The 288,358-nt window shown below is 37.4% G+C and overlaps 10 protein-coding genes and 1 non-coding gene across 21 annotated transcripts in view; 10 read left to right on the top strand and 1 right to left on the bottom strand.

Annotated features, from left to right (window-relative positions):
* The first annotated feature begins 16,727 nt into the window (after positions 1 to 16,727).
* LOC580712 (TGF-beta receptor type-2) lies at positions 16,728 to 33,255 on the top strand. The gene is made up of 6 exons (XM_030972891.1): positions 16,728 to 17,144; positions 17,534 to 17,717; positions 18,723 to 19,561; positions 25,730 to 25,871; positions 29,779 to 29,909; positions 30,727 to 33,255. The coding sequence occupies exons 1-6, from the start codon at positions 16,845 to 16,847 to the stop codon at positions 30,904 to 30,906; spliced, it is 1,776 nt and encodes a 591-aa protein (XP_030828751.1). The 5' UTR covers positions 16,728 to 16,844; the 3' UTR covers positions 30,907 to 33,255.
* A 1,028-nt stretch (positions 33,256 to 34,283) lies between these two features.
* Positions 34,284 to 66,196, bottom strand: LOC580782 (striatin-interacting protein 1 homolog). Of its 4 annotated transcripts, XM_030972887.1 has the most exons (22): positions 66,018 to 66,194; positions 62,895 to 62,964; positions 62,508 to 62,582; positions 61,875 to 62,006; positions 60,945 to 61,065; positions 60,200 to 60,268; positions 59,459 to 59,565; positions 55,756 to 55,883; positions 54,326 to 54,508; positions 49,948 to 50,032; positions 49,710 to 49,806; positions 49,292 to 49,357; positions 45,220 to 45,283; positions 42,162 to 42,233; positions 40,959 to 41,033; positions 40,220 to 40,317; positions 39,705 to 39,831; positions 39,473 to 39,573; positions 38,806 to 38,872; positions 38,307 to 38,411; positions 37,728 to 37,932; positions 34,284 to 37,220 (listed from the first exon to the last, which is right to left on the bottom strand). In XM_030972887.1, exons 1-22 carry the CDS (start codon positions 66,111 to 66,113, stop codon positions 36,949 to 36,951), a joined length of 2,415 nt encoding a protein of 804 aa, XP_030828747.1. In that variant the 5' UTR covers positions 66,114 to 66,194; the 3' UTR covers positions 34,284 to 36,948. The 4 variants fall into 4 exon arrangements, with proteins under 4 accessions (XP_030828747.1, XP_030828750.1, XP_030828748.1 ...); XM_030972890.1 differs by lacking the exon at positions 60,200 to 60,268 and having other exon boundaries at positions 66,018 to 66,196; XM_030972888.1 differs by lacking the exon at positions 49,710 to 49,806 and having other exon boundaries at positions 49,851 to 50,032.
* Positions 66,197 to 70,901: 4,705 nt separating this feature from the next.
* On the top strand, positions 70,902 to 96,561 carry LOC593589 (cadherin-like and PC-esterase domain-containing protein 1). 2 transcript variants are annotated; one of them, XM_011668377.2, is made up of 21 exons: positions 70,902 to 71,097; positions 74,392 to 74,973; positions 76,960 to 77,143; positions 82,209 to 82,339; positions 83,052 to 83,084; positions 85,683 to 85,767; positions 86,516 to 86,690; positions 87,414 to 87,591; positions 88,167 to 88,351; positions 88,735 to 88,807; positions 89,102 to 89,266; positions 90,094 to 90,195; positions 90,857 to 91,181; positions 91,614 to 91,797; positions 92,215 to 92,395; positions 92,703 to 92,826; positions 93,513 to 93,649; positions 94,096 to 94,418; positions 94,814 to 94,901; positions 95,188 to 95,334; positions 95,936 to 96,561. In XM_011668377.2, the coding sequence occupies exons 2-21, from the start codon at positions 74,557 to 74,559 to the stop codon at positions 96,098 to 96,100; spliced, it is 3,402 nt and encodes a 1,133-aa protein (XP_011666679.1). In that variant the 5' UTR covers positions 70,902 to 71,097; positions 74,392 to 74,556; the 3' UTR covers positions 96,101 to 96,561. The 2 variants fall into 2 exon arrangements, with proteins under 2 accessions (XP_011666679.1, XP_030828397.1); XM_030972537.1 differs by lacking the exon at positions 83,052 to 83,084.
* Positions 96,562 to 106,048: 9,487 nt separating this feature from the next.
* Positions 106,049 to 124,400, top strand: LOC591980 (protein Wnt-16). Its single transcript, XM_791523.4, has 5 exons — positions 106,049 to 106,790; positions 111,864 to 112,026; positions 112,404 to 112,560; positions 118,590 to 118,939; positions 122,967 to 124,400. The coding sequence occupies exons 1-5, from the start codon at positions 106,639 to 106,641 to the stop codon at positions 123,435 to 123,437; spliced, it is 1,293 nt and encodes a 430-aa protein (XP_796616.2). The 5' UTR covers positions 106,049 to 106,638; the 3' UTR covers positions 123,438 to 124,400.
* A 6,900-nt stretch (positions 124,401 to 131,300) lies between these two features.
* On the top strand, positions 131,301 to 131,373 carry TRNAR-ACG. The gene has a single exon. It is a non-coding gene; the product is annotated as a tRNA-Arg (tRNA).
* Positions 131,374 to 136,364: 4,991 nt separating this feature from the next.
* Positions 136,365 to 151,921, top strand: LOC593010 (TBC1 domain family member 22B). The gene is made up of 11 exons (XM_792508.4): positions 136,365 to 136,688; positions 139,989 to 140,320; positions 141,005 to 141,223; positions 141,702 to 141,772; positions 142,358 to 142,486; positions 143,867 to 143,932; positions 144,591 to 144,705; positions 145,553 to 145,750; positions 147,187 to 147,314; positions 148,076 to 148,171; positions 148,776 to 151,921. The coding sequence occupies exons 1-11, from the start codon at positions 136,546 to 136,548 to the stop codon at positions 148,914 to 148,916; spliced, it is 1,638 nt and encodes a 545-aa protein (XP_797601.2). The 5' UTR covers positions 136,365 to 136,545; the 3' UTR covers positions 148,917 to 151,921.
* A 606-nt stretch (positions 151,922 to 152,527) lies between these two features.
* LOC589579 (E3 ubiquitin-protein ligase ARIH2) lies at positions 152,528 to 176,321 on the top strand. Its single transcript, XM_011664418.2, has 14 exons — positions 152,528 to 152,639; positions 161,669 to 162,008; positions 163,748 to 163,815; positions 164,382 to 164,466; positions 165,270 to 165,420; positions 166,376 to 166,497; positions 167,366 to 167,475; positions 167,849 to 167,966; positions 168,625 to 168,675; positions 168,954 to 168,999; positions 171,045 to 171,172; positions 171,770 to 171,913; positions 172,668 to 172,820; positions 173,442 to 176,321. The coding sequence occupies exons 2-14, from the start codon at positions 161,787 to 161,789 to the stop codon at positions 173,511 to 173,513; spliced, it is 1,470 nt and encodes a 489-aa protein (XP_011662720.1). The 5' UTR covers positions 152,528 to 152,639; positions 161,669 to 161,786; the 3' UTR covers positions 173,514 to 176,321.
* Positions 176,322 to 181,302: 4,981 nt separating this feature from the next.
* Positions 181,303 to 195,690, top strand: LOC100891544 (translation initiation factor IF-2). The gene is made up of 5 exons (XM_003728471.3): positions 181,303 to 182,223; positions 191,266 to 191,367; positions 192,297 to 192,400; positions 193,343 to 194,102; positions 194,640 to 195,690. Exons 1-5 carry the CDS (start codon positions 182,090 to 182,092, stop codon positions 194,713 to 194,715), a joined length of 1,176 nt encoding a protein of 391 aa, XP_003728519.1. The 5' UTR covers positions 181,303 to 182,089; the 3' UTR covers positions 194,716 to 195,690.
* A 10,544-nt stretch (positions 195,691 to 206,234) lies between these two features.
* Positions 206,235 to 228,780, top strand: LOC100891622 (general transcription factor 3C polypeptide 2). 5 transcript variants are annotated; one of them, XM_003728472.3, is made up of 18 exons: positions 206,237 to 206,361; positions 210,606 to 210,820; positions 212,298 to 212,422; positions 213,522 to 213,600; positions 214,053 to 214,194; positions 215,164 to 215,197; positions 216,574 to 216,660; positions 217,738 to 217,901; positions 218,360 to 218,567; positions 218,766 to 219,004; positions 221,309 to 221,446; positions 221,968 to 222,111; positions 222,895 to 223,066; positions 223,563 to 223,632; positions 224,162 to 224,275; positions 224,399 to 224,470; positions 225,553 to 225,666; positions 227,135 to 227,244. In XM_003728472.3, exons 1-17 carry the CDS (start codon positions 206,283 to 206,285, stop codon positions 225,646 to 225,648), a joined length of 2,178 nt encoding a protein of 725 aa, XP_003728520.1. In that variant the 5' UTR covers positions 206,237 to 206,282; the 3' UTR covers positions 225,649 to 225,666; positions 227,135 to 227,244. The 5 variants fall into 5 exon arrangements, 4 of the variants coding, with proteins under 4 accessions (XP_030827831.1, XP_030827830.1, XP_003728520.1 ...); XM_011664420.2 differs by having other exon boundaries at positions 206,259 to 206,361; positions 210,609 to 210,820; XM_030971970.1 differs by lacking the exon at positions 225,553 to 225,666 and having other exon boundaries at positions 206,236 to 206,361; positions 227,135 to 228,780.
* A 15,233-nt stretch (positions 228,781 to 244,013) lies between these two features.
* Positions 244,014 to 259,959, top strand: LOC763087 (telomeric repeat-binding factor 2-interacting protein 1). Its single transcript, XM_001198957.4, has 14 exons — positions 244,014 to 244,199; positions 247,667 to 247,722; positions 248,456 to 248,560; positions 250,213 to 250,284; positions 251,178 to 251,286; positions 251,851 to 251,971; positions 252,426 to 252,593; positions 252,987 to 253,872; positions 254,271 to 254,365; positions 254,859 to 254,937; positions 255,587 to 255,714; positions 256,164 to 256,306; positions 257,440 to 257,554; positions 258,233 to 259,959. Exons 1-14 carry the CDS (start codon positions 244,053 to 244,055, stop codon positions 258,349 to 258,351), a joined length of 2,343 nt encoding a protein of 780 aa, XP_001198957.2. The 5' UTR covers positions 244,014 to 244,052; the 3' UTR covers positions 258,352 to 259,959.
* A 10,031-nt stretch (positions 259,960 to 269,990) lies between these two features.
* LOC100891770 (rab proteins geranylgeranyltransferase component A 2) overlaps positions 269,991 to 288,358 on the top strand; it is a 33,847-nt gene continuing 15,479 nt past the window's right edge. For 2 of the 3 annotated variants that reach the window (XM_031000516.1, XM_031000518.1), the window contains exons 1-9: positions 269,991 to 270,140; positions 280,358 to 280,424; positions 280,980 to 281,052; positions 283,063 to 283,187; positions 283,530 to 284,034; positions 284,670 to 284,786; positions 285,584 to 285,704; positions 287,301 to 287,416; positions 288,073 to 288,179. In XM_031000516.1, the coding sequence (XP_030856376.1) occupies positions 270,089 to 270,140; positions 280,358 to 280,424; positions 280,980 to 281,052; positions 283,063 to 283,187; positions 283,530 to 284,034; positions 284,670 to 284,786; positions 285,584 to 285,704; positions 287,301 to 287,416; positions 288,073 to 288,179 (1,283 nt within the window). In that variant the 5' untranslated portion in view covers positions 269,991 to 270,088. The remainder of the gene's footprint in view (positions 270,141 to 280,357; positions 280,425 to 280,979; positions 281,053 to 283,062; positions 283,188 to 283,529; positions 284,035 to 284,669; positions 284,787 to 285,583; positions 285,705 to 287,300; positions 287,417 to 288,072; positions 288,180 to 288,358) is intronic. The other variant, XM_031000517.1, reaches the window with a different exon arrangement.

The raw sequence follows: 288,358 nt of genomic DNA on the forward strand, positions 1-288,358 counted from the left end.
TAAGACTTCTATCACAGTACAGAATACTAGTGTATTCAGTATAGAGAATAAATTCGAACAATTTAGAGGGTTTGTATGAAAGGTATAGGTACAAATAATGAGCAATGGAGAACTCCACGTGTTATTTTCTGTAAATTTGACTTTTTCAGTAGTTAAATTTGAATATTTATAACGATTATCCATATCACTAAAGAACAATTTATAGGCAGCACCATGGATCGAATTGTTTATTAATTTTGAAAGCAGTATGTCCTCGTTCATTTACGCCAAACAATTCAAACATTTGATATTAACCGACTAATTTGGAAAGTTCTTTTTATATATATCTCTCTCTCTCTCTCTCAGATCAAATTAATATCTGAAGCATAATTATGCTGGTTGATATAATTCTGATATTAGAAACGTTCGGACGTCCCTTCAGTATTTTACCCCAGACAATCTGCTTTTTAAAATATAAATATATGTCTATGCTCTCGTTCAATTTATAGGTGTACACAATCTAGCTAAATCTGTTTTGAAAGCTGTGTATAATAGTCACCTGATTGTGCAATTTCTTTGGTCATATTGGAGCTTTCACTACAAACCGTGGGTTTTAAAGTAAATAACAGCTTCGGAAATGTGGACGGAAGGACAGGCTTACACCTGTATTGCGTGTCACCTTGATCTTTGTCATATGAAAGGAAATCGTGAAAAATTCGCGCGTTTTTTTTTCTCTCTCTCCATCTATCTCTAATTGTCTCTCTATCTCTATCTGTCGATCTTTCTATCCACCCCTTTCCATTTTTAGGGAAACCGAACGCTGAAATTCCATGACTCCAGCTAATATTTGTTTTAAAAAGAAGGGCTGTCGTGCCGATTCACCGGTATACAAATAAAAGAAGACATGTTATTATGTGGTCTTTACGCATCATCATGATCATTATCCTTTGTATTTTGTCACTTTGTCTAAATAAAGACAGTGACACGCTAACTAAACGATGATGGAGTTGCCTTTGGGTTAGTTTTAATTTGTTATGAATTTCAGATGTATCTTCCTTACATTCATATCACATCTATAATGCCTCGTAAGTTATGATGGATGTACTAATGAACTAGTATTTCTCGTTTTTCTTCGGAGAAACTTATTAGATTAATGAATAAATGAATGGATGTCTTTACCAGGGGGGGGGGGGGTGACACAAACAAAAACAGGGCTTGTGATAAAAAGAGATTTTGGATAGCGAGAAAGAAAGAAAGAGAGAGAGAAAGAGAGAGAGAGAGACGGAGAGAGAGAGAGAGAGAGTATGACAAGAATAATTGTATATTGATTTGAGAACTTGAGTCTCATATACATCCGTGGTAGGATTACTATCATTTGGAAATAAGATCCAGGAAAGATGAACCGCGATAAGACAACAGAAAACCACAGGAGTTATATCACTTCATCTTGTTCATGTTGTCCAGTGTTTATCTTCGGAAACATCCAACTCCTCACCAGACTATCTTTCTGGACGTTGCGGGGGAAGGGGTGGGTCCCAATGTCAATGGCAGACTCATCAGTTGCCATGACAACCTTAAATCCAGCCTGTGGATTCGATCAGGGCTGCCAGCACTGATTAAGGTATACACGTACCTGGGCGTTTTCGACCAAACAACGCGAGATCTGGCCCGCAAATTTGAGCGCGTCTTTCGGAAACGGTGATAGTTAATGTACTTTTCACTGATGGATTCTGCAGAAAATGTTGTTTTTCTGGTACAAATATCATCTCGATATATCTATAATTTTGTTGGTGTCCATTTTTAGAAAGGTTTCTAGGTCAGCTGTAGCGATCAATCATCGATGTGTTTTGGTGTCCGGTTTGGCTGAAATCGGAAAGGCTCTATCACGCAATATTATTATTAGTTATCTTACGCGCATGCCTGAGATTCACACTCTTTGCCTTGACCTTGAAGCTGTCAATGACCTTCACCCAACCGTGAAATAAGCTCACCTGCGTGATCCCCGTCTCGAGAAGATTGACAGGTATTAGATGTTGATAAGCATCATCTTACTAGAAGTTAATTCCACATTGGCTTTCTTTCCTGACGGGTGGATATAATATGTTGGAAAGATTCCAGCTTCTCAATCATTTTAATTTCCCAACAATCTTGGTCCCTTTTTCAATAGGTCTATTACTCTTGTATTCCATCACCACTTTTGTTTTGATATGCCAACAGCCTTCTATTAAATTAGAAGTAAACTTTAAAGTTTATCGGTTTTATGCCGAAAAGAATCTCGATTTTTGAAAGATAAATAGATGACATACTCAAACCGACGGCTATAATGGAATCAAATCGATTGGGGAGTGACATGGGTGCTTGAATACACAGATATCTGGTCAGTATTTGTATCCATTTAATGAATTTTCATACGTACATCCGAACTTCAGAAAAGTTGCTACCACATTTAGAATGGGAAGACGAGGGGAAGGGGTATCGGTTAAAATTACCTGTTAATTTTGTAAAGATAAAATCAAATATTTTTTCCAAAAAGCAACTACGTTTAGAAAAATATAAGGAATTTAGGAAAAGATGCTGCTACTTGGATTTTTCAAAGAATTTTCCCAAAAGAGTCGAGAATGTTTCCCAACGTCCAAAATAAAAAGGGGCCATACAATGGTTATCAGATTTACAAAGAGCAATTATGGATTTTTCGATGGAAATTTGAAGGGGTGCGTCACATTCCTCAACACAACCTAAAGCGTCGTTTTGCTTTCATTTATTTTCTTATCATTTGTGTATATTGTTTTGAAACCAACTCACAACTCGTGATCAGTCTACACTCATGTCTGTAAAGCTAAGCTAAAAGATTTTCATGGCATACACTTTTTCGACAACGGGGACGGGAGAAAAATAAATCATGATTTATTTTGTGAAATTGAATTTGTCGCGGATCACAGGGATGCTAACTGGTGTATTAGTCGTTGGACATACATACATACATAGTTTACCAGGATGTTCCTCCCTACGCTCTACCGGCTTGTCTCAACGAGGGGACATACGTGCTCATACCGTCAGGGAGATACTACACGAGAATAATATTCCTCATGTTCTTCATGTTGGAGACGTGTCTTCTGCCCGTCAACTCTGTCATAATATTTCACCGCTTTCTTTCTCTACGAGTTTATTTGGTAACGCGATCGTAAAGACTTTCGCAAAAACAACACAAGGGAATTTTAATAGCTTAGTTCATCAACTTGTGTAATGTGCGATCAATTACAATGACATATTGCGTAATCCAAACATGATCTGTAAAGGCTGTAGTACTTCATGTCAATGGGGTATTGATATTGTCCTTCAGAAGATTTCTGTCAAAGTCTGGGAGCTGTCGTATTTATTCTGGTTACATCGAGAAAAACGGATTTCTTAAATCATGAAATTGATAAAAGAGTGGTATCCATGCCATTTATATGTTTGTTTTAAATTTCCTAATTTTTGCAAGAAATGTATTACGTGAATCTTGTGTCAAAGTATACATTTTTTTTTTGCATGTGTGTGTGTGTGAGTGTGGGGGGGGGGGGGGTATTTACAGTTTAAAATAGTCCGAAACATTTAAATCTCGAGCTTGCTGGATGTTGACAAGCCCTGAGATGGATACAGTCACCATCGGGTCTTCGGGAGACGATGCTCCCTTGACCTTCGGCTCCCTGAGATGACAGACTCCTGGTGGAAAGGGGATCAGCGAGGGCGGCTCCTTAGGGAGACACCATTATCCACTTTCGGTAGAAAACCCTTATGACGTCATTACTTCCGCCTTCAGTGATTGGTCACTGATTGATGCGACGAGGCGATCTCTATGAGAAGGCCACTCGCTAGCTAGATCATAGGCTTGTAAAACATTGGTGTTGGTAGTTCCCATTACATATTCTAAACCTGAAATAGATTTACGATATTCATATTACGTGTAATTTGTTTAAAGATTTTACTTTTGAAATAGACAAACAGGGTTTGTTTTCACAAACACCCCACGCCCAACCCCAATACTACCAGTATCAAAGGGAATCATAATAGAACATATAGAAAATTGCGATTATTTGCTTTATAGTCAGTTCAAAGTTCTGAAGAAATATATCCTGCTGAGTGATAGAAATATAGAAAAATTAATATTTTGTTTGGATGTATAATGTGATGATAAACCGTTGGTAAATGCTTAAAACTTCAGTATTTAATATATTGACCAGTTACATCGCTCATACGGGACTCAGGCGCGGATCCAGGATTTTCCAATAGGGGGGGGGGGGGGGGCCGGAAATTTGAAAATTGCGCAGACAGTTTTTCAACTCAACATACCAATACTGACAAGGTCATATTTTTTTTGACATTTTCATCGGGGGGGGGGGGGGGCTGAAGCCTCTTGCCCGAAAAAGTAATTTTCTGGTTTCACAATTCGGCTAGTGAGCGAAGCGAGCGAGCAAAAATTTGAGGATAATATGTATTTTGTGAAAGTGTTATTTATCACCAAAATACACGAGAAAAGAAATAACAAATTCATATTCGGGCAGCTCGCTGTCCCCCCCCCCCCCCATTACGCGCGAAGCGCAGAAGCTTTAATGTTCATGAAATTATTAGAGAAAGAAGAGGATTCGTTGTATCGTTCTCGGTTGTTAATCATTGTCTGAATTCAGTTTCCATACCCATTCCCGCGCAAAGCGGAAGCTTTGACGTTTCATTACATCATTAGAGAAAGAGTACCGTTCTCGACTCTTAATCCTTGTATGAATTGAGTCCCCCCCCCCTTCCTTCTCCCGCGCGAAGCGCGGAAGCTTTGACGTTTCATTAAATTATTAGAGAAAGAAGACGATTCGTTGTACCGTTCTCGATTCTTAATCATTGTCTGAATTCAGTTTCTATACCCCCTCCCGCGCGAAGCGCGGAAGCTTTGACGTTTCATTAAATCATTAAAGAAGTGTACCGTTCTCGACTCTTAATCCTTGTCTGAATTGAGTTCCCCCTCTCCCGCGTGAAGCGCAAAAGCTTAACGTTTCATTAAATTATTAGAGAAAGAAGACGATTCGTTGTACCGTTCTTGATTCTTAATCATTGTCTGAATTCAGTTTCCATACCCCCTCCCGCGCGAAGCGCGGAAGCTTTGACGTTTCATTAAATCATTAAAGAAGAGTACCGTTCTCGACTCTTAATCCTTGTCTGAATTGAGTTCCCCCCTCTCCCGCGTGAAGCGCAAAAGCTTAACGTTTCATAAAATTATTAGAGAAAGAAGAGGATTCGTTGTACCGTTCTCGGTTGTTAATCATTGTCTGAATTCAATTTCATACCCCCTCCCGCGCGAAGCGCGGAAGCTTTGACGTTTCATTAAATTATTAGAGAAAGAAGAGGATTCGTTGTACCGTTCTCGGTTGTTAATCATTGTCTGAATTCAGTTTCCATACCCCCTCCCGCGCGAAGCGCGGAAGCTTTGACGTTTCATTAAATCATTAGAGAAAGAGTACCGTTCTCGACTCTTAATCCTTGTCTGAATTCAGTTTTCCCCCTCCCGCGCAAAGCGCGGAAGCTTTGACCTTTCATAGTTTAATGAAATTATTAGAGAAAGAAGATAATTCGTTGTTCCATTCTCGACCCTCAATCCTTCTCTGAATTCAGATTACCCCCTCCAGCGCAAAGCGCAGAAGCTTAACGTTTCATTAAATTATTAGAGAAAGAAGACGATTCGTTGTACCGTTCTCGATTCTTAATCATTGTCTGAATTGAGTTTCCCCCCCCCCCCTCTCCCGCGCGAAGCGTGGAAGCTTTGACGTTTCATTGAATTATTAGAGAAAGAAGATGATTCGTTGTCTCATTCTCGACTCTAAATCCTTGTCTGAATTCATTTTTCCTCCTCCCGCGCGTAGCGCGTAAGCTTCTGACGCTTCATTAAATTATGAGAGAAAGAAGATGATTCTTTGTCTCATTCTCGATTCTTAATCCTTGTTTGAATTCATTTTCCACCTTCCGCGCGAGGCGCGGAAGCTCTGACCTTTCATAGTTTAATGAAATTATTAGAGAAAGAAGATAATTCGTTGTTCCATTCCCGACTCTTAATCCTTCTCTGAATTCAGTTTTCCCCTCCAGCGCAAAGCGCAGAAGCTTAACGTTTCATTAAATTATTCATTAAATTTATTCATTAAATTAGAAGATGATTTGTTGTCCCGTTTTAGACTTGTCAAAAATGTTTCTTTGTCTGCTCCTTTTTTCGTCCTATGTCCTCTTACTGCCCCTACCGCCCCTAGCTACGCATGCTTTAAAGGGAAAATGAAACAATCATGATTGTGATAGCATACAATTAGGTCAGTAGAAATGAAAAGGGAAAAAAGATCTATGTATACACCAACCATGAAATAATCGCGACCGGGAGCGTCATATATCTTAGTTTTGTGTTATCGGACGAGGGCCGGAGCGGAGCGACCAAGCGAGATTTTGCAATGTAGAATGCTGAAATTATGCATTCTAGAAAATCCTTTATAATATGTACGTTCTTTCCGTTACATGTATATTTCTTTCTAGCTGTATATCTAAATTTCCGGGGGGACGTGTCTCTCTATCGGGCCCAGGATCGCCGCCGCTATCCATTATCACTACCTACATGAGTTCAAATATAAGCACAAGCGAGTTGGTATGAGCTGAATCCAAATGAAGTGCAAAATAAGAATTGTGAAGCGGCCCTACCGTTAATTTAATATTTGACTGTGAAGTATATAGCTTCTATTTGAAAGACATCCAAAACATTGTGCCCTTTTCAATTTTTTTCAAAAAGCAGGGGCTGTTTGTAACGTTTAACTTTGAATCCGTGGCTCGAGATTTTATGCGGCCGGCCCGGCCCCCTCTATTCGATAACGTTTCCCAAGCCTTCTGGAATGACCCCAAATCTCCCGATTACAGTTTTTCCCTTATTCGTCGTTACTGTCACTTAGCGCCATTTCCTTGTCTTTCCCCCTTTCTCACCCGACTTTTCTCTTCCCCTTCCCACCCCCCCCCCCCACCCACTCAGTGTTATCTAGGGTATGCGCATATTATGTTCCCTCTCTTAGTTTGAAAGCACCCCTTTATCTTCGGTGTGTAGAGTCAGTGCGGGCCGGATTTGTGTGTATTACGGGCCGGACTTTGTTGCGTGAAAAGTAACCCTTCATCGGAAATTTGGGAACACAAAATCGGTCCCTCTGACCCCGGAGTGGGAGTGAGGTGGGGGGGGGGGGGGATCTTCTTCTTTTTTTTTTCTTTTTCTCTCTCTCTCTCTCTTTCTTTTCTTTTCTTTCTCTTTCTTTTCTCTTCTCCTTTCTTTCTCTTCTCCTTTTTTTCTCTCTTCTCCTTTCTTTTTTTTTCTCTTTTTTTGGCGCCGCCAATAGGGGGGCCGCGGCCGTTTCGGCCCCCCCCCTGGATCCGCCACTGGGACTAAAAATGCGACCCATAATCATGTTTGTGTTTGGGCAGTACTCCATTGAGTCCATTCCATGACCATTCCATTGAGATACTTCAGAAAACAACCATTCTTCTCAAGTAAGCGCATTCCATGACGACATTTTCTTCTGTTTGTCACGATTTTGGTTAAACTGTAAAACCTTTCCCGCTGTGCCCAATCAGCTGATTCTGACTGATTTATAAATTGCGTTAGCTGACAAGTTTTCAAGGTTGTTCCGAAGTCAACGATTTCGATTGGATGTGGCAGAAAGGAACTGGAAAGAAAGATATAAATAAACAGGAAAGAAACCAGGTGAATCTTGAAAGCCAAGATGTCAATCCCTCGGCCTATTTTTAAAGATCAATGTTTCTGTTGTTACAACCTGTTTTGCGAAAAACACTGACTGAATAACACGCGTCCATGTTTGATTGGCTTGAATTGGGATTTAATTAAACATGGGTTTCATGACCTTATTATCTGTGACGATATTTCGAAGAACAATGGTATCTCATAAAACTCATTGTGACGTCACTATTTACAACCACATGAAGATTTAATCACATATCGAGAAACAAGCAGTAGCACGTAATTATTCCACAATAAATGTTGACGGGTGTTTTGGGGAAAAAAGATGACTCATGTTAATTCAAAGTATATACAAAGTGTTTTCAACATGATTCTTGTAATTGTAAAATAACTATAATCAGGATAATACAGCGCTTCGACTTAAACGTTAAAATTGTATAAACCCCAAGAATATGATGCATATGAAAAGAACTACGACAAAAGTATATTTTTGTAAACTTTCATAAGTTATACTTAAGAAAAAAAAATCGTATCTCATTGGAATACAAAATACAGTTTCATGAATTACTGAATATGATTTTACTTTAGATTAGAAATCGTATCTATATACACGCTGTTATGTATACATAGTTTATTATATCAGATATACAGCGTGTCCACACACAAAACAATTTATCCCGAAACTCTATAACGTTTGTACAAAATTTAGTAAACTTAATAAAGATTAAGATTACTCTAACTCCAAGAGGCAATTCCAAATGCCTATGGAGTAAAAAGAAGTCATATAAGATACACGCTGCTTAGCCTGCTATTTAAACGGATAATAGCCTTTATAAAAATGTAGATAATTTTGGTACTGAAACCAAAGTTTGTAGTCATAACCTAATTATTTTTATTCTTGGCATCTTGCCGTTGTATACTTGAACAATTTGTTATCAGAGATCGACACAGTCAGTCACCAAAACATGTTCTGAATACTGAGAAAATGTGTTTAAATCATAACGAGCTTACTGAATAACGGCAATGAACAAGGGATAATTTAACCACAATGACTTGGTTTTTGTTAGCGCATGCATTAACCCGAGTAGAGTGCTTTCAGTAGCAATGGTGACGAATCAAATATTCAAAAGGAAAACCATTGTTTAAAATGATCTAATAACTGCGTCCAAAACCTAAAACAATATCCAACTTTGTATCGGAGAAATAATACCCTTTCCTCCCCCCTCCAAAACAAAATTCCCTAGCTGAAAGACACTCAATCCATGATTAATATCATTCGATTGAACTCATTCGGTATTTCGTGTTTAGCCCTCTTTCCCAATTTTGTAAGCGCGAACGGCCATGTTTTAGCGCCCATAACACTCCGATATCATTGTTATTAGTATTATGTAAATGTTGTGCTAGAGGTCTATTATTTGACAAAAAAGGTCAGGAAATCGTTACAACCATTTCATGAATTATTTTGGGAAGAAAAAAAATCTCAATTTCGTAACTATTGGTTAATGTTATATGTACACATTTCGAGGAAGAGTGAATAAGAAGGATGAGTTCATTAATCAAACAAATCTGTTTATGACGGGGGAAAGAGGGGATTGACACTTTACATTGTGTTTTTTGTTATTGTTTTGTTGTAAAACAATCTGGATTTAGTAGCGGTTAACCTATATTGTATTTTATCATTTCGAGGAAATGTTAATGACTCATTCAAAAAGAAAATAATCATTCTGAATGATATAAACAAGTCTGAACTATGACATGACAAAAGAAGTCTGACACTAGGAAATATTTTATCCACCATTACATAACATTTTTATGATCAGAGAGTCTGGACTTAGTAAAGGTTAACCGAAATTGTAGTTCAACATTTCACTGAGATGTTAATGACTTATTCAATAAAAGATACAATTGTTTTAAACAATACAATCACTGATCTTACAAGTCTATACTATGACAGGAAAAGGGAGTCTACCACTTGTGGAAGATTGTGACCATTATTATATAACCCTTCTGATAAGAGAGTCTAGATTTAGTAACGGTTAACTGATATTGTAGTTCAACTTCTCGAGGAAGAAGGGCACGACTTCCCGTATACCCGGCCACGGGAAACAAAATAGGATGTACAGAGTTGTTGAATTGGGCACGTAACTCCTATTGTAAACATATCATGTGTTGCATGAGATGATTTGATGTATGATGATTTGAAGTGTCCTGGTATAACCATGGAAACCAATTGTATTTTCAATGTAATTATAACAAGATGTAGATCAGAATTTCACGAAAAAAAGAAAAAAATTAATGATAGTCTACGTGTCCTTTTGAACCGAGTACCTTTAGGTTGACTTTTTGTATTTTGTTTTCTTTCTTTCTTTTAGAATGAATTTCGAAAAGCTTCGCGTTCTTAATCGTCAAATTAAAAATATTTTAAGTGCTGCAATCTTCGTGCATCTTGGTAATCATTGCTGCAGCCCAAACCTCCCCTCCTACAAACTATTGACATTAAACCATCGTCTCAAACTATTTCGCCTTTGGGATCACCCTATTTAGTTTAGATATATCATGTGTCTGCATAGGAAAATGAATATACACTAACTCTCACGATACATCCGGTCATTATAACTCCTCCCAACTCATAACAAAATATCATTATTTCGTTTCTTGATTTTAGTATCCTGTCGTTATAACCGTAACGGCTGAACGATGCGGTGAATTGCTTCCCTTTCGTGGCTAATGGCCCTGTTTATATCGTTGGTTATGGTTTTCATCGCTAACAATAATAATTGACTTTACTTTTAAAGAAGAAATCTGTTTCAGAAGGTCATGTAAACTGATATTGTATTGTATCAACATTCTTTGTTTTTAGGGGGCGGGGGCTAATCTTTCAACATTTTCAACAAAGTGTAACAAAGGATAACAGCAACAAAAAATATCCTGTTTTCCTTTTTTTTCTTTCTTACATTAATGTTACGTCTAGATGTATGTAAGTTCTAGGATGGGAATAGTGCATGTCTGCTTTTCCGTTTTAAAGGCGAATGGTTATCAAGTATGTGTGGGGGATGGGAGGGGGTTACAAATTTCGATATCAAGTATTATTTCAAATTGAAAAAAGTAGATAATAATTCTCCAGCTGGGAATGTATATCACGTATATTGTGACAGTTGTCTCCGTAATCGAATGGTCCTTGGATGGGTAATTTCCCAATTTATGACACAGCAATGACTGTATCCCACTCTGTCTGTAATATTTTATATTTTGTGGGGTACCATCCTGATTTATGATTGTTGTACTGTGCAGGTTTATCAAGTTACTTCAATTCAATAAAATAGAACACCGCTTGATATCAATAGTGATCCAACTAGGATGTGTTTTGAAATTTCATTTTTTTCAAGATGCAGATTTTGCGGAGTTGTAAAAATAAAATGCTATGAAAATCATAGTGGAAAGAATGATCACCCCAGATCGAAAAGGGATCTAGATGTATTTCTTTTGAAGTTTCAATATTAAAAAAAAGTTTACTCAGACTTTAGTAAATTATTATGGATTATCAGCCCATTTCGGAGAGGGGGGGGGGGTGTCTTGTCACTTTTCAATTATCTGACAAGCAAAATGATAAGTAACTAAAAGAAATAAATGTACACAAACTAATTGAATGCAATTACTGAGAGGACTCCCTGCATCACCATCTTACCCTGAATGTTTAATAAATAAACACCCCAGGTCCCCGGCTCTCGGGTCCATGATACTCGTACGCCTATCATCCTGTTACCATGACAATGATTTTGCCTGACAAATCTGGGCCAGCTTTTACGTATTTGATTTTGACCCGATTTTGTGAATATTTTTGACAAGATATGTTTATTTATCCTGAATCAGCATAACTTTTATTACGGTAGCGCATGAAATTATGCCTTTATCTCTTAACCCCTTTACAATAAATAGTGACGTTAGTACAATTAACAGATTACGATTTATTTGTAATTTCGTATAAATGTTATCTGTTGTCGATCAAGACATACAGAGGCAGAATATCTGATAGCAACCTTACACGGAAGGAATGAACATTGTCGATAATCTACATATCTAAATATAAAAATTGCAATCAGATTCGGAGGTTATACTCGAGATAACTGTAAAGGAAATTGCACAGATTATCATCAATCTCATGGGGAGAATGCAAATACTGAATTATATTGGCTATGGAATCATACTGCTTGGAGTAAATTGCAGGGGCAACTTTTTCTGAAACAATCTCCTCCAACACCGTTTCCTTGTAAAAGATTGGTTTAGCCTGCAATGAAAGCACATGGCTAGAGTCACGTCAGCAGTCTTTTTTTTTGCGACAGGCATTTTCATCAATGTCTGTGAACTTACTAAGGGATTAGTTTTTGTTGAATGCATCGTAGAGGGGTATTATGTGATGCCCTCTATTTTGAGGAAATCTATGATTACTGTGCATGGCAACTTTAGTTTTTTGTTTCTCTTGACCGGCTGACGAAAAAAAAGTTAATTCCAATGATTAGGATTCCATTTTGCGACCACTGGTGGCAAATCTTTTGATGATCGCAAAATTATTTTAAATAATATGATTTCTCTCTCCCTCTCTCTCTCTCTCCCCCTTCTTTTATTCAACGATTTTAAAAAAATATTTTTATATATATATATATATATATATATATATATTTTTTTTTTGGGGGGGGGGGGGGTGGGGTAAGGTGTTAGATATTTGGTTGACAAACCTTTTAACTACATTGATCTAAAATCCCCCTCCCTCAATACTTCAAAATTACCTTATTGTAGAAAATACATGACATGGCGCTGATAAGGGCATGCCTTATATCAGCCTGTGGCGTTTGGATGTGATGAGTGCTAAACCCCTATACCTTTTGTTTGACTGGCCCTCATCATTGCCGCCCCGGTTCATAATTAGCCTTATTAATGAGGGTCCAACAAGTGGAAGCACCCAATCATGCGGTTCTAATCCACAGTTTGACAAACATTGTCTTTCATTTACAAACAGGTGGCGGATGAGCAGAGGATCGACACAGAGGGAGTAAAAATCATTTTTGACATTTCAGAGAATGACTCATGATAATTGTGCATCAGATTGATCTAGCTTTTATCCCTTTGGTATCTCTACCCGCATATCCTATCGATTCGCCTTTTTTTTTCTCTCTGCCACCCCCATCTCCCTTCCCCGACTCTGTTCTCTCTGTTCTCTCTCTCTCTCTCCCCCTTTTTTTCTCTCTCTCTCTCTCTCTCTCTCCTTTTCTCTCTCTCTCTCTCTCTCTCTCTCTCTCTCTCTAGTCTCTGTCGCATTTCATAACTATTGCCCGTCTAACAACCCCAATTTTTTTTAAACCTGGGGTTTATCCCGACCGCGATCACAAAATGTATCACATAGGCCTACTTGAAGAAAAAAAATGTCCTGGAACCTGGGAATATTGGATGGTGCACATATCATCATGACTGCACGAATTTTGAGTCTTAAGTTCTATACCAAAAAATTGCAAAAGTGCCAAAATCTGTGATTTGTGTGGATGCCAGAATAAATTTAAGTGAAGTACACAAGCTTTTTGTATCAGTAATTTTAATAAAGGGGGTTCTTTTTTTATATTTGTTTTCTTTTTCAAATCAATTTGTTACAATAAAAAAAAAAAAAAATTTAGCACACTTCAATGTATTCAGATTTAAAAGATTCCCGAATAAAACATCAAAGCATGCATCATAAATGCAATTATGGGGGCCTGAGTTTTCGTAGACCCTCTTGCCATATAATAATGAAATAATCCGGCCGGGTAATACACATTTTAATTGCAGATAAAAACCTGTTCTAACCAGTTTAGCATCAATTTCAGCTGATAAATGTATAGACTAATGGACTAATCGTGAAATCAAAATAATTCGAAACACATTTCTAAAAGCGGTTTTTATTTTGATGAGGGTAAACGGACTTCCGTTAAGCTCTGCATTGGTTAAAATTCGTAATTTCGATTGTTTTCATGCACGTTTGCTTCTATATCCATATGGGTCTGATCTAGAACACGAACTTGAAGTGCAACAAGTTGGCAGCACTTTGTTTGCGTGGCACTGAACTATATGCAGCTTATTCCAGATTTGTGTAAAGTAGTGAAGAAAAGAATATAGGCCAAGTGATGTAGAAATCACGAGATCACTTTTGTTGTTTATTTATCCCTGAACGATTTCTGAATGTTGAATAATCATGTTAACACGGGGGGGGGGGGGGGGGGGTTAGAGCAGAGATTGCTATATACGTAGTCATGAGTCACCCAAAGCAGAGAGAAACCAAAATACGATGAAAACAAAATAACTACTCATTTTCAATCACAACACGTCAGATCTAAATTTTGAATAACTCATATGTCATTATAGTATGTAAGGCGCTGCTGTACTTTAGAGTAGCCATTTTAGAGTGAGCTTATAATATGTTCCTGACACATTTTGCCCGATTCATCCATATCAGCAGTGGATGGGGGTGGGGGTCGGACGTGGCATGTCACCGGCAGAACAAGTAACACATTTTTGCATACTTTTAAACAAAGATTTTTCTTGACAGCCTGAAAAAAAACCTTGCCCGAGGCTTACCCGAAATAGCAACAAGTAATGTATGCAGACAAGATTTCAAGTATTGTAATTCATTCATTAATATAAGGTTAAAGGAATAACTCATCACTAGGTCCCCTGGAAAGAAACAGTTTGAAGATGTTAGTAAACTGGTCTATTATCAAAGATTTCATAACATTTTTCTCATAAAGATTATTGTGTCCAACCTGCAAGAGAATTATGGATACGGCACTGCCTAAACTCCTAAAAGTTCTGATGACACTTATCGTCACCGGAAAAACCTTTTTACCTTCCGTTTTGGCATAATCCATGAAAGGTTGAATATGTGTTCGACAGTAATCTAGGATAATGCCGAGCTTCAACTTCTCCTAACCCTAACATCTTGAACATATAATTCTCAAATGAATAGCTTCCTGGAATATCACAATCCCCTTTTTGTGAGGAACTTTTGTCTCATGAAGTGGAGGACTGAGGGTGTTCTCGCATTATGAAGTGCAAAGCTATCATAATAAGGTGGACATAAGTGTACGAGGCACAAGGGAACCCCCCCCCCCCCCATCGAGAAATTTGAACTTCTATTAACGACACGCACTTACAAAATATTTTGTTTACGTTGTTCCATACTTTTGATCTGCCTGTAGACCAGTGAATTTGCATTTCGATTGGAATGGAGATATTAAGTGAAATCGGGACACGGAGAACTTTTACCACACACGAAAAAGTTGTGGCAGACTTGTGAGGGATGTATTACTCACTTTTTAGTCGGGGGTTGTCTACTGCTGATGGATGACCGGTAGTATATGATGACGTCATTGATCAAGGGGGAACGAAGCTTCCATATAGGGGTGAAAGAATGAGCCCATCCAGGGCTGTAGACTAGGAGTCCCTTGGCATTTGTTTTAAGGCAGTTATATTTGCGAGAGCCAGAGAGAGAGAGAGAGAGAGAGAAAGAGGGAGGGGGAGGGCAAATAAGGGAATGGAGAGGGAGGGGTTATTTAACATATGTATTTCAGAGGGCACTTTTATTACTATATAAGATAAGGTTGTGAGAGCACAATTAATTTCTCTCTAACCAGTGAACGAATGATTTTGCATGTTTATTGTTTTGTGGTTACTTTAAACAATCATCATACACTTATTTTCAATCAATACAATTTTATGGTAAACTGTCTTTACATATCCAACAAACAAGTAGGAGTTAGGGAAACACATTGGGGCTTAACACAAGCACATTGTTTCTCAGTGACTTGAGAAAGATCATGATAATAAAATAGATAAAATAAAATCAAATGATATATCAGAGTCTATTACATGTTGCTATAAAGTTATTAAAAATGCCTTATTTGCAGTTGTTTGGCAATAATTGCGAAACGGGGTGGTATCTTACGGTGTTTAAATCTTACAATGTGTTTTCATCGTTTTAAGGCGTAACTTCATTTAGCAAAACAATTTTTGGAATCCCAAGATATTGATACAATATAGACAAAATTATAATTCGAAAATATACTTCGCAGACGAAAGGGTTGCCGCCGTGGTAAGTTCACCGAGAAAATCAGTATTAAAGATCGACATTGTTGAGGCCGAAAAGAAAGGCAAATCTGTCCCCTTTAAGAAAACATTCTTTGGGTGAATATTCCCTAAACAGAGAAAGAGAAGAAAAACTACAAACTCGACGAGACGAGGCGATATCCAGACATGTTGACTGTTGTTCTAGATGTAACTCCCAAATGGTAATCACATGGTTGGGCTGCAATTGGCTGTCATCACCGCGTTTTTCGTCGCTTTCTCAAGCCCAAACTTTCTCTCTTCTCTCTCTCTCTCTCTCTCTCTCTCTCTCTCTCTTCCCGTGACCTATAGTATATACCTCGTCTTCCGTCCATGATTCGGTCCATTTAACTCTGTCTCTGTATAGAATTGTAAAGTTTCAACAAAATTTAAGAAATGGGAAGCACATTGCTGCTTTGCCATTAATTTAAGCAGTTTCTATTTTCTTTCTTGGAGTTGATATTTTTTAAGTTTCTTTCGAGACGTCGGGTTTTTGGCAATCCTTTCTCGATTAATGCTATCATCCCTGAAAAATTGGATATTACTTCTTTAGCTGTTCTGCTCTCAAACTTGTACTAACAAAAACTGTATTGCTATCACCACGATCGCGTATTTGTAATTACTACAACTTTGCTAACAGATCATTATTTAACAAAACATACAAAAATCGTCATTTTTCAGAACACATATTTTATCATAAATGTATTTTCATTTTAAAGCATATATTTCGGGCTTGAAATTTCATCTCCAGGACTCACGCCAACGATGCAAATTTCGAACAGTGATGATACTGATGAATATATGTACCGATTTGTACGAAAGGAATTTAATAATATTTCATAGAAAAGAAAAGAAAATACCATGCACTTTATATATGGCGTATGATGTCGAAGCCGATGAGAATAGTGGTAAGACATCATCCAATTGACAATTAACAGAGGACTGGTAACACTACACATACTACAGGAGGGTGTTCGGTATATTATATACATAAAGTAACATTATTATGTTCGTTTCGTTTCTTGTTACAGTTCCGTTCGTGGTTACGGTATCCCTTGGGGTTGCTTCGGCCTTCGAGTGTCTCGACTGCAGCGAAGTCCCAGTCGAGTGCGACGCCGAATCCTGCGTTCCGATTAGCTGCACGACGTCGGTGCCGTGTGTCGGGTATTGTCTGATCGCTACATTCCCTGATATGACGTCATCATCTATGACCAATGGCTCCGATCCGTCGAGCCAGAACATCAATGGCATGTTCGCCTGCATCAACGAAACAAACCCTGAGATAGGCGGAAAGAAACATTGTCAGGTATTGAAATATTGTGTGGATAAGTTAGTCCTTGGCTATGTTCAGTTGGTAACATGGATATAGTGGACGTAATTTTCTAAACCACAATTTGGTTTCCTTGTGTCATGCTTGTGTCATGTAAAAAATAAAATCACACTTTGTCTTTAAGAGGTCTTTGCACTTGTATGGTATCTCATATACAGTAGTGTAAAGGAAGAATTGTTCGTATTTTATATAAGACTCTTTACTTTTGAGAAAAAGGTGTATTCTCCGTGTGGCTATTTCTTGCTCCGATATTTCTGTACTTGATACAATACATTCTGCCGTGGGAGCCACCATCAGCATAGGTGATCACGTGTTGATAGCTTTATAACTGTATTTTCTACTCCCCCCCCCCCCATTCATAAAAGGCGCATCCTGATGACTACAGTTACGCTGCGGAGGGATCCTACTCGTGCTCTTGCGCCAGTGACGGATGCAACAAGGTACTCTACACGGCAGAGGCCACTATACCCGAAGAACCTACAGTCCCACCTTCGAGTGAACCTGACGCAACCCCCACCAAAACCAAAGGTCCGCCAATTGAAAACACAGGTTAGTGCAGGGAGCTGGCAGTTCCTTCTTCTGTCAGTCGCACAATGGCTGGTACGGTCTTTGACTGATGCGCCGTGTGAGTCACACATCGGGCACAAAGTGCGTTTAGTAGTGACGTGTAGGCCAATTTAGAGCATGCTCTAACGCAATCAAAATAACGTCTCGTCAAAATAATGATGAGATGACGAGACGCGTCATATCGATTGCGCTATTACACGTACCTTTACTGATCAAGCCTGTGAAGGATAGTAGTGAACACATCATTAATTCAAAGCAATTTTACTATTTATTCTGCATTCAATTTTTGTACAATATCTCTATCACGTGCATGGAGCGTCAATAACGCAGTCCTGCGTCAGGGAGATAAAGCCTAGTGCGTAGCAAACGTAGCGGAGTGTGGTCAATGAAAGCAAACAATCATCAAATGCATCAGTTGGCAACTAATAATTCATGTAATTTGTCTTCTGCAATTGTACATGTATATCCATTACTTTGTTATTGTATTGTGTGTTTGTCTTTGAATATCCAAAGTTGTGCATGCTTTTAATGTCCCGACTGTTTTATGTTTCTAACCCTCGCCCAATGCACATAAAATAACACTAACATTCTTAAAAGGCTTACAAGGAATTAAGATTGTTTTATGAAACCTTTCTTTGACATCGTCTACTGAGAGCCAGAAATGTAAAAGCATTAACTCATATCCTAATATTACAGTTAAATAATTTCTGACTCTCAGTAATATCATCGTTATTTACCTATCTTAACACCTAGGGATCTTGAGGTATTGAGTGATGATATCTCGACACTGCTACAGCGCTCATGAAATAACAAGAGTGAAGTGTGAGAAACCTTGTAAAGTTATTGTATAATAGTTTTAATTAATAAACTTGTACATGTATGTACTTTTATTTGCTCGAGTGATGTAAATCAGTTGTATATTCGAAGATATGCAGGTGTCCAAATGACGTTATCGTATAATAATTTGTTTTTTCTTTCCTCCATTAGATCCAAATAAAACAGAAGAAGGTAGGAAGGGACAGATGTTGGATCGGGAGATTCTGGTCATCGTCGTCTGTTCCGTAGTGCCGGCAGTCCTCCTCACGATTGTGATCGCCGTCGCCGGGTACATCCACTTCACTCGATACCGACAACCCATGAATGACGAACTAAACACCCAGACACAGACGAGCAACACGGAGAGCACGAGCATTGACATGACCACGGATGAGAGCGAGACGAAACGACTCGGGGAGTACAGTCCTCCTGACAGCCCGCTCCATCTCAATGGTAACTACCTTCCTATTACACTGGACGAGCTCATTGGAAAAGGACGCTTCGGCGCCGTGTGGCGGGCACACTGGAAGATTAACAATGGTACCAAAGAGCGTACCGTCGCCGTCAAGGTCTTCTTAGAATACGACTCAGCATCGTGGAACGTCGAGAAAGAGCTCTTCACGGATCACTCAGTCATGATGCGACACGAGCACATTGTCCAGTTCATCTCGGCCGAAGTTCGTCGTGTCAGCGTGACAAGCCCAACTCGTCAATACTGGCTTATCACCAAGTATTACAAGAATGGTTCTCTGCACGACTATCTGCGCCAGCGTTCTGTGAATTGGATCGACCTCTGTAAGCTTTGTGGTTCGGCGGCCAGAGGATTGGCACATCTTCATGCTGAGACGTATGGATCGCATGGGTTACACAAGGTACCTGTTGCGCACAGAGATCTGAAGAGTACCAACATACTGGTGAAGGACGATGGCTCATGCGCCATTGCTGACTTCGGATTGGCCATCCGATTAGATCCTCAATCTTCAACGGATCACCTGGCAAACAGTGGGCAGGTAGGTTCTATTGTTTACATATTGTTCACAAAGTCTCATTACGTATCAATGCACCTTTCGTTTCATTTTATTTTACGTATGTTTTGGATGCAGCAGCCACCAACAGATGACTTTACAACAGCTCCTTGGAGTATCTTTATCCTAGGTTTTCTATAATGTTTACAGTCTTTGGTGTAAAGGGAAATTTCGAAGATGTGGTTAATAAAAAATGTAATAGATGCGATTTTTCAGCCTTCGAAAGTCCATTAATGAAAGAAAGAATCATATCGAGAAGGTGAAGTTGGATTTGAAGACACGGTATACAGGATCATCATTTTGGCCTTTCCTATTATTCACCTGGCTAGCTGCCATACTTGATTGACCGTGAGTTTATCGAAAACAATAGACTGATAGATGGGGGAGAAAACCCTTGTCGCGATCAAGGATGTACGAGTAACTCAAATTGGCATTTCGGTGTCAGTGACGCCCAATATGATACAGACATTTTGAGAAACAAACAAATGAGACAATTAGCTTTCTTTCTTACTCTCTCTCTCCCTCTTGATCTACCTTGTCATTTTTCTTCGTAAGAATATCTTTGAAGTTGGGTAGAGACTATCTAAAATCAGGTCAAGTCCACAGAGGTCAGGCATTCAATGAAAACAGCTTCCAGTAAATATCATGTAACTTAAAGATTGCAGCTTTTATTTTCTCACTGGAGAAGCTATTAATCTTAATATTAAACTTTATCATGTAGAAAATCAATGCGTTGATGTTACAATGTCAATTGAAGGGTGGATAGCGAATAAAGAACTACTATTCATGGCATACTTTCCATTCATACAGGTGGTCATACCCAAAGGGGGAAATAAAGCAGAATTTCAAACAGACAAACATTAGAGTATACTTTCTTGGGCATTTACTCAGATGAACGATTTTTCACGTTTTACAATGTAAGAAGAACCTAAGTGTGTTCAAAAGTTATGTCTATTTTAAAGATAGAGATATAAAGTTTGTCTACTATGACAGTTGCTTCCTTAGGTGTGTTTTTTTTAAAGAAGAGCACACCAAATTAATGTTCCAATATGTCAATTACCAAGCTCATGTTGGAAGCACTCAAACTATTAACACAACGGTGTAATATTTCGTCTTTGAAAACATTTACCCAACCTCCCACTTGTCAAAATTAAAATGAAATTTTATCAAAAGAAAACAGAATGACGGAATACGAGATGATCTCATTCGTCCGTGGTGCGAACCCCTGCTCCGAAGAAAACCAGAAGTATTTCGTACCACCGTCATGTCCTAGGTCAAAGGTCAAAACATAGCTGGTGACGTATATATTTCACGAGAAACATGAAGTTTTGAACTGCCATGCTATGTACAGATGTTGCATCGACATGGGTCAACCTACTTTTCGTGGTATTGCGGGAGAGAACTGGGAATTCTAGAGGAATTCATTAGTCCATGGGTTGTCATTTTAGATTTTATACCTATACACAAAATAAATTTCAAAACATTTTGAATGCTTATGTGTCACCTGATCATACCTCCGTTTCCAGACAATTTCACTTTACACTTTCGATTTCCTTTTTGTAGGAATCCACTGCTTTACTCTCTCTCTCTCTCTCTCTCTTCTCTATCTCACTCTCTCTCTCTCTCTCTCTCTCTCTCTTTCTCTTTCTCTCTCTCTCTCTCTCTCTCTCTCTCTCCTTATCTTGGAGCCCTGGCCAGCTCTGTTTAAAATAAGTTCATATTTCTTCATGTATGTGTTAATGCATACCGATTTTATTATGTATTTAGAACTGAAAATAAATGACCTAAATAATTACTCAATTTACATACAGATTATAAAACAGGAAAATAGTTTACATATTTATAACGTCAATTTTAGAACTGCAACATTTTCGAATGCATTCGCAATTAATAGCTGACCTTTTCGTAAAATAATGTTACAGTCTTATGTTTTAAAAGAGGACATTTCTAAATAGTCGGGTAGAGATATGTATACCAACCAATTTGATGTAGATCCAGGTGCGTTTCTACTCCCCAATCCCCCCTCTCACAAGGCGCAACCGCAAGCCTACTGTATGAGTATTTCAATGTTTTACATTCATGATAGGCCTACTTGGCTGTAGTTCTTCATGATTACCATAATCCTTCAAAATTATACAGGTAATACCAAGCAGTCATACTTATTATTTAACACACTATCAAACTATGTACGAGAATAGCATCAAGTTTCAAAACTTGGCTCAATGTCATCAGAGAAACATGATTCTCCAATTATTGTTTAAATCTGGTTACCAAGTTCATGTTGTCATAAACAGTGATCGCATATCACACAAACTATCAAAATATTATGTCACACATTGCGATCCCCTTCTTCATCTGAAACACAAGGCAGAGAGCAAAAAGGATCGGTAAGAAGTAAAGCTATATACCACCCTGTCAATAGTGTGTCTGCGTATTCATAAATGTTGTACATTTTAATGGATGAACACCATATTTTGTTCTTGTTGGTAAATTTATGAAAAATGAGGTGTTTTCTTTGTTTCTAGTTACATATTTTGTCATGTTGTAACTTCTATCGTAATTTAAAAAATCTTAATGACATTTTCCTTGTCCTTTTGGAACTCTTGTTGGAAATTTCTGCGCACACTTGCTGTCATTTATGTTCCAAACTTCCCTATTTAAATCTTTTAGCTACGACCCTGCAAAGTACTACTTTCTCTCATGACGAGTCTATGTTGTTTATCTTAGAGACTCTGTCTGCACCGCTTGAATTATTTCATATTAACTCGTTTCAATGGTGTTTATGTTTGTCTAAAACTGCACCAATCGAATGATTTTAATGATGTCGGGGATGATTTTAAGGACTGGGTCAAGTACACTATTATTGCTGATAGTAATCTATAACCTTAAATGTAGCCATAATTATACAATTATCCACCTCCGCTGTCTAGAAAAAGACAGGGTTGCCAATGAAAGCAAAGGAAGCTATATCTTATGCTCTTAATTTAAACATTGAAGTATTATGATATGTGAGCCAGGGGCACCGCTCGAGGGAGGGGGGCGGAGCATTATGACCTTATCTTTCATAGCTACCCGTCAGTTTTCTACCGGGATGCATTTCCCCCAAATCCCTGTCTGAAATCCTCAAACAATAATCTATTTTCTCTGTTTTTTTAATTTTCGGCCAATAGTCCGACACCATCCCTTCGCCATCGGATTTTTCTCGAGCCGCCCCCGATAAGAACAGGTCTACATTTAGACAATTTGTGCCCTCTTGACTCGCCGTTTATCTGGTGTGACTAATTGCTTTCCTCTTCAGCTTGCGATGATTAGGGACCCCGGTGACTGAGAAGGATGGGACACTGACAAGAATAATAGACAAATGAGGGAAAATTTGACAAATGTAATAACCCGAATATGTGGAGAGGAAGAGAGAGAGAGAGAGAGAGAGAGAGAGAGAGAAAAAGGCCGGTTAACGGAAGAGAGGATGTATTATAAGCAGCGGGGGGGGGGGGGGGGAAGGTTTTTAGGAAAGGTTTTACAAGTGGTTGCTTAAATACAAACCTGACACAAAACGAGCACAATGATAGGAAACGTTTCGCTTCATTGGTCGAAATAAATCGTGGAACAGATTAAAGTTTGTTTCGACAAAGTTAGTTAAACAAAGCTAAAGGCTAGGGCACTGTTACCTTTCGTAGTTTCTTTGTCGTGATCATGGTATAATATTAATCGTATCAAAATAATTAGAACATCATCTGCAAAAACAGCATAATGACGCAGGGGGGGGGGGGGGGTTCCTTGGTATGTATGGTGGCATTCACTTTGATACAGGCACCCATTAATGAGTTATTATAATAAAACATACCGATTTTATGGTGGATTTTCGCAGTTTTCAAACATTTTTAGCTCAACCCACCCGTTTATAGTTTAGGGTTAGATTTCATTACAATGCTTTGTCAACTGTTGAAGTTGACCGCGGTAATATCTTTTCGAGTAATAAATGTATTATACATGTACAAGGAGTTTTAAGCCCACTCGCTAAAATTAACGTTGACGAATTTACGCAGTGTAATACAACTCTCTCTCTCTCTCTCTCTCTCCCTCCCTCTCTCTCTCCCTGTTTTTCTCTATCATTGCTTTCTCTCTGATACATAACGTGACAGTCCTGGATTAAATCAACTTCAATAAATGGAAAGGAAATAACTTCGGCCCTGGTGATAAAGCATTTTAGCCCATATAAAGCCCTGATGCCTCTCGTTAAATCAGCAAGCGTTAAACTGTTTTTGTTAGAGGATCAAGGTCTAAGGCACTTGTTTTCATTAATGTGTTTGTCTTGTCTGTTATGAAAAAGACTCGTCAATTTAAAATAACATTGACAGGTGCATCACAGTGTCTATGAACATGATGAATTGGGGGTCTTGTAATAGATTGATTACATCCCTCCTTATCTCGAATAGACATGACTTTAAAGTTTAATGTCATCATATTTCATTTGATTTTATTTGGATTACTCTCTGGTTAAAGACTCATGATTATTCAATCAACATGAGCTGCGGTCTCTCACGCCACTTACATACATTTTAACTGCCTTTTAAGTACACCAATCAAACATAATTATGAAGCCAATTAATTGGCATCATTATACACGAGAAAAACAATGCAATGTTTGTATTTTATCATCAAAGAGATTCGACAATTATAATAGTCCACATGGCACGCGCTATTCGCCGACGCAGTACTACCTCAGTAAATGACGCCTCGTGTACAATTATTGCCATGAATTTCGCATGAATGCTTCTAGACTTGCATCATTTCCTAAATGGATCTAAAACCACCTGTTAATCATGGAAAGATTTTATATTTGCTACATTTCAGATGAAGCTATACAAGCTGACGGCTGACAACCATGTTTGTAAATAGGCCTATCTGAGAAGAAGATATGGAAACGGATAAAGTCATTGTTTATATCCTTCATTGTTTCTATATATAGAGATGATTAAGTTTACACAAAATATTAGAATAAACTTTCTTTCAACTTGCTCTCACCCTCTTTTTCAAAACATTCACAATTAAACAAACATATACCAACCCATATAATGTGCTCAAATGTAATTGATCAAAGATGTCTATCCCCTTTGTTTCAAAAGAGATAAGATAAGATTTAATACGTTTAATAATAAAGCAGGTTATAGTTTTCAACAAATTGGACAACACGAGTAATCATGGAAAACTGTTTTGATTAGCCGTATATCTTCAGTGCTTGGTTTCGTCTCTATAATATACATTACAATCCATCTAAATTCACGATAATCTTGCTCTGAAAAGTGCAAAATGATGACCTCAATTATCCATGGTTCTCTTCAAACTGAACAAATTCTAAAAGTCACAATATTCTTTTAAACAACACTGTTTTCACTGATCACCGTTCATGTAACATTTGATAAAAGTGTAATACAGAATATAAGTACACATATAAGTACACAGCCTTGTCATAATGAGACTAGAAGGATGAATAAATAAGTTTTCAGTAAACGAATTGGTTATAATAAGATAATGACCTGTTCCCGTAAAATACGTCTGCCGATGATTTAATTGTCTAGTCGAAATGAATGGAAACATAAACACCATTTAATAGACATTGTTGTTTATTCAGTCAAGCTCTAAAATTATAAACAGATGATAAAAAAGCATATCTTCCGTTGCATTGAATTCGTTATTTTGAAAGGGCTGGATGGGGAGGGGGGGGGGGGGGTCGACAAGAGAAGCAGGAAGTCAACACATTTAATAGCGACGCCCCTGGCTGAAACATAATATGCTTTTATAAAGTATACACCATTTTATTTCCTCCTTCTCTTTCTCTCTTTTTCCTTTCGCTCTCTATTTCACCCTATTTTGCTCTCTCTCTCTCTCTCTCTCTCTCTCTCCTTTTTCCCCTTCCCCTTTCTCTATGTACATTGTCTTCACCCTGTCTTCATCTCTCTCTCTCTCTCTCTCTCTCCTTCGCTTCCCTCTGTCTTTCTTTCCTTTCATCCCTTTCTCTAACCCTCTGTCTCTCATCTTTTTTTCGCTTTTTGTTCTCGTTCCATGTCCCTGTCCCTTTCTTACATTTTCACCGTCTTTAACTATCAATAATTATCGTTCTCTCTCTTGTTGCCTTTCTCTTTATCTCTGCAGGTGGGTACCCCTCGCTACATGTCTCCTGAAGCCTTAGAATGCAAGGTCAATCTGCAGGATATTGAATCTTTCAAGCAGATGGACACCTATGCCCTGGCCCTCATCCTCTGGGAGATCACCTCAAGGTGTACCTTACTCAAAGGTTTGTTAATCTTCGTAACCATCTTCACCTACCTAATGTGCACTCAATCACTTGTTCAATTTTGCAGTAGAATATTTAGTTGGGAAGTCGCTGGGGGAAGAACCTTAGGATACAGGCACCCAGAACCGATTCCCCCTATTAGGGTATTCAGGGTGTCTGTTCTTTTCAAACCAAAACATTCTGACAAGAAAATTACATAAAATATAATAGATTAAGAGATTTCAAAAGTCCTCGCGTTCCCTCCTTTTTCTTCCTCTTTATTTTTATTTTTTTTTGGGGGGGGGGGGGGAGGGGTGGCTCTTTCACAAGAAAGTTCGCTATCAAAGCCCCAGCATGACTCTCAGGTTCTACGATACTCTCAACTCCGGCGACAATTTCTCCGTCGTCAATATCCCGCACTAATCGAATTCCTAACTTCAACCTCCGAACCCAAACAATCCTAAACCTAGACCTTACCTATAACCCAATTTGCTGCCTTCAAAGCTGGACCAACTGTCTCTTGAACAAAATTCGGGTTGCTCTCATCATGGACCTATATCCTCGACGCCTCCTTCCGCGTTTGTTCGAAATCCATAAGTCGACTCTCTTCATGCATGATTTATAATTATGTTTCTCAACTCTTGTATCTTTCATCCATACCTTATGCTCAAAAAATTCCGCGCACATGTTTTTCCCCTCGCAAAAGAGTTACAACCTCACAGCATCGGGGAATACTTGTTTGCAGGAGGGTCTTTCAAAGTGTAGAAGATGAGTCATTGAATTCTACATGGTCATTTATTGGAAAAAGCCAGTAAAACGATTAAGAAAATCTCTCATGGCCGCAGTTGGGAAATTCCCTATTAGAACAATCACAAATAACTTGCTGAATAATATTGATGAGACAGTATATTTAAGTCTCAATTTACTTGGAATCATTAAACTGTCGAGCTTTCATAAATCATAACCGTGATTATCTCTCCCTCAGGTCTCCTGATCTAACAGTTAGTTTGAAAGTTCGTGGAACCCTGGTAATAAAACTCTTGATTTGGAGGTATCTATAGGTACAAGCCTTCTTGAAAACATTACAAAATCAATTCATAAATGTTGATCATGAATATAGTAGATTAAACCTTTCTTGCCCCTGCAACATGTTGATAGTCTAGCTAGACAATATTAAGCAAATTCTTTTTTGGAGTGGAAATGTTACCGAATGCCCAACTGCACCCTTCCCTCCCTTTTCTATAAGTTAACGGGCGATGGGGAATGGAAGCAGGACAAAAATAGCTTCTTCTTAAAATAACAATCTGACAAATTATTTATACACACGTATATACCGGTATATCATTTTTTTTTCTTACGTGCCTTTTTGTTCTGGGGGAGGAGCACAGACCGGTTGCCCCCCCCCCTCCAAGAAAGTTCCGATCTTATTTTGTGTATCGCTTAGGTATATTTCTCAGTCTTTGATGTACATGTACATGTATGTACAGTATATGGATGATACTATAATTGACGTGAGGCTAGCCAGCTCGATCGCGAGCCAGACGTGTGTTTTCTTTTATGCATCCAAAGCCCAGCGCTTGTTTCCGCCAATTTCCGCCCTCTGTCTCAAACTCTTATGAGCTAAGCATTATTCTTGATGAAGACGATGCGCCTCTCAAGACGTTATTATATGAGACGATGAGTAACAATGTAACCTCGGGCTCTCTCTTCCTCATGAAGCTTTGCAGGTTTGTTCTAGGATGTGCAATGATGGGTTAGCCGCAGCGTAGTGTGAACGATAAATATCATGTCCATTGCACACGAGGCGTCATTTCAATCGAGCGTTAATCGAGCATTGAGAATAGAGTAATCCATGCGCCAATATAAGTAATGTAGAGCAGTGTCTGCACTGTTCATTTTTTAGTATGTTCCGTATCAGAGTTGGTACGTTTTAAACACTGTGTGTTTAAATGCGTTTGAAAATGCGTTTTAAATTGCACGGGTTTTTTGTTCATGTTAAAAAAAAAATATTTCTAAGCACAGCCCTGTTTCGGTATGATAGCACATCTTCACTAGCAGCGATAAGTAGTAGGGTGATGGGTGAGTGCTTGATCATATTGTTCAGAATGGCGAGATAATTTGCTTGGGATAAATTTTAATTCCATAGAGTATGGATAACGAGATGATTAGTACTAAAAAATAACGAGATCTCTCTCATTAAAGACAAACTGAGCTTTTCGTTTGCCACTCATCATAGGCGCAGAAATGAGTAAAACACAGATTGATATAGAGGGATTAACATCGGGCATAATGGGGGAAACAGCCCCATTATGTTCTGAACAGTACTGTTTTTAAATAAACGCTAACAGAGAATGATTCCTCATAACCTATTCAAGACAGAGAATCGAAGAACAAAACGCACCCACTGAGCTGTAGTCCTAAGCATGGTGTACATCTCAAAATCAAGAGTCAAGCTGTAGCAACGTGATTAATAAGGCGTTCCCTTGTCCGTTTCCTCCTTATTCTCCTCTCCCTTTCCTCCCTCGCTCCCTTCCCTCCTGTCCTGTTTATAGTTTTCCTTTCCCATCTTGTCTAAAAGTACAAATGCATTGAAGAATAATGATCGCATAACCCGGAAGAAGACTGCTTCTTCACTTCCGGTGCCCGTTGCTAAGCCTGTAAAGGAAGTGACGTAGGAGAAATCAGACCTACTTATCCAAGGCCAGCCCAGCCAAATGAGGTCGGAGTTGAAGATATTTGAGGAAAAACATGGAAATAACAGTATATTCCGAAGGAAACGAGCATTGAAAAAACAATTTTTATATAAAAAATATATATAATGTTGTTAAATTTTACAATGGACTTTAAAGGTACGGAAGCCACCTTTTTGCGCGTATGCAAAATTTGAGCCACCCCACGCACACACACACGCACACACACATATTTCCACCCACTTACTTCTCACACACTAAACAGTCTTTGCTCATAGTAGTGCCTATAATGCCGAATTGTAACAAGTCGTGTGAGAAGAGAAACCAATCAGGTGGCAGCGATGGGATTATAAGATCAAAATCTTCTCGACTAATTGATATCGTTTGCAATGCGCCAATAATTATGAACAATAATGTGTTTTTTTTCACCACTTTTTTTTTTCAGTCTCAAACCTTTATCAGCAGGAGGCTATGTGCTAGTGGTACCTCGGTACCGTGTTTCTAGCCACCATTGTACGACACCAAATATAGCACCGCTATTCTATTTCGACAAGTATATAGTAATTAAACGACCTCTTTCATTTACGATTTCATTGATTAACTGATCGATTAATGAAGCAATCATTAATTTTTAGTTTATTTTTCATATGTTTATATTCACTTATTGTTAATTTCTGCGGTTCATACTTAATGCGAGGTCTAAATGCCCTCTGTTTGCTCCGTAATCAGATTACATGTTTGCCTTATAAGTACGCAAGATTCTCTCTTGACAATAGGCACTGCAACCAGATCTCAAACAGAAGTAATATATGATAAGCTTAAAAAGGCTCATCAATCTAAAAATGCTCTAAAACCTTATGCTTTCATGCTCTTTAATTTGTTTGCCTTTTCTTACCCTGGACATACAAATACGAGCTTCAGTTCAGCCGCAGTCTCGAAGAGAGAATGGCTAGTCTGGACATTTTGGAAATGGAGACACTTAATGATCGTCACGTTTACCAAGGTTTCTCTTGAAAATATGCCCTTCTACCCGGTGTCCATAATGGGCGAGAGGACGGCTAGTGTGGAGAGGATGGAGGCGCTTATGGTCCTAACATTTAAAATGTCTCTATTTAAATATAGGCTCTTCGATCTATTTTCCAAACATTATGCTCTTAATTGACGAAATTACACTCTATAGTAATTTAACTAACCATTTTCATGATCATTGTTTTTTGCATTTTCTCACCCAAATTCAGACATAAACGAATACGAGCTTCCATTCAGCCGCAGTCTGGGCGATAGGAGGGCTAGTCTCGAGATGATGAAGACACTTGTGGTCCTGAGGAGAGAAAGGCCTCCCATTACAGACGAGTGGCTCAGAAATCCAGTATGTATATTTGATAAATGACATCTACTGCTGGTACAAACCATGAATTTTTTAACGATTTAAAATAACAAAAATCTTCATAATGACTCGAATTCTATCCCTAGCACAACTGCATCATCGATCTCATCAGGAATGGGAAACACATGGAAAAAAATAAAAATATAAAAATTAGTAGGCTCAAGTTATACTTGACTTTTCGAAGTCTTTCCAGAATACCATACGGAATTATTCTTTCTTTTATTGTATTAATCAAGGAATGACGAAATGATGATACCTATCAACATCGACAATTATCGTTAATGATAAACAATAATGAATGACAACAACAACAAAATCCTTCTCTAAACGGAGGATTGATAAGGTTAAAACCATAGTCACACCGATTCGATCGAACAGACTGACTGGAACTAGAGATCAGCTTGGCATTCAAACCGATCTCATTCTGGATGCTCTCCGCCCTCAAGGGACATAGTCCGACTAGTATACCAGACCGATTTCTGATAAAAAATCGGGGAAGAATTTTCAGAGCATGTTTGAAAGATAAAAACTCGACAGTTTCTGAAAGATGACAGCAAACCGACCCCTGCCGACACCATCCCGATTGGCACAGAGTCAGTTTATGGCCCGTTTATGGTCGTGGGGTCGGTCTGGCGGTGCATTTGACTGAGGTATCATTCATGGCGGTTCTATGATCCCCGATTGGCCTGCACGACAACGGCGCAAAATATACCACATAAATTATATTCTACATTATTTTGATAAATTCACTCTTTTGGATAATGATCTTTAAATACTGTCTTTGCTTGCTTGCTTTCAGGGTCTCACGATCATCAAGAACACAGTGGTGGACTGCTGGGACGAGGACCCAGAGGCGAGACTGACAGCGTCCTGCGTTGAGGCACGGTTCCAGGAACTTATCCTGTGGCACGAGGGTGAGCCACACGCACAGTCCTTCTACACCAGCAAGGGGAAAAGAGGCAGGACTACTTTGGTCTAACCAGCAAATATGGGGCTGTTTACTTTAACGACCTATATTTATGCACTGCTTTTAATAATCTAGACAGAAACAGTATTATGTCAAAAGGCATGTTACAGCTTTCGCCCGTGTCAGATGAAGATTATTGAAAAAGCCCTTCTAGATCTATATACCAACGCGGAATTGGCAACTCTGACTCTGAGGCAAGACCACTTTAAACGGATTTTAGAAGAAACTGGCCTCATGGACATGGACAATAGCGAATTAGTCATTAGAAAAAAGGTTAGAAAGTAAACCTACTGCTCGATCCGTGCCTGATCCCTTGGGGTGTGCAGGAAGAGGAATCGCACACATCCATTGTAGGCCTATCCAGCGAGGAACGCAGGAAAAGGGCAGGTCAGTCCGTACTGCTACAGAGCAAGGGAAAGACAGTTCATGATCAGAGCGATTATGTCGGTCCCATAGAACTTCTGAAAGTTACGTGAGGATACACGAGACCGACCGGTCACTGGACCGCGGGCCTTATAAGACAACGCTTCTCGAGTTTTGATATGTGGTACAATTCAAATCAGACGTTAATACTCCATCTTCCTACCTGGATCGATCCCGCCCCTTTTTTTGTTCATAATTATTATTGTCTTTTTTCCAGTGAATGAGCTATACAGTAGATGTTCCACAGAGTGTATGCATGTGACCTGTACGATCAGCCTGAACATTCTGAATGGTTGGTTATGTAGTGAATAGCAACAATAATTGTGTGATTTGGGGGCATTTGAATCATAAAAATTATTTATAACTCAATATTGCTGGAATCCTTACAACTAAAAGCACTGGACCAGTATGGGACGACACCATGAATGGTGCGATGTTATGGATTAAGCCGAAACAAACCCGAAACAAACACCTACATTTTAAAACTATGTCTACAGCCATGTTTAAAATGTGAGGCATTCCAAGAGCAGTTCTTTACTTGTGTTATTATTAACATGATTAAGATATTTATATTATTCTTCTACTTAGGAAAACAAGAGAAAGGTAACAAATAATGTTCACATATACTTGAACTCGTCCCCTAGCTTATCACATTCTTAGTGATTCCTTCAGTCGTTTGACAAAATAACATATTTGTAATTCTACATGCAATAACGGCGTCATGTAATTTCCAATTGTGCCCATTAAAATAATGTTAAAAGCAAGATCCAGCATGTCGGAAAAAAGATGACCAAGTCTCTCTCCTTTTGTTTGTAAATACGTGATGTAAAATGATGAAATTTGTATTACAACATATTGAGAATGTATGTATAAATTTGGGGGATGTATATTTTATAAGCCTAAATGCTTGCATATTTTAACTTTTGTAAATGTGTATCATAAATCGCATGCAGTGTTGTCAAATTGGTGAGGAGGTTTGATATGAAGTGAACAGAAATACTCTGATTAAGAATATGGTGCTACGTACGTGTATGATAAGAAACTGTTATATCCTGGGAATTTTTGACCTAGTGAATTATTGGTGAATTATCAATGAATTTAAAAACAAATTATATTCATCATTCGTTATTGATTGATTTGGTTATATTTACATTTCATCTTTCCATTCAAATTCATGAAGTTTTTTATAATTAAGAATGTGATATTTTTCAAAATCAAATGATATGCATAAGTTAGGATCTATTAGATCTGTATCATCTCAATCATAATTGATTAAAGATCTATCATCATCGTCATTAATATTAGCAACAACAAGATATTTACTGCTTAGTATATTTAATATTACCGAGTTTTGGGTAATACTATAAATCATTATGTAACTTTTAAAAACTCAGCAGAGGGTTTTTCACAATGTGCCTTAAATGAACAAGAAAGAAACGACTGCTCGTGTCTCCAAATATATAGTGTGAATTATCTTTGCAAGAAAATGAGTATCTCGTTATTACGAGCATTATTATTACGACGGGACGATATTTGTATATTTTGAAAAGTGGTGCAATATTTGATATAACTATATGTTGAAATAATCTTGATTTTTGTCTACATATCCAGCTATGCAAGAGAAATCTACACTAAACTGAAATAAGATTCTGGCGTGAATCTTCCTGCATCCTAAATTTTGGGTTTAATCCGTTTTTTCTGAATGTCGAAATTATATGAGGAATGTGAGGATAGGTAACAATCCAAATGAAATGATAAGCTTATCATAAAGCAGAATGATAATTAAGTAAACTATTGAAAAAAATAACACGATGCGAAATAAAATGCAAGTGCTTTATGATACATTTGTAATTACATTCTCTCCGTTACACTAATCTTGTTGTCGTATTATGGTCTTGTACATTTTAATGAAATAAAGACAAATTTAAAGATTTGAAATATTGGTGTAAATATTCGTCTCTGTTCGTATAACAAATTGTCCTCTCATTGCCTCTTCCTTCATCTCCTCCCTCTCTCTCCCTCCTTCTCTAACTCTCTCTCTCTCACTCAGAACACACACACCCACCTACATACGTTCTCGTTTTTTGCCCCCTCCACTCTTTCTCTCTTCTCTTCTCTCTGTCTCCACCCCTCTCTCTCTCTCTTCTATTATCTCTTTCTCTCTCTGTATGTCTCCCCCTCTCTCTCTCTCTTCTCTTCCCTTTTCTCTATTCTTTATCTACCCCTTGACTTTTCTGTCGATTCTCCTACCAAATGCAACTTTGATATTTTCGTCAAAATAGGTCTACGGTTATTCAAAGTATTGTTATTCAAAGGTCGGTTGACATCGGAATACAAGTTGATTGCTGTTGATGTGCTGCATAAAAATTACAATTTGTTATTCAAACATCTAAATATATTTCATAGATTTTTGAATAGTTTTTAAAATAATTTTCTCAGACCTTCTAAGCTCCACCCTTAAAAATGTTCCAGATCTTGTGACATCATCTGTCAATCATTAGTTGATGTAGAATTTGTAATGGATCAGAAGACAAACATAAATGGGCACATCACAAGGCAGGATTCTGGCTCGCAGATCATACCGTCCTTGTTTTCACAAAGTGACGGTAGTGAGAATAATCGTAACGCAAAGTGAATGCAATTTTTTTTCACTACCGTCACTTCATGAAAACAGCGACGATACATGGCATGATCTATTTAATTTTAAATAAGGACAAACTATGTACAAATATTACAAACATACATGGATCATTGTGATAAGCTACATACCAGTAGATGCAATTGTGATAGATGTGACGTTGTCATTCCCTTAAGCCATACTTGTATACATACATGAACAGTAGCTAGTCCTTCGAAATAACAACATATTGAAAATATCTTCATGCATCTGTCCCAATCATATAGACTCCTTTCTTGTAAATGATTCTTGACAAAACAAAAGTTGTAAGATAAGATATCACTGAATTTCCTCTTGTAAAGTAAGAATTTTTAGTATCCTATTATATGAATGAAGACAACAGAACCAACGAGAAAAACTGGCAGCTGCCCATATGACCATGCCATACACCATACTGTCACAAAGTTTTGTGCCTGTGTGACACATTTAAAAGGACCCTTGCACACACTGGGATCCATGAAGGTTCAAGATAATAGATAATAATAATATTTAATTTTTATATAGCACTTAATACAAGATGTCTCTAAGCGCTTTACAAATATACTATTACCCCGGTCATTAGATTCAGTGCTTGCCCGCACACACTGTGTGCACAATCTCCAGTCCCTGGGGAGCATTCCAGCCAGGCGTTACTTGACGCTCAAAACTGTTTGACCAACAATGACGGTCGCATCCTACCGAGTACCCATTTAACACCTGGGTGGAGAGTAGCAAGTGCAGGTTAATATCTTGCCAAAGGATGATTTGATAAACGATATGAATGTGCTATGGAATGAACTACATGCAGTAAGTCAAGTCCAATGTATTAGGTGTGCCATATGTTACCAAGTGTTGAGGAGTTATGAACATATACTTGACAATGAATGTGTCACTTTATATTGGTCTGAGTAGAAGGTCTAATAGACCTCTAAACCTAATGCAATGTTCAGATGCACTAACATTTTGGATGTGGTTGGTAACTTACAGGACAAAATAGCTTGGACTTACCACATAATCAATACAAAAGGCTAAATACAGATAGTGAATGTCTTTGTAGGGTGATACACAGATGTATTTAACTATTAAAATATGAAGAAGAACTAGTGTTGTTTGTATCACACTCATGCAAGTCCTGAAAACAAAAAACAATCACTATCTTTTGGTATCTATTCTGTTTGAGATATTTTGCTTCAAACCAAGTAGAAGGAATTACAGCACACTGTTCTTTTGAGTCAAACTTAATTCTGCACCCATAAAACTGCAACAAAGAATAGATTTTCAGATTATCTTTTAAAACTTATTTCACTCATCTTCAAACTTGTACTCATCCCAGCTTCATGTATTCAACCTGCTTCCTAGTAATACATTCAAACAATAAAAGACCCTCTGACATAGAAAGCTGCAACTAGATGGCACACTAAAAATAAATTGCAACAATATAAATAAAATAAAATATAACCGAATAAATCTACAAATTTGAATTTAATACTTGTGACCATGAGGAATATGTTTTACCCATTGGTCAATATAAATATTGTTAATTAATCAGTTAAAAGCAACTTCGTTTCACTAAAAACATTACGTGAAGCTATAATAAATGAATAGATACATGTAGTATGGCAAAGATGTCTGTGGGAAGAAGAACCATTAGAATTTAACAGGATTTTACTAATGACTGATTTATTTTTTTTCTGCTGGTATTGTCCCCACGGGATATTATGAATAATTGGATACAAATAAAAAAATTTAAAAAATTTAAATTGCTTCATAACACTGTAAGATTCTGTAATGCTCGAGAATGCAAATTTCCAGTATTTAAGAATATAAAATCTTTTCAATTTCCATTGAATAATAGTTAAGAACAATCAAAATCAAACGCTTAACCAAACATAAGCACATCATAACCTCCAATTGTAATTTAGATTTAGATTTGTATTTACAAGTACTAGTATTTAAGTCTAGTTTTAACATGGCCTAGAGTTCTTAAATAGATCTAAAAACTAAAAGATATTCAATCTTGTGCTAAGATACTTAACACGTGGAACACTTACCGCTTAGAGACTCGGTGGTAAGCGGTTCATAAGCACTATTTGTTATTTTATTATCATCTTTTTTTAAACGATTTTGCTACGTGTCCAAAAAGGCGAATTGTAATTTAAGCAAAGACATTGTTTAAATCTAAACTTTTTATTCTATGATGAACCCCTGCCTCCCCCCCCCCCCCCCAATATTTAGGGGAGGATAGAGGAGGGGTGCCCTAATGCTGTCATATTGTCACAACGAATCACCATCACCTGATCAGTAGCATTACACAGCTGGGCCCTACATAGACCTGGAGTCCGGTCTCTGCACACAACTCTATATAACAGATCGTGTGTCTAGTCCGGAAAGACCTATATCTGGGTTTGGGTCTCTGCATATTTTGTCTCTGGCCTTTATGTTAGGACCTGTTCTTTGATCTCTAAATACACACCAGGGCCCATATTCATAAAATATTACTAAGCCTGGTTGTCAACTATCTATGTACTATAGCCTATGTAATTAGTTGCCAACTAGACTAAATAAGGTTTTATGAATATGGGCCCCGATGCCTAGTCTCCATACACAGATCATACAGAACTAGTCTCTCCAAACGGACCCAGTTGGTCTGGTCTCTCCATACAAACCTGGCTTATGGTCTATAGACCTGGTCCCTCTATGGAACTGCTCTTTGATATCTTTATGCAGACCTGGTCTCTGAGAAGCAGGTCCCAGTTGCTGTGGTCTCTCCATACAAACCTGGCCTATAGTCTATAGACCTGGTCTATATGCAGACCTGGTCTCTGAGAAGCAGATCCCAGTTGATCTGGTCTATAGACCTGATCCCTCTATGGAACTGCTCTTTGATTTCTATATGCAGACCTGGTCTTTAAGAAGCAGGTACCAGTTGATCTGGTCTATTGACCTGGTCCCTCTATGGAACTGCTCTTTGATATCTATATGCAGACCTGGTCTCTAAGAAGCAGGTCCCAGTTGATCTGTGTTGAGAAGACCTCTCTATCTAACCAAACCTCATAGTACCGTTGGAACTCTTCACTCAACTCCACCTTCTGACTAAGTACACTCTGTAAGTTATTATCAACCGGAGCCAGCTCTGGATGTAAGCATGACGAGTTGTTGTGTTCGTATCGTCTGGAGTTGAATCTGTCCACACATGCTCTTAATGCACATTCCTCTGCTTGGAAGTCCCATGGTCTGGCATCCATGTCTGAAGGTAAGATAGACAACCATCATAACAACATAGCAATTCTCTCAAACACTTCCAATTGCAGAAGTTTTTCTTTGAGCTACAAGTGCATACCACGCCAAAGCTTCTCATAATATGTAAGAATAGGAAACTAATGTGGGAAGTAGAGGGAGAAAAAGACGCTCAAATAAGTGGTTGTGTCGGTCGGAATTCCATTATGTTGGATTGGTACTTCTGCATATCTTTACCACTGATGAATTTGTGACAGGTTCTACATTTTCATTAGTTTTCCTTATTACTCAACATCTGCACACACATGTATGTTTTGCAATGCTACCGTGTTAATTGACTTTAAACTTTCACAAATACTGAAAACGATAATGCAAGGTTTCATATTCCTAGCCTGCATCAATGAATACATAAATAGAAAAAACATCAATGTCATGGGAATTTTCAAGATGAATTTTGTTGTCATGTAGTTAAAAATGCTATTTTTGTAGAGATTTAGAAGAGCATGACCATACTTACCATTGCCATATGCCCAGTCATCATTGAGTCTGTGACGAACCTTCTGATAAATAGCTGACATGGTCTTCATGTTACTCTTCCTCCATTGACGACCAAGGTATTTAGTCTGTACTTTCAGGAGCTTCAACACATAGAGCTGCATCATTGCTTGCTTGACCTTCAGGGCGCGCTTCAAGATTGGGGCTGATTTGAAGACTACTAACATCTACACATTATAACAAGATACCAAACAAAGAAATCATTGATGAGTTGGTAGAAAGACAATAAATAACTCAACTGACTGGCTGGTAATTAGTTCTTTGTTTTGTTAGAGGGAGTGAATGGAGTACACAAAGATAAAGATAACTTGAAAGCAAGCGTTGCATCCAAGAATATAAACATATGCATAAATGTTTGTCACTTTCAGTTAACCTTTCAGTTAACCTTCCAGCCTGTTCCATTATACTGATCACATTTTATTGCTAAAAAAGATCTAAGATGCTAAACACCTATTGGCATGTACAACTGGGTTGATGCCTTCTCATTATGGGTACCACCATCCTACTCAATCCACTCCTGCTCCATCTCATCTTGTCTTACCATGGTTCTTGAATGCTTCCATTTGGTGAGCTTATTGAGTATTCTGAGCAGGTTAATACATGAGAAGAGATTCCTCCAACAGAATGGCTGGCTGTCTCCTGCTTCCTACATTCAAATTAACACAATACATCGTTTCATTGTATGAACAGGTGGTGGTATGGATTTCATTTTATGCAAAATTAAACAAATTTCTGTAAACATTTTGTAAGGACTCAGAATCTGACTTTAAGAATGTGGTAGATTGGTTCAGAACTGACATGAAGGATAAAAATACAATAAATTATAGATCTTCAAAATGTTGAAGTGTTGGCATCTCACAACACCCAGCTATTCTTTATTTTAAAGGTCCTAAAATATCTCCCTAAAAGTCAACCTTCTAGTTAGAACATTCTCTTTATCATTCTGATCATACTACATTGTATCTATCAAGACATAATGGGGCAAGATGACTATTATATATGGTACATGTTCAAGCAATAGCTTGTCATGTAGTACTTACTAGACTCTCTGCTGTTAGCTCTGCTTGATCACCAATGACACATGAAGGGAAGTTTATCACATGAATACTGTATAATGGAAAACACATTGAGACATTGTATCAATACAACCCTTCAAAATCATTAGTATGTCAGTGTTGTCATGGGGAAGTGAAACCTCACCTACTTCACCACTCGCATCTAGACTTATTAAGTACTCAACAGTATACCCCCCACCCCCAGTCCTTACATGAAATCTATGAATGCCCCAACTGCTACAGATCATGATACACTAATTAAAATTCCCTTTTCTAGTATATATTACAAATCTTTTGAACCCCAAATGGAAACATTTGGACCATCTGTTACTACTTATAAATGTGATATTTCAAAGTCACATGCCAGCAAAAAAATAAAAACAAGAGTTTTATAAACTATTTTTAATAATTGCTTTTTTATATTGTCAATGCCACTTTCTCAAACTTTTGTATAAAAACAATATATCACATATTTACAAGAGAATAGATAACAAAACAAGGCTTCAACATAATAAAGTTTGTTGATGGTATGAAGCTATGTATTTTAGCTTCTGAAAAATTGTTCAACACTCTAATTCTAGGGCAGGGTTTACCATCCATGGCATGGAAAGGTTTAATGTATGATGAATATAATTAATATAATGAAACTCACCTGTTCTTAGCTCCCACATAGGAGAGGATGTTTTGATTGAAGAACTTGAGCACAAGGGGGATGCAATTAGCAAACACCAGGTGCTGGCTCATGAATTCAAACTGAAATAAGAACAGAATACAAAATTGTTATTCTGAGTGCTCAAATTCTTTCAAATATAAGAAATAATCCTTTTGAAAAGGGTATACTTCACTACTTAATCATTTATGAACAAGGGCTTGAGACGGATTACCTGATAGACATGATTGAGCTTGTAATGCTTGAGAAGGATGAGTAAGAGAGCTGATATTGCCTTCACAATAATCTCCTTATGTCTGTTGACATCCACTCCTAGCTTCATGCTTTGTAGAACAGTGATTCTGAAACAGAATAGAAAGGGGAGATCGTAAAAGAACATCTACTGGTAGAGCAAAAGGCTTGTTTTTCGGCTACTTTATAAGAGAAACATTTATTCTCTTTGATGGTACATACCAAAAAGACATTGATGTAAAGTTTGAAGTTAATCCCCAAATCTTTTCAAGAATAATGATATAATTGTTATACTTCTACAATATGATATTTCAATCTTACTATACATGTTGAGATGAACAAGAAGGACTGCCAGCCCTGCATAAAGCAGCGCAAAATCTGCTGTAACTGACGAAGAACCTAGTCCATGGTGTGGAAGTAACCTAGAGCTATTTCTGTTAGAAAAACAAATCAGTTGGACATACAAATAACACAAGGAGTCTGATGGAGAGTACTTACGGCATCTCTTCAGGTAGAACATCAGCCAAGATATTAATAGATTCAGTCTTGGCTTTAGAAGTAGGAGCTGCGGCAAGAAGGATCTTTAGAAGCGATATCTATAGCGAGGAGGAACACAACAGATTACATCATGTCATCCGACACCATGAGGATTACCACATAAAAATCAGTGCTATTCTTGGATGTGATGGCTACATCATGGCCATGAGGCGACCCCATGAGGCGACCCCATGAGGCGACCCCATGAGGCGACTCCATGAGGTGACCCCTCTAGGGTCACATAATACATGGTGTTATCTGATGGCCATCATCTCACAGATATTCCCGATTGGTTAGAGAGCCTGTGGTGTTAGTGTGCATTATCCAAAGGCTTAAAGACAGGTACATGGCCATGTCAGATGTTTATTGCACCATATTTTCAATTTTCAATTTAACTTTTTTTTTTTGGGGGGGGGGGGGCATTGCTTCTAGATCGCCACTAATCTTACTAAAGTCCTACTGCTGCAAGAAATATAAGTCTATATATTTTGAGGTAATAAAAGAGGTTCAAGTTTATTTTTGTTTCACATTTCACAAAAAAGAATTGACATAATTGACAAAATTACAACATAATATGAAATATACTAAAAGTATCACATTATATAATCAGTTTTTTGTAAAGACGTCAAAATTAATTGTATTGAATAGTAGGTTATACAGGGTGAAATGTGAGTAACCAATTCAAAAGCTCCTGTCTTACCATGTACTGGGGTAGATTAGGTAGCATGGATTGGTAGAGGGATTCAACAGACGATGATGCAGAATCTCCTTCTCCCTGTAAACATCATCAAAACAACAAATACATGTAGTTACAATTTAACCAAATCCTTTCCACTGTTGTATCACAATTTCATTATTATATGAAATATGGAAAAAATAAGTATCTACATAAGTATAAAAAGAAGTGGCTCTTGATAAAGGTTTAAAGTATTCCATCCAAAATTTCTTTTCTTTCTTTTAATGAAATTCATGAATACTCTTTCAACTACAGACAAGCATTGTAAGATATTTTCTGGAAATAGGTTAAGAAAACTAAGTATTTATGTGTTTTTTGGATTAACTAATATTAATTATATCACATGCAAAGTATCTATTCTGTATATACCTTTATAAATGCATTGTATTATAAAAATATGTTGTTTTGAAATGAAATGTTATTTTTAATTTAATTGTGAATTGTCATGTAATTCAGCTGAGGCTGCGATATGATAATAAAACAAACTAAACTAAACTAAACTAAACCAGCTACTCCTTCAAATACATGTTATAGTAACATCATAACACATGTACATATACAGGTATTGCATACCTGCCAACATTTGAAAATAAGAATTAAGAATTTTTAGCACAGTATGCCTTCGAAAAAAAGAAATCGCACTTGCAGCGGCAGTGTAACTGGCAATACGCGGTAAATCTGTATTAAAAAGCGAATAAAAGTTCGCTGCTCGATCATGTAGCCATTCAATGCACACAATACGTGAACTCCCAAATCGCAGCACATTATAAAACGAGCTTAAATTTGCTTTAGCACAAAATAAATAAATAAAATATTTTAAAAATTATTATAAAAAAAATCAATAATAAAAAAAAAAAAAATCAGAATATTCTGGATTTTCAGGTCCTAGAAATCCCTCAAAACGGAATATTTCGGATTATTCTGAAGGGTTGGCAGGTATGGTATTGCCACAACAAACCCTATACATGTAGAATCTTTTGCAAGTGTCATCATAATCTAAATCAATATACTTCTATATCTTAGGGTATTATTCAAAATTTGATATGATCATGATAGTTTTTATATTGTTAAATATGTTTTAGAACCATAGATATACCTGGTGGCATAGTAAGAATTGAACCTCCATACACATTGATGATGAGCCAATGAAGAGCCATCTGATCTTACCTTGGAAAGGGGGTTCTTGTTGATTTCCTCCTCTCTCTTGACTTGTAATTCAGACAGTGACACATACACATGCTAGAAAGAAAGAAAGATAAGAGACATCAATCTGAGAATAAGATGGTTTAGGATGTTGACACTGACACAGAAGAATGAGCCCCAATATTACCATGTAGATTACCAGTAGGATTTCCATGTAGAGATTTGTGCACAAGCAAGTCACTTACAATCATTCATAGATCCCGGTATTCTTTCAACACGTTGATGATTTGAACACTTTTGGGGAGCTTTATTTGATAGGGTTTCATGTTAAGTATAACAATATAAGATCACTCTTATAGAAACAAAGTTGCAACTAGTCCATCGCTCTTCACGTGATATCGATTGCGAGGATTAAAATGAGCATATTTTACTCCTGGGGGATGTTTCACAAAGATCCTAAGTTGAACTTATCTCTAAGTTGGACTTAACAGTTATGGAAAGCCGTTAGCATCTATGAAAATATTTTGTAAAAGTTATTTTAAAAGGCATAAAAAGTTGATTCAAATCATTCATATTTTCTATTATCAAGTTCTCGATGTGGAATTTATTAAAAGTCTAAAATACTTCAATTTTTGCTTTTGGAAATAATTAATTTTGAGGCTACAAATGGCTCTCCATAATTTTTAAGTCCAACTTAGAGTTAAGTTCAACTTAGGATCTTTGTAAACCCCCCTGGTCATTTGTTGATGTTATAGTGACCATCCTGTCCAATGAGTATATTTCTACATCATACCTATCTATGCAATCCTGCACGCATTAGCGTGTACCCATTGTTTGCATAATTGTCTTAGCCACGCATATTTGACGTGGAAGGCTGTATGGCTCAAGAAACAAGGTGTAATGAAGGCTTTCTAATATAACAGTTACAGATATTGACTGGTAGGAAGTGTAATGACACATTTTTGGACCGCACACAAGTTATATTTTCACTTGTGATCATATTATCCCTCAGCAGTACGCTACATGAAAATATTAACCCTTGGGGAAAATATAACTTCCTTTGGAGTTCAAACAAGGGAAACGCTCTCGGCGGTCTCGCCTGCATAACGCAATTCAGTATGATAAACCAGAACGTCAATGACGTAGCGCTCATCCGCATCTCACAACAACAAATATCGTAAATTTTATGTGGTACACTTTTGAACTGGTCAAAAAATAGAAATTTGATGCCCTGGAAGGGACATAATTTCATTTCATTTGCATAAAGTACCATAAATAATCAATGGAGCCAAATCTCACAATTCTGTGTAGAAGTTTATTGTTCCAAATTTAGCTCTACCAGATATAAGGCAAAATCGGTCAAGAAATGAGGGAAAAGAAGCAATTTTTGTTATTTTTGGAATAGATTTGCATAAATTACCATAATTAATTAACCCTTACTGTACTGGGGGGGGGCCTGGGAGGCCCCCCCCCTCGACATTTTCGGAGATTGCGCCGCAACCGCTTGGAATTTTGAATTGTCGTTTCATGACTTTTTTCCCTCAAGTCTTACGCACATTTTGATACCATTTTCGTCGAAATCGGATATACCTGTAAGGCGTTACATAACAATTAGTATGCGCATGTCATCAAAAAAAAAAATGAAAAATGAAAATCGCATCAAAATTTGCATAAATTATCATTATTAATTACATTAAAATAACTTTTTTGTGTGAGAAAAGAAGTTTCATATGGATAATGAGTTTCAACATTCAAAAAGTGGAGTTTGACACGTTTTCGGTAAAATGCATAAAATTAGCGCATTTTGCATAATTAATTAGGCTAACGACAAAAATTTGCATATTCGGAAAAAACTAATTATACCATCTTGTTCCTTACGTAAATATCTACAAACATGCAAATTTTCGTGTTCATCGGACAATCGACGGCCGAGATCATAGGGGGGGGGGGCCTCCCAGGCCCCCCCCCAGTCAGTGGGTGCTCAAAATAGCCCAGTACAGTAAGGGTTAATGGAGAACAATTTCAAAATTCTGTGTAGAAGTTTAGTGTACCAAAGTTAGCTCTACGATATAAAGCAAACCAAATCAAAATCGGTCGAGAAATGAAGGAGAAGAACTGAAGAAGCCTTTTTTGTGATTTCGAATAAATTTGCATAAATTAGCATAGATAATGAATTTCACGATTCTGTGTAGAAATTTTAAATCTCCCTCCTAGCCCTATCATATGAAACAATCAGAATCAAAATCGGTTGAAAAATAACGAAGAAGAAGCATTTTGAAAATCTTAATGTTGATGCCACAACAAAGTCTAAGTTTGTTGACCTTAAATGGCCTTTGACCTTAACTTAGTGACCTGAAATTCTACTCACATGATTGGGGAGACTTGATAACCCTACAGTCCAAGTTTCATTGACTAAGAACTTATACTTTCAAAATTATATCAAAAATTCAAAAACTTAACCTTAGGTTAAGTTTTCGATGATGATGCTACAACATAGTCCAAGTCTGTTGACCTGAAATGACCTTTGACCTTGAATTTGTGATCTGAAATTCTACTCACATGATTGGGATACTTGATTACCCTATAGTCAAAGTTTCATTGACTAAGAACTTATACTTTAAAAATTATACCAAAAATTCAAAAACTTAACCTTAGGTTAAGTTTTTGATGTTGACGCCGTCGCCGTCGCCGTCGCCGTCGCCGTCGCCGCCGCCGTCACCGGAAAAGCGGCGCCTATGTCTCGCTTTTTGCTACGCAGGCGAGACAAAAACTATCATATAATAATAATAATAATATTGGATATTTATATAGCGCACATATCCACCCTGCAAGGTGCTCAAAGCGCTCCAATATTACTCCGGCTCTGCTAGGCTACCGATTTCGGATCTCACAGCATTCAAGGAATTCCTTCCTACCAGTACCCATTTACTTCACCTGGGTGGAGTGTGGCAAATGTAGATCAATGTCTTGCCAAAGGACACTAGTGCCACGGTGGGATTCAAATTTACACATCCTACCAGTCAACATCCTGTACAATATATCATATTGACAATTTTAATATGAAGACATTCTGCAAACTTACTTTTTTCAGGACCTGAACCCCTTCATGAATGGGATGGGGAAGGCCGGCAAGAGTTGTTGTGTCACTGTCAACAAAATTAAATAGATCTTCACATTAACAAAACCATTTATTTTCCCTTTTTTATTTTACAAAGGTAACTAAATGAAGAAAAAACTAGATGGAATTCGACTGCGCGCAGTCGAAAATGATGCCTCCGTTATAGAGCAATTTTACAAACCAAAACAGAAAAAAAATAATTGAATTCACGTTCAATGGTAATCCATTGACAGGTTCTCAGAATATTGTGATTACAAGCAATTTCTCATATACATATATGACCCTTTGATCTTTGACCTCATGACCATAAAACCTACTCAGTTCATTGGCTCTGCAAGATGTTCTGAGTTAAATAGTAATCCATCTGTCAGTTCTAATGAGAATGCATTCACAAGCTATTTTTGCATACATAATGGGCCCATGACCTTTGACCTTTGACCTTATGAACAAAGAATCTACTCAGTTCCAGGCACGGCGGAGCACCCCAATTTGCATATCATTAGCGGCCCGTTCTATTTGAATAACCAACGGACATCTGCGTGAATCCGAACATGTGTGTGCTAGAATGTCAAATCTTAAAATTCGCGTTGCGCCTTTATTACTGCCAATATCGCTATGAAACTTTCCATGCTAACTAAAATTATTATGAATTTGATGTCATTGAAATAAATACGAAATTCCATGGAATAAAACTCGAGATATTAATGTGTTTTGAGCTTCGCCCCTCGAAAAACACGACGTCTACTTTTTAAGTTTGTGACCCTATCAAGCAATGCACGAAGAAGAGACTTGGTATGAATCCATACATGGGCGAAATTTTCGCTTCTCCGCTGTATTTTTTTTGGTTATAACGTTCTTTTTCATGGGGCTTCATTTTTAAAAGTTGTAGTCAGCGAACTCATTGAACATGACGTCATCGATCTCAGCGATGTACTGCGCATGCGTCTTAGGCCCGGTGCAGGCCAGATCGAAACAGCTGAGCCATTAGCGTGCACGTGTGCAGTCGGCTGGCAAGACATGTATAGCCAACGCACACGCGAGGTTCAGACATGACACACATTTGAATGTATGGGACTGGTCAAACAATTTTGCGACAACGAAGGATTATTTTTGTTCGATGAGATTCGGACATTGGGGTATGTTTTTCTCTGTTGCGACCCTATCAAGCAACTATGAAAAGAGATATTTCACAAGGATTGAGATTATTAAATTTTCTTTCTGTTCATACGAGGCAATTCTTTCTCGCTCTAAAAGAAATGGTGAATTTTACGGTGATTTTGTACCTCGTTTTCAGAGCTGCCAACCTCCAGAACAGAAAATCAGTAATCACAAGGCTCAAAATCAGTAATTTGGGGTATAAATCAGTAATTTCTTATGCGGCGCTATGAATCTAAAAAAACGGCACGCCAACACTGCGCGGACGCATGATTATCTGAAATATTTGGTGATTTTACTCACACAAAGATGTTAAATATTGAATTTCAGGTCATCACAACACAGTTTATCTTGAAAAATGGCTTCTATTCACAGCACTCGCTACGATAAATCATATTTAATTTATTTAAAAAAAAAAAATTATTAAAAAAAAAAAAAAAAAAAAAAATAAAAAAATAAAAAAATAAAAATAAAAAAAATCATTTTTTTTTAAAAATCCGTAATTTGAGACAACATTCCGTAATGGTCGTTAATTTCCGTACCAATTACGGGAAATCCGTACTAGTTGGCAGCTCTGCGTTTTTTTCGTTTTTGTTCGTCAAAACTATCCCTTAAATTTCACATTTTCTGTGCATCAATAACTCTTTTTATACACATGAGTGTCTTGCAAATTTATTCAATACTCGATTTAGTAGCTTTGATTGGTGATATTCATCACAGTAATGAAGAATTTGTCTTCGAAATTTGTTTACTTTTTTTCGCATCGATCGGTACACAATTGTTGATTTTATGCAAATGATGTTTACTGGACGAGAGTCGATCGCACGGTAATTGGGGTGCTCCACTGTGCCTGGTTCATTGGCTCTGCAAGTAACAAACATGACCTAATTTTGGCATGAATCCATCAATCGGTTCTTGAGATAACGCGATCACAAGCTGTTTTTGCATTCATAATGTGCGCTGTGGCCTTTGACCTTTGACCTAAGTGCTCCAAAATCTAATCAGATTGTCTTCCTATGGTGATACACACTATCATTAAGTTTGAAGTTTAAATCTCCAGTGGTTCTTGAGATATCATGATAACAATCTCAATGTATGGAATTTCATAAGTTGACCTCTGTGACCCTTGACCTTTGACATACGTGCTCCAAAATCTAATCAGATCGTCTTCCTATGGTGATACATACTATCCTTAAGTTTGAAGTTTAAATCTCAAATGGTTCTTGAGATATCGCGCTAACAAACTCAATACAAGGAATTTCATAAGTTGACCTCTGTGACCTGTGACCTTTGACCTATGTACTCCAAAATCTAATCAGATCGTCTTCCTATGGTGATAAATACTATTCCCGAGTCTTAAGTTTAAATCTTAAATGGTTCTTGAGATATTGTGATAATGGTCAAACGGGACGGACGTACGGACGGACGGACGGACGGACGGACGGACGGACGGACAACCCGAAAACATGATGCCTCCGGCACCACCTTCGGTGGCGGAGGCATAAAAATACATCATAGTTGTACTGTATTCAATCTATTGGTCAGATAAACTGAGAGCAGAATATAACATTGATAATGATGCGGATGAGGCACTTGTAAAAAGCTGTACTTTTGTGAAGTAGACTCTCTGAAAAGTGAAGTGAATAAAAACAGATATCATTAAAGAGCCAGTCTGATTTTTATGTTAAAAATTAAATACAATCTGTCTTTATATCTGCTCTTGGTTGAGCAATTGTTATTAGTTTGTCAATGTGGCATGTGATATCATTATGGATTCACTAAGGGAGGGGGGAAGGAGAGTGAGAGAGAGAGAGGGGGTAGCATTTGATATCATTATGGATTCACTGAGAAGGGGGGGGGGGGAGAGAGAGTGAGAGAGAGAGAGGGGGGTAGCATTTGATATCATTATGGATTCACTAAGAAGGGGGGGGGAGAGAATGAGAGAAAGAGAGATGGGGGGTAGCATTTGATATTATGGATTCACTAAGGGAGGGGGGAAGGAGAGTGAGAGAGAGAGAGGGGGTAGCATTTGATATCATTATGGATTCACTGAGAAGGGGGGGGGGGGGAGAGAGAGTGAGAGAGAGAGAGGGGGGTAGCATTTGATATCATTATGGATTCACTAAGAAGGGGGGGGGAGAGAATGAGAGAAAGAGAGAGGGGGGGGTAGCATTTGATATTATGGATTCACTGAGAAGGGGGGGGGGAGAGAATGAGAGAAAGAGAGAGGGGGGGTAGCATTTGATATTATGGATTCACTAAGAAGGGGGGGGGGGAGAGAATGAGAGAAAGAGAGAGGGGGGGGGGTAGCATTTGATATTATGGATTCACTAAGGGAGGGGGAGAGAGAGTGAGAGAGGGGGTAGCATTTTATATCATTATGGATTCACTAAGAAGGGGTGGGGAGAGAGAGAGTGAGAGAGAGAGCGAGAGAGAGAGAGAGAGAGAGAGAGAGAGAGAGAGAGAGAGAGGGGGGGGGTAGCATTTGATATTATGGATTCACTAAGGGGGGGGAGGGAGAGTGAGAGAGAGAGGGGGTAGCATTTGATATCATTATGGATTCACTAAGAAGGGGGGGAGAGAGTGAGAGAGAGAGAGAGAGAGGGGGTAGCATTTGATATTATGGATTCACTAAGGGAGGGGGGAGGGAGAGTGAGAGAGAGAGGGGATAGCATTTGATATCATGGATTCACTAAGAAGGGGGGGGGGGGAGAGAGAGTGGCATTTGATATCATTATGGATTCATTAAGGAAGGGGGGAGAGAGAGTGAGAGAGGGGGTAGCATTTGATATCATTATGGATTCACTAAGGGAGGAAGGGGTCAAAGTGAGAGAGAGAGGGGGGGGGGGGTAGCATTTTATATCAGTATGGATTCACTCACCATGATACTTGATAGCCTACAAACTTGTTCCTGGTGTGATCCAAGAAATTATCAAGGTCTCTTTGTCTGTAAAACATAACAAAACAAAACAAAACAAAACAATCAAAACATATACACAGGTATTTTATTACAATCTTGAAAAATCATTAAAAATGAAGTAATGATAATGAAGTAATTTCATGAACTCCACTTTAACTGTCTAGGTATGCTTTTAACTGTTTCATAGTAAAGTTGACCCTTTATATACCAGGCTATTTGGAGTTCCCACTGACTGGATAGCATGAGGACTTGAACTCTTGAAGACTGACCATACAACACATCTACTGCTATCATTCTAAATGTTTAGTCTTCAAGATTAGACAACCCATCCACACACCTCAATTTCATAAAACCCATAACACCCATAAAACCCATTCACCTGACTTTAGGTGTCCATGGTAGAACTCTAGGTTCTCTTGGTGTATCAGGTGGTTTTCCATTCCCATCCTCATCTTCATCACTTCCATTACTCCCATCTTCTTTCCCATTTCTATTCTTAAAGATCATAAAACCCATTCACCTGACTTTAGGTGTCCATGGTAGAACCCTAGGTTCTCTTGGTGTATCAGGTGGTTTTCCATTCCCATCCTCATCTTCATCACTTCCATTACTCCCATCTTCTTTCCCATTTCCATCCTCTTTCTCCTGGTCGGCTGGATCCTCAGGCATAGGTTCATCTATTCCATTCTGTTTCACCAAACCCTGTTTTGCAATCGATTGACAAAGTCAGAGCACCTCAACGATTATCTTTAATATCATAAAGAGACACTCAGTTTCTAACCAAGGCAAAACCACATACTTTGGCATGCATTAAACTTTCATGAATTTTGTGGATGGTTCGGGTTTACAAAAGTTTCTTTTCAGCAAAGTGGCTCTCAAATACAATTCTCAGAAATTTCATGTCACAAGTTTATGGCTTACAGTACTCAGTACAGCCAGCCAATCTTTGCAACATGATCTCTTTATTACAACCCTAATAAGTTAATCTTTACTACAGTATATGAAATAACATGTTTATATTACATTCCAATCTTTTTATGTATAAGTGTTAACATTTATCTTAACCTTAATATTGTTTCATCAACTAAAGAAAAGAAAGAGATATCTGTGAAGCAATCATTGAGTGCAACACACGCATGAATTGAAATGAAATGATGTCTGCAAGATATTGATCAGTCAGTCAGTCTGTCTGTGTGTGTGTTTCTAATCCTAGTCAGGCTGAGTTCAAGTAAAGCTCATTTCAGTATTAAACAGCCCAATAAGACATGTGTGTAAGTGATGTAAAATGATTTTTTAATCTGATTGTTATTGTCACTAATTATGTGCTAGGTTTAGTGTGGAAAATCAGTAGTGATGCCATTAATACCCATTTTATAATGATTAAAATGTATAGGTACCGGTAGGAAGGAATTCCTTGAATACTGTATACACATATATGAATACCCTCCCTCTATATTCTGTATCTGTATAGCTGCAGCTGAAAATGGTTTTAATCCATATACCTAGATCAAATAAGGCTGTAGAAAATGAATGCCCCATGATTTTAAAATAAGTCAAGTTCATGCGCAATACATGCAATTTTAATAAACAGAGTTAAGCTTTTAAGTGCATTCTACATTAACACATGCATGAGTGTTCTCTGTTTCAATCATGTGACCAAGAATTTGTTAATGTTTTTTTTTTTTAATCCAATACCAATGACATAAAACTGCAACCAATCTGGCTTGAGTTCCACTCAATAAAATAACAAAGAAAAGAAAAAGGTAAAGTTGCTTGGTTTTGTTCAGAATTGGATTACTGTAACATAGGCATTGTGTACCATCCACAAATGAATGCATACATTTATATTTTGAAAAATTTGCTTTCTTGCTATTAGACTGTGATAATCCCACCAGACAATGAAAACAAAAAATTGAGGATTATTTCAAACTACATGTAAGCTTACATGAAAAATAAGCCCAATTCGTGTTCCACTGCCCCCCCCCCCCCCCCCCCCCACCCCCCCCACCCCCCCACTGCCACCATGGTTTAGAGATATCTAATATTACATTAAACCCCATCGTTTTACAGGGATGTAAAGCTATTGAATGAGGATAAAAGGGAATAATCTTCTGCTGCATTCATTCAAATCAAATCAATGTCACAATGACCAATTCAAACATGAACATATTACTTTACATTTGATATTAATGCCAAAACAAGGGATTCATTACAAACCCAAAGCATGCAACAAATTTACATTAAAAGAAAAGTGGGGAGGAAGCCAAACAAACAAGTGAATTGGACACAAAGTTATTGCTGACACGAGGATGCAACTTGTCAAATTTGGAAACAATTAAATGAATGTATACAGAAACAATACATAACTGTAGTAACTACTCAACACTCCACGTACACGAGAAGCAAATGATGTCAAGGGTGGGTCACGGGTGATGATGGGCAACCAGCAGCAACAGCAGAATCAGGTCAGGTCAAGGGTGAAAGGTCAGGGCAATTAGTTGATTTCCACAAGAAACAAAGGTGTGTGTGGGTGGTTTTTTCCCCATTTGTTGGAGAAAACAGAGGACACCATTTAGGAAAGTGAGGTGGAAAGGGAAAATGGCATTATCATTCATATCTTGAGAACAAAATGTGTCCTTACTCAATTGCCTCATTGATTAGTAGAACATCAGATCTCTGTTTTCTTTTCTTCTAAATATCTCATAAATAATAAAGCTTTTCAAAATCGCTGAAAACAACTTTATATTATTCAAGCTACATTATTGTGATATAATTTGAATGTTGCTAGTTAAGGTCTTGTTAAGACATTAACTACAGCTTTAAAAAAAAAGAGGAAGATTAAGATTGAACTAGTGTTAAAATCTAAATCAACAAAATTGCATAGTGTAGGATGTGCTTCAATTTGATAAGTGTTAATTGTTCAACCCAAATGACCATGCAAGTCAGTATTACTAAACCTATGGGGTAAGGAAATAGAACAAAAACAACAGGTTAGGCAATAAATAAAATAAACCCATCAAAATAAACCACACATAGTTTTTTTCCCAACAAGAACATGTCAAAGATAGATTTGAAGGCAAGAGAAACAAGGAGTGACTTTGCAGCGACACTCTGCTTTCATCTTTTCTACAGTCTTCCTCTCAACCTTTGCCGTGCAATGAAAATCTACATTTAGTTACTGCATAAACATTGTAAGATGATGAGCATTCATGCAATAAGGGGCCAGGCCCATCTGACTGGTAATAACAATAAATGCAGATCGTTGCCAAAACCCTATCCTGAAGTTCATGTAAAAACGGTATTGGATAGCGAATGATAGCGGCGTTGCTAATCCTATATCACTAATTTACGCTAATAAGCCTTCAGCGCTGATAGGAAACAATGCAACACAAATATCCAATATACTTTTTCCACATACCTTCAGGGGGTAGATTTTTAAGAACAATTCATTTTTATTGTTATATTAATCAGTAAAAATGGACTGGTCATGTTCATGTACCCCTTGAGCACCGAGAATGACCCAGTAAACATATTTGAAGGTTCTATAAAAAGTGGTGACTGCTCTAAAAGTGAAAACAGCTGCCAATAGTGATTCCAAGTCAACTACTGTCTATTCTCTAAAATCAACCAAACATTGCTAAGCTCTTCTAATGTGTTTTAGGATTATATCAAAGGGGAATGAACACTTTGAGAAAGATCAACCTAAGTGGAAACATGAATATCTAAGAAACATGTCAGTCAAAGTTTGAGAAAATTTATCAAAGAACAAGTAAATGTATAGTATCAATATTTGAAAGATACTAATATTGTGAAAACCACCCATTTTCATCCATCTTAATCCTTCCTGAATTGGGCTTTTTGGAGCCACTTTCCTCTGATCTTGGCAGCATATGTTTGTCAACTATTATACAGTCCATGTGACTTACACAAGGGACAAGATAACATAGTCTATTTTTCATGTAAATCAATATCAGAAATTCCCATTTCTATTGGTTCTTACATGAAGAAGTCAGAGTTCTGATATTTTCAAAACCTTACAAGCATTTGTCCAAAAGAAATTATTGAAGTACTTCTTGATTTTTGTGTGTGTTAAGAAAATAATGAACAAATGGAGGAATTCTTCCTATATGACATAACACTTATGTAACCACGTTGCAAATGAAAATTTCTTATATCACTAGTGAAATTTGTATTCTTTATTTGATTTTTTTCAAACTTTCAAAAGCATCTTTCTCAGATTTTAATGACAGGCCGTTTCCAATTTAAGGCCTGAGATTCTACTTTTCTACACATTAATATTAGAATGTATATAAGAGGCAATTTTCACTCCTGTTCTATTTTATGTATTTTATCACACATTTGAAGTGTCTCTATATTCCTTCATATTAAACTTTTCTAAAGATACCTTCATTAAACAAGATAAAAGAGTGTGAGGTAACTCAAAACATGTGACCATAGCAATAATGGGGAAAGAACAACGACAATATAAACACTATAAACAAGGACAGTTTCTAAATTAAATAGGAAAATCCAATTACATAACAATGGGAATAATCAGATGCGACAACAATTTAACAATCAAGAATCAAACTAAACTGAAAGAGAGAGTGTGTGAGAGAGAAAGAGAGAGAGAGAGAGAGAGAGAGAGAGATAGTGAGAGGGAGAGAGAGAAGAGAAAAAGGGGAGGGGGGGGGGACAAGGTTCTAATTTATCAAGAGAAATAAAGCATGCATGTACAGTGTATGTATCACATGAGATCCTTTAGAATATACATGTATCTACTGAAATGTAACTACTGAGTAAATCCCAATCCAATCCAAAAGGTATTTGACAAAGCGCCATTTTTTCGCAGTTACAAAGCACTGCACATATTGCTCCACATGTTAGGGCCATTTAAAAAATTACATATCACTTTTAAAAATGTGATAGAACATTGTAATATCTTTGTTTGTTCTTTTATGTGTGGAAAAACATAGATTTGATGTGTAACAATACCCTTCTAGTTTGTCTAGATGACCTGCGCTGGGGGTCAAAGACTTCAGCTGCTCCCATCGGAGGAGAGGACGCCCTCATCGTCTTAGCAACAGTCATTGTATCTTCTCTAACGGGAGCTAGACCTGCTGCTTTTCTTGCTGTCTGTTTCATCTGTGAGTAGTCCGACAGACTACCCAAGGAAAACTGTAGAAAAGAAATCCTTTATATCAGCAAACATGTCAAAAGAGGATCACAACCCACTTATAAACAAGTCAACGCAAAGCGTAGCATCCCCTCGTCATGTACAAAAACTACAAATGGCCTACCTGTATATTAGCAATTTTTGCATATTTAATGAGCTGTGACCATTGACATGCTCCACAACATTACTCACGTTATTGAATGAAAACCACATTTTTGCATATTTAATGACCTAACCTTTAACCTGCATACTCCAAATTCGAACTTCGGCTGTATTTTGATACCATGTACCTTCGTTTTAAATTTCATTAAAATCTGTCAAACATTATTAAAGTTATCGAACAGAACCAATTTTTTTGTATAGTTAATCGGTTTTTCATATTTAATGAACTATGACATTTGACGAACATACATGTACTCCGAAATCGAAGTAAGGCTGTGTTTTGTGTTACTACAGTATATCCCCTCCAACTTCGTCGGCGAGGGAATAATAAGCAATGTATTGATATCTGATAATGTGAATACAGATTACATATTAGTTTACATTACAACATTTACAATTGTAAGGTGAGCAAAATATCAAGTGGTGTACAAGTGACACATATCCCCTCAATCTCCCCTTCCCCCGACAATCTTTAGCTTGTATAATTAGGTATCTTCTGCAGGGGGAGGGGGGGGGGGGGTGTTACTCCTTTGGTTAACTCTCATGTTGTTTTACAGGTAATTAAAGATAAACTTTAGTACTGGTAATGCGATTGCATTGTGAAAGAAAAGGTGTGGAAAGGATCAGAAACAGTTGATCATGTAGCATGTAAGTATTGGTGTGCACTGCAAGGTTCTGGAGTCATTAAAATCATAATAAATTTGACCGAGTCTTGGTAAAGTAAGAAGCACTCACATAGAAAGCTATATATGGGACAACACTCATGGTGTCGGGGCTAGTACTACCTTGATTTCCTTGTCTTTCTATGCTCATTACTCAGCCAGTATACATTTTCTTTCAAAATTGTTTGGCACATGTCATTTATTTGTAATCTTGAACATTCAGTGTAAGTTTCGTTTGATTCTGTGAGAATTTTTTTATATTTTTTTTACCAATACTGGAGTTTATCTTTAAGTCATTGAATGATGAAATATAACACTATTTACACTACAACTACAAGTTCAGATCATTATTTTGACACTATAATTCTTGTTTTTTAATATTCGTGCAAAGTTGAGCTAACCAGAAAACAGCACTAGAGACTTACCAGAATAGCTTTCCAGAGAAGAAGGAGAATCTTCTTTATTGGGAAATGTGGAGCATGGCCGCTGCAGAACTTAGTCACCATATTGAAGAGGATGATAGAAAGGGAATCATCGTCCTTTACAGCTTGACCTGAACAGTTTCCACAAATTAGAACATTTATTACATTTTATTTGTATATATACACATGTACATGTACATGTAACTTCTCTAGTGTAGTCTTCATAAAATGAAGGGTATATGTCAAATAGGAATGATAAGTGCTTACACACATGGACAGAGAGTAAAAGCATGTGATAAATTAAAACAAACGATTCCCCCTTTCTGCCTTCCTATTAAACAAGGGAAACGCTCTCGGCGGTCTCGCCTGCATAACGCAATTCAATATGATAAACCAGAACGTCAATGATGTAGCGCTTATCCGCATCTCGCAACAACAAATATCGTAGATTTTATGTGGTACACTTTTGAACTGGTCAAAAAATAAAAATTTGATGCCCTGGAAGGGACATAGTTTCATTTCATTTGCATAAAGTACCATAAATAATGAATGGAGAAAAAAAAAATTCTGTGTAGAAGTTTAGTGTTACAAATTTAGCTCTACCAGATAAGGCAAACCAAATCAAAATCGGTCAAGAAATGAGGGAAAAGAAGCAATTTTGGTATTTTTGGAATACATTTGCATAAATTACTATAATTAATTAATGGAGAACAATTTTAAAATTCTGTGTACAAATTTAGTGTACCAAAGTTAGCTCTACGATATAAAGCAAACCAAATCAAAATCGGTCGAGAAATGAAGGAGAAGAAGCCTTTTTTGTGATTTCGAATAAATTTGCATAAATTAGCATAGATAATGAATTTCACGATTCTGTGTAGAAACTTTAAATCCCCCTCCTAGCCCTATCATATGAAACAATCAGAATCAAAATCTGTTGAAAAATAATGAAGAAGAAGCATTTTGAAAATCTTGATGTTGATGCCACAAAAAAGTCTAAGTTTGTTGACCTTAAATGACCTTTGATCTTAACTTAGTGACCTGAAATTCTACTCACATTATTGGGGAGACTTGATAACCCTATAGTCCAAGTTTCATTGACTAAGAAATTATACTTTAAAAATTATATCAAAAATTCAAAAACTTAACCTTAGGTTAAATTTTCGATGATGACGCTACAACATAGTCCAAGTCTGTTAACATGAAATGACCTTTGACCTTGACTTTGTGATCTGAAATTCTACTCACATGATTGGGGATACTTGATTACCCTATAGTCAAAGTTTCATTGACTAAGAACTTATACTTTAAAAATTATATCAAAAATTCAAAAACTTAACCTTAGGTTAAGTTTTTGATGTTAACGCCGCCGCCGCTGCCGCCGCCGTCACCGGAAAAGCGGCATCTTTGTCTCGCTTTTTGCTACGCAGGCGAGACAAAAATGAGTCTCTAATGTAAATTTAAAGCCCAAATTATGGTGGGGTTCTTTTTATTTTTATTGCAACCAAAATAGCATACAAATAAAACATCCAACAACAAGTTAAATAATGAACAATTCAAATCAAGGCTTGATTAACCAGTGAAAACATCTGACGCGTACAGAATTAATTAGTTTTAATTTCAAGTTGCTATCATAGTATTTAAAATCACTTAATACACAAGTGTGTCTATGGCTATGTTTTGTAAAAATAAAATAAGGTAGAGGATTAACCATATTTAAATAAAACAGAGACCGCTTCCTCAGATTATTTCCACATTTGCCCCGTTTTTGAGCAACATGTACATGTATGACGTATTCAATTATCTGAGTCCTTTCACTAAAGCTAAGAACATTTAAACTCCGAAGCTAATCCTTGAAATCCACATAAGTACAGAACTGTAAACAGAGCAATATTAAATGTATGCATGAATCAAATTCAAGATTTCTGTTCACTTCAAACAACAAATTGAATGAGGAAAAGAAGAATTCAAAACAATATTTGTCACAAAGGAATAGTTTTAGGGCATTGACGTAATAAATAAAGTAACGTTTCCTGTTCTTGGGAGCAGAACATACAATGAGGGTTATCTAACTTTTTAATTTGATATAGGAATGCCTTTAAACCTAAAATAATCTGAAAAAAAGAATGAACAAAGTTGTGTTTCAACAGTGCATCTATTCCATGTACTGATATCATTATTCTCTTAGTGCGCTTATTTTACACAGTTACAGTATGAGTCTTTAAGTCCAATATTAACAATTATTGAAATTTATAAGACAAAAATAATGCAAAAACCAATTTTGAAAATATGGTAAATAATCATACTTATCTATCATAAGGAAGAAAACAAACAAGTATTTAAAATTACACAATATAGAGAATCCAAGAAAAAAAGCCTGGATATTGTGAACAAAAAATGAGCTGTATAAGTATGATTCCTTGCTTTTCAGAAAGTAGAAACAAAATGCTTTCAAATGATACACTGATGACATTAATCCACAATTACTTCACAAAGCAACATTGTTTTAAAAATGGCATGTCAAAATCCATTTGTGCCAGATTTGGGTGAAACAGCGCGCATAGTTGAAAACGTTAGAATCTGACGCAAACATGACCCAAACATGACCTGAAGGAAACATAAGCTTAAAAAGTGAATAAGAAGATTGTGTTCATGTGCTTCTTTTCATAATGGCAAGATTAATTGAGGATAAAAAGGAAAATTGAAAAACTGTCAATGATGAGGCTAAAAATGGGCATACATGTATGTTCTACTTAAATGGGTCTGCAATTGTAATACGAACAATGATTTTAGCGTTTATCTGGTTTTCCTATCCATGTATCCTACCGGGCTGTGTCATCTCCAACTGTAGTGTTTTATCTGTTCTTTATCATTCTCATGTAATAATCTCAAGATTATTTTGTTAACAGAATGGCATAAAACAGAAAAAATATCTCTGAGTAAAATGACACTAAGATCAATTTTGGGTAAGGGCATTTTCATTCGTCTGCGATTTTTGTGAGGCAGTGTCTTTTTAAAAATCGGTAGTTTGGCAACCATAGACATTCTTGAAGCAGTGCATAATAGCTTCCCATACAATCAGTTGTGTTGACAAGAGCAGTAAACATCATTGATTACAACATGGAGAAAATCTTATAGTCAAGCCCTCATCACCAGTTCTATAAGATGCTGCCATAGCAACATTTGTGATAAACAACTTTTTGTTAATCAACAAGAAACTAGGATACAGGGAGATCATTTTGGCTTTATTGATTTACATATAGATGAAATTTCCATGGTAACATGATGCATATTACCTTGTTATTTGTTTCTCATGAAATAATCAAAATTCACTCAAAATAACTTTCTTTTTAATGACCTATCCTAATGGATGAAGCCATGTAAGTGTTAAGTGTTAAGTGCTAAGTGGTAAGTGGAAAAGGCAAATGTCAAGTGTTTTCTCGTCTGCATTCTGGGATGCCAGGGAAAATATCATTATGTAAACAGCTTTGATTATATAACCAGAACTGTGTTCACCTATTTTTTGATGGAAAGCAACATTGATCTGGCACTGCTCAGTGGCTGTCGGGCTCACAATCAATTGGGCAAAAAGAATTTCCATTTTTGGTTTAACTTAATAAATTTGGAGTGGACTTTAAAAGATTATTATTATTATTATTATTATAACAGGACAGAACAAAAGAATATACAAAGTCAGGCAGGCACTCACCTATTTCTACTTTGAAATTGTGTAACTGTGTCTTCATTTCATCTGTATCCTCAGGGCGCTCTGTACGAAGCGTTTCAACCATGATGTACAGAACACTCAGTACCACCCTGTCAGCAAAGATTCAAACAAAGCTTTACACCTTATACTGGCTTTCTATATACTGCTCTTACATGTTTGATCTGTCATGCAGTGATGCTTCTACAACATACCAGTAAAGCATTGAGGAACACATTCAAATATATAGATCAATATATTGCCAAAGGATGTTAGTGCCAGACTGAGATTTGACCACCCAACCTCATGACTGATAGTCCTGTGAACTAATCACTATGCCACGATACTCAATTGGTGGCATTAGCTCAACAAAAATATTCTAAAACGGTATTGTAACAACAATGGTGTCTCATTAACATAGTTGTGAATGTATACCTGAAAACAAGGGGACTTTTGTAAATCTGTACAAATTTGTGCAATCCATGAAAAAGTGTGGATCTTTCGTCCCTCACTTTCAAGTGTGCATATCTTTACAGCAAGCCTTGCCAAGGTGTAGAGGAGAGGGGGTGAACGCTTTTTCAGGCAATCTTTATTAAAAATTGGACAAATTATTCAATTAGTATGTGTGATGTGTTTCATAAAAGTAACAAGTGAGAGATAACTTCAAATCATTTACATCCTATCAAAATTCACAAAGTAATGGAAAATAAAATCTGATAATCCGTACTCCTGGGATGCTAATATTACCTGAGATCTGTACTGTCAACTATTGATACAGCAGGCTTACGAAGAGCAGTTGAAGCTGCAACGGAGTTCCTTAGAAAATACAGGAAATGGAAAGAGAATTAACTCATTGGGATTCTAGATGGATAGAAATTACAGTAAATATACCAATCTACCAATCCACATACATTTAGTTGATTTTGCATAGTACGTTACATTATCAAGAAAATGGCAATGCCCATGTCTTGCTGAGAAACTGAACATTATTCTGCTTCCAAGGGTACCTCATGTGGGTAATTCTTACTATGCCCTCACTGCTGTGTATTATTTGTATAATATTTCACACTTGCATAATTACAATGCTAATGCTCACAAATTATTTTTCACCTCTCCCATAAACGCAACCTTCTCTTTAAGTTATTTCTTTGGGCAAGCTTTCCTTAAAGTGAGTACATTTAGCATCAGTGTTAAAAATACTGTCGATGGGAGCTCTTTTAGGATCTGGCATCGTATAACTGTTATTTTCTCACACTGATATTATAATTAGGTATTTTAGTGTTTTTTACCAAAGCTCTTTTCTATTTACCACAGCTACATTGTTTACCGCTCCCATCTATTTGTTTGCTGCTTAGCATGGTTTTGCATGTTAACTTTTTTCAGCTCAACTTGTCATTAACTTACAGGTACATGTAAAATGCTTTTCTTAATACTGCAAGATTTCTTATTTATCACCAGTGAATGAGGCTTAAATTTGTAAAGATCCACTTACTCTGCCTCCATGCACAATAACTCTACAAATGTGGTAAAGATACCACATCTGTAGAGCAGAAAACAGTTGTGACGACACCATTTAGCCTGGTCCTCCTCCGACGAACATTCACTGAATACACCTTTTGACATAAACACAAGTGATTCTTTTATTCAAAGTGTGTACCACATGTATAGTTTATATGGGTGGAACTTCCCACTTGACGGAAATTGGATATTTAAAAAACATACTGATTTTTCTCAGCCACTGTTTTAATCTTTTTTTTTAGACAGGCTCAATACTTGCAAGCAATGAGTAAAATAAAGTATCAGTGTCTTGCTCTCGTAGAACTATCAAACATGTTAATAGAATAATTGTTTGGAACTTTGAAATATGGTTCTTGCCTTTTTTTTAACTTTAATTCTTTATCTTTTTATTTAGTGTAAAATACCAAAGATTTGTAATAACTTTCAAAACATATTTTAGGCTAGATGTAGAATAGCTTGTAGCTATTGTGTATTGAATAGTTATTCATAATTATTCAATATATTCTCATTCATTGTTATGATACTTGTGTGTGTTTGTGATACCAGACACGATTAGCATTTAATGCTATTTTCTGGTTCCATTTATCCTTTCAATGTTAAACATTATTATTTTATTGTTATATTAACATCCCCCTCCTCCTCCCCTCCTCCCTCTCCTCTCCTCACCTCCCCTCGCCTCTCCTCTCCTCTCCTCTCCTCTCCTCTCCTTCTCCCCCTCTCCTCCTCCTCCTCCTCCTCCTCCTCCTCCTCCTCCTCCTCCTCCTCTCCTCCTCTCCTCCTCCCCTCCTCCCCTTCTCCCCTCCTCCCCTCCTCCCCTCCTCCCCTCCTCCCCTCCTCCCCTCCTTCCCCTCCCCCTCCTACTCCTTCTCCTTGTTTTTGTAATTCTGATAGCATAGTATCCTACCTTGGGCAAGGTAAAGAACAGCTCTAGCTGTTTTCATTCTCTGTTCCCTCTTGGCGCATTCTAAGCTATTCTGTAGATGTAAGATGTGCATCACCTGTCGCGTCTCATCAAGCTGACTCCATTTCTCATCAACTATATTCATGTAAAACAATCAATCGAAAAAAACAATAATGACAGTATAGATGAACACTGTCATCAAATGTTTCAATGCAGCTATACAGGTGTGGAGTATAAAAGCAACATAAATATGCATGGCTCAGAGACTATAACATGTTACACTCAAAAAGTTCAATAAAAAACATGTATCTTTATTTTTTTGGATAAATAACAGTATCAATTTGATTTCTGATGTTAAGTAGAACAAAATGTACTGGATTTATAACACAAGGTTTACCTACACCCATTTGCCTCTAGCCTGCCTATAGCATGTATAAAACTGGATTGCACATATCATGCATGTCATTCAGCAGTAAACAAATTTGGATTACAAACCAATAACTTGTAGCATTAATGCATAACAATTTTTAAATACGTTTTTTTCAAATCATTCAAATAGATTTGGCTGACATGATCATAGCTCTAATATAATCATCATTGGAATTATGGGAAAAAAATAATGATTCACTAACTTACCATAGGAATGGAAATCCTCTTCAAAACACTTCTGACCCAAAGAAAATTCTGGTTCTTCAGTGTAACTATATAACTCTGAAAGAGACAAGTTTGTTTCGAACAAAGAGGGTACATAATCCACTTCAATCATAGTATCACGCAAGAATAGACAAGAAAACTGATATGAACTACAATGTAATTTCCATGACATTGGGGATTGAAAATTTAAATAAGTGACTTGCCTTTTTTATGTTTAAAAAATTAAAAAATAAATAATCTAGAAGATATAAAAATGTATTTCATGAAGAAAGGTGTACAATAGATCAGTAAATTAAAAAAATAAAAAATAAATAAATAAATATAATTTATATATATCTAAAGAGGGTTAATGAATAAAAAATAACTTACCTGCGATTTCATGGCTATATTTGTGAGCATCATCATATTCAAAATCCAAGTCCGGTGTATCATTTTGGCCCTGAAATAAATTTATTTAAAGAAGAATGTGACTGTGTCTCCAATATGTGTCTTCCTTCTTTCCTTTCTTCATTTCATTTAGTACTGACATTTTTTTCAGAATGATATTAACATAATTTGATAAATGGAGCCACCATAAAGGCATAGCATAAACAAATATTAACTGTCTTGAGAGGTTCTGGTTAAAACTATGGGCAAGAGGTGAGTAAGTATATTAAAATTTTAAAATTAAAAATAAAAAGATATTATAATAACAAATATTTATTACAAAAAATTAAATCAATAAACAGTGTAAATAAAAAAAATTCTTCAACTACTAAATAGTACTTTTTCAGAGCAACCTTAAATTGGTTGAAATATTTATGTTCATGTGAAGGCTCTCAACCAATCAAAAACCAATACATTTTTGATGCAGGATATTGACTGCTTTGAGAGGTATCGATGTTTCTATAGGTTCAAGGGGATGTTTCATCCTGATATGACCCCTGAGGCGCGCCAATACATGTACATTGCTTTGTGACGATTTACATTCACCTAAAATGGAATTAAAGTGTAATATCATAGTTAGGAGAATTAAGGAATCGATCAGATCAGTTTTCCCCCATTTTGAAAATTAGTAAAGGTCTGTTTTCACTCAAACTTTCAGATTATCTTTAATTGTACATCTAGCATTGAAGTCACTACTTCAGCACCATTTTCTCTCATCTGAACAATGTTACCAAGTCCCTTAAGCTGAGCATGATTTACAGGGTGATTTTGCTTCATGCTTTTGTGACAAGGCCGAGTGTTGTCTTCAGTTGTCATGCCAGAAAGTATACAATTCTTCCAACTTTTTTATCAGGAATTTTACATCCTGATATGGCTACAAAAGCAAATTGCAGAATAGTTTTCTACAGAAATAATTTAAATTGAAGTTGATGCAAAATGGTATTCTTGGAAATTTTTGTATCTTAAGAATTTAGCCTAAATATGCAAAATATTTCAGTTTTAAATCTGAATTAATTTATGTCAGGACCTGGCTGGATCTCCCTGAAGACCGGGGGCAGTATTATGAAAACTTTTATATCTGTTATAATGTTATATCCTCAACTGATCATAACCATTACAAAAATATTGATATTTTTTTTAACTTTTCTGTCACTAGCTAGCTATCTCCTCTATTTAACAATATCCTTACCCAGCGCATGCACAGCGCATAAATCTTATTTAAGGTGCATACTTCTAAATTACTTATTAATATGCACCAGAATATGATATCATGAGTTATCTGGTTTTCTAAAAATCTTTGTGTCTTTTGTTTGAACTTATCTTCCATGGTATCTACAACAAAACTTGCAACTGCTAGAAGGCTTTTGCATAGATCTGGATGAGGCCTAACAAAAATAGATTTTGTATTGCCCTTAAGGTGCCAAAGAAAGGAATCCTTTTCTTGCCAATATCCATTGCAGATACCTCATGGACATGATTTTTGTGCATTGGCAAAGAAACTTCAACCTCTTACCAAATCACACAAAATGAGCAATTCTAAGGATCAAAATCAAAGATTGGAACAACTTCATGCATCACTCATTCTGTATGCACACACCAGCAGCTCACGAATATGTACTGAATGAAAAGATGCCAATTAGCACGCCCTGCGTAGTGAACTAGTGATTGAGTAAATGCATTTGAAAAACCCGCTACTATGGCACTGAAAACAACCTCCAAGACATGGAATATTCAAAATATTATTGCAATGGCAACTCACCTTTTTTTTAAAAAACAGTACAAACAATATGGAATTCATTCATTTGAGTAAGAAATAAAAATAATTCAGAAACAAAGAGTGCAAAATTTGAATTTTGTTTTCTCTCACTGTACTGCAGCAATTTCCAAAAAAGTGTGCCATATACACAGAGATTTACGATATGTCCTATCTGTGAAATTTAAACGTTAGCAGTGTTCTAATATTCAAATTATGCAAGGAAACCTGTTTACTTGCTAGACTTCACTGTCGGACACTATTGAGAGACTGACTGGCTTTTTTTCTTTATTTGGTATTATACATACCGGTACATAAAATGAGCTGTAAAGGGTACATGAGCATTTGTTTACATCAATAACCCACTTCTTGTAATGGCCAAAATTAAACTGATTGAACCTTTGAGCAGCATAAAACGTACGACCATTTGGTACAATTGCAACACAAGTAGCACGCAGGAAAATTGTTTCGTGCTACTGAGCTACAGAGCATGACATGCATAATATGCATATGTAGATTCTACAGCCGTCAGCATGGGTTTGGGCTGGGTGGAGGCACGCCTTCCTACAGCCTACTTAGCTGATCCGAAAAGTTGGGGGAAGGGTATTTCAAACTGTAATCACGTGTGATGATGATCTCTTGGGGCTAGCGAAAAAAAAGCACATAGATATATTCCATAAGACTGGGACTACTTATCACTCGGGTGTCATTTTTCAAAAGTGGCAAATGTCGGAGCTACGATGGAAACCATTTTTAAATCGCTGTTTTGATATTTGATATTTTTAGAATTCCGAGATGACGCCCCTTTGGAAATATGTAGAAAAACCTGCTCTTTCATACGACACCTCATTTATTGAGTATCACTTTCAGGATCACAAGCAATAAAGGTTTGAATCTCGATTTGTTGATAAAAACATTGACCAATTTTGCATGATTGCGCAATGCACGTACGTAGACTGCTAGCATGCAATTTCTATGGGAAGGGTTTTATTTTACTTTTTTAGCACACAAATTGCAAAACGGAGTGCACGTTCAGACACCCTACTGTATCAAGGTTAAATTTAAAGCTGTAAACTGTAGGTTGATATATCATAAATAGTAGAAAATTTTAAATATCATGGCCTTCTTCTCGTGAAATAAGACAATGGTCATCGAGTGCAGTGCCGTGCTGTGTACATACTACTTACACTTTTGCGTGTAAACCTATGCAGCTGCATAGGCATACACGCAATAAACCGCTAGAAAGAAGTAGAAATACAAAGTGAATAACAACGACTTATTTCACGAGAATGCCAAGATCATACACAACTTACGTCTGAATCCCGTCTTTGTCGACGAAGAAGTTCTCGTAGTTTTGGCAAACCACCACCCCTTTTGGCGGCTAGACCGCTTGTCATCGGAACTTCCATAGCTCAGGTCGGCTTTTCCACCATTCCTGCTTCTGAGTCTCAGTTCTGTTTCGTGTTTTGTGTTTGTTAATCGTATGACGATTCAGGGCCTCTTCAGAGCCCAGCCTACCCTGTCTTTACGGCTGAGTCAGTTTTAGGCTATTTTTCTCGTAAGACAATTAAGGGATCGAGATTGGCCATGGCAGGGAAGGGGAGGGGAGGGAACCGGGGAAAAAAAAGAGAGGCAACGGGACTAGACAAAAGAATCAAGGAGAGCATTACCTTTCTCCTAGTTACTTTTCACCCGAGAAAAAACAATAGGAAAATTATGCAATATGCTGTACGTTAGGCCTACATATTAGGCCTATATCAAATTTGCCTGTTGTGTTGTGTTGATCTTTGATCATAATCATCATCATCATAACAATAACAATAACAATAATAGCCTAATAGTCCACTCCAAATTTTAACCGAAACGGCAGCCACTGAGCAGCGCCAGATCGACGTTGCTCTATCCCTTATTGTTGAACGCAATACAAGGTAGCAACAACTCCCATCTTAACGTCTGTTGTTATGACGCGGCCGGGGTTCGAACCCACGACCTCCCGGTTGTGAGGCGGACGCTCTACTGACTGAGCCAACACTCCGGTCATCATCATAATTATCATCAGCCCCATTATTAACATTATCATCATCATTAATTTTATTATTATTTTCATTATTATTGTGGGGGGGGGGTTGGGGTAGTGGTGGAGGAGGGGTGGGGGGGGGGGGTAGTGAGCAATAATTCTTTTTCTTTTCTGCCCCCCCCCCCCAGAAATTTGTAAATTGCATTTTCCTCCCCAATTTTTGAAAATCGTGCCGACCCGATATTTACCTCAGTAACTGTTGTCAAATCGACTTTAGTGATTGCAATCACTAAAGTAATGGTCTGATTTTCAGAACCATGTACCGAATTGTCGTACGTTTTGTGCTGCTTAAAGATTAGATGTGCTGCAGTCTTTAGTCAGTATTTGCTATACATTTTGGGGTGCACTTTTTCCAATTTTCATCATGTCGCATTGTGTCCAAGCCATTTCTTCTGTCTCTCTCTGATCGATTGAGGCAACACCCACTTTTCTTGACAATAATGATGATGACAATAACAATGATAATATTATTATGATTGTTATTAATTAGTTGGTCTCATAGAGCACCTGTCATATCCAAACTCTGAATTGATATTTAAACTGTAAAAAGGGTCTGCTAATGGAAGTCCTTATCTAAAACACTATTTTTAAAAGGGGAGAGTTATCTCATGCATAAGACCTCGATAGACGGGGCCGACACCGCTGTAGATGGGACGCAGGGGGGGGGGGGGGGGTTGGGGGTTAACTCCCCCTCAATGTTTTTTTTTTTCTTGAGGGGAGAGGCGGGTGTGTATTGAGCAAAAAAAAAGAAGAAAACAAAAATGTTCCTGACCCCCCCCCCCCCCCCCACCCACAGAGCGAAATATCGGTTGGCGCAATTTTCACATTTCCGGGGGGATGATTTAGTGCTCTCACTACCTTTTTCAAAAAATGTAATACCCCTTTTAACCAAACACAATACTCCTCCTCTAAAATTGGGCATCTTCAAACTTAATGTGCAACCCACATCGCTATGGAAACGACAAAGAACAACCTTTTAAGCTTATAATCTTTCCAAACTGTTGATGAAGATATTAATGATGATGATGATGATAATAATAATAATAATAATAATAATAATAGTAATACTACTACTACTAATAATAATAATGATAATAATAGCAATATTTATGATAATAATTTTTTTTTTTTTTTTGTATAGCGCATATCGCAAAATAGAAAGAAAGGAAACAAAAAGGGAAGAAAGGAGAAGGAAGAGGGAAAACGAAAAAAGATACAATATATAATTCTACTAGCTACAAAAAAAAATTAAAACATGGTGTAAGATAAGCATAAGTTTTAAAAAGAAAAGGTGTATTTTCAAATGAGTGACAAGTAGGACCCACTCAAAGAACGGGGCGGACCGAAAAGTGTATTATTGTCCACACTACCTTACACTGTTGTTGTTGTTGTTTGGTATTATCGGCATTTCATTCTTTTTTAGAATATTTTACGCTGTCTACATAGAGGGAGCTCTTTCGATTTAAACAAGTTCCTAATTTAATATCTTTGCATAAGCTACTCAACATTATTGCTAAAAAATTAACACGTCTAGGAGCCCTTCTTTTTTTTACAATCTATACAAGTAATCCGATCAATATTCTGCAAAGGCGTTTCCCAAATTTTTCTTGTCATTGTTATGCCGAAGACTCACAGTATTTTCTTACAGTTACAGCCCTTTAAAAAAAATCAAGATGATCTAAATTTAAAATCATGCATAATAACCGTTCTTGGATGTTCCAACATTATTATGCTAATGTTTCTCACAGTTGGAACATCCAGACAAGTAGCAAAACTAGATATTAATCATAATTTTGGAGACTCAGAAGAAAAACCGTCAAGCTCTGTGAGAAATCTGGGTGAATGGCTTGATTCTCGTTTAAACATTACGAAGCCCATATCCAACACAATCCTGGGCCCCGTCTTACAAAGAGTTACGATCGATCCAAATCAATCGTAAGTCCTCCAATCAATCGCAAGTTTGCAGTCTCCTATCTCTTATGTACATAGTTACGATTGATATCAATCGCAAATAACTTACGATTGATATCAACTCTTTGTAAGACGGGGCCCTGCATTCAATAAGTAATCTCCGTCATATTCGCATATACTTAGACCGGACAAACATTAAAAACCTTGCCCATGCATTTACCGGCAGTTAGGCTTGATTATAATTAAAAAAATCCAGATGCAGCATGCTCAGAATGCATGTGCAAGACTTGTGTCTAATTCCTCACATTTTTTCCATACCGGACCTATATTGATTAATGACACTGGTTGCCAATAAGGCATAAAACTGCATTCAAGACACTTTTGCTCATTTACAAAGTATTGAATGGTCAAGCCCTAAATTAGTTGTCCTTATTATCATATTTTATGTCACATCTATTTTCACATACTTACTGATAAGAGAAAGCTGCTTGTAAAGCTACCTCACTCATAACAAAAGTTACCATTGGAGATTGCGCTTTTATGCAGGTTACGCTGATCCAAAGCTTAGGAATTACTTACCACTAAACATTAAAGAAAGCCTCGTTTGGTGCTGCCTTCAAAGTTTTGTTGAAGACGCACTTGTTTTCATGAGCTTTTGAAAAAGAAAAAAAAATCATCAGTGACAGCGTTGAAGGAGGTAATTTGAATTTTATAGGAGGTACCATCACTGCGAGGGAGCGAAGCGACCGAGGGAGGGGGGAGGGTGCGGGAGGGGGTGTCCCCCCTCCCACGGTAGGGACCTTTTGGGATTTTCCACTTGAAATCGTGCAATCTGGTGCATACCTAAGAAGAAAATTTGTAGTTATCTTTCCTACCTTGTATTACACATATATTGTAAGGGCCCGAATTCACAAAGGAGGTTTGTCGACAAACCTTGGTTTTCGCCTTGTGCGTCATTATGACGCGTTTCGACGCGTTTTTACAAACCAGGTTTGTAAAAAACGCGTAAACACGCGTCATATGACGTACGAAAACCAAGGTTTGTCGACAAAGTAACGTCCTTTTTGAATTCGGGCCTATGAGTCTCTCCCTTCGACCTGGTTGCAGTTTGACAGCAAGAAAAATTACAGTGCGTTTAGCAGTTTAATCGTTTCATTGACTCTTGTTGTTCTTGGTCTTCTTGTTCTTGTTGTATTATTTTTCTTCTCCTTTTCTTGTTCTCACTGGCGAACTGGCGGTTGCCCCCCCCCTCCCAATGAAATTCAAATGTGGTTTATTTCTAAGAGGGTTTCTAATTATATGCGTTTGCTAAAAATAAAAAAATCCAACATTATAGTCAGGCACAAAAAAAAAAGTGTTTGTACCCCCAATAAAAGTTTTTGCTTATTACCCCCCTGCTGGGAGTTGTTCTTCTTCATCTTGTTCCTGTTCTTCTTCTCCTCCTTATGATAATGAAGATGATTATTACTATGATCAATTAGTGTTTTTTCTCTTCCTCAAGCGAGGTTTTTATTTCCATAATTAATTTCAATACATATTTACATTAATTATACTCAATAATTAGTGAGTGAAACATTACAAACATATCATAGAATAAAAGTCAAAGTATATTCAAAAGTTCTTCCAGCTTAGTATATTTTCTTTGCTAACACATTCATCTCTTAAAAATGGTCTTGAATTAAAAAAACAAAGTATGTGGATAATAAACAGAACCATAACGTAACATTTATAAATAGCATATACGGATTGCATATTGCGCATAATTTAAAAAATATTCAGGAGAGTGTGGTAAACAATACTTTTAAAAAAGACAAATATTCGGGGCCATGTGCCGCCCCCTTTTTATTTCGAAATAGACAAAAAAACCGGCGGCCAAAATACATTCAATATTAAACACATTCTAACGAGCTTTATTTTCGAATTTTGAAAAAGAGACCCTCATTTAGTATTATAAATAGCGGTACTTATGAGTAGTGACCCCGATGTCGTATCATGAATAGCGGTCCTTCTGAGTAATGACTCTCAATGTGATTATGAATAGCGACCCCGGTACCGACCCTCATGTTATGAATAGCGGTCCTTAAGAATAGCGAGCAGACACCCATTGGGATTCCCCCTATGGTAGCAGTTATAATAACGTGCGGCACGTAATAACACCCCAATGCAAAGCCCCAACGATTGCGGGCGGGCGGGCGGGCGCTCGGATCGACCGAATATCGGGATATATGGGAGGAGCTAGCTGCCAGCTGGAGATCGAGAGACAACATTGAAGTGCCTCATTTTACCCAGGCCCAGGTAGCAGCTGAGCTGAGACTAGTAGCTCTCCTCTCGTGTTATGTTGATCAGATACGGTACCAAAAACAGCCTGAAGAATACATTTTGATCATTTTGACAAATTCTTTACGGTGAGTAATGTACCGGTAAGACAGTTTTTATGCGTGCCATGTCTTTCTTGTTTCGTGTTGTGTTTACCGTATTAAACGGCGAGGGAAGCGCTCGAAGCCCGCCCGGTCCGTAAGCGGGAAGACTGTTATACCCCTTGTGTTGTGAAGGACGCTATTTGCCATGCATGCCCAAGCATTATGTTCATTCCTGGCTACTAATAGGCCTTTTTAACAACTAGTCGGATGGTTTCTCTTTTGTATTAAAACAAAATAGACCTATGCAGGTCTAGAGAAGAAAGTTTTTTGTTATTGAATTCCATATATCCACATATCCCCCATAAAGTTAAACACAAAGATCCTGATCATGGGTTCATGAACATAAGAACAATTAACAATGAATGGAAACATTTAATTTGACTATTTATGGACAGAGGTTGATCTGCAAGTCCATGACAAGTTGAAATTAAATCCAGATTTCAGGATTCCCTTTTGTTTACATTGTAAAGTTGAGGGTTGGCAACCGTGGCATATAATATAAAGGGATGTTTATGATGGTTTATAGACTTTTTCTAATGTACCAACTTACCAAGTGATGACCAGGATACCTACAGGATATCCTACACCATATAGACATGATAGATGATGATGATGATGTGAATAGTTTTATCCATGGTTTTATAAATTGAAACCAGGATGATTGTGATGACATGGACCTACATGGTGATAATAATGATTAATAATAATAATAATAATAATAATGATTATAATAATGATAATGACAATAGTGATAATAATAATAATGAAAATGATAATAATAATAATATTGATAATCATAATAATGAAAATAATGATAGTAATACTAATAATAGCATGATAATATAATAATAATATCACATGTAGTAGTTATAATAATCATAATAATGATAAAATTGAAAAAATTACAATATTGATTATAATAATGACAATCATCAATGTATTTAGTGATCTGTCTGTTTATGAGACAAGTGTCTCTCCAAGTTCCTTGGTTTTAAACAATATTTACTTGTACATTTTGAAGGAGATTATGTGAGGGAGAAGATTTTTGCATAGTTTATTACTAGTCTAAATGCTGCACTCTTGGGCCCTCCAGAGCCTAAAAGTGTGCTGCAGTCTTTAGTCAGTATTTGCTATACATTTGGGGGGGGGGGGGGGGGCACTTTTTCCAATTTTACGGGGGGGGGGGGGGGGGGGGGGAACGGAAGTGTCCCATCCCCCCCCCCCCCACCCGGGATTACCACCCCTGGTCTTGAGCCATCCGTTTCCTGTTGCTCCACATTCTGAGATTAAATTATCTAGAAAGCCTTTACGAGGTCTTCCCCTTATCTTCTTTCCATGTAGACGACCTTCTATGACTCTGATCATCAAGCCATCATCATGTCGCATTATGTGTCCAAGCCATTTCTTCTGTCTCTCTCTGATCGATTGAAGCAGCACCCACTTTTCTTGACCATTATGATGATGATAATAATGATAATAATGATAATATTATTATGATTGTTATTAATTAGTTGGTATTATAGAGCACCTGTCATATCCAAACTCTGAATTGATATTGAAACTATAAAAAAGGTCTGCTAATGGAAGTCCTTATCTAAAACACTATTTTTAAAAGGGAAGAGTTATCTCATTCATAAAGGTATTGTCTTTCTCAGAGTAGGTTGGATGGTTGGGGGGGGGGGGAGAGTCCAGTCTAATACTCTTTTCACACTGGTTTTGCTTAACCCCGTACTTTGCTTAGCCCCGTACTATCCTTAACCCCGGACTATTTTTTTGGCTTTTCACACTCGCTGTTTTTAGTCCCGTACTAGCGCCTATTCCGGAATAAGAAAATTCCCGCTGTTCTCACTGCATTTCGTTAACCCCGGATATCGTGTATGTTATGATTGGACATACCTCGCATCTGGCCAGCTGCGATACGCTCCATTGCGTAGTACCGGACTATTTTTCGTTTCTGTTCTCATTCATTTGCTTAGCACCGCAATTGCGGGGTTAGCAGGAGTTAGCACCACAATTGCGGAGTTAGCCCTGCTATTTTGCAGGGTTAGTTAACCCCGTACTATAGGTGGGGGTAGCCAACTTTAGCCCACTTTGGTAAAAACCAGTCTGAACAGAAAGTGGAATAGGCTTAACCCCGTACTATAGGTGGGGTTAAGACCCCCCCTTAACCCCACCTATAGTACGGGGTTAAGGAAAATATTGCCAGTGTGAAAAGCATATTAGCAGAAAACTGAACAAGGACGTCAGTGAAAGATTTACACAAATGTGATCATATTGGATTAGGAAGTTATGAATTGTTGATATTAACAAGAATTGCTCTTTTGCAGCTATATGATTGCCCAAGTTGCAAATAGCTCTCTTCTCAGTTTGTGTTGAAACTTGAAATTTTCATTTCTATTTTGTAATCCAAAGAAATACTTATATTATACCTGTGCCCTACATAAATCCATGGTCACACTATCCTGAATATGAAATAGATTTATTTCTTCATCAATGCACTAATCAGGATTCAGGAAGAAGACTTTAAACAAATTATTATTCTTAACATTTCTTGTCTTAAATATTCAGAAAGAGGATATTTTAAATACGATTGAATGTAGCTTAGCAAAAGATATTGGTGTGTAAAACCATGGACTTACTAAGAAGTAGGTCCATGGTATTAGAAACCAACTCATTTTAATGAAAGACGGTATAACAAATCCCCAGCTGTCATTCATCTCTGTAGGATCAACCTACATGTAGTCAGGGAGGGCATATAGGCTTTTTTTTTTAGCACAGAGATATCTGAAAAGCTGGGATGAAATATGTTGATTTGCCAGATGTGGTCATTTATAAGCTGATACATCTTGCTATTTAAGGGTCCAAAAGAGGGGGAGTTCTACCTAAATGACACCACAGTGACCACACATCTTGACCAAACACAATTAGTAGAAGATCCATATGACATCATTAAAAGGCATATGTTTTTTTATATTCATTGTTAGATTTTTTAAAAGCTTTTACAATGCTTACTGCTGCCACCCAAGAGTACTTTCTATGAATTCTCTTTTTAGTACATGTTTACCTCCCAATTTTCCTTCCAATGAAATTTCACACTTGTGGTCTGAGAAGGGATTAAACGTTTATAGATTTTTGCATGAATAGGGTCGCACTGTCCAGGTGAATGCCTTATTGTAAACAAACAAATGAGGCATTCAACGACTGCAATCTAAAATTTCAAATAATCAACACTATTTAGGCCTGTTATTATATTTATTGCTCCCTTTCTCTTCTCTACAGATACATGATAAGACCCTGTTACTATCAGCAAGGGATCCTTCTTACATTCACTTACAGTATAGTGAGCATGGAATAAACTTCATAATGCTAATGAACATCGATCATCAATAATAGGAAGTAGGACAAGAGCTGGATCAGGCAACCAGTAACATCTACATTGTAAATATGGCTATACTCACCATGACAGGACAATATGTAATGCATCTCCTTCGACATCGTGTGCGTGATCTTGTCTTCCTCTTCATTGCTATTCTTCTCTTGTGTCTTTACCTCTCATGTCAAAATACAAACATTGGGAGCAGCGAAAGACTACGAGGGAAGGGGGGTAATATTGCTGTGAAAACCGGCTTCAAGATCGATGGAGATGGATATGGGAGCTTCATTGCTGGTAATGGGAGAGAAAATGGAAAAGGAGGTGGACATAGATTTGAAGGATACAGGAATATATTAGAAGGGATGGATTTGGGAGATAGAGATGGTGTCTTGGATACCAAGGAAGAAGAAGAGAAAACATTGGGAGAAGATACAGGAGGAGGAGAAGTGCTAGAAAAGAAAACCCCTTTGCTAATACATCTGCAGAAGGTAAGTTTTGTTTAAAATCTATTTCATCTGGACATGCTCCACATTATTTAAGTTGACCTGTGCAATTCTGTGAATTATCAATCCCCCACTTTTTTGTAAACTATTTGGGAATATTTTTTTGGGAATATTGTCTCTATCTTATTAAACTTAAATGTATTTAGTAACCATGTTGTGAAATTACTGTCTACAATAACGTCATGTACAACCTTAGGTTGAACATAGACTTATGTTTGTTTAACCCATGATGTACATGTACACTGAGATGGCTTCTTTGATCCATTGTGTATTCTTCTTGACTCCATGAGAAGTAGAGTTCAGAATTCTTGCAAGATGTTCTATGACCCTACATGACCTTTGTAATGAGTCATTGCTGATGGACCATGGTGAAAGAAATTGCTCCAGGCTCAATCCAAACCAGTCCCTTGCTCACTAATAATCATATGGCACACATGTTAGGTGTTGTTCTTAAAAGTTCTTGTGTATTGGTTGTGTTGCACCTCATTTGGTCCAGCAGGTCACCATGAAGCAATTATTTGATCAGATTGCAGACTTGTCTTGTCTCAGTCTCGAATGATCCATCTCCTTCCTTCACACATATCACAGCTACTAACTATTTTTGTTCATTAATACCCAGATAATTACAGCAAGCAACAAAATGCTACCCATAATATATTTTGAGACGTATCCCAAGGGAAAAGGCGCTTTGAAGGAATTTATGAAATTTTGTAAACGCAACAGGAGAGTTGACCATGTATACTTTGGGAGTTGCATAGAGTTAATGAACTCATATTTCAAACACTTATAACTTTCTTATCATTGGTCCAACTTATTATAAACTTTCGCCACTCAGTTTCTCTTATTTTCTGCTTTTTATATATACATTGTATATCATGAACTTATTGCAAGGGTTGGATTGGCCTTTACGCTCTTAGCTTTTTAGTTACACCCATCTGATGAATGCCTGTAACTTGATATGAAATTGTCCAAATTGAAGAAAATATTTTAAAGATTTATCTCCTGAATTTACTCAAGATGTTATTGTAGAATACACTTTGCATTTTTGCCAGCTGCTTCTTATTTGCAATGTCCCTGAAGAGCTCAGTCAGTTGATAGGGGTAATAGATAGATTTTGTGTGTGTTCCAGAGTCATTAATCAATAAAAGCTATTTCAAATGGCCTAGAACTTGAATTCTGTAGCAGTTACTACTTTGATTTTGCTGTGAATGACTGTTGCATACATTGTAGATAAGCCGGATGGATTTAAAAAAATGAGCATTTTTTTTGTCCTGGCCCTAGTGTATAATATGGCAGAAGAAAGTGACCATTTGAAAGGTGCAACATGGATTTAATGTACCAGTACTGGGTCAATAGGTGGGAAGATCAGACAGCTGTTAGTGTTAGTTCCCCGGTGGGGTCACTCAATGTGACTTCCGGACCGCATGACCGTTACCAAAATCGCGGAAAAAGGGGTCAATTTCAAGCAATGTCCGCGGACAAAATATTCCTCGAAATAAAGAAAATAGGGGGGCACAGGTGTCCCCGAAATTGATAAATAGGGGTCAGGAAAAGGGAAAAGAGAAAAACGGGAAGGGAAAAGAGAAAACCGGGAAGAAAAATTCTCGGAGCCGAGTCTTGTCCTTGAAATATGGTAAAATAGGGGTAAATTTGCGAAAGTGTCCTTACAATCTTATAAATAGGGGTATTCCAAAGTACGATTTTGTCCTTGTTTTGACGTAAAAAAGGGGGTTAAATTTCACAAAATGTCCTTGAAATTGACCGCAAAAGGGGGTTATATGCATTGGTGGTAACGGTCATACGTGTCACTCTTTGCAGGGGAGTGACCCCACCGGGGTTAGTTCTCTGAACATTTACATGTAGTCAAAGGAAGGGATGAGCATTGGGATACAGGTTCCATGTTGACTGTGTACAAGGCATTACTGTCTTGCTGTGTGTTGGAATTGAAAAGTTATAATTGTTTTCTTTCAGCTTGAAGATGAGAGAGACTTGAGGTTTCAAGATGCAGCCAAGGTTGCTATGGTAAGAGGAGAAGATGATGTTATTAGAAGAGATCTTCCTTTCTACAAACAAGCCTTAGAGAAGAAGGGTTTCAAGGTCATAGTTCAAAGAGATGAAGCAGTCAACAGAGTCCTTGGAGAGGTGCAAACACAAGGTAAGAGACTTCATAACAATTGATGATAGGCCACTTTACACTGCTCAAAACCATTTTGAAAAACCTGTAGGGTGTTTTGATTGCCATTTACACAACTGGAAATACCCATACAAAACTGTTGGTATTTGCTAGTTCTGTTTGTTTGGTGAGTAGATAAACATAAAAATGATAATGATGATGATGATTGATATTAATAATAATAAGAAGGATAATAATGGTTTATTTATTTAAAAATATACATCACAACCTGAGGGTTGAATTTTAAATTATTTGAACATAAGTGTTTACATGATTAAAGAATACACTTAATAAATCATTAGAATATTAGTAAACAATCTTTATGCACTTGTAAATTATTCATTCAATATGAACATGTGAGTCTACCATTAAATGAGTACCAGATGTAACAAGCAATTTTAAACTGCTGCAAAAAACAAAGGATTTGGTTATTTAAAAACTGGATTTTTCAAAATTAACATATTGCGATGAGGAAAATTTGGGATTGGATGGCATTGACATTAATTAAGAAGGCAATTTACAGATACAAAAATGGTTCAGTTAGAATACATAGTATTAGTTAGGTCTAAGTATTGTAGACATATTCAGTATGTAGGTGTACATATCAGCAATTAAACCAATATACAGGTTCTTTCAATATAGTAAACCTTTTTTAATTGGTCCCCCGATTCTGCATGGGGTAGAAAGAGGGGGGGGGGGGGGAGGTGAAAATAATAGATATGTTCTCACGGAACCGTGATAGTTTTTTGCATACCTCAAAGTTTTAAACAACGATTTAATAAGATCAACAAGGGCTCACACAGGAGTGAGACGAAGAGTATTCAAAGTTTATACTACAAGCTGGGCAAGCAGTCACTTTAACTAGAAGCTGTACCGTAACATTGAAGTTAATGACTCCTGCATAGCACATAACTTTGAATGAGGACCATTTGTGCCTGCAGCTCATACATGTAGTTATTGCACTAATCATAAATTAATAACTTTTAATAAACTTCAACTTTCATAACCATGAGTGCATAAACAGAGTTTATAATTACAAGATAATCTCAAAAACCATCACCTAAACTTTTATCCGACCCTGGTTGAAGTATACGGACTGTCGTATGAACCTAACTAATACATGGTTGTATATGAAGTTGTTTTGCATGTTTGTGGTTTGTGTAATGAAGTAAGATCATGCTGTTTTGACCTCACAACTGATAGGGAGAGGGGAGGGGGGGGGGGGGTGGGGGAGAGAAAAAGAATCCAAACTCTCTAAATTAAGGTGGCCTCTGCATGTATATCCTCCAAAACACATTTCTAATTATTAGAATCTTCATAATTATATGGGTTTTACTGAATAAATCAAAACATATGTTTGCTAAACTTTAAATTGTGAAGAAGCTGTAGTGTTAGATTCTTTCTAAAATGAGTCTTTTATTTAATAAATATCAACTAGAAGCATATATATTGAAAAAGAAAATTTTGACCTACATACTTGTATCCAATCCAATCCAATCCAAAAGATATTTGATAAAGCGCCTTTTCCTTGCAGTTACAAAGCGCTGCACACACGCTCCACAATGTATATAGGCCTATTATAATTATATGTATCATAAACATTTGTTTTATGTTTATCAACTGCTTGCTGTTGAATACCGGTAGTGCGGTACATACATATGATATACTTGCAAAGATACCATCAATTTAACTGGGGCAGGGGCATATTAAACTCAATTATCACTGATACATATATTTATAATTACTAATAAACAAAACATGCATGTGAAACCAATGGCAATGTGATAGGTTGATGTTCAAGCTTTATTACATGTCAGTTTGTCATCAGTGAAAAGTTAGACCAGTTAGACTTTATCATTTTTTTTTTGATGAAAGAAATCATACCTTTCAAATTTACTTTTAATCACAGTAATTTACAGGCTGTTCCTTAAACCCTTTTTGATCTGTTTTATATATTTCAATCAAGTCAACTTGTTTAGAATTCGTAGGACTACATTTATTACAAGGGAGTTGACTTTCCTTTCTCCCTGACATTTCTCTGAGACCCATGGGTACTACATGAAGGATGAACAAGAAGTGGAGGGTAACAGCTAGCTTGTGTCTGTGCTGCTAACTCCATTAATTAGATGTAGCAAACACTTCTAGGGCAGCTGTGTGATAGCTTATCATCACATTCCAGTAGAATCTGATAAAAGCATTTCAGACTGTTAATCAATCAAAGCTTCTAATGAATTCATCACTTACCAGCTCATCTAGCTAGCTAGGCCATCGAGCAGACCAATTACCGGAGCTAAATTATCATCAATAATTACCCATCATTTGCATCCAAAAAATAACAATAGTTCTCTAATCATTGTAAAAATGAAGTAAAATAAACCAGAATCTTTCTAGAGTTATTAAAGGGAAAGTCCACCCCAAAAATAAGTTTGTTTCGATAGAGGCAGAATAATAAGAAAATCAGGTGAGTGAAAGTTTGAGCAAATTCTGAATGAAAATAAGAAAGTTATGAATTATTGAAGTTGTGATCAATCAAACACAAATTGGCAACTCTATGACGTATCATGCGAGCTCAACTTCCATTTGCTCAGTACTAAAAAAATCTAAAATTTTCATTTTCCCTCAAGAAAAATTTCAACCATACATGCACCCTAAATATAATAATTGCAAATATGTTTCTATACTCCCCCTGCAAGGAACAAATATATATTCCGTCATCAATAACGAAGAAAACATGATTTTATGGAATATTATGCACAAAGCAAATGAAGGAGAGCTCGTATAATAAGTCACAGAGTTGCCAATTTGTATTTGATTGATCACAACTTCAATAATTCATAACTTTCTTATTTTCATTCAGAATTTGCTCAAACTTTCACTCACCTGATTTTCTTATTATTCTGCCTCTATCGAAACAAACTTATTTTGGGGGTGGACTTTCCCTTTAACAGTGGCTAATTGCGGTAATCTTTCTAGAGTTACAACAGTGGCTAATTGAGTTGAAACAGTTTCCAGAAAGGCAACAATTTTTTCCAAGTAGGGTATTTCATTGTATGTTGTTCAATGGTATGCAAAATTTAGACATTTGTAATTGGAAAGAGTGAAAATGGACCAAAACTCTACAATAATTTCCAGCCCTTTTGCAGTAACAACAAGAACATTTTAATAGTTTAATTGCTCATTCAATCTTTTTTTCATATTCCTATAGGCCTAAACTTTTGCTTTGAAAAGCCATAACAATAATTTCTGAGGAAACCTTGTAAATTTATTTTTTTGATGGTTTAGATCAACAAACTCATTTCAGATTATTAATAATACTATACTACTGAGACTGAGTCAATAAGCCAGAGATTGGGTGAAGCAGGGAGTAACTCTCATATGGTCTATCTGGGTGGAGATCATACTGGAATGACATTATGACGTGTGCATCAATATAACTGGGTCAAATTAAGGCATGAGAAACTTTATTTATAGAGGAAATTTATGATTTTGTATATCCAAATACACAATGCAGTTGACGATTAGCGGGTGGAAGGACAACGCAAAGGCATGAACAAAGTTGCTAATTTGTCTCCTTTAGCCACTATATAGCAGTCTTCATTTATGTAAAAAGTTTTGAAAAGTAATTACTGTTTCATCATTTGTCTGATTTTCCTCAATCCTTCAGGCCTAGCTAGACTACAAGTTTTTTAATGCTTTTATCAAAACCCCAGCTGATAGAAGGAGAGAGGGGGGGGGGGGTCACAGTTGTGTGAGTGCAAACCTCGCTATGATGACCTGTGTGTGGCCTACAAGACCCTAGGGAGAGTGTTGTTTGTTCACCTGAACTTGGACAAATGTTATGACAAGGTTGAACTGGTAAAATCACATATCACCTTGACTTTAGCTGTTTACCCTTTGGGTAATGCCACATTAGCCACAACAGAAGTACATACCAGGGAAGGTATCATAATTTCATAGCTTTAGAAATTGGTAATGGTATTGTCTGAATGGCATAGGTTCATTTTATGTTTCCCTTGATTGATGTAACATTAAAGCAAAGCACTTGCTTACAAATCGTTTTAAATTCTTTCTTTTTTTTGCATTGAAAAGCTCAAATTATGTAACATATGAGGCTCAATTCATATTTTTCAACTTAAAAAGATAAATAAATGAAGACATAAAGAAAGAAAAAATGAAACAAAAGAAAATAAATAGATTGAAACATAACAAAATAGAATAAAATGAAACATATTAACAAAAAAGTAGAATACATGTACATCTAACCGTCCATCACTACTCACTAGGCATCAATTGGCTTCAATAGCCTATGCTTAATATGGAGATTGTAAAAGTTTGTGATAACCCCAAAATATCGCCCCAAAAAAATCAGATTCATGCATGTCAAATAAAGACAAATCAACTTTTAAATACACTGCAGATTAACTTGTCCCATTTGGAAGTTGCTCCTCAGGCTCAGAGTCTCCTGTCACTTTGTTTTGGAGGGTGGAAGGCACAGTACAGTACACTTTTATACAAGAATGCCATGTGTGCGCAACACTGTTCCTGTGAAAGATTTCACTTGATTGGTACATTATTCTTGGTTATCTTCCTGTCCCAAAAATGTTTATTTGAAAGGGGATAACAAAGAAAAACAAATTGTCTTCAAGTGTTACACTAAAAAGAAGAAGAGCATAACACTTGAAGACTATTTGATTTTCTTTGATATCCCCTGTCAAATAAGCATTTTTTGGACAGGAAGATAACCAAGAATAATGTATAGTGTAAAGAAATGGATCTCAATATAATTGGTTGATAACTTGATATTGGATTGAATGGACAATCTTTGTGTTTGATTGATTATCTACATGTATGTGTATTCTCTGTTTTAAAGCTAGAAGGACATTATTTGTTAACACCTATAATTTATGAGAGAGTTACTATAAACACCCTTCTGGTTCTCAACAGATGGTATACCTCTTGTATATTGCATGTAAATAAGAAGAATTTCAATATGACAAACAAACACCACATGATTGAACATTGATTGATGTATTTCTATATCTTGCAGTTGTTAGTTCGCATGATGATAGAGCTGACTGGGAAGGATGGATGATTCTCCTCTGCTTATCTCTTGGTGAAGCTGAGGAGACAGGATGCATGCAGAGATCATCTCAATCAAGATTAGAAAAACATCAAAAGGTATTGGTTCTCAACTTATTGAATGATCAAACATTTTCATCAGATTCCCTCTGCTTTCTGTTAAAAAAAGTTCATGCTAATAATTATTACCACTTAAAAAAAAAAAATTAAGACATTTTTCGATGTATTTGAGAAGAGATGTGTTGTACATGTAGAGTTGAACATACTCTGAAAAATAATCTTGATGCTGACAAGACATCTGATTGATTTAGGGATAGGAAGATAATCAACTCAATCTCACAATGATAAATAAAACAGATTCATTCTGGAATGTTCATATTATTAACAAAAACTGTGGATTCTCACCTAATGAATGTTCTATCGGAACTCGTAAAAATAAGTCAAGTCTATCAATTGTCATGTCTCAATTTAGTTCATACTTTGTTCTCAGATATTTAGGAATACATTTGCCCAGCAGATCATTTGGCATTAGTTTGAAACTTTGTACACATTTTTATCACCCATGAGCATTTTTTTTAAATTTGAAAATAGGTCATGTGGCCTGTATTTTACTGAAATGTAAAGTCAATGCTCAAATTTGTCACCTTTTCAGAGTCAACTGACTCAGGCACCCAGCCAATTAATGGACCATTGTTTTGTTGTTGCAGTGTCATTGTCATCCATGTTGTCTTTATGTTTTCATATTAAATTCATTTGTTGTTGTTATCATTATAATGTTTCCTTCCATTGTATTTTTACTTCGAAATTTTAGCTTTCAGTAATTCTTCAGAAAAGAGAGTTTGTAGTAAGTTTTGATAGAATCACTCATTTTGTTTGTGGTGGTGGAAATACTTTTCTAGTGCATTCACTTTTGTTCTTCCAAAGCATACCTGTTACTATTTTATTTGCTTATGCTTCGTTGCTATTTCATGGAAATCTTCTTCATTTTGTTCACTTCTTTAAACCATTATTACAATTTATTGTTATACTTTGTAATTATTTGGGCATAGAATATATTTAAAAATGAACAATTAAACCATTGATATATTTTGCTTTGCTGATTTTGGTGAAGATTGCGTGCAAATATAAGGCTGGTTACACATTCAGTAATTTTTGTGAGTGACTGTATGGGTTGGCCTAGCAGGTTTTAGCAGCATATCCAACATATCTAAAACTTTGAACGATAAACAAAGAAAGAAAAAAGCAGTTCTTATGTTTTTCAATTGCCTTTTTAGTCCAATTATCTCTGACATGTTAAAAATGAACAAAAGGGTTATCTGAATTTGCAGGTGCAATTTTATATGGGGCAGGGCATTTTGACACAATTTTATGCAAATCGTTGTCTTTTATGACTTCAAGTTATGAGATATCTGGTTTTGAGACATGAGATGACCAGATACTGTGACTCTTGGCAGTTTGCAAGGAGGTGGGGGTAGGGGGAGGGAGATATACATATCATGGATAATGAAGGTGGAGGAGCGAGGCAGGTTTTCTGTTTGGTTTTTTGTTTGTTTTGGTTTTGGTTTTGTTTGGTATTGTTGTGTTTCAGAATATGTATTCTTTCTTGGGACCTCCATACGGTAGATAAGGGGAGTAGGCAAGTTTTATGAATTCCTTGTAAAATCAGCTTTCAAGTACATGTAAGTAACATTATGGTAAATCAGGAGTATGTATACTAGTGCTGTAACATCACGGATATCTCCAATTCCGTTTAACCGCCTGTCAAAACCGGACGGTTTTCGGTTAAACGATTTATTTAAAAAAAAAAAAAAAAAAAAAAAAAAAAAAAAAAAAAATCGTTTTTTTTTTTTTTTTTTTTTTTTTTTGGCCGTGTAAAAAGCAGGAAGGTGATTTAACTGAAGGCGCCGATTTGTGCTTGTGAACTAGTCACAAATAATAGTAACAATGTCGTTTTAGAATAATGTGTAAGATCATTAAAGTAAATTAAAAACAGTAGAGGACCTAGGATAGAACCTTGTGGTACACCATGTGTTAAACTTGGATGAATATATATTGAGATCTATTACAAAGATTACTTTCAAACCAAGATGACAGACAAATTGGAGTGTTGTTCTAGTTTCCAAGTGGTAAGTCATCACACCGATTACTGAGCTGGGAGACATTGCCAGGCATAGTGCCAGGTGGAGGGGCATAAATCAAAAATTATTTAAAAAAAAAAAAAAAAAAAAAAAAAATTAAAAAAAAAAATTATAAAAAAAAAAAAAAAAAAAAAAAAAAAAAAACGGGAAAACGAAACCGTCCAATTGAAAACGGAATCCGCCATGGGCGGTCGGTTACCGGACGGTTAAACGTTTGACTACAGCACTAATGTATACTCACTCATTACCCTGTTTCGCTTGCAAGTACAAGAAGCATATTAAATGCTTTTGCTGTTCTGTCCCCTTATTTTTTTCCTTCTCCTTTTTACCCTTTTTTTTTTTTTGGATGATTAACATTCTCTGGAATGGTATTCCATCCAATGTGTGATGATTTTAGATGAAAGTATTTCTTTATGTGTGTATGCTGTTATGCTCCTATTGCAGTGTTCTAGTTATGCAGCTTGATTTTCTGAACTGCCTATGTTTTTTTTCTCAAAAAACCCTCAACTATTGCTTCTAAAGGGCTGGCTACACTGAATGCAGGAAGTCTCTTTTTCTCTTTGCTTTGTCTACCTCATGTAAATGATGTTGATTCACCCTCCCCAAAGATTTTTTTTTTCTTCAATCGATGGGCTCCATGCAATTGTTTTATTTTTGTTTGGGGGGGGGGGGGGGGGGCTGACCGGGACTTCCGTTTTGGGACATCCTATAGCAATGGCACTTCACATGCTATGGTTCATCAGTGTTTCCTATGTTATTACAAAGTCCCTATTTGATTTTACTCTGAGAGGCACTAAGCTCAAATCGATTTCACCAGCCATTCTCATCGTAGAGCCGTATATGCTCTAGATATTCTCCGTTTTGGATGGCGATGGCCCTTTGTTTGGTACAACATTCTCCTGTCTATAGAAGCATGATCCACCATGTGTTAGATCATGCTGTCTCAGGGTCAGTCTCATTAAATGAACCTATTTGGTTAAGCAATTAAAATAATATCCTTTGAATGTCCAAGTGTATCCATTGTAGCCAGTTCTTTATATTACTTTGCTTGAAACAAACTGTACATCAAAATGCTCTGGAACAGCACTATAATCTAAATAATGATTCAAATTCTCAGCATTGAGATTAACAAATTTGTCTGTCCTTCTTTTGGTCCCATTCATTCACTACTGTGCCGTCTGAAGGTTAGGACTCAAAGACTCAGGCAAAGGCTCTTCTCAAAAGCATCACTGAGTAACTGCATTTTTCAAAAAGAATTCAATATTTTTGCAAGATTTGTTAATACTCTTTTGTTTTGTTTTTAGATCAATAGAATACCTGGAATGAAAGATGTTCTTTGGAGGAAAGATGCTTTCTGTTACACTACAAATGAAGCTCGTAAAATCCCAAGTAAGATTCTTCTTTCCATTGTACATTCCCATTATACACATATCACTGAAGAGGTTCATCTGATTGATCATGTAATCAGTTGGTTTAGTTTCTTGAAATCATGAGAATGGTTTGAAGAATGTTTACATAGATCAGTGATAGGATTGAATGCAGTCCATTTGTAATTGATACATGTATCAATTAATCATGACTTTGTTAACATATTCTTTTAGTGTACAAACATTGATTGTTCTGAGGGGCAATGGTTATCTCCTATTGTGCTGACTGAGATTAGAGATAGGATTCCCTGGTGAGATCAAGGCAGGGATCATAGTACAGTCTCAGTTCATGGAGTGCCGGCTATAGATTTAACCCTTTCCCTGCTATTAGCAGTCAATAGTTGCTATACAGGTATATATGTTCAAACAGTCACAAAGAACATTTCAGTGAAAATTTGCCTTTTGATGTATGCATGTATTATACATATATTATGAGGAATATTTCTCCATTGAAGAGTTTTGATAGTAAATATGGTTTTCGTTTTGCGTAACACTTAATGCACATCTCTATGCATCCTTGCTTCATATAATGCACCTAAAGAACTTTTGCTCAGGCATTATCAAGTGTTGCCTCCAACTATGACCCAACAGCCAATATCCAATTGTATGCCCAGAGTTGTGACCAGTCAGTGTCAAAATAATCACAGTACACATTGTGTTTTACAAATTGTTAAGGGTTGCTTATGAGATTTTGTGCATATATATTGTAGCAGTGAGAAGAAGCCAGCTTGCCCCAGTATGCTGGGTATTACCAGCACAGTTTGAGGAGTTTATGATGACTGCTGATGCTATGGGCAAGGATGTAAGATGGGTCTTCAAGTCACCAGGAGGTGGTATACAGGTCCTACAACCAACCAGAGACAAAGATTATGAACGAATTAAACAGTGAGTAATATGTGAAACAGATCCTTTTCTTCAGAGAATAAACAATGAATAGTCATGAGAGCAGAGGAATGTTGATTGACAGTTTAGAAATGTGCCGGGCTGTGGAGAAGAATGGAAGGAATTAGTTGAAGGGACAAAGAAGAAGTACCTTATGGAGTGAATGAACAGAGGAACTTGAGACAAGCCATCTGGAGATTGAAGAAACACCTCTTTTGGTAGATGGAATAACATGCTCAGGCTCAGGGACATCTTGGAATGATGAATGATAAATGATAAACATGAGGTAGACCAAGAATTGAGATGGTGTCAGATTTGATAGGTGACAGATCATCAGACGTAATGAAGAAGAAGGCTTAAAGATTTTTGTGTTGTTGTTGTAAAATAACCATTTCAGTTCTTTTTTGTTTTCTCATAGTGATATAAACATCTTCACATTTTTAGCATTTGCCTCCATTTCTGGAGGGATGTACATGGTTTTCTAATATTTTCTTCTATCTGTAAACGATAATTCAATAGGTAAATCGAAATATGAAGAAGTCTCTCTTTTGTTCTTTTCTTTTTAAATTCTTAAAGAAGGCTTCAAGATAGAGAAGGATGGAGAAACAATTAAAATTGCTCTGGTGTGTAGACCTGTCCTTGGCGGAACAGAAACAGAAATATAATTAAAATAAATTTGGAATGACATATTAATTTGATATGCCCACTTTGGTTTCATGTTTACAGGTACCGTAGTGAAAGAGCGGTTGTCCAGCAATATTTCCCCAATCCTCTACTCATATTTGGTTCACCAGTCAGCGTCCATGCCTACGTCTTGGTGACATCCATCAATCCATTAAGAGCTTACATTCACTCTCAGGGTTTGGTGTTCTTCAGACATGATTACCAGAAAGGATTTATCAAGGTAAGATTATATATCCACTGTCTTAGTGGTGATCCAACACTTGCTGTGGGTTTTATTTATTCAAATATATATGGATAAGTTTGGTATGGTGATTGATATTGGGGCTAGGTTTATGATTAGGCTTAGGGTTAGGTCTAGGTTGAGTCTAGATTTGATGTTAGGAATAGGTTAGTGTAGGAAATAGGCGGGTGTGTCATAGAACGGAGCATCCTGGTATAATGGCTCACTGACTGGAGTATTGATTGAGACATTGAGAGTTTGAAGCTTTGTTTTGTGTGACTTGAGACAAGATGTTTTCGTTCCCTTTTGACACTTGCTTCGTATTTTGTTTACTCTTAACATAAACATTTCCTATGTTCAAGTTCAAGAAGTTATAATCAAGCGTGTGTATCTTCCAAGATAGTCTGGGCCTAATCTTTCTGTTTGACTTTTTCATCATCAATCGTTGCTGTGTAAGACTTTTCACTTCGGGTATGCCTTGAAATTTACTCAATTTTGTTAGTGTTTGGAAAATCTGCACTGTACATTTAAAAGCTTAATAATAAATGAGATATTGCTTATTCTATGTGATTTAGATCCCTAGCAGAACTTGGTCCCTGGCTCAATTCCGGCAGTATTTAGTCCAGAGCTATGGGTCTCAGGTCACCCATACAGTATTCCAGAACCTTGAAACAGTGATTACAGAAACACTTCTTATAGCTGAGCCATCTCTGGTGGCTGATTTTTCACAATTCTTTCATCCATGGGAACAACCATACAGGTAGGTTGGCTGTTTATACTTATCATAGATACACATTTGTATGAAACAACCATATTGGTTAGTTGAGTGTTCAAGCTTCTCACATTTCACTCATATTAACAACCATGAAGTTAGGCTTGATATAGACCATTTCAAAGTTGGTTCAAATCACAAATGACCTTTGAATCCACATGTAAAATGGATATCTTCCCACTCTCTGCATTTTCCATATTACAGTGCATGTAATTACTCCACAAATAGATTTTGTTTCCTCTAACATTAATAGTAATCATTAGATCATCAAAGTGTAATATTCTATTGTACAAATGACATTGAATATTTATACATAGAATGTATTGTCTGTGACTGCTTTTATTGTCCCATTCCATCTCCATTCTTTATAGATGTTCACACTGTTACCAGCTTCTTGGTTTTGACATCATATTCAATTCCACCTTTCACCCCATTGTTATAGAGGTGAGTATCATAAGATAAGTCAAGCAGTATGCCTATGAGCCCTGTCAGATTCATCAGTAAACATGGAGAAGCTATCAGAATATCTGGGGCATGTGTCCTTTGATATAAGACAAATCATATGAGACTATATTTAACAAGTTTCATTTTAATTTTGTTTCACTACCAATACACTAAATGGGCTTTGTTTAATGATATATCGTAGATTAATTGATATCATTCTTGTTTCATGCTTTTGTCTGTGTAGTGTGTACCATTTCTGTTATTTAACATTGATATATTAACCTTGTGTACCAGGTGACCGGGCAACCTCATCTCCAATCTAGTGATGTCGATCAGCAATGGAGTAATAACATCATCAAGCAAACAACTGTAGAGGAGTCTATATCCTTACTGTTCTCTAACAAGAGAGTCGCGAGAGAGGTAGCAGCTGCACTGAATAAGCTTCATATTGGAATACTGGTAACTATACCTTAGAGGAAGTCTAACTTCACTACTAGCAGAATTTAGAAATGTCTTTAAAATTATTAATCATATAGAGTACCGAAGATGTGACATCATAAAAATCTATTCTAAGAATTTCTCAGCCAATACTCAACATTTTCAATTGGTTTTTCAATATTTGGACATTATTTTTGATGCTCTTTCGGAAAATGAAGAAAAATTGAGAAATTCCAAAAATAGATTTTTGATGACATCACACTTCACCACTCTACGGCACCCGAATATCTTAATGAAACCCACCAAATGAATACACCATCTTGTAATGTTAAATCAACAACTGGCAAATATAAACTACCAGTAATTATTCCCAAGTCCAGAGTATATGTACCAAAAAAAGTTGTTAGAGTGGCTGCTTCGAAAACATGTAACAATATCCCAATTTCCATCAGAGAATGGACCTGTCTAATTACTTTCAAAAGATCCCTCAAAACATACCGTGTACTTCTTCCTTCAGTTATATGATTTTATAACCTATTTCATGAGTTTTATGTTTCTCTTCATATTCTTTGATTTTTTTAAGCACTATGGTAATTTTTGTTTTTAGTGCTCCTAAATAATCAATACTATCATTATTATTATTATAAAAGAAAGTGGATTTTACTAGTATCAAGAGCATTCAACCTAAGGAGTAAGAATAGTTAAGGCGTAAATACACTTGACATTCCTTTAGAATGAAAGAAGGGATAGGATATATTGACTCAAACCTGATAGAAATATCATTTAGTTTCTTGAAGAAATTTATGCTACATTTTCATTTGAATGAGGCTTGTTTGATCCTTTTACAGAGATTTGGATGCAATGATACGGGCATATGTTTGAGTGATGGAGATCTAGAGTTCTTAATGACATCAAGGAGAGAACAGCTTTCTATGGATAGCTTTAGACCGGTCAGTATTTATATTACCGCCTTCTTGTATGAGAGGACATGTTGTATAACTAAATGCATCGTTGATTGATAAAATGGTCTCAATGAATGACAAGGCCAGACCTATCCTGATTGCACATCTGTGTATTTGTGGATAAAGTTGCCTACCTTGAATAGTTTTTGCTCTTAGTTGGCTCCATTTGCTGAATGGATAATCTTCATGCAATAATTACTTATAACATCAAACAATAAATACAATTGAATACAATTTTAGGATGTCTGTTTGAAATAATAATAATGTAATAATAGCTAGTTCTTATATAGTGCTTTTCAGGACCGAAGACCCTCTCAAAGCGCTTTACAGATATATATATTATTACCCCCGGTCATCGGATTTAGGCTAACCCGCACACAATGTATCCACATTTTCCACTCCCTGGGGATCATTCCGGCAAGGCGTCATTTTTACAAGCGCACACTTGCTAATCTAAGCACATTCGCATCCTACCGGGTACCCATTTACCACCTGGGTGGAGAGTGGCAAATGTAGATCAATGTCTTGCCAAAGGACATTAGTGCCGCGGTGGGACTTGAACCGCTGACCTTGTTGTGATCCACGGTCCAGTGACATATCCACTCGTCCACGACACCTTTAATATTTTCTTTTTTTGTCTTTCTTGTAGCTCTATCCATCAGCAGACATTGAGAAGTACAGCCATCTCCTCCAAGAAATAGAACATTTGACATCCTCTCAACCCAGACATGATGATACCATACCACTACCTACTCCTCCTAATACACACTCTACCAAAGAACTCCATCCTATATTGGTCGCTACGGAAACCATGTATCTTGAGGAGGAGAGGGGAGCTTTGAGTGGAATGGATGAAGAGGGAGATGAAGAGGGAGATGACGTAGGGGATAAGGATGATGATGGTATACTCATCAAGAATATCTATGGTCTTGATCCAAGGAGGAGTGATATGAAAGGGCCTAGGTGTAGCGAGGGTGAGGCAAATTAGGTTTCTTTAGTCATGTTTGAGAGTATGAGAGCTTTCAAAGGTGAATACAAATGATCTATGGAACTTTGTTTTGTCTAGTTTATCCATGTGAATATTAGGGTGGAGGAGCGGGAAGAGTGATCAGAATGACCCCCTTTGCAAAGTCTTAGCCGTTTACAAAGGGCATACTTAATATATATATACTAAATATATTTAATGTATCATAAGTCATGCAAATTAAGTGTGATTACATGATTTGATATTTTTCTTTGTTTTTTTACACAATCAAGGTGGATTTTGCCTATATTTTTGCCATAAAATCTTATGTGAGCATCTTAATGATGTCATTGATATGGTCTATTGAATACGTTGTGATATTTCCCATCAAATCCAGTATAATATTTGTATGCCTTCATTTGTATCCTTGATCCCTATTCAGATCCTGACACCATGTATTTACTAGCTGCCCTACAAACCTGGCCGGTTCTTAACATGACCTTTGACCCTCACCAGACGGATTATCATACTGAGGTTGCCCATGATCAGATAGTTATACAGATAGGAGCTTATGCAATGAGCTGTGACTGTGAGGCGAGACTGGAGGACAAGTATGGGGTAGCAAGGTCTGTACAATGGAACAACCTCTTCCACTACCTTGCAGAAGTTAATCTGACATATCAACAAACTCAGTTCCTTTGCACTATAGAGGGAATTCAATTGTGTATGACTTAGATACCTCTAGAGAAATGGTTCTCTCAGAGCAATTGATTGAATTGTTTCTTTCACTTGATCACTTCCAAGAAAAAGAATCACCCAGACTGAAGTCATGATGACTATTCAAGAGAAACATGAGATAATTTTCACTGTATATTAGTGAAATATTGCAAAATCAATCAAAAATAACATAAAAATTGGAGTCTATATCCGGTGTAAATGTTCATCCTTCAATTCTTCTTGACATGATACATTTTGATATATGTATAAAATAGGTTTTCTTGAAAAGCAGTTAAAGATGTTCATTTTGTTTTCACCTCATGTAGGCCTGTCAACTTTACTTTGGGCCTAGGAAACAATCGTATCAACATCTATGTAGTGGACATCACTCACTCAAAGCCATGGGTACTCGATGAATACACAGTTTACATCCGAAGACATCATTACAGAACCAGTTTTACATTCATTGGTTTAGAAGAGAGACAGGCAGTCTGTACACTCGTCCAGGTTTGAATATTTTCTCTTGCTCTATTCAGTTTATGGAATGTTGTGGTTATATTCTTGTTAGAGATCGACCAAATAACTACTCAGAATTCATTACTATCCAATTGGAATGTGCATGTGTTGTTTGTAGATGTGTATCTTTATGCACATATCTTTTTTATGCATGACTGTATGTTTTTATATTAACAATTTTCTCAAATTGATTTATCTGATTGTTTTCAGGACTGTAATTAACCATATCTCAGTCCTATCTCTCTTTGTATTTGTGACTGTATCTTATTCTCTAAGTGATTTATCTGATTGTTTTCAGGACTGTAATTTACCCTATCTCTCCCATCATTCTTGTGGGCTGAGACTTCTTGCTGATGTGAGCTGGTCAGAGGTCATAGCCAAGGCAACCAGTCTACCTTTCTGTACCAGTGGTGATGCACCAGGTAAAATGACCAGCAAACTTAAAGGGAAAGTGCACCCCTATATCAACTTGGTTTTATTTCAAAAAGACAGACGGATTAATGAATATTTTTTTTAAGGAAATCTGATAAATGAGATAAAGAATAAGAAATGATATATTCAAGAAATTGGGATCGTTCATAGTAGGTTATAAGTGAAAGCATGTGGTGTTCAAGAATATATATACATATCAAGGCATAGATATATGCATGAACAAAATATTTCTTGGTCGAGAAATTTAATTTTAATTTAGATTTTTGTTTTCCTTCTTCTTTTTTTGCCATGCAGTAGGTGCATTGTTTAGTCTAGACCAGTAAACTAAAAACAAACCAACAAAAGCTTGCTGATAATCACACTTACTGAAGCAGACACTCACATTTACAAAAGCTTGCTGATAATCACACTTACTCAAGCAGACACTCACATTTACATATATTATGATATTAGACAACATGTTATACACATATTTGAACATCAAGTGCTAATGCTTGTTTTAGTCTGTTACAGTGGTGTTAAAAGTATTTTCCATCATTACCAGAAGTCTTGATTACCCTGAAGTTAAACACTTATCTTGGGACAGGTTAGGCTTGTAGGTACATTATTAACTTTATAACTCTTATTGCTATTGCTATATCTCATTGTCATAATGATATCTGATGTTTCTATCCAGGTCAGTGGCTCGTACCATGTGAGAAATGTTCAGATGAAAGGTCATGTGACTGGGATAAAGCAAGATGGCAGCCACATGACTGTCGGTATAGAGAGATTAGCCAATCAGAGGCAAGACAATGCTTAGCTGGCAAGAAGGTAGGAATAGGATTGATAGAGAGTTCTGGTAGTGTTATGAGAATCAACCTCTGATCTATATACTATACTATGTAGTGAGTTTCTCAATTCTATATCAAGTCAACAAAATTTTCATTTTCACATATAGACTTCAACTCTGATATTGACAAGCCATTCCTACCACAGTGTCCTGGCGTATTGAGTTTGAAATGTTTGGCCAGGGAGCTAGACATTTCTAGTTGAGAATTCTTTTAGTCTCTTGTACAAGAAGTAAAAACACGAATCTACTTTGCTCCAGAGGACTATCGAATGTTACAAGAATGTAACTATTGTTCCAGCTAAATTCTAAACTTGAGTGGTTAATCAGTTATATTGATCATATATCTTTAACTTATACTAGCTCCTGTAAAGTTGTGGAGCAATGAGCCATTTTGTACATGTATTCTACTCTCTACTTTTTTGTCTAGTTATTATTCATTGGTGACTCTACTAACCGTGGGATCATGTACTACCTGATGGAAAGAATGAATAGCTCCCTCTATGAATGGGACAAGACACATGACACCAAGCTATACACAAACCTGAATGATAGACAAACATCAGTCAGTTTTTCTTACTACCCTCAATTCTGGTTACCTACAAAGGAGAGACCTGTATTTGAGCAAACGTTTGAGCAGCTTCTTGGGATAGCTGGTCCGCTATCAAACAACTCTGAGACTGTTCTAGTGATGGGAGGGGTTCATTGGATGGCTATACATCATCTCACAGTGGTACAACATGTATTACATAGGTAAGAAATTTCCTCAACAAAGTGGAATTTTTTTAACATTTCAGTTTAGTGATAGAAAATCCAAATACACAGGATCATTTCATATAGAAAATAACAATGAAAATGATTAAATTTATGCCTACTACAGTATCAATATTACACTATAATGGTTTAATAAACACAATAATGAAGACCGTAGAGAAGAAAAATCAGTCACAATGGCATTACAATAAACAAGACCTTAGAAGAAGGTATTAAAAATAAAAACAAATTGATGATAATCACAATGTGAACAGGTTTAGTGATAGAGCTCAAGATGTCCAGTATAATATGAATATCAATAGACTGCCATGAGACTGATGAGAATGTATATGAGAGTTTGGATAATAATAGATTTCTTTACTTTCCATCATTAGGACTGGATTGACTGGTATCCAGAAGATAGTAAAAGGCCTCGGAGCTGGGTTTCATCAACCTGTAGATGGTATACACTGTCTCACTATAGTAAGTATGCATTCACTACTTATCTGGCATATCAAGTCTCGATTATAGCTGATTTGTTTTATTTACTGTTTGAACTCATTTTCATTATCTTGTTATCCAAGCCTTGTAACTTTTTTCATCAGAGTATTTTTTTTCCATGCTGGTTGAGAATGTATCACAATTGAGAAGAAGTTTGTGAAATCCCTGTTAGACGCTTTTCTTGTCTTTTTCTTTTGACAGGTAGCCTATGAATTTTGCATAATTTTAACGTTCCAATTACTCAAGTCTAAATAATGTTCTTCTCTAGGCAGAGCAGAGGAAGGTGTACCTTCATAACCAAGGTCTTCAACATGCTGCATCTCAAATGGGCTGCCAGTTTGTAGATACATTCAACATGACCATGGCGAGATACAGGGATTTCTTAGAAGGAAAATGCGCTTGCCACTTTCATAAGGTGAGATCAGGGAGCATATTCCATAAGCTACTTCATCATATTTTTTTGCCAGGAAGGATGGAGGGAGCTCTTTCTTTCAAGTGTCATGCAATTTCTGAGATCTTGTTTTGTTCTGGATTGCATGTCAATATTCAAAATGTTTTTCAAGATGTTAAGTCAAGTATGTCTGTCATCATGTTGCGCTGTAATAACACTGCTCTTTCACCCATTGGAGGGGTCTTTGCAAACGGAAACTAACAGTAATCTTCAAATGTTTCTTATATCAATATTTAGCAATCCTTTCAAAAGCTAAGAGAGTATAACCTGTCATCAAGGGATACAAATGGCTGGCCTGGGGGTTCTCTCACTTTCTATCCCACTATTTTCTTCATTCCAAAATGTTTAATATCATTTGAAAATAATAAGGATATTAGTCCTTATGTGCAGAGTCAAAACTGAAGATATATAGTATGGTGATGTTGGTCAATTTGTTTTTAAATTTTACTTTATGAAATATTTAGTTTTTTGTCTTCACATTTCTTGAGACTATAGCAAATACAAGATAATAAATAGAACAATAGGGAAACTTATTGATTGTGTTTATCTCCATGCTTCATTGCAGGTTGAAGAGATGAACAGTTACAGGTCACAAGAGGGAGCCCTCCATCCTCAGCCTAATTCAAAGTGGGTCAAAGGTGAAGATAGGACTGGACTATATCATGTGACCGGTCGCATCAATGCTGCATATTCAGAGATCTTGCTTGCACAGATATGTGATGTGAGATGAGATGAAGACCGGTACAGAGAGAGAGGTCAAGGTGACCAGAGGTCTAGAGGTTGGATTAGATGACATCAGGCAGGTGAGATTGAGGGTGGAACAGACATGCTCTACACACCTTGCTATGTTAGAGCAGTTTGGATAGGCCTAAAAATTGACTTGTCAGATTTATTTGTGTAAGTTAGTTAGGTACCGGTAGATTTTTGAAATTCTAAATGGCTGCAAAACTTCATATTGGCATAAGAGCCAACATTAAAGGTTGACACATGGTATCCAAATACTTGACGATTTATATTATGTTATATGATCGAAGTATTAAAGAATTGCCTTGTCACTCTACTGTAACAGTAGTGTACATACTGGTAGCATTACAAGGCTAGTAAATAGAAAACAAAAAGTAACAGGGTGAACATGGCTACAATACAATAAAAACATAAATTATGTGTATGTAAAGAGAGAGAGAGAGAGAGAGAGAGAGAGAGCTAAAGAGAGAGAGCTAAAGAGAGAGAGAAGGGCGAGATAAAGAGAAATAAATAGAGAGGGTGACAGAATAAAGAGAGTGAGAGAGAGACAGACAGACACAGAGAGAGAGAGCTCTGAGATGGAGGGAGGGAGAGCAAGAGAGAAAGGGGAGAGACAGGGAGTGGAAGGAAGAGAGAGAGAGAGAGGGAGGGAGAGGAAAAGAGAAAGGGGATGGACTGGGAGTGGAAGGAAGAGAGAGAGAGAGTGAGAGAGAGACAGACAGACACAGAGAGAGAGAGAGCTCTGAGATGGAGGGAGGGAGAGCAAGAGAGAAAGGGGAGAGACAGGGAGTGGAAGGAAGAGAGAGTGGTGGAATTAACGGATTGGGAGAAGATGAGGAGGAAAGGAGGGCAGGGGAGGGGCAACATGAGAAGAAAAGAGAGAGAGAGAGAGACGGAGGGAGGGAGAGCAAAAGAGAAAGGGGAGGGACTGGGAGTGGAAGGAAAAGAGAGAGAGAGAGAGAGAGAGACGGAGGGTGGGAGAGCAAAAGAGAAAGGGGAGGGACTGGGAGTGGAAGGAAGAGAGAGAGAGAGGGAGGGAGAGGAAAAGAGAAAGGGGATGGACTGGGAGTGGAAGGAAAAGAGAGAGAGAGAGAGAGAGAGAGAGAGAGACGGAGGGTGGGAGAGCAAAAGAGAAAGGGGAGGGACTGGGAGTGGAAGGAAGAGAGAGAGAGAGGGAGGGAGAGGAAAAGAGAAAGGGGATGGACTGGGAGTGGAAGGAAAAGAGAGAGAGAGAGAGAGAGAGAGAGAGACGGAGGGTGGGAGAGCAAAAGAGAAAGGGGAGGGACTGGGAGTGGAAGGAAGAGAGAGAGAGAGAGAGAGAGAGAGACGGAGGGTGGGAGAGCAAAAGAGAAAGGGGAGGGACTGGGAGTGGAAGGAAGAGAGAGAGAGAGGGAGGGAGAGGAAAAGAGAAAGGGGATGGACTGGGAGTGGAAGGAAAAGAGAGAGAGAGAGAGAGAGAGAGACGGAGGGTGGGAGAGCAAAAGAGAAAGGGGAGGGACTGGGAGTGGAAGGAAGAGAGAGAGAGAGAGAGAGAGACGGAGGGTGGGAGAGCAAAAGAGAAAGGGGAGGGACTGGGAGTGGAAGGAAAAGAGAGAGAGTGGTGGAAGGAGTGGGAGAAAAAGAGGGAGATGAGGAGGAAAAGAGAGCCGGTGCAAAATGAGAGAGAGAGAGAGAGAGAGAGAGAGAGAGAGAGAGAGAGAGGAAGATGGAGAGAGAGAAGAGGTATGGCAGAGTGCAATGACTAAGCAGCATTGAGATCAACATGGTTTTTGTATATCCTTGGCTCACGTTAGTGGGATGCTTTGGGTTTATGAAATGAATGTTTGATATCCAGATACTTGCACAACCATTTACCAATAAATGTTGTCATTGCATGTAGTTCACCTTTGAGTATTGTGTTCCTGTCAGTAACTAGGCCTACACTTTGATTCCATGCCCTGCTCATAGTATTCATATGTCTGGCTCTATAACTTGATATAAAATGTACCTTAACTTGAATAAATGTATACATGCATGTATTGTTTAACATGTTTATGAAGTTCATGAACAGTATTTGTTCAGTTATTACATTGTGTTGTTTACATCTATATGTTTGTAGAGTATGTATGGATGAAGTCTGGAGATTCATTAAGTTAAGGTGACTGTTCAACTAATTTCATGAAATGAAGTAGACCATTTTTTAAGTTGTTAATAATGACTCTACGTTTTGATCATGTTTTTCTGAACTTGTAATTGAAGTATTCATAGGAACAAGCATTATGTTTTGTAATTCAGTATAGTATTTTATTACCAATCACTACCTATGATAAGAAGATATTTATGACTATAACGACAACATAAAACACGTACATGTAGATATTTAAAGGAACCCTCATGACTGCTTGCTGATGATCAGTAAATGAAATGAAATGAAATTCTTGTCATAGCAGCATTTGTACTATTGGAAGTTGTTGGAAAATGAAAATATGATATGCTAATTATGCTTATTAATATATATTACTAGGATATTACCATAGCAGTATATAAGAATACCTTGTAGAGATCTTATCTTGCCAATTGATATACTGCATGCAATCACTATTTGAGATTTGAGATTTTACCTTCATATTTATTACTTAAGAGTATTAGGTATTGAGTAGGACTTTGTATTAAGACGGCACACATTGTATTCTTGAGATAACCTACTTTCTATAAGCCCATAGCAAATTTTGAGAATATATTGTCTTCAGTATCATACCAGGCACAAGTGCAGCCAATTTTAGTACATTCTTTGTCAAAAAGAAATCCTAATATCATATTTCAATCTTATTGTTATGTTATGTCTGAAATTCATTGCAGAAGGCATTGCTTTAAGGTCTGTGGATAACATCATTTCAATTTAAGGTGTCTATAGAAAAGAAAAGAATGTTATTTAAGATTGCAAACAGATAAGGCAAATCTGTAGTACAATGCTAAAGCCCTGGAGGTCATGATTATGTGTGGGCTTATAGCCCTGTTGGTGAAGGCAGCTTTAACAGCTCGAATTCTAACATTGTTTCTGGTATTCTTGGTCTCAGAATTGCTGATAAAGTCAAATGCACTATGACACAATGAAACATATTTAAAACATCTCTTGAAATCTTATTAGTGTTATATGCACATAAGCCACACACAGTTTGAAAACATTTTATTGGATCAATAACTGAAGTAATCAAGTGGGGGAAAACTTTTTTAAAGGGCGACCCAACCTTTGTAAATAGTTAATTTGCATGAAAAAAAACAAAACAGAATGGCAAAAGTTTGAAATAAATTGGACCAATCATAAGAGAGTAATGAATGTATGAAATATGAGATCATCACTAAATCTGTGCAATTTTCAAATTGGCAATTTGGTCAGTGGACTGTGACATATTCATGGACGACTCTCCCGTTTTTTCGTATACAAAAATATTATTAATTTCTGTATTTCCCCTAAGGGCCTTCTCCCTAATTGCACTACTAAAAATATATATTATGGATAACATAATATCACAGGTCCTGAATAAAGAAAAGACCCATCCAAGTTATACAATTTGAAGACATAAATACATTTTAGTCATTTTGTGTGTTGGAACAAATGTTAAAGTGGGTCGGTACTTCATCACATTGACATTAGGGATTTAGCCAATTTGAAATTCGCATAGATGTAGTGATTAGAACTTTCAAAAAGTAAATTTCTGATTTTTTTTCCCTAATATCATACAAACCTTCACCAATCTACTTTTCTTTTTTCCATTTGTTTTTAGATTCGTTTTTTTTAATTATGGTTGGTTTCCCCTTTAATCTAACGATGAACAAGGGTCTTGTTTTTATAGAGATTTGTTTTCATGTAAGTGATTTATTTTCTTCATGTAACAACCATGCAATATTCAGTATTCATATACAGTGTTATTTATCATTCACATTGAGATACATAACATTCAGCTTTGTGTAAAAACAACGTACAATATAAATCAATTATTGCATTTAGAATTAGACATGTTATCTATATTTTTGAACAATATCTTAGAACCATACTTGTACTTAGTGAGATTTTGTGATATGTTACTTCAGGAAAAGATGTATGAGACATTCTACAGGTAAATAAATGAATAAGTTGCCTTTTACTATGACCATTCTCAAACAAAACAAATCTTTATTACCATGCACCAATAAATTATACCTTTATTGTAAAATGTTAATTTTTGCTTTTAGTATGATATACAGTGAACTTGGTATCTGTGACACATTACAGGTTTAAGTTTGTAGTGACTATTCTTCCCATCCAGTCTCTTTCTCTCTTTCTGTTCTTTCCCTCCCTCCTTTCTCTTCCACACCATCTCTTCCTCTCCCCTTCTCACCCTACCCCTCAACCTTTACACCCCCTCTATTCACCATCTATCATTTCACTTCCTGTTTCTCTCTCTCTCTCTCTCTCTCTCTCTTTCTATCTGATGAAACTGACAATAATAGTGATGATAATGATGATGGCTATGATAATGATGCTGATTACGAGGGTAGTGATTGTGTTGAGGTGTTGTGGTCTAGTGAATAGGTCTCTGGACTGTAGATTGCAAGGTACAGGATTCAAATCCCAGCCCAGTAATAAATATCCTTTGGCAAGACGTTATTCTACATTTGCCATTCTCCACCAAGGTGTTCAATGGCTATCCGGAAGGATGCGATCGTTAATGTAGTTTGCTCAGCATTTTAAGCGTCTGTAAAGTGGCATCTGGCTGGAATGCTCCCCATGTAGTGGAGAAAGTGCATCCATTGTGTGCGGGCAAACCTGAATCCGATGACTGGGTGAAATATATCTGTAAAGCGCTTAGAGACATTGTATAAATGTGGAATATTATTATTATTATTATTATTATTAGTGGGGGCTATGAAGTCTATGAAAAATGGTGATGGCGATGGTGAAGTTGGTTATGGTGAAGTTGGTGATGATGATGATGATGGTGATGATGATGGTGAAGTTGGTTATGGTGAAGTTGGTGATGATGATGATGGTGATGGTGATGGCGATGGTGAAGTTGGTTATGGTGAAGTTGATTATGGTGAAGTTGGTGATGATGATAGTGATGGTGATGATGATGGTGATAATAATAATAATAATACATAACATTTATTAGGCGCTTAATACTGATGTTTCTAAGCGCACAGTGTTCTGATTAAGAGAAGACTATAACCCGTAGAATTAAATTAGAAGAAAAAGCAAAAATACAAAAGTAACATAGATAAGGTAAAAAAACAGTGGCAATCAACTAAATAAAGACAAATATGGTGCGCACCTCCATTGACCGACGCACAACTGCAATTTACAATTTGAAAAGATAGGTTTTGAGTAGAGATTTGAATTGATGATGATGATGGTGATGGTGATGATGATAGTGATATGATGGTGATGATGATGAAGGTGATGATGATGATGATGGTGATGATGATGATCATGATAATGGTGATGATGATGATGATAGTGTTGATGATGGTCATGATGATGATGATGATGGTGATGATGGTGGTGGTGATGATGATGATGGAGGTGGTGGTGGTGATGATGGCGATGATGATGATGACGATGAAGGTGGTGGTGATGATGATAATTATGGTGATAATGATGATGGTGGTGGTGATGATGGTGATTATGATGATGGTGACGATGATGTGATGGTGATGATGAGAGAGAGAAAACCAAATGTGCGGATTTCCCCAATTGGAATAAGATGTAAAACACATTTTGAGAAAAGAATAACAGTCTGAACAATTAATATAATGACTGTCTCCTTTGGGAAGCAAGCAATCATTTTCGCTGCACAGCACCTATCAAGAATTTACATTTCATTTAACATCAATATCATGAAATAAAGTTCTATAGTGAGCCGCAAGGCTAGATACATCCTTGTCAGAAACAGTGCCCTATCATCACTCGACTCTCCGGCGCACATCATCTGCAACTGTTTCATTTTAACACCGTAAATACCACTTGCCATCAATCAGAAGTAATTTCCTTTGATGTGGAGGAACACGTTGTTCTTGCTGTGGGAAGGCCGTATCTTTCCCGCCATGTGGGCATAACTCTCGTCGTCTGCTTAACCATGGTTAACTACTCCTCCTGCTGGGCAACAAGTCTTCTAGAAACCAACGCGTTCCTCATCGTGTCAATCTTCAACATATATTTCAAACATGACTTTAAAATGTTACATATGCAGTTACAAAGTATGTGAAATATAGTAGGCCTACGTATATACATTGGTCTCTGGACTTCATTTTATTCCATGGATGAATTAAAGCTTGACAGACCTTAACAATTAAGCCTCGAATAATAAGATCATGTGACTATATGAAACTATTTGTGATGCAGAAGTACACTTAACATTATCCACATAGAAATCATGAAAAGGAGTCCTTTAATTCTCCGCGGGAAAATGTTCCCTGAAATTATATTGAAATGAGAAAGAATCTCTTCATTTGATAGAAAACGTATTTGGTTACCGACAAACGCGAGTCGGAAAACAAACACACGCGGCGTCGTAAGATTGCCGAAAATGGTTACACGTTGCTGGCCAAACTGAGCCGGTGTCTTTATTCAATTTTCTGATCAGACCGCTTACCCAGCAGGAGAATGCTTCTCAAATTTAGAGGAACGGATTTAAAAAGTTCTAGGGCGGGTGTATGAGGAGAAGGAAGGGGGGGGGGGGGGTATCACATTTTGCACCGAACCTATCATAATATTGTATTCATTGCTATAGTGCTTTATTGTAGCCTATGGCTGCAGGATTAGTAGTTGAACCCATTCGAAAAGAAAAGTTAAGAGTTTAATCGGTGAGTTGTTGAGAGGGGAGCATTACTGGCTGTCAAGTACAAAGCACTGCTCCAGGCTTTTTATGAATCGAACCTTTTGAGAAATTCGATTTGTTAGAATGGGGTCGTGTTAGGGGGAAAGGAAATTGGTCGTTGTGTAATTGAATTTGTTTTGTGTCGTTAGGCTCCTTTCGGTCTCATAAGGCGTTGAAATACTCTATTATGATTTATTTTGCTACATTGAATGTCAACATGAGTGTGGAGGTTATTCAATGAAAATAAAATGGTAATAAAAGTCAGAAATATTATGCTTGAAGCAATTACCAAAGGGTAAAACACAAAATTGTACTTTATGTTGACATTTTTGCAACAGGGTCCAAGAACTTGGCAAGAACTATATTTTTGTAAACACCATGTAAATACGATGTATCAATGTTATCTATATAATTATAATGTGTAAGATTTAAACAAATATAGATAGAATCTTCGGGTCGTTTATTTCTGGTAGTGAAAAGTGTGGTCTAATATCGTTCCTCGCATGTATCAAAATATCCTTGCACTTATATTTGTACAATACTTTCACGACTTTTGAAACGTTATAGTGTAAATACCTTTTTTAAAATACTTCAACTCAGTGATGATGATTTAGGCAGGAAGAAGGGGAACACGTTTCCTAAAAATTGAGGTAAATAGAAAAATAGTTGCGGCGATATCATTTTTCTTGTGCAAAGATTCAACATTCCAAATTGGCAAATATTCTCGCTAGGTCGCTCGCATAATGACAATAGATATCGTTTAAAGTTAACGTAATATCAAACGATTTGCAAATACTGTCGAAGGTATGAAAACCATACATGGTCTCGGAAGATACCTCATGGCGTGCATACAAGATCTCTGAACTTGGGGGTTCTACAGAAAATTGTTTAACGGGGTGGCCACAAAAGTGTCAAATAAATGATTTGACGTTTACTAACCCAATTTAGAGAAAACTTGTCCTTGATATTAGACACTGATTTGCCTTTGTGAAAAACAAAATGTTCAAACATCCACAATTTCGTACAATAAATGCGTCATGAAAGATCTTGGTTTAAGATCCACTAGTTGAACAGATGTAAAGTTAAAACTGTCGGTCTTGGATCTAGATCTAGAAATCTCAGATGTGTTCACTATTTAAAATGAAGAGTCTATTATACGTCACCGAGTACTCCTTATTTCGTTCGGTTTGGATGGACCGTTTCAGTGTTGTATGAATCACCAGACCACACAGTCGTTGTATGATGTTCGTATTCCCTTGAAATGATATATTGACATAAAATATTTCACCAATCTATGTCTTAGCTTCCCTTGAAAAACTTTTTGGAAATCTTTCAAAACGGCTTACAGCAAGAGCGTAGTAAGAAATTCGGCTTACCTTGCCAGGGGGGGGGGGGGGGGGCTTGTTTTTTAAATCCTCAAATAAGAGATCCCGCTCTGAAATCAAATTCGAAATTAGATTTTAGTATCACATTTTGTTGTGTATACTTACGTAAATTTCCCCTCTTGTCATAAAAATCTTGTTTGCAATGCGATGACGGCGGGAGGGGGATATGCCCCCTTTACGCACTGTCTAATATGTGTAATAATATTAACATTTTAGAATAGGGCTGTGATATAAAGTCAACGTTCGAGACAAATGGAAAGGTTTTGTCAAAAGGGACTTATAACATTGAGGCCATCGGATGAGGAGAGGTGTGTATGTATAGATGGGTCATCATCATCTTCTTTCTACGTAGCCTAGCTACCCGCATCTGTTATTTTCTTTCTTTTGTATCTTTTTCTTTTTGCCATTCGATGGTAGAAGGGGGCATATGTCCGCCCTCCCCGTAGCTACGCCACTATCTGTACAACATAGAACCGCCTCTCATCCGGCCTACCTCATGTCGATAACACCTGCAGCAGTGGAGGTCTCAATCTTATTATAACAGCGGTATATTGTCTTTGTGTGTTTAAGGGGTAGGTTGGGAAATTGTGCCTTAGCTGGTAACAACTGTTACTTCTTTCTGATTATAATCAAATTTCATTACAAAATTCAATACTAGCCATTCATCTAAGCTCTTGTGGAATTCATTTGACTCCGTGTGTTTAGATTCATATCATAATGATATTGGCTCAATTGGTTGGAGACCTTTATTGCAACTCAATATCGATTTATTGTGTCGCTTGAACTGAATTTGTTATTGTGAAACAGTCAACTACATATTGACAGGATGGAGAGAAAGAGAGAGAGAGAGACAGAGAGACAGAGAGACAGACAGAGAGATAGAGGCGATGGGGAGGGGGCACATCACGAAGCCTGTGGTGGTGGTGAGATTGACGAAAATGATAGCAGTGATGATGATGATGATGATGATGATGATGATGATGTTGTTGATGACATCTTGTACAACTTACCGTTTAATGTTTTAAATGTCTTTTTATGTATGTGATATAGTTATGAGTGGTTACCTGTGGCTCAAATATAGTAATAAAACATCGATATCATAATCTGTTTGATATGTTAATATTTATCTAATGTTAATGATAAAAGTTCCATAATTATGACAAAGATAAGTCGATTAGGATTACTGAACTAGCCATATTTTATCATTCTTAACCTTGATTTGACGATGGTACGATGAACCTGATTGTGTCACATCATTCGCTATATAACTCAGGTTGTTGCTATGCTCGGCTTTGAATAGTGTCAGCGCCATAAAACATTTTATTGCGAATTGTAGGTGGGTCATTGGAATGGAATCTTTCTATCCTCCATGTTTACTGTTTGAATTCAATTTGACATACAGGTGTTTATATCACTATAATCCTTCACTACATCAATTGCTAATCCTTATATTACCAGAAGAAATCCGCGGAGAACATTGAGCAGCCTTTCATAAAATGATAAACAATAGAGATAACAGGAAGGATCGTTTAAATAGTTTCAATAGAGCCTTAGATTCACAATAGATCACTTTAAAGAATGTTACAGCAGAGTTACAGGCAGTTATTTCTGTGGCATGAAAGAACGGAAAGCTTTAATGAATGCCCCTAACATCCTTTGTGTACGTTGACTAAGCAACCCTCAGAAAAATCAAACGGTTCTCACGGCTTGCTGCATCCCAAATATATGGGGATGCCTTTCTCTCATTTTCTGTGTCAGTATAATGTGTGTGATTTCGAATGTACATCAAGTTTAACAACTTGTCCAAATGATATCTCAAAGCAGGAATCAGGAAATCTAGCAGTTTTCACTAGTCACTAAATGAGTGAGTAATACATCAACACTGATTGGTTCATACTACCGGATGTGACGTCCCTTGTCGACCAATCACAAGGGACGTGTCATTTTTATTGGGTGGATAAAGTTTTGGCACTGGTGGTTTCTTGGTGTGTCATTGCGTGTTACGAGTGCGGTGTTGTTTGCTGAGTGGTGAGGTAGACGGCAAGCATCAAAGGGAATTTTGACGCAATCGTCAAGGGATATCGAAGTAAAGATACCTCCAGACCAATCTTCATAAACGGGACAAATTCAGCTCAGCAAATCGTTTCAACAGTAAAACATTTGTAAAGAATATCCAGGATATCATGGACTGCGGACTAAAGGAATAAAAGGCAACCTAACAGTACTTCTCCAGAAACAAAACATTTGATCAGTGAGAAACGGTTGAACTATCGAGTTTGTTGAGATTTGATAAGGATATAATAATGGAGTGTAGCAATAAAGAAAGACAGAACCGATTAATCGGATGTTGCAAAAGCAGAATGGATTTAAGCTACCGATGTTTTGTCGTCTGCATCTTGTGTATCTCTATTTTCCTCTCGGGACCAACGAAGACAGATGCTAGTGCTACATGGATGTAAGTACTCTTGTTTATGCACCTTTTTATGTTTACTTACCGTTCTCTCTACTTCGCAAGATTTCCCTCAAAGTTGAGGAACGTTGTTAAAAAGTCACTATTATAGTTTATGTTAAAAAAATAGTCAGATATCTAAGTTTCTGATCAGTAATATTTATCGACAGAGTGTAACCAGTTTCGTCATTTTACGTTCATTATTTGTGTGCTCATTTGCAGGTAATGTATGATTTAGACCTATAAATAAATGTTCTACTGTGCTTTAGCAGTATGCTCTGTGATTTTAAGTAAAGATGATGATACAAAACTAATAAAAAACCAACAAGAAGAAAGGAAATTAATCCATAATGGCAATTCAACTATCTCGTTCAATATATAAATAAATTATTATCATCTATAATGTGTATAAGTGAGTGACAACCTTGTTTGGACGATAAATCTTAAATCCTTCTAACGCAGTTTTATGCCACAATCTAGATTAGATTGGTATGAATTCGTGAACTCCTACTTAAATCATTCAGTAATTTGTGTGTTGAATAAAATATGAAAACAATTTGTGAAACTTTCATCATTAAATTCAGATCAGCCTTTTCAACTGAAATAAAACGACCAACAAAAATGGGATGTAATCCTACGTCACGAATATTTTGATACACAAATTTCATGTCACATAAATGATTTCTGCACCGTCATATTCAGATGAGGCATCATCTAATCTCCAATATAAGTTCAATACTTCAAAAGTTATGACCTCTAATTGTAATCAAAACTTGGCCTTTACGAACATTTGGAAATCACCTCTCGTTCCAAGATGGTGCGAAGGCACATGCAATCATTTAGAGTGAAATTGCATGATCACGTTTATGAATACTTTACGTTTGAAATCAGGAGTCTTACCACGATAATATTATATTGAAAACAAACTTTGGATGCAAGTGAAAATGCCAGAATATCTGTATGTGTGTGCGTGTGTGTGTGAGAGAGAGAGTTTTCTACTTCTTTTTTTTTGGGGGGGGGGGGTGAGGGTTACCGTGAAAGTCCATATCTACCCCTTCTAACATCGACTACATATCTTTGTTTCAAAAGGGGCCGCGACAGATCTACAAACACTCCGATTTAACCTTAATCATGCCATTATTCATCCTCTCAATTTTTAAATCCATCAATATTCCATCCCAATGACATGGAGAACGCGTGTGGGCATCGAGGATAAGGGAAACAAGCTCTAAGCCTTGTTACAAGGTCTTTGCTTCCACCGCCCTGCTCTAACCTACTTCGATAGCACGTCTTGTCAACGTCTTGTCCGACAGTCTCTCTAGCTCTCTGGAGGGTGATTTGTAATTTCATTTCTTGGAGGAAACATTGGCCTTGTCTGTGAGTGTGTTTGTCGCTTTGAGTTTCTCCTTTGATTCTGGGCTGTACAGTCATGATGTACCAGGGAGTATACGGGTACTTATCTACTGCCATTCCTTTTATATGAGTGTTTTGGTACAGGTTTATCATTCCGGAGAGGCGCCAACACTACGGCCCGTATTCTAATTTGTCCAATATCAGGTTTAGCAAAGGAAATTAGTTTGAGCAACTTTGAGGCCTTTTAATTAACGCGATCTGAGACCCCAATTTGAAATGAATTAAAGAGACCTATGTGTCTATCTGTCGAGCAAATACTGAAAGATTGAATATAAAGATGGCAAGGAATATTCACAATCAAATCAAATATTAATAATAATTATTATATTAATGATGATGATGATGATGACGATGAAGATGATAATAATGATAATAATAATAATGAAGATGATAAATCTAATAATAATGATAATAATAATGATAATACTGAAAATACTAATAAGCATGAATAAAGCGCAATATCTATTACGCAAAATACTCAAGGTGCTGAAATCAAATCAAACCAAATCAAATGCTCAAAAAGCAAAGTCCTCCAATGAAATGAATTGAAATCAAATCAAATACCGTTACCGGTATTATCGGAGGACTCTCTACAGAGACTTGTTGATAATGATGTTCAAGGTTTATGTTTAAGATGCAGACGAGCCCAACCCCACCCTGTTCGCTACTTTTGACTGCATTATTATTTTGTTTAACGACCAGTCATTAACAACCCAGTTTAATATGCTTTCTGGCCTTAATAATCGTACAGTTTAATTGCGGAAGTCCGACAATAGTCCCCTTTCTGTCTGTTTAAATAAAAATATTAAGTATGAATGACACATATAACAGGCGGCATTATGATTTACAATTTATTACCTGCGCGTGGATACTTGTTACTGAGGAGTCAAGATTTTAGGGCCTTGTCTGAGATGACACCGCCTAGGTGGCTGGTCAACTGTGTCCATAAACAGTGTCCAATAAAATTCCATAAATTACGACTCAACAGTCTTTTGTAAACCAAAAGAATAAATCCTAACTTTTAGTTTTAGAAAACAACAATTCTTAACGGGTATAATTTGTTATAACAGGCAATCAGTGAAATGTGAATTAAACTTAAGAATTTTTGTATTTTGTGAAATCAGCATTATTTGAACCGAAGAATGGAACAAAGGCAGGGGTGTCACAAGAACTACTACAAAATGAGAATCATTAAAACTGACAATTGAGAAAGTATAGATACATAGTTATGGTTAAGTTATGGCATAATCTGAAAGGGTTACTACTGTACAAAGAACGGGATTACATTTTTGCTACAAAATTTCCATGGTATTGATTTAAGACTTATGTTTTCATGATTTGATGTAGCTTTTATATTATCGAGTGATAAACTTGATGTTGAATATGAAAAAGCCCAGGTCCTGTCTATAATGATCTTCATGTGGCTCTTGCACATGGAAGTATTCAAGTTCAATGGAATATCGGAAACGGAATTGAATTGAATCCTTCATCTTTCTTTACTCTTTAAAGAAATCTTTGAATCTCTGACACATTTGCCATTTAACTTTATTGCATAAATCATATGGTGTTAGTGACGTTATATACATGTATACATTTTGCCTTGTTATATCTCTCCGATTGATGTCCGGAAAAAAACAAGTTTCTACATGGAGTTTGGGGTTAAGATCAGTAAAAAAGAAATCAACTTTTAACACTCTGACCTTATCTACCATGTCTCATAAAACTTTAGACAAACCGAAAAATCTGTACACGTAATAAGAAAAGACGAACTTTATGAATACACACGTCTGTTTCCCTCCCCAAACCTAAATTCTTTTCAATGAAGCACAATATTACTTTTTTTTAATCTGACATCGTTTTGTTTAGACCAAAGCAGCGGCACACACATCGGTGATCAAATAGTATTTACTTCTTTCCCGTTCCCCCATTTGGCTAATTGAGCGGAACGTCATACAAATTTTTGTTAGAGATATTAATCGACTTCCCATCATTATTAGCCTTAGTAAGTCAGTTGTTGTACTCTAAGTTGTTGATAGTTCATCCTTTCTGCATGTGGAATGTCCACCAGTTGGTGAAGAAGCCAAGGTTTTTGTAATTATGTATTGCTTAACATACAACTGTAGGTATCAGACAAATCATCATTATGGTTGTGTATTGTCTTTTAGTATATTGACTTGATCAACGCTTATTTCCATACCAATGCATGTAAATGATAATGTTCAGAGCTTAACCGGTTTCTTCAAGTCCATTCATGTATAGCTGTATATATTTCGTTTCTTATGAACTCAATAATCAACTGCCTAATCTACATTATTAGTTAACTTTATTTTGATATACGACAATGCTGTATCACAAATCTGTTAGAGTGATTTCTTTTCAAGGAAATATTTCTCATGACAAAGAAAGATGCTTTTCTCTTTGTCGGGTGACTTGATATTCTGATCATCACCGGCAAGGTTTTAGATGATCTCCTGCAGGGCATGATTTGTATCATTTCTTTGTCATTGAAAACTTGCCTGCAGGCATGAAGTACAGGTGGCACCAGCGTATTTGTCACTTTATTGTGAATCGTTTACAATGACAAATTTTAAACCTGGGCCGAATCTATTCCATAGTTTACAGTGAATGATGTGAAGCTCATTAGGGCTAATTTGAAATCTATTAATAACCTTAAATGATCCGTAACGTTCAGCAATTTCGACGATTATTACACAAAAAGAAGTACTTACCTACATCTTTTTTTGAACATTTTAAAAAGATCAGTGGCGTGTGTAGGTTTCGGCTTCATGGGGTGGGCAAAATAACACAGCTTACATGTATGTCGATCCGTGATTATTAGGAAATCAAAATGGTTTGTGCATGGCAGCAGATTTTCCTTTTTTCAAAACTTGAGGACGGGTACCATCTATAAAAGGCACCTAGGGGAGATAACATCTGATAGACATTTCCATACTCCATCTCAGCCAGGAAAGTGTGATTGATTTTATAACTTGGTTTACTCTATTCACAAACATATATTCATACAAAATTAACATAATTTCCTTTATATACAGCAGATAATGAACAACAAATTGATGCGTGAGTGACTGACATTGAACTTATTTTCTTAACATTTCCACTTTTACTGACAGTTTCTGGTGTACTTGACATGTACAGTATGTATGATCTCCGAAAAGAATGATTAATTATTAGATTTGATTCTGATACTGGTAGAAGACCTTTTTTACTTCATTTATTATTCTCCACAACAATAACATGAGAAACACGGATAATTATATGCTTGTTTAGTGTTAGTTGTTTAGAGAACTTAAAAAAAAACAAATATGTTTTCAAAAATATCGGACACCAAAGTTTGGGTTATTACTGTATGTCATTAATTTTTAAAAATTATTATTGCTAGTACGAGTGCTTTATCCCTCCTCATATTATTATTCATTAAGCATTTAGTATGAAGATCGGTTATATCAGTTTTCTTCTTCTCCTTCTTCGTCTTCTTCTTCTTCTTCTTCTTCTTCTTCTTATTATTATTATTATCATAATCTGTAATACTACTACTACTACTACTACTACTACTACTACTACTACTACTACTACTACTACTACTTTTATTGTCATCATCATCATCATCATCATTTCGTAATTAATGTTCCTGTTGCTTTGTTGAAGGTGGTTAGGAGCTGCCTCACTCGGAGCGGCAAGCGTTGGTCGCGATACCATCCCCGATGGGAGCCTTGGACACCAGACTGCTACTCAAGCTCCACCCATCAATAGTATCTTGGTCGATCCCGAGACTCTCTGTCAAAGATTCCCGGGACTTACTGTTGAACAGGTTAGCATTATGATTCATAATCAATTGAAATTAATCAAAAAGGTGTTCAATCATACCTAAATAAAATTAACGTAAATGCTTAAATCGTCAACCGTATATCCAAATTGAAATTAATCGTAATGGTAGTAATATTTAATCATATCAAAGTGGATTCAATAGCATGCACATTTATGATATTCTCATATGGTTGAAATCCTAAACACATTATTTCAAGTTAGATTGTGTTTAGTTTTCATTGCGTAAATTTATAGATATGTAAACTGTCAAGACAACTAGGGATGCTATTACATTTCGACTTTCGAATAGGTATGCGGATTCCTTACTTGTTGGTAGTGTTTAATTTTATTCTTTTATGATTTTTATTTCTCATTGTGCAGCGGAGAGTATGTTCGAGTACACCCGAGATCATCAACATGATAAGTGAAGGTGCTAAGGTCGGGATCATTGAGTGTCAACGTCAGTTTAGCACTGAGAGATGGAACTGTTCTGTCATTGGTGATGTCAACAACCCGTTTGGAGAGGTCATGAATACAGGTCCGTTCAACTAAAACTCATTTTAATGTTATAGCACTCTAATCTCTTTAACAACTCTGCGTGGTCTTCGTTTGTTCCTTGTCTGAGCTTCTCAAACGCCTTCATTTGGGACGCAGCGACAGCGCCCTTTAGACGTAGTATGGGTTTACATCCGCGGAGTTCTCAAAAAGACCACGGCGTCCGCCTCTGCGGTCATCACGTCTGTTGCGTCAGTGAAGTCGTCCGAGTTGTTTTATTAGGTTCTGGTCATGACGGAATGGATTCGCATAGAATAAAATCTTTCAATGTGTATTAAAAAATAAAACATACAGAAACTGCAAATTCCAATTTCTGCAGAGATTTAAGGTTTCCTGGCGCTTGTAAATTATGGCGTCCTGGCCTAATCGCTGACTATAGGACCTTCTTGCGACCAAATTGAGCTGCCTAAGTATATTATGTTCGACCTCGGCAATGATTTTTCAAAGATCGCTATAAGGACCTCATGGCTGAATGCTAGCAATTATGACAGGGTTAAAGCGCACCGGTGTAAAAGTTTGTTTTCTATCAAATTCTAGCTTTACATAAATTAAACGATCTCCGGAAACGAGTTGAAAGAAACGTATTCAATACTCCATTTGGACCGAATATTACTGCTCTGGTTGTCAAAAACAGATAAAAGTGACTGGAGTTTATTTCATAGCTCAATATTAACTTTTGACCGTACAAGATCAATGATGAAACCTAACTTGAGAAAATAATCCATGGAAGCTGTTATGCTGAAGTTTTTTGTCACTCCATATATGCGTATTGTCTCTAAACTATCTCTAGGAATGTATTAGGCTACTTGGAATCGAGACGAAACCAGATTGTATTTAGTTTGTTTCTTGATGGTTATCATAGTGTCATCTCATTACTTTAATTAGATCTATGTAAACTAAACAGCGGACATTGTACATTTCATTAACTCATCACAGAACACTCGATGCTCTAACACACTTTGTACAGACAAGGGTTTTATGGCACTGCCAGATTGAGGGGAGGAGGCCCAATCATTCCTCTTGACACCAAATTGGCATACTTCAAATACACAATACTCAAATGTGCCCCCTGATTAAATTCCGACCCAAAAGAAATCTAAAAAATGGGACAACTCTTTCATCTTTTTTTTTGCTTGATAGAACTTTCTGCAGAATTGTGACCCCGCCCCGCCCAACCCCAGCAAGTGGGAATCATCAACTCCCTGGTTTCAGCTTTCATTTATGTCTGTTCGTTACCTCTCTATCCAGATACTATATTCGTCAGATACACAGATAGCGTAATTACCGCACTAAAAGATGGAATGCTTTTTACGAGATTTTTGTTTAATTAGCTTCTGTATGTCCATACTGGCAGTAACCTACTGAACTCTGATATAATTAAAAAGACTTGTCCTTTAACCACGTGTATATACATGTAGGCCGAGACACCCTTTTCCTTTCTTTCTTTCTTTCTTATTTTCGTTTCTTTCTTATTTTTCGTTCTTCTTCTTCTTCTGTTTATCCCCCTCTTCTTTTTTACCTTTATCTCTTTCTTCATCTCCTTCTTCTTCTTTTTTTTCTTTGAAAGAAATGTACAACGGATCATATTTTCTATCAAAACGACTGTAGGATTTACCTCACTAATTAACAAAGATAAGTACAAAGGCCACTATAAGGTTATATTCATTCGTGTTTTTCTTGGTTTGCATACGTAAATAATCTAGGCCAACTACTATACATTATTAAAAATGAAAAACAAAAAACCTTATAGTGGCCTTTGTACTTATCTTTGTTAATTAGTGAGGTAAATCCTACAGTCGTTTTGATAGAAAATATGATCCGTTGTACGTCATCATCTATTATTCAGTTATTGCTCTCTTTTGGTATTAAACAAAATAATTATTAGATACGATATTTTCCTTATCTGAGCTATCATAAGTCGAATTAGCAAATTATACCCAGTATGTCTGTTTGGTTTCAGAAAATAATTAATCTTTAAAAATGCATTGGCTTAAGATTTCGATCGCCAAAGCTCGTAATCTATAATTAAACTTTCATATGAAGTACATAGCCGTTTCCGCTGGAATTTCTCTTAGAGACCAATGTTAACTACCGACAAAAATGGTGATTATAGCGGCTCAATATTAGGTGTACCCTTTAACAGAGAAAATAACTCGAGGCTATTGGTTTTAATCTCACTCTCTGACTGGCGTCTCGCTGATATCTATCAGTTATGTGGTAAATTCCACACCTTTTCAAAGCAGGATTTACAAAATCAAACATCAAAGTTTAACTTTTTGTAATTAATATTTGACTCGAAGTAGCTTTCTTCTAATTTTAAAGGGAAGGGTAATTTTACTGAAACGCTGTTCAGAAAAGACACAGATGTGTCGTAACCTTAAATTTACTCGTTTCACACTGTTTAAAACACAATAAAGAATTTTTATTTTCATGAAATTTCTGAGAAAAATGACTGAATAATTTTAAAAAAAACTAATTTTACTAAAAACCTAAACACTGAAATATCTCTCGTTTATTTTCAAATAAGGGCATCTGGAAAATTAAAGTATGCTTTTTTGTTAAATTTAGAACCGCATTTCACTTTTTAGTTTGGTTATTTTTTTTATACTGCTTGGCATGTTGGTTGTTCTACCATGTTTGTGGCAAAGACATTTTTTAAAAGAGAAAAAATGCCCCTGGGGCTACAGATTAAAAACAGATTTGTTCGTGATATCAGAAATCGGCTCTCTATTCATGGGGTTGTTTGTATATAAATTTGAGGGGATTGCATGCCTCTATTATAATTATGTTTGCATAAAGAGAACAATTTGTGGTAAGACCCACTCTCTCACTCTGAGGCATTATTTGGGAGGCGAGGGGAAATGGCATACCAGAAAGTGAGGGAGGGAGAACTTTCTTGAACCAGAGAGGTGTAGATTCTGTTCTTTCCTTACCCAAGTCACACGGGCGATGGAGTACTAAAAAAGTGTTAAAAGCTACTACAGAAATACATGGATCCAATGTATAGGCATAGGCTAAAGAAAATACATTGTAAACTGTTGTAACCATTGCAATACAGTCTTTGGACTGCGAGAATGGATAATATTCAATCAAATCATTCAATCAAATCAATCACAACTTACAAGGGGGCGTAGGCCTTCATTGGCTATTGATGTATACAAGTATTTTTCTTGTTTATTTACACGATGGCCAGGTAACGGAAACGGGGGCAAGTGGCCCTCCCTAAAGATTTTGAAGGGAGATTTTTGTTCGTTTTTCCTTCTATACAGGAGCGGTGCTTGTTTCGTCCGATTTTCTTCGTATTTTTGTTTTGGTTACGGTTCCCCTTTTTACCCCATTTAGGAGAGTGAGAGAGAAAGAGGGTACAGTGAATGAGATGACAAATTGGAAATGAGAGAAGGTAACGGGAAAATAGTGTCAAAATCAGTTTCAAATAAATTCAAAGTAAACACTGCCGCGAGATACGAATTTCATTTTCCTGATTTAGTTCCATTTAATGTTTCAAAGTTGCAATATGGAAAGCCTGGCTGCTTCAATAGGAAATTAAACATGATGGTTTGACTGCCTTTGGGTGTTACTCGACCTTTCCCAACAAATCGAATTTGGTATACAAAATCATTGCGAGGTAAATTCGAAAGATTTTCAATGAATGGGGCAAGTATATACTGAATTTGGTCTTAAGACTCTCTATACGTCATATTAAAGGCAATACAAAGTTTTGGTATGAGGTCATGGATTTGGTTCAAATGAACATAATTATGGGAAGCATATGCGATCCTACAATATTCAATGATTGAAGTCGCGGTTGAAATCGAGACCAAAGTTATGAAATTTTAAATATTAATCTTTGTATGTTGTATAGCTCCCTCTCAAGGTCAAGATATTATTAAGCTATAACTAGGCGTTGTGGCGTGCGCCTGTAATCCAGCTAACAGTGGAAGTTACAAACTGATTCAGCCGAGGACGCAGGTTCGAAACTGAGTCACGTCTTTCGGATGGTGACGTTAAAGGTCGGTCCCCAGACGTAAATAATCATATCTGATTGATACACGTCTGTAAAAAAAACCAAATACACACACACACACATATAAAACAATATTTCTTGACTAAAATCAACCGATTAGCTATTCCCGTTTGGAAATTATATATCACAACTAAATATTCTGAGATTTTCATGGTCGCAGCTACCATTTTACGACCGTTGGCGCTATTTGAAATTTATCAAATTTTACCGGAAGCACCGGTAAATTGTTATATTCAAATCTTCTCGAAAGCAGAATTGTTTTAGGGGCTAAATTATTTTCTAGTGCTTATAATACATCCACAGGGGCATCCAAATATTTCAAAATTGTAAAGAATGGCTATCCACCCAATTTTCAAAATTTCCCAAAACTTAGGTATCTAAGTATTTTAAGTTCCCCGTTGTGGAAGTCCACAAAACCCAGACCTCATTCCAAAACTGTTTGAAAATTACACGAAATTCATATGAGAAGAAAAAGTAATGAATAATACATGTTCTACATTCACATTGATATCTATGATTACGTGGGAACGTATCAAACAACCGTAGGCCCAATGGACCCATTGGACCCGCAATTGAAGTTGCATTTGTCCTTTCATAACTCAGAACCACAATGTATTTGGAAAGTTACGAAAAGTAAAATTGTGATCTAGTAGTAGTAGACCTACATGTATATACGATCACTTAAAGTGTACATGTACATGTGGCCAAACCCTAACTTAATCTAATTAATCGTCGTTGTTCGTCTTAATCGCATTTTTGGCTAACATTTTGATAGGTTTTTCATCAATAAGGTTGATTAAGTTCCCCATGCAGTTGTTGATTCATGTATATTAGGTGTATGTGATTATGATGACAAGGTTGATTTGAACGATCAGAATAACATTAATCAATGAGTGTTATGATATGATAACACTACTATTGATACGATACCATTTAATCAATGAGTGTTATGATATGATAACACTACTATTGATACGATACCATTTAATCAATGAGTGTTATATGATATGATAACACTACTATTGATTCGATACCATTTGCAAGCAGGGGACACTACACTGTTTTCAAAAATTGAAGAGTGAAAATTATTCGTAGTCAATTTGTTTCAGTAGCAACCAATCAGCGCTTTCTTGTGTTAGTTGTATGCTTTACCCAAATTGCAATGAAATTGAAGTATAAACTGATAATAACACGTTATTTGATATCATTGAATCCTATGTTGTTTAGTTTTTCATGAGTAATAATTAGCTCAGCTTGCCAAACGCGATGGGAATCCCCTCATTTTTACAAGATAGTACATATTTGCTTTATTATATACATGTACTAAGTCGACTATGAATGACAGATGTATACCTTTAAGAAGTCTTCCTCTTCCATCTTGTCGGATCCATGTAGGATGAAGCTAAGATGAAGTGGTATTACTGGACATGTTTGTATAGCATCTACCTTACAGTTCACATGTACTTTCATCTTACAGACAGGCATGGTAGACACTGCCTAGAATCTAGAATACAAACTCTATTATTGACAATTTGACTGGTAATGGGTTTTTACAAAATTTCAAGGATTGAAACTTCCAGTGCTTATTTTTCGACCGATTCGGGAGGTTATACGATGACAGATATATTAGAATACTACACAATTTTTTACTGGCGTGACTCATATTGCGTGAGCAAAAGCTCAGCACTAATCATTTTTATACAATGTTGTATCGATGGTGGCATATCATTCTCGTTAGATTATTTAACAATTTTAGACAATCGTTTACTATAGAAAGAAGAAGAAAAAATCTCTATACATAGGCATACTTGGCCTTTAATTGTCTTTCTTTCCTAATCACGCCACCTAACCTGACTCTAGATCGATCGCAAATCGATAAAATCTTAGCAATGCAGGGTACTGTATATTATTAGTTCGTTTTGTCTATTATCATCTGTTGTCAGCGGTACTCGAGTATATAACTTTTCATTGTATTTATCTTTTTACAGGCAATAAAGAGACTGCGTTCATCTACGCTATCACATCAGCAGGCGTGGTATACGCCGTAACTCGCTCATGTAGTCTTGGTAACCTTACCGAATGTGGATGTGCAACCCCTCGGGGGCAACCGAGTGACGATGTCGTGGATGATGACGAAGAATGGAAATGGGGTGGATGTACAGATGACGTCGATTATGGAATAAAATTAGCCAGGAAGTTTGTCGACTCTGGCGATAAATACTCTTCCTCATCGTCGTTATCGTCGCCGTCGCCACCTCCATCAGCCCTGAGCCGTCCATTGACGATAAAGCCAGGTGTACAGGAAATGAATCTCCACAATAATGAGGCTGGAAGACAGGTAAGGGCTCATTACCAACTTCACAACCTTTGTAGCAATTTCTTTTTATCAAAAGTGGCACTATACGAAAAGTGATAGCACTAGCAGCGATGATTATGATTATGATTACAAGGTAAATGGTATTGAGAAACCAAAATGGAAATGTAAGTTTGAAGTCATGATCTGCAACTGTATCTATTTATGGCTATTTAAAAAAAATGATCCCAGTGGCCAGTGTCGCATCCTAACTCAAAGCTAGATCGACATGTTTGAGAGAGGTATAAGCAAAATAAAAACTTACTATATGATTTCCCTGAAACGAAGACATTCAAGAACGGCGTAAATATTCATAATTGAATGACACACGCCTTTAAGACTAAAACAACAACAACATACTCCTGTGAATAATAATAATATTTTTGCTTATATAGCGCTTAATACGTCTGGAATGTCCGAGTTTCTAAGCGCTTTACATTATTACCCCGGTCATCGGATTCTGGTTTGCCCGCACACAATGTATGCACTTTCTCCACTCCCTGGGGAACATTCCAACAAGAGCTACTAGGCTCAAATTGCTAAGCATACCACATTGGCTTTCGCATCTACCGATTACCTAACACCTGGGTGGAGAGTGGCAAATGTAGATCAATGTCTTGCCAAAGGACATTAGTGCCGCGGCGGAACTGAATCCTATAATGCTATGTTGTATTAATAATGAACACAACATCTCAAAATAATACACCAACGGAAAAACAAAATTCAAGTTCATTTTCATTCTACTATGGCCTAAGACCGAGCTTGAAATATTGCAATATTGCTGCGGGAAAGAAATTATGATTTTAGAGGGTATAATAGAGTATAAATGGTTGCAAATAGCGCTCTATGACATCGTAACGGTATGGATCATTGATGGGTTATCATTCCTCGTTACTACTCATACTATCTCAAGTTTATAACATATCTAACACATCATCAAGGTAGTCGATAAAAAATATGTTATACAAGTATTATGTCTTATAAACAATACAGGGCCTAATAAACTAAGCAATTCTACTTTTTGGCCCGATGTGTTTCACATTATACGGTGGGAAACCTGTGGTAATAGACATTCCTTAATCTCTGGGCAGATGAGCGAATCCACAAGAATAGTAAACATCGTTAGATTTACCCTAAGTGAATACGCCGGATCTTCTCTCTTTCTCAACCTGGGGCATACGTTTATATATTTTTAAATTAACACACCTATCTGCTTTAATTTAGTTTATCGTCTGTTTTTAAACACCGTTGTTCTTTGATTATTGTTTGTTTGTTTGTTTTACCTGACTGCTAAGAAAGCATGACTGTATGCTTGCAAGTAAGCAACTAGTGGACTGACGGCTTTAAGCCTCTCCGAAGGACTTGATAATGAGGATTAATTCACTACCAAAGAGCACTCTTGCGCATCGACTTGGTATCGAACCCGGGACCTATCGGTTACAAGACCACTGCTCTACAACAGCTGAGCCATCGCGCCTCTTTTTCACCTTGCAATGTGAAGGTGCAACTCATATACCCGAATAAGATGATACCCCTATAATCGGCATTATAAATAGTTCGGTAAAAGAAAATTAACCAATTCATGTAATACATTTTTTTTTTTTTTGTAGTTATATTGTTTTTAAAAAGGGTTTAAAACATTTCTTGTTACGAAAAATTACCACTGTTAACTGAGGTATGCTGAGCGTATATCTCACTCTTCTCTATTCTTTCCTCTCATTCTCTCCGTTACACCGCATCGAGCTATACTAATGATATGCGGTATATACCTTGTTTTTTAATTTGTAATTATCATTATTTGTTAATATTTCACCCCTTTAAAAGAACAAAAAGAACAGATGAACATACAAACTTTCAAAACAATTACAAACAAACAATGCAATCGTTCCTATTCTGTTAACTTGGTGGCATCCTCCGACCCTTTTATATGACATACACACGAAACCACCGCCCTTAGTTATTTGCTCTTTGAAAACAGGTTTTGAAAACATGCCGAAAAATTAATTGACACAAGAAACTTACAGTTTAATTGTATTTGTCACTTTATGTCACTCGATGTTACTGGCGATAACCATTGTCAATATAGTCCATTGTCATTCTAATACAGAAATGGTAAATCAATCTTCGGCAAAGCGGTCTTTTTCAAACAATAAAGTTTACTCTACTCTATATTTATAAATGTAAACAAGATAATTATGAAAAAGTTAAGTCACTGATGTTTCCATTGTTTCAGAACAATAATTGTTAACCAATAAACAAGTTAGTGATGAGCTAAATATAGACAGATCATCCAGTCTGCTTTTTTTCTTGGGTAGGTCATGACTTTTAAGGTACTGGATAATGAAGGTAGGAAAATGAGCACTTTCTCGGGAGATTATCATTATTATTCTCTTTTGATCCATGGAATCATTACGTCATTATGAATAAACGAATATATGAATAAATGAAATAATTGTCGTCGTCATGATCGTCATCTGAAATTCTCTTTCCTTGTACCCCCGCTGTTTTTTCTGTTTCTCCGTCACTGTTAGGAGGGCTTCGATAGCCCACCCATGCGTTTTGTGATTGGTAAGAAGAGATGTCGTGTTTTAAGATCAAAAGCCATGCCGACGCGGACTTACATAAAAAGCCTCCTAAGATTGTAAAATACTGGCCAAGGACATGCCTAACCACAGGGTATCACACTCCGATATGGTTTTCTTCATGTTTTGTCATACATGTAGGATGCATTTACCAAGGGTTGTCTTACTTCGAGTCTTCGACGATAGCCGTCTTTATCATAGATCTGGACTGTTACTACATCATGACGGGAATAGAAACCTTGCATTCTATAGTAACAATAAAGGGATACATTTTGATGGACCATAATACTCATAGTTTCCCCTTCATTTTGTGTTATGTGTGTCTTTTCGAGATTTTACAGAAAACGCGAGTAATGATTATAACGATGTCATCTCTTTAAACCGTGTCCTGAATAATTGTAACAGAAATATATATTTAAAATATACCGTACATTTCTTCTCAATGTCGAAACACTTTTAAAAAAAGTAAAAATGAATCTCTACGTTTGGTCGTTTATGTTTATTTCCCAATTTGTTTTAAACTGAGGAAGTTTATTCTATATCTGCAATTCTAACAAGTATTGTTTCTTCATATGAATAGAAGGTTAGGTTACTTCGTGCTCTAAACATGGATATGATATAGACCGATGTATTTATTGGTAGAGCTATGAGTATTAATCTATAGTCTGGTTGTTATGATATTTCAGAATTAACCTTTATTTGTAAGTGACGCCATCATCAGAGGCATTGCGCAATTTGTAAAATGTAGAAAAAACTGTTTACGATGTTAATTTTAATGGATATTGGTCTGGGAATATTCATATCTATAAAATTATACATGTGCACCTATACAGCTTATGCCAATGGTGGCGCAATAGCAAAAGCACCAACAAGTGAACATGAGTGTTGCGTACGTGTGAGCGTTGGATCACCAGGAAGACACATCGCTTATACTGTCCTTATCCTCCCCTCCCCCTCTCTTTCTCCCCCCCCCCCCCCCCCCCCCCCCCCTCTCTCTCTCTCTCTCTCTCCCCCTCCTCCCTCTCTCTCTCTCTCTCTCTCTCCCCTCCTCCCTCTCTCTCTCTCTCTCTCTCTCTAATTTTATTTGTACTTCAACCCGTGTATGTCTCTGCTTCTGCGCGGCATTTTAAAATTGATACAACTTCACGATTGGGCCTACTATATTTCATGATTTGATTTTCTTTTTAAAATCTTTTCGAAAATAGCATTGAATATTCAGATAAATGCAATCTTTGCCCGAATAGGTTGTTTGGGGAACTCTGCTGCACAATATCATAACTTTGAAAACCCTGGAAATACATGCCCCCTGCCGGCAGCCCCCGCCTCGTACGCCTATGATAGTGACGATGATAATAATGAAATTAATTATACCCGAAAGATCATGCACAGCTAAACTACTAAAACACATTTTTTCTTCTTATTTTCAACAGCTGATCAAGTCTGGAATGAAGACCCTTTGTCGATGTCATGGTGTTTCAGCTTCGTGTTCATTGAAGACCTGTTGGAAGGCGATGCCGAGCTTCAAGGAGATCGGTGATCTCGCTAAGAGTCGATATAGTGAAGGAGTGGAGGTTGTCGTCCGAACCAAGAAACAGATACGACTTCGTCGGAAAGACAGACGTGTACGACGTGAAGTCATTGCATCGGATGAGCTCGTCTACATGCAGAGATCACCGAATTACTGCCGTACTAACCGGGAAATCGGTATCGTAGGAACGACGGGACGAGAATGTAACCGAACATCGACTGGATCAGATAGCTGTGATCTCTTGTGTTGTGGGCGTGGCTATAACACTCAAGTCATCAGAAGAGTTGAAAGGTGTGATTGTAAATTCATCTGGTGTTGCAAAGTGAAATGTAGGGTCTGTGAAACGGTCACTGATATCTACACTTGTAAATGAACAAAATTCCCTGCCACTTTGTTGAAGTATGCAGATAATTATTTCTGAGTGACGGCATTGGCAGACTTTTATAAACTTATGAACACTCGAACATCTAGAGGAAGTGACAACATGAGAGAAATAAAGAAATCGGTGACCGGAACATGAAATATTCCATTGCACCAGAATCTAAGGTCTGCTTAAACCATGGACATACTATGATAAATAAAATCTACATCCTTCAGTTTTAATGGGGGAATTAGTTTATCCAGACTTTAAGTTGGTTTTAGATTAAACAAAAAAGATTTTTCATGAAAAAAAAACCTTAAAAAGACTAATAAACGCGTATCGGTGAAAGATGCACGGAAATCCAGAAATGGATAGGAGAGCTATTAATCATTGAGTTTAAAATCGATGAAATTACTTCATGTTAGACTCCATTTACTGTACGTCTATAGCTATGCAACGAGGCCATGCAAGGATTAATAATTATGACAGCTCATTATCTTTTCTAATCTGCCCTTTTCTCTTTCAATACTTGCCCTTGTTTCCGATCCGTCTATCATAATTCTATTATCTTCTACAAGTCTCTCTCTCTCTCTCCCTCTCTCTCTCTCTCTCTCTCCCTCTCTCTCTCTCTCTCTCTCTCTCTCCCTCTCTCTCTCCTCCTTCTCATAACCCAACATAATTATTTACCATAATCTTGTTTGGTTGTAATAGTATTTGTACTACTATTACCATGAGTTGTAATGTATATCATTATCTAAAATTACGTATTTTTTTGGACAACGAGACTTGCTTTCTAAGCATACATTTTAGATCTTATAATTTTTCATTCAATTTATATTCTTCCCATTTTATCAATAACCTTATACATATACTGGTTAAATTAGTTGGTCATATTACAGTAGATTAATTTTGAAACCCATTAGGCCTTTATGTATATATCATGTGTAGATACAATGTATTGTTTATATTGAAACGGAAAAGAAATATATGTCACAAAAACGTCATTTAAATATTACACAGGAGTGTCGTGGTCAAGTGGTTTAAGGCGCTTGACTGGAGATGCGAAGGTCGAGGGCACTAATATCCTTTGGCAAGATATTTACCTGCACTTGCTACTCTCCACCCAGGTGATAAATGGGTACCTGGTAGGATGCGAAAGTTCATGTGGTTGGATGAGCAAGTGTGCGCTTGTTAAATGGAGACTGTTTGGAATGCTCCCTAGGGAGTGGAAAATGTGCATACATTGTTTGCGGGTAAGCCTGAAACCGATGACCGGGGTAACAATATATCTGTAAAGCGCTTAGGCACATCGCTGTATCGATGTATTGGGCGCTATATAATTATATTATTATTATTATTAATAAACATGATCCGTGTGAAAAACATGTTTGAGATTCTCTGTAGAGAATTGATCTAATTCTCATAAACTTAAAATATAGATACAGGTTCTTTCTTTAAAAAAAAAAAAAAATTATAAAAGAAAAATACTTTGTACATCCCAGATGTACATCCAACTTCACGATTGTAGATAATTAGTAATATGCATTGCTGCCTTCATTCACACTTGTCAGCATGCTGTATAGGGGATGCTCACTTTATATCAAACCTTTCTTGTGTATTTTATATCAACAAATGTATTTATACCATTTCATTTGATTACTCATGTGGGTAAAACGGTTCTAGGACCACACCCCCCCCCCCTGGACATGCACCCCCTGGACATCCACATAACCAACCCAGTCAACTACCCCGTACGACAACTACCCCCGGACAACTACCCCTTAGACAACTACCCCCTAGGACAACTACCCTATAGGACAACTACCACCCAGACAACTATCCCTATGACACCCATCCTCTATTTCCTAGGGGGTAGTTGTCCGGGGGATAGTTGTCCAAGGGGGTAGTTGTCCCGGGGGTAGTCGTCCTAGAGGGTGGTTGCCCTAGGGGTAGTTGTCCGGATACGGGGAAAAACATCTATCGGTGACTAATATTTTCTTACTTTCCACAAAATCCTAAGAAGATGATTCACGGTGCACTGTAGATTAAAGCTTATCTGCCATAGTTTACAGGAGGGATTAGACCGCCCTACAAGGTCACTGAACAGGTGGTTATCTCATCAACTCAGCTCTCAGTTAACATAAGAAAAAGAGGATCATGGGGGACCAATGGTCACCGATTAGGCATTGTTTGTTATATAGAGGGCGCCAGTAGCTACAAGTAGTGCAGTGTGCCTTTAAGTTATCTTTATAAAATCAGTTATTTAGTTATATTGCTTACACTTAGAACAAGATGTCCATGCTATCAATTCATCCTTCGTTCGAGTGAAAACGCATTATTGCATTCTCTTTGTACTGCTAGAGGCCAAATAACCCTCGCCCTCGCTGATATATGATCTTCAGGATCCCCTCCTTAATTTGCCCGTTCACTCTAAAAATGCAATTGGTTATTAAAATATGACCTAGGCTCAAAGTCGCAGCAAAACACTCCTAAATACAACATTCCCCTGCATAGTGCACGGTCGGTCCCTTTGCTCTCTTTCATGCTCTTGAATTGCACCCCCCCCCCCCCCACACACACACACAATGGCACAACCATCAATGCTAGTTCCTGCATGGGCTTGTACAGAGATGTCACATTAAATAATGAGAAACAAAATGATGGTGTTTAGGATCATATTTCATCCTTCCCTTGCGATGTTGTAATGGTTGAGTTCATATTCATATTGGAGCTGTCTAATAACACCATTAATCATGAAACAAAACCCAGCATTTATAATTAAATGTTTTTTTAATGAAGTCAGTTTTCAAATAATTATCAATCTTCGTTGGTGAAAAATGTCAAACTATATATCGATAAAACTTTTCAGTTGAAGAAGAGGTTTGATAATTAATGTTATCGTTGTACATTTATTTAAACAATAGCATTTAACTATTTGATAATCCTTAGTTGTATCATGGCATAACAATTAATTATTTTATATCAATATGCAATACGTTTTTGTATCGTCTTTTGTTCTACTTGGATCCAGAGAACCCTGAATCATAATATGTCACAAATGAGGTAATTATTATGATTCGGTGTCACCAATGAGGTAAACTGTGTCGGGTTTCATGAATGAGGTGTAATGGGTTGGGTTTCATGAATGAGGTGTAATGGGTCGGGTGTCATAAAGGAGTTGTAATAACTAGGATGTCACGAATGAGGTGTAATGGGTTGGGTGTCATGAATGAGGTGTAATGGGTCGGATGTCATGAATGGCGTCTGCTATGGGTCGGGTGTCATAAATTACATCTGTTATGAGTCGGATGTCATGAATGTGGTGTAATGGGTCAAGTGTCATGAATAACGTCTGCTATGAGTCGGGTGTCATGAATGTGGTGTAATGGGTCGGGTGTCATAAAGGAGGTGTAATGGGTTGGGTGTCATGAATGAGGTGTAATGGGTCGGGTGTCATAAAGGAGGTGTAATGGGTTGGGTGTCATAAATGAGGTATAATGGGTTGGGTGTCATGAATGAGGTGTAATGGGTCGGGTGTCATGAATGGCGTCTGCTATGGGTCGGGTGGCATAAATTACGTCTGTTATGAGTCGGATGTCATGAATGTGGTGTAATGAGTCGGTGTCATAAAGGAGGTGTAATGGGTCAAGTGTCATGAATAACGTCTGCTATGAGTCGATTGTCATGAATAACGTCTGGTATGAGTCGGGTGTCATGAATGTGGTGTAATGGGTCGGGTGTCATAAAGGAGGTGTAATGGGTTGGGTGTAATGAATAACGTCTGCTATTAGTCGATTGTCATGAATAACGTCTGCTATGAGTCGGGTGTCATGAATGTGGTGTAATGGGTCGGGTGTCATAAAGGAGGTGTAAAGGGTTGGGTGTCATGAATGAGGTGTAATGGGTAGGGTGTCATGAATGAGGTGTAATGGGTAGGGTGTCATAAAGGAGGTGTAATGGGTTGGGTGTCATGAATGAGGTGTAATGGGTTGGGTGTCATTGATGGGGTCGGGTGTCATGAATGACGTCTGCTATGAGTCGGGTGTCATGAATTTGGTGTAATGGGTCGGGTGTCATAAAGGAGATGTTAATGGGTTGGGTGTCATCAATGAATTAATTAGACTTATTGAGAGGGTGTCATCAATGAGATGTAATGGGTCGGTCGTCATCGATTGAGTGTGCGATAATCCGGGCGTCATGGATGAGGTATTAGGGACTTTTATATTCGCACGAGGACAATAGGTCTATGCTACAATCGACGCCCTTTTAATGCACTGCCTCGAAAGGACGTCACACGTATCAGTCCACGCAAATCTAAAAGTCCCTATTATGAGTCGGATGTTACACTCCTCTCTCTTTCTCTCTCTCTCTACTCCTGCTTCTCCCCGTTTTTCTTCATGTTTAGTCTTTTCTTTTTCCCTTTTCTCTTCATTGTATTTTCTTTTAAGTTTCTTATTTCTTCTCTCTCCCCTTTCTCCCAATTTCGGCTGCCAATAATGGGGGGGGGGGGGGGAGGGGGCTATATATTGAGCAAATAAAGAATTATTAAAGTTCATTTCTCAATAAAGATACCTTACATTAACAAAATTAAAAAGGAGAAGAACAGATAACGTTATTGAAATCACTGGATTAAATCTAAGTGGCTGATTTTTCTTGCGATATCCCTTCAAATTTAGGTCTATACGTGTAAAAAAGTGAATTTTGTTTCAACACAACAAGCTTCCTTTACTACAGGATTGTACACTATCATGACATTTCTTTCATAACGAATTTGATCTTAAGTATCAATTAGTGAGTGAGAAGGTAATGTAAAATATTTTACCACAATTACGGGCGTTGGTTGGGAGGGGAAACGGGGGCGTGCGTCTCCTAAAAGAAAATAGGGCAATGACCCTCGAATGATTTTGAAATCTAAATGAACTAGATGGAATTTTGACTGCGCGCAGTCGAAAATGATGCCTCCGCCATAGAGCAATTTAAACAAGTTTGGAGTTTAAATCTCCAGTGGTTCTTGAGATATCATGATAACAATCTCAATGTATGGAATTTCATAAGTTGACCTCTGTGACCCTTGACCTTTGACCTACGTGCTCCAAAATCTAATCAGATTGTCTTCCTATGGTGATACACACTATCATTAAGTTTGAAGTTTAAATCTCCAGTGGTTCTTGAGATATTATGATATGGTGATACATACTATCATTAAGTTTGAAGTGAAAATTCTCCAGTGGTTCTTGAGATATCGCGATAACGATCTCAATGTATGGAATTTCATAAGTTGACCTCTGTGACCCTTGACCTTTGACCTCCGTGCTCCAAAATCTAATCAGATTGTCTTCCTATGGTGATACACACTATCATTAAGTTTGAAGTTTAAATCTTCAGTGGTTCTTGAGATATTATGATAACAATCTCAATGTATGGAATTTCATAAGTTGACCTCTGTGACCCTTGACCTTTGACCTACGTGCTCCAAAATCTAATCAGATCGTCTTCCTATGGTGATACATACTATCCTTAAGTTTGAAGTTTTTACATCTCCAGTGGTTCTTGAGATATCATGATAACAATCTCAATGTATGGAATTTCATAAGTTGACCTCTATGACCCTTAACCTTTGACCTACGTGCTCCAAAATGTAATCAGATTGTTTTCCTATAGTGATACACACTATCACTAAGTTTGAAGTTTAAATCTTCAGTGGTTCTTGAGATATCATGATAACAATCTCAATGTATGGAATTTCATAAGTTGACGTCTGTGACCCTTGACCTTTGACATACGTGCTCCAAAATCTAATCAGATCGTCTTCCTATGGTGATACATACTATCCTTAAGTTTGAAGTTTAAATCTCAAATGGTTCTTGAGATATCGCGCTAACAATTAAACTCAATACAAGGAATTTCATAAGTTGACCTCTGTGACCTGTGACCTTTGACCTACGTACTCCAAAATCTAATCAGATCGTCTTCCTATGGTGATAAATACTATTCCCGAGTCTTAAGTTTAAATCTTAAATGGTTCTTGAGATATTGTGATAACGGTCAAACGGGACGGACGTACGGACGTACGGACGGACAACCCGAAAACATGATGCCTCCGGCACCACCTTCGGTGGCGGAGGCATAAAAAGGGAGTCAAGCTTATAACACACTGCTAAGGCTACCGGTGCTCCAGAAAGTAAGTTTCGCTCTACAGCAATAAAAAAATCAAGTATACATTTCAAGAGATATCACACTATAATCTTCATAATCATGAAGAGCGTGTACATGTATTCTACATACCATTAATCACATACAATATTACAATTTAATAATTTTAGTTAAAAAAGAAAGAGAGATGAAAAGATTCAGAGAGATGGGAAAATAGGAATGGGAGAGACAGAGAGAGAGAGAAAGAGAGGGACGAGGGGTAAAAGGACACTTTTTTTTTTTTTTTTTTTTTTTTTTTTTTGGGGGGGGGGGGGGGGGGGGGGGGGGGGGGGGGGTCTCGAAATTTGAAAATTTGACATTTTTTTCATTGGAGGGGGGGGGGGGTAAGGTCACCTTTTTTAGGTCAGCCATTGGCATAATTTAAAAAAAAAAAAAAAAAAAAAAAAAAAAAAATCAACAAAAAAATCAAAAGGGGGGGGGGGTTTCACAATAAACATACAGAAACATACACATAAAAAAAAACTCAAGGGGGGGTTTAAACCCCCGCCCCCTCCCCCCCCCCCCCCCCCCCCCCCCCTGCGTACACGCCTGCTGGCAGTAGACCATTAAAGGTAGGGTGACATCCAAATATAAGTTGATTCCTGTTGATGTGCAGGGCTGCATATTTCGTTATTCAAACATCTAAATCTATTTCATAAATTTGTAAATATTTTTTAGAATATTTTTATATAAAGCCCCAGTCCCATATAAAGCCGGACCAGCACGGACCACTCCGGACCATCCCGGACCATGGTCTGGGGTAATCCGGGATGGTCCGGGATGTTTTGTTCAAAAAAGTGTGATGCTTTTAAGCTACAGTCCCATATATGTCCCGGACCGTCCCGGACCATCCCGGACCCCATCCGGGGTGATCCGGGATTCGGTCCGTGTTGACACCGTGTTGGCACCGGGGTGGTCCTGGATGGTCCTGGATGGTCCTGGGCGGTCAATAACTCACTCCCGGACTGCCACGGATCAACACGGACCGCCCCGGCGCCACTACGGATGACCCCGGACCCAGCACGGTGGCTACACGGATCACCCCGGATCAAACTATTGTCCCGGACCGTCCCGGACCACCCCGGCAGTTTTTGACCGTCAAAAACATCCGGGGTCGACTCCCGGACCGCCCAGGACCATCCAGGACCATCCAGGACCATCCAGGACCATCCAGGACCACCCAGGTGCCAACACGGTGTCAACACGGACCGAATCCCGGATCACCCCGGATGGGGTCCGGGATGGTCCGGGACGGTCCGGGACGTATATGGGACTGTAGCTTAAGACCTGCTAAGCTCCAACCTTAAAACATTGACTATAATAAAGATCTCGAATATCGTATTGCAAAAAAAGAAAAACAAATCGCCCTTGCACTTTAAAAATTGGAAGTTTGTTTTTATAATGTTGTACAGGTACATGTGCATGTAATTGCCTGTATCTTAGTATAAATTACTTTTCGCGAGGTTTTGATATACGTTGTACTGCTTTTTTTAATAATTACTTGTAAATATTGTGATTGTATTCGATTGTTTCAATAAAACACATTAAAGCCCCACTGTCCTACTTGTAGCTACTTGCTCCCTCTATATAGAAAACTTTCCCAATCGGTGCCTGTTGGTCCCCATGATCCTCTATTTCTTATGTTATTTGAGAGCTGAGTTGATGAGATAACCACCTGTCAGTGGCCTTGTGGCCCAATGGATAAGGCATCTGACTACGAATCATGGGATTCCAGGTTCGAGTCCTGGCAAGGTCGAATTTTTTTGTAAAAGTGAAATAGTGTTATAATTCATCTGATGTTCCATCTTGACACAGCTAAAGGCTTTCAGGTGAATAAAAAACACATGCTGAATATAAATTCAGGCCATCGAAGAAAAAAAATGGAAAAAAGTTCCAGATCTTATTCATCTTGTGACATCATCTGTCAATCATTAGTGAGCTAACACGATGCAGTATTATGAAACTTCCCCCAACTCACACTATGAACATGACTGACAAAGAAAGCGGACAAAATATACAGTTCCTCAGGTAGACAAAGGGAACATCCCTTCACTGCTATTATGTACAAATGTGTAGAACAGGTGTCACATGCATATTCACCTTTTTACATAATAGCAGTGAAGGGATGTTACTTTGTCTACCTGAGGAACTGTATATTTTGTCCGCTTTCTTTGTGTGTCATGTTCATAGTGTCAGCACATGCTCACAAAAGAATTGCATTTTTATACAATACCTCCACATTACTTTTCTTTTCCTAGCCCCCTAAACGATAAAAAATAGGATAGTAACGCAAATTTTACCTTTATTAAACAAAAAACAAAAGCGGCCCCCTAACCCCCCCCCCCAAAAAAAAACAATAGTGGTCCTCCTTTTCAGCATCCCCCCCCCCCCCCCCCCCCCCCGCTTATTTACCGGCCGGCTGGGTCGGCGAAAATTTGTCCTCAAAAACTGGACCAAAAAAAAAAAATGTGCTCTTAATGGAGGACGTTCTCTCTGGATTTAGTGTCAAGGGGAGCCCCCGAAATTTAGAAAATAAACGAATATTTATACGTGTCATCAAGTGAAGAGATGTTCTTTCAGTTGGTTTGCCTGTGCGATAAAGTGCTCCAACTTCAAAGTCAAAAACTACAAATATTAACATTTCGCGCACGGTCACCACGCCATAATTATCAGATTTGGTTGGACGGGGTATGCGGCTGAGGCCTCTATAAACATATTTAAGGGTCATTAAGGGTTTTGCACTTTAGCGAGAATATGGGCCTCTTGGCCGAACTCAACCATCCTGTGTATACTCGCCCCCCCCCCCCCACTCCGGGGTCGTAGGGACCGCATTCGTGTTCCCTCAATCTCCGGTAAAGGGGTAATTTTCGCGCGACAAAGTCCGGCCCGAGAATTGTAAAAAAAGGGGGTGTGTTTTTTTTTCTCTCTCTATCTCTTGGATTCCTGATAAATTAAAAAAGGAGGTTTTTTTTTCTCTCTCTCCCTTTTTGGACTCTTGAGAAATTTCAAAAGGGGGTTATGAAATATCTTCAATATCATAGATAGGGGGTTACATTGAGCAGAGGGGGTGCCAAAGTGAGGGAACATGCATACGCGTACCCTAAATAACACTGAGTGGGGGGGGGGGGTGTATAACTGTCATGAGCGAGCGAGCAAAAAAACAAACACTTTCATTAGGGTAAGAATGTTAATGCGTCATTAAAATACACTACAAAAATTACACAGTTAGTAACGTAACAAAAGTAGAGTGTCGAATTCCGAAAGTCTTCTCATTTCTGCCTAAAATAGGGTGCAATGCAAACTCTTGGAGGAGTATAGATCTAATCGAGGAATTTAGCAAGGTAATCGAAATTTAAGTTGTTTTTTTCAACGATGAACCTTTTCAATCTCATTTTATACAGCCTGTTATAGGCAGGGGCGTCTCTCAAGCGGGGGGGGGGGGGGGGCTGATCCAGGATTTCTTAGGGGGGGGGACACAAATTTGAAACTATGCGAGCCAAATACTGGTACTAATGGTGACCAGCAAAAATGGTGGGGGGCAGACAAAAAATCCGCATCACCCCTTTCTTACATGCAGGCCCCGCTGAAGTTTTTCAAAATGGGTGGGGGAGGCTAAAGTATTTATAATCAGGTAGAGTGTAGCGTAAATTGGCGTGGGGTCTAAGGGCAAAGGCCCGCCGGGGGTCCAGGGGCGGAGCCCGGAAGCTCAAGGGGTATGGGCATTTAATTACGGTCATATGAGCATATGTTGATACCTTATTTATGACACTGGCAGGTCATTAATTGACGTGGGGTCCAGGGGGTTGAGCAACCTGAAACTCAGGGATATGAGGCATTTTATAACGGTCAGATAAGCATTCAGGAGCTTACCCTATTGGCGGAGCCCCAGGAAGCTCAGGGGGATTTGACTCAATAACGATAAGGAGCATCGTCCACGAGCCGCGAAGCGGCGATTTTGTTTGTTTGTTGAGGGGGGAGCAATGACGATGCAGAGCATCGTCCTAGAGTCGCGTAGGGGCGAGGAATTTTTTGTTTGACCCAATGACGAGCCGCATAGCGGCGAGGCGATTTTTTTTTTTTGTGCTATTTTTTACCCCGTAGGTGATGTTTTCCTGGCATCTACTAACACAATAATGTCTTTTAAAATCGAGTAACAGTTTAATATACAGTTATGATGAGTTGAATATCTTCGCAAAATATGGCCTTTTACTATGCACATCACATTTTCACTTGGCAGCCAAAGGGGGAGGGGAGATGTCAAACCTCCTACACTCCCCCCCCCCGTAGATCCGCCCCTGGTTTAAGACATTTAATTAAGGTCAGATGAGCATATCTTGATACCTTATTGTGACAGTGTGACACGCATGGTATTAATTGGCGTGGGGTCTAGAGGTCGGAGCCCTCAGATGCTCAGAGGTCTTAGGCATTTAATTACCGTCAGATGAGCATATATTTTTTTTGTGACACTGGCAGGTCACTAATTGGCGTGGGGTCCTGGGGGCGAAGACCCCGGAGGCTCAGGGGTTTTAAGGCATTAATAACGGTAAGATGGGTATCCAGGGGTAGTTAGCAATTTCCCCCTTCGTTTTGCCCTCGGGAATTCGGGGGGTAGTGAGCACATTTTTTTTTTTTTGATCCTCAAAAAAAAATTCAATTTGCACCCCCCCCCCCTTGAGCGCCAGGGGGGGGGGGGGCCCAACCCCCAAAAAAGGTAAAAATCACGTGATTTTACATGATTTTTTCTCAAGGGGGGGGGGGGGCCGGGCCCCCGGCCCCCCCCCCCCTGGATCCGCCACTGGTTTGCGGCATTTAATCACTGCCCGGGTCAGATGAGCATATTTTGATACCTCATAATTTTTTGACACTGCCAGGCCACTATTCTTTCTTTTTGTTTCTCTCTTTCATTCTATTTCTCCATATACTTTTTTTGTTAAAATGGGAGGGGAAGCTCGAGGCCCCCCGAGTCCCGCTGTTCCGCGGGCCCTGACATGTAAGCCTCTAAATAAACATGTATGAAATGAATGCATAAAAAATGCATAAAAAAGTTTAATTTACTAAAAAGTGAGGAAAATTATGTTTTCTCAGCAACAGTTGTAAATCACCGGTATCGAATTAGAAATAAACAAAATTTGAATTTTATTTTTTGAAGTGGGGCACCCAACCCCATCCGGACGCCAGTGCATACCACCCCCACCCCTCCCCCCACCCTCTCGAACTACACCTTGTTGGCGGGAAAAATCGCAACTGATCTCCCCTACCTTACTTTTTTTCTCTTTTTTTCTTTCCCTTTCTTTCTTCTCTTCCTTTCCCTTCCCTTCCTTCTCTCTCTTTTAGGTTTGATGGGTGGAGGGTGAAGGCAAGGCCCTTTCGCCCCCCCCCCGATCCACACGTTGTTGGCGGGATTAATCGCAACTGATATCCCCCTTCTTTTCTTTTCTTTTTCCTTTATTTTCCTTTTTTTCCCCCCTTTCCTTCCTTCTCTCTTTCGCGCGGGAGAGGGAAACTGAATTCAGACAAGGATTAAGAGTAGAGAACAGTACAACGAATTGTCTTCTCTCTCCATCAATTCAATGAAATGTCAAAGTTTCCACGCTACACGAGGAGGGAGGAAACTGAACAATTATTTAGCTCCTGCCCACGGGTTTATAGGGTTACATTAATTTGTAGACATTGGGACATTGGCATTAGTTGGTAATTGGTGGCTAGTTTTGTCGGCAATCGGTGGCCTCTGCCAGTGGCGGATCCGGGGGGGGGGGGGGGGGGGCGGCCTCCTGGGAAAAAAACATGTAAAAACGTGATTTTTAGCTTTTGGGGGGATGGGCCCCCCCCCCTGGCGCTCAATGGGGGGGGGGGGTGCAAATTAATTTCGAGGGCCAAAAAAAAATAAATGTGCTCACTACCCCTCCCCCCCTCTACTGAGAGACTTTTCGGTCGGCGCGATTTTCAAATTTTCGGGAGCAAAAAAAAAATAGTGCTCACTACCCCCCCCCCCCCCCCCCCCCCCCCCCCCCCCCCCCCCCCCCCCCCCCCCCCCCCCCCCCCCCCCACTGACCGACTTTTCGGAAAAATTAGGCCCCTCCCCTGTGAAATCCTGGATCCACGCCTGGCCTCTGCACACCCCCACTGTCTAGCGACGCCCCTGAGGCTGATGAAGGTGAGTAAGGTAAAGTGCCAGTAAATGCCACCCTATTGCTTTACTCTTAGTGGGCGCGATTTTACGAGTTCCTGAAGCAAAGCAACCGACAAATTTAATTAAAAGTCTAATACTAAAGAAATAAATGCGCTTTTACTGGCTTTATCGGGCGCATCGCAATAGATCTTCATCTAATATCTTTCTCTTCTCCCCTTCTCTTTTTTCCGTTTGCATTTTGCGCGCTCCCTCTCTCTCTCCCTCGCATTTTAGTTGTCGCACACCCCCTTCAAGAGCCGCAATGGCTCTGGGGTACATGAACCCGCCCCGCCCCCCTTCCACCGTACATTTACATTATTATGGTCCGATTTTTATTCCTAGGCCCAGCCTTACCTAGTGCAGTAGCCAATGCCAATCTTATCAAATAAATAGGATTGGACTACGTTAAAGAATAGTGTTGGCCATCTTTGCAATAACTGATCTTTGGGGGTTCAAATTGAACTCTACACAACGTTCTGCACCAGTGTAGAGCATAATATGCAGAGATTGAATACCGGCGATCGAGACTTTGGTCATGCTTCAAGGAGCATGTGTGTGCAAATTATCGCCAGCTCTGCTAAGTACATGTCAGCACTACTACGCGCTATATGCGCTATGCGAGTTATATTGCAATTTTAGACCGTGTATACATGTCAATGGCTGCTATACTATTTCAACAGCCATGATATCGTAGGCCTAGACAGATCGGGACAGATCTACTGTACTTTTTATCATTTTGGTCAGTCAGACTTTGCGTTTATGCAATATAGATTGACAAAAATGGCGGCAACAAGAGGGAAACCTGGTGTAGCTACTGCTGTCAATGCTGGGTACGTGTCACAAGCTGAAGGGAAAAGAACATCTTCTTACTGGAAGACAAACACAAACAAGGTTCCCGGAAGGTAATGCATGCACGTCAACACTTCACAGAATCACAATGCACCTCTAGAATATTTGTCAGCATATTGCGATCCTTCACTATAGTATTAAAGTTTTACCTGAAATTAAACAGGATATAATTTTGTAGGTATAGACTACCATATTTCTGAAATTCTGTATTGATTACTCTTATAAATATAAGGTTCTTGCTAGTACTAAAAGTAAAACGTAGCCTACTAGAAAATTGTATCACTATCAAGAATTACTCAGCTCAGTTTGTTTTTTATAATTGGTATGACACTGAGTGAAGCAATGCTTCTTCTTCTTCTTCTTGATTTGTTTTGTTTGGCAATCAGTCACAGTTGACTATTTTGCCACGCACTATTTTATGAATTATTTATATATATACATATATGTACAATTTCATGTCATAAATGACTATTTTTAGGATTCTTTCTCTTTCCATACTCTTTTGATACAGCCGCTTTGTTCTTAAAACGAAGCGAACTATTGCTTTTTGTTTAACTATTTCTGAAAGTTTAAGTAGTGTCATGATTTCCTGTGGATGTGATAAATCAGTTTCTACAAGTAACATAGCTCTTTCTATTATGTACTTTGGGCATTCAGTGAGAAAGTGGTTTACAGTTTCAGTACGTCCTATGCAGTTATTGCAATGGCCTGTCGAGTGTATATTCAATCTGAAGAGATCTAAGTTCAAACCTATCACTCCTATTCTTAATCTATGGAGAATACTTTGGAGAATACTTTCTTCAAATCTGTTCAAATCTGTTCAAATCTGTTCAACTTACATTCATATGGTTGATTTACTGTAGGCAGTATATGTCTAAGAGATCTATCAGAATGCAATGCCAATGGTGCCTAGCCTTGAGTGTTGCATGGAATTTAATAAGTTTAGTTTTGAGCTGTATTCATGGTATTCATGGTACTGGACTGACAACGGATGTAGCTATACTGGATTTTTCGAAGGCCTTGGATGTGATGCCGCATCATAGCCTTCTCACTAAACTGGACTTCTACGGGATTAGATCCAAAACCCAAAAGTGGATATCATCCTTTCTTACTAAGAGATCCCAGAGGGTCATGATTAACGGCGAGTGTTCTGACTGGGTTCCCGTCCTGAGTGGGACTCCACAGGGTACGGTCCTCGGGCCACATCTCTTCCTCCTTCATATCAATGACATTGATAATGGTGTGAAGAGTACTACCAGACTCTTTGCGGATGATTGCTTAATCTACAACACCATCAGATCACCCAAAGATGAGGAAATACTGCAAACGGATCTTAACACCTTGGTCAACTGGGCCAATACCTGGGGAATGACTTTCAACCCGAGCAAATGCACAACTATGCGAGTCACGAGGAGCAGGAAACCAAACAGAACATCCTACCAGATGATGGGAGTCAATCTCGAAAAAACCACACACACCAGATACTTGGGTATAATCATACAAAATGATATGAGATGGAACAAGCAGGTTGAAAATCCAAGAAGTAAGGCCATGAAAGTAGTCAACTTCTTGAAAAGGAACTTCTATCAATCTTCAACAAAAACAAAGGAGAAGCTGTATTCTATGCTGGTTAAACCTCATCTTAACTATGCTTCTTCAGCCTGGGATCCATATACGAGCACCATCAGCAACATTGACAGAGTCCAGAATGCAGCAGCTAGATTTGTCAAAAACACTTATACAAGATATTCAAGTGTCACTGCTTTGAAGGACTCATTGGGTTGGATCCCCCTCCAGGAGGAAAGACGGAAGTCTCGTATCACCTGTTTGTAAAAATAAATAAATAAATAATATGGTTATTTATATAGCGCCGGTATCCGCCAGGTTCTGACGCTCATGGCGCTTTACACATGTACAAAATGATTCACGACTTGATGGACATCAACTACAAGAATTACATCTCACCCAAGGTAGAACGAACAAGACGGGGCCATGACCAACAATTCTATATCAACAAAGTCAGGACGGACGCATACGCTTACTCATTCTTCCCAAGGACAGTTAAGGACTGGAACAATCTTTCTCCCTCAATTGTAGCCCAACCTTCCTTAAATACTTTGAAATCTGCGCTTAAACCAACTTAAAACCAGCACCTTAAGTTGGTGGCCGCACACAACGACACACCTCCAGTTTAAACACCTTTATAGCGTCTTTTGGAGGAATCCTACCAAGTACCAAGTACCAAATATCTTGTATCTTGCATCACTTAAATTCCCGGATGTATAGCCTATCTAACGGTCGTAATTTCGAGCCACATTCAGTTTATGATGGCACGCATGCAGTACACATATTATTAGGGTGTTCATATGTCAAAATTTCGTGCATGTCCAACTGCAGTGAATTTGGTGTCGTATGAAAGGGCTTGAAGAGCACATCAACATATTTTTTGAATGAAGTAAATCCAACAAATATTTTTTGAGGTATATTTTTTGCGATAAAACAACCTAGACCACTTCAAAGCTTCGCTCAAGACTCAGATCTTCCTTCAGACATTAAATGCTAACTATATTGGAGGAGCTCCCGCCTTTGATTGTTTTTAAAAAAACAGATACAATGTAATGTGGCGCCATACGAATGCTGTGAAACATCATCATCATCATCATTACAACATAAATCCCACGAGGACGTTAATTATGCATGTAGAAAGTAAGGCCTAAATATGGCCCCAAATACAGTCTAAAATCCAGAAAACATGCACAAATCAATAATGACTTGAAAGAAAACCACCAAACTTTCAGGATATGTTTTATTAATATGCTTTTTAGAAATAATGTTAGTTGTTATAATTTATAACTTTACAGCTTTGTTACCATGGAAATGCTATAGACTCCATGACAACAAATACATTTTGGGCGATCAAATTGCTGAACTAAAATTGCTTTCCTAGCTTTGTTAAAAGACCGAAGGCTTTATTATTTGGTATTTATGTAGTAAATATATCATAGATTTGTAATATATACAAACTCAAGTTATCAAAATGAAAGTTTTCCGGCCAATCTGGAGCAAAAAACACAGAAACTAGCTTCACAGAAAGAGAAAGATATCGTACTCAAAATCAACAATGGAAGGCCTTTGTACACTAAGAATTATTGTTTGAGGTCACTCAGGTATTGAAGCCAATAGGTGTTGGCAATTTTAACATTTCTAAGTTCTAACATAACTTTCATTTTTTTTTTTAAAGAGACTCTTTATTTGTTCCCCTTAGTAAAACATTTATGTGAATTGAAGTGAATTTGTGATTATGGGTACATGTTATGTAATTGTTGGTCTTTTCTTTCTTTCTTTATCAATAGCATCAAACCTGTACATCCAACAAATATTGCAACAGATGTCATACAGCACCAACCAAAAGGGAGGAATTCTCCAAACAAATCAAAGAATAAGAAAGACTCTTTTGCTGATTTTGATGACAGTACTTCAGATGCATGGGAAGTGAATGATGATGAACTAATATTAATGACTTCAAGAAAACTTAGTGTAGAAGTACATGGTACTACCGTCCCAGGATTAGTTCATGTCAGAGGTCATAGGTCAGATAGAAATATAGCGGACAGTGAAGATGACAAGACTCCATCAGGACAGGACAGAAGTAATCTTCCAAGTGTGCCTTCATTGCAGAACACAGGTCTGTATTATATGTACTGGGATAAGCCTGAAGGAACATGTAATTTACCTGTCTGAGTGCATACATTGAAAGGGAGATCAACCCTCCATAAAAAGCTTGCTTAATTGAGTAGAATATCAGAGAAATTATCAGTGAAAGAGCAATACAAAACAAGGAAAAATGTGTGGTCATTATGTGTGATGTCGCATAACTGTTCCATATGATGTGTACAACAAAATATATTGAAAGTCAGTGGTGTATATGATATTCTCTTTTTTAGGGGGTAAAATATATGCCCTTCATTTCTATAAACTACCACTTACAAGGAGTTATTTTGGCTCTAGATTTCATACCAAATGCCAAAATACCCAAAGTGAGCAGCGCAAATTCTGAATACATATATTTTATTGTTTTAGTGTGGTATCGTCTTAGTAAATGAAAATTTGTATCAATGATATTTGACACCAACTGCCTTACTGCCATCTTGAGTTTAGCAGACAATAGAGGGCCATACCAGCAACCCCAACCATGTAAAGATTCTAAGGTCAGCTCATAACATAATTGACTAGTTTTATTCATTTCATGTTTAATATTGGATCATGATAAAGTGGGATAGTAAATGTTACCACCAGCACTAACATTGAGCATGAAATCATCATGTGATGGTCATTGTTATTTTGAATGCTGTGATTAAATCTTTGTTAGATGTATCAGAAAGAACTGAGTCAGATGTTAGGATACCCAACCCAGCAGAGGTTGACCAATCTTCAGCTGATAGGCCGTCATCTAGAGTTGAGCAGTCATCCTTGGTAGCACCACGCCCATCCTCACCTATTAGAATATCTACCATCCCTTTCTCAAATAAGCAAGATGAAAAGGCAGACAAATTCTGGGCTGTTCTCTCTGCACCAAATATGGAAATGGGTAAGTACAACGTGCATGTGAAGAATGTATGGACAATCTGGAAGAAATGTGCTATCGCATCGTTATTAGGAGATGTATATAGGTTCAGACATTTCTTTGAATAGTAGTAGGGTTAACATTCAAATTTATCATAAGCCTGTTGGGCTAAGAAAATCCAATCCAATTCAATCTATTAGTGGTAGCTGCAGAAATCCAACTTCAAGAAATATACTTGCTCTTCGGTTGACTTAGTCCCTCTCCAAGAAACGTGTTGGAAACATTGCTTTCCTTTAGGATGCTGCAAGGTTGTGGAACAAGCTTCCTACCACCCTGAACACTGCTACATCTATGCAGAAGACGAAACACTTATTTTTAAGAGAGCATAGATTATTATTTGTTCCTATTTGCTTTAAAACAAGTCTTTCTAAAAGGTTTCATCACTGTTTTAAGTGACCTATATACTAATTTGTGAAGAAATCTATCTTTGTATCACCAACAGAGACGTTAAGAAAGCATAGCTGGGCTGGAATACCTAATACAGTTCGTCCAGTTGCATGGAAGATTCTGTCAGTAAGTATTACACTATTGATAGTAAACAGGATCCTGTCATGTGCACTTTTCTTTCATCAAATATGTGCTAAAAAATAGCAGTATACAGTGCATCTCAGTGAAAGGTATCATGTAACAAGTTTTAAATGTGACCAAACTTAAATTAACTAAATATGATTTTGTGTTGAACATTACCGGTAGGTCAAAATACCGGTATGTCAATGGCAGTCTACTGTAAAAGCCCCTTGGAGCCCTGTTTTGAAAAAATGGGATGTTTAGACCATTTTGTAATACATGTACATCAAGGTAACTTCAGGGGCAATTTGTTGTAAAGTATTTCTTTTTAAAACGAAAAACAATCAGTCTGTATGTTTAAAAAAAAAATCATCTGTAGTCACCAGATTATATGTCCAAAGTTGTGTGGACAATAATTTTCTTTGACATTTATATCTTTTTCATTCTCATTTATATACTAAAATTGTTATTCTTCTCCTTGTTAATATTATTATTATTATTATCAATATTTTTTGTTTTTGTTGGGGGGGGGGGGGTATGGTTTATGGGGATTGCATTTTTATTGCAAGTCTTTCAATGTTAAATTTGTAGGGCTATCTTCCAGCTAATTTGGAGCGAAGACAAGCAACATTAGACAGGAAACGAGAAGAATATTTTGGCTTTGTAGATCAGTACTATGACACAAGGAATGATGCCCAACACAAGAACATGTTCCACCAGGTAAGTTATAGACAGTGGTCAATATGATTAACATGACATACCGGTAATTGTAATGTGTGTATCTTGTTTGTTTAATAACATGACATATTGATTAGACAAGTGCATTTTGATCTGAATGGCAGGCATAGTGGTTCTGGTGTCATACAAACAAAATGTAGTAATCAATAATGATAGCAGGCATGATAGTAGCAAATATTCATATTGTAGGTTACATTTGTATGTTTAATCTAGTCAATTACAGTCCTTGAATTAAAGGCCTTAACCATATACAAAATTGTCTCCTTTACATAAGAGAAAAAACCCCTGGGTATCTTATACTTAAAGTTTGAAGATCAATACATTCTCCACATTTGCCTACGGTTATATCACATTTTGTTTATACTTGTGCAACAGACCTTTGAGTAGATTAGCATGAACGTTTGGTCCTAAGACAATGAGTGATTTCGAGTTGGGTGTTAGTGTTAAGAGCAGTCAAGAGTTCTTAAATCGAGCTAAAAATTTGCTGATGAAATTAAGAGCCCGATACCGATATCAACATCGATAGCTTAACACCACTGTGACATCATCATGATCGCCACATAGACTTGTTTTCACGACGATGATTTCAAAATAGTACATAAAATGTAAAGATATCATGAAAAGCTGCACAGAATAACTTACACTTATTTCTCTGGTCTTATTAAACAACTCATTTTACACAAAGGAATATATGAATCACATAGTAAAGGACCTGTTTCACATATTTGTATTTGATTGTCAGACAATAAATTAGCGTCGTTCGTGCGTTGACTGTTGTGCGGGTACAACACCAACACTAAACTGGAAATGAACATTTGCTTAATCCCTAGGGGCTAGTGTTAGTAAATAGGACATACGTACGTAAAATATTAACACCAGCCACACAGGTCGGTTCAGCAGACGACAATTTTGCAAAATCATTAACACTAGCTACCGGAAGTTGACGATATTCAGAGGTCAAAGCTTTAACACCAGCTGATTTCCATTTCGGTGTTTAGGCTTGTTTTAGTGTTTATTAAACACTAACACCAGCTCTAAACACCCAACTTGAAATCACTCAATGTATTTTTAAAATCGTGCAATATTACTTTTACTGAGTGAACCAAATACTGATTGATGTATTCTTGCAAGAAATGGAAAGTTTGATAAGGATTCATATTATGTAATTATGTTGACTGCTCTCCAAGCAAATGGGGAAAATGTTGAATGTTCTCATAATGCACCAAACAATGATAACTTTTTCTTTCCATTTTGAAATTAAACGATACGTATCGGATAGTTCAACCACCTGAGAGGAATCATGGAAAGGGAGAGAGGGAATTGATATAATTTGACTGTATGTTTTTATTTGATCTCTTTCAGATTCACATTGACATTCCAAGGACCAATCCACTTATTCCTTTATTCCAAGAACCAGTGGTGCAAGAGGTAAATTATTTTAGCTATGTCTTAAAATAATGAAAAAGTAAAGATGATGACAATATTAAACAAAATATCAACAACAGCATCAACAGCAACAAGCAAACAGCTGTTTGAGCAGTTGATTTCAAGTTCTTTCAGTTACTAACTGATCAAACATGCTTTGCAGGTTATCATAACCTAGTACTTGTTTTCAGTTATGATTCTGCACTAAATACACACTGAGGCAGCCACTTACAGGCACACACATGCATATTCCAGCCACAAATTAATATGCTTTAAAATGTGAATTTGAATGTTAATAATCAGAATATGTATATTGACAATTTTTTCTGGTATTTTTGAAAGTGTTGAAAAAAAACATTTATGATTTTTAAATCTTTCCAGAAAATATAAACATTGCAAAATCTTGGTATAGATTCATGTTGCAGTTTGAGGGAGGAAATGTAGTCAGCTTCTCAAAATTATGTTTTGATCAGAAATATTGTTTCTGGTGTTTTGATTTAGAATCCCTTATATTGCTTGTGAAAGGCTGACATTACCATTAATAAACCCCATTTTTGCATTATTTGAATGTGGTCTGCATCACTATACTGGTAGATTCCTTTTACTCCTTGATTATACAAATACTTTGTATTAATTACTTTGTTTCCTTGTCATTTGACAGATCTTTGAAAGGATATTATACATCTGGGCCCTGAAGCATCCAGCCAGTGGTTATGTCCAGGGCATTAATGATCTTGTCACTCCATTCTTCGTGGTATTCCTCTCACAGCACATAGGTGAGTTTTGTCTTAAGAATTATAAAATGATTGTCCTAATTCCATAAAGCAGGCTTTGACATCTAGTTGTGATGTGGGAGGGAGTCTTTCATATTCTAAACACATAGGCTGGTTGATCTGACAAAAAACCTTTCACACATGATTATGATCATTCCTACATAGTTTCTTCCATTCCTTGGTGAGCTGTGGAAGCTCCAGTTTGCAAACCTCTATGTTTCTTTGTTTAGAGAAAAGGAACTAGATTTCTATTGCGCTAGGCGATGTCGCATGCTCAGTTTATACACTTCATTACCATTTAAAGAAGACAGGAGTTGGGGTCAAAAAGTGTTTGGAGGAAACAATTTCCAGAGTTTGCTGATAGATTCCATTGATTTTGGTTGTTTCGTTTTTTTTAAATATATTTTTTTATGGGGGTGGGGGAAGGTTATTTCCGTTTGGCTTATACCCTAGCCGTTGCCTAAATATGTTGAGTGAACTACTCATTCAGATTCAGATTTTTGTACATTTCCATACACTATGTACTAATTTTGTAGATGAGCGTGTCATTTTGGTTTCTTTCTTATTTTAGGAGATGCTAACAGTTTTTCCTCGTCATCTCTATGAACATTCTTGCTATTGCCTTAAGGATTGTGGCACAATTTCCTTCCATTTCATTCTTTTCATTTTCGATGTGTCAAGTCATTGCCTTGGAAACAATTATTCATTATTTTAAGTGGCTGAACACTAGGGCCTGAATGACTGAAGCTGAAGTCTAAGGGAAATGCATGTTTTACCCAAATCTAGTCATATTCAATAGATTAATCCCTTTCAGTAACACTGTTATTTTTCATAACCATTTGACATACAGGTGGAGAGGATATTGAGAAAGTGGAAAAGTACAAAGGTATCAACAAGCTGTCCAAGAAGATTCTTCGAGAGATTGAAGCTGATAGTTTCTGGTGTATGAGTAAGCTATTAGATGGCATACAAGATAATTACACCTTTGCTCAACCTGGTATACAGCTTAAGGTGGTGCAACTCAAGGAACTTATACAGAGGATTAATGGTAAGAATCACACCATATAATGTACATATTCAAGTAGTTTCCAGTGGTTTATTTTGTTTCATTCAACTTGGAAACATGTCATTGAGTAAGAAAGGTATTTGAAAAATGTATTTCAGGTCAAATATCAAATGTAAAAGATCACCTGAACTCCTGAAGTAGTGCTGTAGCCGAACCGCCGAACCGAACGGAAATTCGCCGAACATGGCACTTCCGAACAGAACCGAACCGAACCGAACGCAAAGGTTTGGTTCGGATGTTCGGCAAAAAAAATGTAAACGTTTTTGCAAGCTAATAAACTTTTCATTTTTTACCTAATTTTCTTGTTATGATTGCTCATATTATATTTACTTTTTCCCCATTTTCCGCCCTTGTGATTTATGCCTATCCAGTGGTGGGCGCAACTTCACTGGCGCCATTTAAATCCCAAATCCTGACCACGCTACGTCGCGATCGCAAGCCATAAACAAGAATACATGTGCATGATCAAAACAAGTTCAGCTCAATTTGCTCAAACCCATCGAACAAAAAATTAATATTTTAATTGTAACCATAGCGGACAAATTTTACAATATAAATAATGAAATAAATATATATTATAGTATGGTATTTATTTATTCAGGAAAAATAGGGATTTCATATTTTTCCTATTGAAAATAAAAACTTATAAAAAACAGTTCTTGGCGAGCCTGAAAGTCTCTATTCAAATGGCACCTTTTATGACTCTAACATTAGACAACAACCGTCTCGGGAAATCTTTTAAAAATATCATTTACTGACAAATTGAAAACATGATTCTTTTAAAATTGAAAATAAAACATGATTCAAGACGGAAATACGAATGTAAGTAGTATTTTTCTTCACAAATAATTACGTTTAGAGCAGTTTTTTAATGTGAAATTTGTGTTGGTCGGAAGCAGTGTGCAGAAGTCCTCCGTGCCGGTCCGGCCCGGCAGGGCGGGCGGCCTGCCCAGTCCCGACCGCCGTCGCTATAACGCTGCTTGCTATTAAATTACCGAACCCCGAACCGAACCAAGTTCGGGTGAAAAATCGCCGAACTCTGCCGAACCGAACCGAACACGAACATAGCGTCTGACTTACAGCACTATCCTGAAGTCACTTGAGACACATTAACTTTGGGAGGAAAGTGTCAGTTTTGTACAATGTGCATTTGATTTGATGAAACTTTAGAATCCTTCGGAGAAAGGTTTCATGCCAAAGGTAATATTGATGTAGATCTATTTCATGGAGTTATTATTTCCTGGTACAAAATGAAATAAAACATTTAAGGTATGGAAAATACTGTCCATCGAAATAGACTCAATGTTTGGGGATACATCTTTAGATGGACTGCCGTACAGCAAGAAATACAATTTGAAATCAAACTTCAGATGTTCATCAAGCTACTAAATAATCTTATTTCACTATCTCCTATTCAGCTCCACTACACAAGTATCTGATGGAAAACCAGCTCGACTATCTTCAATTTGCCTTCCGTTGGATGAATAATCTACTGATGAGGGAGTTCCCTCTCTCATGTACTGTACGACTTTGGGATACATACATGGTAAATACATAGTAGAATAATCATGGCATGACGGTTCTCATGTCAAAGTGTATTATTCAGACTTCTATAGACAGATCAGAGAAAAGCTGATTTGGGAATTTGCATGTAAAGACTCATTTGATATTAAGGTTTAGTCCAGCTCCAAAAGAAGTTGCTTTGATAGAAAGTAGACAAATTGAAGTGCTTTGTCAGAGAGAGTTTAAGGGAATATCAAACAAATATCAAACACTGATTTATAGATAAAGTGTCTCCCCTTGATGTCACAGATATGTATATGGATAGAGGTTGCTCTTTTATTTGAGATATGTTCGAGCACTTCAAGTGCCCCTGACTAATCCATTATCAAGAAATATCTTTGAGAGGTATGATATGTTTTATGATATGAAGAAAGTTCCTTATTTCAGTCTTTTAGACAGTGTGTGTTTCAGAGAAATGTGACATATGGGCTTTTATTTTGCTTCATATTTATTATGCAAATTTTGTTTTATATTACATGCAATTACATATTCCCTTTTCATATAGAAGTTGGGCAAAAGAATGAGAAAGTAATTTCCAGAGATAAAGGATAAAGGAGCTTATACATAATGTTTTAATTTGTTGTAAAGCTGAGTGTTTTTGCCTGTGTAACACAAAATCTCAGTTTAGACAATTTCTAAAAGGCAGTTGCAGTCATTTGCAAGCCAACACCGATCTACTCAGTCTATAATCCTTCCTTCCTTCTGTGCTTTCTCTCTGTTTTTCTCCAACTTGATTATGTTTAGAGTGAACCAGAGGGCTTTGCAGTGTTCCATCTCTATGTGTGCGCAGCCCTACTAGAAATGTTCTCTACTAAGATAATGAATGAAAGAGATTTCCAGGTAAGATATTATGCATTGACAGAGCAGTTGATGTAGAAAGAAAGTTATTATCCCCCAATCGCATATTGTAGAAAAGACATATTGTCTTTTGCGTGTAGCATTGGCCAAAAATCTTACATAGTTTTATCATGATATATGATCGTGTGCTACTTTCTTCCTCTTTACTTTGATGAGTAATTCATGAAAATTTACAAATGTGAACCATCCCATTTACTAATTATTTTATTTGAGGAGCTACACGTATAGTTCTAGCAGACTATGATATGTGGTTCCTACTGACCGTTATAGAAGATAGAGCAGTTGGGAATAGTTAAACATGTGGCTGATAAAGGGATTGTAACTGGTGTTCCTCTGAGGCTCTTGTAGCTTTTGCTAAATTGTCAAAGATCTGGAAATTCTTTGTAATGATATTGTTAATCTCTCAAAGAATTACCTACTATAATCATTTAAGATAGGTAATCTTTTACATTCATACTATGCTTGGATAGTATGTGTAAAAACAATAGATTTATGTACCATTTTACTCTATAAATGAAGATGTTATCGCCAAAACTGTTATTGCTCCAATTCTAATTTGGTATGGTCTGTCATGTTTGTTTTACAGGGCACAATGCTTTTCCTTCAGAACCTGCCGACCCAAAACTGGGGCAACAAAGACATAAGCCTTCTGGTAGCAGAAGCTTACAAGCTGAAGTACATGTTTGCTGATGCACCTAGACATCTCAATCAACAAACCAAACGATGAGACCTTGCCACATTGAATACTAGATTTATATTTCACTGTTATGTTAATTATTTCTACTTTTATTCTTCTGATGATTATCATCAATATTGTTATATGCCACTAAGTTGTTATATAGTTCTAATTTGGTAAAATTACATGCACAAGTTGACAGAGTATGGTGCTGCTTGTACAGGTCCCATATCTCATCCAGTTAACATATCTTTTGTACTGTAGAACCAGATGTTCCAAAATAACTTTCAGATTCACAAATAATTGAATTTAGATATCAGATTTTGCAATCCAAAAAAGATGAAAATGGCTGTGGTTTCCAAACGTCAAAATTGCCCCTACTTTCATCAGCGTAAGGTCTGCATACCACCTGGTCAGAGTAAGATTGTCTAGCTTAGCATATGATTTTTTATTTAAGATTTTGCATTCACTGGTTTCATTCCTGCATGAGACTTCTGACAGTAGCATACATGAAGAGCACAAGCTACACACATGAAGGATACATGCAAAATAGTTGAAGTACACATGCATTGTTACTATTGATAAGCCTGACAATACTGTCCCTTGCTGGAAATCTAAGCCAATCACTTCAAAAAGTGACAGACAGTGCAAGAAACAGTCAATCATGTTTCAAACTAAACTTTGTGTATCCCGAACTTTAATTTGATTTATAAATTGATCCTGGGGGTTAATTATTTGTAGTAAATTGAAAGGAATAATTAACATTCTCCTGGAAAAAGGATTGCTTAAATGGTGCAAAGAGCTATCTTGCGATTCTGTAATGAATTGGAAAGTTCCATTTTCAGTTAGTGTGTTAGGATAGATTTACTTTTTTGTTCTTTTCAGTAAAGCAAGTAAGAACATTTTGATCAAGTTATTTTGCACAAAGACCTATTGACCATAATTAACTACCAATGTAATGTATAAAGAATGTTTCATCAAAAGATGCTCATTTTGGTTTTTATTCAAACATTTTATGATTGCTTTGATATCATATGCCCTCCCCCCACCTGCCCCTTCAAATAGTAGTGAAGATGAAGCGCTTCACAAATTGTATGGTAAATTGATAAATGACCTCTCATATCGTACCAGTTTTGTTACCACATGCCAGTATGATTTTGTCTGTACATGCAAACTGATTGACTACATATTACGATTAACCATAGCTGTATAATGTCCGAAAAACAGTGTCCCACATCAATGATAAAGTACTGGTAGCCTTTCTGTTATATTAGTGATGGCAAAACACTTTTTTTTTCATCAGAAGATTGTAGCATACTGTGAATATTGATGAAATGGTTGGGAACAAAGCGTACACCTTAGGTTTTGGTGTATATGTAGTCTGTCATTTTAAAGGTAAAAATATAACTTTTGTCGCAAAAACTTGGATGAGCAAAACAGAATACAATACAATACAATACAATAAAGTCATTTCTATAGCGCTCTTACGAACTAACTGTTGTTTCACAGCGCTTTACATAAAAAGTTATCAAAGAATCTATTGACATGATTATTTTTGGTCAACTGCTTATTGATAAGCAGCGGTTCATTGCTTACATAAAACATTAGTCATGGAAACTGATATAATTTATTATATATAATGTCCCAATGTCATCAAGTAACCTACATATTTCTTTTTTACAAATATCCTGTGCTATATTGCTTTCATGGAATGAATGTTTTTTACCCACACACACGTCACAGAATGACTACTCTATCATTGTGTTTTTAACACAATTTTGAAAAAGTTACAGTGGAATATTCTAATTTTTGTTACAGGAAACCTCGCCCCAAGAAATAATTCAAGCTATTCTGAGAGATTTATTGTAATTTTGCTCATTAATCTACAAGATTCCCCTTTAAAGTGTATGAAGCAAGATATTCTTAACGTAATGTACAGTTTCTTAGCACGACATGGGTATTGCCATTTTTTCTTGATAATGTGATGCACTATGTGAAGTTGTTTATCTATTATGGACGTCTCCTTCCCACTTATGTGGTGATGATATATATGTAATGCACCAGCTATTATTTTTGTATTTCAATCGTCAGAACACAAATTGCATGGAAAAATTGTTGCTTTTCTGATGAAATATATTTGTCAACTGCTATATTTTAGTATTTTAAATAAGTGAGTTGAAGTTGTTTCCATGTTATTTATTTTTCACTAAATTCATTTTTTATCATCTCAGCTATGATTTTCCCTCATTGAAGATTAAAGGATTTGTTGTTGAATTAAAAACATTTGGTCAAAATGTAAAAGTTTGCCAAGTATGTCACATCAAGAAAATGGCTGCACCCATGTCATGCTAAAACGCATGACATCATTCCAAGAATTTCTTCACTTATGTATCTCTTGTACATTTTTGTAACGAATATGTACTTCAATAAGCAGGAATGAATCTCATACATCAATACCGGTACATCTACACTCATTCTTTAGGTTAAGGTTTCCTTTAAGGGTGTGTTTACTTTTGTTGTATACTGACATATTATATATTATGGGTCTGTTAGATAATGTTCACTGTTATTCTACAATGCGTAAACACTTTATGTAAAGTGTCGTTTCTTTTTCAAGATTATGTGTACATCATAAATTGAAAACTTTTTTTATTAGTTGTAAGTCAGTTCCCCAATTAATTGTTAATTATCATAAATGATATTTGTATATTCATCTAGAATCAAATCAAATCAATCAAATGGTAGAGCTCATGAAATAATGAGAACAAAAGTATTATGAGACAGAAACAATACTTTACAGAGGATATTCATAAATCATTGCCCAATGGGATTATAAGGCTATACAGTGATGCACTGAAACACAGTTCCTGTGTTTGACAATCTAGATATCCTTAGATGTACTGTATATGACTATAATATATAATACATTGCCATTTTATCACTTCTTGAAACCTTTATATCTGTCTTGCTCTGTAGGCCTGTCTCACAAGTAGGCCATATCCAAACTTTTCTTGTTGATTGAATAAAGAATGTCATTCATTGCTTGTACTAAATTATTTTGCCATTTGATTATTGTATATTGTGTATCTTGAAGTCATAATCTGGGTAGTAGTCTTTTTTTTATTTTTTTATAAACAATGACTTAATCAGAAATGAAAACCCAAGAGAAATAATTCTCTACTGGTATGTCAAATTGGGCAAGACAGGGGATATGTCATATATGTCATCACAGACTTATTGTTGATTTGAAATTCAGAAAATATGTGAAAACACGTGATTTTTAGCTTTTTTTGGGGGGGGGGATGGACCCCCCCCCCCTGGCGCTCAAGTGGGGGGGGGGGTGCAAATTTTTCAGGAGCAAAAAAAAAAAAAAAAAAATTGGTCCCCCTCCCCTGAGAAATCCTGGATCCGCGCCTGGGTACTCACTACTGTAATTGAAACTAACTTGATGTCCGCACATTGAGATTAAAAATTAATATTGGGGGGGGGGGGGGGGGGGGGCTCATCCCCCCAAAAAGCTAAAAATCATGTGTTTTTACAGGTTTTTTTTCCGTGGATCCGCCACTGGCTCATATCACAACTTCACAAGGAAAAAGAAGTTTGTTTATAATGTCGTCACAATCCTGTACGGACTCGAATTAAAGGTGTAGTTACTCATTCTAGTTCTCGCGCGGTGACGCTCGCGGGATATCTCTCTCGCGCGCGCGTTGTCCGTACGTAATGCATAACATCTAATCACAACTTTATACAGTACGTCGGACTAGGCTGTGACTGGTATGTATTTATTGTCATTTTTATCATCAACTACCGTATTATTAATATTTTGTCTTATTTCATTCGTGCTGGAGGCTGCTTCTCTTATGATCATCTGACTATTGAAGAAGTAAAATTGTCGCTTAGAGACCGAAACTATGCCTGTGAAGTTGTGAGTGTGATGTGAGTTGAATTGACTGTGCCATTGAAAGAATGTGTGTGAACATTGACTGTGATTGTGAGTGTGAGTGAATTTGGGCCTTGGGAATTGGGTAAGCCAAAGCTAAAGTGCAATCCCAAGGATCCATGAACAAACTTGTAAGGACACGAAGGATATGACAACAATGTGATTACATGTACATGTAGATGATTAGAATTTTGTAAGACGGGGGATTTGTGTGTCCAGATACTTGCTACTAGCTGTCACGTTTGCAATTTATTTTGATGCTGTGACCAAAACAACAAAAAACGCAATTGCCACTAGACAGGCAGGCAATACTTGACTTGGCATCTATTCGTCCTTTAAAATATCTGAATATTTTTAACCATTTTTAACCATTATTCTTAAAAAAAATGGATAAATTTTGAGAGGATTTTGATCCTTTAATAGGAGTAGGTCTATATTGAATTTCCCACATCATTTTCAGTCATGATGTTGCATTATTATTTAATTTTTGTTTTTCTTTCCCTAATCTACATGTATGTTCTGTATATACAGTATTATGGTTGATATTCGTTATGTATATCTGACTTATTATGAAATATTATAGTATTAATGACTGCTTTGAGAGAAATAGTTGTTTTTATACGCTCAAGGGAAGGTTAGAATTGTGCTATTACCCGAGGCGTGCCGAGGGGAATAGCCCAATTGTAACCTTCCCGAGAGCGCATAAAAACAACTATTTCTCGAATATTAAAGCAGTCATTAATACTTTTATATGCCGAAAAAAATAGACTAAAAAATAAAAAATAAAAAATACTTTTTTTTTTGGTCGAAGATGAGATTCGAACTCTTGCGTACAAAAGGTGATGTATCTAAAGTCAGCGCCTCAGACCTCTCGGCCATCGCGCGTTATTAACATGCTTGGCAGTTTTGTACGATATATACATTAAAATGGATTGAAACCGGCTTCGCGTGTGATGAATGCTTCGCAAAAGCTCCATATACGGACTCTTCTTTTACTTTTGCAATGCATATTGGCACGAACTTAGATCAAGATCTATCGGCAGATGTTGTTTTTTTGTTTTTGGAAGTTTATTTTCGTCTTCATGTCAACAATGCAAGATAAAATTGTCGGTAAGATCGATCGAGATTCAATTGTATTGAAATTACCGACCAATTATTCGCACACATACGGTATCCTCCATCGCTCAAACCATTTTTTAACATGTAAACCTATGGGGTAACCATGGAGACTGACCTATTTTTTTAATAACCATGGTTATTAAAAATATTAAATGTTTTAAGCATGGTTACCGGGAATTTTACAGGAACAGTTTAAGTTTATGAATGCAATTTCGACCAATCAGATGGCTGGATTACTTAAGTGAGGTATATAATATATGATATTCATTGGAACATGTGTTCAAATATGTTATCTTCAGATTGATTTTCAATAAATGGCCTGTTGGAGGGTCCAAAAAATGGAGAAAAAAAAAAAATTATTCTTAAAAGATGTATGAAATATGAAAACTTCTTGAAATTGCTGTTTTGAATAAGTAATGCTAGAGTCTACGTAGACCGAAAGCTTCAGTCTCTATATCGTCGGTTGTTCCACTGAGACTACGTCTGGCTCCACTAGACCTTCGGATATACAGACTGAACGATCGCCTATGCCATCGTATGTTGAAGATATCACGGCTAGATTTTAGCCGTTAGGCCCCTCCCACAAACATCACAAACTTGAGGAGAAATACATCATTTATCTTCAATTGCAGTAATTTTCTAGGCAATTGTCAGTCCCTAAAAGTTCCCTTTTTACCCCCCTTCCCCACGAAATATAAATATAAAAGAAATAAAAGGACTTACCGAGCTTTTGGCTGCTTCTCGATGACCCACGTCAAGCATTCTGTCCGACAGAAATCAAAATGATGGCTAATGAATATTCAAATACGATAAAGAGGATGGTTGACCTCGCCTCGGCTAGCTCCTCCGCGCGGCACGTCGAGGATAGCGCGCGCAAGTGAAGCACTGACAACACGAGAACTCAAACGATGCGAGATGTACATGTATGTGCACGTACGCGCACATCTATGAATGAGGTCAATGGGGTGGAGACTAAAAAACTTTGTCATGAATATTCATTACTTTGATTCAAGATGGCTGATGTCTGAAGACAGTCAAGTGGAAGAGATAATAACACTTTTTTGAAGAAGATTTCATATGCAGAGGTCCAAGGTACATATTTTCTTAATGTTTATCATGTGTGGTTTACTTCAAAATGCCAATTGTATATGTTAGTGCATGCGATTATAACAAAAAAAGGATTTAACTTAGCGTCAGGGCAGTATCGTCTTATCGTAGACCCGTAGAGTGTATCTTCAACGTACGATGGCATAGGCGATCGTTCAGTCTCTATATCCGGAGGTCTAGTGGAGCCAGACGTAGTCTCAGTGGAACAACCAACGATATAGAGACTGAAGCTTTCGGTCTAGAGTCTACGTTACTTTGCTAGTGATAGTGACCTGACCCAAGTCAGGCTTGTCAGGATCGGGAAGGCAACTGATGACTGCTGCCGTCTGTGTCGGGCAGAGCGAGAGGATGTTGAGCACCTTGTTGCAACTTGCCCAGCCCTATCATCTGTGCATCAAGACCTTATTAATTGTATTAAGGATAACCTCAACACAAAGCAGTTTGCTCAATACTTCGAGTCTGCGCCTGCGCTGTTCTTGGAGTCGGTGCTCTTTTTCCCTGCTGGACACATCAGCAGTAGTGCCAAAACACAACTGCATACACTTATCCACACTTATCCTTTATTTTATTCGCAACCTTCACACAACCCGTCAAAATCTACTTAACGACCTATAGAAAGCCATTTATGTAACTTCGGCAGACTCACAGTGCCGATGATCTCCGACCTGAGCGGAGGACATCGCCTACAACATTTGGGAATAATTGCATTGTGCCGTTTGTAATTTTGCTATGTTATGATGAGAGTGGCCCAACAATGTCTAACCATAATGTCTAAACTTTCTAAAGAAGTGTTACAAAATTGTACCAAAATAAGATTTCCATTTTACTTTTAGTGTTTGAGTGATTGCTGTCATGTCCTGACAGTCTGGTTCTCGGAGAATTCAAAAGAATCTTCTTTGTGACTTTGTTCGATGACGAAAATTCCACACAAATATGGGATTCGTATAGGATCAAATTGTGCCATCTGTGATTTTCTAATGACGTGAGAGCGAGACGCATTGTCGGTTCACTTTGTGTTGGCCTAATGAACCTACATGTAGTTAAAGTCCAAGTCCACTCCAAAAAAATTAGCTTTTAATACATGTAGATGTAGATAAAAAAGAGAAACAGAGCTAACAAAACTTGAGAAAAATTTGATAACTACTAAGGAAGTTATGAATTTTTTAAAAAGTATGAACAAATACGGAACAATGGAAATCACTACACAAATTGCCGATTTGGTTGTAAGTTTGTGACGTCATTGCTCACTACCCATAGGAAAGAAAGGAGCCTGCCGCATACTCCTGCGGCAGACTTGCCACAGATCTGCAGCAGACCTGCTGCAGACAGTCATCTTTTTCACATGCAAATTAGTTTTGCCGCAGACTTGCCGCAGACTTGCTGCATACTCTTTCAGTATGATGAAGAGTCTGCAGCAGACTGCGCAGACTCCTTTATTATGAATATTCATAGAAAAGGCTATAACAAAGAGTCTGCTGCAGACCTGCTGCAGACTCTTCATCATGAATATTCATATCTCATATAGACCTACTGCAGACCTGCCGCATACTCTTTCATATCCAGTACGTGGCAATTAAGTATGCAGTCTTGCAGGAAGGCTATGCTGGAGAGCATGCATTGCATCATTACATTCTAGCACCTTGAATTAGTAGAAACAGCTAAAATAGGCGGAATTGCTTCAACAATTCTACAAATAGATAGATAGATAGATAGATAGATAATTTATTGGTCCATATTCAAAACATAGAAAATAGAAAGTAGTTTCAAAATAATTGATAAGTCACATAATGTTCATGAATTCACACAAGATCATGACATTAACAAAAAGCATAAGTATAAATTACATAGTAATAAGGAAAACTTAAGAAACAAGTCGACATTTAAAGATTGAGAAGAGAGAAAAAGGTCGTAAGGAGACTAGATTGAGGAGCAAAAGTAGTAATAAGAGAGAGAGAGGGGAGAGGAGGAGAGAGACAGAGAGGGATGGGAGAGATAGAGAGAGAGATAGAGAGATAGAGGGAGAGAGAGAGAAAGATAGGAACGAAAGGTGGACACGGGAGAGGAGGTAAGGAGAGAAGAGGACATAAATAGAGGGAGGGGAAAAAAAAAGAAAGGAAGAGGGACGAGTTGTACACGACGCATGTAGATAAATTGTTAACTGTCTATCTGAGAGGTAATAGACCAGTTTCGCAGCGTATCCACGTCGAATGCGCAGGTCCCCGCGAAGTGCGCGGACACGACTAACTACACCCACCCTTCAGGAACAATCGTATCCCAACAGGCAGAATGCAAATTGCACACGAAAGCCGCTACCAGGCTGGCAATACATTAGAGCTCGCCAAACTAGCTAGCAACGACCAACGTACGCAACTGACACCCCGCCCACCGAAACACAACCACTCCCAACGATGAATGGAGCCACCCGCATCCAGGCACCCCGACAAAGACCCACGCACCCAACCCGAACCCACTGCGAAACTGATCCATTATGTTGCAGTTGCACATTTAAAAAAACCTGCTTTATGGTACTACTTATGCGTAAAAACAGAGCAGAGGCAAGATTGAACAGTGGGTCAATTGAAAAAATAAATATATAACTGGCTGGCAAGAGACTTTCAAAAGGGTCATAGTTTAACATTAGCATTGAACATATGAATGACATTCGGTACAAAGGATTGTCTGTAACAACAGCGGTTGCTCCTCGGTACGCGTAGGCGAATACCTGAGCGATTGAATCCAAAGAAATGATGTAATGGATGTGATGGGTCATTCATTATTGTGTGAACTTTAAGTAACATACGTTTTTCATACACAGTACTGATAGGGGGAAGATCTGAATAAATTAACCGCTGGGCAATTTTCCTGGGTCTATCTTACTTTCTCCGATTTTGTTTTGAAAGGTTACCAAAAGTGCACAAGAAATTGAATGTCAGGATACTCTGTATAAGAGATTGGTAGAAGAGAACTAGGATCCTACAGTATTATCCACATGAAATTCCTTTAGTTTCCTTAGAAAGTATGACCTTTGACTCGCCTTGCCTGCTACGATTTGGGTGGTCCTATTCCAATTAAGTTTATTATCAACAGTTGTTCCCAAGTACTTATATTCAGAAACTCGCTCAATGCTTTGATCATGGATAACCAACGAGTCAAGAGGCTGAGAGGAACAACGAAAGTCGAATACCATTTCCTTGGTCTTTTTGACGTTGAGAACTAGATGGTGCCGATCGCACCAGTTTACAAATTGATCAACTTCTCTAACATATGGGCTGGAATCTCCTTGAAGGAAACCAGTTATAACAGTGTCGTCTGCGTACTTAATTATTGAACAATTATTATTGGTGATGGTATAGTCGCTAATATAGAGCGAGAAGAGAATTGGTGAAATTACACAGCCTTGGGGAGCACCCAGATTCAGACATTTGATGATAGAGTTCAGATTATTACACTTAACCCACTGTGGTCTGTCTACAAGGAAATTATGGATAATCCTAACTAGACATGGTTTGACATTCATATTAAGTAGCTTATATCTATCAGTATGTGAGGACAATCGTATTTAAATTTAAAGGCACTTGAGAAATCTATGAACACAGACCTAACGTAAGACCTAGGAGTATCCAAATGTTGATACAGACCCTGTAGAAAAACAAGTACTGCGTCTTCTACACCTCTATTGTACTGATATGCAAATTGAGTCTTGTCAAAATTATTAACCTGGTTTCTAAGATGTCTTAGAACAATAACCGTTCAAAACATTTCATAAGATTGCATGTAAGGGCTACTGGTCTATACTGATTCAGTTCACTAGGGTTTTTCATCTTAGAAACTGGAATAATAATCGAGGATTTCCAAAGACGAGGAATCCTACCAGCATTCATGATCAATTGATAAATACATGTAAAAACATAGGCAAGTTGTTGACTACACATGTTCAAAACCTTATTAGAAATGTGGTCTGGACCAGATGCTTTGTTTACATTTGTCTTCGCAAATACATTTCAAACTTCATGTTCACTAAAGACGATTACCTCATTTGAATCAATCACAATATTTGACAGCCTATCTATTATTACATCATTCTCTGTAGAAAAGTCATGAACATCGAATCGGGCATAGAATTCACTAAGACTATCAACAAAATCCTGTTTACAATCCATTACTCTCCTATTAGTGTCCTTTGCAAATATGGGTTTAACACAATGCAGAAGTAGAGGTAGAGGAATAGGAATACAATAACTTCATAAACATAGCCCAGAGTGGAGTCACAGATCCATGTGCTAGTTACAACAAAAAAGTGAGTTAGTGGGGCTGAAGATAAGATCACACATGGCACGACAAAAAAGTTTAAAACAGTCCGCTAATTCCACAGTCTCCTCTTATGTAATAAATTCCTCTTATGGTTTTAGTTGAACTTGAAGCAAATTGTTTGGTTTGACAGAAGCTAAAAAGACAATTAACAGTGCTAATTAACACAGGAATTTACAAGATCATGGGCTCAGCCTGCAACCTCATGGTCCTGCATGCGTATTTTTTATTTACACGGCAGCGAGGGGAATTTCTCGATTAATTCCAATGAAACCGCTCGCGAAGAGTCTAGACTAGACCGAATCCGAGTACGAGTACCTAGCAGCAGTGCAGTGTATTATGTGTTGTACTCTCATACCCAAAGAGATTCGATCATACACAGTATGTCCTCCTGAAGGGGGTCGAATGAGTCAATAAATTCTATTCTATTATATTATATTATATTATAAAGGGAATTGTACTTAACATGTAGATCTAGAGAAGGAAACGATGAAAGACATCTTAAGGAAAACAAGAAAACAAAATAGATGTCTTATGCAATATTGAATAAACAGTGACGGCAGTATGATATATTATGCTAGTAATACACCATGGCACAGAGAGCGTGAACATAATATACATGTCCTCGACCACGTTCCAACAACACAGAACTTACATCGACATCACAAGTCATATTCAATACAGGCACTACAGACTAGACTCTTCGCGAGTGGTTTCATTGGAATTAATCGAGCTTTTCCCCTCGCTGCCGTGTAAATAAAAAATACGCGTCCTGCATGGTCCTCCAAAATGGCCGCCTATAGCCTTGCTTCAGACTGTATAATTTCCCACTTTTCTGTGGCAGACCTGCCGCAGACTGTTCCTGTGGCATACTGGTATGCGGCAAGTCTGGAGCAAAGTTTCATCCTGCCGCAGATCTGCCACAGACTGTTCCTGTGGCATACTAGTATGCGGCAAGTCTGGAGCAAAGTTTCATCCTGCCGCAGATCTGCCGCAGACAGTTCCTGTGGCATACTAGTATGCGGCAAGTCTGGAGCAAAGTTTCATCCTGCCGCAGATCTGCCGCAGACAGTTCCTGTGACATACTTGTATGCGGCAAGTCTGGAGCGAAGTTTCATCCTGTCGCAGATCTGCCGCAGACTGTTCCTGTGGCATATACTGGTATGCGGCAAGTCTGCAGCAAAATTTCATCCTGCCGCAGATCTGCCGCAGACTGTTCCTGTGGCATACTGGTATGCGGCAAGTCTGGAGCAAAGTTTCATCCTGCCGCAGATCTGCCGCAGACTGTTCCTGAGGCATACTAGTATGCGGCAAGTCTGGAGCAAAGTTTCATCCTGCCGCAGATCTGCCGCAGATTGTTCCTGTGGCATTCTAGTATGCGGCAAGTCTGGAGCAGAGTTTCGCCCTGCCGCAGATCTGCCGCAGACTGTTCCTGTGGCATACTAGTATGCGGCAAGTCTGGAGCAAAATTTCATCCTGCCGCAGACTGTTCCCGTGGCATACTGGTATGCGGCAAGTCTGCAGCAAAATTTCTTTCTGCTGCATACTTCGGCATACTCTTTGCCGCAGACTAAAAGTCTGCCGCAGATCTGCGGCAGGTCTGCGGCATACTTTTCACTTTCCTATCACTATTTATCAATCGCTTAATACCGGTATATATTTTTTTATCTTATTAATTCTCAAGTAACAATATTGTGGTTCCGATTTGATCCCAACCCACAAGACCTTAAATCTACGAAATATAATGAAGTTGGCACGCACTGAGTTTTGTGGGCTGAGAAGTACTTTAAATATATTGTCATCAGCATGTCTTGGCAGACTTCAGGTGAATGCGACGAGGTGGGTTTTCTGCCACAACAACAACAACAACATGCTGCCCTCTCTTGCGCTGAGAGAGGAAACCTGCAGGGAATTAGGCCTATCATTCTGTGTGGAAGATCTGTTAAGGCATAGAGAATAGCAACATATAGACTTGTGCCATATTTGTTATGGCCATATTTTTAATTTCGCCATTTCTGTATTCAATCAGGAGTAGGAAACTAATAGGAGGTTATATGACCTTGTACATGTATGGCTAAATATCCATAAGGTACAACGGTTGATGAATTATACACCCTGCAAATACGGGCAATATAATGCACACATTACTGTTACTCTGTATGCACTGGCCTCTGCCAGTACATATATACCCTAAAGTATAAAAGATGCACAGTCTACATGTAAAATATTTTGAAGTGGTTGTATTTAAATCCATATGTATACGTAATATATGCTGTCATTAACATTTCCCTTTTTATTTTTCCATCTTTATCTGTATTTTCACTTACAGACAAGATCTTTTGACGCCTCTGCAGTAATCTTGACATTAAGCTGCACATTTAGCTGCACATTTAGCTTCACATTTGGCTCTACATCTTCAAACAAAGTGCTTCCAATCAATCATCACAATGGCAGAAGCTAATGATAGTTATGATGAGGAATATGAAACGGATGATGACGATGATGAGATGTATGATGATTATTATGACCATCAAGGTATGATAGACGATCCTGTATTTTGTGAGCACAGAGAACCTGACCCAGAGGCCTTTGAATATAAGTGTGTAGACACTGATGGAGCAAAGAATATACTCAAAGAAGAAGTCGATTTCGCTTGTCAAAATCTGAAGGTGAGGCACATTTTTCTCATTTTATTGATTTTGTATTCAGTATTCAGTAGAAGTTAGATTGAAAATTACTAGTTGGTGTTTTTTAATAGTTTTTTTTACAAAGCTATTTATTTTCTTTGAAAATAAAATAGTAAACAAATATACACTTTCTTGAGAGGTTCTGGTTATAACTATGGGACTTGATGACTCCAATAGTGCCATTTGCTTTGGGGCATTAACCAGTACCTCAAAAAAGAAAGCAGGGTATATTAGTTTTATTTCAAAAATCTAATGAAAAAAGAATATATATATTTTTATGCCTCCGTTACGAAGTAGCCGGAGGCATTATGTTTTCGGGTTGTCCGTCCGTCCGTACGTCCCGTTCTCGTGATCGCGTTATCTGAAGAACCGATTGATGGATTCCTGCCAAACTTTGGTCATGTATGTATCTTGCAGAGCCGATGAACTGATTAGATTTTGGGGGTCACGAGGTCAAAGGTCACAGGGCTCATTATGTATGCAAAAACAGCTCGTGATCGCGTTATCTCAAGAACCGATTGATGGATTCTTGCCAAACTTTGGTCATGTATGTATCTTGCAGAGCCGATGAACTGATTAGATTTTGGGGTCACGAGGTCAAAGGTCAAAGGTCACAGCTCATTATGTATGCAAAAACAGCTCGTGATCGCGTTATCTCAAGAACCGATTGATGGATTCCTGCCAAACTTAGGTCATGTATGTTACTTGCAGAGCCGATGAACTGATTAGATTTTGGGGTCTTGGTCAAGGTCAAAGGTCATGCGGCTCATTATGTATGCAAAAAATAGCTTGTGATCGCATTATCATTAGAACAGATTGATGGATTCCTGCCAAACTTAGATCATGGGATGTATCTTGCAGAGCCAATGAACTGAGTAGATTCTTGGGTCATGAGGTCAAAGGTCAAATGTCATGGGCTCATTATGTATGCAAAAATAGCTTGTGAATGCATTCTCATTAGAACTGACAGATGGATTACTATTTAACTCAGGACATCTTGCAGAGCCAATGAACTGAGTACATTTTAGGGTCATGAGGTCAAAGATCAAAGGGTCATATATCTATATGAGAAATTACTTTTTGGTTTGTAAACTTGCTCTATGACGGAGGCATCATTTATCTAGTTTTTCATTGATTTAAAAATACAAAAACATTTTAAATTTTAATAAAATTTATCAATTTAATAACAAATTATCAGATAATGATTTGTTTAAAGAGTTTCGGGCTTGGGAAAATAGTGTGTTTATTTCTGATCATGTGACACACATTTAACCAATCAAAAACCAATACATTTTTGATGCAGGATATTTACTGTAATATCATTAATCTAAGCATAACATGTGGAACGATGTAACCAAATGAACAACTTTCAAGTTGTTTTATGTAACAAATGTGTTGAGAGATTTTATGCTGTACATAAAGCTGAATTACTGGATACTGAGATTAGCTGTTCTGACATTTTTCTTGTTTAATTGAATGTTTCATCAGATTGTTAAAGCTCTAAGAAAAGAACAATGTTAAAAGAGATGGAAGTATAAGATTCCATAAATGGAAAGGAAAGGGTTTCCAAATTCCCTGTTTTTCACCACCATACATGTATTTGCTGACTGCTGACATAGACAGACTATAATGGACGCTTACTTAGTATTTTTTTAATTTTTTTTAATTGAAAATCTTTAGTCTTACTATTTAAAGAGTGTAATGTGTACTTGATGTTGCAGGTCCAGCCTAGAGTTGCAAGAGCTCTACTTATGGCACATCACTGGGACCTAGCAGAAGTTCAGAAGAGGTACGTATCTATACAAAAATATATAATTTTGAACGTAATGGTTTTGACAAGTTTTCATTAAATTGTTTTAAATTTTACTGTTGCTTTAGCCTTAACCTCTTCAAACTAAGTGCAACCATCCTTTCATTATAATTAGCTTAAAACATTTTGAAACACCATATTGCGGTATTTTGAAAAGATGACTGAAACTTGTGGAATCTCAGCTCAAGAACTCTGTCATTAAGATATGATCACACAAAAACAACACATATCCTGTACACATTGCATGGAGTGCTTTTGAAGATACATGTACATCAAAGGTGCTATACATCAATAGTATGCATGAATATGTATAATATCTGCTCCATAAACGACTGTACTAAGTTAAATCTGGTGCTCAAATTCTTTTGTTAATTTGACTTAAGACTAAGCTTAACCCAGTGTTGCATAGAAACTTTAGTAGGACATGAGCATTATTTATCGGGTAATTTATGTAAGGTAATTTATATAAGGTATACCAATATAACTAGAGAAGCTAGTGAGTGGATTGTGAAAGGATACTGTTATTATATCATTTTTCATTACAGAACTGATCAGGACATTGCCAACATTCTTGTCGAGACCGGCATCCTTCCAAGAGCTGATAAAAGTTTCATTGCTCCTCTACCTCAGGTATCCACTCATTTTTACATCAATATTCAAAAAAATCTTTTTATAAATCGTAGAGTTACACTAAAATAAGAGGTTACACCAACATCATGTAAACATGGTGGTGAGAAAGGTGTTGTGTAACTTGGGTATATGAGTTGATGCTGCCTGGCTCTTTTAGATAATAATAATGATAATAATCTGTTTTTTTATATAGCGCTCAATACACCAATCCAACGATGTAACAAAAAAAATTTATGATTGAAATTCACATTTTGTTTGTTTTTGTATCTGTTTAAAAAGAAATATCAGCTACACAAGAGCTTAGATTTAAAAAAATTAGGGTATTCCAAATGCCCCAAAGATTACTAAAACCCTCCATAACATTAAGAGAGCTAAGGTTCCTTGTGAGGATCTTCAATACATACATGATGATGATATGCAATTATCCCTATCCAAGAAATCATTCACCAATGTAGCAAGTACTTCTTTAAGAGAACAAGACCCTTGATTTTTGTTATCAGCAAAATATCTCTGTACCCAGAATAAAATTGTAAGCTATTAGAAGTCAAGGAAAGCAATTGCTTACAAGGAAACCAGTTGTTTATTCTCAATTGTTTTAGTAGTATGTTGGGGAAGCTGCAGAGGCAAGAATATAACAAATATTGCTTTTTTTTTTTGGGGGGGGGGGGCGGGCGGAGGGGGAGTTTAACTGCATTTTGCACGATTTAAAGTGTAAAGGTGTAAAGGTACATGCCAGTTGCTGAATGTTTTGTTTTTATTTTATTTAACATGCTATAAAGTGAGTGTGATGTTTCATATTGTAGGAATTGGTGTTACCTGCCAGAACAACCTGTCCAGTCTGCACCTTAGTCAAAACCAAAGATGAACTGAGGGCTTTATCATGTGGACATTTCTTTTGTTGTGATTGCTGGATTACACATCTCAGCTTCCGCATCACCGATGGAACTGCAATAGGTATACCAAATAAATGTACTCATAGTGCTAGCCTACATGTATAAGGTTTTACCATAGAATTTAATTTTTTCTTGCTTAAACTATTTCCTACTTTCATTCTGATGTACAAGGTGGTTTGACTTGTTCAGAGCCAGAATGACATTAACTATGTGTTAACATTAGTTCATGCCCTTCTAGCTCCAAACATATGATTTGTGATACACTGGTGCAAGATTAGTAGGACTTGGGTAAATATCAAAAGAATATGTCAAGCCTGTGATTAAACCCTGTATTTTAGTGCTGTATATCAATAACAGCAATCATAAAATGATACCCTAATAGGTCTATTCACACGGCATGTGCGTAGGAGTGGTTTGTGCTTAGCTAGGTTTATTATTCAGTCTTCTGGGGGTATTTGTCAGAATTGTATGTATTCAAAGCCATGGGTTATAATCGAGTTGCTTTGGATTTGATAAATACACACAGTTGGTTCTAAAACTTGATATAAAAAGATCATGTAATGATATTTCTTTAATCTTAAAAAAAAAATTAAAATTGAAAACAGGGATGTGAAATGTCTGATTCTAGATTTCCAACTAAGCCTGCCTTGCAAAAGATTAGTATATGATTGTACAGTACTAACCTTTGGACTGTACTTGTAAGCATGGCTGTGGTTGTCACACTGTGCACCACTCTTGGAACACCCCCTCCCCCTTCTAAGGCAAATACAAGTTTTCAGAATTTTTTTCTCCAGTGTTTGACTCACACGGACATGCAAGTTTCTTTTTACATCATAGGCTGCTTTGTTTACAAGTAAAGCATGTAACCTTATCTCTCCTCTATGAAATATTTTAAATGTCCAGTCAGAAATTAGTTTTGATGAAGTGGAACTAACTCTATTATATATTGATAATCTGAGTAGTATGCAGACTCACATTTGTTTATATTTCATCTTTTTTGTTTCCTCTACTTTCAGAAATCCGTTGTATGGCTAATGAGTGCCACATGAGAACACCAGAGGAATTTGTCTTGTCTCTTCTAAAGTCAGACATCATGAAGCAGAAATATGAACAATTTGCCTTCAGGGATTACATCAAGGTATTGTAAATTGATTCATGTTGATAATAATAATAATAATAATCTATTAAAATACACTCCAAATTTTATTAAGTTAAACCAAAAATGGAAATTCTTTTTGCCCAATTGATCGTGAGCCCGGCAGCCACTGAGCAGCGCCAGATCGACGTTGCCCTATCCCTTATTGTTGAACGCCAAACAAGGTAGCAACAACTCCCATCTTTTAACGTCTTTTGGTATGACGCGGCCGGGGTTCGAACCCACAACCTCTACTGACTGAGCCAATAATAAGGCCATATTTCAATGAAATAACTTCAAATGAAGTAAGCTACAGAGCTGTAGTTAGTATATATATTAGTCTAGCCACTATTACAGCTATTCTACTACCACTATAACATCAAAATGTAGTAGTTGTATGAAATGGCTTCCTATGAAATATGCTACAGAACTGTATTTGATATCAATATCTTTTAGTCTAGCCACTATTAAAGCTACTACACTACCACCACAAGATGCAGTAGCAGTAGTAGTAGTACATGTAATATAAAGCACTTTCTGTACAACTTGTATCTTGGTCAGAAATCAGTTACTTTCCTTGTGTCAAATATACCTCCCTCCACAACCCTACAGTACATGTAGTGCAGTTAATATTGTTCAATAATTCTTGTATTTGAAACAATCACATATTTAGTGTTGATAAACTTTTTTCTCTGTGTATGCAAATATTTCTGAGCTCACAATCAACATTTATTAATACCAATGCCTTTATGCTGTATTCCTATTGTTCAATACATCACAATAACATGATTTTTAAGTATTAGACCAATATTTTCATTTGGAGGAAAGAAGCTAATAATGATGTTCCATTGTTTGTTCATTACTGTTGCAGAGTCACTGGAAATTCAGATTCTGTCCTGGTGCTGACTGTTCTATGGTTGTACATGCAGACGAGGTCAAAAGGAAGAGAGTTGAATGTCTACTCTGCAAAACTTCTTGGTGGTATGTTCCACGTTTATCAAATCCAGTGTTGTGCCTATAAGAAATAAGAAAGGTTAGCATGACACACGCTGAGAACCTCTCAGCATCAGAGGAAATCTTTCTACAACTTGCTTCTTACAATGGATTACAAGGACCCCTCCCCCCTTTAGTTTGCGTCAATGAATCTAATGTGTCATACTTTTGGTTTAGGTATGCGTCAATGAAGTTTTGCAGAGTAGACATTCTGATTAAGAAAAGAGTTAGGTAAAATCTAGTTTTCGGTGCAGGGTTTAACAACGTTATAAATAAGTTACTGTATTGAATTGACCATAGAGCAGTTTAGAAGAAAGTGATTTTAACTTCTTGCCTGTATGTTGATTTTTGTCTTGACAAGTTTTAAGTGTAGTGAGTCATACCATGCACCTGCTGGATGTGAGACTATCAAGATGTGGCTGACCAAATGTGCCGATGATTCTGAAACTGCAAACTACATCAGTGCACATACCAAAGATGTGAGTCTTACAAGGATTCTTTCTCACTATTGGGAACTTTTTTTCAATTGACGTATATGTAAAGAAATGGTTTTAATAAATTATTTTGATAGATTAAACACATCAGTTTCTGTAAACTATTCAGACAAAGACAATGATGAATCTAATGAGAAACACAAAGTCTACTGTACATGTTGTTAGAATTAAGTACATATTGAAGAAATGAAAGGAAAATATTGAAGGAATGAAATAAGTATCAAATTTTTACATCAGATAAAAATGAAGGTGATTCGTGTATCCACTTTGATTTTAGTGAGAACCATCTAGTTGTGCAATCACTTGATCTATTTCATGCGAGTGACTCAATTTAGTAAGAGATTAATTTGATTTGGGTAAAAGATTTATAGATATACTGTATAACCCGCATTTACTGACTAAACATTAATATTCATTTTTAATAAGAATGACAATTCTAATTCTATTGAACAGATATAAACACAACTAGAGTTAAGTTCTATGGAATTCCTTTTTTTTTGCTGTCCCCAAAATCTTACTTCCATGCATTATATTGATTTTAAAAAGTAGCCTAATACTAATAGGTGTAGTTTTGTTTCAATGATTAGTTATAGTATTGAGCTATTAGACTTTCATTTGTTTGACATTTTTATTTGTATTCTAGTGTCCAAAATGCAACATCTGCATTGAGAAGAATGGAGGCTGTAATCATATGGTAAGTCTTATGTATTTTTTAAAGAAGTAAAAACAGGCCAGTGCTGTGTATTGTTTGTGAATTTCAGCATGATTTAAACAATTTCTTATAATTTTGTAGATTCCAAGTGACACAATTCACAACTGTTCATATTTGCAACGAAACAGTTCCCAATATATTATTGCCATTTTCTTTAATAATATGATAAAATGACTACAAAAACAACATCGTATTCAAGATCAAAATGCATTTGAAGATTGATATTTTGATAAGTATTTATTGATTTGATCTACTTTTAGCAATGCTCCAGGTGTAAGCATGACTTCTGTTGGATGTGCCTTGGTGGTGAGTATCATTACAATGTTGTTTAGTGTGTAAAGTATATGGTCTGGTCATTCATTTACATGTTGATTGGGAGATGAAGGGTCTGAATACATGCCATATGTACCTGCCCTCAGTCAAGGCATTTTATCTTCACTCATGAAATCAATGTTGTTGTTTTTTATCTCAATGACAAAGGAAATGCAAGGAAGAATAAATGTTAGATCCTGCTTAAAAGTATCGGCTTGTATGATGATGTAAATGTTTCTATACAAAATAATTAACAATGGAGTTAGCATCACAAATAACTTCCTCTTCCCCCCCATTGAATGACTTACCAAAGAAATTTTTATTTTTATGCCTCCGTTACGAAGTATCCGGAGGGATTATGTTTTCGGGTTGTCCGTCCGTCCGTACGTACGTCTGAACGTACGTCCGTACGTCCTGTTCTCATGATCGCGTTATCTGAAGAACCGATTGATGGATTCCTGCCAAACTTTGGTCATGTATGTATCTTGCAGAGCCGATGAACTGATTAGATTTTGGGGTCACGAGGTCAAAGGTCAAAGGTCACAGGGCTCATTATGTATGCAAAAACAGCTTGTGATCGCGTTGTTGGAAGAACCGATTGATGGATTCCTGCCAATCTTTGGTCATGTATGTATCTTTCAGAGCCGATGAACTGATTAGATTTTGGGGTCACGAGGTCAAAGGTCATATGGCTCATTATGTATGCAAAGACAGCTCGTGATCGCATTATCATTAGTACAGATTGATGGATTCCTGCCAAACTTTGGTCATGTATGTATCTTGCAGAGCCACCGAACTGAGTAGATTCTTGGGTCAAAGGTCATGGGCTCATTATGTATGCAAAAATAGCTTGTGAACGCATTCTCATTAGAACTGACAGATGGATTACTATTTAACTCGGGACATCTTGCAGAGCCAATGAACTGAGTAGATTTTAGGGTCATGAGGTCAAAGATCAAAGGGTCATTATATGAGAAATTGCTTGTAATCGCGATATTCTGAGAACCTGTTAATGGATTACAATTGAACTTGAATTTGAAAAATTTCTTCTGTTTTGGTTTGTAAAATTGCTCTATGACGGAGGCATCATTTTCGACTGCACGCAGTCGAAGTTCCATCTAGTTTTTCTCTGGTTTGAATTGACATTAAGATTTTTATTACTTTAAGGCCGCAGTGTCGTATAGACCGCAACCCTGATTTTGACATTTCGTAGACAACAAAAACACAAACAAATGGAAGGGAAAAAAAAGGGGGGGGGAGGGGGAGGGTGCAACGCTACAAGACCAATCAAAAACTATTTTTTATACAAACTGATACAAAATTCATCAATATTCTTATAAATTTTATAAGAAAGAACTAAGTTTTAAGTTGAATTCACACCTCAGAAATGTTTGTGATTTAGCAAATCTTTTGTCGATTTTGAAGCTAGTTGTAGCTATTGTATCGCAGGCAGTTTTGGTATCCGATATATACCCCTACCTACCACAATGCAATGCAAAATTGCCTGAAATGGATACAAATAAAATAGACTTTTTTGCAGACGGTAGATGCACAGTGACGTTGCGCGGTACCTGTGTTGTGGTCCCTACTTTAGCAATACAATGGCATGAACTTAGATAGATCTACCAGTAGCTTTTGTTTGAAAAATAAATTACAAAGTTTATTTACGAGATTGACAAAACTTCATGTCAACAATGTAGCACAAAATTGTTGGGAAGATGTGTGCAGTTATTCTAGAAATGTCCTGTACCATTGTACATTAACTGGTATAGTAATTGTAGTCCCATATGTTAACATACATGCTTTTTTGACCGCCGATTCAGGGTTCGAGATGACCCTATTTTGACTGTTGTTGCGCATAGGCCGCACCCAGACTTAAATTCATTCAAATATTATCAGACTGAAATGAAAAATAAATTAACTCTGCCACTAATGGCTTCAGCCCAAACTTTGTTCGACAAGATTTAGAGAAGACTTGAAAACATTACCAATGTATTAGCTTATAATTTATTTGGATTTATTTAATTTTGCCTATCTAGATTGGAAGTCACATGGAAGTGAGTTCTATGAGTGCAGTAGATACAAGGAAAATCCTAACATTGCAAATGAATCTGCTAACGTGAAGGCCAGGGAGGCTCTAAAGAAATACCTCTTCTACTTTGAGAGAGTGAGTAACATGCTATAAACCATGACTGAACGTGCAACGTGTAATACAATAGAGGTATCCTTTTATTGCAGTATTGTTTGAGGTTATATATATATATCCATTTGCATATTAGGTTCGGGAGAATGAAAGGCAGCAATAAAATCAAATTAAAAAATGGGTGAAAAAAAGAAAATCGTAAGTGTTTGTTATGTTTTAAATTTACTCACTGTGGAAGATAATCCTAGAATGTATATGGAGTGAATGAGACTTATACATGTTGACTATAATGCATGCTATGGCAAGCTGTTGTTTGGTTTATTTGTTGAAAAAGCCTGTTACGAGTTTAAAGGTTATATGTCACGGTCGGTATTATTCTAGTTTCACCCAAATATGGTACAAGTAGGTTTCTAAATATGTTATTTTCTAAATGATGGGAGTTAATTACACATGTATTGATGCATGATATTTCAGCATAGTACTTCAGCTTACAATAATCAAATGCAAGAGTGAGTAATGCACACAGTTTGTCAAATTAATAGTTTTGTTTTCAGGTTTTGTTGATTGGATGCACTTGATACTGGTTTATAATGTGCATTATTACACATTCTTTTATATTAGTGGGAAAATCATTCCAAAAGTCTCCGTCTTGAGGCACAGACACTAAACAAACTCAATGAAAGGATACAAGAAAAAGTGATGAACAACATGGGTACATGGATTGATTGGCAATACCTCCTTGATGCTGCTTCGCTCCTAGCAAAGGTATTTATTCCATCTAACTGTAATACTTTATAATAAATATTGTCTTCCTATTATAATCTAATTTGTTAAAGCGCCTTATTTGTTGGGAGTCCCTAACATTTAATTGGAAATTCCACTTGGATTGTATCATAATGTGAAAGGGCATGTCATTTAAGACACATTTCTGCAAGGATTTTCAAAACAATTGTGTTTCAAGAATACAAAATTTAAGTTTTCTGTGTACAACAGAAAACCCAAGTTATGTATTCTTTTATCAATATATTTGTCTTCAAATACATTTTTGGGGGCGGGAAAATCTATGCCGAAATGTGTATTAAATGACATCCTTTTTCACATTATGATACAATTTATGTGAATTTTGCAATCAATTTTCCAACACTTTAGAGGGGCTGTAAGAAGAGATCAGGGCCCCGTCTTATAAAGAGTTGATATCAATCGCAACTATGTACATAAGAGATAGGAGACTGATTTAGGATTGATTTGGATCAGTCGTAAATCCTTATAAGATGGGGCCAGGGAATACACTATTTTACACAAAAATGTTGTATGTGCATATTACACAAAGACAACATTTTATCAAAATATTGTGAGATGCTGTTTGAAAAGTTTTAATTATCTGCATGAATCGAGGTGTAGGTATTGACAGCTGAAGATGCATTTCATTCTATATAGTGCATGTAAGTGTTTGTGTCATCTAACCATCATGCCTCAATGCTCATCTTCATGGTATTTGTTCTCTTGTTGTTATGTACAGTGTCGATACACTCTCCAGTATACGTACCCTTATGCCTACTTCATGGATGCTGGCCCACGTAAGAAGCTGTTTGAATACCAGCAGGCCCAACTAGAAGCAGAGATTGAGAATCTATCGTGGAAAGTAGAGAGGGCAGAGACCTATGACCGAGGGGTAAGTCAGAACAAAGTAGAGAGGGCAGAGACCTATTACCGAGGGGTAAGTCAGAACAAGGAAGTAGAGAGGGCAGAGACCTATGACCGAGGGGTAAGTCAGAACAAAGTAGAGAGGGCAGAGACCTATGACCGAGGGGTAAGTCAGAACAAAGTAGAGAGGGCAGAGACCTATGACCGAGGGGTAAGTCGGAACAAAGTAGAGAGGGCAGAGACCTATGACCGAGGGGTAAGTCAGAACAATGATCAGCAACTGGTCATATCAAGTGTAATGTGCAAGATGAATTCTGGGAATGAAAAATACATTGAAGTGAAAGTGAGTAATAACAATAATAATAATAATTACATTTAGAGGGCGCTTTAAACAGGCATCTCTAAGCGCACAGGTGGTACTGTCTAACTCAGTATAATTATTCAACATGTTCAATAGCTTAAAAGCAACAAATAAAATGAATGATTGCATTTGTATATTCATATTGAATGCTCACATGAATATGTGCTATGTCCATATTCAGCATAGATTTGGAGTGAATAAGAATTTTGAAATCTTGGAGCTGTCATACATTTATTGATCTCCTGAATATGACCAATTCACTTATGTGAATATTTTGTTTCGTTACAGGATTTGGAAAATCAAATGGATGTTGCAGAGAAGAGACGTCAAACCCTTCTGAAGGATTTCCATACATTATGAAGGTCATCTTGTAAGCTTTTACTTTAGCTTTGTATCACTGGATGCACTACAAATCCTATTCTTATGGTTGGATTCATGATGTGGAACAATTGATTACTTGGAAAAGACCTGAACTAAAGCTCACAGATCAGATATTTTATCATATTTTGACATTTTTCTCCGGCTGGTGTTTTTTTTTCTTCTCCAGTAGATAATCATTGATGAGTAATGGTTTGATTTTATTAGTAACCTTCTAGACACTTAATGAATAATTCAAATGAAAGTTACTCCATAATGTATCACCCATAATCCAAATGACATGGGTTAGATTGTCAGTCATATGAGAACCACCCAAGTTAGCCCAAGGTCTGTCCACTAATTAAAGGCTGATAGTTTTCTTCTCTAAAGCCACAGGACTCAAGCAAAGGTTTCAATGAGAAGGAATATGAGAGGAATCTACGAGGCATTACTTACATGAAGATGAGCTTAAGGGAAAACAAAAGTCTATTTATGTTTAACTAATATGGACCACTTTGCAAAGAAAGTATGTTAAGATCACTCAATATAGTTTATGTTAAAGAGTCAGTTTTGTAGATGAGAACTGTATTCCCTTTCCTTCAAAGACTTATTTGCTGAGTCTTGGTCGAAAATTTAACACTAAAGTGGCTTTCAATCTCTGTTCTTATTGTTATGTACCGTTCATACGTTCCCCATATGAAAGTCCACTCAGGCATCATCTTGGCCTTGAAACGAGATGAACAGGAGAAAAAGTTTAGGACGATTTGATGAAGAATAAGAAAAGTCATAGATGTCCATTTCCATTTGATTGATTTTTCTTCCAAGCAGCTCACTATTTGCTTGTTATGACCATTTTTATGATTTACTGTTTTTTTCTCTTATGCCATAGATATGATATTGGAAATACTTTTTACCCGCCTCCTTTATGACATAGGTTTATGTGTTGATCAACTTCCAAAAGAAGGGATATTTCTAATTATGTGCACAGACAAATGAAAGAGGTGATCGTGAGGGTAATTAGGTGATATCTAATATGACTGTGACACATCACAACTTTAAAAATCTATATCTATCTTTCTTTCCGTTTATCAGATTGTTTTTTCACACTTTCTCAAATCTATGTTTGTACATGCATTTTGGTTATGACCTTGGCGGGAATGCTTGGAAGATAACTCCTCCTAAAAACTCAAGATTATTGATATTGTTTATTGTAAATCTGCTCTATACACATTAACCATTGATTTGGTACAAGAATTGGCTCCTAAGAGAGGAGCCCAATTTTAGTGTAATTATCTCTTTAAGGATAATGTGAAATGTGATACTCTAAGAAGTTCATAATGTGTATATGGTGGATTTTTATATCGCTCAGATCTAACTTTTTACACCTGGGATCTATACCTTTCAGAAGTTTCACTCCCATTTGCTTTTGACTGACTGTCCTGTACTCCATTGTGCTATGGAATATGTGTACTTTATTTATCACACCATTTCATGTACGATTAGTTGCATAGACCTCTAAACTTTAGTGTGTATTATCATAGGAATATCAAGTAAATAAGTAAGCGTAAAGTCTATATATATATATATATATATATTATATGTAGGTCAAATGTTATTCTGCGTGAATTTGGACCAAGTACGTCCAAAAGCAGAAAGCGACCCGACAATTTAAACAATGCTTATTTTGGACCAGGGGGAGGTGTTGCATTGCACTGCTGGCTCACCACCAAGAGGGAGTATTGTTCATAACCACTGACGACAGGTGGAAGATCAACTGATGATCCCCCTGGTTGTGCAAGAGACAGTTACCACCATAGTCTCTTGTTTTCTTAAACTTTATCTTTAATCATTATATCCCCAGAACGGTTTTAAGTGTGAACTGATTTTGAAGTCAAGTCTGTCAAATTTCAATATTTGTTATGGCAGTACTTATTACAAGACTCATCACAGGTATATATTTTCATACCGTCATCTAATATTTAGCACCATCAGGAGAGGAAACATGTATTTCATTTGTAATTTGTTCTTTATTTGGACTTCAAACTATAATGTGCATGAACCGTGTAAGTAGAAGTGATTAAATCTGAGAGTAATTAGGCCAAGGACACAAAATCTTCCCTCCTCCCGACCTAAAAATCAATGATGTCTTTTTTTTATTGCAACTTCTTAAGAACTTTTTAAATGATGAAGTGAGTAGAGTTGGAGAGGTTAGGTCGAAGGTCAATATATATGAGAACATTAATAGTTCATAAATGTGCAATTATATTAAAATGAAATTATTTAGTGGAACAATGTTAATGATAATGAAGTGAATTTAGGCAGAGGCATATTGTAGACAAAGTCATATTCTGGATGAAATATAGAACCAAGAAAACGGCACAATTTTTTTGAAAAACTTTCTCTCCAAGGAGAATCATGAATTGCTAAATAAAAGCAGTCTGTAGCTTGTTATCTTAAAAGCATGTAGAGCTTATCTTTACCATTTTCATTCCCCAAAAAAAAAACACAACACCCAAAACAAAACCTAAGTTAGGATATTGAAGCAAAATAAAACATTGATGCACTACATAGCTGTTCATAACACTTGATAATTTCCTTACAAGGTATATGATTTGGGTGAGAGAAATATATTAAAAAATATAAAGAAAAAGCAAGAAAAATAGAAAAAAGCAATGATGGGGGTCATGACCAGATATGTTTTCGCACTTTACTCAATTTGTTAATGATAGTTTATTGTTCTGTTCTGATATACATGGTTAATATTCAAATCAGATCATAATTACCTAATATAAAATGTACTATGAAGCAGCATACACAAGTTTCTAGAGACTTTTATTATGATTCTAGAATCCTCCAAATAGTTTTGAAGCTGATATATATAAATGGATAAGAGCCAAACTGCCTTGTTCATCAGTGATGCACACCAGGCGCATACACAAGGCGGGGGTGGGGGGGGGGGGGGTTGAACCCCCCCATGGCTGACCTAAAAACGGTGACCTTACACCCCCCCCCCCCCCCTCAACGAATTTTTTTTCTCCAAATTTCGAGACCAAAAAAAAAAGTGTCCGCTTACCGGGAGCACCGGTAAACTTTTATATTCAATTTTTCTCGAATAACAGAACTGTTTTAGGGGCTAATTTTTGTAGTGCTTATAATACATCCACAGGGGCATCCAAATATATCAAAATTGTAAAGATTCACTATCCACCCAATTTTCAACATTTCCCAAAACTTTGTATTACCTTTAAATCGGGACAAATCAATTTTTCACATACCGGTACATGAAAAATTACAAAACCGGTACATGTTTTGATCAGAGGTTATTCATTTGACTTGAAAAGTTAGGAAAACTATGCAAGAAATGTTGATTACCCTAATTAGAGAGGTTGCCATATGAATACTCTCCTGTCCAGTAAAAAATACCATTTCGAGATCCACTTCTTTGGCTCAAAGATTTAGATTATCCGAAATATCTTTCATCATAGAATAACTGTAAACAGGGTGTACTTATATCAATCAATAATATGCCAGAACAAAAATATAATACATGTACCGTACTCTAATTAGGTTGAATCATTATAAAGCACTTCAGTGTTGATTATAAGTGTTGGTTCCTTTGCACACAAAAAGATTTCATATTATTCAATGTGATTTACTGGCAGGGGATAAAAAACTGCATTTATACCTAATGGGTGAGTGATGTTGACTATAGATCATATGTTTGTTATATAGCAAGTGGAAGGACATTTTATGAATAAAAGTTTGGAATTCAATATTTATTGTAAGTTACATGACTCTTGTTTTATGTGTGATGAAGAAAATGCATAATTCTCATGTACGAGGATGTAAGGCTCTTTAAACATATTGAGATAGGAGAGGGTGTAAGGCTCTTTAAACATATTAAGATAGGAGAGGGTGTATGGCCTTTAAACATACTATAGTAGGAGAGGGTGTAAGGCTCTTTATACATATTAAGGTAGGAGAGGGTGTAAAGCTCTTTAAACATATTAAGATCGCAGAGGGTGTAAGGATCTTTAAACATATTAAGGTAGAGGGTGTAAAGCTCTTTAAACATATTAAGGTAGGAGAGGATGAATGGCCCTTTAAACATATTAAGGTAGGAGAGGGTGTATGGCTCTTAAAACATATTAAGGTAGGGGAGGGTGTGTGGCCCTTTAAACATATTAAGGTAGGAGAGGGTGTAAGGCTCTTTAAACATATTAAGGTAGGAGAGGGTGTAAGGCTCTTTAAACACATTAAGGTAGGAGAGGGTGTATGGCCTTTAAACATACTATGGTAGGAGAGGGTGTATGGCCCTTTAAACATATTAAGGTAGGAGAGGGTGTAAGGCTCTTTAAACATATTAAGGTAGGAGAGGGTGTATGGCCTTTAAACATACTATGGTAGGAGAGGGTGTATGGCCCTTTTAACATATTAAGGTAGGAGAGGGTGTATGGCCCTTTAAACATATTAAGGTAGGAGAGGGTGTATGGCTCTTAAAACATATTAAGGTAGGAGAGGGTGTGAGGCCCTTTCAACATATTAAGGTAGGAGAGGGTGTAAGGCTCTTTAAACATATTAAGGTAGGAGAGGGTGTATGGCCCTTTAAACATATTAAGGTAGGAGAGGGTGTATGGCTCTTTAAACATATTAAGGTAGGAGAGGGTGTGTGGCCCTTTAAACATATTAAGGTAGGAGAGGGTGTAAGGCTCTTTAAACATATTAAGATAGGAGAGGGTGTAAGGCTCTTTAAACATATTAAGGTAGAGGGTGTATGGCCCTTTAAACATATTAAGGTAGGAGAGGGTGTATGGCCCTTTAAACATATTAAGGTAGGAGAGGGTGTATGGCTCTTTAAACATATTAAGGTAGGAGAGAAGTGTTTTAGGGGCTAAATTTTCTAGTGCTTATAATACATCCACAGGAACATCCAAATATATCAACATTTTCAAAAATTACTATCCATCCAAATTTCAAGATTTCCCAAAACTTTGCATTACCTTTAAGCAGAGAAGGGAGTAAAATTCATAAATAATTAGAAAAAGAGTCTGTGAGGCTCTCATTAAACAGGGGATGGTGTAAGCAGTGGCTGATCCAGCGGGGGGGGGGGGGGGGGGGGGGGGGGGGGTCCCCTCCCATGTGGAAAAAACGTGTACAATTTTATCGCTTATTTTATCTTTTATTGGAAATGGGCCCCCTCCCCTGGTGCTCTAGGGGAGAGGGGGGGGGGGAGTGCGCCCCCCCCCCCACTGAGCGAATTATCGGCCGGCCATTTCGCCGCTAAATATTTTCTCACGAATTGGGCCCCCTCCCCTGCCGCCGGCTGGATCCGCCCCTGGGTGTAAGACTCTGCAAGCATCAAATAAGGGGGCGGGGTGGTTTGGGGCTCTTTAAACATTGTTCGAGGAGGGTGTAAGTCTCTTTTAGCATTATATAGGGAAGGGTGTAACACTCTTCGAGCATTAGATAGGGAAGGGTGTAAGGCTCCCGTGGCATCAAGGCAGGGTGTAAGAGTTGATAAGGCTTAGATTGAATAAATCTTCCTGCAGGTATTAGACAGAGGATTGTGTAAGTCTCTGTAAGCACTAGATAATTGACGGTGTAAAACTCTATAAGCATTAGAAAGGGGAGGGTGTAAGGCTCTTGGGGCATCAGTGCAGGGTGAAAGACCTTTTAGAAAGGGGAAGGTTTAAGATTCTTTCTGCTGATATTAGACATGGGGATGGTGTAAGACTTTAAGTAGTAGACGAAATGCCCTGAGCATTAGATGTTGGAGAGTGAAATTAGGCTCTCCAACATATGGGGTGTGTGTATTGTACGTGTTTGTGCGGGTGTGCTCGTATGTGTGTTTGCGGGGTAATCCTATACGTGAGATATGATATGAAAATATATTATTTTATATCAATAATAATGATAATAATAATAATACAGCATTTGTTATGCGTTATCGATCTAGTAAACCATTCTAGTAAACGACCCTTTAAAGGTAATGCAAAGTTTGGGGAAATTTTGAAAATTGGATGGATAGTAATTTTGAAAATTTGATTTATTTGGATGCTCCTGTGGATGTATTATAACCACTAGAAAATTTAGAAAATTTAGCCCCTAAAACTCTTCTTCTTTTTGAGGAATTGAATAATCAAAAAATTACCGATCCTCCCGGTAAATTTCAAACATTTCAAATAGCGCCAATAATGCCATTACATAATAGCTGCGACCATGAAAATCTCAGAATATGCAGTTTCAATATATCATTTCCAAACGGGAATAGTAAATCGGTCAATTGTAGTCAAGAAACATTGTTTTAAAGCTAAAGTAATATCAGTCTTGAGAGGAAGCTATACAACATAAACCGCAACAACGATCATTGAATATTGTACAGTCCAGTCGCATATGCTTCCAATATGTTCATTTGAACCAAATTCATGACCCCATACCAAAACTTTGTATTACCTTTAAGCCTCCATTGCTATTTCAGCCATTATCCCACTAATCATAATGTTGATTAACCCTTTACACTAAATTTCGCTTCAAACTGATTGTCATCAACCGAAAATAAACTTCATGAACTTGAGACCAATAACCACATATCAGCAGGATATGCCCTATTTCTTAACTATATTTGTGTTTTTTCCCCCATGATTCAGGAAACTAAATAAACTCATTAATACTTTTTTGTCAATTATTAAATCAGTCCCTACCCCTAATAGAATCACTTTCACATGTATTTGAAAGCACCTCGTCTTACATTTGAAATGACTCGCGGACAAAGATTATGTTACAATCTTTTTTAACTTCTATTCATTAGAATACTCATTCGAAAAATTCAGAACATTTAAGGTTTTCCATCCCTTTAAACCATAACAATTGGCGGTAGGGCGACTTTAAAAAGGGAAAAGACTGTAGCTTGTATAATTATATATGACTAAGATCTGAACATTTATTTTATTTTACCTGATCAAGGACTCGAAATTTTACAAAGTCATGTGAACGTGATCCAAGTAGTTCCACCCTGTCCACTTCCCACCTCGGTGACAATATGCTAGAGGTCCTTTCAAATCATGTTCGTACCGGAGTTTCCAGAAATCCCTTTTGGGTTAACTTCAGGAAGTGTGACGCAGAGAAAGTGTGTGACACACACATCCAACACGTCGATGATACATCCAGTATAAGGGGTACCTCAATCGTTTAATGTCTATCAGAACATTCCTCAACCCATTATCTATCAACTCTATTTGAAAATAGCACTCTCGTAATTACGGTTGCCTTGCCTAGTTCGCGGCTATTTATCAGAAGTTGTAATTATTTTTGCTATTGGGGTTTCCTTTTCACATTTATACTCGAGAACCGTCTGGCGAGTAATGAGCCTATTAAAATGGAAAGCGTTTTATGTTTTGGAAACTCTTCCACTATTTACATGAGATGAAATTCTGATCCGGTTACAATGAATTCAACTAAGTTGTCTTTTGACAAGAATATCAAAAAATATCTCGATCAATATTTGATTTATGGTTCTTCCCGTCTTGCATGTATCTTACACAAGTATAATGTCTAATATTGCAAGTTTGAACCGTTTCAGAATTCGATGCACGTCCCTTATATCGATATATAATCAATGGCCATTCAATAGAATGTGATCCAAAGCCCAACTATGTCAACCCAGTTCGCATCGTCCATTTATTCATTTTATCCATCATGGTTAAATGTTTTATCCAACATAATCATACGATATTATGTCCACAGACGTAACGGGAAAAGAGGCCGGGGCTGAGTATATTTGGGCAACACCCATAATATTCAGACACTGATGTCCTCTTATACAATGTTCTAGCAGTGAGATTGTTTTCCATATTTTATGTATTTTGATGACGAAATTGTTTTATTTTCTTTCTGTACGCATTATAAAGTGTCAAATACTTCAGAAACTCAGGGGTTGAATATTGGGCTAGGGATATGCAGTCACCCTTCCCCTGACCAGGTACTTACCTATGACTAAGTTTAATGACCATATAGTTTAACCACTTTGAACAAAATCAATTTGTCTAATTCTCTACTAATCAATTGGTCAATTAAGATTCATAGCAATGGACCAAGCGACAATACGAATGAGCCACATAATGTGAGGGCCCTCTCTTCGCCCCCTAGCTGGCTGGCTTGTGCATGATTCGTCATACCATGACCGAAAGCGAGGATATTATAGCCACATAACTAGTGCACTCCCTCATACTCTCCTAGCTTCCTATTCGTATTTGGGTTGCCCCCATCAGTCGGCTTGTGTGAGTAACTATCCTATTGCCCTCAATATCATTTGCAGTTTAATCAAAAGAGACTGGTTGTAAGCTGGATTATTTTGGATGCAGATCGATGTTAAAGTTATCAACTTTACTGGATTATTAGATCATAACATACTGTGTTCATCATGAATTCCACATGTCTTTGTGATCAATTGTGGACATCTACTACTTAAGTGCAGGGAAAGCTGCATTTGGGACCAAATTAATACCTGAAGCAATCGTAATACTAATACGGATACTTGGAACATTGAATTATAGGCTTAGTAGTAGTCAACATAAAGGAAGATGTTGAGCAAACTTCAGTCTTATATGAATGTTGTGACTGCGATACTGTTGGCATTAGCTCTGATTGACCAGAATGTTATAGGACAAACTGACATTGACCCAGTAGGTCCAGGTGTCTGTAATAATTTGGTCAGGTAAGTTTACTTCAGGCTCAAATATGTACATTGCAAACACCAATCTCTTAACTATTCGTCCTATGATGCTCAGCTCTTGTATTTTGTTAAATATATCTATAACCTATGAGTAATAAAATGATTAACACTTCGAGGGGGCGGGAAAGGGTAAAGAGGATCCAACCTTGATAGACCTACGAAGTTGGCATGAATGAGAATTATGTGGATTTTTGAACGAAATTGGTTAACAAAATGATAATCATTAAATCATTAATTAAGAAATTGCTAATGGCACTGAAATAAATGTGAGCCATCTTTTGTGTGTGTCTCTACAAACAAAATTACTTTTTTTCTTCAGAACAACCCTAAAACAGCCCCCCCCCCCTCCCCCAAAAAAGTCATACATTCACCAAATTGTTTCTTTGAGTTTTCTTTCTTGCAATTCAGTTTGTTTCCTTGGTTGTAATGCAGGCCTTAAGATTCAAAATTTATTCATTCCATTCAATAAAAAACATATATGTATATACAAGATATTACAAGTGTAAAAAAGAAAAAAAATACAAGTTATACGAACATCAGAAGGTCACTGATCAATACATTAAAAGGTAAAGAAATCAAATGGAATTTGGGTTACTGCAAAAGTTCAAATAAATTTGAACTTGTCGAGGCTGTGCCAAAGGTTTTAATTAAAATATTTTTGCAATGGATAACTATGTACATAAATAATTTACTGGACAAAAACAAAACAATACAAAACGAAACAAATATATATATATATATATATATATATATATATATATAAGTGAAGAAGGAACAAAACATTGAAATTCTTTTGATCACGTAATATACAGGGGTTACGTACTGGCTAATAAATAAGAGTTGAGTTCCTTTTAAATCCATTAAAATTTCTAGTTTGACATATTTCCTGAGGGAGTGCATTCCAGACAAGAGGCGCAGTATGTTTAAAAGAAAAGGACACAAAGTTTTTTGTACATCTTGAAGAAAAACAAAACAGGGAACAGGCAATGCGGAGATGTAGACATCCGCAGCTAAATATATAACTGTATACATGCATACAGTTAGAAGTAAGGTCTACCGAGTGCACAGGTTTACCTATCGGTGAACAACTCCTTACACACTTCCTAATTCAATATCCCTTCTTGATTCGAATTCGACCTCTCCTCAAATTTGACTGAAGTGCTAATGCTGATTTAGTTAGCCAATATTACGTGAAGCAACCTCAATTTTAGGATGTAGGAAAGACGAGAGATATTAAACTGATTATTTAATGAGAATTTTGATCATGTTCACTTGTGTCCTACAATTCTTTGCACCGGGATATATGCAACAGGGAAGTCTGCCAATATCTTGTCATGGCTTGCTATCCCCATTCACCTAATCCAAATAAGATCGCTGTCAATATGTTAAATAAATATACATTTATATATATTTCACATCACTTGGCGTGTGTGGATGTGAGTGTTTACTCGTTCAATATAGAGAAAAGAGTATTATAAATAGAGAATGGCATTCTGAAGTGACCAAAATGTAGTTTTTAAATCAATCGTTCATAAAGAGGATAACTCTCTACTTTGACAAAAGCGATTTAATAATCCAAAATCTTCATCAGCACTGTATGCCTATAAGGCTACAATGACATCATTTAGTAATTAATTTCAAAGCAATGATTTGACAGTAACGGCAAAACAGAATTAATGTGATTAATTAAGAAAAGAAAATCGAGCTTGCTAGATAAAGCGATCGAGTTATTTTGCTGCTTTGCAATGGAGAGCATTGATTATTATTAGTGGCCAGAGCGGCTTCTCCATGTTAGCCGGAGATGATTTAATTGGAGAGTGATGAATGAGAAGTAAGAATCATAATTATGTCGTGTGTCAAGTAATTAATGATAGGAAGTCAGACACTGACCTCAATCAGCATGGTAAATACAAAATAAGGCTAGTAACAACAAAAAATATGGTTCAAAATGTAAACAAGATAGATGGATACCATATATATATGCTATATAATATATATATATATATATATATATATACACCTTTTCTATAGTTATAATAATAATAATAATACGAAAAATGTATATAGCGCTTGTGACATAAATTTTCAAAGCGCTCTACACAAATCAAGATTACTTCAAGAAAAATAAATAATAGAATTAACATTACTTAAATTACCAAGAGGATCAAACATTACTAGCATTACTAAAGAAATCAGCATAACATGTAAATTCCTTGGAAAGTTAAAATATTACATGTGTATCATTATATTAATAATAGTAACAAGTTAAAAGACATATTGTAGGCATTGTAATACTAATTCAAACTTATTTAATAGTTATTTCGGTTATAGTATAGTACTCGGCAACATCAAGATTCCCCAATGACTATATACATTTTCTTTCTTGTACACGTATGAATCAAAATCATCACCATAATAATGATTATGGATAATCTAGGCTTCAGGACTACAACTTTCCACAATTGATGTACCTTCTGGTATTTATGTTGAATTAATGTGAGAATGCTTTTGAAGATTGAATGTTTGATATTATTTTAAAAAGGTGGCACAATGAGCGAGTTTATTTTCGTTAGGTTAATGGATTTTCATGCAATTTCTAACATATCACAGATCAATTTCGCGAATCATTACTCAAGTTCGAATGACTTGGCATGCCTTTGTAAGTTATGTAGATCTTTAACTTGAATGAAATGTTCATTTAACTTTATTTGTGCATTCGAAGGTCCATTAAAGGTCAGAATGGTTTAAAATCAAGTTAGAGTGATTTTTTTGTTCGATTTTTGGCGGAATGTAAGTAAACAAATTTTATCAATGATTCTCCAATCCTTAAAGTAATTTAGAAAAATAACAGCTGTTAACCAACCTATACTGTCTTTCAATTTGATAGGAAATCCATTACCTTTAAAAGCCCCACTGCACTAAGTATAGCTCCTTTAATTTCCTCAAACAAAATGTCAATGTGCCTTACAGAGTGTGCTGCCTGCTCAGTCATCCTACTATTATGTTTACGGTCACACTTTAAACAAACAAAAAAGAGCTATTAAGGGGTGTGTACTTTCAATAATTAATAATTCCAATTAAAACTTCTTTTCTTTTTAAACCATAATGAAACAAACATATTTTTTAACAATGATTAGGTTTCTGTCTCTCGCAATTAAGGCTGCTTGAAATCAGTTATGCATAGTCATGTAAAAGAGAAAACAGTTTTTTTGTCAATGATGTGTACATTGTCCAAAGTGTAATGTGGGATTATTGAATAACTTATTCCTATATCTGGGTTTCATTTTTATTCAGGAGACACCCTGCATATCCCATTCTCCAACCCCTCCCCGCGCAGCCTCACACTACACACACACACACACACACACACACACACACAGTGTACTCAGATCCCTATTTACCTCTGCGAAGATTAAGGATGAGACAGAAAAAAGGAGGAAGAGAAATACAAGAATGACACGCAGAACAGACAAATAAGGGGGGGGGGGTGAAGAAGAAGAAGGGGAAAACATAGACGTTAGATCACTTAGCTATCGTTCACATATCGAATGACAAATCTTTTAGCTGTGCGGCATTATTGGATTCAAGATGTGTAAAGCTAAGATTGTACTAACAGAAAGCTTTCCCACCAGATGTTTCCTTCAGAAAACGAATGCATAATGCAAGTGCATAATTCTTAGTCTAAGGCCACTTTAGAAAGAAACGCTCATGCTTAGACATGGTGTATATACTGTCATGTATGCAGAAAAGTGTCAATAATCAGGCAGCTATTAGTGATCGACTTTTAATCTAAATAGGCCGTATGACCATTCACTTGATCTATTTATGGCATGGTCGCGTGACAGGAGTCAGGGGATGACCTGCTTCCATTGAAGATACCAATCAAATTAATATGAATTTACTGTCTTGAGTTTCTCCTATATACGCTGAAAGTATGGAGAAATATCCTCATATTTAAGGAAATTTTGTGGGTGGCATATACCATTTAAGGTTCGCTAAAAAGAAAAGACCCTCATGGGCGTACAAATGGTAAAAAGCTAGGCTTGGGATGTATTGCAAGAGAATGCCTAAGCGCATTCGTGAATTGACTTTGTACATTTTTATTTCACTTTGTTCAAATGCCACTAATCTTAACATGATGACGTAATTTTCGTCAGCATGTCATTTCTACAAATTTCAAACATTCAAATCGAATCTCTATGGGTTGTGTACAACAATACGCAAGACTGTAAAATAAAAAGAAAACGAAGGGGTCAACGTTTTTATTTATGTTACACTAATAAGTTTTGCTTTAAAACTTTACTTTATCTTGGTTGAATAATATTATTAAAGTAATACCAATTTGTTCGTATATTTTAAAACATTTTCAATTTACAACTTTTATTGCTCTGCAATAGGCTTGTAAATGTATTTTTAATGTAGCGTAGTGTAGTGTCCATCATTCACGAATTAGGCAATTAGTATTTGGATATTTAATAGCGTATATCCTCTCTGATAAATTTACATTTGTTTATATCAGAAATATGCTTTTATTTAAGATTCAAAATTGATTCTTTTGTACCGTGCTTAAGGCTAACATTGTACCATACAGAATTGACAAGTAGATCACATCCGTCTTTTTACCCCGTATGATGCCTCATGCATGCACACGATGACTCACACCTGTTTCTATCTACCTGCCAAGATTAAATTTTTAGCATATCACGATCATATCGTCAAGTGACAAATCTAGCCCAAGCACGTTTACATCATTGCATTTATTGGAAGGGATTTAAAGATATTCGGTTGATCAAGTTGCAGTCGGCTATCCAAAGTGCATTAACTAGCTTTATACTCTGAAAAATGTCTCCAGAAGGTATAATTCATGATTTCTAAACTTTCTGTCAACATTCATTAAAAAAAAAGTGAATTGCAATTCGTAACTGATATCTATAAATGTATGTTCTTCTCATACTTTGAATGGCCAACCCTGAAGAAGTGACCGAGGATTACAGGATCTATACCTCTCCTCGTATCATGATGATGTTGATGATGATGGCTAAGAATATCATTTTGAAATTATGCATGTATATATCGATTCTTGTATACATAATGTGAACGATATTATTTGATAAAGAATCCCTGTATATCAATAATGTTTTTGTTATATGTAAACAGACCATCGCACACATTACGATACAAATACAACTGAATGTATATCAAAGTGCAAGATTGGTAGATACGAAGATTAAAAAATGTATATTCTTTCGAATGGAGGTCCAAAATGGTCATCTAAATAGCCATGTATGTAGGGATATTATCTTGAGAGAAGCTAGACCCGAACTGGACCATCTTACCAATAAGCTGAAATATATCAGTAACCGCCTTTATTTCCGTGTCACAAATTGCATCTAAATTATTTTTTCAAGGAAGTTTATATTGTGCTACAAATTCATAACCTAGTAATCCATAACGTTACCCTCATTGATCGATAACTCTCAAGGTGATAATAATAATATGCAGTTTTTGTATAGCGCATATCACATTATGACATAACGTCTCTAAGTCTATGCGCTTTAAAAAGGACTTTGGATATTATTAGGCCTACCCCGGCTTTATAATGTGACCTGTCATAGCTAAGATTTGGTAGTATGAGTAATTGATAAAAGTAAGCTTATGCTCCAGGTTTGTCATATCCACATGCAGGTAAATTACATTGCGCTTCAAATTTGTTTTGTTTATGCACTGTTCCTACTATGTATGATATCTCAATGTAACCCACTGAATTTTATTATCTGTAAACAATTATTTTACATCGTGAATAAACAAAACAAACAAACCTCAAAGTTGAAAATATGCATCTAGATTCACTACTCATGGATACTCATGATACTCTGATAATAATGAGGGTAAATTGGGATTTATCCACATCAACAAAAGAGTGTTTAGAAAATTAATAATGTGTTTAAACTACTGGGTGAAAATAGACAACAAAATTCCCCTTAAATTTGAAAATTAATTTTACAAACTCCTCTCCACACACTTGTAGTCACCTCGTTTTCTCTTGTAAATGACCAGTTGAAAACATGTTAAGGACCTCGCATGAATGATTGCTTGGTGTCTACTGTAGGCTTACCAACGGTAAAAAAGAACCACTAAATTTACTTAATACATTTCCACCTTCATAAGACCTATATGATTTGACACATTGCTGTTTAGTGTATTGCACACCACCCATGTGAATCATTTGCATATAAAATCATTGTTATAAACATGTAACATATATTAATAATAATAATAATAATCCGGTTTTTTATATAGCGCTCAATACACCGATCCAACGATGGGGGGTAATCAATCCTCACATTTGCCAATGTATAGGCCTATATACGGAAATTCAGCTTTAGCGCTCTTATCAGAACATATAAACGTAAGTTATAATACAAAATATACAAACAATAATAACTTCATGTATACATAATACATATAATAACGAAACTTAATATATATATATATATATATATATATATGTATATATATATAAGAGTTTTTAAGACATGCTATAAAAGAATAGAGAGATGAACAATGCCTTATTGAATTTGGTAAGGAAATGAAATGAAATGATTGTGACAATATGATTTATTTTGGATAAAGTTTATACATCTTTTCAGAACTTTATTGAAGGATCTGTAAAGGCATAGAAATTGATATATAGACTATAATATATTTATAAAATTATAGAAATATGAATATACCTCAAAGGTATACCAACACTTGTAGTGCATGCAAGACAGCTGTGGATTCCGCGCATAGAACCAAGACCCTTGAGAGAAGTCTTTCTTGTCTAGACAGGATGAGTTCAAAATGGCGTTTACAGGAAGGAAGCTATCATTGCAAAACCCGCCTTAAATCATATCTGCACTAGTTTGGCCAGGGGGGATTAGACCTCCCTGCATGGTCACTGACAGGTGGTTATCTCATCAAATCAGCATTCAATTAACATAAGAAAAAGGGGACCATGGGGGACTAATGGTCACCGATTAGGCATTGTTTGTTAAATAGAGGGCGCAAGTAGCTATAAGTTGTGCAGTGGGGCTTAAATAAAGCTTTTGCGTAGTGTCAGGGCACGGGGAAAATGATATGTAGATAATTATATATAAAACACATTTTTTAAAACTTTTTACAATCTTACATTTAAGCGAGCAAGGAAAAGAAAACAGTACGTATAGGCTATGCATATCCATTGTGAGTGTCTTTAGCCGAGTTTCCATGTTATAGTCGCTTTCGAGAGAAAGAAGTAAAAATAACTCGCATGGTCGGAAGGGAACAATTTGGTTTTGTCAAGGATGCGAGCACAAGAAATGCAATATTTGTGGTTAGAAATATAACGGAGAGAGAGAGCAGTCGAAATGCAGAAGGATGTGTAAATGTGAAACTGAAAGAAGAGATTATTAAACAAGTCTCCTCATTTAACTGCCTCGGCAGCATGATCACCGAGGATGCCAGATGTGAGACAGAGATCAAGAGAAGGAGAGCTCTCGCTAAATCTGCGTTTTCAAAGTTAGGCAAATTTTTGAAAAATCGCACAATGGGTATGAGGACCAGAATAAGAGTACTGAATTGTTACATCTACCCAGTACTTATGAAACGTTAGTCTCTGATACTAAAAAAGCGTTTGGAAAGTTGCGAAATGTGATTTTTAAGAAGAATGATGAAAATTCCTTGGACTGACAAAGTTAGTGATAAGGAAGTTATTAGAAGAGCAGGAGTACAAAGGAAAATGATAAGTGAGATGTTGATTAGGCAGTTGAAGTTCATGGGTCACATTGCACGTAAAGAAGGCCTAGAGAATCTTGCTTTGACAGGGAAATTGTGGGAAGGAGGAGTAGGGAAGAAAGAGGATACTTTGGATGGACAGTCTGCAGAAATTGTTAAAAGAGAGAGAGAGAGGAATGAAAGAACTGGGAGTGGTGCTAATAGAGAAGGCTAGGAGCCGAGGGGTGTGGAACAAAGTCAATCGATATGGCACCTAGAGAGAGGGAGAGAGAGAGAGAGAGAGAGAGAGAGTCGCTGATTCTAAGAAATATACCAATTCACCATTAACTTGCAGGTAATCATGGTCAGAGAGACAGCTCATGGGATGGTTGGAGCGGCATCCAGTTTTACAAATATAGATTTTGACGTCGTTAATATTTAAAAAAAAACTTTGCCAGAGGAGAGGGGAGGGGGGCGCCAACTGGGGTCCGCTCGCTATTCATAAGGACCGCTCTTCATAGTTTGAGAAAAGGGTCATTATTCATAGGGGTCATTATTCATAAGGACCGCTATTCAAAATTAAAGAGGAGCGTCGCTATTCATATTATGAGGAGAGGGTCCCTATTCATAATTGAAGAAGAGGGTCGCTATTCATGACAGGAGAAGAGGGTCGCTATTCATGCTATCCGTACTGTGAATAGTGACTCTGGTTTCGTATTATGAATAGCGGTCCTTAAGATTAAGGACCTTCAACATGAATTATGAATAGCGACCCTCATCTCACATTATGAACAGTGGTCCTTATTTATAACGGCCCTTAAGCCTTTATGAAAAGTGACCCCCTTTCCGTTTATGATTTGCGGTCCTTATGACTAGCGAGGTTACCATCATCAAGGGCAGGAATCAAATTCGAATTAAGAGTTTAATGTTGTTTTTACTCTTGAACGAAATTTGATGGATATCAATCTACTGCATACACGTACACTGGGAAGAGTTCGATAGGGGTAGCGGAGAAAGTTTCTAGACAATCCACTGCATACACACCGGGATGAATAGGGATACCTAAGAAAGCTTGGGATTTGAGATCCTACAAGGTATATAATGTTCTCATTTTTAAAGTTGAATGGGTTTCCCCTCCCATCCCGGGAAATAAAATGAGATAGAATAAAACTGTTTAGAACTTGTCCACTTTCCAAGACACCGGTCGGTGATAAACTTTAGTTGATAAGTACACAATCAATTGCTAAGATTAAACACATATTTATTTGTTTGCTCTTCTCTCGCTTGCAGTCGGATGGACACAGTTGTTACATCAACAATGCAGAGCAGAATAGTTCCATATAACGGAGACTGTTCATGGCTCCACCATAATGCAGGATGTGTAGTGTACAAGTAAGTTTATTTTTTTTTGTAATTAATAAGGTCTCTACATAGTGAAATTTATAAATTATTCTTCGACCGGGCAGTTCTGCCTTTCTCCGTTTAAGTGAGCATGCATAGCTCCGGCAATTATTTCGCGGTAATTCCTTAACACGAATTTAATCCCAGTTATTTCTGATTTGTATTGCCGTCTTTTGGATAAAGAATATAGGTTGTGTCCGTTACAAGCAACAAATTCTATTACGTTCGAGCCTACATAGCAATATTTTGTATTCTTTTTTTTTGCTTTAAATATGAGAACATGTTTTCTCTAAAAACGAATAGGTTTATTGGCATATCTTGAATTTTCTGGACGATGGGGGAAGGGATGTTGGCTTGGGCCTCTTGGTCCGCCATTCTGGTTTGTGAAAATCTCACTGGCTTTATGATAGTTTTCCAATTACCAAAGAGAAAAGAGGAAAGATGAGAAGAGAAAAGGAAGGGGTTCTCGCACTAAAGTGACGGAAAGGGGCGATTGATTACGCTGTCTTCTAATAATTAGCTGCTATAAATGATATTGATAATACAAGTAAGGTACCTTTAAAGCGCACTCGCTGACGACATAAGTTACTCTAGGCGCTACAATAGTTATCTGTAAATATCAATCACTTATAAATAAATGTATCAGAAGTGGAAAGGGTGCTTATGAGGGTTTACATATTATCTTCCAAGGTATGAGGTTATACGATTGCAGATTCGAACAACCTGACGACTAGTATAGCTACGTATCTAAGGTTTAACAAATTGTTATTAATGTGATCTTCCCATGACTGGAGTATATACACACAGCAAATGACGATTACAACACATTTAATCATGAGTCAAATCAAGATCAAGAACGCATTTCATTGAATAACTGAAGTTATTTTGAATGTACATTAATTCTTACATATTATTTGCAGAGTAACATTTCAACCAGTATACAGGATAACTACGAAGTTGATTTACGATACGGAATTTAAATGCTGTCATGGTTGGAGGAGAGTTGGTCAGAAGTGTGAAAGAGGTATGATCTTAGATCATTCACAAGTATTTCCTCGTTTCATTAATATTGACCTTTCATTATACATGCAATTAAGTCTTTCCTAATATAATTATTTTCGTTTTATGCGTAACTTTGATGACTATTACATTCACAGGTACTCTCACCCATAATAATCTTAATAATTCAATGGTCATCGGGTAAATCTTCATAGATTTTTGAAGAACATTTCCATTAAAAATTTCAAGTTATTACCTAATTTGATAACAGATGACAGACGTTATGACTGGCAAAATCATCTATAAAGTTTGAAATATCACTAACTGAAAGGCAAAATCTTGTCTCAGAAGTTCAGCGAATAATGCTTCTGTTTTGCTATGCGGATGTTTCTCAAAGTGGAAACACAATCCTACTTTAGAAATGCTTTTACGAGGTGGATCATCATTGTATTTGTATTTTTCGAGCTCAAATACGCTGGAAGTGCTCCTTTTGATTTTTAGAAACCTTCGCATGACGTGATTACATGAAATCAAATTGAATTGTATCAAATCAAATAGGCAATGAGGGACTTCTACTGGAATTAGACCAACAGGAGATCGTAGTTATGGATGTAGGCCTGTCACAAACAAAAATCATCCAATCATCTCTCAATTCATAAGGTCCGGGAAGGAAAGGACAATATCTCTTTTGTGTAGTGGCGTCGGGAATTCGAACTTTAAATAAATTCATTTTACACAATCATAATAATGTCTATTCATTTATTTGGACCTAATTTCATGAATGTCCGAATACTCCTGTTCAACAAACTGTTATGACTTGTCACGATTAAGTCTACCCTTTGTACAGTCTTCCTCAGTATTGATTACTAATCAAATGTTTCATATTGATGGAATTAGAATTACTTTTGAAGGATTTTTAAATAAAAGAATTTAAAAAAGGTATTTCTCATTATTACCTTCCCCATAGTTCACATAAGCGTGTCAGAACCTCCGCAAGGCCCGCTCGGACCCGAAGTGCCCAGATATCCATTTCAGCCTGGCCTAGGTGGAAGAGGACAAAGGAAAAGTCCTGGAATAGGCCAGAGAGGATTTGGACCTGGTGCATTCAAACCAAGGCCCGGATTTGGTCCACCAAAGGCAACCCCATCGGAAAGCCCAGGTAATGGGCGTGGACCAGGCGGGGGACCACAATTCAATCCAAGGCCTGGATTTAGACCAGGAACTGATGGAGGGTTTGGGCCAAGAACAGAAACAGGAGTTGGCGGTGGTGGACCTAGTGTTGGAACAGATCCTGGATATGGATTTCGTGTTACACAGATTCCTGAATACCCTGGTGGACCACATTATCCTCAAGGTCCTCAAGGTCCTCAGTATGGAGGGCCACCATTGACACCAAATCCCCCTGGATCTCGCGGTCATAATGGGGTTAATGCTGGCAGGGGGCAACCAAATAATGCAGGTCCAGGAAATGGCGTTAAACCAGGTGTAAATCCGGGTAGATTCCCAGATCGAGCAAAAGGGCAAGGACCTGCAGAAGAAGATAAAAATGGAAGTGGACATTTGAACACGAAGACATCAGGTGGAAGTACTAGCGTTGTAACCATTATGGGTGCTCTACTTGGTGTCTTTGGAATATTTGGAGCCGGTGCTATATTAATGATGTACCTTAGTAGGAGACGAGATTCATCAGGACGAGGGAGTGTTCGACTCAGAAGGTCCTCATTGAGGTGAGTAGGAGACAGAGGGAGATTCATAATAACTGAACTATTTGGATAGCCCCTATCGAAATGATGATTACTACTTCTATACTAATGATAATAATACTAGCAATAGTATTAATAATATTGATGGTAATAACAATAATGATGATAGTGAGAAAAGTAATGATCATTAGCTTTGAAGGCCTTGTGATCCATTCCAATAGAAATTAACGAAATGCTGCAGCGGCGCACGAAACGTCGTGATCTTTCTTGCGAGACAAACAAATATCACTAGCGATATTATTTTTGATACTACATCCGCAATGAGTAATATATTTAGCAAAGAGACTTTATTTAGTAGTATTAATCGTCGTAAAAGATAAACACGCAAAAAAAGTACCATGGGTATATTTCTCAGCTTTTAAGAGCAATCAAAATAGGGTTAAATAATTTACATTGAAGTTACAGAAGATTTATGGACAGGTCATTGACCTTTGACCTGTACATATAGATGTTAGTTTTAATCAAACTATGCATGCCTCTGTTTCTTTTGATTTCTTTCAGAGACGCGGCAGGACGTGATTCAGCTGAGGCGCACAAATCATGGAAATTCTCGATTTATCAGTTCCGTCTGCAATGATGTATATTCAGTCGGTTGGATTTAGTTGAGTCAATAAAGTTATAATAGTTCCCTTCCTTTAAGTTCATAATATATTGTAGAAATGTGTTCTGTTCAAATAGAATTATACCGCAGAGACGGATGTGTAGGGATGAAGTCCCGGGCCTTCACAAAAGTATCTTCTATACGGGGTGTCTCTAAGAAATGAAATTAGTAATTAGCTATCCTCAATGAAATCGCAGGTAATTCATTTATAATGCTGAAATAGCATCTCTTAAACTATGTGTGAATTCTGACACAAGGATCTAACTCAAATTACAAAGATTTGAATGTTTTAGTTACACATGCCATTTTTCAAATCTATTCTCAGAGGATTTATGAACATTGCTTAACATGTCCTTTATCTTTTTCTACATAATTCAATTTGATTTTAATTGACCGTTATATCTCCATAAAACAGACACTAAAGACATTAATTTGTCGTAATTTTTGGTTTAAAATAGTTATATTGACATTCATCTTGATTGTAAATACCCCTCAGGTAATAAGAATTGGAGTTAATTTGAGGTAATAAACATTTTGTTGTTTTAGCGTAGATCCTTGTACCATTCAATTAAATATTAGAACGTACTAAAATATTTCTTACGAAATTTCATTGAAAATGGTCAATCAGTTTTCAAGATGCTAATCAAACTCTCTTTCCATTTCATGGGACACGTACCCCGTATAGAAATCTAACAGTCGCGAGCGAAACGACTGTGCAATATTTTTGACAATTTTTAGTATAGTGAAATTAGAAAGATTACAGGACCCGGCACCCCGCTGCCCGAATATGAGGGTACTCGGGATATTCTCGCTTCCCAAATAATCATTTGAGCACCTCGCTGCCAGAATTTGAGGTAGTGGTTGCCCGAAGATCGGTAATTTTAAAGTCCTCGCCTCCTACGTATTAATAATACATTATGATATTCAGGCGCGTACGCAGGATTTTTTCAAGGGGGGGGGGGGGGGGGTTTAACATTTTTAAATCGGGCCGAAAATTTCGCATCGACTCAGCCAGCCGCTGAATAAGCGGGGGGGGGGGGGGGGGGGTTAAGAGGACACTTTTTTTTTTTTTTTGGTCTCGAAATTTGAAAAATTGACATTTTGCTCCGATGGGGGGAGGGGGTAAGGTCGCCTTTTTTAGGTCAGCCATGGGAATAATTTTTAATTTTTTTTTTTTTTTTTTTTTATTATTAGAAAAAAAAGGAAAAAAAACCCAAAGGGGGGGGGGGGGGGTTTAGGGGGTTTATACACATAAAAATACCAAAGGGGGGGGGGGGGGTTTAACCCCCCAAACATCCCCCCTGCGTACGCGCCTGATGATAATAAGTATTTCTATAGCGCCGTCTATCTATAGATATTCTATTCCGAGGCGCACTAAGTATTACTATTACCCCAGCCCCCCCCTTCCCCCCCCCCCCCCCACTCCGGGATCGCATTCATGTTCCCAAAATCTCCGGTAAAGGGGTACTTTTTACACACACACACACACAAATCGGCCCGTATTGATTTTTTACACCGGACTGTTAGAACTCCGAATATTGGATAGTGTTGGACAATACCCCAAATCAATGATAAAAACATTTTCCCGAATCATTTCCCTAAGTTGGGCTCACTCTGATGAACATCATCAGATGAAAGCAGTAAATTACATTTCTGAAAATTAGTAGCGATGTGCAATACTAAGGAAAAATGAAATGTTTTTTTTTTATATTATGAGCACAGAAGAGAAAGAGAAATAGAGATATGGGGATCTTTGATAACGAAGTAAAAAAAAAAAAAAATTTTGATGACGATAATCTTGAGTTTTTCCTTTCCTCCGTCCTCATGTTTGGCGTACTCAACACCAAAACAAAATGTAGTCTTGTGTAAGTGCTTAATAAATTGTCATACCATTATGAACTGTTCCTTTCTTTCCGTCTCCTTTATACTTCTGCTAATCCTCTAAACGCCCCATAATTATGCAGGTTGTTTAGATGAAATAATGTTTCAACATCCTTTTCAGAAAAGCTACGAAGAATTAATTTGTAAATCACTTAAATGTTTGTCTTATTTTACAGATTAAATCGGATACTTCCGCTGAAAAGTAGTTGATGACAACTGTTGTAACTAAAGGGGCACATGCTACCATCGAATTGTGGGGAAAAATCAGAAGAGAAGAGAGACAGAGAGTGATGTAGGGAAGGAGAGGGAGAGTGATATTTTGTTTTCATATATGTTTATTTTTAGAAAAATTATCAAGAAGTTAGGCTAGGCCTTTTATTCCTGCTATCACTGATGTATACTAAGTCTAATACATAATTCATTAACATGATGAATAAAAGTAATACTCCGTCTCTTCAGATCTTCGTCTCCACTATATAAGATTCGATAATTAAGCGTTATCTTTGACAATGGCTGCATTTTACACATGAACGTATATCCTTTACTCAAACCGCCCCCCCCCCAAAAAAAAAAAAAAAAAAAATCAAAATGAAAACCCAAATGAAAATCAACATTTTATATAAAAGAAGTTTCCGCTTAGGCACCATGTACATAGCCTCATGATCATACACGGCATGTAATGACACGGGAGTTATGCCTTACTATAGTCACTTGAAGGTGTCGCAAACATCGCACTAAGAGAAAAGAATTATCAAATGTATGGAAAAAGGAAAGATATAAAAGCAGCCCCCAACACTTATTTCAATGTTTGCCATAAATATACCGTATACAATATAATACTATTTAGTTCCTCGCATCGTCGCCTGTTTGTTTACGGTTTTGTCCAATATTGCACTTTGATTGCATAAACGAAAAAATGTACTATTTTAATGAATAGTGTTTTTTTAGGTCTTTTTCCAAATCCAGTGCGTAAATCAATATTCATCAAATGTGCTGATTTTTCTAATTAAAAAAAAAAAAAGAGTCTTGTGAGCCTACGGCCTCTCGAACCCTCCTATATAACTTGTTAGACTATTGATCGAGACTGGGTTTTGGAGTTTACTGGCAGTCCTCTTTATAGCAAACGAGCCCTACTATAATGGATGCAGGGAATTGGAATGATACTCTTGACAATATTATTATCTACTAATTTTAACGTATATTTAGTGTGATGGTAAGAGGTTATCATAAGGCCTATAAAAAAATGTTGTATTGCCCTTTGCGACCGACCCAACAATTTTGAAATCGACGGTCGGCTGTTTAAAACGGTTTTTGTTTTAAACCGTTTTTTGAGAAAAAAATGTATCAAAGCATTCAGTTGAGAAATATCAGCCCAAAGAGGGAGTTTTTAAAAAAAAAAGTAAAAAAAAAGAAAAAAAGATTTCCGACCGACCAACCCATGTTTTGGCACCTTAAGGGCAATACAACATCTTTTTTTAGGCCTAATCTTGCAGTGTTGTTAGAGTTTAAACAAATTAATTGAAGAAAATAATTTTTTTCCCCTAGGCCTGCATGACCAACATCATCAGGTGTACGGGATGTAGAAAAAAAGAACTAATTTGAATTCATTGCGTGATAATAAAATCCTATATTTGTCATAAATGCTTCAGGTTTTTATAATAATCGAATTTTATATGTCATTTCATTTACTCTAAAGACATTGGAAGGATTCTACATGTAATGTAGAATACCAGCCATTTATGCATTTCCACTGTTTGAAAGATCTGGTATTGATATGCCTAATTTGAGAATAAGGTGTCATGAGAGAGAGAGAGAGAGAGAGAGAGAGAGGGGGGGGGGGGGGGGGATAGAAAAAGAGAGGATCCAAAGAGAGAAAGAGAAAGAAAGAGAGAAATGGGAAGGGAGGAACATGATCTAATTTTATATTTCATTTCATTTACTCTAAGACGTATCCGGACACCTACCCTCTGGACATCCATCTACCCCCTAGTCAACTACCCCTTGGTAGGACGACTACCCCGGGACCCCCGGACAACTACTACCCGGACAACTACCCCCGGACAATTCCCACTAGGATAGTTGTCCAGGGGGTAGTTGTCCTAGAGGATGGTTGTCCGGGGGTAGTTGCCCTAGAACCAATCTAAGGATATGGGAAGGATTCTACATGTAGAATAACAGCCTTTTTAAAAAGGCATTTCCACTGTTTGAAAGATCTGGCGTCGATATGCCTGAATTTAGAATAAGGTGTCGAGAGAGAGAGAGAGAGAGAAAGAGGAGGGAGGGATCGAGAAAGAGAGGAGACAGAGAGAGAGAGAAAAAGAGAAAGAAAGAAAGAGAGAGATAGAGAGAGAGAGAGAAAGAGAGAGAGAGAGAAAAGGGGGGATGGGAGATCATGATCGACTTTTATGTCTCATTGCAATGATTGCATTTACTCTAAGGATATGAGGGGTCGATAGAGAGAGAGAGAGAGAGAGAGAAGTGAAAGAAAGAGAGAGGGAGAGGGAGAAGGGGGATTGTGATAATGGATAGAATACAGGAGCGGCGGGCGGCTTCCAAAGTGTCGGGGTGGGGGACACCAAAAATAAAGGGTACTTTCTGGAAGAAAAAAAAGGTACTCTCAAAGCGTAAATATGCAATATTTTGGACATTGGTATTGGTATATACCCCTACATTGTGATTATATTATCAGGGATGAATTCTTGATACACCATACAAGATACTGCTCAAGCGAGCGTAGCGAGCGATGAAAAAAAAACAGATTTGTGAGGGCGCAGTGCGAAAAATTACATCTTTAAAGAGGGAAAACCCCAATACTGAGCACATTCTCATAACGGGAGACTGAAAAGACCTTTGATAAGTGACATTACTGTATCATCTTTCAATGCGGACGAGCGTAGCGAGCGAGCTTAGGGGGAAATTGCTCTTAGTCGCTTGAATTTAGGGGTGCGTTAAATGATGAGAGGAAAAGGAGACACTTATCGAAAGGGATAAGACACTTATTAGAAAAGAAAAAGGACGCTCATCAGAGATGAAAAGAGCACTTATCGGGACGAGGGACTTGTCAAAGTAAAACGAGTATCTCTGAGATTTGAATAGGGGCAATTATAGGAGGTGAAGGGGGCACTTGTAACTTCTTGTACCTGAAAAGGGTCATTTACCGGAGATAAAAAGGGGAATTTATGAGAAGGGAAGGGGCTCTTTTTTAAATGGGGCACTTCTCGAACCTGAAACGGGGCACATACTTGAGATTAAAAAGGGCACTTATGAGAATGAAAAATGGACACTAACTGAAAAGAAAAATAGGAAATTGTCGAAGGATAAGGGGCACGTTTCAAAATAAAGGGGCACATATCAGAGGTGAAAAGGGGAAGGGGCATTTTTACAAAAAGTAAAACAATGACAATTACAGTTCCCCGGGAGGGATTAGATTTGGTTTTGACGGGGGTTTGCCGCTGAAGCCATTGGGGTTCACTTTCTCAAAAAAGACCCATTTTTTCAAAATTTTCGGGTGTTAATATTTTGAAATATTGAGAAAACGGACCCATTTTTAAAGGTATTTTTGTTAGTAAGACCCATGTTTAGGGATTTTTTTGTGAGAAAGTGACCCATTAGAGCGGCACCCCCTGTATGTCCTAAAATATGAGTACCCCCGGGATTACAGTTGACAATGTTTTTTAAATGATTGCTGGTAGAACTTCGAGAAAATACAAGTCTTATAGCTGAAGTCTCTATCGAAGTCGTCTCAGCCGATAAAAAGTCAGTTTGTAGAAAAAAATAATTCGCCGGCCGACCGATATTTTACGTCTTATCGAGTTCAAACTTTTGCATTGATATAGTACACGAGAATCGAGCGAGAAAACCGACACAGCTGACCAGACACAGCAACATATCTATGAGTGTCTTTCTTGCTCTCTCGACGAGATGACTCCACCCAACAACCCCCTCTCTCTAACTTACTCACATCCCTCCTCTTTCATGCTCTTACCCCCTTTCCTCTTTTTCTTCCCCCCGTTTCTTTTGTTTCATTTTCTCTTTTTTCCTTTTCTTTCTTTTCTTTGTTTTCTTTGTTTTCATTCTTTTCCTTTCTTTTCTTTTCCTTTTTTGTCCTGGCTCCATTTCTATTTTCTTTTTTCTCTTTCGTCCTTCTCTTTCCCTCCCTTTCTTTTTCTTTCCTTCTTTTTCTTTTCTTTTTCTTTCCCTCTCATTTTCCCTCCCCCTTTTCTCATTTTTCCAGACTGCAGCGCAATCTTACCTACAAAATCCTGATAAATATGTGTGTGTGTGTGTGTGTGTGTGTGTGTGTGTGTGTGTGGGTGGTGTTGCACCCCACACCCACTCTAGCGACGCCCCTGATGCCGTGAGGACGTCATATCTTTGCGTCTCTTATTTGTCAAAGAAAGACGTCTTTAAGACGTCAACTTTTACCGTTGAAAGACGCTGTATGGAAACGTTCATACGACAATATGACGATCGATTTATGACGTCTTTAGGACGTCAGTCTGCTATGGCGAAAATCATCCAACGACGATGGAAAACGCCATAAAAACCAACAACGAGCTATCAGGGTACCATTTTCCATTAAAAAAAATTAAAGCATATTATGGTGCAAAGGCCCATATATTTGAAAATATATTTGAAAATAGGGTTGGAATTTTCATTTAAAATGGCATAAATGTACAAGTTCTCCCGCTAAATTTTGACAAATTAAGTCATTCAATTCAGGCGCGGATCCAGGATTTCTTAGGGGGTGGGGGGGGGGGGCCCAAATTTGAAATTACGCGAGCCAAATATTAATACGCAATGGTGACCAGCATTCACGTAATGGGAGGGGGTGTGCAGGGAGGGGCGATTTCCCCCTCCCTCCTCCGCAAAGCGCCGAAGCTTTGACGTATCATTAAATCATTAGAGAAAGAAGACAATTCGTTGTACCGTTCTAGACTCTTAATCCGCATCTGAATTCCGTCCACCCCCCACCTCCCGCTCGAAGCGCGAAAGCTTTTACGTTTCAATAAATCATTACGGAAAGAAGACGATTCGTTGTACCGTTCTCGAAAATAATCCTCGTCGGAATACATTTTTCCCAATCCCGCGCAAACCGCGGAAGCTTTTACGTTTCATTAAATCATTAAAGAAAGAAGACGATTCGTATTACCATTCTCGACTCTAAATTCTTGTCTAAATTCAGCCCCACCCCCCCCTTTGCGTGAAGCGTGGAAGCTTTGACGTTTCATTAAATTATTAGAGAAAAAGACAATTCGTTGTACCGTTCTCGACTCTTAATCCTTGTCTGAATTCAGTTTCCCCCTCCCGCGCGAAGCGTGAAAGCTTTGACGTTTTATTAAATTATTAGAAAAGAAGACGATTCGTATTACCATTCTCGACTCTTAATCCTTGTCTGAATTCAGCCCCCCCCTCCTGCGCGAAGCGCGGAAGCTTTGATTGTCTGCTCCTTTTTCTTCCTACGTCCTTTTCCTTTTCTTTCCTTTCTTTTTTTGGCCGGCGTTTTTTTTGTGGGGGGGGGGGAGGGGCCCCACCGCCCCCTGGCTACGCGGCTGCGGTCAGATGAACATATTTTGATACCGTTCTCGACTCTTAATCCTTGTCTGAATTCAGTTTCCCCCTCCCGTGTAAAGCGCGGAAGCTTTTACGTTTCATTAAATCATTAGAGAAAGTAGACGATTCGTATTACCATTCTCGACTCTAAATCCTTGTCTAAGTTCAGCCCCTCACCCCCCCCCACTTTGCGTGAAGCGTGGAAGCTTTGACGTTTCGTTAAATTATTAGAGAAAAAAGACGATTCGTTGTACCGTTCTCGACTCTTAATCCTTGTCTGAATTCAGTCCCCCCCCCCCTCCCGCGCGAAGCGTGAAAGCTTTGACGTTTCATTAAGTTATTAGAAAAGAAGACGATTCGTATTACCATTCTCAACTCTTAATCCTTGTCTGAATTTAGCCCCCCCCCCCCTCCTGCGCGAAGCGCGGAAGCTTTGACGTTTCATTAAATTCTTAGAGAATGAAGACGATTTGTTGTACCATTCTCAACTCTTAATCCTTGTCTGAATTCAGCCCCCCCCTCCTGCGCGAAGCGCGGAAGCTTTGACGTTTCATTAAGTTATTAAAGTTGATACTCTAAGACAATCCCAAATACTGAGATAATTACATAAATAGAAAGCTTTTAACCCCCATAATAACACCAAATGGTGTCCACCCGACAAAACAAGTTTAGAATAATGAATTTATTCGAGTAAACTCTACCAAAATATCTAAGTCTGAAACCCGGAAGTGCACGTAGAGTCGGGCCTCTATCCGTGACGTCACGAACGGGAGTCATGGGCTCAGTGAGAGTGAATGGCAGTGATATCCCTACGTAAATGCTATCCTGTCAGAGCTTAGATTTGTTGTTGTTAAGGAGTATATTTGATGGATTTTCTGTTTTCATTTGAATGAAGAATAATGAAGCAACATTTTCCAGTCGCTGATTTCTTTTATATCCTCATATTCACCTATTTGGTAGAGATTTAAGACGAGTTTACTGCTTAGGAATTAAAGTTAAATCGTGCACTTATGAATAGGCGGATGCATTATATTGTCATCAGATGTACATGAGCAGTTTTGTAAAACGAATAGGTCTAGAACTATGATAGTACTTATCATAGATGTGTGTGACTGCCTCAAAAAAGGATACAGTACCAGTTAAACATATTTTATGTTGTAAAATATCAAACTTGAACGAGATCATGCAAGCGCGCTTCCTCTATAATATTTTGGCGAGTGATGCGGCTCTTGCATGAACGTTCGTGAAGCGAGCAGAATCGGGAGGTAAGACCAAGCCGCTGCTCTAGGCGCTGCTTGCTTGTGATGGAACGTACGTGCATGTGCGCTAGTTATATGTTTATCGGCAATTGCAAGAGAATGAAAGCGACGTTGCCAGCTAAGAAAAACAACTAACAAAGACTTGCTCCTGACTACCGGTGTCAGAATTGGTAGATGAAGGATGTTCAGCGCCAAGGAAGGCGAAAGACATGGGAAAAAGGAAGAAGAAACCATCGGGAGATCGCTGTAGTGTATGGTAATGAACTGTGCATGGGTAGACAGCTACTGTTCACTCCGTGCCTGGGCCGATTTCAACACCAAAACAAAAATTACATGGTGAAAATATCGACTAATAGCACATCGTTGGCATGTATATGTCATAATTTTTAAAAGGGGAATTGATATTAATACTATGAAGTACTAGGGGAAGGTAAAGAATTGTACATAGAATTATGATTTATTAGACTTTTCAGCCTTTGAAACAAAAATATGCAGAAAATCGTATCACTCTGCACATGTTTGCTATGGAACATCCGGGTACGTGAATATACTCTCTCCCGGACGTGAGGTCATAAATAGTAGACCAGCGCCGTGACTGATTTTCTATGCAAAGAGAGGCGGATATTTTAGACATTTCAATTGAGGATTTCGAGTAGACAGAATTTTTTTGTGATATACTAAGTAATTGAAAAACTTAAAAATAACATATACTTGCCGTAGGTAACAAATTAAGGGACATTTATTCGCTTAGAGTTTCAAAAAAGACAATTCGTTGTACCCAGTACCGTTCTCGACTCTTAATCCTTATCTGATTTTCAAAAATGTATTTTGTCTGCTCTTTTTTCTTCCTACGTCCTTTTCCTTTTCTTTCCTCTCATTTTTTGGCCGGCGTTTGTTTGTTTGTTTTTTTTTTTTTTTGGGGGGGGGGGGGAGGGGCCCCACCGCCCCCTGGCTACGCGGCTGCGGTCAGTTGAACATATTTTGATACCGTTCTCGACTCTAAATCCTTGTCTGAATTCAGTTTCCCCCTCCCGCGTAAAGCGTGAAAGCTTTGACGTTTCATTAAGTTATTAGAAAAGAAGACGATTCGTATTACCATTCTCGACTCTTAATCCTTGTCTGAATTCAGCCCCCCCCCCTCCTGCGCGAAGCGCGGAAGCTTTGACGTTTCATTAAATTCTTAGAGAATGATGACGATTTGTTGTACCATTCTCGACTCTTAATCCTCGACTGAATTCAGTTTCCCCCCCCGCCTGCGCGAAGCGCGGAAGCTTTGACGTTTCATTAAGTTATTAAAGAAAGAAGACAATTCGTTGTACCCAGTACCGTTCCCGACTCTTAATCCTTATCTGATTTTAAAAAATGTATTTGCTCCTTTTTCTTCCTACGTCCTTTTCCTTTTCTTTCCTCTCTTTTTTTTGGGCCGGCGTTTTTGTTGTTGTTGGGGGGGGAGGGGCCCCACCGCCCCCCCCCGGCTACGCGGCTGCGGTCAGATGAACATATTCTGATACCTTGTCCGCCCACGGAAACTTAGGGGTTTAAGGCAATAATTTACGGTCAGATAAGCATCCAGGGGCCCGCCTTAAGGCCCCTAGTGGGGTGGAGCGCTAGGGTGCGGAAACCCCGGCATCTCAGAAGTTTTAGGCATTTGATTACGGTCAGACAGATGAACATATTTTTATACCTTTTTTGTGACACTGGCAGGACACTGATTGGCGTGAGGTCCTGCGGGTGGAGCCCCCAGAAGCTCAAGAGTTTTAGGCACTAAATTACGGTCAGATGAGTATCAAGGGGTTCGCCTTAGGGACCTTGGTTGGGTCCAGGGGGCAGGGCCTCTGAAGCTCAGGGGTATTAGGCGTTTAATTATGGTCAGATGAGCATATTTTGTTGTGTCACTGGCAATTAACTATTCTTTCTTTCTTGCTCTCTTTCTTTCTATTTCTCTTTAATGTACTTTAAAAAAAAGTGTGGTGGGGGGGGGGGGGGGGGGGAGGCTGGAGGCTCCCGATCCCCGCCGTTTCGCGGGCCCTGACATATGTAGGAATCTCAGGAAGCATATCTGCCTGGCTGTAAATTCAGGAATTTATCATTTTACATCAAACGCATAAAAAAGTATAATGTACTAAAAAATGAGGAAAAATCTCGGAAAATTATGTCATTTCAGCATTATGTGTAAACCACCGTTATGGGGGGGGGGGGGGGGGGGAGCACTTTTTTGTTCTGGCCACGGAAATTGGAAAATTAGAAAAAAAAGAAAAAAAATCTTTCCTCTTTTTTTCCCTCCTTTTTTTCCCCAGGGGAGGGGGGGGGGGGGCCTGGATCCGCCACTGATACATACAACATCAAGGACGAAGATCGGATCACTCCAAAGCATATTTTTTCGACAATCGTTCAATGCACCCAGGCTTACAAGTTATTCTTAAGTCCCGGCCCCATGTACCATGATACTGAATCTTTTAAGACAATTTTGTGAAATCATCTTCTAATTGTTATCATCCCACGTTCTTGTTCCTTTTCCTTCATATCTCCCTAGCTCTCTCTCACCTCTTATCATTTATTTATTTCTTCATTTCTTCATTTATTCCTATATTTCTTTATTATCATTATTGTCATATATTGTCATTTAAAAAAAAAAGAAGTATACACCTGTACATCCTGTACATGTACATGTCCTAGTTAGATGTATTTAGTCAGATCTTGCAGAAATTGAGGGCGGATGGTGGCGGATTGCCCATTTTCCACATGCACTGGGGTTTTGCCATGCTGTTGTATGCAAATGCAGGTTCTTGTATTGTTTAATTTTAATTCTACACTTGGTGCTCCATAGTAATAATCAATCAATTATCAATCATGACCTCCCGGCGCCCTGGACGTGGTCGTGGACGCGGACGCGGACGTGGACGTGGTCGTGGTCGTGGAAGAGGGACTGGTATGTATTCTGCAATTAAGCAAAGATATACAGTTAGATATGTCTAAAAATCTAGAGATAAATGTACTTTCGTCTGACCTTACGAGGCGGATTCACCAGCGCGAAGTTTGTGTGCCTACTGACTCTAGTTTGCCCCCTAACTCCGGCGTGGAGAAACCCTACTAATAGGGTGTGCTAAACGAGGTTGTGTGCTAAAATCCTTCCCATAGAGATTGCACCCATCCCTATGCAGTCTATGTGCATTGCGCGGCGCTTGTTCAGAAAGGTATCCAAAGTTTGACCCGTAAGTGGAGATACCCTACTAAAACATACCCAAAATGAAGTAAATATTCATTAAATGTCCAATGATGAGTTAAAAGTCATTAGTTTTAGGCCTAGATCTAGACCTATGTTTATTACCTAGTCTATTTCGTGTCAATTTTCTTGTTATTTTTGGAGTTTTTTTCGGAAAAACAATGATATTAATAGACTTTTTCTCAAGTTTCACGGCAAACCGCTGCACAATACAATACCGACGGTGAGTTGCAGGCGGGCGCGCGCCTGTGTGAAGTTATCTAGACTACTGTAATGTCTCAGATCCTTGAGTGGCTTCGAATTTAAGTGCGAGAGGAACAGCCTACTTTACTTTTACCTTGTACCTTTTTTTTTTTTTACCCGAGATTCTGGAAGAATGCTGTGTTCTCAGCAGTCGGGCTTCCAGTTCAATTTCATTTTCTTCCTTCTCATAGTTGGGTGTCTTCTCGTTTAGTTTGTCTGGCTCAGTTCTGCTTCGGGTATTCTACTCATTTGGGGAGCAGAAACGCTTGTCCTTCCATACTCGATCCAGTCTGGCTTTAAAGGCATTCACCGTGGTAGCAGTGACTACTTCTTCAGGAAGTGTGTTCCAGTCATTGATGACAAGTTGGCTGAATGCATCTTGCCTAATCTTCGTTGAGCATCTTTGTTTTACTATCTTAAGCGCAAATTCTTCTTCTTCTTCTTCTTCCATTTTGAGTACAGACCTCTTTACAGAGTATTATCGTACTACTAGAGTAAAGGAGCCGGTAATCGGCCAGCTCCAGTTTTCGGCCGATTGGTTGGATGCAAGGTAAAATCCCTCTAAAATACATCGCATAATAGCATAACACATATCCCACACATACCATACCATGCCAGTGTCACTGAAGATTGTCAATGACAAGTGTCACTGTCCCTGATGACCTTGAGGTTGTGTGGATCAAGCTCCAGCCACAAAGACTTCCCCGCTCTGTTTCCATGGTGGTGGTTGCGGCAATATATCATCCTCCTAATGCCGCGACTGCTGACACCCTGATCGACCATTTGCTGCACTCGATGGACGCCATTGCATCTACACATCCAGAGACGGGTTTCATCTTGTTGGGGGACTACAATGAGTTAGACATTTTGACGCTAACCGCAAACAGGGGGTTCCGACAAGTTGTCAGTGTGCCAACAAGAGGTGACCAGATTCTGGACAAGATAGTCACCAATATGTCTGTCTACTATAATTCCCCAACAACTTTACCCCCATTGGGCTCCAGCGACCACCTTGCGGTTTCCTGGATCCCTACCCAATACTCACCGAAGCCCAATCGCACAAGAACTCGGATTGCAAGACCAATCAAAGACAGTGCTATTCGCGAATTTGGACAGATTCTCCAGAACTATGATTGGTCTCCAGTTTATCAAGCCGAGAACACGAACGACAAGTGCGATACGTTCTATTCCACACTTCTGCCATTGATTGATGAGTATTTCCCCTTAGTTGTTGTCAAATGCCACGACAATGACAAACCATGGATTTCCCCTAAGATCAAAGCCCTTATTGGTGCACGTCAGCAGGCTTTCACTGAAGGTTCGAACAAATGGAAGGGACTGACGAACAAAGTAAATAAACTAATCAAAGGGGCAAAATCTGAGTTCTATGTCGGACGCGTGCGTAAGATGAAGGAGAGCAATCCATCTCGGTGGCACAAGAACATCAAATCAATGGCAGGAAATAAGCCCAGACCACCTGCCATTGAGGTCGAAGGGATCGACGAGTCAGACCTCGCTGGTATTGCTAACACGATCAACAGGTTCTTCGTCAGCATAGCTGAAGACATCGGTAGACTCGATCTGACTGATCTCCCAACCTATCTCCCTGCTCTGCCGCTGCCTGTTATTAAACCTTGGGATGTCTACTGGGAATTGCAACATCTTAACAGACGGAAAGCTCCCGGTCCAGATAGCATCCCAGCTTGGATCATTTCCGAATTTGCGTTAGAACTGAGTAGCCCTCTTACGGCCATTTTCAATGGATCTATCAGAGAATCGGTGGTGCCACACTGTTGGAAACGTGCAATTGTGGTACCTATCCCCAAGACCTCCAAACCCACCATAGGAGACTTGAGACCGATATCGCTCACAGATCATTTCGCAAAGATCCTGGAGAAATTCATCTCAAAATGGCCGGTGGGTGACATTGGATCTGCGATTGACAAGTCGCAGTACGGCAATAGGAAGGGCTACTCGACTGCACATTATCTGATAGATATACTAAATACCATCCATCGGAATGCCGAAAATCCGAAAACGGTCACAACACTGGTGGCTACAGATTTCAGCAAAGCTTTCGACAGGATAGATCATGGACTAGCGGTTAGGAAACTACTCGAAATGGGGGCATCCCCGTCTTTGGTGGCATGGATTTCCAGCTTTCTTTCCAATCGAGAACAATGTGTGCGCTACATGTCACAGCTCTCTGAGTGGATGGAGATCTCAGCAGGTGCCCCACAGGGCACTCGACTTGGGCCGCTTATCTTTCTCTGCATCATCAACGACGTGTTCAAGGACAGTGATGTTCAGTGTTGGAAATACGTCGACGACCTCTCCCTACTCGAATGTAGGAAGGCAACGGATCAACCCAAAATCCAAGAAGTGATAAATAAACTTGAGAAATGGACCAAAGACAATAGCATGAAACTGAACCCTAGCAAATGTGTCGTCATGAACATTCAGTTCATGAGAAACCAGGCAATCGTCCCAAAGGTAAAAATTGGTGACCTGGAAATAAGTGAAGTACAACTAGTTAAACTTTTGGGTGTGTTTGTACAGGAAGACTTAAAATGGTCATATCATGTCACAGAAACGGTCAAGGCGGCAAGCATGAGGCTACACATAATGCGTATCTTGAAAGGTTTTCGGCTACCTGTTGACGATTTGAAAGTTGTGTATTGTTCGTACGTGCGCCCGAAAGTCGAATACTGCGCACCTGTGTGGCATTCAGGTCTGACTCGGGCAGACAAGAAACTGATAGAGAGAATTCAGAAACGAGCGTGTCGCCTCATGCTTGGCCAAAGATACACGAGTTATGATGATGCCCTCAATGTTCTTGACCTTCCCACACTGGAGGAGAGGAGGGAAAGGTTAACAAAGAAATTTGCGAGTAACCTCACAAAGGAAACGTCCCCCTTCTATCACTGGCTCCCCACTACGCGAGCTTCCCGCACTTCCCGCAACCTGCGCAACGCTGAAGACTATTCAGAAATAAAATGCAAAAATGAGCGCTACAGAAAGAGCGCACTCCCCTTCATTGTGAGGTTACTCAATTCAAAACTGGAATAATGTAAAGACAGATCTTTTGTTCTTAATGCTAAGCATTTACGTAAATCAAATTGTTATCTTATAGATGTGCTTGAATGAAAAATTATATTGTTTACTGAAGGTACATGTTTTGTTTATACGGATTATACTAATTTCAATATGGCATTACCAACCATATTCTCTATTAGCCAATAATAGGAAGTGAAACTATAATTTCTCCATTCGTCTTAGGTGAATTAGATGTCCATTTTGTTCTCCATATACATGTACCTTGCTCACATGACATTATAGGCCTACTTTGAAGCATGCAAAACAGATAATTTTTCTTTGCACTGATCATAATTTATTCAACTATTATATTCTTCCTATGAATTTTCTCAAGTCATATCATAAAACACTTATTTTTCCACATCCATTACCCACTTCTGTTATCCCACCATCAATATTCTTTGATCTAAGGTGTACCTATAATTGTTTGTTATGAATGTACTATTTTTAATGACTTTGTAATACTATTGTATTTTGTGCAGTATCCTTGTGTTATTACTTATGTAAATTGCACTCAATTCAGCCGAAAGGCTGCCATGTACAATGTTTTTTTATACCACAATAAATAAATTAATAAATAAATAAAAAAAATGTTTGTCTTAAATCTTTAGCAGAGGCGCACTTCTCAAAAGACGGTGAAGATGATAAGGCAACACAAGGCCAAAATATTTCTGCCATCTTGAAGGCCAAGGGACACATCAAATGCCCAAAGCCTGGGTGTGCAAGAAAATTTGTGAACAGGTATGGATATGAATACCATCTGGAAAGATGCGGAGTCAGTCCTGAAGATACAAAGAAATTCTACTGCCCTCTATGTCCTGAAAAGGTAAGAATATTTACAGGCTATCATTAGTCCCAGTCCTACTTGCCTTTATTTTCACTCAATCTTTGATCCAAAGTACCATGAAAGTATTTCTTGTCATTTAAACAAAATCTTAGTGAAAAGTCATACCTCATTTTCATAACATTTATATAACATGTATAATACTATTTTGATTTGAGGTACACATTCAACTTCAAAAGCGAAGATGTAGGATAGTTTTGAATGTTTCAATTACTGTTAAATGAGCAAGTATGAAGCTAATTTTATATTGGAAAGCAACTCTGTCTTGAGCTTGTAATGTCATTCAAGTTCACCGTACACGTACAGTCAACCTTGTATACATGTTGAACATGTCGATGAGAATAAAAAGTCCCAATTTTCATCATAGACTAATGTGTGTTAAATCTTTGTATTACTTACAAGAATCTTGTAAGTCGATTTATTAGCCCAAGTTGATCAAATTCCCAGGACCGTTCCAATGGGAAACACTAAATTTACATCTTCTGGTTTTGAATGCTGCAATAAACTTTTCAATCCAAAGTGGATTGGAATTTGGATAGAGATTTACGACCACTACCACAGTTATTGTGAAATTTTTCTTTGATTATCAAAATTCAGTATACATGGCCAAAATTTATTGACTCATTAGACTTTCCTTTTTCATGATTATTTTTAAATATATATTTAAACAAGTCCATCTTTTTCAAGTCCACATTGATGGTTTTGTTTCATTCATTAAAAAATAAATGTATATTGTAGGATCTACATGTACATGTAGCATGTAGCTCTCTCTCTCTCTCTCTTCTTGGTTCTCGTGCTGCTAGATTCCCATTGTTTATCTTGGACTCATGCTTTAGCATGTTATATGCGCCATTACCGGCAATGTACACACAACACACACACAGATAAAGGAATTTTGTATGCATGGATTTACACAATGAAGTGCATTTATATAAGCCTATGCAGTGTATATTGGTAAGTAGAATTTCTACGACTTACGCACAAGTTGAAGATTGCCTAAGTCAACGTATTTCACTTAGTCTTGCCGAGATCGACTCACGCGAGGTTATCTGTATGTCTATTGATTTATATGTTTTAACACGACCCATTTCTAATACAATGATTATCCTCTAGATATCTGACTACCACTCTGCATAACCTTTGAGATTTAGAGGTGTCTTTGTCAAGTGGTTTAAGTACTTGACTTGGAATGCAAAGGTCAAAGGTTCGATCCCGATATGGCCGTAATGTCTTTTGGAAAGGCATTAATCTACATTTGCCACTCCATACCCAGGAGAGAAATGGATAACTGGTAGGATGATGAAAGCCTTTTTGATGACCATATCACAGAAATACTCCCTAGAGCCCCATTAATAGAGAGGGTATCTTGTATTACGTGCTTTTAAAATCCAGATTATTAATGTTCATGAATTACTTTTGTATTCTAATGGTATATGAACCTAATTTATCCATTGCATAGGTTTACCTCAGCAAAGCTGGGTTGAGGCTCCATCAGAAATCAATTCATGAGCGGCCTGAAGCTGTGCCAGAGCCAGAGCAGCAAGAGGATGTTGGAGGACGTGGTCAACGCAAAGCTGCTCAGAAGTGAGTCTTGGGTGCTTTTGGACCATCAGTAGCCTATTGCTTTTTACATGTCTTAAGCCATATGATTTTTGATCTTTTTCTTCTGTGAAATCTATTGTATCATTGAGATTAAAGGAGTGGGTAAGTCACAAAACTGTAGGTCACAAGGTATGGAGTTTTAAACCTCAGCCAGGCACTTATATCCTGTGGTTTGGGCAAGACATTTAAATCTACGTAGTATGTGCCACTATGTGTAAATAAATGTTGTGGCTCAGCTGTAATTGTGAGAATGATTTCAAAGCACCATGAGCATCAGAGCATGATGGTCATATAAGAAGCCATCATATAATCTTTATATAGTCTATGCAGTCAAGAGCAGAAGTTAAAAACTAGACACACGCATATACATGTATGTTATAAAATTTCAACATGTGTACATGTATATATAATTGATGACATGTTTTCAGGAAACAAAATCATTTCCAGCCTGTATACATTTTAAATCAGTTTTTTAAATTTTTAAATGTTTAAATCAAATGTCTGATAAAGTCACATTAGTAGCATAAAAATGACTCATAGTGGTGTGAAAAAAGGGAACTCTTTCAACTTCATGAGGGTGTTTTTTTAAATATCTTATTTTTTCAGTTTCTTACAGTGTAACTTGGTACCCTAAACTACATGCCGGTACATGTAAAGTTAGTTTTAAAACAATCATTCGAGAAGGATAGTAGTCATGATAGATAAATATTGACACTACTTTGATTTAATATCAGATAATTCTACATGTTAACTGACTGCTTCTCATCTTGAGCTCTAGAAATAATAGTCAGATGATCATTTGATAGATAATGCATTTTATAATCGCCTTTAAGCAGCCTTTAATGGTTTCAACCGTGGTAAAGTAAAGAAATGTATTGGGGCAAATATAGAAGAAGAATTAAGAAAAGGACACACAAAGAATGGTTGTTCTAGTAGGCTTTACATTAAACATTTTCAGCAGGCCAATGATACTGCCTATCTGTTGGTCTCTTGTATGTTATAGTCAGCTGACCTGCCACAGCCAATTGTCTCATTTTACCTTTAATTTAATTTGATTTGATTTATGCACCTCTCTATACAGGGCAATGGCTCAGGTGAAGCTTTTGAGAGATGCAATTATTGATTCTACGGAGCGAGTAACAAAAAAAGGGTCTTTGAAAGTAAGTGTGAATATTGATAAATAAGCAGATAGATAAAATTGATAATTTGATGATCTGCACAATATACATTGACTAATGTGTGATGTGCTGACTCGATTTTGGTAAGTTTTAGGGAAGGATGTCTCACTGTCTGTACAGCATCAGGCTAGTTGTCTGTCCGTTTCAACTCTTGGCAGTGCATGGTGTTATCATGTATTGTGTTACTTTCTTCTGCATCTCCTGCTCTTGATCTTTATAGGGAATCGGCTGTACTCAACAAAGAATTTAACTTCATGTCATCTATTGTAAATTCAATAAATCTTTACCCTTAGTAGGCATAAAATATGAAATGATAGGTTTTATTCAGATAATTATTTCATGTTAAATTTGTCCCTTTTTTCGTTTCATATTCTATTCATTACAATTCAACAGTCTAAAAAAATGTTCTATCAATGTATTTGTCATGCTTGAAGGAACGTCAGAGAGAAAAGAGACAAGATGTCTTTATTCCAGAGGATTGTGAGTCTGACAATGATGAGGAGGAATATAAAGAAATTGATGATTCATCTGTTCGTAGGAGGGAAGGCAAGGTCCAGTTAAAAATCAATAAATATGGTGAGTTATGGAATATTGAACAGATAATCCATCTTGCAGGCCCTAGAAAAGTTGTTAAATGATGTGGCAAAGTACCATGCTCACTGAGGGTTGCAGTAAAGGAGTAATCCTTATTATTTCAGTCGATGAGACAAAATATTTTATTTTTTCAAATAGTGTCTTGAGTAAAAGCATTTGTATGTTGGTGATGTAAATCAATTACTGGAAGTATTTTCATTTACTCTGTGACATTTCACGAGTTCCTACTAGCTTCTTATGGCCAAATGTCATGGAGCAATTGTACTTCTAGTAATTGATTTATAACATCAACGATAATTCTCAACTTGATGAATCATAATATTCATTTTGTATTACAGTATGATTCACAAAAAGGGAACTCAGATTCAGCCCTAAATATCTTTGCACTCAGTACATACAGACTAAGTCTAAGATACTCACAATGTAGCCTGTAATATTTTCTTTACTTTGACACCTTGACAAATAAAAGGGATGTGATGGTAATTATATGGCAAGGAAAATTCCAAGCTATCAGATATTTGTGACGGAATCTTTTTTCTTTTATTCTCATTTTTGTCAAGTGATTATTTTGATCAATTTTTTTCTTCTTCAACATTTGTCTTTTGCTTTGTAGAAGTACATATCGCTTGAATGTACCAGTATTAGTTGTAAGACTGGTCTTTTTGTGCTCTACACACCCCCTCTGCCTTCCTTTGGACACTTTCTTGCTCTGTTTACCTCTTTCTATCGCTCATCTTCATGTGAAATTAGTTATCATTTATTATCATTTATCAGTTATTAAGATTCTCTTTTGCACTGTAAGTTTTACCAATTGTAACTGCCTCTGATTATTTCTATTTGTAAATTCATTTGTTAAATTTACACCACTCAATTTTTTGTTAACAAATGAACAATATCTTATTTCAATTTCAATTTTAATTTAGATTTGGATTCCTTTTCTTGTATTTTCAGATCTTGAGACATTTAATAAGATGTCATATGACCGGTAAGTAAACAGTGTATGGGCATATTCACATTAAAGATCATTTTGATATGATACAGTGTAGGGACTAGAATTTAAACTTGAATCTGTTACTTAGATAGACTAACCTACGAAAGGACATTTTTGAAATTGTTACTATAGTGTTGCACCTTCACAGTTGATATAATTATCACAAAATTTTCATGAAGAACTCTGGATCTTTGGTAATGGGAATAAATAACTTTGTTTCAAATTTTGTTCCGTCTTTGTTTCCAGCATTTTATTGGACAGGATGAGTTATATGTACATAATTTTTGCACCAAATATATTTGTTTGATCATTAAAAAAAAAAAAAAAAAAAAAAAAAAAAATAATGATAATAATATTAATATAATGTAGATTCCCATAATTTGAATCAGAAATGCCCTGTAGTTTCTGTTTTTTGTTACCCATACACATCAATGTGCCAATGCCAAATTTCTCAAAAATTAAAGGCTACATGGAATCTGATAGATCGATAATGAAAATGAAAAGGATTATTGAGAAACATTCAAAATATCTGTCATAGTGTAATGCGAAACAGGAAAGTTAGAAATGATAACGATAAGTAGTGAAACTGATAGGAAAAAACAAAACAAAAGAAACAGAAATACAGTGGATATGGAGCAAATTTAAATGGAAAACTGTTGCATATAGGAGATGATGTTTTGATTTAATTTGACATGTAGAACTTGTTTGAAAGATTTTCTTCATTTCTTTCCTTCTAAAATGCAAAGATGAACCAATTAGCAACATACAAAGATCACTAGGTAAAAGGTCATAGATATAATGTCAGCGAATACACAAGACATATTTGCCTCCTGTACGGTAATAGTTAATGTTTATATTACAGGAGTATGAATGGACAAAGAAAGTGATTGCAAAGTTAAACATCATATCAATAGTGGCTTGGTTCTGGTTTACTCAATTCCAGCTCTCTTTCCCAGTGAAGGAGCAGATGTTCTTTTTATACATTACACCCAACAAGTATCATTTTGATGCATGAAGACAACTTGCCTTCATGAAAATGATTTTAAGATGTGTTCATATCAGTAAAATAACCATATGTGGAATAACCCATGGAACTTATCTTAGGAAACATATTTAGTTATTGTCACATGGTATGAAAACTGCAACATAGAGTGTATCAGGTAATGAAACTTTCAGGTTGTACATTTAGATAATTTCTGAGTTGGTAGATTATTTTGGACGTTGTAGATGTCAGGAATGTAGTTGTATGAAATTGCTTACTGGTACACAAAATTATCTCAGACACTGAATACTTGTACATGTAAATTGTGCCTGACCAATATGAATCATTTAGATGATGCAAGATTCATTATTTTCTCTTTCATTTTCAGCCACTTTGAGAGACTGTGTTCAATGCAGGAAATATTATTTCATGATCTGAGGAGTACAGTGTCCACATGGCCTCACATTTCTAAAAGGTATTTTCTTCTAATATTTGTCCATTTTTTTATACCCCTTTGCATTCTACTCAATCTGACAGCAATTTGATTTGGGAAGAAGTTGTAGTATCATGAGATATGAAAATTTCATTAAGAAGTATATTTCAGACTGATGCTTATATATACTGATAAATACTGATATAAACATTCAATTTCAGACTGATGCTTATATACACTGATACATACTGATATGTATTCACACTGCCAGGCATTATAGTCCTCTCGGTGTGAGAAAGTGTAAAGTTGGTTTTAAATTGGAGTCAGTCTTCTGACTTGTCTGATGGCATTATGGTTTCCAATTGATCAGGTCTGATATTGTAGTTGTGATTTTACTATTCACATGACTATTAGGATCCTCAAGTAGGATGATTTTACATGTTTAAAGTTTCTGTATCTAATGATAATTCTATATGTTCCCAAATTGGATTGCAGTTAAGTTGTATATGTGGTAGGATTAAATCTGTTTTTTAAATTACACCAAAAGCTACCTTCTCAAAAGAAAATGAAATTTTGTGTGTTTTGCAATCAAACTGCTGGCCATGGTCAAGCAATATTCAATTAATGTGCAAAATACATCATTGAAATTGAAATTGAAATCCTAGCTCTGTGGTTAGTTAGTTAAACTATCCTTTCAGTATGGGAGGGAACTGGGAGTGATCTTTGAAATCACAAGCCACGTATCTCTAAAAATCCAACCTAATATCAGAAGTTAATTATTAACTTGTTTAATCATTTTCCTAGCATTAGGAAACAATTTTATAGGGTGCAGGAGAAGGGACAGAATGTATAAATCACTCAAAAATGACACCTCCACAAGTTATGCTCAATATTAAAACCAAATCCTGTTTGAGTTTCACAGTGTGATGTAGCATCATAACAGTGTGCTTTCTTTCTTCAAATCCATGAAATTTAAAGGACACGATAAGGATTTGTTTTCTTTCTGTAATGAATCGGGGATAAAAGTAATGATAATGATAATGATAATAATACTAATAACAACATTAGTAGTAGCAGTAGTAGTAGTATTCATCATCATCCTATCATTTTATTTATCAGTGCTGCAATGTCTTGTGAGAGTCTTGTAAAGATGAACCAATCTCACCAGCATGTAGAGAAGGACATCCAATCTCACCAACATGTAGAGAAGGACATTCAGACAAGTGTTGGAAGTATGACATCATTACCAGTATACAGTGCGACTGAGATCCAGGATGAAGAAGGTAATATTGAATGCCTGTTTGTCCCTGTTGATGTATGTACTTACAGTACTGTGCAAGAAGATTACACAACAGAGTAGTTAAGTTGCAACTTACTTATAGTGTATCATGTTTATATTGAGCAAAGTGGTAATAGACTGACCAAGGAATGAAGAAAACATGGGCAAATGATTAAAGAATAGAAATACAAACATACACATGCACAACACTTCTGCATTAGTGTTATGTTTTAGCTGTACGATTTGTAGTACATTGTTCAAAGTATGAATTCTTTTATTATGATTATTATAATTATTTGTGAAGTAATCTCTCATAATGAAATTACTATTTTGATAAATCACCTCTTCAGTCAAATGTGACCACAGGGTCTCGATCGAGCTATCAAATAAAAGAAATGTATTAATATTAATGGTTCTAACAAAGATATGTTTCATACATGTCTGTCTATTTTTTTTGTGCAGATGGTAATCTGCCTCACTTTGCATTTAATATTGGAGGAGTTGTGCGGAGTGTAGCATGGTGCCCTGTCCCAATAAGTGAGGACTGTGCAGATCAATATGCTGCATTTAGCCCGTACTGCAGCAATTACCAGGTCCCTCAAGCTTTGCTGAGTCAAACTGGTCCAAGTTTGATTCAGATATGGGGATTTGGACCACTACACAACCAAAGGTGTGTGTGCTATTATTTACATTTCGCTACAATGACTTTAGACTGAATTGTATTGTCACATTAAAACAATGCTACCATTTTTGCCTACATTGGCATCATCTATTTCAACAATTAATTACAAATTAATTTATGAGCCAGTTTTCTTTGCTGGCTTCATCAAGTTATATTTAAGACTTGTATATATTTCTTATGTGACAGTGGAAAACCTGATCTGAAGTTTAGCATTGTTCACAATGCTGGAAATGTTCATGCGCTGAAATGGTGTCCGTCTGGGTGCTGGGACAATCCTTGTACTGTGGAATCCAGTGAAGAGCTATGGGATAATCGCCTTGGTGTCCTTGCAGCTGCATGCTCTGATGGTTGTGTGTTGATATATAGTGTACCTCATCCTACTGAAGCTCCTGAAGGTCAATCATCATCTCAACCACTACCCAAAGGTAGGTACTCCTAGTTCTACAGAAGGAATTTCTCTCAAATTTTGTGTGATTATATTCAATTTGTGGATATATTAACTGCATTTCCCTCAATAGTGCACACATCTTTGGATCTCAATTTGTTGCTTATACTCAGGCTTCTATCTACGAGGAATGCATATTGATACAAACTTAAAGATGAAGTTGAGTTCTGGTCATGCGATTGCATTGTGAAAGAAACGGTGGGGAATCGACCAGAAAAGGTTGATCATCTAGCATATAAGAATTTGTGTGTATTGCAAGGTTCTGGAATCGTCAAAATTATAAGAAATTGGCCAAGTCTTGGTAAAGTTACAAACACTGTACACATAAAGATGTATATGGGACTACACGAACACGTGGCGTAAAAAACCTACCCCCCGAGTTTTACGATGTACATGACATATTTAGAAAATGAAGGCATTTGAAGAGCCATGCTTTTCAGGGAACATGTCTCATGTGATGTTCTTCCACACTTGCATAATAAGAATGATAACGCTCACAAATTATTTTTCACCTCTTCCCAGAACTCATCCTTCTCTTTAATGTATGCACAAAATATTTTGTGCACAAAAAATTATCAATATTCAAGTACATCACAAATTTACTTTAAAAAAAAGGAAAAATGATTACCGGTATACTTAAATTTCTATCCCTTTGTTTTCATTTTTACATTTCACCTTTTTTACATGAATTATTATAGTGAATTTCATTGCCTGCAGGGAAATTTCATACTATTGAGTGTAGGAATAGGTGGGGACAATACACTGTGATGACAATGTACGTCTTCAATTAACTTTTGAGAAACTGTTTGTTTGTTTGTACCCAGCAGTGTATGAAACTGTTTGTTTGTTTGTACCCATCAGTGTATGAAACTGTTTGTTTGTACCCATCAGTGTATGAAACTGTTTGTTTGTTTGTACCCAGCAGTGTATAAAACTGTTTGTTTGTTTGTACCCATCAGTGTATACAACTGTTTGTTTGTTTGTACCCATCAGTGTATGAAACTGTTTGTCTGTACCCATCAGTGTATGAAACTGTTTGTTTGTTTGTACCCATCAGTGTATGAAACTGTTTGTTTGTTTGTACCCAGCAGTGTATGAAACTGTTTGTTTGTTTGTACCCAGCAGTGTATGAAACTGTTTGTTTGTTTGTACCCAGCAGTGTATGAAACTGTTTGTTTGTTTGTACCCAGCAGTGTATGAAACTGTTTGTTTGTTTGTACCCAGCAGTGTATGAAACTGTTTGTTTGTACCCAGCAGTGTATGAAACTGTTTGTTTGTTTGTACCCAGCAGTGTATGAAACTGTTTGTTTGTTTGTACTCATCAGTGTATAAAACTGTTTGTTTGTTTGTACCCAGCAGTGTATACAACTGTTTGTTTGTTTGTACCCATCAGTGTATGAAACTGTTTGTTTGTACCCATCAGTGTATGAAACTGTTTGTTTGTTTGTACCCATCAGTGTATGAAACTGTTTGTCTGTACCCATCAGTGTATGAAACTGTTTGTTTGTTTGTACCCAGCAGTGTATGAAACTGTTTGTTTGTTCGTACCCATCAGTGTATGAAACTGTTTGTTTGTTTGTACCCAGCAGTGTATGAAACTGTTTGTTTGTACCCAGCAGTGTATGAAACTGTTTGTTTGTTTGTACCCAGCAGTGTATGAAACTGTTTGTTTGTACCCAGCAGTGTATGAAACTGTTTGTTTGTTTGTACCCAGCAGTGTATGAAACTGTTTGTTTGTTTGTACTCATCAGTGTATAAAACTGTTTGTTTGTTTGTACCCAGCAGTGTATACAACTGTTTGTTTGTTTGTACCCATCAGTGTATGAAACTGTTTGTTTGTTTGTACCCATCAGTGTATGAAACTGTTTGTTTGTTTGTACCCATCAGTGTATGAAACTGTTTGTTTGTTTGTACCCATCAGTGTATGAAACTGTTTGTTTGTTTGTACCCATCAGTGTATGAAACTGTTTGTTTGTTTGTACCCATCAGTGTATGAAACTGTTTGTTTGTTTGTACCCATCAGTGTATGAAACTGTTTGTTTGTTTGTACCCAGCAGTGTATGAAACTGTTTGTTTGTTTTGTACTCATCAGTGTATAAAACTGTTTGTTTGTTTGTACCCATCAGTGTATAAAACTGTTTGTTTGTTTGTACCCATCAGTGTATGAAACTGTTTGTACCCAGCAGTGTATAAAACTGTTTGTTTGTACCCAGCAGTGTATGAAACTGTTTGTTTGTTTGTACCCAGCAGTGTATAAAACTGTTTGTTTGTTTGTACCCAGCAGTATATGAAACTGTACCAAGTCTAGTTCTATGGCCTGGAAGAGATGGGGATAAAGGAGGCAGCTCATTTGGTCCATGCTTATGTCTTGATTGGCAACAAAGAAAACCACATTCTACGATAGCTGCTGGTTATTCTTGTGGTAAGTGTAGAATGTGGAAAACCAAGAAGATCAAATAGAATATTAATAACAATACTTACAGCTGTTAATGCAGAATGTAAGAGGGTTGGGATGTGCGGGCGAGGGGAACTGACTGATCAACTCAAAATCAATATTATGCTTGAAAGGAAATGCTGTAAAATTATATGCCTTTAGTATGCAAGCAATTCATCATGCCAAATGTTAACTTTTCTCGAGATATGTATTTCTTGAAATGAAACTAGGTGTTCAAAGAGACATCAGATAAATCAATGGTAGGCCTACTTTAGCACTGCATCACAGTCAACCCAGTCCAAGTGATTTAACTAGCGTCATTCAAAGCAGTGTTTATTTGTATACTATTGGTCCTTCGTCCTTCGTTGATTGATGTGTTTGACTTCAAGAATCAACTCTTACATATTCTCAATCAAAAGCATTCATTATTCTTCAGTGATTCCATTACACATTGTGCATGCAGACGTAATACTTCATGAATATATATTTGTGTGCCCTTCTTTTTTCAGGCTTGATTGCTATTTGGAATGTAAGTGTACAGTCATCTACCCCGATCAGACAATCTAACACAGATGGCTCTATCACTCTTCTTCCAACCCAAGTTTTTACTGCACATACTGGTCCCGTTTTGACCATTTCTTGGTCCCCTGCTGGTAGGTTTTACTCTTTGGATTAAGAATTAATGCAAAGATTTCCATCAAATTCAACAACATTTTAATATGGATTTTAAATTATTGATATGGTTCAAAAGCTCAGATACAATAGGTAACTGGTAATAAAGGTGAACAAAATTTGGAAATATCTAGTTACAGTAGTAACTTGAGCATAAGTGTTTTCATTCTAATTTCTTGGCTCTAACTTGGCTCAAGTGTGTATTAGCTAGAAAATTAACCGGATTGATTTTAGGTCACTGAAGAACACAGTTTACAGGGTCATGTAATGTAAAAATGTTATAAAATATTGTGTTACCATAATAACTTAGAAACCCTTTGGTAGATTGTAATCAAATATTCATCAAAAAGGCATAATTATCAGAAGATGAACAGATAAGATACAGGGTTTAATAGGTCAGAGGGCAAAGGTCATAGTGTCATAAAAGTATAAATAAATTGAGAAGTATATCTTTCCTTTATATTTTCACTTTTATGGATTCAGTGGACCTGGTGGAGTCATCAACAGGATGAAAATATTTACAAAACAAATAAATAAACAAATCATGAACATTCAAAGGAAGAAAGAGTATGGAAGTACTGAGTAGCGGTGATCTGAATACAGCTTATGATATTTATCTTCATACAGAATTCTATACGTAATTCGTTGATGAATCTGGAGGTCATAGATGGAGGGATATTTATGCTATGTCCTCCTACAAAATCAAAAATTTTGAGCTTGAATTAAACCTTTATGAAATATTTAGCATTTGTGTTTGGTTATAGATAACAATTTGATGTGTAGCAGTGGTCGTAATAGAATGTTGCATTTCTGGGATATTCATGAACCTGGCATTCCTGTGTTGAGTCAGATGTATCCTAATGCTCTACAGACTTGTCAATGGCTGTCTCACTATAGTGCACTTCTTACTGTCGAGGATGGACACATTCAGAAAATGTAAGAATTATTATTATATTGACCTAATTGTACTATAGTAAAAAAAAAAAGTCTTGTACACAAAGTGATGAGTAATATGTTTGAGGTTTACTAGTGAGACTTGTAGACAGTTTGTGTAACTGGGACTAAATTGAATGACACATTGTGATTGGTAGACAGGAATAACAGGAATAACAGGAATTTTGTTAAGCTTGGGTTAACTTTATTCTGTCCAGTGTTATTATATATTACATTTAACCCTGACATATGTGGAAGGGTGCATGCAATATGTACAATCAAACAAGAATTTCATCCAAACCAGTGAAAGATTATTATTGAGTTAAATTCCCTTAAATTGTTTATTATTTGGTTGAATGATATGTTTCACTCAAACAAAAATAGCAATGTGTACCAAATAGAAATTGTTTGCTTTATGCTGATAAACTTGAATAAATGAGTGATGATATGATGATAGAAATGATTGAAGTTTAAAGATCTTTTTTGTTGATATTTGTAGCATTCTTCAAGATGTCTCCTCCATCTCTACTCCACCAATTCCAATCTATTGTCAACAGAACCATGTCTTGGTAAGTCATTGCTCTATTGTGTCTTTGTTATATTTCCCCCCTTAATGCCTCCACATAGAAGTACTGATTCTAATTTGCCTTTGTAATATTTCCCCCCTTAATGCCTCCACATAGAAGTACTGATTCCATTGTGTCTTTGTAAGACCTCCCCCCTTAATGCCTCCACATAGAAGTACTGATTCCATTGTGTCTTTGTAAGACCTCCCCCCTTAATGCCTCCACATAGAAGTACTGATTCTAATTTGCCTTTGTAATATTTCCCCCCTTAATGCCTCCACATAGAAGTACTGATTCTAATTTGCCTTTGTAATATTTCCCCCCTTAATGCCTCCACATAGAAGTACTGATTCCATTGTGTCTTTGTGAGACCTCCCCCCTTAATGCCTCCACATAGAAGTACTGATTCTAATTTGCCATATCATGCAATACAGCGGTCTTCCTAGGGTCAATGGTTATGATAAAGCAATTTTTGAAATGACCCTTCACAAGAAAATGCTTGTACCTAGTATTCATTTTTATCTCTTTTCAGGATGTGACATACTCAGAATGGTTGAACTATCTCGTAGCAACAGATATTTCAGGCAAGATTGAACTCTGTGAGATGCCTAAAAGATTGCCAATCTCTTCTAAGCAGCGAATTAAGGTTAGTAATCCGGTTCTGTTTTCATTTTTTTTGGAGAATTCTTTTAATCAAATACTTGAAAGAAATGATTAAATATAGCACGTCAATTACCCTTCCTTTCTTTCTGATTGTTTTTCATCACAGATGGTGTCAGTCCGGAGCCCATGTATAAACCATGCTTCATCAGTACTTAGCAACATGGATGCCATTTACAAGGTACATGTTTTAAATATCTGTTCTTGCTGATATATAGTTTTATGCCTGTTTTCAGACTGTCCATCCGGCTGTCTGTCCATCCCGCATTATCGTTATTGCGATTTCTCTAAACCACTTAAGGTATGAGCTTCAAACTTAGTGATAGTATGTATCACCCAGAGACGGATCCAGGGGGGGGGGGCACAGGGGGCACATGCCCCCCCCCGACCAAAAAAAATAAAAAAATTAACTACCTCCCCCCCCCCCCCGCTGAAATTTTTTAATTTTTGGGACCAAAAATATATATATATATACATATTTATATATATATATGTCCTCTTACCCCCCCCCCCCCCCCCTGCTTATTCAGTGGCTGGCTGAGTCGATGCAATTTTTTTTGGGACCAAAAAAATATAAATATACTGATTCCCCCCCCCCCCCCCCCCCCCCCCCCCCCCCCCCCCCCGGTAAGAAATTCCTGGATCCGCCCCTGTCACCATAGAAAGACACTCTGCTTAGATTTTGGAGTAAGTAGGTCTAAGGGCAAAGAGGTCAATTTATGAAAATTATAGGTATTAACTTGATTATCGTGATATCCCAAGAACCACAAGAGGTATAGGTGTCAAACCTGGTAATAGAGTTAGAGTACCATTGGAAGACAAACTGATTTGGGGGGTAAATACATGTGGGTGAAAATTCAAAGGTCATAAGAGTCTATTTCCATGAAATCTCTGTGTTTTAGCCCTGTTATCCCAATGTACATTTATCGAGTATGATTTGAGCCATGAACTATAGTGATTAAAACACCAATACCAATTAGTTTGCATCATCACAGTGAGACAAATTGATCAGATTTGGGGGTGTAAAAAATTAGAATTTTGAATGTCAACAAGTCAATTATAATGAAATCAGGACCCCCCCTCCCCCCACCCCTGGCTCCAATAGGCAGGGTTAAGTTGCTGATGTATATACATGCCTTATTTATTTACACTATTTTGTTTATATAAGTCTATTTGGATGGAACACTTCGTGTAATGAAATTGACATCTCTCACAAGATTTGCATTACATAGATTTGTAAAATGCAACCAATTTTGTACACAGTTGCAATGGAACCCTAACAAAGCATCATGTAGATGGTTACTAGCTGGTGGAGAATCTGGCCTTGTTCAACTCTTTCATGTTCCATCTCAAGTTTAATACAGGGAGCAAATACATGTGAGTAGAATGGATCCTTCAATCACTTAATATATGTGTATTTACATTTTATACAGTAAGTCACAGTGAAAGAGTTAATTCATGTGAGATGAACTAATCTCACAGTACTTCATAGTGGCCGGGCATGCACACAAAGCTGCGTATTTGTTTTAAATCTTCCTTTAGCGCCTTGGTACATAATAGCATTGATAGCACATGTCACTTCTAATTGCTTTTACTTCAGGAGGTAACAACTCAAAACACAAAGAAATGACCCCCCCCCCCTTTTTTTTGGGGGGGGGGGGGCTATATTAACTCTACTTGGGATTTCTATAAGGTCACAGAGGCCAATAATTAGAATATCATACCAAGAGAGGAAAACAAGATAAGTCATACAGTTATTAATTTCTTTTGGGAGGGGGGGGGGGGGGGGGGCAGTTATGAATAATGACAAGCCACACCTCTGATACATCTTAGCTAATACGTTTGATGTTATGATTACATCCAATGTCACTGTATGTATTTGTGTAATTTATTGGCAAAGAAAAAAACTACATATCTTAAATTGCCCTGTGTTAAAACATAGGTAAACTAACACAATTTTCTTGCTTTATTTCTTTTATAGTACACACTATTAATATCTTTAGATATCATGTATTCTGTATTTGCTAAGATTTTGTGGATGAATACAAAGTCTGCCACTCTGTTACTGATTTTAGCCAATAATTATTCCTTTGTAATGTTGACAAATATATACTGGTTTATACAACACCTACGTGGATCCTTGTTATTTGATTGGAGGATTGTTGGTCACATGATATTCAATAGATTTTCTATTGCACGGGCGTGCATTTTTGGATATATTCGCCGTGCATTTTTGGTTATATGCAGACTGCGTACCTTTCTGCCGTGCGCGTATCCCTGCGTGTATCTGACGCGAAGGCAATCTGAATGTAATCGAGAATGCTTGACTCCAACTTTAATTTATCTTAAATATGAGGAGTAAAGCATAATTTGTTGCTTATCATTCTATTAGATATTCTTCGATGTTGTATAAAACAAATAATGAATGTTTTTCATTGGTTCAAATAGTGCGAATATTTTCATTCGTTGAAAGATTAACGTTAATTCTATTCAACTCGGCTGACGCCTCGTTGAATAGAATTGTCATAACCATTCATTATTTGTATAATATTGTTTTGCTCTCCTCTTTATTTCTTTATATGATGTAATGATATAAAATGTAGTACAGTTAACACCAGACCCATCTTGTCTGTGTTGGTTGAATTTCTAAGCAATTTTGGACTAAGAATGCATGCCATACAAAATTTAACTTCAAATTATATCCCTTGTTTAAAGCTTTAGAAGCTCTGATCTGCACTATTATTTTCACTGACTATTTGTATTTGACAAGAAACTTGAGGCATGTTATTATTTTGTGCATTTGATAGTCATATTTTTGTTGTTTATTCTTTACTTATTTGTACAGGGTCTGAGCATGATGGAGAAGGTCAGTGCCGGGGATGAAATACTTGGAATATATTGCGTGTACTTTGAAGTCTTTTCGATTCTCTTTTGATCTTCACACTGGGAAAGTCTTAATTTGTTGCTTGTTGAAATGATGGAAGAGTTTTTCATATACCTACTTTTGGCACCTTCAGTACCTGAAAATATGTGTAGGGGTGGTGCAGCAAGATATGCAAAATGTGTTCCAACAACCAACACTCTAAATAATGTTACTGTATTCAAATTAAGGTATGAGCTTTGAATATTACTTCTACAAAGAGACATTGCAGCTTGAATACACTCTTAGTATAAACATTAAAATGACTTGAGTATTGTAGTCAACGCAATAGTACCCACTTGCCTAGAATAGATTGCATACAGAACCCAAGTCCATCGTGGGCTAGATTGCATACAGAACCCAAGTCTATATTGGGCTAGATTGCATACAGAACCCAAGTCCATATTGGGCTAGATTGCATACAGAACCCAAGTCCATATTGGGCTAGATTGCATACAGAACCCAAGTCCATATTGGGCTCCTTTCACAGGGTGGGTATCCTATATTTTCTTCAAGTAATTTGCTTGAGGTTGATTTCATACATTCTAGCTGTACACATACTATTTTTTTTCAGGTGATTGTTACATTTTAAGGTTTGGTAACTGTATTTTAAAATGTATGAAAAGTAAGAAAAGATAGTGTTGATTTCAATTAACAAACTAAAATGTAGTACAGAATAGTCTTTAACAAGTCACAACTTCACAAATTCATTAGATGAAATCGAGGGCTACACAAGAAATAAATAAATTGTATGTGTCATTTTGCAATTATTGGGTAATATCGCCTGTAATTTCACGCTTATTTTTGGTGTTAAGAGACCAAAAAAAAAAGCAGAGGTCAACACTGAATATTCAAAGGCAGCTCTTGATGTAAACACTGCTTGTCACTGACTGAATTATACCCTTATTAATGATTACCATTGCATTTGAGAGAGGGTAAACTATAGCCTACATGTACGTCTGATGATGCGATGAGTCTTTAGGTAATACATCACTGTGTTTACCGAGAGTCCTTTTCAGGACACCTCAATCCTCCCTCTCTCTCACATGGTGCATCCGCAAGCCTACTGTATATCACTGTGTTTGTTGACATGTCTATACTGCATTCTTGTAATAATAGTTTTCTAGTATCATAACAGTAATGATATTGGTTTTAATTTATCTACATATATTGAGGTTGAATGTGTGTATTTCCCACCTAATAGGATCTCTGTTACTAAATTATTTGAAACTGAAGGGCATTCTTGGGTGGAATGTAAAACCAACTAAGTGGATGAGATAGTATGTTTATAATAATCACATGATACAAGATAATCAGACTATGATCCAATGCCATTGTCATATAAAAAATAAAGGTAAAGGGTGTGTGAAAAAAAATATCTGCATAAAGCAATAAAATAGTCTGGTTATGATTATAATGTGCATGCAGCAGAATAGAGACATTTCAGTGTTACAATTTTGTATCTAAACATGACATTAAACAAAGGAAAAGGGAAAAAATGTCTACATTTTGATATAAAAATCAGTTTTTCAAAAGATTAAAAGACCTGTTGATCTTATTGTATAATCCTATGGTCCAGTTTCTTAGTATTGTATTTGTCAAAGTGTCATGGTATAGGAGTGCCAAGGGGGGGGGGGGGGGTAGGATAAGATTGCCTCCCCTTTGATTGGCCAATAATGGTTGGTAATGGGTAAAAGGTGTAATAAGAGAAAGGGGAAGAAGGAGGTGGAATAGAAAAAAGAAAAGAGGGTGAGAGAGGAATGGAGAGAGAGAGGGAGGGGAGAATGTTTTGTTTTTTTTTTGGGGGGGGGGGGGCGTTGATTTGAAGTGTGCAATATATTCAAGAATAGACCATAGTTTAATTTGGGATTTAGGTCTTGAACAAAGAGTTATCATGGTTGAGAGATAGAGGGGAACACGATTCGTTGTACAGTTCTCGACTCTTAATCCTCGTCTGAATTCAGTTTTCCCCCTCCCGCGCAAAGCGCGGAAGCTTTTACGATTCATTAAATCATTAGAGAAAGAAAACGATTTGTTGTTTTACTGTTCTCGAAAATAATACTCGTCTGAATTTAGGTTTCCCCCCTCCCGCGAGATTTTTACGTTTCATTAAATCATTAGAGAAACAAGACGATTCGTTGTACCGTTTTCTACTCTTAATGTTCTCCTTTTTCTTCCTACGTCCCCAAAAATCAGGGGTTTTGGGCAATAAATTACTGTCAGAAGAGCTTCTAAGGGCCCGCCTTAGGACCCAAGGTGGAATCCAGGGGGCAGAGCCCCCGGAAGCTAAGGGGTTTTAGGCATTTAATCTTGGTCAGATGAGCATATTTTGATGCCTCATTATTTTTTGACACTGGCAATTAACTATTCTTTCTTTCTTGCTCTCTTTCTTTTTTATTTCTCTGAATGAACAGTCATCATGGGGGGGGGGGGGGGGGGGGAGGTGGGACCTCGAGGTTCCCGATCCCTGCCGTTCCTCGGGCCCTGACATGTAGGAATCTCAAGAATCATATTTCTTGCTTGGCTGTAAATTTAGGAATTCGCCATTTTCCAACAAACGCATAAAAAATATGATTTTCTAAAAAGTCAGGAAATTATGTCATTTCAGCATTATTTGTAATCCACTGTTATGGAATTAGAAATAAACCACGTTTGAATTTGATTTCCCCCAAGTCCCCCCCCCCCCTCCTATTAGTACGCCAGTATCTTCTCTTTTCCTTTTTTCTTTCCCCTTCCTTCTCTCTTATTTTTTTGATTGGGGGGGGGGGGGCAACAACCTGGGAGGCAAGGCCCTTTCGGCCCCCCGAACTCCTTCTTCCCCCTTTTCTTTTCTTCTTCCTTTTCTTTCTTTCCCTTTCCCTTCTTTTCCTTTCTTCTCTCTTTTTTGCGGGGGGGGGGGGGGGCAGAGAGGGGAGCCCCCAGAAGCTCAGGGGTTATATACATTAAATTACTGTCAGATGAGCATATTTTACAACTTATTTGTGACACTGGCAGGTCACAAATTGGAGTGGGATCCAGGGGGCAGAGCCCCACGAAGGCTCAGGGGTTCTAGGCAATAGATCATGGTCAGATGAGCATCCAGGTGCCCGCCTTAGGGCTCTGGGTGGGGTCCAGGGGGCGGAGCCTCTGGAATCTCAGGGGTTTTGGGCAATAAATTATGGTCAGATGAGCATATTTTTATATCTTATTTGTGACACTGGCAGGACCCAGGGGGCGGAGCCCCAAGAAGCTTAGGGGTTTAGGCAGAGGCGGCGGACCCAGGGGGGGGGGGGGGGGCAGGGGGGCCCCACTTTTTCAAGTACCCAAAAGTGCCCCTTTTTCCATGGGAAAAGTGCCCCTTTAACTTTGTAAGAAGCCCCCTTTTTACATAAAAAGTGCCCCTATTACTTTGATATGTGCCCCTGTTAATTTGTAAAAGTGCCCCCTCTCCTTTCCACCTCTGATATGTGCCCCTTTTATTTTGACACGTACCTCTTTTCCCAGACAAGTTCCCAGTTTCCTTTGCAATAAGTTTCTATTTTCCATTCTCATAAGTGCCCTTTTTAATCTCTAGTAAGTGCCTCTTTTCGGATACGAGAAGCGCCCCTTTTCACTTTTGTTAAGCGCCTCCTTCACTTTGACAATTGGCCCTTTTCCTTTGTAAGAAGTGCCCCTTTCCCTTTTAATAACTACCTCTTTTTAACTCGGATAAGCGCACCTTATATTTTCAAATGTGCCCCCTTTCCTTTCTAATAAGTGCCCCTTTTCCTTATGATAAGTGCCCCCATTTAACAAAGAGCCCTTCGCTTTTTCATAAATGCCCCTTTTCACCTATGAAAATAGTCCTTTTTCATTTTACTAGTGCTCCTTTTCATGTCTGGTAAATGACCCTATTCAATTCTGAGAGACAATCGTTTTATTTTGACAATTAAGTGCCCCCTTTTCCTCCTGATAAGTGCTCTTTTCATCTCTAATAACACCCCCTTTTATTTTGACACGTGCCCCTTTTCCTTCCTAATAAATGCTCTTTTTCCTTCATAATTTCTGCTTTTCATAAAAGCCCCCTTTCACCTCCAATAAATGCCCCTATCAAAATCTGATCGGTGCTCCTTTTCTTTCAACAAATGCACATTTCCCTTTATTATTAGTGCCCCTTTTTCATTTTCATAAGTGCCTCTTTTATATATGGTATTTGCCCCTTTTCAGGTGCGATAAGTGCCCAATTTCCATTCTCATAAGTGCCTTTTCATCTCTGGTGAGTGCCCCATTTTCACCTCTGATAATAACCCTTTGTACTTTGACACGTGCTCCTTTTATTTTCTAATAAGTGTCTTATCCTTTCGATAAGTGTCCCCCTTTCCTCTCATCATTAAACGTGCCCCTAATTTCAAGGGCTTAATTGTTCATGCTTAACTTTTTCTGGCCAGAATTAGGCATCTGTTACGCGTTTAGTTTAAAACACGGTTGCGCCCATGCTCACTTTTGTAGAATCACCGAAAAACGGCGATCCCGATCGCCGATCGTAAACTCACAAAAAGATGCGTTTACAATTTGTAATCGCGTTTAAATGGGGTCAACGCACTGACCTCTAGTGGGTCTACGTAGCATGTAAAGTGCAGGTTGCGAATCCAGCTGCAAGGCCAATTAAGGCCACACAGAGAGAATTGCCTGGAGGAGCCAGAGAAAATTAAGCATAGTACACCGTGGAACTGCGATTACGATGAGCGTTTACGATGTGCGTTTCAGATCGCTCATTCTACCTTCAAAATCAAGCATAAACGTAGCCTAAGAGCAATATCTCCCAAAGCTCGCTCGCTACGCTCGCTCACATTTATAGATGTTATAATTATATGTTACTTATCAAAGGTCTTTTCAGTTTGCTGTTATGAAAATCTGCTTATTTATAACCCGATGAGGATTGGTTTTTCCTCCTTATAAGATGTAGTTTTCGCACTATGACCTCACAAATCTTATATTTTTCCTCGCTCGCAAATGATTTTTTTCGACCATCACACCCAACTGCAAGGATGAAGCTTTGAAAAGCAATATTTTATACGATGTATAAAGAGAAACAAACATTGAAACCATCCCTGATAATGTAATCAAATTTTAGGGGTATATATACCAATGTCTAAAAATTGTTTATTTTCGCTTTGAGATTTCTCTTTGTAGGTGCCCTTTTTCCCCAGAAAGTGCCCTTTTTTGTTGGTGCTCCCCCCACTTTGGAAGTCGCTCCGCCGCCTCTGAGGACGGGAGAATTTACTCAGCCGAGATCAAATAATGTATGCAGTTCGGATTCTGTCTATTGAAATACTATTATTCTTATCAGGTGAATGAAATAATTTGTAACGAGGCACTTACGCTTATGCATTCATTTGGTTACATTACGAAATTGGCCTATTGTACGGCGATACAACTCTTCCGTCGAGTTTAGGGAACGAACGCTATTATGGCAGAGAACGGTCGTGAAAATCAACAAGACCATGGACTTAATACGGATGGACATTCAACGTGATTCTTTCTTTGATCCAATCATAGTCGCCGCCTTCTGATTATGTGCATCTTAATGAGAACATTCAGCTGTTTTAACGACTGCGTAAGCATTTTCAGTCATTGATAAAAAGGAGCAGTTTCCCTCTCTTGGGTTTTGTTTGGATGGTGTGCTCAGGCGCGGATCCAGGATTTCTTAGGGGGGGGGGCCCAAATTTGAAATTATGCGAGCCAAATATTGGTACGTAATGGTGACCAGCAGTGACGTAATGCGGGGAGAGGGGGGGGGGGTGGGTGCAGGGAGGGGCGAGTTCCCCCTCCCTCTTGACGTTTCATTGAATTATTAGATAAAGAAGACGTTTCGTTGTACCGTTTTCGAAAATAATCCTCGTCTAAATTCAGTTTTTCCCCGCCCGCGCAAAGGCGCGGGAGCTTTTACGATTCATTAAACCATTAGAGAAAAAAGTCGATTCGTCGTACAGTTCTCGACTCTAAATCCTCATCTGAATTCAGGCCCCCCCCCCCCCCTCCCGCGCGAAGCGCTGAAGCTTTTAAGTTTCATTAAAATCATTAGAGAAAGAAGACGATTCGTTGTACCGTTCTCGAAAATAATCCTCGTCTGAATTTAGTTCCCCCCCCCCAATCCCGCGCGAAGCGCGGAAGCTTTTACATTTCATTAAATCATTAGAGAAACAAGACGATTCGTATTACCTTTCTCGACTCTGAATCCTAGTCTGAATTCAGTTTTTCCCCTACCGCGCAAAGCGCGGAATTTTTGACGTTTCATAAGATTATGAGAGAAAGAAGATGATTCGCTGTACCGTTCTCGACTCTTAATCCTTGTCTGAATTCAGTTCCCCCCTCCCCTCCTGCGCGAAGCGCGGAAGCTTAAACGTTTCATTAAATCATTAAAGAAACAAGACGATTCGCTGTAGAGTTCTCGACTCTTAATCCTCGTCTCAATTCAGGCTCCCTCCTCCAGCGCGAAGCGCGGAAGCTTTTAAGTGTCATTAAATCATTAGAGAAAGAAGACGATTCGTTGTACCGCTCTCGACTCTTAATCCTTGTCTAAATTCGTCCCCCCCCCTCCCGCGCGAAGCGTGGAAGCTTTAAGTTTCATTTAAATCAGAAGGAAGACGATTCGTTGTACTGTTCTCGAAAATAATTCTCGTCTGAATTTAGTTTCCCCCCCCCCCTCCCGCGCGAAGCGCGGAAGCTTTTAGGTTTTATTAAAATCATTAAAGAAAGAAGGCGATCCGTTATACTGTTCTCGATAATAATCCTCGTCTGAATTAAGTTTTTCCCCTACCGCGCAACGCGCTGAATTTTGGACGTTTCATAAGATTGTGAGAGAAAGAAGACGATTCGCTGTACCGTTCTCGACTCTTAATCCTTGTCTGAATTCAGTCTCCCCCCCCTCCCCTCCTGCACGAAGCGCGGAAGCTTTGACGTTTTATTAAATCATTAGAGAAAGAAGACGATGCGTTGTACCGTTCTCTACTCTTAATCCTTGTCTGAATTTCAAAGATGTTCTTTGTCTGCTCCTTTTTATTCCTACGGCCTCTTTCTTTTCTCTCCTCTCTTTTTTATTTTGACGGCGATTTTCGGGGACCGCCCCCACAGCCCCCCCCCTGGCTACGCGCCTGCGGTCAGATAAACACATTTTGATAACTTGTCCGACCCCAGAAGCTCAGGGGCTATAAATTACGGTCAGATAAGCATTCAGGGGCCCGCCTTATAGGGCCCCTGGTGGGGTCGAGGCGGTGGGGCCCCCGGAGGCTCAGGAGTTTTAGACATTAAATTACCGTCAGATGAGCATCTAAGGGCCCGCCTTAGGGCCCTAGGTGGACTCCAAGGGCCAGCAGAGCACCCGGAAGCTTGGGGGCTTTAGGCATTTAATCACGGTCAGATGAGCATATTTTGATGCCTCATTATTTTTTGACACTGGCAGTTAACTCTTTTTTCTTTCTTGCTCTCTTTCTTTTTTTATTTTTCTTTAATATACCTTTTAAAAAAAAGTGTGTGTGTGGGGGGGGGGGGGGGCTCGAGGCTCTCGATCCCCGCCGTTCCTTGGGCCCTGACATGAAGGAATCTCAAGAATCACATTTCTTGCCTGGCTGTAAATTTAGGAATTTGTCACATAAAACGTATAATTTACTAAAAAGTGAGGAAAAATCTCTGAAATTATGTCATTTCAGTATTATTTGTAATCCACCGTTATGGAATTAGAAATAAACCACGTTTAAATTTGATTTCCTACAAGCCCCCTACCCCCTATCAGTTCGCCAGTATCTCCCCTTTTTCTTTTTTCTTTCCCTTTCCTTCCTTCTCTCTTATTTTTGTGATTGGGGGGGGGGGGGGGCAACAGCCTGGGAGGCATCGATCTTTTTCTTCCCCCTTTTCTTTTCTTCTTCCTCTTCTCCCTTTCCCTTTCTCTCCTCTTTCCCTTTCCCTTCTTTTCCCTTCTTCTCTCTCTCTTTTTTTTTTTTTTTTTTTTTGCGGGGGGGGGGGCCAATGCACGCTCGGCCCCCCCCCCCTGGATCCGCCCCTGGGTGTGCTCTGTAAGAGTGTGTCTTCAATAAAAGCATCCTCAATGGGGAGCAGCAAAGTTGAAAAGCAGACGATTTTGGTGATATGAAATGTATTATTACTGATTCGCAAACTTTCGCACACACCTATACCTTATAAAACAATTAGACGGCCATGATCTGTATCAGCCCTATGCGTTGTACCTCTGGAATATTATGAGAAATATATAATATATAATATCATATTATGAGAAATAGGGGGAAACGTGATTTTAGATCACAACCAAAAAATCCAAAATAACCTCTATCTGGTAATATCAACATGTTTTTCCAAAAAAAAATACATGTACAGTACACGGAACAACAATTTCCGATTACAAGCCAGAACTGCACATCTATTTTCCATGATTTTAGGCGAGTAATTATCTTCTGCGCATGTAGATTAACATGTGTAAAATCACTATCTTGACTCTGTCCCGGCGGCTTTTTGCCGGCGACCATATGAGGAGACCAAAGGGAAGAAACATGTACGCAATGTTATTAAGACGACATTGACGGAGACAATCACAATGAATTCGTTAAGAAAACGATGAATGTCCATCCGTAATAGGTCCATGACAAGACGGAGAAAATTCTGGTTCGCACATGCGCCGATTGATTATTTTGCTCGGTTACCCTCGTCTTTGCCTTAATTCCGTCGTGTTTTAATCGCTCTAAAATTCGACCGGCATTCGAAGTGCATTCCACTTGGACTCTTTTAATATCATTTCGAGCTGCATTCGAGCAGCAATCTAAAGATTTCGACGGCATTCGAAGTAATAATAATAATAATAATAATAATAATAATAATAATAATAGTGAACATTTATAATGCGCCATGTCTGTCAAAAATGACACTCCAATGCATTCCAATCATTCGGGCCGCATTCGAGCAGCACTTTTTTATCTAAAGATTCTGACGGCGACGACGACGACGATTCTGACGACGATTCGTTGTACTGCTTTAGATTCCTAATCCTTGTCAATCTTCAGTTTTCCGCCTACCGCGCGACTAAGCGCGGAAGCCTCCCCGTTTTTTTTTTTTTTTTGTATATTATTCGAGAAAGAATTAAGACGATTCGTTTTACCGTTTTCTACTCATAATCCTTGTCTGAATTCAGTTTTATTGGCCCCTCGATCCGCGCGAAGTGCGGAAGCTTCAGTGACCTTTCATTAAATTAATCCTTGTCTGAAGTCAGTTTCATTATTAGAGAAAGAAGACGATTCGTTGTACCGACTCTTAATCAATGTCTGAATTTTCAAAAATGTTTCTTCGTCCGATAAAAAGTTAGTTCGTAGGGAAAAAAAATCTGTCGGCCGACCGACATAATGCATCTTACCGTCTTCAAAGTCCTGCATTGATATAGTACACGAGGATCGACACAGCAACATAATAATCTATGCGTACCTTTTTTTTGCTCCCTCTACGTGACGACTCTACCCAATTACATCCCCCTCTCTCTCTTACTCCTAACCCTCTTCTCTCATGCTCTTACCCAGGCGCGCCGGAAGCAGTTTGGGATCGGGGGGGGGGGGGGGGGAACATTCCAGGGGCAGTGGCGTAATAAGCAAACACGTTTGGCCGGAAGGGGAGCAGAAGAAAAATCTGCATCACTACCACTCTTACACGTTACATGCAGGCCCCGTGGAACGTTTTTCAAAGTGGAGTATTAACGATCAGGTAGAGTGAAAATTGGCGTGGGGTCCAGGGCCTCGGCAGGGGGTGAAGGGGCTGATCTCCCGGAAGCTAAGGATTTTTAGGCATTAAATTACCGTCGGTCAAATAAGCATATTTAGATACCTTTTTTGTGACACTGGCAGGTCACTAATTGGCGGGGAGTCCAGGGGGCAGAGCCCCCGGAAGCTCAGGGGTTTTAGGTAATTAACTACGCTTAGATTAGCATCCAGGGGCCCTCTTTAAGGCCATTGATGTGGTCCAGGGGGTAGAGCCCCCGGAAGCTCAGGGGTTTTAGATATTTAACTACGGTCAGATGAGCATCCAGGGGCCGCCTTAGGGTCCTTAGTGGGGTCCAGGGGCAGAGCCCCCGGAAGCTCAGGGGTTTTAGGTATTTAATTACGGTCAGATTAGCATCCAGGGGCCCGCCTAGCTTAGGGCCCTTGGTGGGGTCCAGGGGGCAGAGCCCCCAGAAGCTCGGTTTTTTTAAAGGTATTTCATTACGGTCATATAAGCATCCAGGGCACCGCCTTAGGGCCCATGTTGGGGTCCAGGGGCAGAGTCCCCGGAAGCTCAGGGGTTTTAGGTATTTCATTACGGTCATATAAGCATCCAGGGCACCGCCTTAGGGCTCATGGTGGGGTCCAGGGGGCGGAGCCCCCGTAAGCTCCGGGATTTTTAGTCATTTAATTACGGTCAGATGAGCATATTTTGTGATATTGGCAGGTCCCTAATTTTTTTTCTTTCTCTTTCTATCTTTATCTCTGTAACATACTTTTCGAGCCCCCGAGCTCAGCGGTTCTGCAGGCCCTGACTCAAAGGCTTCAAAATAAGCATATCTTTTGACTGTAATTTGGGAATTTCTAATTTTTCCAACAAACGCATAAAAGCTACACGCCTGGCAAGAGGACCCCATATTTTGTGTGTTGTAATTCTCAAATGAAAGTTAATTTTGAGTTTGCTTCTTGCTCAGTTAGATGGAAAATAAAAAGGCCTCCTCTCAAATTGGCCCAAAACATCGTTATTTTCTTGTAAATAGCGATTAATGATTTTAAAAAGACAACGGGTCCTTTAAAACAACAAAGAAGTTTGATTTCTTGTTAAAATCATTTGCATGAATATAAATAGATGCTTACTGTCAATTAGATGGAAGATCTTTTCAAAATATTATTCTTAATTGCAGCACGTATAGACTCTAGTATTTTTTCATACACACGGGGGATTAGAGGATTATATAAATCGCAACGACTCAGCCAGCCGGGGGGGGGGGGGGGGGGGGGGGCACGTCCCTGTTTTTCGGCAATTTTTTGGCGAATTTAGGGCTGATTTTAACATATTTTTTTTTGGCCGGGGGGGGGGGGCACGTGCCCCCTGTGCCCCCTTGATCCGCCACTGCATTCATCCCTAATGTGCCAGCTTGTAGAAAGTGGATAAATGAAATGAAACCTTTCAAATGCTGTAAACGTAGAAATTAAATATGACCCTTGAATGCGAAAGATGAACACAAATTTTATTTTCTCTCCTCTCGATCTCTTCCCCTTTCTTCCTTTCCCCCTCCTTTTTCTCCTCTCCCTTTTCTCTCCTCCCTCTTTTCTTCTTCTTTCTCTCCTCCCTCTTTTCTTGTCCTTTCCCTTCCCTTTTCTTTCTTTTTCCCCTCCTTTTTTTTACCGGGCAGGGGGGGGGGGGGGGCGCACGCGCCCCCTGTGCCCCCTGAGTCCTCCATTTTAAAGTATTAATGATCAGGTAGAGCGTAGCGAGTGGAGCGTAAATTTACATGGGGTCGATCGAGGGACAGGCCACTCTCCTATTTCTTTCTCTCTTTCTTTCTTTAATACTTTTTCAAAAAAGGAATGGGGGCTCGAGCCCCTATAGCGCCTATAGCCCCGCCGCACAGCGGGCCAGGGAGGAACCATTAAATTTCGCCAAAATTAATTTTAGTAATTTTTTTTTCTCCCTTCTTACCAAGTTAAAGGGTAATACATTGAAGAATACCACAGTAAAATATTTAATGCCTATTTCATGTAATAGCCGATTTTCCTTTCCACATCGCCTCGAAAAATGTGTTTATTTTGGTCCGCGGTGTCAGAACTATGTCACGCGCCCCCACGCGCCATAGTTTATGACCGCGAATCCTTCATGATTCAGCAGCGGACCAAACTAAACACATCTTTCGGGGTAATGTGGCAAGAAAAATTGGCTCTAGAAAGCGGCAGCCTAATCTTGTATCAAATTAAAGCTTATCAGAAGAAATATTGGTAACAAAAATTAAATATATATAATATATATAAATTATATATATAATGAAAATAGCGCATTACCATTATATATATATATAATGAAAAGCGCATTTCCATTATATAATATATAACGAAATGCACATTTCCATTATTTAAAATCATGGAAATGCGCTTTTCATTCAGTGGCGGATCCAGGGGGGGGGTTGGGGGGGTTGCAACCCCCCCCCCTTGGGCGGCCCAAAAAAAAAAAAAAAAAAAAAAAAAGGAAAAAAAAGAAAAAAAGAAAGAAAAAAAGAAAGAAAAAAGAACGCACGCTGGAGAGAAACCCTTTCAAGTGCAAATATTGTGAGAAGATATTCAACTCATCTGGTAACTTAACCAAACACATGATAACTCTGGATATAACTATGTATTAAACTGTTACTTGATTTAAAAAGACGTTATCATGCACTGCTTTTTATGGTCTCCATTGTGTTAATAGATGCCAGGAAAACATCACTTACGGGGTTCAAATAAACACCCCCCAAAAAATCGGCTCGCCGCTTCGCGGCTCGTGGACGATGCTCCGCATCGTCATTATTTTGGTCAACCCCCCCCTTAGCAAAAAGCTAGATCCGCCCCTGTCATTATATATATATATATATATATTTATATATATTGATAATGTATGTTGTCATCATATATAAATAATGAAGATGTGATTTGTAATTATTTATAAATAATGGCAAATAGATCTAGATCTAGATCTATACCGGTATATAAATAATGAAACGTAATTGTCATTATTTATACATAGGTCTAATGGAAATGTGAATTGTAATTATTTATAAATAATGAAGTATGAATTGTAATTATTAGGTGGTCTGTCAACGACAGATCACCTATTGTTTTCGTCAGAATTTTCTTTCTTTATTATTAGGTGGTCTGTCAACGACAGATCACCTATTGTTTTCGTCAGAATTTTCTTTCTTTATTATTATTATTATTTATTTTTATTTATTTTCACACTTTTTTGTTAACAGGATAACTCAAGATCAGTTTAGTCAATTTCGTTCAATTTTAGCACAGTCATAGGTCATTGTCATGAGACGTTAGAGTAACATTTTCAAGGTCATCAAGTTTTCATGACGTCATCCAGGCGCCATTTTGTGTTTTTTTTGGTACTTTTTACTCAGGATCATATCTTCATAACGGAAAAACATTTCTCATTCATATTTATCATGATTAAGGTCAATGTCCGTTCGGTCAATTTTAGGTCAAAAAACGCGCGCGCATGCGTACGTCCGCGCGTCAGCGCGCGCGCAAAAAATAAAAATGCTCAAAATCGTCTCAAATTTTTTTTGCATACGTTTCAGGCCATTTTAAGCATTTCGCAAAAAACGCGCACACATGCATGCGCGCGCGTTTTCGCGCGTAATGGCATTTTGCAACATAAAATCGCAAAATTTGTCATGTCAACATATTTGGCACATTTTTCCAAGCATTTTGATACCTTGTTCACCTTTTTCTGCCCATTAATAACGGAATGAGCGCCCGTTTAAGATAATGTCCGTGCGTGCGAGCTCTTGTAATACATAGCATACATGGGCAAAAACATGCCTATACAAAATCCATTGTAGCGCTTTAAGATGCAAGGTGAACCCAATTTTGTTTTCATATTTTGATAGAGTATGAATTGGAGATATGATTTCATGTCTCATTTGACCCTCAATTAACTCATGACGTCATCATAATGGCCTCCGAACTCAAAATTTCAATTTGCATATTATGACGTCATCATATTTTTGGAAAATTGATTGTATCTCTGTAAATATTGATCAATTTTCATTCAAATTTTTATATGTTCTAGCTGAAACAATTCTCTACAGATGCAGTGAACACAAATTTTCATTTTGACGAAAGCATCATGGCGTATTTTTGCGATTAAAGGAGGCATGTCAATTTTTCACATTTTGCGTGTATTCTCTACGGGACATGACTTTTTCTCAAAACTGGATTCTACATTCTCGTCTTTCGCGAGCAATATCTCCGTCGTTTTATCTTTGTTTACGCTGAGCTTTGAGTATGTTGTAGCTGAGACAATAAGCTATCACAAGTGTGCCCTTTATTTTTCGATCAGATGCCGGGATCATGCTCATATTTCACTTACAAAGTGGGATTTGAGAATTCCATTTTCCGTTTACGTGTAATCTCTATGGGAAATGTTTTGGTATATCGGTAACGCACTTGACTTCCGACCTCGAGGTCCCTGGTTCGAGTCCGGGCGTCTCCAACAATTTTTTTCTTCACTTTTTTTCTTTTTGACCTTTCACTCTACCATCTCCTTTGAATATTAAAACACGTACAATCGCAAATAATGTAATAAACAACCATATTTACTTTATTATTACCCTATTATCACTAGATCCATTACTTTTTGCGTGTAATCCTTATGGGAGCTGACTTTTTCTCAAATCTGGAATCTACATTCTTGTCTGTTGCGAGCAATATCTTCGTTAATTCGGCTTGGTTTTGTTGATTTTTGAGTATGTTGTAGCTGAGACTATATACTATCTAAATGTTCTCTCATTTTTTTCAGTCTGGTGTCATCGTGGTCTGTTGATGATAATCATCAACATCATCATGATCATCATCATCATCATCATCATCGTCATCACCATTACTATCAAGATCATCATCATGATCATCATGATGATCATCATTGTTTACATGTCTATATAACTTCTCCCTTTCTCAATATAGTAAATATTATAATCTATCATAAGACGTGAAGACAGACCACCTAATTCGTCCCCATGACGAATTAAATTTCTAGTTATTATTATTATTATTATTATTATTTATTTTTATTTATTTTCACACTTTTTTGTTAACAGGATAACTCAAGATCAGTTTAGTCAATTTCGTTCAATTTTGGCACAGTCATAGGTCATTGTCATGAGACGTTAGAGTAACATTTTCAAGGTCATCAAGTTTTCATGACGTCATCCAGGCGCCATTTTGTGTTTTTTTGGTACTTTTTACTCATGATCATATCTTCATAACGGAAAGGCATTTCTCATTCATATTTATCACGATTAAGGTCAATATCCGTCCGGTCAATTTCAGGTCAGAAAACGCGCGCGCATGCGTACGTCCGCGCGTCACCGCGCGCGCAAAAAATAAAAATGCTCAAAATCGTCTCAAATTTTTTTTGCATACGTTTTAGGCCATTTTAAGCATTTTGCAAAAAACGCGCGCACGCACATGCGCGCGCGTTTTCGCGCGTAATTGCTTTTTCCTACATAGAATCGCCAATTTTTTTCTGTCATCATATTTGACGCATTTTTCCAAGCATTTTGATACCTTGTTCACCTTTTTCTGACCATTAATAACGGAATGAGCGTCCGTTTAAGATAATTTCCGTGCGTGCGAGCTCTTGTAATACATAGCATACATGGGCAAAAACATGCCTATACAAAATCCATTATAGCACTTTAGGATGCAAAGTGAACCCAATTTTTTTCTCCATATTTTGATAGAGTATGAATTGGAAATATGATTTAATGTCTCATTTGACCCTCAATTAACTCATGACGTCATCATAATGGCCTCCCAACTCAAAATTTCAATTTGCATATTATGACGTCAGTATTTTTCTGGAAAATTGACTGTATCTCTGTAAATATTGATTGATTTTCTTCCAAATTTTGATATGATCTAGCTGAGACAATTTTCTACAAATGCAGTTGCCACAATATTTCATTTTGACAAAGGTATCATGGCGTATTTTTGCGATTAAAGGTGGCATGTCAATTTTTCACATTTTGCGTGTATTCTCTATGGGACATGACTTTTTCTCAAAACTGGATTCTACATCCTGTCTTTTGCGAGCAATATCTCCATTTTTTTAGCTTTATTTTCTCTGAGCTTTGAGTATGTTGTAGCTGAGACAATAAGCTATCATAAGTGTGCCCTTTATTTTTTGGTCAGATGCCGGGATCATGCTCATATTTCACTTACAAAGTGGGATTTGTAAATTCTATTTTCCGTTTACGTGTAATCTCTATGGGAAATGTTTTGGTATATCAGTAAGGCACTTGACTTCCGACCTCGAGGTCCCTGGTTCGAGTCCGGGCGTCTCCAACAATTTTTTTTCTTCACTTTTTTTTCTTTTTGACCTTTCACTGTACCATCTCATTTGAATATTAAAACACGTAGAATCGCAACAAATGTAATAAACAACTATATTTAATTTATTATTACCCTATTATCACTTGATCCATTACTTTTTGCTTGTAATACTTATGGGAGATGACTTTTTCTTAAATCTGGATTCTACATTCCTGTCTTTTGCGAGCAATATCGCCGTTATTTCCGCTTGTTTTTTGTTGATTTTTGAGTATAATGTAGCTGAGACTATATGCTATCTACATCTCCCTCATTTTTTCAATTAGATGTCAGGATCATGCTCACGATCATGATCATGATCATGATCATCAACATCATCATCGTCATCATCAACATTATCATTATCATCGTCATCATCGTCATCACCATTACTATCAAGATCATCATCATCATCATCATCATTGTTTACATGTCTATATAACTTATCCCATTCTCAAATCTATCATAAGACTTAGACAGACCACCTTATTCGTCTTCGTGACGAATTCATGTCTAGTTTATAAATAATGAAGTATGAATTGTAATTATTTATAAATAATGAAAGTGGTTTAAGAATTATATACAAATAAAAATGTGCATTTACTTGCATTATATGTAAATAATGGTTATTATTTGTTAAATAATGATTATAACATATAATTTGTCTACATCATAGTTCTACAAACGGCGCCTCATACTAGTAGCGCGCGAACGATTCATAATTAGACCTAATACGAATAACAAAAATGGCAGACCATGAGAATGAAGCTGAGCAAGAAAGCGGAGACGTATCCTACTTTTCAAGCATGCTGTTCACCGACCAGCAATACCAACCTATGGTATTTTTTATGCGTCCATCCGCAACAAGAGCTAGACTGAAGCTGCTGATTGAAGTGAGTGAAAACATAAAATAGATCAATATTAATTATTATCTCGGGGTAGGTCTAACAAAAGTTAGGCCTAGACCTAGATCTAGACCGAATTTTCCGTCTCTTTCGTTCGTTATCCCCAACATCCCAACATGTGATAACGCCATTACGAACGTGTAGATGGCGCACAGTTTTTCCTTCATAATCATTTTGCCTTCGGCGTAGACTAGAAGGGATGAGATTGATTTAGATGACTCCGGCAGCGAGATTTTAACACGGCTTGCAAGATTTTCAACATGGATGTCGATTTTGACCCATAATTTCCTTAAAAGGGACCATTAAACGGATTATTTCAATCAAGTCAGTAAGTGGAACCGATAGCCTAGACCCTAGGCCTAATTTACATTTGGATATTCACGAGGTAAAATGACATGTTGGGGGATTTTGGGGGCAAAACGCTACGACCTGAAATGGCCGTGGTGTTATCAAGGGAATGTGTATAGACGGTTTCCGTCTCTAAAGAGAGAGCCGGCCGACCCTACACCAATAAGAGGCTAACGAACGAAAGAGATGGAAAATTCGGTCTAGTCTAGGCCTAACTGTAACCAACTTACCAAGGACCTTTGATGGAATACACACTGCCGACTCCTACTGAACAAGGCCAACAAAACCCTTGGGTTGCTGCGGAGAACCCTGGCACCTTCTTCTTCTTGTTCTTCCTCCGCTTTTTCGGAGATCAGCGATCCCATGGGCCGCAAGACATATTTTTAACTAAACAGGAGCACAAGGTAAACATCAAGGTAATGGACTGATAGCAGTCGATCGCGATAGGTGCATTTTATGGACAGAGTAAAGTAATAGCCAGTAAACTTCTATAGAGTAAGACCGCCAAACTTCGGACGTTGCAAAGCTTCGGACAAAAATTACTTCAACGGCTCGAACGCAAAATATGAGCCTAGCTCAGGCGGGTAACTTGCATGCATTTGATACTACTACTAACCTACATCGTTAGTACAGAAAGACTTTGTCAAACGCTTTGGCAAAGTCTAACAAGACGCAGTCTATCTGCTCTCTATCATTCAGTCCTTTGGCAAGGTCATTGATGGCAAGGATGAGTTGTGTTTCAAACGATCTTCGCTTCCTAAACCATGTTGTGAGTCTGACAACAGATTGTGATTGATCAGGTGATGCATGACAGCACAATGCACTAGAACTAGTATGTGTTCACATAGTTTTGATAAGATTGCTGTCAGTGAGATTGGCCTGTAGTTTGCTGGAGATGACTTACACCCTTTCTTGTGGATGGGAACAACATAGGCTTTCTTCCAGTAAGAAGGAATTTCACCTTGAAGTAGGGAAGCCTGAAAAAGCAAACTAGTGGCAAGTGAAATCTGATCAGCTGTCACCTTGAGTCTAGCAGAGATGCCGTCTGGCCCAGTAGCTTTATGCGGCTTCAGTTTCTTCAACAATTTAGCTACACCTGCTTGGCTAACTGATGTATCATCCATGGCTGGATAAGGACTGTGGGTCCCAGGTCTGGTAGAGCTGTGTCATCATCAGTGGTGAACACCGAGGCAAACTGCCTGTCCAGGATACTGGCTTTCTGCTTCGGGTCACAGTGAAGTATGTTGCCTTCCTTCAATGGTGCTACTCCCACGTGATCACAGCACATAGTTCTCACAAGGGCTCCGAGACGCTTGTTGCAGCCTGGATCATTGTCAATCAGGTCAGCAAGGTACTTGTTGTAGGCTTGTCTACACAACTGGTCGTCTTTATAGCGTTGTAGCGATGCCAAGCTTTGATTGTTGCTTTTGCATCACTACCACGCATGGATGAGATCCTCTTAGCCTTCCTATAAGCTCTGGCCTTCTTGCGACATATGCAATTTGTGGCGGTGTTAAACCAACACTGGTTTGGCCGTGTCGAAGTCATCTTGGTTGGCACATGATCCCTTAGAATTTTATCCAGGGCTTGTTGGATTTCAGCAGAGAGAGTTTCAACTGGAGATGTTGTGTCATGTCTGCCCATGCTTTAGCAGCTGTATGAATACCGTCAATGTCAGCCTTTTATTCCTATACGCTCTGACAGACATATCCATGAATACCACGTCGTGGTCACTGAGTCCCGGCATAGGCTCACACTGTCCAACCAACGTTGGACGATTTGTGATGATGACATTGAGTGTATTAGATCCTCTTGTTGGGAAGTTGACAATCTGACGAAGTCCTACATCTGCCAGAGTCTGCAGGTATGTCTCACTTAGGGATTTCCTGTATTGATGGGATGTAATCTCTTCTGTCTCCCAGTCTATATCGGGCAAGTTCATGTCTCCTCCGATGCACAACGTTGTGCCAGGATTAGACATGGACAGTTCTCGTATGAAGATGGAGATACCCTACTATAATGTTCTATCACATCCCAAAAATCAACTAAATATTCACCAATTGTTCAAATAATGGTCATGATTTAAAAGTCTTAGGCCTAATCTTTCTTACCTGTGTCGTGTCAATTTTTAAAATATTTTTCCTAAAAACAAAGACATTAGTATAGACCCCTACATGCACCTTCTCACAGGTTTCACGGCAAACCGCTGCACAATACAAGTGCACAACAACGATTATATAGTATGAGACTTAGGGAAGGGGAGGGGGGGGGGGGGGGTGGTGGTGACACTTAAAATTAGTCTGCTAACCCTCAGAGAAAATGAGACCCCTGAAAAGGACAAGGTGGAGGTTAAAGAGCAAGATCTAATCTATCAAAAAAAATTATATTTCATCAAAAGTTGATGGTTCCCCCCTTCTCTCTAATCCCCCCAGCCTCTCTCTCTCTCTCTCTCTCTCTCAAACACACACATACATTTCCACTTGTCCTCTACCTTTCCTTACCCCCCCTTTTCTCCTTCTTTCCCAATACTTCTCTTCAGATCTTCTTTCCCATAGTGTTGGTAAATTCATAAATGATTTTTAACCTTTAGGCTTGTCTTGAAAGGGTGTGTTGACTAGTCTTCCACATCAGTCATTTACAATGGAATTTAAGGAAAAGAAATTTAAGTTGTTTAAATTGAAATAATCAAAATTGAAACAGATAAAAAACTTGCATGAAATTACTTTGTACGTAGTCTTGCGGATCAGGCATCTATAAGAATGAAATCAATAAATAACAAGAAACACAATCAAATAATTAACTTTAATGTTAAAAAATGTAAAATATGTCAAATAAAGGTGTTAACCTAGATCTACCTACGGTAGTCATGAAAATTGTTTTAATTTGAACTTTAATAGTAGTTGTACTGCATCTTTCTACATTATCAGTATTATTTTATTAACACTGAGTTACCGGTACCGGTAACAATAAAATGAAAAAATAAATTGAAAATATCTCGGGGTTTTAAACCCATTACCTATGGGAACCAGGCCGTTTTCAGTAATCCAGTTATCCAGTAATCAAAGGTTCATGACTAAAAATATATTTCTTTTTTCTGAATTGTTCAGAGTGGAGGAGGGAGAGTTACAAGTCGACATGATCCATCAGAGGGTGATGTAATCAAGTAAGTAATTTGAAGAAACCTACAATCATGTATTAGAAATAAAAGAACTATCCAAACTAAAGGGTGAAGACTGCCACCCCTCCCTCTGAAATAGAAATATTCTGGTAACAGTCGCCTCATTGATTTGGCATCTACAATGCTGCCTCTTTCCTACTTTAAAGTTTCAACTGGGAGTTATATTTCATTTCCATCATGTTAGACAACATCACAAATGACAGAACAAGTTTTCTTTCAATCCAAATCTTCCAAATCAGATTTTGGGAAGTGTTGCTTAATTCCATTCTGAGAAGGGTTAGTATTCTAGTTCAACAGCATGAAAGATAGATTTGGTGTACAATGGCCAAGCAAATTTGAACAATGATTTAAAAAAAATTGTTTTCACCTTTTCCTCATTGTTATGCCCTTGGGCTCTGAGACTTAGTGTTAGGGATCTTTTGTTTCTCCCACTTCAGGAATCAAAACTTGAGGTACCTAATCATTTCTGGGTGTTATGAGGCCGACTGAGCTGCAATGTGATTTGATGGGTCTATTTTGGACTCCTTACTGGGACTGCTGGTCTATCCAGCTCATAGTGATAATCTGTTGGTATCTGGAGTGGCTATTATTTGCAATGTATATGTACCACCACCAAAAAAAAGAAAAAAAAAAAAAGAAGAAAAAAAAAAAAAAAAGCACTAAACTAAAAAATGTAATGATTGTGTGTTTTTATCAATTTACTCTTTTTTTGGTACAGAATATTAGCAGATGGAGATGAGCATTCTTCCCCTGACTGCCTCTTGCCTTCGTATATTGATGACTGTGTAGCTGCCAACTCCCTCTTAGATAAATTTAGTTACAGGTTTGTACAAATTATCTTTCACTTATAAGATGTCTTAGAATCAGTGCAAGATTGTCTTTCAAAGTGGTCATGATACCTTGCTCTGTAAACAAATCAAGGTGTGGTGGTTTGTGAGTTCATTCCCAATGTTATATTAATGTGGACTCCTATTTAAGGAAACATAGAATGATACAACAAAAATATCAAAATAAATGTATCCTCAATGTTAAAAACCAATAAAAGAGCTAAAATAAGTGCTGTAGTTGTATCACTAAATATTCAAAACCAAACATAATCAAGATAAGTCTGGTTCATGGGAAGCCCAGTGCTAGCTCACTTAACCAATTGTTGTGAATATTGTAAACAGCTCATACAGAATAAGGATTGTAAAAATATTCCTTGTTAGACTTATTGTCAGAAGAAAGTTAACTAAGGCATCAAGTAGAGGTGTTGTGGTCCAGTGGATAAGTCTCTGGACTGTGAATCACAAGGTACAGGGTTTAAATCCTTGCCACAGCAGTCAGGTAGGCATTAATCGATATTTGCCACACCCCACCCAGGTGAAGTAAATGGGGACCCAGCGTAATCTAATTCTTTAAAACTGCTAGTGCACTGTAATGTGCTAATGCCCGGGTAATAATAATGGAGCACCAGGAGTGGCAATCTGCTAGACATAGCATTATGAATATACATGTAAGACTCTACTATTATTATTTCTATTATCAAGTTAGTGAAGTTTGAAGGAAATCTGACATAGGAATAAAAAGATTATGAAGTTTTAAACTTGTAATTGATTTATCAATTTTCAACTATAAGATATATATTTTCCATTATTTTTGTACTGAGAATTCTCTAAAATGATTTGTCTTCATGGTTGTTGATGAAGGAAGAGATCTGTGTTATAGACATGGTGTGTAAAAACATGTGTCCAATAATATTCTTATGGCAAAAGTAAGTCAAAATATATTTCTGTAGGAAAAAAATGTAATTTATGAAAACATTGAACAGCAAATGTAGAGCTGCCTGTAAGGGACTAATCATCCAGTATCAGACCTGTGCTTATCGTGCAACTATAAAATGTAATGGTTGTAGTGTAATACCATTTATGTTGCCTTTTAATCTGAATTGTACATGCGTGAAGAACATGTACATACAAATTGTATTACATGTAGGTGTATAAACAAAAATTAAAACAGATTCCTTTATTTCTTTACCCCCTGTAGCTTTGACCTACTGTATAGTTTATACCGGTACATTCATCTACCGATATTCTATCACTGCTTGACTGACACATTATATTCTTCTGTTTTCTATTCTAATCATTCTCATGTCATTTTTCTCTTCTCATTCTATCATACCCTCTGTTTTGGCTATTTTCTCTCTATTATTTATTTATTTTTTAGTTATTTAATGAATTAATCAAATTATTTTTCTATATATATTCTTTGTCATATTGCTAATTCCTTGTTCTTTTGGGTCTTATAATAAGATGCAGTGTTATCCTTTTTTCATTTGCATCACACCTTTTCTTTGTTTTCTTCATGCCAGCCAGTGGAAGAAATTCTTACCTGTCTTATTTTTATCGAGACAATACTTTAATCTGAAATTTTTTAAATGAAACATTTATGTTGTCATAGGTTCAGACATAAAAGCAATTTTTTTTCTCTCCTCAGAGCAAAAAGTTCTACGAAAGAGGAACAATCAACTTCAGTATCAGAGGTGACAGTTTCTGTTTCTACAAAAGGGTAGGATAAATTTCTTATGTAGGGTAATACTCTATAATGTATAAGACAAGTGTGATGTAAAGGATATTAAAGAGCTTTGAGTTAAAGATTTGTTTTATACTAGAATGCAGAAGATTTCAAGCTTATTCCTTACTTGATCCATGTTATTATGTATTAATTCGTCGCTGTTTTCACGAAGTGACGGTAGTGAAAAAAATTGCATTCACTTTGCGTTACGATTTTCCTCACTACCGTCACTTCGTGAAAATAGGGACGAATTGTTACCAAATCAATGAATAAATGTCTACATTTTGAAAACACTTCTTGCAGCATTGTTTGTATTTAGTATGCTTAACATAGTAGACAATATACAGAGTTAATGATTTATGTCCAGTACAAGCATGTTCCTAGTGTATTAGTGAAAAACCTAAGAATTCAAGAAGGGATTTAATAATATTACATGCTTTGTCATACATATCAACTTAAGTTTTACAGGGTTCGTGGGGTCAATGAAAACTTGTAAAAGTTGTGAAAACTTGAGAATAGATTTCCAGGCCTGGAAAATTAATGAAAAAAAGAAAAATATACTAAAAGTTGTGTACAAAAATCATACAAATCAAGATCAGTCAAGGAAATATTTATGAAAATGTAATAGAGAAACATGAAAGTACATACTTCTATTTCTGTACTATTTTTAGAAAATTTTGAGGAATAATGTCATGGAGTTATTTTTTAGTACTTTATATTCTGTTAATTTACTACATTGCTTTGACTCATGCAAAATTTGACTTAGGAAACTGTAAATTACACACTTCACAGTGTGGTAAAAAATTTGACTTGTGTGATAACTGTATAAATTTGACTTGTGTGATAACTGTATAAATATGTATACCGGTAAATGTAAATTTACACAGGAGATCATACTACACTGCAGCTGAAGACAAAGCTATCCTTGAGTATATCGCCAAACATCCTTATCAATATTGTGGCAACAAAACCTGGCAAAGAATGGAAATCATGAAGGTGAAATTAAAATCCATTGTATTGGTGTTATCAATCAAGTTTAATCATTGACTTTGAAAGTGCCCACTGAACATTTTTTAAAACTATTTGTGAGACTTGTTTCAGGAAAGTTGAAGTAGTTGCATGAAGCAGTGTGATTCATTCTGATCATTTTCAGTCAACTGGTTGGGAAGTGGAATTTTTGCCAGTTGTGTATGACATTTTTAATCGAGACAGATGATTTAAAATGTACTCATTAGCTTCAGTTCTCAAGATATTCTAGTTTTCAAATTCCATGAAATATATTTTTGAACTCTCAGTGGCGTATATACGCTCTTATAGCAGTAGTTATTATTAACCTGTTGTTTTTTTGTTTGTTTTTGTTTTTTTGAGGGGGGGGGGGGGGGGAGAGGTCATATATTTGTTGTTTCACTTGATGTAGCTCTGACTGTATATTACATACACCCCTGTACATTTCATGTGATACGGTAGGTTAATTCTATTTAATGTAGATCTTTTTTCTTTTTTAAAAAAAGTGATCAAGTATTATGTTTTAAATGTTGTTTTGTACCATGATCTGCACAGATAACAAACCACTCGTGGCAATCCATGCGGGACCACTTTTTAAAGAAGCTTGAAGGAAGTCTCAATAAATACACCAAGAAACGTGAAGAAAATCTTCTGATGAAACAACAAACAGATCCAGGTATATTCTTAGAGGAAGTACGTACAGATGGACTGCTTAGATTTTGAGTGTGAGATGTCAAAGGTCACATGATTTTCAAAGTGTAAAAACCCCAGATGTACACGTATAAACATGTAACGATAAGCTATTATAAATTAAATATGAGAGGTTAAAGGTCATAGGGTCACAAACTGTTAGGAACTTCCAAAATAGCTCGTTAAGCAATAACTTGATAACCAAGGAGACAATTGTAACCAAAGTTATCTCAAGAGGTCTGTTGTGATGAATTGATTAAATTTTGGACAAGTGTTCAGATTTGGGGATAATCATGTCAAAGTTCAAAGGTCAGAAGGTCGGTTCAATTCAAATTATAGGATTTTTGTTCTCATTGTGATATTTCAAGCTTTTTTTAGGTTGAGTCATATTTGAGATGCAGTAGCATTGGTCCTGTTCTTGTTTGTTATCATTTCCTTAGATTCAGACGAAGATATGAGTAACTCCAATGATGAAGACTCCAATGAGAGAGAAATTAAGCTTAGCAGTGATGTAGCACAAACTGAAGAGAATACAGCAGTAGAGCAACATAGTGACACGTCATCCTTCGACATGGATCTCTTTCAAGCAGCAAGTGAAGATTTAAAAGGTGAGTTTTGTTTAGTGTTAAAATGAGATTACAGATTCTAACATTTCCATAGATATATTGAATCTTATAGCGGGGGGGGGGGGGGGGGGGGGGGGGGGGGCCATGCATCATCAGTCCATTAGCAATTCCATAGGCCATCATAATATTACATCAAATTTCCTTAGTCAGTGGAAATTTAAGGGTGCTGTAGCTATTGTATTGCAGAGGTAGTGTGAGTCAGTGGCAGATCCAGGGGGGGGGGGGGGGTGCGCAAGTAGTCTCCATTCTGCGCAACTATATACAGATTTCTCAAGAGTGTCAGATAGTTCAGGTGATTTTCTTTTTAGTTCTGAAATTATGAAAGATAGCACACACATTTGAAAACTGATTAAAAGAACTATATTCTTTATTCAGATAAAAATGCAGATGACAGAAGAGATAGAGGTATTGAAGATGGGACAACCTCGTCTCCAAGGCGCACGACCTCCTCTCCAAAGCGCACGACCTCATCTCCAAGGTGCACGACCTCGTCTCCAAAGCGCACGACCTCTTTTCCAAGGCGCACTCCAAGGCACACGACCTCGTCTCCAAGGCGCACGACCTCTTCTCCAAGGCGCACGACCTCTTCTCCAAGGCGCACAACCGCTTCTCCAAAGCATACAACCTTGTCTTCAAGGCCCACGCCAAGGCGCACAACCTCTTCTCCAAGGCGCACGACCTCGTCTCCAAGGCGCAAGACCCCTTCTCCAAGGCGCACTCCAAGGCGCACGACCTCGTCTCCAAGGCGCACTCCAAGGCGCTCAACAGCAGCAAGTTCTTCTGATGAGAACCAAAGCCAGCAAACAGACAGACCTGTTGTACATGATCATGTAGTGCAAAGATCAACAAGACAAACAAAGAAGGAAAAAGATGATGCTACTACAACATCAACAACAAAGTATTCATACAAAACCAGAAGTAAAAGTGATGGAATGCATGTAAGAGATGAAAAGATTGTTGTAGGTAGAAAACAGGGAATTGAGAGAAAAGCTAAAAACCAACGGGATTCTTGTCATAAAGAGAAACATGATGTAGATAGAAGGACAAGGAGAGAGCAGATACTAGAAAACCAAAATAAAAAAGCAGGAGAAGAGAGTGATGTTAAAGAACGCAATAATGTTGAAATGGATAGTGTTGGTGTGCAGAATGGTGGAACAGATGATGATGGTAAGCAGAGTGGTGCCATGCAGGTAGATGAAATTGATGATGGTGCCATGCAGACGGAAGGGAATGGTAAAGAAGACATTAGCACACATGGAAGGTAAAGTAATGTGAAGTCCCAAACCTATGTGTAGAGGCAATCAACTGAAAGGTTATCTGCAGAAATAACCAACTTGGACTACAGGAAATGTGATTTGAGAGGAAAAGAGGACATTGCTATGGAAACCCAGGATTAAAATTGTGTAAAAGATTACAAATCACAAATAATGCTCCTCAAATAAATAAAGAATTGGGAATCCCCAAAAGAAATGATGCAGTAAAAAAAAAAAAAAAAATCTTCCTGTTGTTGCATGTAAATTTTTGAAGGCTTTTTAATATTTAAGATTGAATGAGTGACTTTTATTTGTTGTAGTCTTACATTGCATAACATAGATGAATCATGACTTTGTATATTTGACAATATTCAGATATGTTGTATTATTTTTATTTCTGTTGTAGATCAAGCAAAGAAGATTTCTCTACACCAGAGAAGATTGTTGTTGTCCGTCTGTCATCAGCCAAGAAGAGAAAGACTCCTTTCAAACTCAAATTCGGTAATTACATTATATATATTTATTAATTGATTTCAATGTGAAGTCTGCACAAATATAACATGAAGGAAACTACAACCCAGCAGACTCTTTACTATGATACTGTAAGTAGCAACAACAAAAATAATACAAAGAACAAGAAGGATGTGATACAGCATAATAGAGATGCATTAACATTTGTCTTGTTCCATTTTGAAATGTCATTTTAATCTGCCTTGGAAATGACAACACTAAAAACTAGAAGCTACGTTTGGCACAGTCAGCAGTCTCCAATATTATTGACAATAAAATGGGTCTATACTCAAGCTTCTAGGAATTCAAAATATTTAGCAAAACTCATGATAGAATTTAAATCTTAGCAGTTATTTCATACACAATATGAGAGATATTACAATGATGAACAATATTTGTAGTTGTACATCTCGTGCTACAATGTTTATCTCAGAAACATGCCTTTAACCAGAGAGAATGATAAATCAATGGTTTGTCTTTGCAGGTACAGATTCCATTGAATCGCAGAAGGAACCAACTCAACCAAGACAACTACCCATAGTGGACTCATCTTCAAATAGAAGGTATGAGTAAGGTAATCATAATATGAGAGCGTATAATTCTGAGACAGAAATACGACTATTGGGGAGTATCATTTAATATAGTCGACTATAATGATGTTGCTTGTACAGCTCAATGGCTTCCTCTGCAAAGTCAAAAGTGAAATCGAAAAGGCTTGACAAGCTTAAGTTACTTGAAGAAAATCAATTCCAATTGTTACTCTCACTAACATCTGTTTACATTTTTGCTTTCCTGGGTATGGAGTGGCAAATGTAGATTAATACCTTGCCAAAGGACATTATTGCAGTGTCGGGGATCGAACCCACAACCTTTGCATTTAAAGTCAAGTGCTTAACCACTCAACTATGACACCTTTATGATTTATAAGCCATTAATACCATCACAAATAAAATGGTTTCTTGTATGCATTTCCACACACGTATCTTCCAGATGAGGTACTCAAGTCTTTGCCAAATGCAATGACTTCAAGGACTCAAGATTGAACCCTTGTTTAGTATGAAGGCAGACAAGAGAACCAATTACCAGACCAATTCACATAAGAGGCAATCACTGTTAAGCAACATTTGTTTCTGCTTTTAAAAATTAGCATCCAGCTAGGGGGCATACGTTTCAAAAGAAATGTGAAACTGAATTATTGGCTTTGTGTTATAGGACCTCCTCTAGACGTTTAAGGAGAGGGATAGAGATAGTCTCAGATTCATCAGCCTCAGAGGAGACGATGAGTGATGTGCTTCCAATGAAGAGAACCAGATATACATCAACACCACATAGAAATACAAGTGAGCAATTTCATTAAGTTTTTCCTCTCATGTCGTAAATATCTTTTGGAAGGTTTGTTGTTGAAAATTATGATGGTAATTAGTGATTTTGCTCTTTTTCAAGAAGGGCAATGAGCTGCTGCTGCTGCTCCCATGCCTGTATAATTATTATATTGTTTTTCTCAGATAATAGATAATACAGTAAAAGGAATATAATAAGTAACATTTCCGTCATACAAAAATTATGTAGATGTTTTTCATCGACCTTCCACAATGATACCTGGTCACTTTAGAGGCAGTCCAAGTGCTAGTAAAACTTGTCTTTTTTTACTGTAAGATGTTACTCTGTGGAAATATTTTTCTTTACTATGTACCATTGTTAATGTAACATGTTAATATCAAATCAACATGGAAATCAGTTAAATTGAGGGTAGAGCTCCTAATATACTTGATGTCCATTCCTTCCTTAGGTACTGAGTTAGATAATTCTGATCAGCCTTCAGATACGCAAGTAGAAGGTACTGATTTAGATAATTCTGATCAGCCTGCAGATACACAAGCAGATGAGGAGACCAGCCTAGAGGAGACTGAAGACTGTATCAACTTAATTGAGGTATTAAACCATTTAACTATAAAGAGCAATGCAACTACTATGTCAATGTATTTGTGCTAACTATAGCAGTATAGTAATGTAATGAAAGATGCTTAAGCTTGGATATATAGAAGGCAGCACACAGACACCGCCATAATCTCACTAAGGAAACTTAGTGTGTACATCGGAGTGGTTTCGGAGTACCGCGTGCAATACCATAATAATCGTACATAATACAGTCATAGGAAGTCTGCATGAACATTTGCAGTGTAGGTACAGGGCATACAAAGTGAAATCATCAACACATCACTGATGGTAGAGGTCAGTGGTACGCGTATGTTGCAAGTTCGCTAAACATGCTCTAACAAGGCCCGGACACTGACCATAAATCCATAATATAATCTTTAAATTCCCATCAAATATCAAATATAACTTGCAAGATTAAATTGTAAATAAATACATTTTACAGAACTATAAAAATGGGCATTTCTAGATGTATTTAATTAATCACATATCAATAAATTTGATGATTTAAAACTTAATTAAAAACAGTCAATCGAATCTCGTGTTAATTTGGGAGCGGCACGACTAGACTCGGTCGTTCGTGATGTAGGCAAGGTGGCTACTACATAACACTGGGTATTACGCTCCCGTGCGTAAAAGTTTGCAAGATGGTATAGGTATCGCACGTCCATGTGCTGCCCTCTACATACCCATGCTTGAGCAACTTTAAGGTAACCATTTTACTGTAGCAAGGCAAATAATGTAACTGTGATACTATAGTGATGTTGTTTGGGTAACAATCTTATTTCAGCAATGAAGTTGAGGTAACAATCTTACTTCAGCAATGAAGTTGAGGTAACAATCCTACTTCAGCAATGAAGTTGAGGTAACTAGATTTTTATCACCCAAGATTATTATTGGTATTGTCATGTTTACATAATAAACCTGTTATTTAATTGAGCTGAATTGAGCTATGATGCTGTTCCGTGTTGTGCTAAGTAATTAAAGTAACATATCTCTATGGCAACCTAACTGAAAGAGACATTCCATCATAGAGTGTATAAAGAAATAAGCAGTGGTGAGAACTGCAAATGAACATGTCTCAGCAGAACTAAGATTTTCAAATTGATGCCTTTATCTCTCTTTTACAGGAATTATGCACAAAATACAGTCAAACCAAATCAAAGATCTGTACAGCTCTGTATGTTAACAGCGGGGATGTTACAAAAGCTGAAGAATACCTTCAATGTAGTTCCCAAACAAACGGTAAGACACTTTGATAAAAGACAATGGCCATCATAAGGTTGCTATAGAATCCCAATGCACTAAATTTGCAAGTGATGGGGAAAAAAAAGAAAGAAAAAAACTTCAAGAATTTGGCCTTAGAATTCTTGCATTTTCAAGAAACCTTACAGCTTTAAATATTCTGTCCTGCCACAGGTTTGTTTTGATAATGAAAATCTTGCATAATCATCTGAGCTTATAATTCACAGATTATTCATGATTATTTTCTTCAACTTTACTTTTGAAGTTAAAAATGATATAATCAAGGATTATCATTCATGATCACCAGGAAATGAAGATATTTATCTTCCAGTACAGTTAATAATTATTTATAGACCATCAAGATGCTCAAAGAAATGCATTTTCCATGATTTGTGTTTATTGTCCCTTTGTTATGAGAACTTTCATTTGACTGTGTTCATCCCATAGTAGAAGCTTTGACTGGTTTACCACATGGCCTATGAATGATATACTTACAGGAAAGTATGAATCTGTTGTTTTTAAAAAGTAGAATTTTGGGGACGAGGAATGTTTTTTTTTTTAATTGTAGAATAGTACCTGATATGTTTTATATGCCATATTGTGACATTATTTGTTATACAATATATATTTATGTTTGATGATTACTAAGGTCCAAACACTGCTTTAATAATTCAACAGGTCCATTGTGGTGCAGCTCTCAAGACAAGATACTCCTGAGTTCATCTTGCGAACAAAATACCTCGATGAAATACAGCAAAGCAGTAGTCAGTCAGCGTATAAAATGGCTACAGTCCTAATTATCTTGTAATGTACTACTTTAAAAATAGATTCAAATATAATAGAAATTTTATTAAGTGGTCAGTACAAAAATCTTAATCTACATAGATCGTTATTATGCCCCTGCCCAACATAGGTGATGCTGAAGTCATTATGTTTTTGGCTTGTCTGTTTGTCAATCAATCCCTCTTTCCTGTTATGATATTTCAAGACCCACCAGAGGTATGAACTTTAAACTTGGGGATAGTATAGAACAACCATATGAAGAAGATATGATTACATTTTGGAGTAAGTAGGTCAAAGGTAATTCAGAAAATAACAGTTATCAGCCTTTTAATCTCAATATCTCAAGAACCCATTTGAGGTATGAGCTTCAAGCTTGTTGCAAGTATCTATCACCGTAATAAGACAATCTGATTCGATTTGGGGGATAAGTAGGTAGAAGATCAGAGAGGTAAATTTCCAAGAAATGTCAGGGTTTTAGCCCTTTTATTGCGATATCTCATGAACAATTCGACCCATGAACTTCAAACTTGAAATCATTGCGCCTCACCATAGTGAGACAAATTGATTACATTTTGGATTAAGAAGGTCAATGGTTAAAGGTCAGCGATTTAATGTACAGGATATTAAAGGTTGTTTAACCCTGTTATTACCATATATCAGTTACTATTTTCAGCCATTTTAGCAGTGAACTTTAAGGATTGCCACATAAAAGTTCAAAGGCTATAAAGATCATTCAACCTATAATTATAGGCGTTTTGTTCTCATTGTATTTTAAGAATAATTCGAGCTATAATCTTAACTAAATGAAGGCAGAGGTCCAGTGGCATTTGTCTTGTGTTTACAAGGTTTTGCATGCTATTATGAACATGTTGCATTCATATAATGATTCAGTTTTAAAGAAGAAGTGGCAGACTAACCCTTACCCTAAATCTGATGAACTTTTTTCTTTAAATTAACTTTAAAATTTATTTCACAGTGGATAACATGACAAAAGTAAAAGCAATTACTAACTTGATATATTACATACATCCTGTATCATAATACAGATTGTCAATACTATCCCTCTTATTTGTTGTTGTGAAGAGGGGGAAATGTGTAAATATATGCAATGATATCTAAGGCACAGGTATCAACTATTTCTGTAGTTGAAAATATTCTTTAAATAATAAAACATCCAGAGAGTTACTCCCAAAGGGAAAAATATAAATACTGTGTTTCACAGATAATAGATAATAATAACTTCTCACAGTGATTGATGTACAATGGTTTTGTATATAAGGTTTATGGCAATTCCAGCTAGTAAAACATGTCTTTTTTTACTGTAAGATGTTACTCTGTGGAAATATATATATATTTTTAAAACTATGTACCATTGTAATTAATGTAACATGTTAATATCAAATCAACATGGAAATCAGTTAAGTTGTATAAAGTCATATTACTTATCTGAGTTATCTCATTTCAATATACCGGTATATAAAGTTAGAAAAAATGTATGCAGGAAGGTTTGTATAAGACTGTAGCAAAAAATTGTAGTAAATAGCCTTGAATTTGAATTGTTATACATCTAACTGCTGTAGTTTATTAATCAATAAATTATTTGTCAGTTTGGAAAGACAAAATTTTGTTTGTTTTGTTTATCTCTGACACAATTTGGTAATCTAATGGGATTTATTTCTTCATGTAAAACATACTGAAAAATTAAGTCTTTTACACTGTGTAATAATAGTAATGGCCAATTATGTAGCGCTTATATCCCCATGCAGTGAGCCTCATGCGCATCTATGCTGATAAATATAATAATGGGTACCATTTTTGCCAAAATGCCCTTAAAATGGTTACGGGTTTAGACGCTTCAGCCGCACACACCCGTTCAAACCAATCAGTGAATACCCCCCACCCCCCACCTGCACCCCCCGAGAAACAGAGTCCCTCTAATAACTAGGAGTGTTCACACTTTGAATTCATCCCCGTTTCCCTAGCCTGTTGTTTGAAAATAATTGTTATTTAGTGATTACCTCTATGCTTCCCGATGTAAAAAATAAATGTCTGCTGCCACCGTCTAATAATACCATCATATGTCTCTTTCAAGATTCCTGAATTAATACTAGCTTTCAATGTTGAATCATTAGGCTATATGCCCCTACTACCCTAGCTTAATTTTCCCCTCCCTCTCTCCTTCATGTCAAATCCTAGCTTGATATGTATAGGAATTAAGGGGGATCAGCTTAAAGGCCAAGTCCACTCAAAAAATAAAACGAGAGAAAAGGAGCAAAACAAATTCGAGTAAATTCTGATAAATAAGAAAATTTCAGCGTCTTTGATTAGGCAACTAGATATTGGCGCTTCATAAATACCTGGATTGAAATGGAAGTTATTAAGTTTAACCAACTATGGAACTTTGAAAATCACTATACAATTGCCAATTTGGTTATCAGTTTTTGACATCATTGCCTCACTATTATCAATTGCTTTATATATCTTTATCCCATTAATTTTCCTTTTTATCATCAAAAACCTGATTTTTTCATGCTTTTGCTCAGGACTATATGATTTGTGTCATATATTACTTGCATGACATTTCACAAAATCTTTAATGAACTTTGATGAATCCAAAAATATTTTCTGAATATTGTATACCGGTATTCATAATCATTGATTTGTATATAAATAGTTTATCAAAATTCACATTTTTCATGATTTTACTGAAAAAATTACTCTATATCAGTGCATTCCCGCCACACAAAAACATAAACTATCATTAATATATGACTTGGATGCTGGTGTGAGGAAATAAGATTTTTAGGGGAAATATTGGAAATTGATATTATCAATATAAAGAAAACAATTAATGGATAGTGAGGCAATGACGTAACAGACCCATGAGTTAACATTTTACCAAGTTACCAATTTATCTTGTGATTTTCAAAGTATTTTTCTTACTATAGTTATCCGATTCTGCTCAAACTTTTTTTGATTGGTTTGTCTGATGTTTCTCCTTATATATTATTGAAAGTAAGTTATTTTTGGAGTGGACTTGCCCTAAGCAAAACGGAATGTTCATGTGATCGGAAAAGGAAAAAGGGATCTGTGCAAGACAGAGAGAGAGAAAGAAAGAGAGAGAGAGAAAGAGAGAGAGAGAGAGAGAGAGAGATCGATCGAAGGAACAAAACAAAAGGGGGGGGGGTGCACTGGGGAATGAAAGTGTGGACCTTGATTGAGAGAAAGGCAAATAAAGAGGAATGTAATGGAGGCGATGATGGAGAAATATTGAAACATAGATACATTTAATGAATGCTGCATTAGGCCTATATAATGAAAGTGGGTAATAGCGCAAGAAAATGATGAGGGAAACAGAGACGGGGGTGTGGTTGAATCCGCACCACATTTGGCTTCTCATAATACAGCCTGTCAACCAGGTGTCTGGTCAGGTCGCCCCCAAGCCGGTCGCCTCCTATACGCAGTCGCCTCCCTATACACGGTCGCCTCCTAACGTAGTCGCCCCCAAATTGTGTGGTCGAGTCGCCTCCTATACACAGTCGCCTCCTATACACAGTCGCCCCCTATATACACAGTCGCCCCCTACGTAGAAAGGCAGTACGCTAGCGCAGCGGTCAGAAGCAGGTTATTAGGTGGTCTGTCGATGACAGATCACCTATTGATTTCGTTAGAATTTTCTTTCTTTATTCTTTATTCTTTATCAGGTGGGCTGTATAACGTACAGACCACCTTATAATTTCGTTAGAATTGCCTTTATTTATATATTTTTCTTATTTCTAACCACTTTTTTGTGAACAAGATAACTTGGAAATGGCTCAATCAAATGCCTAAAAATTTGGCACACATATGTATAGACATATGTACAAAGCACAATAACGTTTTCAACATTGACCTTGACTGATGACGTCATCTAGGCGCCATTTTGTAAAATTTTACGAAAATCAACTCATGATCATATCTTCATAACCAAAAGGTATTTCTCGTTCATATTTATCATGATCAAGGTCAATATCCGTCCGGTCAATAAAAGGTCAAATAACGCGCGCCTGCGCGTACGTCCGCGCGTCAATGCGCGCGCAAAATTTTGAAATGCTCAAAATCGTCTGAAAATCATTTTGCATACGTTTTAGGCCATTCTAAGCATTTTATAAAAAATCGCGCGTACGAGCATGCGCGCGCGTTTTCGCGCGTAAAACTTTTGCACAACATTGAATTGCTTTTTTTTTTCTTTCATAATATACCACATATATTTACAAACAAATTGATACCACGTTTGTCTCTTTATGACTATTAATAACGGATTGATCGACCGTTTAACAAAAATTTCCGTGCGCGCGAGCTCTTGTAATACATAGCAAATATGGGCAAAAACATGCCTATACAAAATCCATTGTAGCTCTTTAGGATGCAAGGTGACCCCAATTTGTTTTCATATTTTAATAGAGTATGATTCGGAGATATTGTTTCATGTCTCATTCGACCCTCAATTAACTCATGACGTCATCACAATGGCCTCCGAACTCAAAATTCCAATTTGCATATTATGACGTCAGCATATTTATGGAAAATTGATTGTATCTCTGTAAATATTGATTGATTTTCTTCCAAATTTTGATATGTTCTAGCTGAGACAATTCCCTACAAAGGCAATTGCTATTATTTTTCATTTTGACAAAGGCATGGCGTATTTTTGCGATTAAAGGAGGCATGTAAATTTTTTACATTTTGCGTGTATTCTCTATGGGATATGACTTTTTCTCAAAACTCTATTCTACATTCCCGTCTTTCGCGAGCAATATCTACGTCGTTTTAGCTTCGTTTACGCTGAACTTCGAGTATGTTGTAGATGAGACAAAAAGCTATCTCAAATGTACCCTTAATTTCGTTAGAATTGCCTTTATTTATATATTTTCAGGTGGGCTGTATAACGTACAGACCACCTTATAATTTCGTTAGAATTGCCTTTATTATATATTTTTCTTATTTCTAACCACTTTTTTGTGAACAAGATAACTTGGAAATGGCTCAATCAAATGCCTAGAAATTTGGCACACATATGTATAGACATATGTACAAAGCACAATAACGTTTTCAACATTGACCTTTACTGATGACGTCATCTAGGCGCCATTTTGTAAAATTTTACGAAAATTAACTCATGATCATATCTTCATAACCAAAAGGTATTTCTCGTTCATATTTATCATGATCAAGGTCAATATCCGTCCGGTCAATTTCAGGTCAAAGAACGCGCGCGTGCGCGTACGTCCGCGCGTCAATGCGCGCGCAAAATTTTAAAATGCTCAAAATCGTCTTAAAATCATTTTGCATACGTTTTAGGCCATTCTAAGCATTTTTTTTAAAATCGCGCACACGCGCATGCGCGCGCGTTTTCGCGCGTAAAACTATTAGACACCATAGAATCGCCCTTTTTTTTCTTTCATAATATTCCACATATTCTTACAAACAAATTGATACCATGTTTGTCTCTTTATGACTATAAATAATTGAATAATCGACCGTTTAACATAAATTTCAATGCGCGCGAGCTCTTGTAATACATAGCATATATGGGCAAAAACATGCCTATGCAAAATCCATTATAGCTCTTTAGGATGCAAGGTGACCCCAATTTTTTTTTCATATTTTGAGTGAGTATGAATCAGAGATATGATTTCATGTCTCATTTGACCCTCAATTAACTCATGACGTCATCATAATGGCCTCCGAACTCAAAATTTCAATTTGCCTATTATGACGTCAGCATTTTTTTGGAAAATTGATTGTATCTTTCTAAAAATTGATTAATTTTTTTTAAATTTTGATATGTTCTAGCTGAGACAATTGTCTACAAATCCAGTTGTCACAATTTTTCATTTTGACAAAGGCATCATGGCGTATTTTTGCGATTAAAGGAGGCAAGCTAATTTTTTCACATTTTGCGTGTATTCTCTATGGGACATGACTTTTTCTCAAAACTCGATTCTACATTCCCGTCATAATATCTACGTCGTTTTAGCTTCGTTTACGCTGAACTTGGAGTATGTTGTAGCTGGGACAATTAGCTATCCAAATGTGCCATTTATTTTGTCTCAATTTTTTTTTGGATCAGCCCACCTATACTTGTTCCAAACAAGTATTACAAATCTAGTATATTTTTCTTATTTCTAACCACTTTTTTGTGAACAAGATAACTTGGAAATGGCTCAATCAAATGCCTAGAAATTTGGCACACATATGTATAGACATATGTACAAAGCACAATAACGTTTTCAACATTGACCTTCACTGATGACGTCATCTAGGCGCCATTTTGTAAAATTTTTCGAAAATCAACTCATGATCATATCTTCATAACCAAAAGGTATTTCTCGTTCATATTTATCATGATCAAGGTCAATATCCGTCCGGTCAATAAAAGGTCAAATAACGCGCGCCTGCGCGTACGTCCGCGCGTCAATGCGCGCGCAAAATTTTGAAATGCTCAAAATCGTCTGAAAATCATTTTGCATACGTTTTAGGCCATTCTAAGCATTTATAAAAAATCGCGCGTACGAGCATGCGCGCGCGTTTTCGCGCGTAAAACTTTTGCACAACATTGAATTGCTTTTTTTTTTCTTTCATAATATACCACATATATTTACAAACAAATTGATACCACGTTTGTCTCTTTATGACTATTAATAACGGATTGATCGACCGTTTAACAAAAATTTCCGTGCGCGCGAGCTCTTGTAATACATAGCAAATATGGGCAAAAACATGCCTATACAAAATCCATTGTAGCTCTTTAGGATGCAAGGTGACCCCAATTTGTTTTCATATTTTAATAGAGTATGATTCGGAGATATTGTTTCATGTCTCATTCGACCCTCAATTAACTCATGACGTCATCACAATGGCCTCCGAACTCAAAATTCCAATTTGCATATTATGACGTCAGCATATTTATGGAAAATTGATTGTATCTCTGTAAATATTGATTGATTTTCTTCCAAATTTTGATATGTTCTAGCTGAGACAATTTTCTACAAAGGCAATTGCTATTATTTTTCATTTTGACAAAGGCATGGCGTATTTTTGCGATTAAAGGAGGCATGTCAATTTTTTACATTTTGCGTGTATTCTCTATGGGACATGACTTTTTCTCAAAACTGGATTCTACATTCTCGTCTTTTGCGAGCAATATCTCCGTCGTTGTATCTTTGTTTACGCTGAGCTTTGAGTATGTTGTAGCTGAGACAATAAGCTATCACAAATGTGCCCTTTATTTTGAGATCAGATGCCGGGATCATGCTCATATTTCACTTACAAAGTGGGATTTGAGAATTCAGTTTTCAGTTTACGTGTAATCTCTATTGGAAATGTTTTGGTATATCGGTAACGCACTTGACTTCCGACCTCGAGGTCCCTGGTTCGAGTCCGGGCGTTTCCAACAATTTTTTTTCTTCACTTTTTTTTCTTTTTGACCTTTCACTGTACCATCTCCTTTGAATATTAAAACACGTACAATCGCAAATAATGTAATAAACAACCATATTTACTTTAATATTACCCTATTATCACTTGATCCATTACTTTTGGCGTGTAATCCTTATGGGAGATGACTTTTTCTCAAATCTGGATTCTACATTCTTGTCTTTTGCGAGCAATATCGCCGTTATTTCGGCTTGATTTTTGTTGATTTTGGAGTATGTTGTAGCTGAGACTATATACTATCTAAATGTTCTCTCATTTTTTTCAGTCTGATGTCATCGTGGTCTGTTGATGATAATCATCAACATCATCATGATCATCATCATCATCATCGTCATCCCCATTACTATCAAGATCATCATCATCATAATCATCATGATGATCATCATTGTTTACATGTCTATATAACTTCTCCCTTTCTCAATATAGTAAATATTATAATCTATCATAAGACTTGAAGACAGACCACCTTAATCGTCCTCGTGACGATTTAAATTCTAGTTTAATATAATGTTGTCCACCTTCTTTTAGATATCTATTTTGTGCTAAAGTATAATGTGATAAACGTTTCATTTTATTTTGATGCAACAGAGATTTACATTCAAAGGTTTTTACTTTTTATAATTGTACAGTAAGTTCTTCTCATTTCGACATTATCAGCCACTGGTTCTCTATTTTGTTTCCTAAACTAAATAAAAGGTATATGTGAGAGGGGGGGGGGGGGGTAGAAAGTTGGACGTAGCCTGTATAGACCCTACTGTATTAATTGTTATGATATTTGTCTCCCCTCCGATCACTCCCCCCCCCCCCCCGGCTCTGATTTTGTTCTTTAGTTTGTCTCTTTTGGTTTGATTATATTTTTTCGCTAAAGCATAATGTCCGACGTATAGCATCAGTAATATGTTATAATAATTAATCTCAAGGAAGGGATGATGCCCGCATACAAGCAAATGGCGGAATAGACATTATGAAAGATGAAGATGGACATAGAGAGAGAGAGAGGGAGAGAGAGGGAGAGAGAGGGAGAGAGGGGGTGGCGGGAGATAGAAAGTTGGACGTAGTCTGTACTGTATTTATTATTATGATAATTTTCTCACCGATTCCCCCCCCCCCCGCTCATATTTTTTCTTTAGTTTTTCTCTTTTTTGTTTGTTTATATAGTTTGGCTTAAGTATAATATCCGACGTATATACCGTCAATATAGCATAATAATTTTTTATTTTTATTTATCAGTTTGAATAACAGAGATTTACAGTAATATTCTTCTCATTTCGATATTATGAGCCCCTCGTTCTCTATTTCGTTCCCTAAACTAGATATAAGGTATAACAAAAAGTCATGTGAGAGGGGGGAGGAATAGAAAGTTGGACGTAGCCTGTATATACTGTATTTATTGTTATGATATTTGTCTCTCCTCCTCCAATCACTCCCTTCCGGCTCTGATTTTGTTCTTTAGTTTCTCTCTTTTGGTTTGATTATATCTTTTCGCTAAAGTATAATGTCCGACGTATACCATCAGGAATATGTTATAATAATTAATCTCAAGGAAGGGATGATGCCAGGATACAAGCAAATGGCGAAATAGACAACATTATAGAAGATGAAGATGGACATAGACAGAGAGAGGGAGAGAGTGGGTTGGCGGGAGATAGAAAGTTGGACGTAGTCTGTACTGTATTTATTATTATGATATTTTCTCTTAATCCTTGTCTGAATTCAGTTTTCCCTCACCGCGCTGACGTTTCATTAAATTATTAGAGAATGTTTTTCGACTCTTAATCCTAGTCTGAATTAATTCCCCCCCCCCTTCCGCGTGAACCGCGGAAGCTTTGACGTTTCATTAAATTATTAGAGAAAGAACAAAGAAGACGATTCGTTGTACCGACTCTTCATCATTGTTTGAATTATCAAAAATGTTTCTTTGTTATTATTATTGTTTCAGCGTTATCCTCCGCGCGCTTTATAATAATGAAGGACAAAAGCGCCGCGACATACAATAAGGTATGTATTTGAAAGAATAACTGCTTTTTATTTGTGCACAGATTAAAAGAAAGTGACATCTATACACAAAATAAACACAAATTATTATACAGGTTAAAATTGTAACCTATAGTGCTTTCGAATACTTGAAAAGATGAGCAGATGTTCATGTTGGTCACACATGGTCGTCCCTTACAATATTCTTTAAACAAAATCACGCACTTATGTAATTGAGAGTGATAACGTTTCGTCGTCCCTTACAATTTTCTTTAAACAAAATCACGCACTTATATATATATATATATATATAATGAATTGAGAGTAAAATTAGATAACGTTTCGTTCATTTGGGTCTACCGCCGAAAGCTTTTATTTCGATCTATTTGCTTCATATACTTATATATAAGTCATCAATTATAGCTCACTTTTAATTAAAATGTAGAGACATTTTCTTCTATTTCTATTTTAAACTTTTACATCTCATGACGACACGTTCTAGTATGGGTCTTGTAAGTAGTGAACACAAACTATATGGGATTAAAAAGGGATCTGAAAATGATTTGCTTGCGTGTACAAATTATACTTGAGAAAAGCTAAGAAAGCCAATCTATAAAATCCTTATTATCTCTATAGCCTGTGGATACTCCCTTAAGTTCCGTCACTTAGCCAGCCAGAACGATTTATTTATTTATTTATTTAAAATGGTTTATTTCATTAAAAAACATTCGCGGCCTGAGAGCCGAATCAGTTTTTTTTACAAAGTATACATCAGTGACAAAGTAAAATTACACGTAAAAAAATTATGCATGGTAGCATAATGGTAGTAAAATTGCAATTCTTTTGTACATAATTGTGCTTCAACGACCTTGGCAAATTGCTTGGTACACTCTAAAAACTGAAATGTTAAATCACCATTTAAAAGAGCCAAGGAGTGACCACTCTTTCAAAATGGTAGATTAACACTTTGAACATGCTGGATCCAACACTATAAAGGTTAAATCTAGCAGGTTAAAAGAAACAATCTGACATTTTAAAAGAGTGGTCACTCCTCGGCCCTTTTAAATTTACATTTAACATTTCAGTTTTTAGAGTGTACATACAAAAAATTTGAATTGTATTACCATATTTGCAATGAAATTATATATTGAACTTATACAATATATGAATAGTGATACATTTTTTATATTCAAAAGAATTAAATGTTTTGGTTGGAAAATGCATAGCCAGATGGGTATGGTATGGTTATGGTGTTTTCTTTAATAACAGAAACAGAGACAACAACAGAAACCAAATCCAGGAATTATAAAATCAAATAGATGCTACAATGATTTAAACAAATTATACATTGTAGGTAAAATGCAGAACATTTTGTATTTGGGCCAATTTACTAAAAGGTACATGTAGAATATGATATTGCATAAAAATAACATAAGTTTCGCATAAAAAACATGGGTAAAAGTTTGCCATTGTAATATTCGATATAATGTGCATCATCTTGGGAATTGTTATAAAGTCAAACAGGATTTTGTACAATTAAAACTGATTTAGTTTAAAAAAAAGTAATATTCTATAGTAACATTATTCAAAAATGCATTCACATGTCACCCTTTTATTTAAGAAGTTATACCAGAGAAAGAGAGAGAGAGAGAGGGAGAAAGAAGGAGAGTGAGAAAAGTGAGAGAGAGAGGGGTGGGAGAGAGAAAGGGAGAGAAAGAGAGATAGAGGGAGAGAGAGAGAGAGAGAGGGGGGGGGGCAAAGAGTGAGGGTAACAAGACAGTGAGCTAGCCAGAAAGCCATGAAGAGGGTCTCCCCGCCCCGCAGCACAGCACTGACAGAGAGGAGACAATTAGGTATTGAGAGAGTGATCGATGGATGTGTTAGTACGTAAACTGGTGGAAACTTAGATGCAAATATCCTCGGAAATATGCGTTACAATGGAAAATTCGAGGAAAATTGTTCAATATTTAGTAATATCATAGTACTGAGATGCCAGGAACTAAAAATGGCTTGACTTTGAACTTGTAAAAGACATCAAATTAAAACAACAAATTAGGGGGCGAGCTGACCAAAAAACTGGGGGCGAGCTGACCAAGAATCCCAAAATCGGCAAACAAAATCGGGAGGCGACATGACCAATTGAGGGCGACTTTGTAAGGGGGCGGGCTGACATTAGGCGAGCTGACATGGAACCGTCATTTATGAGTATGCCGTTCCGACGTACGTACGTACATCATAGGTTTTATGGTTACTAGGTCTACTAACTGAACCTGAAGACTAGCTGAAATCAGGAGTAAAATGGCAACGGACGAATTACCTACGGAGTACGATGATATTGTCATCGGAACTGGTAAGAAATTCGGCCTTCTCTCGAAATAAAACTCTGGTCATCGAGTGACAGTCATGAGTGTGCAGTGACATTACAGTACAGACTACGGTACAGTGTCAGACAGTAGCCTACACACAAGTATTACTGACCATACATGAATGACTGTGTAGCGAGCTTGTATTTTGTAAAGTTGTTAACTTGTATTGTAACTTGTAAGTTACCAGTAGTAGCAGTAGATCTAGGGCCTTAGGGGCGCTAATCCGAGAATGAGGATCGTCCGCATTAACGGAGTAATCCTCGTCGTATACGCGGCATTTTCGCGGACGTTATTTTTCTTCAGTGATCTGCAGGTTTCTGGTTCTTGAACCGCGCGCTGGCAATTCGAAAAACAGATTAATAACATCACTCTAGATCTAGTCTCTACGCCTAGTTTACCACCACCTTTCATGGGTTGTCTGTCTTCCCAAGGATTTATCGTTCAAAACTTGAAAGTCTCTTTTTAAATTCAGTGTAGGCCTAGAGTAAGACCGCCAAACTTCGGACGTTGCCAAGCTTCGGACAAAAAGTACTTCAACGGCTCGAAACGCAAAATATGAGCCTAGCTCAGGCGGGTAACTTGCATGCATTTGATACTACTAATAGGGTGTCTGATCGCGCACCCGATGTTGTGTGCTAAAATTCTTCCCATAGAGATTACACGCATCCCTATGCAGTCTACGTGCATTGCGCGACCATGCAAAAAAAGTCAATTTTTTTTTTTCAATTCGAGATTCAAACCTTTATCTGTTGTGATCCTGAAGGTGATAATCAATAAATGAGGTGTCATATGAAAGAGCAGGTAAATTCCAATATTTCTAAAGGGGCGTAGCCCCCGAAATTCTAAAAATATCTTGGTCAAAACAGCAATTGAAACATTGTGTCCTGGCTAACTCTGAGGTTTGTCACTTTTGAGATATGACGCCCCGCTCGATAAGTAGTCCCAGTCCTAAGGAACAATTCTATGTGCTTATATTTTCGCTAGCCCCCAGGGATCACAACTGATAACAGTTTAAAAATACCCTTCTCACTATTTGGTGGATCAGCTAATTAGGGGGCGTGCGCTCCGCTCAGTCCAAACCATGGTTACATCGCGTAACATCTCCGCGCACGAACGAAACCCCAAATTCAAGTATGGGTGGCCATTCGCGGCATAGAACCCGGAAGTGAATGCACGTTATAGTCAATGGCAATATCGCGGAGATGTCTCCGCGATATTGCCATTGACTATAACGTGCATTCACTTCCGGGTTTATTGTGCGACGAACGCCAACCATACTAGTCAATGGCACATGTCGCGGAGACAGCGTAGCTCAAGCTGCAAGTCGCGGATTGGCTTAGCAGCATGCGTACGATATGCATACGCTTGCATATCGCGCGATACAGCTGTTTGGCTAAATTTAGCAAAACAACATCACTCTGCGTAGACGTCTTTTTCGTCGATTTTGACCAAAATGATATGAATATACCAGCGTTTTGGAGGGGCTGTAACTTTTGATAGAAACATCGGTGAGACTTGAAATTTGAAATGTATTATTCTGATAACATCTTTTATTCAAATATCAAACAAAAATGGTGAAAAACGATCCCAAATTGAAAATTGAAAAATCGTTCAGACACCCTACTACTAACCTATATTGTTAGTACAAAAAGTTAGGGCAGGTTGCCGTCTGCAAAACTCACAAAAAACATCGAATTCAGAGACAGATTTCAGGCTACCTAGATTTTTACAGTCCCTAACAGGGGAGTTTAGGTGTGGAGCCTCCAATATATCGATTACAAACAAATCCTTGGCATATTTCAGGTGGTTTCTGCCAAAATTATGGGAGCTTATGAGATACTTTTTCACTCTATCGCGAAAATTTTCTAATGGCGGCCGTTACCACGGACTTATAGGGTTCTAGACAGATACCCCTACTGGAAGATGGCGCTCTTCCAAGCTTCGGACAGGCAACATTGAGTGTCATTGTGACTACGAAAAAATTGCGCTTTCGTAAGATTTTAGCACCAAAATATAGTGTGAGTGTTGTGAAAAACACCTTTCTGATAGTTCTATCTAACTTAAATCTACCCCAAACGAGAAAATAATACTTTTTTCATGAAATTGTAAAAATTCTATGCTGACTATAATGAGTACGAGCTAGACTTTTACTCACCACTGTCTTTTGTTGTGTAGAAACTTGAGAGTGATCCTATATATGTAGTATGAAGATGACAATGGCGATCGCGATGTGTGTTGATCAATATACAATGTCGAGTGTAACACGTTGAAGAAGAATTGTAGAAATTGACACTCCTAAATGTTGGGGAACAGAGGGAGTGTTCGTAGTAAATGTCCCCGACGAATATATAAAAAATACTAGACTGAAGACTGAAGAAGTGGAGTCTAGTTGTGGCAAGAGTTGGTAATATAAACGCTATCTAATAACCGGAGGCCTCGGCTAAAGTACGAGAAGCGGATCGCGTTCTTCTAAAGTTGTGGCAAAAATGAAGTAACGTAAATATAAACACCTCGGACTAGCACAAGCGTAAATCAAAATATGCTAGCCCAGGAAGAAGGTACACGAAAATAACGACTGGCGCGTTGTAAATAAACCGCGTATTCCAAGTGAAATAAGTGTCAGAATTGAAGTCACGAGATGTCGAGTCGCGAAGAGAAAACGAGCAGTTCGCTATTAACAGTTGTCGTGAAGAAATCACATGCGTGTACTAGTGAAAATCCAACGGAAAACGCTACACTATGTCGCCGTAGCTGCTGGATGAAAAATTGCGAAGATCGCTATAAAAGTGAATCAATCCAATACGTGATGATCTTACGAGATCATGCAGGCTAACTAACGAAAACCCCAGCTCCGTGGCGAAAACGTGACCAGCGGAAGCTGTGATTGGTCACATTACGAAAACAAACCATGGTGACGAGATATGTGAAGGTAGGTGCCAAAATGTGTCAAGAATGTGAAACATACGACGTCGCAGGAAAACTGCATAAATTATCAGCGTAAATTTCTCAAAAGTTGTCGGCACAACAAGGCAATATCAAAACATTACATAAAGTTCGTTGACACTATAATGGAGCATAAATTCACTACATATAATCCCACTCTAGATTGTTGCTTGAGAAGATATGAAAAAGGAAGCAATCGATGAAGATATACAAGTAGTGTTCAACTCACTGCAAAATACTGTACAAAACGTGCAGGCCAATGAACGTGTCTCCCTGACCTGGTCGTCTTCACTGGAGGAGGAGTAGGCGTTGGAGAAACAGGAGGGCGTACATCCTTCAAACGTGATGTAGGAGCCTTGACAAGAGGAGGAGCCTTGACGGGAGGAAGAATCTTGTCAGAAGGAGGAAACTTGTCAGAAGGAGGAACCTTAGAAAACTCTGAATCGATGTATGCCGGCTTCAGTCTGTCGACACTGACACTACCATGTTTTCCACGCACATCGAGAGTGAAAAACTTGTCAGAACGGCTAAGAATCTGAAAAGGACCATCATACGGAGGTTGTAGCGGCTTCCTCACAGCATCATGTCGCACGAAAACATGTGTACAAGTAGATAAATCAGGATGAACCTGTGACTGACGTTGAGAAACACGAGGAGGCTGAGCTCTCAAGTCCTGCATCTGTTGCTTGAGTCTATCCACGTAATCGCTGAGATCAGCACAACTGCTAGTCTGACTGGGAGCAACAAATTGCCCCGGCAACCGAATGGTGGTCCCGTAGACAAGCTCGGATACACAACAACCCAAGTCAAATTTCACAGTCGTACGTATACCCAACATGACGAGAGGAAGGGTCTCAGACCAGCGAGCGTTAGAATGAGCTTTGAGTGAAGCTTTCAGTTGGCGGTGGAAACGTTCCACAAGTCCATTAGAAGCAGGATGATAAGCTGTAGTCCTAGTACGCTTGCTCCCTAACAGGTCGGTGAGAGACCGAAACAACTTGGACTCAAACTGGCTACCTCTATCTGTGGTAATAGTGGAGGGAACCCCGTAAAGAGCAACCCAGTTGGCGACAAAAGCCCGTGCGACGGACTCTGCTGTTATGTCCTTGAGTGGTATAGCTGCAGGCCAACGAGTAAACCTGTCGATGCATGTAAGTAGATATATATGCATAGCCCTCTGAAGGAGGAAGAGGTCCTACCAAATCTATATGAACATGGTCAAATCTGGCATCCGGAGTCGAGAATGTGCCCAATGGTGCCCTCGTATGACGGTGTATCTTACACCGCTGGCACTTAAGGCAAGTTCTGGCCCACTTCCTCACATCAGTGTTTATGCTGGGCCACACGAAACGGTCGGTGACCAAACGCTGAGATGCTCTGATACCAGGGTGTGACAAATCATGAAGAGCACTAAACACTGTGCGCCTGAACGATGGAGAGACGTAAGGACGAGGATTGCCCTTAGTAGTATCACACAAAATAGTACCAGGTGAAGAAGGAAGTGGTATGGCGTCCAGATGAAGAGACGAATGTCGTAAACTATCAAGCTCCAAATCAGACTGCTGAGCTTCAGCGATAGCCTCAAAATCGATGACGGAGGATGCATCTATATGTAGAGCATGGATGTCAGCTCGAGAAAGGGCGTCAGCTGCTGTGTTGTCTTTCCCACTAATATGACGCAAGTCAGTAGTGTACTGGGAAATGAAATCCAAGTGTCTGATCTCTCGTGGCGAATACCGATCAGGCTTGGCGTTGAAGGCATGAACTAGCGGTTTGTGATCAGTATACACACAGAAATGCCGACCGACGAGAAGGTGGGAGAAATGCTTGATGGCTAAGTAGATGGCCAGAAGTTCTCTGCCAAAAGTTCCATATCGAGTCTCTGCAGATTTAAGACGTTTGGAGAAAAAGGAAAGTGGCTGCCACTCCCCATGAACCAGCTGCTGCAAAACTGCCCCCACCCCATAGTCCGAGGCATCGGTAAGTAGACAAACAGGAACGTCTGACCTGTGATGAACCAGAAGAGTAGCACGCGATAAAGCTGACTTCGTCTCGTTGAAAGCTAAAAGTGCCTCAGCGTCGAGCTCGATTGGTCGATTCTTCTTCTTCTGATTCTTGAGTAGGTCGGTGAGTGGACGAGCAATATCTGCGCAATGGGGTACAAAACGACGGTAAAAGTTCACCAACCCCAAGAATTCCCGCAGCTTACGTAGAGAAGTGGGTGGTGGAAACTCCTGGATAGCAACTACCCGGTCTGGAAGAGGTGATATGCCTTTCTCGTCGATATGATGACCCAGAAAAGTGAGGCTAGAAACTGCGAACACACACTGGGATGGGTTGATTACGATACCCAGAGCTGCCAACTAGTACGGATTTCCCGTAATTGGTACGGAAATTAACGACCATTACGGAATGTTGTCTCAAATTACGGATTTAAAAAAAAAAAAAAAAAAAAGATTTTTTTTTTTTTTTTTTTTTTTTTTTTTTTTTTTTTTTTTAATGAATTAAATATGATTTATCGTAGCGAGTGCTGTGAATAGGAGCCATTTTTCATGATAAACTGTGTTGTGATGACCTGAAATTCAATACTTAACATCTTTGTGTGAGTAAAATCACCAAAAATTTCAGATAATCATGCGTCCGCGCAGTGTTGGCGTGTCGTTTTTTTAGATTCATAGCGCCGCATAAGAAATTACTGATTTATACCCCAAATTACTGATTTTGAGCCTTGTGATTACTGATTTTCTGTTCTGGAGGTTGGCAGCTCTGGATACCGTGTTGAGACAAACGGTCAAAAAGCTGCTTAAGATGCCGCTCGTGCTCATCCATATCCGTACTGCTAACCAGAAGATCGTCAATATATGCATAGACAAACGGCAAACCCCTCAAAACTTCATCTATGAATCGTTGAAAAGTCTGTGCAGCGTTTCTGAGTCCAAATGGCATGCGGATGAATTCAAAAAGGCCAACGGAAAACGCTACACTATGTCGCCGTAGCTGCTGGATGAAAAATTGCGAAGATCGCTATAAAAGTGAATCAATCCAATACGTGATGATCTTACGAGATCATGCAGGCTAACTAACGAAAACCCCAGCTCCGTGGCGAAAACGTGACCAGCGGAAGCTGTGATTGGTCACATTACGAAAACAAACCATGGTGACGAGATATGTGAAGGCAGGTGCCAAAATGTGTCAAGAATGTGAAACATACGACGTCGCAGGAAAACTGCATAAATTATCAGCGTAAATTTCTCAAAAGTTGTCGGCACAACAAGGCAATATCAAAACATTACATAAAGTTCGTTGACACTATAATGGAGCATAAATTCACTACAAAATCAACGCAGTCAAACTTACCCCCGCCGTACGATTTTTGATCCGGTTTCCAAACCTCCGATGAATGCGCACTTCAGCGCGCGCTTTACGTGTGATGTACGTGTGCTATGCGCTACACGTGCGCTTCACCTGAACGTCCGAAGCTTGGCAAGTGCGTCCAAAGCTTGGCATGAAAAAAGGTTCGACGGGTAAGTAAATAATTCTAGTTTTCCATTTGTTTTACTAATTTTCTTTTACATGACATACATAAACAGTATTTGCACAAATTAATAGTATATTTGATCTTTCAATAATTAAAAAAGAATTTAATGTTTTGCCCTGTTTTGTCTTAAGTGTCCGAAGTTTGGCGGTCTTACTCTAAAATGATTCAAGAAAAATCATTGCGCAAACCTGTTTTTCGCATCGCCAACGCGCAGATCGAAAATCAGAATCGTTGGCGGATATGTGGACGATTCTTATTTTTACGGACGCGTCTGTTCACGTTTACAAAGACGATCCTCATTTGTGCGGACGATCCTTTTTCTTGGACCTGCGCCCCTACTAATTAGTCAGGAACGCCAAGTTCAAAGATCAGCTATGCGTGACATTTTCATGACTTGGCGACTTGCGTGCCGGCGAGGGTATAACGTACTTATAGCGTTTTTTCAAAATCGCGCGTGCGCGTCTTTTGACGTTTTCAGACCCTCGAAATGCATGACGTTTTTTATGCGTGACACTTGTTAGCTCTTGATTAGTATGTATAGACTGAGTATGAGTAGGCCTAGACCTAAAAAATGTTTTTCTCTTTCGTTCGTTAGCCTCTTATTTGGAAAGGGTCAGCTCCTTTCTTTAGAGACAGAAGCCGACCATAGGGTCTCCTGTGCAAACATCTGGCCACAAAACTTTGCCCAAGATTCTCAATTTTAGCGGATTCACATATATCGGTTCCAGTTACCAGTTTGAATGTAAGATGCGTTTTAGGGTCTTTTTTCCGGATTTTCTTCGTCGAAATTGAGCTCCGTGAGGAAATTCTTGCAACCGTATTTTTAAACTGTACTGTGCATGAATGAAGATGACAGTAACAGTTTAAAAGACAGCTGCAAGACAAAAATTGATAAACACTCGAGTCACGGAGCGCTGGAAAACACTCGGGTCACGACTAGCTGGGCCACTTTTTTTCTTATGGTGTCTTCAGATCGGCCCTACACGCTGGGAAATTCTCATCTTAAATGAACTGTTTTAACCATTTTTCAATGGGGGTGCGCGGGAAATTTACTTAAAAAAGATGCTGAGAGTTGCGATTGTTTTTTTAATGATAGAAAAATAAGAAGACAAGAGTTAAGGCTGACATTAGGAAAGACAAAATGCTAGGTGGATAAAGTGGATTTTAGAGAAAGTGTAATACTACAATAGTTCAAGGGAATATGATAGGCCTATTAATAGGATGGTGACAAGGAAGAATGGAAAGATTGAGAAGATGAATTGTGGGAAATTAAGACCTACCAAGAGAGGAATACAGACACAAAATTTATAAAAAAGGAATTGAAAGAATTCATTGGCCAGAATTAACAGTGATAAAGATAGAAATAAAAGAGTGGAGAAAATCAAAAATTACATAATAAAAATTATAAAAGGGAAAAGGCCAAAAGGGATCGAATAAATTGTAGAAAGAATATTTTTTAAAGACTGACATATATGAAAATTAAAATGTGAGAAATGAAACTTAATAGGATGGAAATTACAAGGAATGATGAAATAAAGAAGTAGAAGATACGTATCCTGACACCCACCCCCTGAACATACATGTACCCCTCCCCCGGATAACCACCCTCAGTCAACTACCCCTAGGACAACTACATACCTGCCAACTACTACGATTTTGGCGTAATTATTACGATTTTTTGTTTTAAATTACGCCTTACGATTTTGTGTCACAAAATTACAATTTTTTAAATTTAATTTTTTAAAATATTTTTAAAATATTTTTTTATATCGTTTATTTTATTTTTTTGTGCCCGTTCACCTGGCACTGTCCAGGCCGATGCTAAACGTGCCCAGGAGAGCACGGGCATGGTACCATGGGTAAAAATGTTTCACAGCTCAATCACTGTCAACTCACCATTCAGAAAGTGAGATCAAATGTCCGGATTTCTGTTTGGACTCGGAGGAAAATTAGTCTGTCATCTTTGGTTTTAAAACAGCATTGTTTACTATTATTAATATTATTAAATCAGCGCCTTCAACTGCAACTCAAAGTAAATAGCGTGAGTTTTCGGTGACGGACCTGGGATTCTACCGCAGTATGGTGGTGCCAACAACAAAAAAAATTATTTGAGTATTCGCCTGTAAGCCTGGGAGTTTACTTGAATACCTTACTTATGAACAGCCCTTTATTTTTCTCCTCCAGGGTCTATTTCATCAGTGGAATTTTGAGCTCTTAGTCCTTGTTTTGGTTTTTTTTTTGTAGGGAGGGGGTTGCATAAGTGCTGAAAAATGAGTTTAAAGTGAAGGAAAAGGGCATTCCTACATGTTGAAAATACCAAAAGCTCCCTATCATGTGTGGGGGGATAGCCCTCTCCCACACCCACACCCAACCCCGCTTGGTCGCTTCGCTCCTTCGTTCTGTCGCTCCGCTCCGCTCCGGACACTACCCCCTAGGATAGTTGTCCTAGAGGATGGTTGTCGTAGGGGGTAGTTGTCTGGGGGGGGGGGTAGTTGTCCGGGGGGTAGTCATCCTAGGGGGTAGTTGTCCTGGAGGGTAGTCGTCCTAGAGGGTAGTTGTCCTAGGCTAGGGGGTAGTTGCCTTAGGGATAGTTATCTGGGGGTGGATGTCCAGGGGGTAGGTGTCCTAGAACTGAGAAGATGAATTGTTGGAAACAAAGAACATATTATAGAAGAAAAGGAAAAAAGAGGAATACAGAAACAGAGTATATATTGTAGTAGAATGCACCAGAAGAATTAACAATTAACATAAAGATGGGGAAGATGAATTGCAGAAAATAAGAATTCCATTGTAGGCCTAGAAGAAAATAGGAAAGGTGGGGGGGGGGGGGGCGAATTAAGGGAGAGAAAGAATTAAAGATGTAGAAGAACGATTACAAAATATGGCATAAGGAATCATTAGATGAAAGGGGAGACCAACAAAGAATATCGTAATGATGGAATTAAAAAAAAAATGAAGAGGGAATGAAAGAACAAAAACTAATAAAAACAGAAACTATGACAGAGGGCAGAAATATGATTCAGAAGTTATAGCAGAAGGAATTCAAGAAATGGATGGTAGAGAGGTGAAAGGAGGAAAAAATGCAAAGGATGTGACGAGAGGATTATAAAGAAAGATTAAGGACGAAAGCAATATATGAGAGAGCTAGAGGATAGGGGATAATAACTTAATTTAAAAATGTTTGTTATTTGCAAGAACCCCCCTCCAAAAAATCACTGATATAAATAAATTCATCATCATCATCATCATCATCATCATCATCATCATTTGATAACACTCTCCCAGGAAATTTACCCCGAGATGATTGCTTCTGAGAAATGCATGGTTGTTTGAAAATACTTGTAGTGTATTCACGTTTTGCACTTTGCCTCCCCTTCCCAAAAATTATCGATAATTTCAATTCTCTTCTTCAATAAATCCCCCCTTATAAAGCTGATTTGAAGACACCATTACAAGAAATTGGCCCGGCTAGCCGTGACCCGAGTGTTTAGTATAAGCCTGCAAGTATTGGGTGGGCATAGGCAAGAAATTTTACATGCACCAAAATACAAAGCACTGAATTGTCTAAAACTAATTTCTCAACAAACTTTCTAGTCTTAAGTATTTGAGATGATAGAATCATTTTTTGTACCTGAAAATAGCCATAATTTGTTGTTTGTTGACAGGATTGTTTATTTCTCATTATTATTTAACTTGTTGGTGTTTTTCCCATCTAACCAGGTGTGCAAGAAAGCATTGTGGCAGCAGCTTTGGCAAGGAATGGTCATAAAGTACTGCATGTAGACAGGTAAATAGCAGAGTACCATAAAACAAGATGAATAGGGGCACATGATGGACATGTATTCAACATTATTTCTTATTTTGTTTTCTTTTAATGATATTAAAGGTCAACTGAATGAATAGCACTCTATATACATGTACCATAAAATTCAGTCCTGCTCTGCCAAAAATATAATAATGGTAGTAACAAATCTAGATTTATATGGCACTTAATACGGAATACTGTCTCTAAGTGCTGTACAGATATTATTATTATCCTAGTCTTCGGATTCATTCAAGTACACAGTGTGCGCCATCTGCTTTCCCTGGTGCAAGACAAACAGGTACCATACATATGTTACAATCCGCTGAACAAATTGCCAATTTGAGAAAAGCATCTGTAGACTTAGTAGATTTCGTATTTTCAAACACTCGTAACTCTCTCATTGATCCAATTTATTTCAAACTTTTGGCATTCTTTTAATCTTACTTTTCTGATTTCATGCAAAAGGATCTGAACAAAGATTGGACTGCCCTTTAATATATTTTTGAATAATAATGCATCCCTAACATATTTTGACAGGAATGATTTTTACAGTGGAGAATGGGCTTCCTTTCATCTGAAGGGCATGCTGGATTGGATAAAAAGAAATCAGGTATGTATACATTAAAGGGGAAATCTAACATGATATGAAGTTGGTTTTAATAAAATTAGAAAAGTAACAGAAACAAATAAGTGGGGGTACTCAGATTATAGTCGAACGGGGGTGTGCGGCTAAGACCTCCGAACCCATACCCACATCCAAGGGTCCTTTTGCTGAAATAGGTACCCATGTCTAAGGATTTTTTGTGAAAAATGGACCCATGTCTAAGGATTTCAAAAGTCAAATATTACATTTTTTAAGCTGTAATAATACACTCCAGCAAAGCATATGGAGAGTCAACGCTAATGCATATTGACCTTAAGCACTGCACTACGCGTTAATAGGCAGCATTTAAATACATGAATAGTCAATACAATCATAACACAAAGATGCACACAATCATGCCGATGCGGCTGATTGGCAAGTTCGACAGTGGACTCACAATTTGATTTTTTAAATTATTCTTTCTAACATCGGAAAGTTGAAAAAATTTATTTTACTGCTATTTAGATCTTATCGATTGTCACTAAAGTATAGATTTTTAGTGAAATTGGTTGAGTTTTATACAGTGGTGTTTGAAATGTTGAGAATCAATAGCACAGCTTTTAATACACAGCCAGGATAGTAATGCACCTATGTGTGTATTAATACAATGGCCAAAAATTTTGCAGTTTCTCGATAAAATTCTTTATTAGTAAACTGTACCATACAACATGTAGTTTACAAGTAGTTTACACACATAAAGATGAAAACACCATGCAACATAATTATACTGTGCTAGCACCTCTAGCATCTGTTCTAATTGAAGGACTTTTCCTGTTTTAATTAACGTACCCATACACGAGCTCTCAAGCATTGGCTATATAGCTCCCTGCTTGAGCCCTGCTGCTGCCCGGCTGCTGGACAGAGGGTACGCAGGGTATAGCTGATGATCATATCAATTTCAGCGTGCAAAGCGCTACAAGTTTCCGGGGGTATGACCCCTATACGGGCGAATACCATACCTAGCGGGCATTATGCCATATGAGTACCCGGTATAGAGCCAATGGGGTCGTGATATATGTGGTACCCCGGGATCTAGTTGAGTTTACGAGCTACTGACTTAGAGGTCAGTGCGTACACCTCGTACACTGGAAATGCAATCAACCGAAGGATTCATTTATTTAGAGATGGGAGAGATTTAGGCATTTGCAATGTAGGAGAAAATCCCAAAATCCCGGAGAAAATGAGGGAGAAAAGAGGGGAAAGGAATAAATGAAAAAAGGGACCCATGTCTAAGGATTTTTTTAATGAAAAGGGGACCCATGTCTAAGGATCTTTCCTGAAAAAGTCACCCTTCCGAGCGGCACATCCCCGTATACCCAATATACGTGAGTACCCCCCCGGGTGTCTACTAGCACTTCAGTTATTAGAAGTTTAAAGAAAAGAAATTATACATAATTTTAAATATTTTCTTTTAACACTTATACTCATTGCTCATTGATATTCAAGATAAATTCAGCAAATCCGTTTTTGTAGCATAGTTGCAAAATATCATAATGAAATGCATTCAAGAACTTCAAACTCCCAAATGATACATATGTAGACAAACAAATCTTACATTATTAACCAACTTTTTATTCAATGTCCTATGATAACAGTTTTGCCATTTGGATGCACATTTGCAAATACCCATTATGTATGTAATTATCCCACTTTTCACTTTGCTGAGGGCTGTTGAGGTAATGATGATGATGAAGGTGAGTCACCATCACTATGAATATGACTGACAAAGAAAGCGGACAAAATATACAGTTCCTCAGGTAGACAAAGGAACATCCCTTCACTGCTATTATGTAAAAATGTGTAGAACAGGTGTCACATGCATATTCACCTTTTTACATAATAGCAATGAAGGGATGTTCCTTTGTCTACCTGAGGAACTGTATATTTTGTCCGCTTTCTTTGTCAGTCATATTCATAGTGCATGTTGTGTCATTGGTGTAGAATTTGCTTCATAGTAATGCTCTGTTATTTCTTCAGTCTACAGATGTTGATAAAGATGAGGTGAATGAACAAGAAGCAGATGTGGAAGATGGACTTGTTATTGTACCTTTACCTACACCTCATAGGACTGCTACCAACATAGAAGTAGAAATTCATGTAAAGTAAGCACTTTTGTTTTGATTTATTTGTATTCCTCCGTTATGTAAATCAGTTCTGCGGATATTAGATTTACCTAACATATGATCCATACATACACCCAGTTGCATTTAAGTGTTTGCATACTGGCACTTCATATAAATGGAAGAAAATATAAATGAGAAGTGAGAAAGGTAGTACAATATGTATTTAAGAATAAAAAAGCCTTTCCTAATATATTCAGCTTGTCTCAAACTTATTATTGATACATATTGGTAAAGTTATCGGTACAGTTAGGGTTGATTACTCACTTCCAGTGTAACAAAGTTCAAGTAAAGGTATAAGGCCGATTTTCTTTGAATCAACAGGAAAGAGGTTGACGAGGTAGGCGGACCTGATCCAGCCATAAATCTTGATTCCAAGACTGTGGAAAGTGAAGCCCCTCATTTGCCAGGTTCATCCATCATCTCAGGGGCTGCCCCTCATGATGGGGAGGAAGAGACAAAGACCTCATCTCATGATGGTGAGGAAGAGACAAAGACCTCATCTCAAGATGGTGAGGAAGAGACAAAGACCTCATCTCATGATGGCGAGGAAGAGACAAAGACCTCATCTCAAGATGGTGAGGAAGAGACAAACACCTCATCTCAAGATGTCATCAATACAGATAACTCTAATGATGATTCATTAGAAATGGTACAGAACCAGTCTCCAACAACCCTACCAAAAGATGAATCCGCTAATGAAGTAAGAACTGCAGATCAACCAAGTACACATCATGGAAATGTATCTACAAAAGAAAAACAAAGAGATTGGACATGGGAAGAAATCATGAAGAATTGGAGGAAATTTAACATTGATCTTGCTCCTAAGGTTAGTATATGTACATAGGTAGAAAGAAAGAAAAAGAAGTAAGTGTGAGAAAGAAAGAAGGCAATCAAGATATTTTCCTTTGTAAAACATACCTCAGAAAAAAATAGACTTAGATTTTCAATTTAACATTGTACAAATATTTATTCTACATTATTCATTTCTGAGTTGAGTCAATTTTGGTATCAAATTTGAATGATGGAGACACTTCAAAGTGCTAAAAGATGTTAAAAAGATTACAATCTAGCTTAGCAAAAGCTAGTGGCATCAAAACCTCCCCCTCTCAAAAAATAGTACACCCCTGGCACTAGCCACACTGAAAGCGATGTTTTATTTTGATAATCTAGCTAAAACCATTCCAGTATGATAGGCATGCATGTGTCCTGGATGAATAAGATCAATGGAATATGAGGATTCTAGTAATGGATTGATTAACTTTGTGACTTTTGTACTGAGCATTACAGGCAATAATGAAAAGGATATAATTTCAGTATGAATGCATGATTTATGTTTCAATTAAGTATTTAATTAATATTGTCTGTAGAAACTAGGCCTAGTAGAAATCACAGACTTTCTGGTGAGGAAAAGTGTGAATGGATTATGAGATAATTGTTCCTAAATATCTGTTCATTGTTCAGTTAATGTTTTGTAGAGGTGCCATGGTGGAGCTTCTTGTTTCGTCTCGGATTAGCCGTTATGCAGAGTTCAAGGCAGTAACTCGTATCCTTACCCATATCAGTGGTAGATTGGAACAGGTAAGTGCTACATCATTCATGCTTTCATCACATATATATGTGACTATCTGTTGCGTTATTCTCCATTTCGGATATGGATTTAATTTGATGAACAAATGTGTTGTTATAAAACAGGAAAGGAATCATTTGTAGATCACTATGGCTTGTAAGAAAGACTCCATTGTACATTCAGGTGCACACGCCAACGCATGTGCAACGTTTCAAATGGAAACAAATACTGTTCATTCAATCACTTGATGGGCTGATGTTTCAGTGATTTGTTATTGATTATTTATCCTTGCCATGAAAGTTTTTAAGCAAAGGAACATAATTATCGACATCAGCATCACGTCCCTTAAAATAATCTTATCATTGAGAAATAATTGCACTGAAAATATGTTCCTTAGTTACAGGATGTCTTCTGCTTCCACAGGATTACTCCCCCATGTGAGGCCAGCGAAACATTACATAATCTTTTGTTGCACTCGTATATACCAGATCCTGAGAAGTGCTTTTATGTGTAGTAATGTGTTTCATTGTCCGATACACAGTTGACCTAAAACTTATGAGTGTCATCTGTAAGCCTCCTAATCTCTGATGATACATTATTGACAATATTTGAATCAAGGGTACTCTCTATTTGGTTTGTACAAAAAACTTATTAGTAGCCTGTGTATGTAGTGCATGTACATTTATTAATGGACATATAAATATAAGACAAAAGTGACAATTGCGTTGGATTTGTTAAGCCTTTGCTACTTGTATATACATGTATATATATATATATATCAAAATGTTGAATTACATGATACTTGCAGGTACCGTGTTCCCGGGCAGATGTTTTCAGTAGCCGCTATGTCTCTATGCTGGAGAAGAGAATGTTAATGAAACTTATAGAATTTGGTCTTGATCATGAGAACAGGCAAGATGAGTATAGAGGTAGGTTGGCTGGTTCAGATGTACGTCTCTTAATCATCTTTATATTTATTTTATGCATGTATAACAGGGCTAAGCAAAACATTGTGTATAAAATTTGGCTGTTTGCTGATTGTCTGATCTTTTGTGCAGTGAATGATAATTACATGGATATGTGTTTCACCCTTTCATCCTCAATTAATTTTGATTTAAAAAAAAAAGTATTTCAATTCAATATATTTTAGCAAATCATATACCGGCAATTAATACATCATCAGAATAAAGAATGTACATTGTACACATGTATGTTAACAAAAATAGTCATCAAGATAATTATTTGATTTAATAATAATGGGGAGGCGCGATAGCTCAGTCGGTAGAGCAGTGGTCTCGTAATCCAGTGACCCGGGTTCGAAACAAAGTCGATTCGCTAGTGCCCTTTGGTAAGGCATTAATCCTCATTACCAGGTCCCTCAGAGAGGACCTAGAGCCGTTGGTCTTCTGGTTGCCTAAATACTTACAAGCTGTCAGGTAAAATAACCACCATTAACTATATATCTAAGTTAATAGTAAGCATATACTCATCAACTACAAAGATGTTTGGATGGGCTGGCTTGTCAGAGGTGGCATTATGGTTACTATCTTAGGAAGCTGGAGGTGTGGGAAGGTAGTAGAGCTCTCAAGACCACTGACGATAGATTAGTCTGTCCACCCATCCAAGTAAAGGAGGTGATCCCACATTGACAATACTTGTACTGGCATTTACTGGTACTGGACATTATACTGTGCTACATGCATGGATGCTTACATGCTCTGTGCATTTATGTTCTTTAGGTAGAACCAGGTCATAATGTCCTAGGTGTATCTACTTGAATGTTAAGCTCCACCATAAAGACAACAATATTCTGCTAAATCTGAACTATTGGCTCTGCTAGCTTCTTTGTTTCTGCAGCATCAGGGAAACATGACTATTTCTATGTGATAGTTTAGATTATATCTTGCATAAAAAACTTAGCGGTTTTTGATTTGTAAAAAGTGTGTCACATGATAAAAAAATAATCACAATATTTTGAAAAAATTACTATTTACGGCTCCCATGCAGATAATCACCTCCTTCACTGTAGTGGGTAATAATAATAATAAGTTATGAAACTGCATTTCCAGTGGGCCCTGCATAACATATTACTACCCTTCTCCAATCTAATATGCTGAGTGCCTAGCTAGAAGGCAGGAGGTCCCATTGTATAAGTCTTTGGTATGACTCGGCCGAGGTTCGAACCCACGACCTCCAATTCATGAGGCAGGCGCTCTAACAACTGAGCCACCATGCCCGGTAGACAAACTATCATAGCCTGGGTAATTCTGGGGGCTATTCTGTCATCTCGCACCTTCACCTTGGATAGGTAGTAGCCCAAGATTACGTCTGTGAAGACGTATTTTGTTCCATTGTCTGACTAGTTGGCACTTATTTGCTTGCTACAGTATCACATGTCATTGAAGTTCTGGCAAACTTGATTCAGGTGTTACATGAAACTTCAAAGAATGATAGTTATGAGTATGTACTATATGTCATAATTAATGACTTCCTTAAATTAAAGTTCTCTTTTCCTCTAAATGCAGATTACATGGACAAGCCCTTTGCAGACTTTCTCCAATCTCGCAAGCTGAGTCCAACTCTTCAACACTTTGTGATACATTCCATTGCCATGACTAGTGCAAACACACCAACTCACAAGGTAAAGTTGTAACATGTTGTACAGTTGTGTTGTTTGTTAATAGTTGTCATGTGAGTTTGAGGAAAAAATGTAAAAATGAGAGCAAGTCTTATGAATATCCAGGCACCATGGATTATTGATAAAAAGCTATCAAAAGACAACAAATTTGTATGATAAAGCTGAATAATTATAGATTTTTAGGCTAGATAAATTAATTCATTTTTGGACTTTGAAATTGAATTTTAGTATTTTCATACTTCATACGTATATATATCTGTTTGGGCTGAAAAAGGAAATGTTTTTCATTCCTAGTCTACTTTTTTCCTTTATGAATTTTTATCTGTTTTTTTGTTGTTATGTGTATCTAATTGGATTAAATTTTATCTGTGAATTCTAAGTTCTAAAACGGTTTATATTCAGAGTATTAAATAGTTAATCAGCTGTAATGCACTGTTTTTTGTGTATGTCAGTGATAGATACATAATTTGATAAAAAGTCATAATGAAACATCAGACTTCTCCAAATTGCACACGATCCAAAGCAATATTTTAGAACGTGGCCTATCATCTTGTTTATACAACAACAAGGTCAGATGTCTCAATTGTTGCTATGGATCAGGATTGAGGATACCAATTCCATTCTTACATGATGCCACTTTCCATTTGTTCCATTTGCAGGCACTTCAAGCTATGAAGTATTTCCTAAGTTCATTAGGTCGCTATGGCAATACAGCTTTCTTGTGGACACTGTATGGCAGTGGAGAACTTCCCCAGTGCTTTTGCAGGTATGGGTATTCTAAATTTTTTACAGTGATTATGCGTTGATATATGTTATTTATTTTTCTACCACATGCAAGATGTGGGTCCTGTAATGTTAAATTTACGGCTGTTTCTGCAAATATATATATAGTAAGCAAATAATTACTGTTGGTGAAGGTGATGGGACAAACTATCACTTCCGAGG

Source organism: Strongylocentrotus purpuratus, unplaced genomic scaffold (assembly GCF_000002235.5).
Source record: "Strongylocentrotus purpuratus isolate Spur 01 unplaced genomic scaffold, Spur_5.0 spur5_scaffold_6, whole genome shotgun sequence".
In the NCBI taxonomy this organism is placed as follows: domain Eukaryota; kingdom Metazoa; phylum Echinodermata; class Echinoidea; order Camarodonta; family Strongylocentrotidae; genus Strongylocentrotus; species Strongylocentrotus purpuratus.

Coding starts and splice junctions, on each gene's coding strand:
- LOC580712 (XM_030972891.1), top strand. CDS start 16,845: ATGTTCGTTTCGTTTCTTGTTACAGTTCCGTTCGTGGTTACGGTATCC. Junction 17,145..17,533: donor GCGGAAAGAAACATTGTCAG/GTATTGAAATAT, acceptor CATTCATAAAAG/GCGCATCCTGATGACTACAG. Junction 25,872..29,778: donor AAGGTGTACCTTACTCAAAG/GTTTGTTAATCT, acceptor ACCCAAATTCAG/ACATAAACGAATACGAGCTT.
- LOC580782 (XM_030972887.1), bottom strand. CDS start 66,113: ATGGAAGTTCCGATGACAAGCGGTCTAGCCGCCAAAAGGGGTGGTGGT. Junction 62,965..66,017: donor GACAAAGACGGGATTCAGAC/GTAAGTTGTGTA, acceptor AATTTATTTCAG/GGCCAAAATGATACACCGGA. Junction 59,566..60,199: donor GTTGACAGTACAGATCTCAG/GTAATATTAGCA, acceptor CTTTGCTGACAG/GGTGGTACTGAGTGTTCTGT.
- LOC593589 (XM_011668377.2), top strand. CDS start 74,557: ATGGCTATACTCACCATGACAGGACAATATGTAATGCATCTCCTTCGA. Junction 74,974..76,959: donor TGCTAATACATCTGCAGAAG/GTAAGTTTTGTT, acceptor GTTTTCTTTCAG/CTTGAAGATGAGAGAGACTT. Junction 92,396..92,702: donor CAGTCTGTACACTCGTCCAG/GTTTGAATATTT, acceptor GATTGTTTTCAG/GACTGTAATTTACCCTATCT.
- LOC591980 (XM_791523.4), top strand. CDS start 106,639: ATGGAGTGTAGCAATAAAGAAAGACAGAACCGATTAATCGGATGTTGC. Junction 106,791..111,863: donor GATGCTAGTGCTACATGGAT/GTAAGTACTCTT, acceptor GCTTTGTTGAAG/GTGGTTAGGAGCTGCCTCAC. Junction 118,940..122,966: donor ATAATGAGGCTGGAAGACAG/GTAAGGGCTCAT, acceptor TATTTTCAACAG/CTGATCAAGTCTGGAATGAA.
- LOC593010 (XM_792508.4), top strand. CDS start 136,546: ATGCAATATAGATTGACAAAAATGGCGGCAACAAGAGGGAAACCTGGT. Junction 141,773..142,357: donor TTGCATGGAAGATTCTGTCA/GTAAGTATTACA, acceptor TTAAATTTGTAG/GGCTATCTTCCAGCTAATTT. Junction 145,751..147,186: donor ACTTATACAGAGGATTAATG/GTAAGAATCACA, acceptor TCTCCTATTCAG/CTCCACTACACAAGTATCTG.
- LOC589579 (XM_011664418.2), top strand. CDS start 161,787: ATGGCAGAAGCTAATGATAGTTATGATGAGGAATATGAAACGGATGAT. Junction 167,476..167,848: donor CTCTGCAAAACTTCTTGGTG/GTATGTTCCACG, acceptor TGTCTTGACAAG/TTTTAAGTGTAGTGAGTCAT. Junction 171,173..171,769: donor ACCTCTTCTACTTTGAGAGA/GTGAGTAACATG, acceptor CTTTTATATTAG/TGGGAAAATCATTCCAAAAG.
- LOC100891544 (XM_003728471.3), top strand. CDS start 182,090: ATGTTGAGCAAACTTCAGTCTTATATGAATGTTGTGACTGCGATACTG. Junction 192,401..193,342: donor TGGTCAGAAGTGTGAAAGAG/GTATGATCTTAG, acceptor CCTTCCCCATAG/TTCACATAAGCGTGTCAGAA. Junction 194,103..194,639: donor CTCAGAAGGTCCTCATTGAG/GTGAGTAGGAGA, acceptor GATTTCTTTCAG/AGACGCGGCAGGACGTGATT.
- LOC100891622 (XM_003728472.3), top strand. CDS start 206,283: ATGACCTCCCGGCGCCCTGGACGTGGTCGTGGACGCGGACGCGGACGT. Junction 213,601..214,052: donor CAAAAAAAGGGTCTTTGAAA/GTAAGTGTGAAT, acceptor TCATGCTTGAAG/GAACGTCAGAGAGAAAAGAG. Junction 224,276..224,398: donor CTTCTAAGCAGCGAATTAAG/GTTAGTAATCCG, acceptor TTTTCATCACAG/ATGGTGTCAGTCCGGAGCCC.
- LOC763087 (XM_001198957.4), top strand. CDS start 244,053: ATGGCAGACCATGAGAATGAAGCTGAGCAAGAAAGCGGAGACGTATCC. Junction 247,723..248,455: donor TCAGAGGGTGATGTAATCAA/GTAAGTAATTTG, acceptor TTTTTGGTACAG/AATATTAGCAGATGGAGATG. Junction 257,555..258,232: donor ATGTAGTTCCCAAACAAACG/GTAAGACACTTT, acceptor ATAATTCAACAG/GTCCATTGTGGTGCAGCTCT.